The sequence below is a fragment of the Onychostruthus taczanowskii genome, unplaced genomic scaffold, assembly GCF_017590055.1.
Source record: "Onychostruthus taczanowskii isolate IOZ18803 unplaced genomic scaffold, ASM1759005v1 scaffold39, whole genome shotgun sequence".
In the NCBI taxonomy this organism is placed as follows: Eukaryota; Metazoa; Chordata; class Aves; order Passeriformes; family Passeridae; genus Onychostruthus; species Onychostruthus taczanowskii.
The window spans coordinates 1,774,303-2,062,660 of NW_024501348.1; the positions used below are offsets into that span (position 1 = coordinate 1,774,303).

At 36.7% G+C, this 288,358-nt stretch overlaps 1 protein-coding gene across 4 annotated transcripts; it reads left to right on the forward strand.

Annotated features, from left to right (window-relative positions):
* Positions 1-68,738: 68,738 nt before the first annotated feature.
* Positions 68,739-231,665, forward strand: EPHA7 (EPH receptor A7). Of its 4 annotated transcripts, XM_041412341.1 has the most exons (18): positions 68,739-69,038; positions 73,013-73,077; positions 77,337-77,390; positions 77,736-78,006; positions 123,553-123,708; positions 124,577-124,912; positions 188,115-188,239; positions 191,835-192,003; positions 199,422-199,530; positions 200,194-200,249; positions 204,047-204,172; positions 208,199-208,384; positions 208,943-209,004; positions 210,024-210,233; positions 211,317-211,466; positions 215,951-216,144; positions 217,262-217,417; positions 218,595-220,710. In XM_041412341.1, the coding sequence occupies exons 1-18, from the start codon at positions 68,942-68,944 to the stop codon at positions 218,707-218,709; spliced, it is 2,637 nt and encodes an 878-aa protein (XP_041268275.1). In that variant the 5' UTR covers positions 68,739-68,941; the 3' UTR covers positions 218,710-220,710. The 4 variants fall into 4 exon arrangements, with proteins under 4 accessions (XP_041268275.1, XP_041268276.1, XP_041268273.1 ...); XM_041412342.1 differs by lacking the exon at positions 218,595-220,710 and adding an exon at positions 230,897-231,665 and having other exon boundaries at positions 77,337-78,006; XM_041412339.1 differs by having other exon boundaries at positions 77,337-78,006.
* Positions 231,666-288,358: the final 56,693 nt, after the last annotated feature.

Genomic DNA, 288,358 nt, shown 5'->3' on the forward strand with positions numbered 1-288,358 from the left:
ATACTCAAGGGCATATGACAGCCAAAATCCCTCATAAACACACACCTGATGCGAAAAGTCTCAACCAATGTGATTTTATCTAAACCAAAATATTATGCACAGGTAAAACACTAATTTACATATAAATTTTTCACCAATTCTTTCCTTAAATTCTAGGCTTTGTTTAGTGTAGAGAGTCAGGTAGTCATAACTTATTATCTCCATTTTTACATAGGTTGACTCATCTTCACAACATGTTATTGCCACCACTATACAGCTTTACAAGACAAATATGTTTTTTTTGGCTGTTCTTGCTGTCAAGTCAGGCTGTTCTGAAAGCACAGTATGGTTCTACCACCTTCACTTCTGTCAAAAGTTGCCATTATTTCACTTAGTTACATTCTTCTATGCTCACCTTACCCCAAGAAACTTTATTTTCTGCAAACAAATTTGTTTAAAATGGTCATTTTTCCTAGTGCAAATATTGCTTACACAGTTGGATGATGGTCATAATTAACTCCTTTACTATCCTTCATCTGCGATGCAGGTGTCACAATACCAACAGTTGCAGCAGCTTCAATATACATTAATATTTTGTGATATGAGTATTATCCAAAAAAACTTAGGAACTTTGTGCACCAAACTGTCAAATACAAGTGCCCCTCATTTTAGTTCTATTCTCATGCTAGAATATATTTCTTAATTTGGACAAATACTTTCTGGCAGGACCATAAAACGTGAATAAGAACACCTAAATAAAAAGACCGACAGGAATTCCCTTTGTGGGTAACTCTTGCTATGTTTCTGTTCTAAAGACTGCCTTTTATTTTTATAGATTAAAACACATGGTTGATAATGATATAGAAAATTAAGTGGAAAACAAATGTTACTTGTCCATGGACTCAGGTTTTTAAAGAGTAACTGAAATTGTCCATCTTGTGTAATAATTTCAGTGTGGTCAATTTACTCTGTAGTTCCACTAGTCTGGTAGCATGCTAACAGCAAGCCACAAAAATGCCCCACGCTATTTCCCAGAAATTCTTAAAGAGAAGGATCAGGGGAATTGATGAAGTCATGTAAGACAAACGATTGACTGAAAAAAGTGAGCTACATACTATATGCTGACTTTATGCTTCCTTATTAATACATTAAGGAACACAGAAGAAAGCAAACTGTGGATATTGAGCCCTAATCGTAGTGCTGAAGATATGTTCACATGGTGTTACAAAGTCTGAAAAACTGCTAGATAATGACAATCTCAACTGTTCTTTTTATTTTTGTCCGTTTTTCACACTTAACTGCCTACAATGAATAGGGTTTCCTGAGTACCAAAGTAATTGGGTATCAAATGAACAACCTTAATTGTTGCTAATAACTGAAAGGATAGCTTTTGGCCCTTCCAGCAATTTGTAATGAAGGAAGAAGAAACCTAAAACTCAGAATAAATTTTCAGCAATTTCTCAGTCAGACAGAATGGTTAAGAATGTATTTCAATCCCTTCCTCCATTATTCATTAATGTCTATTTAGAGCTCAGCATTTCTACTTGAGCATTTTCCTTTGTCCTCACTGCTGATCAAAATTTGGAAGATTTCAGAGGAAAGAGCCTTTAGGAAAAAAATAGAAAAGGAAAGCTTAGCAAGATCTCCCAATAGGAAATTACCTTTCATGTGTGTGTGACTGTGTTTAGGTGTGAATGAGAGAAAGAAACCTAAGAGAGGCTAGTGATGGTTAATAAGAGGAACTTATGGTTGATGGGCAGATAGCAGAGCAAGAGGATGTGTACTCATCAGCATCCAACAACCTAGAGGAAAAACAAGCCCTTTGTCAGTGGTAGATCTGACACTTGACTTGGTGTATGGCTAAACACAGTGCAATGACCAGCAGCCAGCACTTAATACCCTGCAGCTGTGGAAACAGTAAATTGATACTCTTGGCTCTTGTGGGATTGAGTAACATTGCTGCAACTGTTGTACTTCCAGTTGAGCTCAGCAATAACAAACCAAGGGTGTTCAAGACCATTGCCTGTCATCCAGCAGAACCAAGACCTTTTTCTTCTCTTCTCTTCTCTTCTCTTCTCGTCTCTTCTCTTCTCTTCTCTTCTCTTCTCGTCTCTTCTCTTCTCTTCTCTTCTCTTCTCGTCTCTTCTCTTCTCTTCTCTTCTCTTCTCGTCTCTTCTCTTCTCTTCTCTTCTCTTCTCGTCTCTTCTCTTCTCTTCTCTTCTCTTCTCGTCTCTTCTCTTCTCTTCTCTTCTCTTCTCCTCTCCTCTCCTCTCCTCTCCTCTTCCTTCACATTAAACATCTTCACAGTAACTTTTTTGGGAGTGCAATTGCACGCTGATTAGTCACGCTCCATAAACTGTCCTTGACAAAATTATGAAGTAAAAAACAAAGAAATGGTAATGGTAAATCCAACTCTGCACATCTGCATGTTTATTAACATATAAAGTGTCTGATCAGTGTGAATTTTCTAGTGAAAACAAAATTATAAGAAAATTGCTGTCTCTTGATCAGCTATGAATCTGCATAACATGTTTTTATCATATTATTTGAATTCATTTCAGATTTATTGAAAGTTTCATTTTCATAAAATCAGCCTTTAGTTACAAGGTGGATCTTTTTTACATCAAGTAAGCTTAACATTTTATTTCTCAGTAAAATGATCAAATATGTTCTGCTCCAGAAATACTGAAGCGTGTGTTGTCTAAACGTTTCTAAACCCCTGGAAGTCCTTCTCTAAAGGATTTTTAGCTGTTACAGCAAATATAAAAAAATTAGAATTAGGAAAAGTGAATTAGGTCCAACCAATTTTCAGGGTTGGTTTCCATATTTTTTAATAAGTTCAGCTTACTGTTGCCCTGTAATAAATCAGTTATTTTGCAACAGTGCAAAGAAAATGTAAAGGCTGTAAAAGGCTGACATTTTCAGAAAATGTAAAGTGGCTGTAAAAGGCTGACATTTTCATGCCTTTTATGCTCACTTTCTTCAAGTAAGTTTAAGACCCTTGGTGTTCCACCTTTATCCAACTTTCTGCTTTATGTTATTTATTAGTCAGCTTTGTGTCTTTTAACCTAAACTGTCCTTCAAGAAAACTTAATTTCCATTTCAAAGGCTTTATGAGCAGTTTTCAGGCAGCAGAAATCTTGTTCAATTTAAGGCAATTGGTGCGAGATTTTGAGATGTAGCATATGTTGGAAGGAAAAATTATATTATATACTGAAAAATTTCTGTTGTTTTATTTTAACCTGTTTTCCTGTTGTCCAAAAAGTTTTGAGTGAGGGTTACCTGAATTATCCTGAGTAGACTTGATACAAAGAACTAGAGCAGTACTGGGAGTTGTTCGTTAGAAAACTTGTAATAATGCATAGCTCTGCATGATTTCACCAGATTTTCTGGGTTTTTCAATAGACTCCTTGGCTAAACACTCATGATACAGGATACTATACTCAGGATATTAAGGTGATTTTGAGATAACTATTTCAGATTAATTAAATGAAGCAGGATTTCAGACACAGATATTCATTATTTGCCAGTTGGCCGTTATCAAAAACCTTAAACCACCCAGGCCTCCTTTTTTTCACTGTTTCAACGAGTCCCCTTGTATTAGAGAGAGGGATATTCAAGATCTAAAATCTTGAATATGCTGGAAGTTTTGTCCCAGTTTTTCCTGGGACAAAACTTCCAGCGTATTCAAGATTTTAGATGTATGCTCAGTCTACGCAACCTTTGGGAAAAGTCTGTCCCTTAATACAGGTCAAAGATTATTATTCCTCGCAGGGTGGAAATAATTGACTATGTTCAAAATCTTGTTTCCCTGTGACAATGTCATATGACCAAATCAGGCAAACAAACCCAACACAGGATTATTCCGGAACTTCTGATCTCACATGGGCTGATGGACAATGATCCTGCATGTTAAGTTTCTTAGGTGCTAAGCAGGGTCCTGTCGTCACAAACTGTGAGTGTTTGACAGACCAGAGTGTGGACAAAGTAAGAAAGGGCAAACAAGTTTGCAATTTTTTTTAGGTTTCCAGAAATATCTATTCTGGGAAAAGGTGTATTTCATACATGTTTCTGAAGCACCTAATTTAACTTCACCACTGTGCAAAAAATAAAGTAGACAAAAAGTAATTTGAAAACCAAATAACTCTTCGAGTCAAAAGGAGGAGAGGCAGTGTGTGCGAGCCTGCACATTGCGCCTGTGTGAGTTGTGCTTAAAATATCAGCTTTTTGATTTTAGAAAATGAGTTTGGAAGAATACTTGATGATTACTGATTTTTGGTATGATTTTAAGATCGATGAAAGTATATTTGTCACATGCTTCTGATGCATGTATAGCAGAATAATTTTGCAGTCTTTGACATAACAGGCAATCAAATTTATATTCTAAGCCTGATAAACAGTTCTGCCCTCTCTCTTCCAAATACCATCCTTTCTTTGTGACTTTATTTTCAATCTGACAACTTGAAATGGTTGGTGGAATGCATCAGTGATGGGAAAGAAGTGTCATTGAAACTTGGTTTTTAATATTTTTGATGATTTTCATAGATGATTTTCCAAATTAATCAATTAAGAAGTCCTAAAAAAGTAGATAGATTTTTTCACATTGACAATAAATCTGATATTTTGCAATAATACAAACACTAGGAAAAGAACACATAGTTGTGTGTAAGTTTGGGCTCTGAATCATGCTAAAGCAATGGAGTTTAGGTGCTTAAACCAGTGTGATCCTTTTTCCGCTTTGGATCTATACTTCCATGAACTTCCTCAAAGAAGTAAAATTCCTAACTTGGATTTCTAAAATTGTCACATGTTTAAAAAGAGGCACAACTCTGTCAAAAATTATACCTTTAACAGGGGATGATTCAGAAAATTCTTATATTGTGACATTCTTTTAAGCACTGGCATTGTTAGTGTGTGAAACCTGGGGATATACTACAGAGAATCTGAAGAACTCTGAAATTGTGATACATGTCTGAGCCATGATTCTTAGGTAGATCTTTGGATTACTCACTCAATTCCCAATCGTCTATTCCCAGATTTTTTTTTCCTAAAAGCTGGAAGGTACTTATTTAGATGCTTTATGAAATTACAGTAAGAGGGATGAAGATGGGCACATTTTTACCGTGTCTATGTTGCACTAACACAACAAACTAGAAGGGAAAGTCAAAACTTCACAGTTCTCTATTCCATTCACTGTTGAAGGGATCATTTACTGAAAGCCAAACGTGAGCTACTCATTTCACTTGGAGCAAATAGATAATATTAATGGCCTCTTAATATGCAGGTGAATATAAAATGTGCAAACTGGGAACCCCAAGGGACAATGAATATATCGAAGCAGTCCATGAAAAAATAACCAAGAAAAAAAAGTTTATTTCCCAGAGGCTTAAGTTGATTATGCAAACAGTGTGAAAAATGTGGAAACTGAAGCAGAAAGTTAAGGATATATTTTATAACAGCAAATAAAATACAGATGTAGTTATACATCGGAAGTGGAAAGAAAAATGTGTTCTAAAGTCAATTAAAACCAACAAAAAAAACAACACTAACTTTGATGGCCTTCATGTTGGATACATAATGCAGAGGTACAATGAGGATAGAAAGAGATCTAAAATGAAAACAATTTCATATTTCCCTCTGACAAGAATTATCTTTTCCAGAGTTGTAACTGTATCCTATCTAGTTTATAAAGGAGTTTTTTTTGATCTCTCAAGCCATGATTTCTTTATAAAATTCTACTGTATGTAGTCAAAATTTTCTAATTTTTCATAGCATAACCCAATATTAACCAATATGATTTGAAGTAATACCTAGGAAAGTAGCACTCTTTTACTTATTGCCAATTTTCAATACCTATAAAAATCGAATTGAAAGAATTGTAAATTGAACCATTGTATATAGGGGAAATTGTCTCAGTGCCTGAGTTTGTAAGTGAATACTTTCTGGTTTTTACAGTCTACAAGTTAAAAAAATTGAGAACCTTGAGACAGATCACTGCTTGTATGATACTAAAACCTTCTTCTAAATATTCTCCATCAATAATTTTTATATGCTTTATTTACTTGGCACGAAAAAGAAAGCTGTAGCCAATCTGGTCAACCCTAGAAAATACTCAACCTTATTTGACAATTGAAGTACTACCTATTAAACTGTTCTGAACTATTGGCCAGGACAGATGAAACTTCAGATAAATGTCTGGACTTTCTGCTTCTTAAGGTTTTCTAGGATAAACTTTTCAAAACTATTTTAACTGAGGTAATAAATATTTAAACCATCCAAACTGAGAGGGACACATTCAGAACATACTACGTCATTGTCAAGGCTTAGATGAAGATAGGTCTGCAGGTACTCAGTGCCAGCTTTTCAAGCTCTCCAAGGAAGTTAGAGGATCTCTGCAAAATATCTAAGAACAGAGTTCTTTACATTTGAGTTGTCTCGTTGCTCTGAAAGCTATTGGACAATCCATACCCTAAGGCAAATGTAGAAACTCAAAATGTTTTGGTCTTGGCACAAGTGATTTGCTGTTTGTTTTCTTGACTCCTGTATTCTTAATCAGCACCCAGCCCACAGAAACCTGTTACTGGATTTCACCAAGGGCTTAATTATAAATGTAACTTTTCCTCTTTTCTGTCTTCAGACTCTTTTCTTTCAGATTTAGCACACTTCTGCACATAAAAACACGTAAATACCCCTGCAGGTGTATTGTTAGTTTATTCCTAACACCTGTGCATTTATACCACCTTTCCAAGAAACTCACATTAATCAAATGACCTAGCACCATCTCAACTTCTAGTCCCTATTTATTATTTAAGTTATCAATGAAAATGAAAATGAAATGAAAAAGCATGTATTTTTTTCCTTACCTGGTGTGAATGGAAAGCTGCCAGCTTGTTTTTTTTCTTACAGACACTCACATTGAAAGCTATAAGAATGTAAGAAATCACAGTTTAGATATAATTTACATAAATATGTGACTACTTTTAAAGGTATTTGTTTTCAATAAGATTTAGATTTTTTATTTATTTGACAGTGGTTTTATTTAAAGAATAATAATAATAAAATTGTTATTAGCAGAGCTTGGTGACAGAAAATAATTGGAGCATTTACTCATGTTCTGACCAAATTAAATTCTGCCGTTGTTCTGAACAAAACCCTTAAATCTATGTGTAAGAAAGCAACTATTTAAATATTCCGTTGCAAATTGACTTTACTGTAATTGTGCCTGCTGAAGCTCCCCCTTCTGGAGTCAAGTGTCCATGCGGGAATTTCAGCTTCAATCAAAAACCACTCAGAGCACAGCCTGAGAGCACTACCCAGGCTGACCTTACAGGCTTAAAAGCTGCAGGTGAGGAGAATGGCCATTTGTTTTTGATATCTTAACTTAAAAATCAGTCTCCCTGGTTCTTTTACATTACTGGATTACAAGTTTTACAACACTTACTGGCTTTGGCAGCATCAAAATACGATTATTTATAGCAGGAGGTATAAATTCAGGGCCATATACTGTCTGCAGCGCAGGGCCACAACACCCACTGACGTCAGTAGAGAGCTGGTGTAGTGATACCAGACAGACTTTTATCTAATTGTCCAAATGTTTTCTTGTCACGTTTGCTACTCTCTGGGAAAAAAAAAAAAAAAAAAAAAAAAAAAAAAAAAAAAAAAAAAAAACACCACGAAATTGAACCTCCTCTGCCCACTGCTGTTTTAAATCTTTGCTTTTTCTTTGTCTCTAACCTTTTTTTTTTTTTTACAATTTCCTTTGCTCTTTTTCACACTTCAAGTCCTTCATTTCCCACCCAGAGAGGTTTAATTCCCATTTTTGGCCCTCAATCCCTAAACAGTGTCTCAATAAATAAATGCCAACAGCAACATGCCATCACTGGGCTTTAAAGCTGGTATTGCAATCAGCTAAATAGAAACAGGGAAGTTCACATCTCATGAATTACTTAATTACATAATTATTTAAGGGTGAACAGTGAGGCAAATATTTCTTCATCCACCACTATTTAAAAATGCCACTCCAACCACATTAACTTGTTATCTAGTCTGTGAAAACGCGTTTTCAAGATCTTTTATCTTTTTCTAAACTGAAGGCTGAGGAATTAAGCATTTTCAGCCTTGCCCTGTTGTTCCATGACTTCATGTGATTGCTGCCACTGGCCCACCCATGTCCTGGCAATGGTCAAGACACAGCTCTCAGTGGGCTGAGGTGCTTAATGAGAAAAGGTCAACAATGAGCTGGCAGTAGGGACAGTTAATGTGGGTAACTGGGAGGAAGGATCATATCCTAGGATACAGAGAAGAGAGATTACAGTCTGCTGAGAAAAGTGAGATGTCTGCATGTGTGTGAGACCACTGGCACAGGGCACTAGAAGAAATTGGAAAAACTGCCAGGAGCTCCTTTATAACAAGAGAGAAGCAGTAGACATTTATATTTGATGCTCTGGATGTTACCTTCTCATTAACAAAATAGAGGCACATGCACTGTATGGAATTAAATTAAAATTTGTACCAAAATATCCAGGTTATCCTGCTTGAAGAGCAGCTATAAATTCACTTTGAAATAGAAAAATATATTGAGTGAGGCTGTGCAGGTTTTGTCCCTCAAAAATAGGACAGCCTAATGCCAATCAATGGTTTCCCTAATATTGATAATATTTTCAGGTGATGTTAACATGGTAGTGCTTTGGAGGGAAAGAATGCTCAAAATGTTCATGACAAGTAGAGGAAAAATTAAAGAGTGTTAGGGAGGAACTGTATGAACAGTAAGACAACAAATATGGCATTGGTAATCAGCTGTGGAAATAAAAAGTAAAACAAAATTGTTAGTAACGGAAGAGTTAATAATAGTTAATAATAGAAATAGAATAGATAATAGAAAAGAATTGAAGGCTGTAGGGAATCCTGACTGGAACATGTGCCAAAAGTGTTAGTCTGTGGCAAAAAATGCAGACACCGTTTGAGAATGTAACGAGCAAGTAAAAGTACAAAACAGTCCTGTTTGGAGTTGGCAAACTCCAGATGGAATGCTGAGCAGAATATTGAGTATTTATGTCAAGCAAAATATTGGAATGGGGAGACAAAAAAAAACAATCATAAACTAAAAATCAGAACTATTTTGAAAGCAACTATTGAATGACCTGGTTTATCTTAAGCCAAGAAGAAGGCTTATGAAGTAAATGAAGAAGGAAGGAGGGAAGTTTATATGCATATTTATATACACTTATATTTATTTATATATGAGCATACTTGTATATATATGTGCAGATACAGGACAATGCAAAGAGAAATGTGAAATATGTCTTCTGCTTTCACAGCCCAAAGGACCAAAAGTCATGCAGCAGGAAAAAAAGTGAAGAAATAAGTAAAGGAAAAAATTCTCATGCTGTTAATATAAAAAATAGACTGTCTGGTGATATTATTAAGTCTCCATTAGTGGCCATTTAAAAAAAAAAAAAAAAAAAAAAAAAGTAGGGCAAACGTATGCCAGATTGACATAGGCTTAATCATTTAAGTCCTGGGGAGGAAATTAAATAGAGTTTCTTAAGGGTCCCACTACTATTGAGCATAGAACCCTCCTTACGCCTGGAGTTAGATGTGCCCTCTATTTTTCTATTGCTACCAGATGTGTGGCTGTTCCTATGCAATTTTTTTTTTTTCCTGTAGCAATATTAATCACTTTTTAGGATCAAATTTTCATTTCAGAAATGAAAAATTAATGGCTTGCTGTTATCTGAAAATTAAAAAAACAAACCCAAAAAAAAATATTTTTAGAGTGTCCTGTACATCTTTTCATCAAAAATATTTTAAAAAATTATTTGGAATAGAAAAATTAACAAGTTGAGAAATAAAAGAAATTCTGTGTAAAAAATACAATTTGGTTTATCAAATCTAAAGTTAAGTTTTGAGCCTTAAAAAAGGCCTCAATACAAATTATAAAGGTAAGTAAGTTAACAAATCTTTAATACACTATACACACTACAAAAGAGGGAGTGAGGACAAGGTGCAAGGATATTACATTTCTACAAATATGATTATGCAGGTTTAAAGTTTAGATACTTCAAGTTGGAAAGTTGCAGAATTCTGATTGTTATCTGATTCTTCAGCAGTCTATAAAATCAGGCTTTTTTTTTCTTTTTCCTCAAAGCTTGAATTTTTCCATATTTTGCTCCATCCCCTACATATTTTTTCTCCTTTCTGCTTCTTACTTTTAGCTGTAAATTTAATGTTTCTGAGACTCTAGTCCCATCTCAAATTCATTTGACATTTCAACTGATGTTATGATTTCCAACTGACAGCTGGACTTCTCACTAAATGTTTCTGGAAAGAGACAAAAAGATATGCACAATTGAACAGGTTCCTGCAGTGTCCTGCCAATGAAAAAGCCAGCTAAAAACACACCTGGCCTCTCAAGATTTCAGTTGAAGAAATTTTTATGTTCCACCTGTATTATTTTGTGACATAAAATAGTTAATAGCATGAAATTTAGCACTCACAGAATTAGAATGCAATTACTTATATTTATTTAAAGGATGAGTATAGAATACATCAGCTTTTGCATATATCAAGTTTAATGAACCTTTTCAGTAAAAGATGTTTGTGCATACCATGTTCTTTTTCATGCAATTCTTTTCACTGATTAAGAAGATATTCTTCTTCCCTCTGTAGTCTGGTGTCTCAGTCATCCAGTGAGGCTTAGCACAGGTTTACATTTTTTTCATGGATGGATTCATGTGAGTTAGTAGAGATTAGGCATTTTCTTTTATATGTCTTCTCCAGCGGAGAGCAAAGGGAAGGCTGTTGAGTGTATTCATCTGACTTTTTTTTCTTTAATTAGGGAACTTTTACATCACCTAAATGCTACATCCGTGACTCTTTTGAATTCCCATTGGCTGTGTAGATCTTAAGATGATCTCACTCCAGAAGCAAAGTATTTTGCCATTTATTTGGGAGAATGGTTCTCCTCCCAGATACCACTATCACTCTAAAATTTACAACATGTAGTATTGTCACTAAATTTTTTTTCACTATTATGAAATGCTTTTCTTTCGTCATGGAAATGCTGATAACTAAAACTTCAAAAATACAAAAACGGATAATGGAAGCTGGTCTCCTGCCTTCACTGCTGTTTATCAAATACTCCTCCTTCCCATTTCAAGCCAAAAGCCAGAGCTGTCATGTCTCATGCATTAAAATAAATAAAATAACATTGAAGAAGAGACAATTTTAAACAGTATTTTAAAATACAATTTTAAAATGAGAGCAAGAAGAGTACAAAAAGATCTTTTGATGCTATAAAGCAAAAAGTTTTCTAATTTCATAAGTCACGTTAAAATGAGTCCACCTTTTACTTTTTTTCCTGTGATTGTAATCAGGACATCTTGATGTGCCAGTATTGCTTATGAGCCTTAGGGAGACAAAAGGAGGGTTAAACAAGTAAACTTTTCCATGCAAAGTCACATGAGACCCAAAACTAAAATATCAAAGTTAGAAATTCAGTTGCAAATATATTAGTTAATAAAATGTCCCGGGTCTATTTCCTGTCTCTAAGCAGGAGTTCCATGGAACAGTTAAGCTGTCTTATCAGCCAGTTTCTATGACCTGTTTGGAAAGATCCATGGACCAAGCTATTTCCTGGACAGTGGTCAAGCATTGCCAGTGTTTGTTGTTAGTGTGTAGCAGAAAGTGATCCAAGGAGCATGTTTTTAAGCAGAACTGATGTTCCCAGGATAACACTGAAGTGCCTGGGTCTCTTAATTTATTGACATAGTCATAGCCCTTGCGTCCTGTGGCGAAGCATTTGACATTAGGTTACCTCATCCCTAAAGTAAACCTATGAAGTAATATAAATACCTAGTTCATACATCAGAGTTCTACTCTGTAAATAGAATTTACAGTTATACAAGCATTACCTGAATTTAGATATTTCTCCATCTCAAGAAAGTTTCTCTGAACCTGAGTTTCATTTTGGACATAATGAAATAGATGGGAATCTTTTAACTAGAAGTTTTTCAGTGGGTGTTTCTCATGTGACATATGCATTATATGCCTACAAATCAAAAGTAGCAATGGTGTCGGGATTGCTTTGTACTTTTTTTTCATTTTTTATTGTGTCTGATTAAAGAAATTAGCAAATAAAGAGACAACAGTGGAGCTTTATGCGAGCCTTTTTTCAACATGTAGTAAATCTGCTTCACAATAATTAATATCAAGTTAGATTTTTATTTCAGTGTTAGTTCAATTGTAGAAATAATGAAAAAATTCTTGAAATCAGATTGTGAAGCACATTTTCTAGCATCTTTTAACACAACTCTTTGAGCAAATTTCTCAGGAAGAAGAATGTGCCACTTATTGAGCAGAGAGAGAGTTCATCCTCAGATTTCCCACTGCTGTTTACACTAAGGTGATCTCACTGGAGGGTTTGTTGGGTGACCAACACCCCAGTGAGGATGGTTACAGAAACAGCGACCTTTGAACTTGAGGTTGGTTGATGAGCCTGTAAAACAGCTTGATCTCCTGCACAGCATTTGCCTCATTAATCTTTTCTTTGTGATTCTTCTGTCTGGTCATGTCCTTCTCTTGTGTGTGTTGTTGAGTTTGTATTTTTTTCTTTGACTCATTTTATACATGGTGGTTAGCAAGGGAGACAGGCAAAGACCACATAAAGCATGGGAGGATGGAGAGACAGCAATGCTGCATTGGGTTACTGCTTTGAGTTGAATTGACTTTTTTATCAGTCACAGTTTTCAGTACACTGGTCCACCAAATAAACACTTTCTACAACATTATTGAATTTGGTTCAACAGAAGCAGAATCTGAAGAATAACATTGAAAACAGAACCATGGAAAATAATAATTTTGCAGGAACCAATAAGAGAGCTCTTGTGTGGGAGGCGATAGCCTGAACATAAACTTTTAGACAGGGGGAACAACATATCAGACTTAGAAATATTAACACAATATGCATGTCAGTACCAAATTTGCTATTAAATACATAACAGTAGTACGATTCTGGCAAGCCAACCCAGTCAACACAGACCAGAACTTTGCTTCACTTCAGTCACTTTGGCTATTTTACTCATCTTATGAGCATATGAACTGTAAAGTTTTGTGATGTGTGCAATTTTTTTCCACATGTTTGTGATAATTCGACTGGCAAAACCTACAAGCATGGATAGTGGTTAACAGAGAAACAGGAGACCAAACAGTCCTGCTGTTGTAGGTACCAGCTGCAGAGTGATAGTGTTGACATCAATAAGAACAGAAAATGCTAAAGCAGAAGAACATAGATTTAGAAGTTAAATCCATGTGATTAAATCCATGTAATCTTGAATAACAGATGAGACAAAAGAAGCCAAAATGTGAACTACAAATATTTGGGATAAAAATGGGAAGTCCTTTCTTAACATTATCATTACTTGAGATTACCCTGCCCCCACCCCCAAAAACACCAAAAAAAAAATATGGCAATGTGTAGGATATTTGGAGAATATCTTACATAAGGAAGAAAGCAGTCCACAGAAACAAATAACAAAGAAGTGTTGATAGACATTCAGCCAAAAGACAAATTAGTTAAAAATATGGACAGGACATTCAGTATAAGAAAAGACTGAGCAAGAATGCTGAAAACCAGCAAAGATGGAGGACAAAGAGAAGAAAGGAGTATGAGTTGCAAGATGCCATTAGAGGCATTTCAGACAGCAGCATCAGTGCATGAAAATGACAGGAACTAGTTTGGAAGTAGTCCAGTTCAATTTGGCAAAAAATATTTTAGGACAACAGAATGTCAAGTGAGTTTAAAACTAAAATGCAGGGCATTCCTAGGGCACCCTAAAAGGGGAAAGCTCAGGGGGAAACTATTTGAATGCTAAAGGCCAAGAAACAGAAAGGTCTAAATGAACAGGGTGTGCTTTAAGGCTGGACTCTGCAAGGCAGAACTGAAGAGGTCATAGGAAAAATTAAATATACCTTTATGAGTTAGTGTAAGCACAGAAGATTATGGACTGACTTACATTAATAATTGCTCTGTAATGTGAATGATTCATGAAGTTAAAAAGTCCTTTTTTAGCACACTGGAAGAAAAGAAGTTCTGGTGTTACAATGCAATATGAGGGGTACCAAGCTGTTTCCAGGACAGAGACTAAAGTAGCTGTTGTGTGACTGTAAGTTGGCGTCCTCTGAGACAGCACTAATTTAAAGCATCCAAGATTGCTTATTAATAAATGTATGTTCTTTTCTTTGCATCTAGATAAGCCTATTCTTTTTCTATTTGAATATCATCACTGTTTCTAGACAAAATATGCTATGTCTATTAATAAAAATAGCACACTGTCTTTAAGAGAGGAGGACCATTTTCACTGTGCTTTGCCTGCTTCTATTTGAATTTCTCTACGTTATTTCAATAGCTTTAATGAAATTAGTCAAAAGCTCTTTCTGCTGCGTTGCTTGGAGGGAAATGTAGGAAGAGAGAAGAAAGCAGTGAGGCCCTGAGAACAGCATGAATAGGAACAGAGCTTACATAGCAGGTTACAAGGCCCCAGGAGTGTCTCCTCATGAATGCAGCATGGCTGGTGCTAAGCAGGTTGAGAGGCTGTCAGCTTGAAGAAGGAGTGAGCCTAGGGAGAGTCGCTTAAGTTAAATGCTGGAGAAGCCATTAGCAGCAAAGCTCTTGAGTTTTTCCTGCCAGGAGTAAAGGATGGATGGGAACTAATCCTTTCACAGATATCCTACAATCAGGACTTGATTTCCCATAGATCTTTTACATTTAGCAGGCACTGTTCCCTCGGCTTATCCAGAAATATCCTGTCCCTCCTTATTTCCCCTGCTTACTTGCATCCTTCTCATGACCTTCAACCCAGCACAAAATGTCTGGTTTGGAGCCATTTAAGATCACACTGCCTGAGATTTAGAGGATTAAAAATGTATTTGTTTCAATGAACTGTATTTCCCACCCCCAACCCCCAAAATGAAAATATATGTGCTACATTTTGTTCAACAAATATCCTTGTGAACGTCATTAAAAAAGGATTTGAAGGGAGAGGGGGTTAACAGATATCTGGCTGAGAAGATTTTTCTGAGACACATTTTCTAATCAGTTAGCCAGTACAAAAAGAAAAAGGTATTCATCTACATGCACATTACAGAAAAACACAGAGAACAGCTTTACTGTACTACACAGTGTTATGGGTCAGCTTCCAACTTCAAATACACACCTCCACATTTCTCGAAAATTTCCAACACAACCACAAAGCCATATGTTTAGAGATTCACAGAAATACTCAGCTGGAATTACAATATGATCCTTAATGCCTCAAGTACGTCAAACAGACTTTTCATTGTGGCTAAATGCCATCTGAAAATAATTCTGTACTGAGGTAAGATTGCACAAGGATTTCCATATATTGGCATATGATGAATCTCACACCAAGGGTATGCTTATAGCATAAGGTTACCCTGTGCCCCTGTCTTCCCATTGCAAAATAATGAGTTTTCACAAGCAATTCTCTGATGCAGTGAGAGTGAAAACTCTGTGATCATTCATGTGAGTAATGGCTCACATGCATGAGGGTGAGGTTTACAAATTGGCTTATCTTCTCTCCGTTAATTTCTGCTCTGTTAGCAAGAGCTATATGTGCAAAGTATCACCAGCTTAAAATACCTATATTGTCATCCTAAATACATTTGCAATAGTATAATTTCCTTCAGCAAATTTCCTCCCTTCAGTCTGAAGGCTGTATAGCATTCTAGGTATGTGCAAAAATGTCATATTAACAGAAAATAAATAGGAATCAATAATTGCTAAGCTGGTCAAATGAAAAGGGTATATCACTCAGAAAGCTGTTTCAAGTAATGCCCAGTAATCAGTGTTCTGGGAAAGAGCATGAGAAGGCAGGCTGAAAGTGGCCATTTCCTGATATAGCATTTTAGCTTCTACCTAGACACAAAATAGTCTATTTTTTTGTTCAATTATGAAGCCAGAAGTCCTAATTACAAAAAATAATAGGGAAATATTTTCCTATTTAGGGTTAGAGGTTTTTTTTTATTTAGTTTTGGTTTGTTGTTTTTTGGGTTTTTTTTTTGTTTTTTGTTTTTTTTTTAATAAAGTACATTACCAGAATATAGCATTAACTAATTATAAAAGTTTTACATTTGCTCTCTCTCAATGGAAGTGGAAAAATTTTCATCTTTCAAAATTCAGTTTCATTTTCAAATCATTCTGACACAAACAGACATATTGACAATGAAATGGAAGAGTGTTATTCACTGTGCTCTGCTTACTGTCATTCAACTGGGAAAATGTATGCAACCCAGCGAAGTTCTCCAACTCAGAGAAAAATCTCAAATTGGGCTAGAAGAGGGAAAGAGGAAGAGGTGATATTTCTAATGTAAATATAAAATCTTACCAGTCAGATGAAAACTTGAGAAAATTGCTAATAATTTTAATTTTGTTTCTGATAATTTAAGTATTTTAACTAGTGTAAGAAATTTGTTAATGAAGAAAAGAGCATACATCTTAAATGTTCTAATTTCCTTTCCAGCATATTATACAGAAGATGCCAATCACTCCCAAAAAACCAAAAATTGTTCCAAAGGACCTGGTCTTCTCAAATGGGCTCTGATAGCACGTCTTCACCACTCTTTTTAGTCTCTGGTCTCAATGAGGCATAAATAACAATAAGTATGCATTTACAGGAATGAAGTTTCCACTATATCCAAAAAAAACAATGTCAGAAATCTCAGATCACATGAGGAGGCACCATGAATTTAGAGAGATTATCAAAAGGTTAGGAAGGGATTCCTTTGCCCAGGAAAGAAGATGATCTCCAGTGTTCTCCAATTCTCCTTTACTGACTCAACCATTCTGTGTTTCTGCCGAAGAGACTTTGGCCAACAATTATGGACTTGGGGGTATTTTAAAATTTTAGCTTGTTTTCAGTGTGCCAAACGACTCAGAGTCAAATTTTGTTGCAGATACCTGGCTACACATCCATTACTTTCCTAGCTTGGGGAATTTTTCCATGTTCTGTCACACTTGAATATGCTGTTACAAAAAGAGAACTGGACTTAGCAACAGAGAGGTTCTAAAGAGGAATGTGAAGGCACCAGAGTCTCTAGATAATGACAATGTTTTGTGATTAAGCACCAGTCAGAAATTGCATTGCGTGCAATCACTCACTCACACTTTCCCCTTTCCCCACCTAGTGGGAGAGAATCAGAAGAAAAATTAAAGTTTGTGGGTTTAGATAAGAACAGTTGAAATGTTGAAACAAAGTCACATATAAACCACTAATTATAACATCATCATCATCATCATCCTCATCATGGCAATGATGATGATGAAGATGATGATGTACTAACCCAAGTCAGGAAAATTATGATGACACAATTGTTCACACATTGACCAATACCCTGCCCTTCCCTGAGCAGTAATTGGTCCATCCCAGCCACCTCTACACAGTCTATACTCTTGGCGTGACTTTCTGTGATACAGAATATTCCTTTGGCCAGTTTGGGTCAGCTGTCCTGGTCGTGCTCCCTTCAGCTTCTTGTGCAGCTCCTCACTGGCAAAGCATGAGACACTAGAAAGTCCTTGATTTAGAGTAAGCAATACTTAGCAAGAACTAAAATATCAGAGTATTATCAGCCTTATTTTCATATTAAATTCCAAACATAGCAGTGCACCAGCTATTAGGAAGAAGAACAATTTTATTTCAGTCAAAACCTGGACAAAGTGCTTTTAGCACTCATTTTCCAAATCAGAAGACATGCAGGATCAGAAGGAAGATCACACAGTTAATTAAAAGAAAATACCCTCTCTTAACCACACTTCTGCTGGATTTAACCTGCTATTTTTCCACTGAGTGCATTGCAAGGTACGCTAAGTGATTCTACCAAGTAAAAAGCAAAACTCATTGGGTAAGGGTTGCCGTGGGACAGCCACAATGCTCAGCAACAGTTATTGTATGTGACAAGTGCTCTTAGTCTTACACAGCTTTCATAATTTTTAGACATCAGGAAAGAAATTGTCAAGTTTAAATGTAAAGCTATATCAATATTTTTAGCATCTCCTAACAGATCTTTACTCAATTATAGTTCATCTTTTAGTGAACGCACTACATTTCTACTTAATTATTTCAGGTTCTGGCAGCCTTACAAGCAGAGGATACTTGTTCCAAGAAAACTGTATCAGCTCTTTTGCAGTCAATATTTTAAGTGGTTCAGGTTTCACACAATTTTTCATCAACAGTTAATTATCAAAATGCTGTAAAGGACAATAAGTATTACTTAAATTTAATGATCCTTCATTCTAGAAAGATCGTCTAAACAAAACATAGTTCTGATGTCATGTAATGTGGGTTTCACCTCTGTATCCCATTATATTTGTGAGTGGGGAATGAATGACCAGAATACACGTATTTTGAGTAAAATTCTAATTTTCTAGAAGCAAAAAGTGATGATTTTCACACTGTCATTAATGCAGCAATAACTTTCACAATGAATATTGATAACATATTTTGTATAAGCACAGTTAAATACTAAATACAGAGAATTACCTTTTATGTAACTTCAGACTGATATTTTAGAAGTGGATACAAAATTACTAATTAAATAACAGGATATCTTTGGGAAGAGAAATATAACTTGTAAAATAAAGGCATAGGCTTATAAATAAGAAGGTATGAAGAAATCCCAGCTAATTTAAAAAAGCAGCTCCAGTTACATAATGAAGACTACAGAGCTGAGATAAATCTGCCTTAAAACAAGAAATTTTATTTGATTCCTGTGCAAGGGAATTCAGTTCTGAGGCAAAGTAGTCTCCTTGCAGAATAGTCCTTAATTTGTACATTGTTACCCTGGAGGCTTTATCTCCAATCTTCTTTCTTGAGATTCCTTATTTTGGGTTCAGGTGTATAACTACCCTCAATCACAACTTACAGAAGTAAAAATATGAGAAATATAGAAATATTACTTAAAGGAGAGGCTAAATAGTGATTGATAGAGTGCAAGATTGGATGCCAACAAGCTGTAAACTCAATTATTTCACAGATCTGACATTATGGAATCTTAGGATAAGGCCAGTGATTCCCATTTCCCATGTTACATGGAGTTCATATCTCAGATAATTCCAGAAGAAATAACTGGAGAGTGTGGTAGCAACTGTCAGATATTTGATTCCTCACTTTTTTACTCTGAGTTTTCTATAAATACTACAGTTCCAATTTTTTCCAAGAGTTTAAAGCAGTGAAAAGAAAATTCACCAAGGTCTTCCTGGTTTTTCCTTTTGAGTACTTTATTTTTTTCTTTTTTTTTTTTTTTTTTTCAATGTAACAAATAGGCAGAAAGCTGTCCGAGTCCAAGGTTTATGCTGTTGTACACACAGCTGAAAGCCATTTTTGACTTGTGGGATGGAGTGACAAAGGACTATTAAATACTTACGGTTTTTATCATACCACCCTCATTACCTCACAACATGACAACTGGCTGTAGAAATGCACATTGTAGGTTCTGCCATAACAAAAACCACACTGATTTCAGTACCCTTGCTCTTTACAAAAAACACACTATTTTTCAATGACAGTGAATGATATGCAAATATCTAAAATTACAAAGAAATTATAATTACATACAGCACTTGACAGTTAAATTTTGTTTATCATCAAGTTCCCGGTTTCCTTTCACTTCTCAGGCAACTACGTTGCCCATTACCTAAGTGAGATGATTCAGCTGAATCCCCAGTCATTCTCCAGTTTTTATATCTGGCTTCCTAATGTGGACACCTGGAAGTTAATTCTCTTTCCTCAGCCAAACAGAGTGACTTTTTCCTGCAAAGCTTGGCTTATTTGCAGACAAGGCCCTGAAGTGGTTGTGATTTCAAACATCCTTGTAAAAAATTTCTTTTTTTGGGGGGGAAAAGGGCAGCCGGTTTTTTTGTTTGTTTGTTTGTTTGTTTTTGGTTTTTTTTTTTTTGTTTGTTATTATTGCTTTGTTGGTGTGGTTTTGGGTTTTAAATTATTTTTTTCTTTCTCATCTCACAATTTCACTCACTGAATTTGGGCAGTTATATTGATTCTGTGATCTTTTAATTGGTTTTTTTTTCCACTATTACCTGCTAGTGTTCAGTAGAAAGTATTATATCCCAGTGCATCAAAACACTGAAATTCATGAGTTTTGTCAGCTTATGAAATAGTATGCATCAGGAGCCTTTCACAAACAAACTCATATCTTGTTTGACAGATATCTCATTTACAGGTATTGGCAGAATGTTTATGCACTTCAAGCCATATGTAGGCATCATTTTTTCCTGCCATGTGGTCCACTGTGATACGAATCCTACAGTGTCTGTTCCCTTCTCAACATCTCTTGCTGCTGGAAAAGCCTAGAAATTGCATGAACAGTAGCATGACCAAAAGCCATCAGTGTTGGCAATTTCCAAAAAAGTGCTTTGTGAACTGTCTCCATTTTCCAGCTCACCAGACCACCTCCCCTGCTGTTCTTTAGACTTGTCAGCATTATCTGCCCACCTCCCCAACAGCTCTCTACTCTCCCCACAGCTAATTGGCTGTCTTGTGCTTAGCCCAGCCAGAAGCAGGATGATTGCACGTGTAGGTGTGAGAACTGGTGACTTTCACCTGTGAGGATGATCCATCCAGGAGCTAGTTTTGGAGCCCAGACCTCATGGTTTTATACTACAACCAGAAGACTAATCTGCCAATTTTCACCTTCACAGTGTTTATGCATTTCATAGCTGTCTATGTGACAGATGCTGTGATTTCCCTGACTCCATCTGTTTCTGCTGCTGAGTTAGACGCCCACTAAGAGGTGTCAGCTTTCTCATCAGGGAAGTTGTCTTTACTGTAGTAGTATGCAGAAGTCAAATGGGATGAAATCATCTGAAAACTTTATTACTCTGATGTGCAGAGCAATTGTTCCACACATGTAACTGCCTTTCCTGAAGGCAAAATTCAAAATTCATTCCTTCCTGCAGATCAGGCAAGTGGGTAGTTATGCATTTTTTTTCTCCTGTAGCCTTTCTATAGGAAGGAGCTGCATGTAATGTCATGTCAAGGTAATTGAGTTATTCACTGCAGATCAGATTGTCTGATGAACTTCACCATTTTTTGTAAAATAAATTATTCAAGGATGCATTAGATGAACAGATCTAATTTCAGGTACAAGTGTTCTATAAATTTTATTATTTTCCTCTTTTTGAGAAGCTCACAGTCTAATAACTTCGTACTTCAAAGGTAAGAGCAGATCTATGACTCACATCTTAAACATGACGACTTAAACTACATCTCTGTACAACCAAGTGAGGCAAAGGACTCCTGTAAAAAAAGCAGTACATAAACCACTTAAACCTGTCTAAATCTTTGGACAGCTTAAGCCTTGTGCAGGCCTTCTGTGTGCAAGACAATATATTATTTTATAAATCATTAACATTCACATGGGATTAGATCCAGCAAAGCTCTGAAGCATGAAATCTTGCCTGATTGGCCCCTCCTCATAAGATGAAGAAAAACGTGTTTAAATAGGCAAGGTGTTACAACTAGTTGTGACAGAAACCATCATTTAGTGTAATAATCGTAAAAAAATCCCCCATACAGAAATGAATGGAATTTTTTCTGAAGGAGGTAGAAGTATGAGGCAAAGATTACAAATGTGGAAATGATTTGCATTCTGAATTAACAGCCTATGTTAAGAGAATGCTTGCAGTTTGTTCAAAGAGGTTTAATGAGAAAAGCAAACTGTAAGCAAACTAACACAGAATTTATTGCCAAGTTCCCTCTAAGAATCAAATCCTTTTGTTTATTAAACAGGTTTTTTAAAACAAAAAGGGTAAATCTACTTTTCAATGAAAAGAGGGATATCTGAAAGGTTGCATCTTGAGGAACAAGTAATAAAAGAGGTGTAAAAAGGATCTCTGAATTGTTTTCAATTTACAAGGAAGATAATTCAGTCATGTGATTTTGCCCCTAAATTCAAGTTACATTAATCTACCACTTAGCTAGGGAACATCATACAAATTCACATATTTAATATTTTGGTTTCAGTTTGATTCAAATCAGACTCTTTGGCAGTAAAAATGAATATATTGAATGTTTTGGTTTTTTTGTTTTTTTTTTTTATTATTTTACTGGGCCCCTAGTAAAACTGAGTCATAAAATTTTCAGTATTTAAAACAATTAAGGTAATTAATATATTCTAAAATATATAAACTTTAAAGATCTTTCATTCATTCACTAAAACAAGTTGCAATATTTATTCAATTTTTAGTCAAATTGTTGTACATATGAAGTTTTACACTTTTAAAGTTTTTACTCATTTTAAAAGTAGAATAAGAATGATAACAGGAATTAGCATTTTTACATATGCTTACCTTTTATTTCAGTCTAGAAAGCAGTCCTCTTCCTAATGGACTGTTTGGTTGAACCTTATTTAAGAAGAAGAAAATATAAACTTTATTATCAAGGGGTAAATAATGCACATTACAAGACTCATTATTTGACAATAAGATAGACATTATTTCTTCATGTAAAAAATATAACAAAACTTTAAATTTGAGGTATTACAAAGTTTTCATACACACAAATAAAACAAATATTAGAGAATAAATTTGGTAAACAGTGAAATTTTATTGGGTTCAATGACTTTAAATGGAAAGATGTGACTTATTTTATGATATAAAATATCATAAAATAATTTTAATTTTACTATGTGGAATAGGATTTCTGATAGATATTTATTAAAAAGTCATAAATTTCTGTCTACTATCTCTCCTTTGTTGCTTACCTGCAATGTGCCAGGAGCTACAGATACTGCATTTCCTTCAAAAATATTATAATTGATGGAGAAAAATATAGACTTAAATATTAAGTGAAAGGACGTTAACCATCTAGGAGATGGTCAATGTACACAAACTGAAATACAGCAAATGCCACTTACAAAATAAACAAAACATTTTCATGTGAAAAAAAAGGTGACCAAACAAGAGAACAGGATGTCCAGAATGAGGTTTTGGATTTTCCATCCTTGTAGACACATAAAATAAAATCCTCTTGCTACTCAAATACATTTTTCACCTTTCAGTTTGTATGGGTACAGACAACAGGAGATGTCCTTAGGCAATTTTATGCTTATTTGTCTGTTGCAAGACTTATGATCCATTCCTTTCTGTATCATGTATTTTCTAAGCTTCTGATAATTTTCAGTTTTCTGGATCATGCCTAATTAAGACCATTTGGAACATGGAAAGATTTATTTCATTTTAGGTACCTGAGTTACCCATTTCTGTAGAGAGAAATAACAGAAATGTTTCTGTTTTCTAAATCCCAATATTTTTCTGTCAGAAAAATATTGGGGTTTACAAATATGTGCCACTATTGACTGATGATCAGTTAAAGAATTAATTTTTCTCCCAGACTGTATTCTGCAGAACATTCTGGACAATCATTCTGCATGTTGTAGGTGCAGATTATTCTTACTAAATGTAGTACCTTCTCTTTCTTAATAAGTTTTTCCTATTTTTCAAACATTTATTAAGCTTGTCTTGGTTATTTTGAACTATATCCCTGGTCTCCAAAGTACTTCAAAATCTTTTTCATCTTGTTATCATTAAATAGATGTATTCCTAATTCATGTTAAAAAAGAAGTAGCATCAGACTCAGAACAGATATGTACCTGACCTATTTTCTTGAATTATTTGATAGCAAACTGCACAAACTATACTTTCTTTTCTAGTACTCTGTTCATCCACTTTAAATACTTTTATATAAACCATATTTAAGCTTCTTTGATTATGATTATGATGTCATCCAAAACTTTTTAACAACCAAGAAAAACTACATCTTTCACTTATGTCTCTTCCCCAAGGAATAGCTGGAAATTGTATTGATTCAACATGATTGTTCTTAACAAATCTGTGTTGGCTGTTACTTACTGCCTTATTATCTTCTAAATGCTTACAAATAGATTCTTTGATTTTTATTCCAAAGCCTGAAGTTCAGTATATACATTTCATCATACCACCTGAGAATAGTCACTACTAATGGTGTAGTCACTACTACATGATCCAGTTTTGTGATGATTCAGTTGTCCTTCCTTTACTGAACATAACTATTAACTAGTCTGAAATTATTTCTGCTAATTCCCTAAAGGCAAAGTCAATTAAATCTCTAGTTTATCTAAGATATTAAAGATTTTAAATTTTTCCTATTATAAATTGAATTTTGATCCTTATCTGATTGGTGCCAATTGTAAGTCATATCCAACAGTTTAACTCAAAAGAGGGTAAAGAGTACAAATGACAATGGCATTTCTGGTATTCTCAGTGGTGTTCTTCTTAGTAGCTTTCCAGCCTGATGGCTAACTGATCAATTCCTCTTATGCTAATGTACTGATTCAAAACATTTTTATCTTCCTTTACATTTCTGTTTAGCTGTAACTTGCAATTTCCAAGCCAATTTCCATTTTTCATTTAAAATTTTTCTCCACCTAGATGAAATCCTTGGATTCTGCAGTTCTGTGATGCTCCATTAAAATCACTCTAAAGATGCAGATTTAGACCATATCATCATATTCTCTCATCTAACATTAGCTATTGAGAAATTCAGGCTACTCTAAGATATTTTCATATGTTATTCCTACAATAAATGATAAGAAGTAGGTTGAAATGAGGAGGTAATCTTATGACACATCCTGTCCTAAATTTGGCCTCTGAGGTATGGAGGATAAATTGTCCTTTGGAAATGCTCATCGCTGTTGCTAGTCACAAACTGTGCTCATCACACCCACAACATTGTTCTGAACTTCAGCAAATGTGATGGATCCAGATCCAGTGTTATTTCTGTGCTAGCTATGTAACTCTGCTGAAATTATCCTATACTGCCTTAGAAATATTAGTTAACTTAGGTCATAATACCTTAGTTAAAGAAGGAAGTGAAGACTGAAGACCTATCTGTTCTCTGTCTTAAAACAATGCTGCTTGGAAGTTTAGGACAAGAAATATTTTTCACCTAACTAAATATATAAACAGAATACAGAATTAAGAGAAATGGTCAGAAAATGACCTTTAAAAATAAATTCTACCATAATAAATGACCATAAATAAAATGAGAAAAAACATAATTTTGATTTAAAGTTGAACTACTTTGTTCTAAAGAATGTAATCTGTGATTTCTAATGCAAAACTAATTCTGGGATTTTGTTTTTCTGTTGCTTCTTCAGTTAGGCAGTTCTAGCACTGTACAATCACTTGGTATGATTCTTTAAAAGCATTTTTGCTTTAATGTCAAAATTTTCTTAGTTACTTTGCCAATGTCACTAACAAAGTAGTTAGAAATTAACTACTTTGGTGAACAGGTTTTCTCAGTACATGCAAGTTATACCACCAGTATAAATATTTGTCATGCTAGAATAATCTTTAGAGAACCTTCGTGCTTCAAGCATTGTTTTCCTTTTCAGAAAAAAAACAAAACAAAATTAAAAAAAAATTAAAATACTATATATCTGTTCCCACTATTTCTTAATGTTCAGCAGTAAAGAAACATGACACACAATTTCCTAAACAGATAAAATATATTTCAGAGTACAAAATCAATGGTGCCAAAGTATAGGACAACACACTTGCTACTGAGTGTTATGATGAAACTCCTGATATGAAGACCTCGCTGTTGTGGTCGTAGTTGTCTTAGAATCTATGTTAATTATTAAAATATGCTACTTTTGTCTGTTTCAGATCAATGCAACTGAAATTTGTATTGTTCTCAGGAAGATGGTGTGATCAAGGAATAGAAAAATGATCTTCATATAATCTGGAGTTCACCCTGAGTTAGGAGAAAGAGATAAAATTATTTGTATTGACAGCCTGGGGGACAATTAAATGGGGTGGGTATCTCACACAATATGGAAAACAGTCCCAGTACTTCAATTACCCCTAAGAGGTGATCTACTGGAGGTTCCTCTAGCTTCCCCCAGCCCTCATGCATGTGCACCCATTTGTTTCTGTTGCTGCTGTTTCCTACAGGCATCAGGCAGAAGCAGAGGCATTGATCCCACGGTCACCAGCACTCCCTGTCTTCATTCACTCCTGATTGTGTATCAGGACAATTCACTGGTGAGCATCCCTAGCTACTGCATTTAAATGCTCATAGCTCATGAGTCACAACTGCCCATCTCCATATCTGTAAAATGAAATGGTAACTGCATATTTCTGATATGCTCTACAAGGCTTATTTGGTATTTGCAAAGTGCTTTGAGATACAATAATTTATAGAAAGATTCATATGCATACCCTATGTGTTATTATATCAGTGAAGTTTCTTTTATTTATGTATGGGAATATTTTCTTACAGTTCTGGCACAAAATACATAGAAAACTACAAATAAAGTATAATAACATTTTTAAAATATAAATTATAGTGGGTGTTCAGAACATCAAATGATGGCAGGATTTAGACTCTTCAGCTTGAAGCTGATAAACATATGTACAGATTTTTAGAAGGAGGCTTCATATCTCAGAAATAAATGCCTAGATCTCAAACCCAAACAAATGGAAAGCATAGTTAACTGATCTGCATGATGTAATGGTGGATCTGGAATGGTGTGTGTCTGTCCACCCACTGTTGTACAGGCACTCAAGATACTAGTCATGAAACTATTTTTACCATCATGAGCTTGGTCTTGTAACCACCCACATTTGTCTTTTAGGTTCTCATCTGTCAACGATGTAATTCACACCTTCACTTATAGCCCTGACCTGAAGCCAAGAATAAGAAACTAGCAATATTTTTTTAAATTTCATTACTTCTCCTAAGATTTATTTTTCTCTATATATTTTTGAGAATATTTGCATGAAATTATTCCTACAACAGCACTCTTAAAAAAAAACCATAAGATCTCTGAGAAAAAAAAAATAATTATGTTTAAAATATTTCTTAGGAAGTAAACAGAGTTTGAGCAGCAGACTGAAAAAAAAGAGACAATTTTTGTTCCTATTTACAGCATGGCTACTTTGCACTGATTCTGCATGGGAAGTCTTCAAGAATGAAAGTAGCTCCTTCACCCTAAAGAATGTCCGTCTAATTTTCCTTACATCGTAACCATCAGGATCCTCCATTCATTTGTCCAAATCAATTTGCTTTCCAACTGATCCATTTTCAGAGTCTCTAGAGAGCCTTTTATGTTCTGTATGTTCAGATGTCCTTTTCATAGTTGTCCATCTATCTTTCAAGTGGATAGAATCCGTTAGCTCAGGGATAAGAAATTTTGTTAATATTTATACAAAGGTATCATTAATTAGGACCAAGTTTTCTTGGAAAGAAGGCTATTTAACAACTCTGATTACATAACAGGTCTCTGATTATGTTCTTGAACTTTATTCTAGTCTTCCTGTCCTCGACAATGATATTCCCAGATTATGATATCATAAAGAATAATTGAGATTATCTAAACTAGCCTTAAGACAGGTATCTTCTATGAATTAATTTTAGAACTAAGACACCAGGTAGTAACTGTAGTCTAAAAAGTGCTAGCAGTCAGCAAGGCTGAATCAGGCTGTTTAAAGATGATTTTCAGACCATATATAGTATTTGCAGAAACATAAATCTATATATAGCAACCTACTGAAAAACACAAGAAACCTGTTATTTGGCCATAAAAGCTCAGTAACTACTGAATCATAGTTTAAAAAAAAGAAGACTTGCTTTGAAAATTCAGTCATACAGCATCCACTAGAAATTGAGAAGTTTGTGCAGCAGTCAGTTACTCCATTGATTTATTATTCTGCTACTGTCACTGTTTAAAAACTGTCTACTTCCTACTGTAAATGCACATGGTTTAAACTTACAACCATTGGTAAAAAGTCCATTCATATGGGCTATATATTATATTAAATATATCAATCAGCTATGAACAAGTTCTTATAGCTCAAAGGAGTTAATTCAGGTGTTCCAACAGAGTATCTGCCATCTTCATTTCTGCTGAGTACATGAGTAGTTTCTGTAGAACTCTTACACTTCCTAATTTTTCATACTATAAAACATTTTTAGAGGATCCCAGATTCTTTTCAGCTTCTGTGAAGATACAGAATTGTGACTGCTACAGACTCCTTCAGATAAGTATCTTGTGGAAGAAGTTGCCTCTTGGATTAATAGTGTGTACTGTGGGTTCACAGCCTTCAGAGCAGGCTAAAGGCTCCTTTGCTCAGTTAAATACAAGGATATCAAGCATCATACATCTTTGGACTCCTATCCAAGGTGCACGAATTCTGTGGTGAATCCAAGACATTATGATCACTTTCTACATTGTGCAAGATGTCCTCTTGCTGCCCTTAGCTTGTGGTTGAGTGATGTTTATGAGGATCAACTCTTAACTATATTGTTTGGGGAGGAAAGAGCTCAGTTGCCATCCTGCAGCTGTCAGGCACGTCATAGCTTTAAGAGCGGACAGCAATATGTCAGGGAATTAATGCATTTCTGATAGTACCTGTGCAGCCATTGAGGAGCTACATTTACTAATAGCAGCACAAGCACTTTGTCAATCAAGGCACACAGACTCATCCACAAATCTTGATGGTTCCATGTCAACAACGCTCCTTCAGGAAGGACACATAAAGATTTGCTGTCACCACGAAGACACTTTTGCATGAATTACAAGCTGTATGCTTACATAGCAGTCATTCACTGTTGTCAGGTGATTTGAGAAGTCTGTCCTTTAAGTCTGACATATGAAATATGGATGCAGGAGGGAATAGCCCTAGAGAGAGTGTACAAAGAACAGGAGTCGCATGTGGTGGGAGTCCTCTGGATGTGGGTTTGTGGTGTTGGAGTCATGGATATATTAAAGATAATGCAGTGTAGATGAAATGTGATCTGTTGGGTTCAGTTCCTCAGTAGTCTGATATTTGGGGCATTTAAAAGTAAGAAGTAAGTTCACTATCCTGTTGGAAAAATGAACATTTCTACCTTTTACAGTCATACAACTGTCCACTTCAAACACTGCAAAATGACAAGAGACTGAAATGATATATCACATTTTACTTTTTAAAAAGCTATACCTCATCTAGCACATATCACTCATGTCTAAAAACAGTGCAAGTGAGTTGCTGGTAAAACCTCATAAAAATATGTCCAAATAATATTTTAAATAGACTACTTACTCTGTAAGAGAATGCCCTAATAATATACAATTATCTACACATATATAGTTACTTATTTTCATTTTCTCCAAGCCTATTTATTATCTCTCAGATTTCAAATACCTCACAGCTTCCTGTGAAACCTTGCAGTCTCTCTGCAGCACACTGTACCATGAATGCCTTTGGCCCTTTTTCACATTAATTCTGCAGTTTCTAGGCTGCTGCTACTGAGATTTCATCTGGAAAATGCTCTTCCTTCTCGGTTGCCTCCATGAGGGATTCAGCCTAAGATTTAGCTCACTGAGCTTTGACTAAGGTAACATCTGTTCTAACTTAATCAATACAGATCCTTCCAAAGTCCATGGGTAATGTAATCATTCTAATTAAGATATTAAGTCAGTTTGAACCTACTGGCAATGCCTATGCCTCTCTATTGAGATGAGAGAGGCACTGGGTGAGGAAGCTAAGACTACACACATATAAGTATAAAAAAAAACAAGGACTTTTTTGTGGCCTGAGCCAAATCAGCAGGGCATGATTTTGAGTCCTCCATTCAATAACATAAAACCACTTGTCTGCCAAAGCAGGGGAGCTACATCTAAACTTTTATTGGAATGATAACTGGCTTAGACTGTCCCCTAGCAGTGCACGGATATTGTCTGGGACCTGGACATATGAGCCTGAGATTAGCTCAGCTGGTTAGAGCATGAAACTAACAATACCAAGGTTGTTAGTTTAATCCCTGTATGTGCCATTCATTTATGAGTTGGACTCGATAATCCTTGTGGGTTCCTTCCAACCCAAGCCCTTCTGTGATCCTTCAAGTGCATGCTGGTGGTATGACCCACCTTCCATCTTCTGTAGTTTCCCAGTATAAGTGGTTTAGTAGATGTATCTAGCTTCTGTACAGCTAAAACTAAATCAAATTAATATACATTCTAATCTTGAATGTATTCTATATTAAAAGATCAAATTGTGGCAAAGGAAACAATTTTTTTTTAATGTGTAAAAAAAGGAATTATTGAAACATCACTAACCAATTCACCCACTGTGCTAAAGTCACCACTTACAGAACACTTATCCAAAAGCTACACATCTGAGTACTGTCTATACCAGAACAGCCTCTGCTACGGTAATCGTGCCAGTTATCAAATCTGGTTCTGCAATCATGCCAGATACAAAGATTGTCACTGGTGCCACAGTAACTTTTTAACATAGACCTAGTTTTACTGACAGGCAAGGACTGAAAAAAAGTTCTTTAAGATTTATTTTTCTCTCTATTTTTTTGAGAATATTTACAATAAATTATTCCTACAACACAGCATTCTTTAAAAAACCCCAAAGAAACAAAAAAAAAAAAAAAAAAACAAAAACACAAGATCTCTGAGAAAAAAAATAATCAGTTTAAAATAAATTCTAAGGTAGATTTGCATGTGAAGGACAAATGGCATACACCAGAGTTTATTTATAGACTGTAATATAATAAATGTTTTTATTATGTGATTGTAATTTTTCTCATACACACCTTTTCAATATTCTTTTGTTCCCTCTTGACATGGCTATAGATCCCTTTTCTGAATAACTATTATGAAAATTATATTGTCTGATTAACAGCTGTGTAGCTTCCCAATAACCTAAGAGCTCATTCTGTAATCACAGAAATAGTCTTTCTGAGTGCAATGGGGCTATTTGCATGAATAAAGACTTGCAGACTCAGTCCCTAAATTTGTATTTATAGTATCTTTAAGTATAATAAAATTAAATTACAAATGAGTCTCTGATTAAGTGTCCTTTCAAGTGCTATAAAATCTTACATTGAGCCAGAGCTCCCTACTGCTCCTGTGATAAATAAGTGTTCAGAAAGATAACACTGGAGGGTTTAGTAGGATGTACATCATGGGATCATCTTTATCTGAGTTTTTGACAGAAAAAGCTTTTCCTGTTTACATAGAATATGAAAAGGTATCCAGAAGCATCAAGCCGCACTCTAGTTCCTTTTCAGACATTGCAACTACAGCTTCAGAAATGAGGTCTGGAAAGATTTGAGGAAACCAGTTCTCCTCTGGCTCGAAGTAGAGGACAGCTGGCCAAGCTACAAGTCCTTCAGAAACAACTCTTGTCAGAACACCTTAGTTACAAATACTTACAAAGAAATCAGGGTGAGAAAAGCTCCAAGGAGATTTAGACACTGTTGTGAAACTATCCCAACAGAAAAATAAGGTAGGAAGTGAAGACTATGAATCTCTGCTGGAAAGACTGATGTCAGTAGCCAACTTTTTAAAGCTCAGGTACTCTTTAGTTGTCTCTTTCTCTCCTATCAACCTTATCCCTTCAAATATCTCTGTACTTCCTGCTCTGGAAAGTTACCCATATATCCCATGTCTGAGACTCTGCATGTCTCTCATTTCTTTTGTCCCACTCCGAAAAGATTTTTCTTTTCCCTCTCACCTAGAAGTACAGAGAGATGGTTTTCACAGCTACACCCCAGTTGCTACCCGGCTTTTTGCCCTGGCCCCCAGCTGAAGCAGACTTAGGAGAGGAAGCGTGCTTCAAGAGAAGAAGGAATTATGTGTGCTTCATTCTTCTTACCCTCTGCCTTCTCCTGCTGGCTGAATATCTGTCCCACATGCCCTGGACAGTTCCCAGCTGAGAAAACATCGGCCAGTTGTTTAAGTGGTGCATTTATATGTGTGTGTGTGTCTGTCTGTCTGTCTGTCTGTCTGTTTAACCCAAATCTGTAGAGTTCCAGATCTTAAAACCTTAAGCTACGGATCTGGTTGGATCTTATCTTCATGATCTATCACATTTTATATATAGAAAGCATACAAAATACATGTGTAGGAATCAGGTAGAAATCAAGCTAGAATCTTCTTCCTCTTCTATTTGGACTCATACAGCTTTAAGAGTGTAATACTAGCCTGAAATCTATGACTGGGATTTCTTGAGCACCTCCTCCTCCTTCCTTTTCACTGACCTTGGAGTCTGCAGAGCTGTTTCTGTCACATAGTCTCACTCCTCTCTTTGGCTGAGATTTGCTCTTCCACAGTTACTTTTTCCCCTTCTTAAATAGGTTATCCCAGTGGTGCTACCATCATCTCTGAGGGCTCAGCCTTAGCTGACGACTTGTCCATCTTGGAGCCAGATGTCAGACATGGAAAGCTTTTGTCACCTTCTCGGAGAAGCCACTCCTGTAGACGCCTCCTACCAAAACTTTGCCAAGCAAAACACTAACACTGCTAGACAAATATATATAAACATCTTATCTCAGAAAGAATTGTGTAAATGAATATTCATTGCTTGCTGAAGAAGTCCCACTGCCTCAGAAATTACTTCTGTGATAGAAGAGCTCTGAGATGCGCAGGACCTTGCACTTTGTAATTTTTTAACTGGAAAAGTTAAGCAGGGGAGATGAAAAAAAATTTTTTTGTGATTAAGTGGCTTGCAGTCCCAAAATTCAAGTGAGGTAAAAGCTAGAGTGAAAGCTGCTCAACATTTCATCCTAAATTTTACCTTGACTCTCACCTCACTCCATCTTGGAGCTGACATATGAGCACAAGTAGATTGAACTTGTTTGGCTGAAGCAGCTATTTCCTGCTATTATTCACCTTGCTTCTCGCTGACATGGCCACTTGCAGCTGGGAAGACTGGACCAACTTGAAGGCTGTTTCTTGAACAGCTTACCACTGCCATAGTAAGGCAAAAGGCCAGCTCTGAAATTATGCCATCCACAAGGTGCCTCACACAGAGCCAGCTGTCCTATCCATGGAGAATGCACTCCCTGGAAAAAGGGTAAGGCACAGAGCACCAGGACAGCACAGTAACCTTAATTTAATCATCCTGAGAGTCAATACCCTAAGTCACCCTGAATATTCTTTGGACCTTTTCCTCTTGTTACTTCATTTACAAACTAAGCTATTTTCTATGTCCTGCTCTGAAACCCCTTGAACATGCAATTTCTCTGGTGTTTCCAGTTCCAAACTTAGCAGAGACCACAAAATTTACTCTTTGTTAGCACCTCAAGCTAGACAGCAACTTGGCCGTAGAAAGGAACATTCAGTGTTTTATTCATCATTTAACACAGACATCTTTTAAACCATTCATAGTGCATTTTTATTAAACAAAAGTCACATTATTGGCTTAGAGCCATTTCACATAAATATTTTGTGGTCAAGATCTAATAATGTAAAACAACCTGAAAAACATTAAAAGAATCATATAACAAGATTTGTATGTCACATCACATAAAACTGAGAAATTTGAGGTTGAATAATTGGAAATTATTGAACTGTATGAACTAAATTTTGCTGAAATCTATAAAGATACAAGAAGAATATATGAGTAAAAGTTCTGATATCTATTCCAGATGTATCATTTTAGTCTGGTTTCTTGTTGCAGTAAGGTTTATGCTACTATGCTGTCTATTTTACAAATAATTTCTGAAGTCAGTCCCCAGTTTCAACCCATTTAATAAAGAATTTAACTTTTCAAATTTTATATGATAATTAGATCAGGATACAGAAAAGACCCCAAAATTATTGTCTCCCCTGAGGGAAAAACAAATACAGTTTATCCCTTTACCTCCTTTGAGAGGAGTCAGACATCTGGTCATTTAGCAATTGTATATTGGCAAGAAATCATCACAAACAAAACATAAAACTATGTAGAGCAAGTATTAATAAAACATCTAAATTATGTTGAGGAGGCAAGAAACAGTATCTGTGGCAAGAAGAAAGGATAAAAGTTATGGAACAAAATTCAAATGAAATAAAGCTATACTCCTTCCATCATTTTCCTTTAAAACTTTTTTTTTGTTAAATCCCATCTCCAATCCCATCTCCATCTTCATCTCTCCCTTTTTTTTCTTTTTTTTTTTTTTTTTTGTAAGAAGAAGGAGTCTGCATTTAAAAGCTACTAAAGAACAACCATCAAATAAGATGTGCAAGATAAGGAGGTTTTGTGTGTTTGTGTGTGTGTGTGTGTGTGTGTGTGTGTGAATTTTGCTTCATTTGCTTAATTGCATTTCCATAACTCATTGCTATGAGTTATGGAAAGTTCTTAAAACATTAAATTGCACAGTATTAGAGATGCAAACTAGACCGAGATTCAGGATGGCATGCATGGATAGAGATACTGAAACATGATTTTAACATGTTTGGATCTGTCACAGTTTATAAGATGAAAACATGAGGTTGACTAAGTTAAAATATGAAATGTCATGGAAATTAAGAAGGAATCAGCCTTTTCAGTGAGGATAAACACTGAAGGTGTTACAGGTTTAGATACTCGCATGAATCACTAACAGCACTCTCTGCCTCTTTAGTGCAAGAGTTATGTAATGGCTTTCAAGATTCAGCAGAAAATACTGGTTATTTACTAGGTTTTTTTATGCTTCTAACAGTAGCTGACTGCCTTCACCTCCAGTCCTAGTAAAGGACCTCAACAGAAAAGGCAACAAAATGTGCTGAAAACCAGGGAGTCATTCACTACTGAATGACCTGATTTTCCTCAAGGAATAAGGTCCAAGGTAAAACCAATGCTGAAAGCTGCGCTGGGAAACAGTTCCAAGTAGTTACAACATGTATCTACACAGAGACACAGAATATAAGAGAATAATTAACAGCACAATGGAATATGAATTTAAAACAGATCAGCCTGCCACACAAACATTCAGTATAGACTTTTAAACTGTACCTATCACATTAAATTCAGTCATGTCTGGGAATGTTTCCAGATGCTGGAATACAACTGACTATGTGAATAAATACTTAAATGTTCTTTGGCACTAACCTGGCTTATGCCAACTAGCACAGCCCAGACCATGCCTAGATAGAGCTTGCACAGGCTAGCTCATTCCCAATAAACATCTCACATGCTATACCCTGAAGTGGAGCTAGGAGTTTTGGCTACCAGAGAGGTGAGCAGCATCATGCCAGTTGGCCTCAGCACCTAAAAGTGTTCTAATGCACGTATAATCCACTAGCACAGAGAGCATTAGTGAGAACTTTGAAAAATGCTGTCTGTAGTAGCTATACCACCTTGAACAGGGAGTAGGTGGTCCCTGGCAGAGAAATCATTGTGTACATCCATAATAGGAACTAATGAAGAGCAAATATTATGTCCATGCTTGATTCTTGCTCTGTGACTCTTCTGTGTATAGCGCTCCCAAACAGTGATATCACTGTACACAGTTTAAAGCATACATTGCCATGCAATTTCCTGTATTTTAAGAGAAAAGTGGTAATCACAGATTTCTACAGTAGGTTTTTAATGAAAACTAGATTTTTCACTTCAATTAATGTTTACTGTTTGCTAGGGAGAAGAACATGAAAAAATAAGGCTCATCCAATAAATTAGTCAGGATGAATTATTCTTCCATTCTAATATTAATGACTCAACATCAGCTTGGCAGAAGATATTAAGTTGGGTCTCTCAGGGATCCATTCTGGCTTCAGTATCATTCAATATTTTCAATAATGACTTGGAGACTAAAGTTGGGAATATGTTAATTGTGTTTGTAGATGAATACAGGGCTGAAAGTAATCAAAATATCATGGTGGTACAAGACAGATGTAAAAGGCTGAGCCTGTGTCTACCTCATAATTTGGTTTGGTTTTTTTTATTGCAGAACTCTGGTAACCATGACCAGGGATTATAGATGTGTTTGTCCTGCCAATAATAAAAAATAACTGCAACAATAATAAATAGGATATAATTCCTGAAAAGGAATACAGAATCCAATGAGATTAGGCAAATTGTTCCTGATAAGGAGAAACAACTAAATGCATACATATAAAATATAAGAACCAGTAACTTTGCAGTTAGAGAGAAAGATCTAGGTACTTTAGGAGATGATGAATTAAATGAGTCAACAACATGACATATTTCAAATACCATAAATGCTATCTGGGTTGCATTATTAGGAATGTCATGTTAAACAAGCTAGGCAATTATGCTGCACTTCTTAGCAGTACATCAGTGCACTTTAGAGTACTATTTTCAGTTCCAGTTACTCCTCAAAAAAGTGCAGAAAAAAAGGAGAATAATTGAAGCACTTTTCCTAAGCAACAATTTAATCAAATTTGCAAGAAACTCTCAAGTGGATGAGTTTTAAAAACAGTAAAATATGCAGATTTAATAAACATTAAATAAATTAATTCTGTAAATACTATATGACTCAACTATCCTTGCATATTAACCAGAAATAAACATAATGTTATAGGATTAAATTTGAGGATTAAAATAGAAACCTGATCATGGATATTTTGTAAAGCTTTGACTTCAAGGTGGCAATGAAAACATCTTCCAGTTGAATCAAGGAAACACCAATCAGTGTAACAAAAGAGGCACATTATGTTGGGTTAATAGGAAGATTACTCCTTTTCTACTTAGTTTGGAAATCCTGGGACCATAAGCCTGTCTTCTGTGAAGAAGCCACAGTCGTCCTGGCAGAAAGGCTAGAAACAGAACTAACCATGGATCTCAGTGCTGCTGGAAACGTCCTTGGAGGGAGTGCATTAACTGGTATACTGTAAGTGCTTTCGAGCCACAAGGCATAGAGAAAGGCTTTTCACCAACAGGGTAAAAGGTGTAACAGAGGCAGAGCAATCCAAAGCATTGCAAAATAATAAAAATAATAATAATAAAAATAATAATAATAATAACAATATTGAGGAGAAGAAGAAGAAGAAGAAGAAGAAGAAGAAGAAGAAGAAGAAGAAGAAGAAGAAGAAGAAGAAGAAGAAGAAGAAGAAGAAGAAGAAGAAGAAGAAGAAGAAGAAGAAGAAGAAGAAGAAGAAGAAGAAGAAGAAGAAGAAGAAGAAGAAGAAGAAGAAGAAGAAGAAGAAGAAGAAGAAGAAGAAGAAGGAGAAGAAGGAGAAGAAGGAGAAGGAGAAGGAGAAGGAGAAGGGAAGAAGGAGAAGAAGAAGTTGTTTCAGGAAATGCAATCCACAGTATTGAAGCAAATTAGTGCTTCATGTAGGATCAGTAGAATGGGTAGATGATAAATAGGGATAAGGGGCAGTTTGAGAGAAGTGTCTGAGTACACCAAGTCCTGGGAGAAGTCCCACAGAGGTAAGTTTTGGGAATGGGAGCTATGGGGAAAGGAAGAGACATTGCAGCAGAGGGGGAGTGCAGACAACGCCTAGTATGGAAAAATATTTTTCCATAAGAAAGCTGAGTCTAACTTTGTCAGCTGACAAAGATACTTTGAGTCAGGATGTGAGGAAGGATTCAAACAGTGTGCCTGTGTCTTATCTTTCTACAGGGCATTGTGGCCCATTGCAAATACACACCTCTTTATCTCACTATACAGAACAAGCAGTTTCAGGACAAATGGTCATGTGGTCTATAGAAATGTAAAATAATTGATTTAAGCTCACTTCTCACTTCTTATCTTGCGTCTGGTTTGAACACTATTTCACTAAGACTGAAATTTTTCTCCTGTTTTTTTTAGCTGTCTACCAATTAGTTATCTATTACTAATAAATTGTTTGGGTCTCTCTCTAGTCAGCACAGGAAATTATATTCTCAGTGGCCTTTCCTTCCCATTCTCATTATCTTTTTTCTTTATCTTTTCCTCTTTACTGCTTTTCTCTGTGTTTGTTTGTTTTCTTTCTTTCGTTGTACCTTTCTGCATTTCTTATTTTTTAATAATTTTTTACAGACTTTGTGTACTAGATCTGGCTCTAGAAGAATCTGGTGAATGCCATAGCTGGGTGCAGTTGCTGAGTGAGAAGTGAAAAGAAATGGGTATTTATCTGTCAGTAGTGTGGAGCTGTCAAGGGTCCACTGATAGCTACCAAGCAGAAACTAATGACACTGTGAAGAAAAAGCATTATTGTTTTCTTTAAATGCTTAATGAATACTTCCCAAAACCATGACATACCCAACTATACTTTCTCCTCTTTAAACAGAAAAGCTCATTCACTTTTTTTTCCTAATAGCTTCATTACATTTTCTCTGTTATTTTTGGGTTTTTTCAATGTTGTCCTCTGCATACAATATTCTCCCTAGACTGGAAACTTGCTATCAGAGACAATTCACCGTGTGGCACATGGGAAAATCCTGCACACATAATTATGTGTTTTAATTAGTACTAAAGGGAATTACATGTAAAAATACCACATACTTTTGGAAGTCTGTTTCATGCAAGGCAGGAAGGTTACTGAACTTCTATTAAAACAAATGAACTATTTTGAGAACAAAAGGAAGGGATGTTTTACTTTAATGTTAGCAAATTTTACCTCATGGTTATAGTCCCTAATCCAATGTGGTAATGCAGTGATTCTATGAGGAGGAAAGGGATTTCATTTCTTTCAAGACAGGTTTTATTTTTGCATTTCTTAAAAAATGAAGAATTATTTTTTTTTAGGTCTATTTTAAAAAGCCACGGAAAAACTCAATTTACTAAGTGAATAAACATGTACATGAAAAATCCTTGTACTCCATGACTCTTGTTTATTGTAATCAGAAACCATCAACAGCTTATAGTACTTAAAGGCCGTGATATGAGAGAAGGAGACAAAAGCAAGTTGGCAGAAGTATTAGCATAAACTGAATACAATGGCAGTCTTGCATAATTTTGACTAACAGATAGGAGTAATTAGTTCTACCACACCATTTGAAATCTTTTTTGCCCTATGTAGAAAAGCAAAATAATAATGGGAAGAAAAATATAATTATAAGCAACATAAGAGATTAATTGTATGAAGCAGTTTAGCTCTTCAGTGATACGTGATCATTTAGAAATTTACAAATCTTCTCTTAGAGATTTATGAAAGAAAAAATGTCCTCTCATCACTATTATAGCTTGAGATCATTTAATGAGCAGCAACTGAAAGCAATTGATTTTACAAATTATCCTTTTTCCTATTTTATGTATTCCTTAATCTACAGAAGGAAATGCTAGGATAAATCACAAAGAGATCCAATCTACCAAGCTGTAGATGCATTGTTAACCTTAACTGTAGTATTCACATACTCAAATATTCACAAGATCAACACTCAATTAAGTATTCAAAATTACAAGAACTGAAGCCATATGATTTTCAAACACTAATTACTTTTCTATTTAGAACTGTGCAATCCACAATCAATGTTTTCTCAATTAATGTGGAGAGCTCATTTCACTAAAAAAATTATTTGAAATTACTTTTTCTTGTTAAAAAATGTAAAGGAATTCAGCCCTGGAATTTCACTGAACTTAATAGATAAGTGACATGCATAAATCATACCTGTCATCTTACAGATGAAAGGGTTTGACAGGATGTGAATTGCAACTATAAATCTTCTACATATGAATAAGATAGTAGACAGTCAGAGGTTCAGTTTTCTAAGTCATGATTTGTTGACAGCAATGGCCCTGATAATTAGCAGCAAGTTTTTATAATATTTAAGGAGCAATCTTCAAGGGTCACTGATTTTAAATCAAACCTTGGAGCAATTTGAGTTACCTTGTGTTGAGGAATCAGAAGGCTGTCACCTCATAAATCCCCTTGTATTCTTAACTGGTATTGACAGGGCTCTGTTGCAGCATTATATGACTTCTGATTTATTTTGTATGGGAAATGAAGCACTTGCTGTGGAAGTGTTGCAATACTGGAAATTCTCAGAGGGTGGCTTTATTGTATTTATAGAGCAGTACAAATAAAATTTAAATCATTTATTGTTCCATACCCTGCAAAAAATGAGCCTGAAAGGGTTCTAAATGTTTCTTTATACCAAATGCTGAAGAAAACTTATTTTTATGATTACAATCTGACAGCTAGCTCTGGCATTATGAAAGCTACCCACCCTCATATCAGATCAGCACTAAGTCAGGCAACAAGAAATTTTTTCCCTTCAATATTCAATATATATGAATTACTTTCTCCTACACAATATTTTTCCAGACACCTAGGTTAATCACCCTAGCATGAGAGAAAGCCATTTCCAGAACTAAATAAATCACTATTTGAAGGTGTCTCTCTCAACACTGGCTGTAAAGGGAGCATGGACTTATTGTATAAAAGGGTGAGAACTTCAAGAAAAATAAGGATTGCCAGGCTTAGACTAAATCTTTATCTAACTAACATTATTGCTTCAAACAGAATATGCCAATAGGATATAGAACTCTAGGTTGTATGGAGTAATTGCGCTTTCTGTTGCTATCAAAAAAAGGAGAATCTTGCTGAACCCTTCATTACAGGTATGTAGGTGGTAGAGATCCCCTTGGTGTATGGAGAAAGGCTGTCAGCAAGGTTGAAGACTGACTGGACTACAATCCATGGGTATGTGTGTGCCCCTATGTCAGGGGCACACACATACCCATGTGTTGCCTCATGTCAGACTCTTAACTGCCCTGAGAAAACAACTCCTCACACACATGCACTTCTACTCTCTTTCCTTGCATTTGCGCTCCATCTAGACTAATTGATAGCTTCTGTAACTGACAATTATCAACTATCAAATATGACTCTGGAGCAGCACACTCTACATTTGACTGGTGAATTATTGGAAATTTGTCCACATGTGGGTATGCTCATGGACTTGGAGCAGTTCTTAGTGTCCCCATGATTCCTGCAGCAAGAGGCACACCCAGGTGAACAAGTATAACATGAACACCATCTGCTGTTGCTCTTCAACCTTCTCAAAAACCCCTTTTGATGATTTTTTTCCTCAATTTCTTTTTCTTTATATCTTGCTTAAGGACCCACCATGCCGTAGCAACTCATTACTTCCTGTTGGCCCTGATCATTCCTGGAATGAGGAAAACGTGCATGGGAAGAACAGGGAGCAACTGCAAACACTATAACTCGTCCTACCACATATCCATACATCACAGCAGCAGGCAGTGCCCACCTGTCCTTGGATGATACTTCCAAGAAATGATGAGTGCTTTTGGGGCACTCTGCTTGGTGTCTCCACCTGTTTCCCTGCTGTTATGACTTAAATTGTTACCCTCCTCCCCTTCCTGTTTATTATTTCTCCCACAATCCTTCTGCTTGCTCCAGAGTGGGTTTTCTCTCCCTATTTGTCTTCCCCAGATCAGGTTTCAGGGAAAAAAAAAAAAAAAAAAAAAAAAAAAAAAAAAAAAAAAAAAAAAAAAAAAAAAAAAAAAAAAAGAGGAGTACCAGAAGCTAATGTATGTTAAGGGAAGAATGTAATAATAGGATTCCTTCTCTACCTGTTACTCAGATTCTAGAAGTCACTGAAGTTAGAAATTTTCAGACTTAACCTCTGTGCTAACAGTATTAAAATTGCCAGTTGTTTTCTTCTTCATTGTGACCAGCCTTATACGTCAGCTCTACAACTGCATGTATCAAAAATGAATGGAATATAACAATATTTTGTGCAAAAAAAATTTATCTTCATTTTCTTTGCTTTATACTTGCTAATTGTTAATTCAATTGTGTTGCCCCTAACTTGTGCATGGTGAGACTTGGTGTATAACAATTCCCAATTTGCTTTTGCTATACGGTGTGTGATTTTAGAGGCCTCTTTTACATAATTTTCTCTATATGCCATCCTCAGTTCCCATTATTAGTCTTCAAAATGAGGAATTCAAAAATATTTAGATTATTGCATGTGACACTGATAGCACAAATAGTACCTTTTTTTTTTTTCCCAAATGACATAATGTTAAAAATTATTGTAGTATTCATTTTGGAGTCTCATTATTAATTTTTTCAATACATGATATTTCCTGTTTATTTTCTTCTTTTCTCTGAATAATTATCCCCTTCTCATTCTAGGATTTTCTTGAATCATTTGAATCAGTATTAATTCCTTGATTAATGTGAAGAGAGATGACCTTTGCATATAATAGCTGCCCTATTGGTAGTGGTAGGTTATCTCTCCTATGCAATTATAATAAAATTATAAACAAAATAATTCTGTGTCAGTTATTTGTCTCTCAAGGCATTAGAAACCATATTTTTACCTTCATATTGCTATTTTCCTTTCTTTGGTTCACTTCTCTGTACTCTTGTTTTATATATTATTTGTCTTTATTTATGGTGATATTTTGCTACATTTGTTCACAATGAGTACTTGAGTAAAATTTTACTTCTTAATCCCACTGATTTACATTATTGGAGTACACACATGAGCATTCAAATAATGATGCCATTTGGTCCCTATACTGTAAGGTCTTGGACTCAAACAAACCTTCTTTGAGTCTTGTTTTATTTTTGTTAAGTATCATATCATCTTTCAGAACTATAGGAAACAACAAACAATATAATTTTTTTAAAATTACAGTGTATTATCAACAGAAATAAAGACCTATAGTATCATTAGTCCTTATCTTGACTGTGTAAGGAAAACAGCCTGAACCAGAACTGTGATTTCTTTCTCTCGCAAGCCTAAAATTCATGAAGCGGTATTCTCCATCTCCTGAAAGAGTTTAGGAATGGTTGCTTTCCTCTGGGGTATTGCAACTTCATACCACTTTCTTCCTCTGAGCTGTGCTTAAGTGGAATAATTGAACCCATAATTTGCAGTTACACTAGTGGGAATACAATTATAAAGAGTCTCACTCCTAAAACACGTCTTTTTTTCATTTGATTTAGGCACTTAGAAGTCTAATTCCTATTGACTTTCAAATGTGATTTAGCCTCTTGTGCCAGATTTGTAAAGGTATTTAGGTTCCTAATTCCTGTAATCAATGGAAGATAGTAGCCTTTAAAAATCTGGCCCTGAGGTGCATAATTTCTATTGACTTTCCTAAGTGTCTAAGCCACTTTCAAACTTCTGAGTCACGCAGGTACTTTGGAAAAGTCACTAAATAATGTCTACCAGAAAACCAGCTCCAGTCAGTGGGTGAGAGTAGTAGTTATAGTTACAGTGTGAATACTCTCAACCTTTTATGGAGAGAGCTGACACTGCCTGCAGTTGGAGAGATGGCACAGAAGTCAGTGATTAATTGATTGGATGTAATTACTATATAAGGCACGACTCCCAGTCTTATCTTGCTCACATACCACGATCACTATTGTTACTATTGCAGCTAATGGTATTCTTGTAAGGCAGCAGCTTTTACCCTTGTCTATACAGGTAACAGAAGCAGACTTTTAAGACATCACTCATGTTTTGATCTGGTAAATTTAGCTCTTTATCAGCGGTTTATTCTATGCAAAAAATTACTTATTAGTCTCGCTAAATGCTCAGTTAAAACACAGCTTAATCTTTCTGAATAGAGATGCAGACCAAAATAAAGAATATAAAAATTTATTTGATGATGATATATATTCCATTTTGCACTCAGTGAAAGTAGAACATGCAAGCTTTTTGTGTTTGTCTTTTAAGAAAGGTGTGACCAGAACACTTGTTTTCCACACACTGTTGACCATATGCTAGTTTTAGATCATGTACTTCCACTGGTGCCAAGTGGATTTTCTGATTCATATCTGAAGATGTCTGTGCCTTTTTATATGCAAATAAGGATAGGCGTTGTCCATTTTTTAATATAAATTATGCCCAGATTGAGTCAATATGCTTTGAAGCCATATGTGTCTATAGGCATTGATGCACTAGTGCATCCTCCTTCACAACATGTACCCATACATAGAGATGGTGTGGATGGAAGCTTAGGCACTAAGACCTGATAGGCTTAAACTGATTCTGTGTTAAACGTTTATAATAAATGTTGCCCTGAATACGGAAAAAAGATTTGTTTCAGACACATATTTCTCTTTTCTCAAATGAATAAACCCAACCAAACGAACAAAATCCCATGCACAAGGAAACAGCTGTGATTTTTATAATGAAATTTTGCAGGCAATTAGCCTGGAATGTAGAATAATCAGTTTAAGTAATTTAAATTGGGCAATATGTTGTAGTTTAAAAGCAACTATTGCACACCCTCAGTAGTTACTTGCCATTGGGATATTTGCTCTGCACTGAGGGCTGCATGTTCATAATATGCAATCTGTACTATTGTTACAACTCAGTGTTTCCATGTTTAAAGCAGTCATTACCTTAATGGTGCAAAGTAACAAAAGTAGCGACTGTGTTTTACACAAACAAAAATAAAGATGTTGAAAAAGTGTTCAGTGAGCTTTCTTTGTGACTGCAGTAGGAGATGCAGATCTCCTGTAGCTATTTTAAATTATTGTGGATACACATTCATACTACATGTGACAGTGACTCTTGGGAAGAACAGGAAAAATATAACTTCATGTTATAAAAAAATATAGACATTGAATAAGACTGCAAACCCAATGCACTGTAGAAGATCTGTGTCTTTTTTTTTTCCTAATTTCCATGATAAAAGAGATAAAAAATTAAGAATCACCCTAAAATCACATTGACAGGTATGCTACATTTTCAGCACAAGACAGAGAATACAGAATACACAATTTATTTTATTTGGCTGCTTTCTTAGTTAACAATTCTGATTGTACTAAGGCTGCCATATGTCCAGGTTTTTCCTGATATGTCCACTTTTTCCTCCAGAAAAAGTGGCCAGGTGGAATTTGAGTATTTGGAGATTTTTTTTTTTTTTTTTTGGGGTTTTTTTTTTTTTTTTTTTTTTTTGAGAATTCCAGATGCCTGGCAGCTCAGTTGGAGGAGCAGCAGAGACATATAGGCTACATATGGGCAGGTCAACCCATCTGATTTTATGTGCACATGCAGACCATCTGGACAGCTCAGGTGCAGCAAGCCCAGTGTTTTGTGGATGTAGTTCTCCTGGGAAATCCTGCAGAAAAGGAAGGTAAACCACAAATTACTCAGACCAAAAGCATACCTCTATTTTTACTAAGTTTGAGAACTTTAGAATGAAGGACTCAGTCCCAAGCAATGCTCTGTACTATTGCCATACTCTGGAACTCTACACCAAATGAAATTGCAATTGTCATCTCCTGCTCTACCATCTCTGCACTCCTGTTGACCTGCTCACAAAAAGATGAAGAGAGTAGTGCAGGGCCAAAAAAGCTGACCTTTGTAAAGCAATGGATGGCCTTTTAAAGCCATCACATAGTGAGGACACAGATCAGATAGCATCATATATCAGACACAGCTGAGAGCATACCCTTAACTGGTAATTCAGTATTTACAGCAAAGACTGATTACAATATATTACTCTTCAAGACCATGTCAGCACTCAGTCACCACAGTGTGAAACAATTCTTTACAAAATATATCATCTTCTGCCCCAAAGAAATCCAGGCCAGGTGATACATATGGTTAGGAATCTATTAATCAGTGACATCCTGCCCCAAATCTAGGCAATAACACTAACATTTCTAACTGTAGAGGGTTAACACCAGCTATATTCAACTTTTTAAACTCAGTGATTTAAGAATGCATGGGGTCTTCAGCTCCAAAATTAGTAGCAGATGGTGAGGCAGGATTCATTCCCAGTCCTGAGGAGCACTTTGCTATACTTTCCTTGCTCCAAAAGTGATTGAGAATGCAGCTCAGAAGTATAAGTGCACAGATTGCTTGTCATGGGGAATGCCTGATTGGTAAAATCCCTTGAACCATTACTGTGCCTCAGTGTTTTCTCTTATGTAAATCTAAACTCTGCAAAGTCATGGTTGAAAATTAAAGAGATGATTTTAAGAAATGTAGTATACTCCAATATTTCTAAATAGTTCTGTGTCACTACATTCTCGTTGCCATCCCAGCAGGCTGAGAAATGTTTAAGCCCTTTGCTATTAATTGATCTTTTTCTTAAGAATTACATTGTTATGTGTTATATATAATGAGTGAGAAGTAAAACCTGGTTTGTTTAGGCTTTTTAATTTTTGTAGAATTTCTCAAGAATAATTCACGGCACCATACATTGTAACAATCCAGTAGAGTATTTTAAGGTAATCTCTGTTTGAAGAAAATGTATATATCATTTTGAACCAGTACTCATACAAAATATCATTTGATAATAGACATGCTTTTCTACCCTACCCTTCATTCTACTATCCTGTCTCAAAAGAAACCCTTTTCTTCTTTCTCCTTTTGAATCTTAGGTACTCTCTAATCCCATATACCTATTGTTCATTTTTATTTCTTTCTATTATCCACAAACTTGCAATGCCTGCTCTTTTCCTCCCAATGACACAAACATTAATTAACCTTGCCACTGAAAAAAAACCAATTCACCTTTTTGTACTTTAGAGCTAATTGATCATTGTTTATAAAATCATCCTTATTTTTTTTCTTTAACCTGAGCTATTTTCCAACATATCTTCATATATACAATGAAACTATTCTTATTACAGTTTCTAATTGCTCTTTTTTGCCAGACACTATTTCATCTTAAGCTATCAGTTGTGTTTGATATTACTGACCTCAACTTAACTCTTGTCTCAATTAGTTTCTGTGATACTTTCCTGGATCATCTCTTGCTTCTAACATCTGACCTTTCAGTGCATTCATCAAAGGAGAAACCTCAGAGTGGTGGAACTACAAACTGTGTTCTAGATTACTGTCTTCTTTTTCATTCTCTACAGGTAATTTTATCTTCAGTTGCAAACTAATTTTATTCTTCCTCTGGTATGACTAATCATACTTTTACTTCATCCAAATCTGTTTTCTCCTGAACAAATCAAAATACTGTTTCATCTCTCATACATTCCTGAATATATCTAGTTGTTGGCTCAGATTCCATGCAGCTAAAATAGAATCCTTTTCTTAAAGACTTCCTCCATTTTTTCCTTTTTGCTGAAAAAACTATTGACCTATCTGTCAATCACATCTATCACCTAGCCATCACAGAAATCAGTATGAACAATTAAATCTAAACAGTCATTTAGACTTGCTTAATGGTTAATGAAGATTAATAGTTTTAGGCCTTTTTAGACTCTTCCCTAGATCTTTATTTCCTGAATGTGTCTAAATATTGTGAAATATTTATTGGTTGAAGCCTTTTCTATGTTGAAGCCTTTTCTATTCTTTCTGTCTATTTCAGCTGGTTCCTGTCATTGGTCATTTCAGTTAGCATAGCATCCTTCTCACAGGACCTAAGACAGTTAATTTTTCTCTTTCAATACATTCAAAATGGTTCTGTAAAGGTCTTTTTTACAGTTTGGCACTTTGACCAATTCAATCCATCCCTCTCTGTCTTTCTCCTGAATTTTCTTTCCCTCTTTTTTGCGCTGAACCCTGACTCCTGCTTTCACATTCAGGGAAGAGACTTTCATAGTTTATCCCAGCCAATTTCACTCTGTTAAATGCAGTTCTTTAATTTTTATGTCAAGCCCTTCTGTTTTTTCTCTTTGTGTTTTTTTTTGTTTTGTTTTGTTTTGTTTTGTTTTGTTTTGTTTTTTTAACTCATATTTGGAAAGGTATCCTTGTAAACATCTACAATCCTAACTCACTGTCTTCCTTTCAACCTTTTCCCTGATGCCTTCAAAATACTTCCCAACTGTCTGGCTGCAAGTGCTAAGCCAACTGCCAGCAATGCTGACCAATGTGCCTTATTGATTCCTTATTTTCCTAATGTAAAAATCTGAGCTTGAAAATGTTGCCTAATGCTGAATTCAGTTGTTCAAAGTAGTCAAAAATTCATAAAACAATACACCCACTGCTTAAAAAAAGTGGTGTTAAAATGGGAAAAAAATAACTCATTCACATGACAAGAATCTAAATAAAGCTCAACTCCTATGCAAAGATTGGGCTAAATTTTGAATGAAATAGTCTTAGGTATTATATTCCATCAGTAGCCTTATTTCTCAAGCTTTAAAAGAAAATATTTTCCTCTCAAATGGACTCAGTAGTGAGTCCAAGGAAAAAAAAAGGAAAAAAAAAAAAAAAAACAAACCAAAAAGGTGCTGTTTCTGTTATTGTTATCACTGCTGTCATCAAAACACTTCCATTAAGCTCTCATGATCAGCAGGATGTACCCACAAAGGACACCTGATCATCAGTCCACAGAGTTACAAACACAGAAAAACAGATCTTTATCCTCTTTTATTCCTTCAGCACATTCTTCAGTTTTTCTCAGATTCTTGTTGCTGTCACTCCTTTTCTTGCTCTCCTCCTTTCTGTTTTTCAATCCTGAGAGCAGTCAGAAAGCTGAACAGCCCAGATGTTTCAGCCTAGCCTCAGCAAGGGCAGTGGAGGAGATGGACCTGGTCAGATCAGTCACACAACATCCCACAGTATGTAGTGAGAGCACAGAACAGAAGCCATGGTATTAGAACTGACTGGTTCTCCTGAAAGACTCTAGAAGATCTATTTCACCCAGCTTTCACCCTCCCATTTCTATTTTCACTTGTGTATTTTTAAAACAGGAAAATAGGACTTAGCACACTGATTATCTCAACATTCACCAGCAGAGTTAGTGCTGTGTTTTTGCACCACGAGGGATGAGGCTACAGCGAACTTGCTGAAGATACCTTAGAGAGCAATTGGTGATGTGAAAGCCAAGTCATGCCAGGTGCCTCGTGTCCACCAGCTCAAAGGTATCTTCCTCTAGACTGGACTGGTCTTGTTCACAGAATAGGGCCTGAATTTCTTGTTCACAGAACACTCAGCCTGAATTTTTTTGTAGGTCCTATTCATTATACCTTGGAACTAAACAGTGAAAAAGGCAATTTGTTTTGTGTGGGGTTGGGTTACTTTTCTTAATTTTGTTTTGTGTGGGGTTGGGTTACTTTTCATTATATGAATGTTTTGGTTTTGTTTTGTGTTATTTTTTGTCTCAGAAGATAAAATGGCCTTATTAAGCTGATGATTTTTAAAATGTGAATCAAGATGGTTTTAGGTCTTTCCTAAACATTATGTGCTTACTAGTAACTGGATTATGTTAACATTCCTGATTTTCTGAACTTATCCATTCCTTTAAAGTTATACCAGTGGGTATTATTTGCCATTCTGTGGTTCTAGTCTATAGATTACAGGTCGCTGAGGCACAGATTTTCTCTTGTGATCATAATTATTGCCTTACCATGGAGGTCCTGCACCACTGTACTGATGGTTGTTGCAAATAACAGTTAATGTATCTGGTGTATCTGGTCTTGTTTATTCTGCTGGCACTGGGACCAAGCTTCAATTACAATCAAGGCCTGTGTGTTTTGTTCTTCACAAAAAGCCCCAAACCTCACCACAGACAGCAAATGCCTTCTTCCCTGATGGAAAGGTCCCTCCATCTCTACCCAGCAGGCAAAGATATATATACAAAGCCAAGGCTACAAAGGAATGAGCTGAAGTAACTCTCTTGAGAGAAGACGCCCCAGGTTAAGGAACAGGTGTTTCCAAAAATTAGGAATGTGGGAATGGAAGAAGAGGTGAGCTCATTTCCATGAAGAGAGCTTGCCCCAGGCAGTCCTGTAACTCACTGTAGTAGGCTTTCTTAGGGACTAGCCATCTGTCTAAGGTTGACCTATACACTGAATAAGCCACAGAACCACTTCTGTAGCTGTTGAGGGCTTGTAAAATCCCAAATATTTGCTGTATATAACTATCTAGCTTCTTTTCTATAGGAGAAATTTTACTTTTCAGACTTTGAGGCCAAATAATAGAAAAGAACCTCATTTTTTTATCTTACCATAAAGAGATACATCTATTAAGCATCTCTTGAATACATTATTATCTTGGTATGTTTATTATATAACCTCAATTTATAGCATTGGGGATAATGATAGATAAGTAATTCAGTGAAAATAAAATCAAATTTCAGAGAAAAATTAACACTTTGTTTTTTCTAGAAGAACAAATATTTCCTTCAGGGTATTTGCTAGCCTTTTCTTCTTAACATCTTCATTCTCCTAGTAAGTTCTGTAAGTTCATTCTCCTACGTAAGTTCTTCATTTAGAACTATGTTTTTCTATGGCTTTTTAAAAATTGTCAATTGTATAAATAAACAACTATTCACTAGGTCACAGAATAAAAATGAAAGTAAGTCTAGGATTTTATAGAAGAGCAGATGTCCCATCAGGGATTCATATCAACCAGTCTTGGCCCCCTTCCATAAAGACACAAAATTTTTGGATAATAATCTTAATTCCCTTTACCAACAGCAGAGAGAGATTCAGAGCTCAAACTAATCCTTAGATAGGTCTTAAGACTGTTTTGCTAACCTGACATTAACTATAAATGGATTCTAGAAAATGATTTAAACAAAATTACTGTCATTTAGTGGTATAAATCTAAGCCAGATAAAACTCCATCCTAAATTTTAGAGTGTACCCTGATGATAATTTCAGCACTACACAAAAAACAGAAAAGCTGTAATGTGGGAGATTGGAGAAAGAGCAATTGACTGCCAATATTCACAAAACTGTGTTTCTGTTTCAATTCAAAAAGAAAATAAGTAAAAAATTTGGTCTCCATGGTCCCAGAGAAGGTTTCAGGAGTAGGGTTACCAGAAGAAAGTATCCACACTTCTACTGTAATGGAACTTTCTTGATTTTCTCGGTGTTGCTCACATCAAAAGAAAAGATTGTTGGGGATGCTGAACAAGAATATGACAGTGTTTTTTATTTCTTTTTCCTTTTAAATATTTTTTTTTGCTTCACCAAAAATATTTATTAAACTTAATCCAAGATCAAATATTTTCCATTTCCCTCAGGGTTTACGTTTTGTTAGAAAAATTGATCCAGTAAAATACTTTCACACAGCTCTGAAAGTAAGTGTGCCGAATACAGCTGAAAGAGGACCAAAATATATCCTATCTCAAAGCCTTCACTGTCCTAGTGAAAGTGTGGAGATACTATCTAAGATTGTACCTCTCTTACCCTTGAGCAAAAATTATTTCCCCTTGGTCTGATGCAAACCAGTTGAATTTTGGTGGTTTGCATTTTTTCTTACCTTTTGAACCAAAAAAGGTTTTAAACCATTTGATTCCCTTCTCTCTTGTCCATGAAAGAGCTTGAATTATTCTATACAACTTCTGAAGACAGTCCTGCTGAGTAGGACTAGGGGTGCTGGTGGATGAGGGGATGGACATGACCCAGAAACCTGCAATTTGCAGCCCAGAAAGCCAAAATAGGTCCTGGGCTGCATCAAAAACAGGGTGGTCAGCAGGATGAGGGAGGGGATCTTGCCCCTCTACTCTGCTCTTGTGAGAATCCATCCACAGTGCTGCGACCAGCTCTGGGATCCACAATACAAGAAGGACATGGACCTGCTGGGGTGAGTCCAGAGGAAGGCCAAAAAGATGATCAGAGGGCTGAAGCACTCTCCTATGAAGACCAAGAGAAAGAGCTGGTTTGGAGTTATTTAGCATGGAGAAAAGACTCCAGAGAGATTTTATATCAGCCTTCCAGTAAGTAAAGGGGACCTACAAGCAAGCTGGAGAGGCGCTTTTAAACAACATCTTTTAAATAGTGATGGGACAAAGAAGGAATGGCTTTAAACTGAAAGAGGATAGATTTAGATTAGATATCTGGGAGAAATTCTTTACTGTGAGAGTGATGAAACACTGGAACTGGTTTCCCAGGGAAGTTGTGTATGCCCCATAATTGGAAGTGTTCCAGGTCAGGTTTGACGGGGCTTTGGGCAAAATGGTCCAAGTAATGGTTCCCCTGTCCTTGGGAAGAAGGTTGTAACTAGATGGTCTTTAAGGTCCCTTCCACCCCAAACCATGATTCAGTGGCTCCTTAGGCAAAAGACTTACTGGTAGCATACCTGATGGATGCACTAAAATGCTGGACAGGACAGGAGAGCTAATCTAACTATGAGTCAGTTTAACAATCCTTGGGAGAAGCAGACCATGCTTTGAGCCCTGCTGAGAGACTATCAGCTCAGCAATCTCAAAGCTGAAATAGCTTCTACAGTTTCCATCCTAATATTCTCATGATTTTACCATAATCCATCACAGCTAATTATATTAACTTTCTCAATTTCATGGCATATGCTTCATTATCTCTGCAAGAGAAGTCAAGATTTCCAAAGGACAGTCTCTTCTTTCAATTTGAATATATTCTATTTTTTCCAATTTATTTTATCATTGTATCCTACTTATCTTATGCATTTAGTGATGTAGTCACATTACCATCATCAGATAACAGGAAAATTGGCTTTTTCTTTGTCTTCCTTTTGTAAAACTCAGTTAAACAATGTTTCCCCTTTCACAGCTGAGAACCCTGCCCAATGACACAGTTGAAGTTAAAATTAGTTGAAAGGGAGAGAGAGCTTTTGTTGGGATCTGGCTGAAAATCACTGCTTAGTGGAAGGCAAAAGTGCTCCTACGTTTTCCACAAACACTTTACAAGGCAAGGAGGAACTTTAAAGAGGAATGACAGCAAAAACTATTGGAAGATTAATGAGGATCCCTGCAGCCTGGTCTTTTATGGATCACCAGCTTTTCTTTCATCAGCTATATTTACTCAGTAAGTAAATCTACTGCTAAAAAAAATATGAAAAGCTCTTCCACAAGCCTGTTTAAAGGTAAGAGGCCCTAAACAAAAGCGTTAACAGCATTCTAACAACAAAGAAAGCCTTGAGGGTGGGGAGGAAGAAAAAACCCTTAGGAAAACTTTCATCTTGTCTGTCAATTAGTCATTTTGCTATTCACTGCATTGCAGCTCCTGAACTATCTTTTCTCACAAATGGAAAGAATGCAACACAGAGTGGTTAATCATATTACTGCATTGATCTTTTATTAAGCAATATGCAGAACCTCTTGGATTGTTATTAAACCTAAAATGTGTTTATGGCATACAGCATGTATATCTAGCCTTCTGGATCAAAGCATCTTCTGGCATTGTCACATACTAATGAGGGGAGTTGAGCTCAGAAACTTTACATTCATCAGAAGAAACAAAATTTTGTATATTATACATTTTTAATGACTTGTCTCAGTCCTGATTTTAACTTGTAATAAATTACATTTGTAACTTATTACAGCAAATGCAATTTGTAATCATACAAAATATACCATGGAAATAGCATTCTATTGACAGAATTTTCTCATGCATTTCCGCTATATTCTTGATGACATGGTGGTGATTCACATTCTATTAAAAATTATCATCTAAAACAGGCCACTCTTAATTCAGGCCAAAAGCTTTTCCTTGTGCTCTGCTCATCTGTGGTGAGGCTCTCCCACATGAGAAAAACTCTGTAGTCCCTGAGGATCAAGTCCAGAAGGTAAACCAAACTGCTGCCAAAATTTTTGCAGAAAATTACTCTCTTTGTTACATTTTCACTAAGAAACTAAGCAGGAGCAGGACACAGCTCTAAACATGTGCCTTGTGACCACCTATGTATGGCTTATCCCACCGGCACTTGTAATTGCAAGCAGTGGCTCAGAGATGGAGCTGCCTGGAGTGGCCAGCACTAGCTCAGGTGGGGGACAAGAGAGCAGGGCTGGTTGCAGGAGCAGTACCTCCTTTAGGAGGGAGGAGATGCAAACAGGAGTAAAGAGCAGAACATGGTCTCTTATTTATTTATGTGCTTATAGCTTTTGTTTGCTTTCTGTCACATCTAAAAGCTTTACTTATATTTTGTGATGTTGTTTCATTTATTAAATAACCTTTATAAGTATTTAGCAGATTTTTGCAGTATATTCTTAATAATAATGTTCAATATATAATTACAGTTGGTTAGGGAGTTGTAGTTTTTTTATTTTTTTGAAACAAACTCTCTTTATTAAAATTAATGAATAAGCAAATAAACAGTTTCTACCTAAGGTATTTTTCTGAAAATAAAAATCTGATTTAATTTTTCTAATTTTCTCTTTGAAATAAAACAAAATTCCACCATGAACAAAAACCTTCAAATAGAAAAATATTTTAATTTTTCTTTTGGGAATTCCTACAGGAAAACAAAAAAATACAGACTTTTCAGCACAATCTACAGCTAAATTTTTATGCTCAAATACCAGTCACATCCTTAGGACACAGAAATCCTGCAGACTACCAGGTTCTCTACAAATATACCACCATAAGATGCCAAATACATGTTTGTGCTTAGGTCCCATGATCTGTTAGAGAGGACAGGCTATAATTTTAGTAGAAAGGAACAGACTGTGTGAGACAACCAAACAGGCAGAATTTATACCATTACATTTCCAGGTGCATCACTTGGCTGGTGAACTTCACCTAAAAGCTGTGGCGATTTCAACATGCTTGTTAAAAATGTGCAACAGAAGACACAACTGGAGAATCTTCTGTATTTTCCTCAAAGGCACACCAGAGCTTCTCTCTTCACTAAACTTCAGCCTGCCTGGGACAGCAGTGTACCCACAGAAGGCACAAGTGTGCACATGGGAGAAGAGTGGCAAGTCACGCACTGCCTGCTGGCTGTGCATCAAAATCAGCTGACACCACCCATTCTCATAAGCTGATATGCTTTCCAATCATCCCAAGGTATCCTGTAGGGCTGCTTCCATTCCAGTTCTTCTCCTAACTTCAGTCCTATTCATAGTAAGAAATCCTTTAACATGCACACATGGAACCTTTCAGTTTTTGGCAGTGAGCATGAGAAATAATACAGGTAAAGATTTAAACAAAACTCAGCAGCTACTCATGACAGCTGGCTAGGGACAACACAGTCCCTCAGTCTCCAGGGTCTTGTAATTTCTTCTGTGTCCGCAAGAAAGAAGGAATTTCTCCATCAGTTTTTTTGTTTGTTTGGTTGGTTGGTTTTTTTTTGGTGTTTTTTTTTGGTTTTTTTTTGTTTTGTTTTGTTTTGTTTTGTTTTTTTTTGTGCTCATGCTCCTGATCCCAAAGACTTCCTATTGTGTACACCAAGCACTCTGGGCCAGACCTGAGCACTCACACACTACCACTGTGTAATATACACCTTCAACCAAGCTAGGCTAATCAAAAGAGAATAATTCAAAAGCAGCATATTCAAATTAACTCCGCAGTGAAAGAGAGAGCTAAAGGACCTTTTTGATAACATTTGCATGTGAGTCATTAAGCAAACGCAATGCTTAGATTGAGCGTTGCTCAGTAACTCCTCTTCATTTTTTGTTGATTAGGCTATTGGTTAACAATAGTCCGCAAACATTTAGTTATGTTTTGAGTAATGAATCACTGACTGCTTTTGTTAAAGTTTGGATAGATCACTAATTTTTAGGCCAGAAGTGATGTGCTTCATCCTCACCCATGCTATGAAGTTATTTCTATTGCCAGTAAGTGGCTGATTTTTTAAGTTTTACAATGGAGATTCTAGTCCGTAACAGATATAATGGACACAGATATAATGGAATAATAATAATGGAATAAAGGGAAATAATCCTCTTTCTAGAAATACTTATATATGTTGAAAGATATGGAACTTTTTAAAACAGTAATTATCTGCACAAACAACCTTTACATTGTTCACATATCACATCTTTCAGTCTCAAAATTCATCAGCAATCACAAGTTAGCATACACTTACTTATGAATGTCTATGAAAATTTACTGCGTGACCACATTAATTCTGCTTCTACCACAATAAAATGCAGAAGAGACCCACTGCATGCTGCAGAGAGGTCTGTACCACATGTTAACTTTTACAGATGTTCAGTAAGTTTATTTTTAAAATAAAATCCCACTGTTTAAATACCTGGAAGAGAGAATATTTTTGAAAGAAAATTTCATTAAATACTTATTTTTCTGTTCACTCAACCTACTTCCCTTTATTACCATTTTCTTTGGTTTCACCCCTTTTAGAATTTGTTTTTATATTCTTAGAAGATAACATCATATTTTGTAAAGTTTTTACTGTCCTCAGCATGGCCAACATTGTATAAAGACAAAGAGCAAATGGGTAAAAAGTGACACAACATAATTACCTCTCCACCTGAAATATTAGGTAACTTATTCTTTAATAAAATATGAAGGGTTTTTTTCTCCACAATACCTTCAGCATCAATCTAAATTAATCAGGCTATCACCCTGTATTTTAACTCTCATAAATGCTGTTTTCTAAATAGAGTAAAACACAAGATCATGCATTGCGTTCTTCAGAAATTCCGTTTTCTATGCAAACAACAGGTTTGTTATTTTCAGCATAATAACCATGTCATCAATAAACTTGCCATTGTACATTGAATATCTTCCTTCCATGAACTTTGTTTCCTTTTTTCAATCTACTTATTCAAATCTAGTGTCTTGGTAATTCAGCTTGAGTTTTGGCTCTAGGGTACTATCTCTCCTCAGCCAGTCAAGTTCGCCATCTAAGATGAAGTGAGGGATGTGGTTAATGGAGATGCTGTCTGGCTGTACACACAGATCACACATGTCAGCCTCTTGTTCAGTCACTGCAAGGTTCACTTGTGGTAATTGGTAGGTTCATTTGCAGGTTGATTTGCCAGGAAGCAGGCTGTGATCTTTAGTGCATGCCTATTCCAAGGCTACTGTTAAGAAAATAACTTTTCAGCAACAGTGGATAAAAGAGTATATTTTTTTCTATTACTAAAGAGCACATCCAGGACAGCCAGCCAAATACTGTGCCTCTTCAGAAACACAGCCTATGCCCCCTTAGAAACCAGGAATTTTTTTAGATATGTGATGTGCAGGTATCAGTGTACATCTGTACACTGGTCATCCAAGGCTACCATCTCTAGAGATAAAACAGTTTTGTCAGCTTGAAGGTCTGACCCTCTCAAGCTGGATTTCCCCATTTGGAACTGGCAAACTTCATCTTGATTGCATATTTCAGTTGTGCTCAAACCAACCACTAGCTGTCTTGTCAGTTTGAATAACCTCAAAATCTCTATCTGCACTAGTAAATAAAAGAACAGCGTGGAATGTTGCCAAACATCAACTATTTGTGCTGTTAGAGCAGAACATGGCCAGATCAGCTAGTGCTTTTGTAAATGATTCCTGGGCATGGGCAGATGAAATTCCCCATGGGGAGTCTGGAACTGGGTAACTGATTGGTGGCACAAACAGTTGAGGAATGGGGTACAGAAACTCCTCTACCAGGTCACCAGTATGATACAACATGCAGAGACATGGCTTACCAAGACCAAAGTAGGTAAAAAAAATCCATGGCCAGATGTCAGAAAACAGGATGTCCTTATCATTGTTTCAATATCATACAATCATACAAGAGTTTGGGTTGGAAGGGATATTTAAAGGTCATCTAGACCAACCCCTTGCTAGAAGCGGAAACATCTCTAACTAAAGCAGGTTGCTCGGAGCCTTATCCAACAAGGAATTGAATGTTTCTAGGAATGGGGCACTTACCACCTTTCTGGACATATGTATGTGAGTAGTCCCATCTTCCAAGTACAGAACAATACAAAAGGATGACTGCATCACCTCTAACATCCTCGATTACAGAAAATTCAAAACATGGTTCTGGTCCTCTTCAAAATGCCCTTAAGGAATTCTCCCCAACTCTGTCAGAGGCCTCAAAAGTCTGACAGGACATCTACTTTCCTGAGTCAAAATACTGAAGAGCCACGGCACTACTGACCTTTACACTGGCTGGACTTTCTAGCAATACTTAGTTTTGCACCCTAGAGAATCAGTTCTGCAGAAATAGTAGGCTCTGCTTCAAAGTCCTATAAGATCCCAGTGGTCAAACATGTTTTGGACTGGCACACATTTGGACGAGCTGGAAAACAGGTCTCAAATTCTTGATTAGTAATGAAATTGAAAGACATAACCTAAAAGGATTAGAAGACTGAGTAAAGAATTTCAGCAGTCCTATTGCAACCCTATTGCAAGCTGAACTCACACTAACATAGATCAACCTTTCAGGGACAGAAAAGAAAACAAGGCAAGTTCGATCCTTTATGCTATATAATCACAGTTCTCCTGATCTATTAAATTGTGTCATTTTTAAAAATTATACATACAAAAAAGTCATCAACAGAACTTCTCGCTTCTGTTTCTTTTGAAGCCTACCAACTCAAAAAGGTAAAACAGATTTTCTAAAGTTTTGTGAGGAAAGTATAATCCAATAGTGAAGAGTGTGAACAGCAAATTTCATCTCAGATTTAATTTCTGCAGCCCATTTATAAAGCTTTGAAATACAGGTTTGTAATGGAAATACTGACAGACCCTTAACAATAGTGCTGCTATAATGAGATTTGTCATTTGTGATTAATTGAGGATAGTCTTAAAACATCTTTTCTAAAAGCATCTTCTTTCCATCAAATTTATTCCCCATAAAGCTATATCATAAAAATCAGTTCCCCAATTTTGCCAAGTACCAGAGACATTCTGCTTATTTACCCTTAATAATAATCCAAGTTTCTGACAACTAATAATTTCATCTGTGTCAGTTCAATCAAACTGACTTTATTGAAAACCTACAAAAGCAAGGTTTAGAAATCTGCAGTGTTTTTAATAATGTATTTCTAATTGCAATATTGTTTTAAAATCTGTGAAATAGAAATAGATTTAAAACAAATGTATGCCTAATGATATGATTAAATTAAGAATGAAAAAAAAAGTATGGTTAGCTGAAGACTATCTAAAAATGTTTCATTCTAAATGTTTCATTTAGTATATTAATACCACTTTGTGAATGCAGTTCGTTTACTCTAGAGTAATTGAATTTGCTTGTTAATCTGTTTCCAAAAGGTGTTCAAAAATACAGCTGTGCAAGCAAATGGAATTTTACAAAAATGAATATTTATGAAGATCCAGATTTCCTTATTCCCAAAGGAATGCTAAAATTTTACTTCAAATCTTTAAAAAGATTTTTTATCTTGCTTCTTGCTTATATTAGTGATGTGGGCTGCTTATTAATCAATGTTTAACAATGTAATTACAGCTGGTTTTAGTCTTACCAGATAACACAGATTAATAAATGACCTGCAACTAGTGAAGTGTGTAGAAAGGGTAATGAATTCCTTCCATCACCACAATAATTTATTAGTAATAAACAAAGAGTATGATGAATTAGAAGAATTTGTAGAGTTTCTGAATATTGCACCAAAATTTCCAGATGAAAGCATTTAATCATGCAGTTTTCATTCATTTATTTCCTTTGTAGCAATTCTGTGAGCTATACTATTCTGGGATTTGCTTTTCTGAGCTGTGTTAAGACATCCATTGAAAGCCAAGTTCCAGAGTTTTATATCAGCTCACACTGCTACACACCAATCTTACCTGTCACTGAAGTTAGTGTAACTTTTATGTGAACTAATTTCTTTCCATGTAGCAAAACAAAATTTAGCCAAACAAAGCTGTCTCCTCACTGGTCAGAAGTATGTGGAATTCCTTTGGACAACAATAGGCAGCTGCAGGTAAAAAGAAGCAATTATAGAAGCAGCCTGATTAATGTGACCTAACTGTCAGCGAAGTGGGGTTATCACACGTATCTGCATGCTGACAGATGTAGCAGCAAAAAACATAAACAAATGTAGTTTTAAAACAATCTTATTATTTTAGCCTCTCTAACTCTTCTGGCTTTTCATCATTTGGATGCAGACAGACACCTTTTGAAATCAAAGATATACCTTTCTGAGAATTGTATAATTCCCTATGAACAGCAAAACTGAAGGTGAGAAAAAAAGGTAAGATATAGATAATACAGCATACATGATGGCATCATCAGTAATTGCACCAAACAGCAACAAAACTGTAAAGTGACTATGACAGTGCCCACAGTGATAACCCAGTACACCCCCTGCAAAGCACAGCAGCCTCCCCTTTTAGCGTCTTTACTCCTGCTACTCTGCTTCCCCGAGCTGCCCCTCTCCCTAGTTCAGGAGGGCAGAGGAGGAGGCAGGCTGTATACTTAATCTTCCCTCACACCTCTCGTTCCTCCAGCACAGTCTTGAAACAGAACCAAAACAGTGAGAGAGCAGTCATGTAGATCTGCTGTGCCCTCAGGTGAGAGAGGATGCTTCCCGAGGACAGGCATAGCTCACTGAGGATGTGCAGAAGAGGGCAGTTCAAACATCTCCTACCTGACTGTAGGTTACTGTCACAGCTGTAGTCAAATTTCCTCAGGAACAACTCCCAGCCCCCTAGAAAATTCAGGTGGAAAGCTAATGCGGGAAGAAGTGGAGAAAGACCTCTCCATCCTCACAAAAGAATGCAGAATTTTTGTTCCCTTAAAAATCTAATATTATCCAGATACTTGATAATTTTTTTAATATCCACATAAACAATTTTTGAAAGCTTTAAGTGGTGTAACTCATCATAAATTGGATATCTTAGCAGGTGCATAAAAACACCAACTCTGGGGGTTCACATCAGGTGAGGCTTACACTCACAACACTTGGCAATTGGAAGTGTGTGTGAAGGACTGTTAAGAGAGCTCAGGACCTACTGTGCTTTGACCAACATCCAGCCCTATTACATATGTGCATCCAAACACTGCACTGACTTCTATAAAAATTGTATAGGTGGAAGAATTGCAACAGTGACTCTCAAAGTGACACAGTGACAGAAGCATACCCAGGGGGAACCTGAGGGCACATCAGTGGGGAATTCAGAGCAGAAATCACTGCGAATGTACAAGCTACGCCTAAAAATATGCATCGATTTCAGTAGGTTAGAATAGGCTGTAATGAATTATGTAACTGTCATGAATTCTTGCCAAAAAGCCCCAACTAGCATAATATTGTTGCAATTATGTCAATTCACAGGAGATAAGAGACTGGCCCTCTGTAAACAGTGTTTCGTGCATGAAGCTGTATTATCTCTACATTCCATTTATCTAAGACTACTGAATTTATGAGGAAATTATGTATGTAGACACATACATATGCATATTTGACAAATAAATGTACTGAAAAGTCTCAGTATGAGCAGATACGGTACAGTACTTGTTTTGAAAGAAAAGTATCTTAAATAATCTCCTAGAGAATCCAAATTCAGATGAAGCTCTTGCCAGCTGCCAGCAGTTACTAACAGGTACAGTAGAGGCAGTGCAGACTTAAAGCTATATTCTGATTTCAGCAGGAAGGAATGTGAAAACTAGGGTATTTTGCTGAGCCTGATTAAGCACCTAAAATCTAGCTTAATTATACTACAGCTGGCTATCTGCAAGGCACACTATATGGCAGGACAAAGAGGCTGGAATAGCAGTAAAGCCTCCCTGTTTCTCTCTGAGAGAGGAAATCCTTTGGATAGGCATGCCACAAGGAAACCTTCAGAACACTGACTTGCAAACCACACCAAGGGGCAAAGCTAAGGCCAGGCTGGGGGAAGGAAGAGTGGATTGGGACAGGGCTCCAGACAGCAAAGGCTGAAACTGGTCCTGCAGTGCACCAGCCAGCTTTAGGAGTGTGCCATAATTTCACAGGGCCTCTGAGCATTTCAGAATACAATGAGGGCATTTTCAGCTTACCGAAAGAGAAGGTGACTTAATTCTCTTTCAGCCTGCCATGTCCTTTGACTGTAAATTTTAAGAGGCACACACAATGGCAAATTTTTTGGGTGGTTTGTTTTGGTATTTCTGTTTGTTTGTTTGTTTGTTTGCTTGTTGTATAGCAACATTCATTGACAAGCCTGTGACCATTTGGGGGAAAAACAAACTCCCACTAGCCATATGGGATGATTAGAAAGATATATGTTAACAATGAAGAAGGGGAAAAGAAGAGTAGATCTTTTCTCCTGGAATTCAGGAGGTAGATTTCTTCTAAAATATCCTGGGTCTGGTAGACTACCTTTTTTTTTATTTTTTTTTTTAATCTTAATACTGGAAGTTCACTTAGGTAAGTAGATTTCTTTCTGTGGGGCTTACTACAGTAATACAGCAGTTATAGAATTTTTTCTGGTAGTGTACAAATGAAATAAGTGAAAGAAATACAAAATCATATTACCTCACAGGGAGCATAAATCTGAATTCCTTGGTTTTAAGGTTCAGTCTGTCAGATATATTTATTAATTTTCATTCCTGTAACATTATTTGTATATTTGGTTATATTTGAAAACGGAAAAAAAACTTTAAAAGTAAAGGGGAAAAGAGCATGTTAATTAATGCATCACAACAGAAGTTGTTGTTAATTCATGTATCACAGATGACTTTAATGTTTTGAATTGTACTATTAGAAGGGAAAAAATTAGTTTCAAATAAACTGATAGCAGATAGTCTTTTTAGTCTACCCAAAGAAGATGGTTAAAACCAAAATAATTACAGAGTGCAAGGCAGACAGCTGTCTAAAATTGCAGTCTAGCTTTGAGATAGAAAGCAAAGTGTATTAGAAAATAAATGGTTAATTTAATCATAAACCCAAGGAAATTATAGGATGCTCCAAGATATGTACTATGAGTAGAAAATATATTTGTTACTTATCAGATAAATTGTAGACAACAATGTAGCAAAATATTATCCAGGGTAGCCAGAATTAAGAAAGGGTGTGCATTGGATTAGAAACCCTAACTAAGCAACTGGGCAACACAATGACAGATGAATTACTGCAGACAGCTGCCATATTATTCATGAGAAAAAAGGAACACACAAAAAAAAATTGGTGTATAAGAAACCACACCCCACTGCACCATTTAGCTCTTTTTATCACTACAGCTCAAATCACCTTCTCAAGAGAAACATGTGCAAAAGGACAAATAAAGTATTTCTTGAAAATAAGTGCTTTTCACCTGAAAGAGCATGAAAGATACTTAGTGTTAAGTGTGTCACTCTCATTCAGTTGGAGTATCACCTAGCTCTCATCTAGATCAATGGAACCACTTACATGAGAAAAACATTATCTGAACTGAGGCCTTAGATGGGAAACAACTAAGAATTTGCTTGGCAAATGCATGTGAAATTATATTAATTAAAATAAAAATAAACTATTCAGTGGTGTAGGGGCTGAGATTATCCATTTGTGGTGCATGTTTTCAAGGGAATAGAGATAGCTAATCTGGTTGCACGAAGGACAGAAGGGGACCAGAAGCAATATTGCAATACTGTGATTTATATTTGTCATATTTACTGATCCAGGCAGGGGTTATCTTGCCCTTTAGGGTCTACTACAGCAAAGCATTTTTTTCTTCATTATACAGCCATGTAGCTTAATTTTATAGGGGATTTGCATCATGCCTGCATTTGTACAATATTATTACTTTACACAAACCAGAATTGGCTGTAGAAAGACAGTTTGTTAGGTACTTCTATTAACCTTCGTCACACTACGGTAAATACTGAAGTAATCACATCCTGAAACTGCAGTTGCCAAATTCAAGCCGAAAGGAAATGCATTCTGAATAAAGCATTACTTACTCATGAAACACACTATCACGTGCACTTTCATATTTAAAGGGGATAAAATATGCAAGGTCTTGTGATTAAGTGTATCTGGCAAGCATCAAGTATCTGAGGACAAAACAAGCTTCCACAAATTACTATGTGTATTACTTGCCAGAAATCTGGTTTACTTGCAGTGGATAATGAGATCAGTTTTGGGGAGAGGTAAATCCACAGACCAGGACAGAAGTGGCACTACATCTGCATGGAAACTTGACAAGAGTATGATAATACGTGAAATATGACAAAGATAGAAATCTGCAGAGGGTTGTACTCCTGAGAGATGCAATTCTTAAATTATTCTACTTCAAGGAACACCTTCTCCCATACACTTTGGCAGCTTTCCTGTCAGTAGTGGTGCTCCACATCACTACACTTCCTGGATCTAGAGGTGAAAGCATTGGAACTCCTGCCATTGCAATCTGTAGTTTCTCTTTCAGAACTAAATAAGGGTTATTGCATCTGTTCTTTTATCCTTTCCCCTCCTACCTCCTAACACAGAAGGGAGATTTAAAGAAGAGATGCTTTCATGCTCTTTCACAGAAGGAAATTGAGAGATTGAGACTGACTGTAAGAGGAGGTAATATATGGAAACAGGAAATCTACTGGGTCTGATTTTTCACCTCAGCTGGGCTGAAAGAAGAATCTAGGACTGTCACAGATGGAAGTGATCAGATGTCACTTGTGCTGAATAAGAACAGGAAGATACTAACCTCACTGGAGCATATTGCTAGAGTTTATCTGTCACTTACAACTAATTAACTAAAATACAAATTAGCTGCCCTTATGGTCAGGCTCTTCTGCAAAATTTTTAGTATGACAAACATCCTAGGAAAAATTGAAGCTTTAAGCCTTACAAAGAATGAAGTCAACAAGGAGCTTATATGTTTGGATACTTGTTGTTGCATCTGGACACAAAGACACTCCTTTAATTCACAGGTGAGAAAGGCAAATTATCTCCTTTCAGAATATCTCCAGATGCTATCACAGGATGATGGCACAGGCTTGTCCTGCTCAAGCTTCCCAGGGGAAGGTCTGCAGCACAGTGTGATATACTAATAGACTCTGAAGAATGGCCAACAAAGAGACAGTATGTTCTCCAAAGGCTTTTGTTGCTCAGTAAAGCAGTTTCCAAATTGAGGTTTATCAGGGGAAACAGTCTCACAGGACCCAAATGCAGCATGGTTTTGGACCCTCTACAACTCTGCTCTTGTTCCTCCTTTGCCAAAAAGGCAAAGGCTTTTTTTGTTCACTGTGTGTTTAATGTGAATTTAATTTGTGCTGTTCTATAGAATGCATTTCATTTCCATTAAATGGCAAGATGACACACCATCCTACCGCTATTTCTGTAGTGTTTCTCAAAGTGTATTGAAAATTCATAGATTTAGAAATCATGATCTATGTATCTATTTAGCACAGTACAACTTTAAATCTCCCAAGAGAAAATTTGACAGTGAATTTATATTACCATTCTGATATAAGTAAAGACTTTAAAGTGTGAAGCTTTACGGCACTATTTTTGATTAGTGTTAACAAAAATAGTTTTTAAAAACCCAAAACCAAACTGGCATTTTAACTAGAAAAAGAACTTTTTATATGAGCATGCTTTTCAAACAAACCAGTCCCAATTCTCTACAGTTTCTTTATGAACCAATAATATTTATTTAATATATTGCCTTCTTTACTATAATAGAGCTACTCTGACTAACAAATCCACCAGATTATCTGAAATCAACAGTGTATGGAAAATCCATCTCCGGACTAGATTTGGAATGTAAGTGCCATTACATCTGTAAAACTAGATGCAAAGTCTGATATAATGATTTATTATACATACATGACTTAGAAGTGAAGTGTCACAAAGACACTGAATTTTATATTAAAAAGTATACAAAAAATTGACAAAAATTGCACAAAATGTGTACTGTGTATTTCACAGAAAATCTTGTGCATGGATAAAAACAGCTCAGGGATTGCTTAGCTTAAGACCAAAAATTCAGGGTTTAGAAGGTCTTCTTTTATTACTTAAAACTAATTTCTTCTTTTGCTACTGTAAAACAGTGTTCAAGGGCTGTTTTTTTTTTCCAAAACCAGTCTTAAGGATCACTGTTCTGTGGACAGAACCAAGACAACATGATGTACAGAAATGGTGTCTGAGGCTAAACTTTAGCAGCTTTTTTTAACTATTGATATTTCACTTCAGCCCTGCACAAAGTCAGAAAGAAAGAATGAATGAATCCTGCAAGAAGAAAATTAGTGAAAACAGAACTTTGTAACAACTTTCAAATTATGCTAATTTCCTTACATATGCTTGTGTAGCCCCAGAATTCATCCTATATTTCTTGTGCCAAAATTTCAGATCGAGTTTTGGAGAAGATAGAGTTAGTAAATTTTGAGGAAGAAATTATTTAAGTATTTTTCCAAAGTCTGGTTAGAGCTTTGCAATTCAGCATAGAGAAGCTCAGCTAGCATGAAGTTAGTACCAGCATAGTGAAGCTTGGCAATATCAAGAAAATCATTCTAACTACAAGTGAAAATAAAAGACAGAATCTGGCCTACAGGAGAAAAAGAACAAAACAGAATAAAGAGACAATCTTGGATAACATTGTTCTTTTCCCATTAACCATTTATTTTGGTGGTACCTGGATAGTAACACATTGAATTGAATGAAATTCCCAGTTCCTTTTTTCCCCACGTTTTTTCTTCCTTCTTCTCTCAGAGATTTTGTTACCAAATCTAAGGATTGTAGTTCCATTTAGCTTGAGTATTTTTGTTCTGTTGTATTATATCTCTTTTCTGTTTTTCTTTGCAGAAGATCTAACATAGCTGGATGAGATGCAATACAGGACGTGCACTCTGCAGAATAAAATGCAGTATTAGAAAACACTACAAATAAACAGAGACAATGGAACAATCAAATTCACTAAAAAATGATTTCAAATTCTTCATCAATTTCACAAAGATTTGATGTGTGAGAAGCACAAAAAACCACTCCCAACACTAATAGACACTCTTGATGTATATGGAATGTTTTGGTGTAACAGTGAATACATCCATGACTGTTTTAACAAAGCAGTACATAAAATATGTCATCTTTATCTTAATTTACAATTATCAGGAAGACAGGGCATTAAAATGGGTTGATCAGGAAGAAGAATATACACTTTTTTTTTTTAATCTTTTATTTAATTTCATTGTACACTCACTCATGTACACACACATCCTTTGTGTGGTTAATACATTTACATAACTCTGAGAATCCTTGTATATGTGTATCATCTGATACATATATCATACACATACAATATTGGATTGTATAAAATAGTACAGTATAATCTGTATAAATGCAGGTGATGTTAAAAAGGATTGTCTGGCCTAATAATATATGCAGGACAGGAAGACACCTTATTACCATTTAAGCCTTTCTCCTGTAAATATTTTCATTTAGGAAGTTTCTACATTTTTATAAACATAGTCACTCAAAATCTCAATGCAATTTTTTTACTACATTCTTAGGGGTGAAAAATTGTCTTTTTGGCTTAGTGACATAATAAATGCTTGCACTTCATGCTAGGAAACTGTGGAGGACTAACTATCTTGAAGACTTCCTACATCTTCGTTAATCACTGGTACAATATATGCAACATGAAAACTAACTTCATCAGTGAAAATTTGCCAAGAAGTCACAAAATCCCTGTGTGTATTTAAAACAGCCTTTTAAAAAGAAGATAAGCCTACTCACTGCTCTGCACAGCTCCCCTTTCTAAGTACACATCCATGAGGATGGGTATGACAGACGGCAGAGGATGAGAAAAGCAAGAGTACGCACTATGCCTACACTTATCATGGTATCCAAAGTATCAACAGAGCATTCTGAATGAAACACAAAAACTGTCATATTCTAAGCCATAATAATTATTCAGCAAGTGAAAGAAATACAGCACATTTTGGAGCCTCTCTACACACAAGGAGCCCGCAGGGAAAGTGCTCAAAGCCCGGAGTATGGTGGCTGTTTATCCATCAATGCTGAGCACTACAATATTGTTATTTTGTTAGTAGTAATTCTAATTGTGTCTTATCTACCTAAAGGTTCCACAAACAAACCTCCCCCCCCAGTTTAAATTCCCATTTATGGCATAACATTTTCTATATCAGGATCCGCATCTGCGCAAGGCTTGTTTCAGATTCTCGCACAATCTTGCCACCGAATTGCAGTTACACCCCTGGCTCTTCGCTGCCTTCCCTTGCTTCCGAGACGATAGTCACTTATTCTGTTTACATCGCAGTATCTATCCTTCGAAAGGACACGACCACGCACCTTTAGCGCAGTACAAAACCCGGTCCATGCCGCTCGGCATCGGCCCCAGAAAGGTTGAGCGGGACGGAGGTGGAGGAGGCAGGGGCCGAGCAGGGGGTGCTCAGGGGGCGCGGAGCGGGGACCGCAGCCGAGGCCGCCGCCTCTCGCCGCGGGGGCTGCGCGGCCCCGGCCCCGGCGCGGCCCGGGAGCGGAGCGTTCGCACCGAGCCACCGTGCCCCGCGCTCCGCTCCGCGGCCTCATCCGGGGAGCAGTAAGTTTGTGTGTCTGTCCCGCAGTTGTTTCACTCCGAAGGAGCGAGGCGTGGGTTTGGAGAAAGGAAAGCGGAGGGGTGGGGGCGTGATAGATCCCCGGCAAAAGCTCTCCCGGACTGCAGGATGAGCGCTGACAAGAGAGATTTGGCAAGCTCCTCTCCCCCTCGGGTTTCACTTTTTTTTTTTTCCTCCCTCTCCTATTTAAATTGTCTCATTGTTAGAGGATTACACGCGCTTCAGGTTACACCCGGAGAGGGCAGGGGGGAAGCAGACTCTCCTTTCCCTCCCCACATAATATCTATATTGCCATTAACCTGTTCTTCATATTTGGGGCAAACCGGAGACGCGGGGCGGAAAACACGAACGCAACAGAGGGAAGGGATCCCAAGTGATGTCAGCCTCGAGGAACTTGGCTGTTGTGGCGGGGCTGTCTCAGGGAACCATCCCGCAGCTTCTGCCGAAGTTTCCCTTTCTGTGCCAGCGACCCACGGGAGCGCTCAGCCCGGCCACGGGCGGGCACCGCGCGGGGACCCGCCGGCGGCTGCTCGGCTTCGGACAGAGGCCGGACCCGGGCCGGGACCCCGCTACCCCGGCGGCTGCGACACGGGGAGACCACAGGGAACCCAAGGGGAGGGATGCACGGCCGTCCCCTGGCTCGCAGGACGATCCGGGCAGTCGCCCCCAGGCGTGCGGGACGCGCCGGGAGCCGCCCGGGCTCGGCGCCCGCTCGCAGCTCGGCCCCTCCGTCCCGCGCTGCGCCCCGAGCGCAGCCCGCGGCTCACCGGCACCGGCAGACACCCGACACCGCCGCACGCTCATTGGCCAGCGCAGCCTGCCCCGCCCCCCTGGCCGCCGCGACTCAGGGGGCGGCTCGGCCCGCCGGCCGCCGATAGCTGTTGCTGATTGGTCAGAAGGTGCTGTCAGTCACATTGAGGGACGGGCCGCCCCGCGGCCGAGGCCCCGCCCCCTTGCCCTCATTGATATTATCGGCGTGCGGCGCGGGCGGCCGGGCTGCAGTCGGGGCTGGCGGGCGGCCGGCCCGGTGCGGGAGCCGGGCAGCGGCGCGGAGGCGGAGGAGAAGGAGGCGAAAGAGAAAGGCAGCCTGGAGGGAGGGACCGCCGAGCCACAGACTAGCACAGCAAATTCTCCACCGTCCTCTAGCACCCACCAAGCGGCGGCAGTGGCAGTGTCTAGGAATAGAGAGCTAGAAATATAAAATCACCCCGCTCCTGCACCATGGCTTTCCAAAGTAGGCTCCCTTCTTGGATTATTTTGTGCTCCGTCTGGCTGTTCCGCTTTGCACACACGGGGGAGGCACAGGCTGCAAAAGAAGGTAAGGTGATGCGGAAAACAAAAAGTTTGAGCTTATTTATTGCTTTTCCCCGCGAAGTCTGTTTGGTGGCTTAGTAGGGGATCTTCCTGCCCCCCTGCCAGCTGCTTATCAGCCCCCCTCTCAGGGAAAAAAAAAAAAAAAAAAAAGACTTTTTAGTTGAGGTGGGAGGGCGGAAAAAGCACGGCATTCACTGGGTGCTGTGCATGTGTATGTATGAGGGACCGGGATAACTGCCTCTGCTCCCAGGAATGAGGTTTGCGAGGCATTCGCACGTGATGAGGAGGAATGGGGTTGGGAGAGCCCCCGGCCCGGGTATCCGTACCGGGAGCGTCGCTCTCCCGTGCCAGCCCGGATCCTCCCGAGGAGGTGTAGGGAGGGCGGGTTACCTCGCTGCTCCCTGGGCAGGGGCTGGGGGCCGAGTTTTAGGGCTCGGGACGCTTGGTGGGAGGCAAGGCACAGCGCGGGGCTGGGGCTGCGGGGCACTCCCCGCCGGGGGCCTGCAGCGCTCCGGCCCAGCGGGGCCGGGCACAGACCGCGGGAAGGAGCATCGGGGTGCAGTTCGGCACGTCCCAGCCGTGCAGGCTGGACATGTGTTTAGAAGATACATACGGCCCGGCGTCGTGTGCCTGCAACGTGTGTGCTCTCCCCCGGCATCGCTGGAGAGAGGTTTAGGGTTTTTACACCATCTGCGTAGCACAACGGAGCTTCCCCCTTCTCGTCAGCCTAATACTGGTATCTGTGTAAGGCGCACCCCGCACATTTGTTTCCCCCGCGCACAAATCAGTCAGTTTTGTATCAGAGGCTGATAGAGGTGTTTAAAATCAATTCACAAAGCCCATCTGGGAATCTCTTTTTTCACGCTGAGAAAATCCGAAATGATTTAAAGGAGCGCCCTGCTCGCGCTTGACAGCCAAAGGCGAAGGTCCGTCTCCATCTTCGGGGGGGACGAAGACACACACGACATGACACGGGAAGGGGGAGGCAGGGCATTTTCGGTGCCTCTGCATATGTATGCGTTTGGGGTTTCCCCCCCCCGCCTTAGCTGGATGCGTCAGTATTTTTCATCAAACCTCTGGCATGCAATAAAATATCATTTGGAGCTCTAAAAAATGCCTCAATTAAAATGTGCTCTGCCCTTAAAAGACGAAGTCCATGGCGAGATTAGAGAGGGAAAGAAGAAGGAGCTTTCCCGTAGTAGCATTTCGAAAGTTTATTTGGAGGGGCTGTAAAGCACGGAAACCCTCCCGCGGGGAGCACTAACCAGTAGCCGTGGGGAGAGGGAGAAGGGCCGGGCAGTCGGACGGGGAGGGTGCGGACTGCCTGCCCCGCTCTGCCGTACGGCTTGCTCCCTGATCGGAGCTACGCCGGTGCTTCCCACTGGTTTCTGTGTTATACGTGTGTGGGTGGTTATGTATGCATCTATACCTATGAGTGTGCGTGTATAATGCCTGTATATTCGGGGAAAATCACCTAGCCAAAGGAGGATCAGGAGGGGGCGAGCGGCAGACAGGGATTGATAGCGGCTACCTGCTGTAAGGGCAGAAAACTCTGGCGGAAGAAAGAGCGAGTTAAAAAAAAAAAACAAACCAAAACAACAACAACAACAAAAAAGTAACTTTACAGCTTCACCGCCGGCCCCGCCGAAGGTCCGGTGGCGGCAGCAGCCCCGTGTGGTTTCCTACTCCTCCCCGCTGGGTACGGAAAAGGGTTGGGAGGGGTAAAAGGCTAAAAAGTTTCCCGAGTTTCCTTTCTGTAGCTCAATAGAAGCCGCGGTGAGATGCTGGAGAGGAACGGGGCAGGGTCCGTCTGTCTCTCTAAGCGAGAAAGTGACCGCGTTACCTGCGGAGCCCTCTGCCAGCGGCAGGACCCTCTGGTCCAGCGCGGACACGGGGAGCGGGCTATCCCTTCGCTCCGTGTCTGCGACAGCTCGGGGCTCCTGGGGGCCGCTGTCCCGGGCTCTTCCTCCCAAAACCGCGGCTGTCGGGGGTGTAGCGGGGGCGGCCGCGGGACTGGTTCGCGGCTCGGCCGCCAAGCCCCGTTGTTCGGCGCGGGGGCGCGGCCGCCTGCGCGCAGCTCCGCGCAGCGCCCGGAGCGCCACTGCGGCTCCCCGCGGAGGCGAGAGGCCCCTGCTCCCCGCCTGCGCGGAGCCCCGCTGAGCCCATTTCCCGCGGCCGCGCCCCCGCGCTTCACCCGCCGCCTCTCCGCCTCCTTTCGCTCTCCGCCGCGCCGCGGAGCGCGCTGCGCAGCTCCCCCGCGGAGCGACCGCGCTGGAGCCCCGGTGCGCTCCCGGCGCGGGAGGCTGCGGACCCCCTGCGGCTGCCGGCGGGGGGCGCGGGGCGCGGCGCCGTCCCCCGCATCACTTCCCCGCGTTGCTGAACGAGCCGTGACAGCCACGGGTCTCCCCGCGCAGGGAGCAGGGCAGCAGCCGCTGGCTTGGAAAGCTCTTCCCCGGTAACTCTGGATGCCAGAAGGAACGCCAGGATTTCTTTACAAGGGGTGTTTGCATAGCAGGGGTTTCTGTGTTGGGGTTTTTTTTTTGTTTGTTTGTTTCTTTGTGGGTTTTCTTTTTGTTTGTTTTGTTTGCTTGTTATCTTTTCTTTCCCTGATGTGCTCACCCGTTGCTACGTGATGGAGAATTACTGCCAAATAAAAAGTATAATGAATTGCAGCCGTAGTGTGCTGGTGCTGAAACGGTTAAATTTTTGGTGGTACCTTTTTTTTCCAGGACCATTATAAATGTTCTTGTTTAACAAGTCGCCACATACACCACCTTTTCTATAGAAAGTGGTACAAAGTAAAGCCCCTTGAATCCAACCTTAATGACATAAGCAGGTAATCTTTCTGGAGGGAGGCTATCAAACTTCCTTAATGAGTAGTTCCACTTCATTACTGAAATACAGGCCTGGAAGCTACCGTTTTGTGTTCAGCTAACATTCCACGTATTACGGTATGATTTTTTAGGCATCTTTTTAGTAATTCATTGAAATTTAGTGTTAAATTCTCCTTGGAGAAAGGCCCAAAGCTAGAATTAAAACTGTTTTGTTAGACCTGCAAAAGTTGCTTCAAGTTACAGCCTTAAGTCACACATCTAAATATCTTAGACAGTACAGAAATGCTGTGTATGAGGTTATAAATAACCTTATAGCTAAAGGTATATGGGATAGGTTCAAATTAGGAGTGCTACTAAAGAGCTGGTTTATTAGGCTGTGATTAACCACTTTTGGAGGTAGGGTTACATTTAGCTGAAAATAATTGTGGTGCTGCTAGAACTGATGTCCTTCTGTATATAAATGTCACCATGACGTGAAGATTATAGGAAGATATTACCATAAAGTGAATTAGTCTGATTTTGTGTATGCGAGGTAATTGCAGAGTCTTTTATTTTCTGTACTCCTGGTTGTCATATATTTGCAGAATTATTCCTTTTCTTTATGAAATAAAAATACTTGTGAAAATATTTTTCACTTTGACACTCAGAAAAGATCATTGCTTTTTCAAAGTGACTCTCGGGGAGGTATAGACCAGTCCTGTAAAAATCAGTTTGGAAATGTGTTGAAATGCCGGTGTGCTTTAAGCTGATTGTAATGACCAGCGTATGGAAAATGTCCTTATGAAAAAGGAGAGGGAGGGAGTATGCATCTTCATGACTGATTAATAGCACTTCAGAGCACTAAAAATCCCTCACTTTATTTTAAGCAATGAAATTGTAAAGGTATATGTATTTTTGGTCACATATAAGCAGATATGTGTATCTGCTTATATGTAAATGGTACATAATAATTTGTCGGTTTACAAATAAATAGTTGTGGTTGCAGATAATTTTTTTAACAATATGAAGAAATATAAATCTGTAGAAAAGTTACGTTAATTCTATCACTTTTGAAAATTTATATTTTGTTCCTTAGTTTTAAATCCCCCCTTGTTATGTTTAACAAGTTGTGGAATTTTTTTTTTTTTTTTTTCCCTTTTTTTAGTAATACTGCTGGACTCTAAAGCACAACAGACAGAGTTGGAATGGATTTCCTCTCCTCCCAATGGGGTAAGTACTGAGGCAAAACTTAAGCTCCTAAAGATGAGTAGTCAGTTTATCGAAGCAGTTGAAAGACCTGCTTTAAACTAGTTCCCCCTCATATTTCTCTCAGTAATCATACCAAGTGTTAATGACTTCTTCATTTTTTAGAATGAAACCTCAGGTTACAGTGTACAAATGTACAAGCCAATTAAAAGCAAGTGGCTCCTTGGAAACTTTTGTTAGTTTTGTGCTTTGTAGTGTATTTCTTTGTGCTGTACAAAGGATTACACTGTATATTTATAACACAGTATTTTAAATCACTTTTTTTCTTCCCTTAGAAACAACAGATCTGCTTCTGTGTGGAAACTTTCTAAAAATATGTTTTTCATTTTCTGTAGAATGGGTGATCATAAATTTGTTTACGATGTTTTCTTTGTAATTGAATAGCACAGATTGAAGTGCTCTAAAATAAAAACATTTATACTGCAGATGTGTTTGAAATGACATTCCAAACTTGAAACATCCCCAAGCCTTGAGGAGCTTGATATCTGGAACTAGGCATGAATTATGTGGTTAAGGCCACCTCCAGCTTGTGTACAAATTAATCTTATGGCATTCTATGAAATGTACCGTTGTAAATTACACCATTATAAAAATGAGATGTTTAGAAACATCAGTGTTATTGTCTTATTTATTATATATGTAAAGTTGGGAAATGCTGCTTTCAGTCTGAATTAAAAGTGTTATAAAACCTCTTCTTCCTCAAGCCTTGAGGAAGAACATTTTCAGAAAAATATAATGGATATATTGTCTTATCTTAACTCAGTCCTACATGAGCTTATTCTGACAAATCATGAATTACTGGACAGTTCTTGCTCATGGAAACAGCCTTGCTGAATCTATTGTGACACCTTGCACGAACAAGAACTTGGGGGATCAGTCCCTTAATCTTCAGTTCATTAAGAAATCTGGAGCCAGAAGAGCGTGAAGTGTGAGTAGGGATATAAAAGTGTAACAAATCCTTTAAATAAGAAGAATGAAAATGTGGAAGTGTCTCTCTTTAAAAGCAAGATTGTAGTATCAATACAAGCATAAACTGGAAACTAATCTAAGGACTTGAGAGGGAATGTAATGCGGGCTCAGTGTGTATGATGGCCAATAACCTCAGCATTAGCGTTTTGCCCTGATTGAAGCCTTTACCAGGGATGTTTGGAAGATTAGCTCGGTGACACTTATATTAAGCTAACCTGTAGATAATGAAAGACCTGTCAACACATGTTACACATGATCATACTGAAAGACAAAAGTAGAGGCCAATTCAACAAATAGTGACAAGAGAGTTTCAGAGGTAGAAGTGAATTTCAATCACAAATTAAAAGTGAATCAATACTAATGGCTAGATTTGTATGTGTGAAAGAAAGTGTTCAGGAAAAGTTGTCTGCAAATTAGCATGAAAGTACCATTTTAATAATGTAATTTTGAAAATAAATGTTTTTCTAATTTTAATTACTGAATTATTTACTATGCAATAAAGGCTTCATGGGAATGAACACAGAAAATTTTGAGAGAAACTACTGCATAATCACAGTAGAGAATATATCAGTCAGACACTCGTTAAATGCCTCATTCAACTGCAAATGCTACATTTAATGCTGTTAAGATAACTAAGAAGTTAAAATACCATAAATTGAAACCAATAGAACAGGGCATATTCAAACAGATTTGCATGTATAGCACCATATTTTGCAGCAGGACAAAGAAAAGTGGAGTCTTCTTTCTGTGAAATTGTTCACTATAAGAAAACTTCAATGAATGGTGGTAACCTCACCTGCCATAGGTGAAAATATCTTGAAGTACTGATATTTTTTTTTTTTTTGTTGCAGACACTGTGATTACATAATTGCATCATAAATCACATTTCCCTAATTTTATTTCTTTGGCAAAATATGGAAAAATAGTTCCAGTGCTTAATGCTAGGGATCAAAAAAAGTAGTGCTTCTTGTGTGAATTGTATTATTTTCCTTGATTGTACATAAGAATCTCTTTGATGCTAGCTAGTCTTGTGTAGTAGGATTTTGACTCTGAGGAAACTCATTTGTGTTGTATTGTGAAGAGTAGGTTGATTTTGTAAAATGTATTTTGTTTGTTGCTTTTTTTTTTTTGTTTCTTTCAGTTTGTGGTTTGTTTTTTTTTTTGAGGAGGAATGGTGATTTGTTTTGGTGGTGCAATCCACATCAAAATTCAAGGAGACAGATTCTGTTGTGGGTGCATGAGAGTTACTTTCATGTCAAAGATGGAATACATTGTCTTACTGAATATCTTCTTCCAGAATCTGTCTTGGTGTCTTAAGGGAAGAATGCTTACACAAGATAAAATATAAAACAAACAAAAAAACCCCCTCAAACCATCTCAAAGAAACCCCAAAGGACATAGCATTACCTGGCGAAATTTTAGGCTTTATGCCTTTTTTATAATTTTGATGGGATTTTTTTTAATGGGGAGATGCTTTTTATTATCATAGTATAGCCAAAACCGTCTCACTCCAGGGCCCCTTTTTTCCTTTTCCTTGTTTTTCTAGCTCTTATAGAGGTGAAAAAAATTACTCATTCAGCTCTAATAAATCTTTATGAAGATAGACATTCTTTTGTTCAGAGGTTAATACTCTTCCATATGCAATCACTTCAGCTAACTCCATGAGCATTTAATCATCTATTTCAATCATTTAATACCATATGCATATAATATATAATACTGTATATATCTCGTCTGTATTAACTGTAGGTCCTTGAGAGGCGCTTTGATATTTACAACTTCTGTGCATTTCAGCATCTGGAGCTGTGATGTATTTTGTGGTGATAACTTCCAGCATCAATTCAGCCACATCTGTTTTTTCTTGAAACAGACAACAACATTGAAATGGTCTCATTTGCTGTCAAATAGGCTTGCAGAGTCATGTACACTGTGTGGCTCCTGATCTGGGAAGCCAATGCCTTCCATGCTTGGTTGCCGGCATGAGGAATGTCAGTGGATGCTCTATCCTGCAGAGGTGCCGACTATACGAGTCCCACAAAGCACTTAAGCATGTGCTTACCATTAAGCTCATAAGTACAGTCACTGATCTTAAGCATGAGCTTAAGTGCATTATTGACACAGGGCCAGAGGGCTGAGTGCCATCCAGAGAAGTATTGGTTGCCTATATCCTGGGGTGACGATAGCTCACCCCCCTCCTCTAATTTACTACAGCTGCAGTTTCTGCAGGCACTGAAATGTTACAAGAAATGTGAAAAAAGGTGAGAGACGAGGAATGTTTGGGTTACACCTGGGCAGATCTGCCTCGTTGAATTCGCTGGAAGGTTTGCCATTGCTGGAGGTGCAAATTCCCACGCTACCAAAGGCTGTTAAAGACTGTGGGATTGTTAAAGGCTTACCAGCTCGTTACACAGTTGGTAGCCTAAAGAGAGAGCATCGACAAACTCAGGCTTTGAACCAGAGAGCTTTCAGTCATACAGGTTGTTTTTAATTCTGTATGTAGTCTCATGGTTCATTTGAACTCCCAGCTAAATAAAGTTTGCCCTTTCTAATAGGGGTGCAGCCACTGGACAAAAGGTGAGGTGAGGAGGAGCTCCTACTTATCTTTTCAGTTTGTAAATAAAACAGAAGGCACACTGAAAGAAAGGGAGGCAACTCAAGTGTTTCCTTTCTTTCAGATTTTTAATTCTGTCAATTTTCTCTTGCCCTCTCTCTATGCCATTTTGATTACACAGGGGTGGGAATCATCTGACTCATGAGTTTCAGGACCTGATCCCATGCTTTCTATACAACTGCAAGTTTCATTGGAAGTTTTATATGCACAAGTTTTATGTACTCTGATGCTAAGCAATTTCAGTTTCTAAGACTTCACTGACATTAGGTTTCTTTGAAGAGAAGCTACCTTCCTCCTTTTGGTCTTTGCTCACTCCATTGTGACATTAAAAATACGTGTGAGCTCAGGGTGAAATCAGAACCTGGTATGCTACACAGCCTTTTCTGAAGCTGTCCCTTTTCAACTGTGCCCGTGAAATGACAAAGATTTTTAGAAGTTGGATGTAGGAAAAACATGAAGGGAGAGAGAGAGCCTACTCCTGCATTAATATATATTTTATTCATTTAGATGCTTAACAGTATTTTTAATAACTTACTGTTAAAAAGAAGGAAAATGTGAGTTGTGTGAAGCTTTTTTAAATACTCAGTAGTTACAACTGGTGACATACTTCTTGTTTATTGCTAACTGTTTGTTATCATTTTAGTGGGAAGAAATTAGTGGACTGGATGAAAACTACACTCCTATACGAACATACCAGGTATGCCAGGTGATGGAATCAAACCAAAACAACTGGCTTCGGACTAACTGGATTGCAAAAAGCAATGCACAAAGGATTTTTGTAGAACTGAAATTCACTCTGAGGGATTGTAACAGTCTTCCTGGAGTTCTGGGGACTTGTAAAGAAACTTTTAACTTGTATTATTATGAAACAGACTACGACACTGGCAGGAATATCCGAGAAAACCAGTATGTAAAAATAGACACTATTGCAGCAGATGAAAGTTTTACCCAGGGTGATCTTGGGGAGAGAAAAATGAAACTTAACACAGAGGTGAGAGAAATTGGACCTTTGTCCAAAAAAGGATTCTATCTTGCGTTTCAGGACGTAGGGGCCTGCATTGCTTTGGTCTCTGTCAAAGTCTACTACAAGAAGTGCTGGTCCATCATTGAGAACTTAGCTATTTTTCCTGACACAGTGACTGGCTCAGAGTTTTCCTCTTTAGTTGAAGTGCGAGGAACTTGTGTCAGCAGCGCGGAGGAGGAGGCGGAGAACGCGCCGAAGATGCACTGTAGCGCAGAGGGAGAATGGTTAGTGCCTATTGGAAAATGTATCTGCAAAGCAGGATACCAGCAGAAAGGAGACACCTGTGAACGTAAGTAAACACAGTTTGCTGTAAATTGTAGGTCATGTTCTACCAGATTTTTCTGTTTTTTTTTTTTTTTTTCCTGCTTTTTTTTTTTTTTTTAAGAGAAATGCATCATCAGTCTGCTTTTAAAGTTTTCAGATCCCCAATCTGTGAAGTTCACACTGGTTAATCTAAAGCAGTCAGTCTGTCTGATTATGAAAATCAGTGGTTGCACAAAGCAGTTTTAAATTTAAAGAAAAACACTGAAGTCATAAGTATAAAGATAGGTTCAGGACTAAAATTATGAACTGATTTTGTTCTTGTACCCTTTGGTAAGGCTGAGTAAATCATACCTATCACAGAACATTGTAGCAATAATGTCAGGTATGAGTGGGTAAACAGTTTGTTCTTCCACATGATCCCTGACATAATTATAAGGAAGTTAAAATGCATATTTAAAAATAAAATGGGTGTGGCTAGTAATGGGAAGAATACACACAAAATCAAAACCGAGTTAGGGGTTTGTGTCAAGTGTGTGAAAACTGAATGCAAAACATATATTTCAAATGGACTATCAAATTTTCAGAATAAAGTATGATAGCCTTTCTGTATTTTTTTTTTACACAAAACTAACTCTAAATTTTTCGCTTGCAGTTGAATCACTGTGATTATTTTAAAATACTAGCAGATCAGAGACTACTGAGTTGTACTTCCTGATTCAAGACTAATTCAGTTAACCATGTTCTTAGAATTATACTTGACCTTAGCCTTGCTGTTACTGGGGCTATATGCATAAGACATTTCTGCATAGGATGAGAAGGAATATTTTATTTTCTTTGCTTCCAGTAAGAACAAGAGAATCTGGAGTTTGTTTGGAGCCCTGTATTTTCATGTACATTTAATACAAGGTCTGTAATTTTTATGATAAGGTAGCACAAGGAGTTCTATATCACCATATGTTTATTGCAAGATAGGCAGACATTTATTGGTGAGAAATATTTTAAGTGAAAAAGTGGAAAAATTCCCACAAATCTGTGAAGAGGAGAAATTTACATAATCTCAAAAACCAAGCTGGCAGCACTCACTGAAGTTCCTCAGTCTGATGAGAACTTCAAAAATGGTAGAGGATTTGGGACATCCCAAAAAAAAGTAAATGAGTCTCTTTATTAATAGTTTGTCCACATGAAAAAAAACACACTTCTGCTTTTGATGAGTTTCTATAAGGAAATTCAGTAGAAGGTGGAGTGGAGTTGATCTGAGGTCTTTGTAGCTCCACACAAATCTTTCATTGTTCTGTTGGGAGAGGATGAAGTCTTAAACACTGCAGAGGGTGATCTCATTAGGAGTAATTGTAATGTGAAAAACTGCCCTGGCAAAACTGTTCAGTAGACTGTATTAGAGGTCTGTTAAAAATATTAAGTGCTGTGTCCCATAGAAGTCTGTGTTGAGGTTTTAGATTTTTTTTCTGAGCAACTGATTTTTTTTTTCCTTTTTTTAGTTAACTTGCTCTTGATTACAGACCTAGTTATCACTGATGTAATTAATATATTAATTTTATTTGACTTTCAATAAGGGAGAGAAAATATCCAAAAAAACCACCAGTCTATGTTAGGAAGGGGGTGGGGGACATGAGCTGTGTGAGCATGGCAGGGATGTATAGAGAAGAAATTGATGTTTGGTGACTGGAATTCAAGTAACTTGTTTATTGAACAGGCTTCTTAATTTCTAACTGTGCTGATGTTGACAAAAGAATTAAATGATAACTTGTACTTGAGCCTGGTGGCGTGCTCATTTGCAAGAACATTTCCCATTTTTGGCTTGCTTCCAAAGCAATCGCTAGGAGAACACGGTACTCTGGAAGCAGTCCAGAGGATCATTTATGGTATTTTTCCTCTTTTCTTTCAGTGATCCTGTTAAGAGTTTCAAAACAAACTCTGGCCCCATATTGAGGCAAGCTAATGTGTTTGAGAGGGAAAAGGCTGTGGGCAGGCACTCGTCGAGTGCACGCCGAGTCAGCAGCTCCAAGTCAGAACGATCTGGGTGACGGTGGCACACGCTTGTAATTGCTGTCTTCATGTCCTGTCTGGGCTTGAGGATGTTATTAAGTATGATCAACTATGTAGTGACCGATAATGCAGCTGGCACACTGATACTGCGTCTGTTTTTTGTGACAGATATTGAGAGAAACTTATCTGTACATTGACACTAATGCAGCTGGCTATCTGTTACTGTCAAGCTGTGTAACAGATCAAGTGGAAGCAAGTTGGTGTGTGCTTTCTTAACCCAGAGCTTTTGTAGCCCTGTCTGAGGGCTCACTTCTGCAAATACTTTGTACCTGGCATGCTGTGTGACTTCTTTGGGACTACTCAGGGCAGAAAGTATTGTGCTCTGTCAAGATGGGCAGACGTCTGTGATTCTTCTGTCACACTTGCTAAAGCTCTGCTGAATTAGCACAGTAGGATTGTCTTTTAAAGATACAGAATAATACCTTATCTGGCTGTTTTGCAGCAAAGGTAGGAGTAGATGACCACGTTGTAGTTCCAAATGTTTCTTCAGCCTGTAACTCAGCAGGGATTTTCATTTGTGTTACACTAGCTTGATTGGCTGTCTGTGATTGAATAATGTGTTTCTTTTGCATACATCTCCTCTCCTCTTTGTGTAATTTATTGAGTTCAGATACTAAAACGATTGAATTTTGATTTATTTATAAATAAATGCACTGTATGCATTTATTTATTTATTTTTAAATGAATGTAACTTGTAGTGCTGGGAAGGATAAGGAAGAAAACAATCATGAGTGGTGAAACACATAACCTGGAAAATAAGGTCCCCTGTGTTCCCTCTTAATTGCTTGATCTTTCAAAGTGAGTTAATTTTTTTTTCCTTTTGGATGTACACTGATTACTTCTCACTATACGAGTGCCAAAGAATACTTGAGACCTCAGTGTAAGACATATGTAGGAGACCCAAATTTCAGAGAGTTCACAAATGCAATTTAAAGCAAAATCTCAAAGCTGTGTGAAACAAACATAAGGAAACTAGGTGAGCCTCTGAACTTTCAGCTCCAGATTGTTTTGCTTACGTACAAGGAGACTCTTTCCTTAGTGTTGATCTTAGGTCTGATAGTTTGTAGAACTAGACTTAGGTGTGGAAATTGTACATTTCAAAGGATTATCTTGAAGGGTACGTAGCAGCAGTACCAGAAAGGTACCTAGACATATTCAGTTCTTCTAACACTATGTATTGCATCTGGTATGGAAAAAATCCCCATCCAACCAACCAAAAAAACCCCAACCACAAAAACCCAATGGACTTCTTGGTAACTATAGTGGACTCCCAATAGGTCTAACTTGGACTTTTCTCACAGTGGAGTTCATTTGATATATTATGCATGTGAAGGAATACATTGTGATCAGTGATTGATATTTGAAGGTGAATATAATTCTATGAGAGCTTCTACTATAATGTATTTTCCATCTGTTTTATGTTAGTTGGGGGTGGAGAGGGAGAGAATTAAATTTATTCAATCAGAGCAGGAGAGTGATATTTCAGAAGGTATGAAGCTTCTCTTAATGCTACTGAACTGAGAAATTACATAGATCACTGGGCACCAAGTCCAAAAAATCAAATTCCTAGGGAAAGCCAAATGGGTGCATTTTACTGTTAAACGAATTATAATACTGTATGCATTAACAGTTGTTTTATTGGCCTCCAAATGAGGAGGGGATTATAGCTATTTGCACATTTTGCCTTGGTGAGGTAAAAAGGGAGCTACAGGGTTTTCTTTCCAAACTTTGTCAAGTGCTATACACTGTGCCAAAGAGAAAATTGCATCTGTTCCTACTCTTTTTTCTTCTTGGGACAAACATTTTCTCTCTTCACTTTGTGAGATATTACTTGATAACAGATCCGGAAACTGAATTTGCCTTATGTGCAGCATATTTGTGGTAAAATATGTGTGGTTGTGGGATTTTTTGTTTGTTTTTTTTTTTTTTTTTCCTTCTTTCTTGTGTGTTTTCTTTTTTAATGTTACTCCCTTTAGGAGCTTATGTGCCACAGATTTATTAATAGAGGGCAATTAATTAAGATGGGAATGTGAATAAGTTGTAATTAAAACAAATATTACTATGCTTCCCAAAAGCCCAGGTTGCACATATTGTGAATTGGGCATAGAGTTCAGTTCTGGGAGTGTGTCACAGAAGATGTGGTGACCTGCAACTTAAGTAACCTGTGCTGACATTCCCACATTTTCAACTTGAAAATTTTTTGCTTTGTGAAGATGGGGAAAATGGTAGAAAACTTTTCAATGGCATTTATGTCATCAGGACTTTAAATGTTTCCTCTTTTGAAGAAGAGTTACCTTTCTTCCATTTGCTTCCAAAATTACTCTAGGGAAGAGAATGTAATTAGTTTCAGCTAATTGAACCTGAGCAGAGAATGAGGGTATCTCTGTGTCACTGAGTCTTGTCATTTTCTCAGAAGCCTGTAGAAGTTCAACAGCAGAGTGTCTATCTCCTTCTCTTTTTATTCCCTAACATATTAAATAACTTTTCTGTTCCTTTTTAAAGAAAGGCCAGTGGGATCTGATATCAGGTACCACATACAGCTGAATATTAACTATTTGATTAAAAAAAAGTTTAAAAGGTAGGTATCTTTGCAAAGGATCCTAGCAGGGTTCAGGCAAATAAACTCGATATTTTCAAGTGAAAATAAGACCTTTTCGCTAGAGGGTCAAGAATTACTGAAGGTGTTTCTAGCATGAAATAGAGAGCTTAATTTCTGCTTCAAGCTACCTTTGGAATTTGTAGAAAGCTGAATGTTTTGGCTATCATTCACCCTGTAGTCTTCTGACTTCCCTTCTTGTCAGGGAGGTGTAGTACAAAGATATATTTGCTTGCTGTATCTTCCTTTCAAAACAGTCTAGTGTTCATGAAGAAGATGATTTTTACAAATTTATTTGTCTCTCTAAGTAATTTGGATTTCTTTGACCTACTTTGTTCATGTTCTTCAGTATCCATGGAATAGTATCCAGTATCCTGGATGTGAAAGCACAGGGAATATAAAGGGAAAGGAGCTATGTCCACTGTTAAACATGACCTCTTTGAAAGTTTTTTCCAAATGAAGTAACACAAAATGGCTGGTGTTCTCACTGGTCAGGGCTAGCCATTCCCTGAAAAAAACGGATGCCTTCATGCTTCATAAAATCTGTTTCAGGTCTCTTCTGTGTTGTTTTTTGGCCTTAAGATACAATTGATTTTTTGTAGTGTTGCTTTGCCTGAAGTATCTCAATTAGTTTGATAAGTCTGATTATAGGCTGTCATAGTTTTGGTGATAGAGCATCCTCTCCCAAATGTGACAAAGAGATGAGAGAAGGAAAATGATGAGAAGTCAGAGTGATAAGTAATGAAGGCAATCAAAACCATCTAGTTTTCACTGATAATGCCATCAGAGTGATCCCTGAAATGAATTAACTGCAGAGCTACTGACAGATTTAGTTCCCAATAAACTGGTTGTTTTGCTTCAGAAGAGCTGAAAAAGGTGAAATTGCAGGTGCAAATGGGCGATCAGGAGCCCGGATCCTAGAAGTGGGGTTGTTGGATAGTGCAGTTCAATGTAGAGCTCTTTCCCTCTCCAGCCTCTTCTCCTCTGCCCTCTGGCTTGCCCCTCTTCCCAGCTTCAACTGTCTCCAGGAATTAATTTTAGTTTTGCATTTTACTTGAGGTTTGATGAATACGAGTTTCTTCAAATAAATTTGCTGCATGGTTGTTGTTTGGGTGTTTTTTTTTTGGTCAGATCCACTGCTGTGCACAGATTTTGAAATGAAAACAAAACCAGCAATGAAATCTAAGAGAATTTTAGTAATATCTCCTTTAGTTACAGGGGAAGCACTAAAACTGTCTGTTTTACGGGTCTGGGATGCCACTACTGAATTAGCTACGGTTGCTCAACAGCTGGGCCATTAACTCCTTAGCTGTAAAGTGTATCTGCTGTTTGTTCTAAATGTAGCTTTAGCTGGTATTTAGAAATGGAATCTCATCCTGTCAAGTCTGTTGCCCAAAACCATATGTTTTGCTTCTGAAACAAACTTTCCTGCCCAGAATCTTTTGTGAAGGGTGCAATAGGTGTCTAATGGCTTTGCTATAATTTTCTAAGTTTGCTGTGTTTCTAAGGATAAACAAATTTTCCTATATGAAAAAGAAGCTGCTTACTTGGAAATTCTGAGAGGGTTTTTTGGTTTGTTTATTTTGGTGTGGTTTTTTTTGTTTTGTCCAGGGTTGCTGTTAACCTCTCAGAATTAGCCACCAAAAATAAATCTAAGTATTCTTTCATTTCTGAGTACAAATGGGAGAAGTCACATATAATCCTCATTAGGAGTATCACAATGGTGCATGCATTCCATTAAATATGACTATTAGCTTTTTAAGAAAAAGTGAAACAAAACCCATCCAGAAAACAAGGTTTCAGGAACTGAAAAAAGAGAGTTAGTAGGTTACAGAGAAAGTGAAAGTAGGGATCAATTAATGGAAGAACTGATCACAAAAAATAGAAGAACATGTTAATAACTACTTACCTAATCTACTTCATGTATCTGTAAAACAACTATTATCTCTATGGTGAAATGCTGTTGAAAGTTGTACAAGAAAGCTGCAGTTCAAAGTATAAATTTTTCTTTGAAAATAAGGAAACTTAAGTAAAGGGCTGAATTTGAGGTTTTTCTTTAAGAAGTGGGACAAGCATATGGCGAGATCTATGTTTGGTACTGAAGCTGAAAAAAAAAAAGGAAATTATGTGGGCAAAATGTTTGGTTAACTAGTTGAGGTTTTGAATTTTGATGCATCCCAAACGTCTTCTGTTATTGTGAAAATATTTGCACCTCAGCAACAATTCCTATATATTAAGCAGTATTAAATCCTTAAGAAAATCTTTCTGTTTTCATTTGGGAAACTGTGGAGATAGTTTTAGTGTAGGTTTTCAGTTAATATGCTTATTATTACTTGAACTATAGGGTAAAAGTTAATTCTTGCTTCTTGACTTCCCAGCTGGCTTGCCCTGCACTGTGCAAGCTCTGTCTGCAATGATAATTTAGTTATTAAAAACAAGAAGTTGTACACAGTTTATCACAATGAACAAGTGTGGATTGACACTTTGTAGATTGAAAACAAATAAAACATTTTCAAATTAATATCTTTAAAGTCAAAATGGATCCTTTGAAGCTTTATAAAAAGTTATATAAGTTATATACATATAACTTGTGTTGTTTTTTTGCCTCTCCTAGAGGTACTGTCAATATTACTTTTATAAAAAATCTTAAGACTGGAACCAAATTGAGAGTAAAACAGTTTGTAGGAGTTTCCTTTTCAAAGAATTAGAAAAGTATATTCAGGGAGCTTATTAAAAGCCAAGCACTTGACAGGAAAAATATGTAGATGATTTCTACTGTAGTCCTTCACAGAATGTTGTGGCATCAGAGAGAGCCAAAAAAAAGGGCAGGTTCACCATTTAGGTTGGCATTACCTGTCTTTAATTTCATAGAAAGAAATCCCTCTTTACAGAATGGTGTATCTAATTTCTTCTATAACATAGCATTATTGTGCAAACAGCAGCCATAGCAAGTGCATTTAAGACATTTTTATGAACACACTTCTTACTTAGAGAAGCTTTTATTCCTGTGCATTTCCTAATCCTTGTGCTGCTGCTGTCTGTCACAGTGAGTTCTCTTGTCCCTAATAATAATGAAAAATATATGTTATATGTGAAAGTGAATAGTATCCAGTTAATAGTTCACAGCAGAAACTGTGGTAATCTCATGTTTCATTTCTTGCTCTCAGACACATCAGCAATGTATGCCTGGTGGCTCTGGTGAAAGAATTTTTGTATACTTTTCCATTAATGACTGTTTCTGACTTCACAATCTCCCTTATAAACACGACACACCAACAAAAAAGGAGAGTGTCTGTTAAATATTTAACAATTTTTCCCTTCTATTTTTCTTCATTAAGAAGAGATTTTCCATTTAGGAAAACTTATCTCTTTGAATGTATATGCTCTCTGGAAAATTTTGCTTAATATCAAGCTAATTTATAAGTCTAATTCAGGGTAGCAAAGGCAACCAAGTATGAAACTTGCGTGTAAGAAGAATTGGGCTCAAATACTGCATTTCTTGAGTTTAGATCCTGTCAGGGCATGTGACTGTACATTTTTATTTAACTGGGTGGCCCTGTTGCTTGTCTTAAGGAGGATAAAGTTGCTCAGATCTCTAACAAACATCAGGGTTTTTTACCCAGGGTAATTTGATACTTTAAGCTGTTAATTTTTATGATTTGGATTGGTTACATGTGTCTCTTGGCAAGACGTGGCTCTCCTGCAATAATAGTACCAAGCATTTTTCCAGTAAAACCCCAATTGTTAATATCATCTGATATCAGTGCATACCTCAAATGTGTGCTATTGATGGGAAAAAGAAGGAAGTACATGATTGAGAAACATAATTACTGTTAATATTTTGCAATGTATTTAGTATACATAAATGCAAAAGTTATTTCTTGTTGCAATTGAGAAGGACACTAAGGCTTTAGAGAGGCTGGAGTGAGAATACAGCAGGCTGGCTGCTGCTATTTTTTTTTTTTTTTAGCAAAAAAATTTCTGATACTATGTACTACCATAAATAAACATACTGAGAAAGTGTAAAAATGAGGTTTCTACTTTTCACTAAACAAGTTACAAGTATTTTAAGGAGGTAATGCCTAATGCAGGAAACTATCTGTAGAATAGGCTACAGGCTGAGGCACCATCCCCAGAACTTAATGGAAAGAATCCTATTAACTTAATGAGAGTAACATCATATGTTGATGTTTTCCTACTGAGGAAAGTGCTAAAGTTTTAGGTAAGTGTAAGCATGTACTTAAACTTGAAACTTCTGTGTTGATGAAATGTATTTAAATGAATGCTTTATTAGAATTTTAAGAATTGTAATATTGTGCTGCTATAAATATATACAGAGAAGTGAACAGGACCCTAAAATTCCACTGATTATACATCTCCCACTGGTGAGATATATAATCTCTAGCATAATTAGTGGCTATAACTTGTTATTATTCTTGCCTTGCATGTAGTGAGTATGATATATCCTGGAATGTAGGTGACTGGTGTTCATTTTGCAGTGGATGGAACACAGTGGATTAAACTCGTGTGGGGGGTCAAGTGGCATTTGGAAGTCTTCTGGCAGGTGGCTGAAGTGGTGGCCTCATGTGGCCTCATGTGGCTATATGCATGTGACCTGCTGTACATTCCCTTTCTTTGTCTCACTGCATGTGTCCTCATAATGGGACTAAACTGCAAGTGTCCCCTGAGAGCTGCTGGAGCCAATTTTTCTCAAATGACCATGTATATGCTTTCTTTCCAGTGTTATAACATAGTGTACACCTGCATATTTTCCTATGGAAGTCTAAACCCATTTGTAGGAGAGGGCAGAACGTCCTTCATCCACTTGTGATGGACCATCAAAACAAAACTCAGGAGTTGTATGGAGCTTGTATTAATGGCCTGATCCACTTGACCTGAAAAATTAAAATGGTATGAAGCCTCCAACCCTCCAAATCCCTCAGTTTCTGTTCACAGGCTAATGTTAATTTGTGGGTAGTAAACATAGCATTTTAACTTCCTGAGTGTACTAGATTTTTTTTTTTAATAAACTAAACTATTTAAATTATTATATTATTAGATTTTGAGAAAAAATGATACATTTAATGCAAGTGTGTGTAGTGCCTATTTGAATCAATCAATTTGTGTCCGCAGAGGGATATAGTTGGTGTTGAGAAACTCATTAAATCTCTAATATAAAATATTGGAACCCTTGCTTAGCTATCATGAAAATTCTTAGAGAATGTTGGCAATTGAGGCTTTGTAAGTGAAGTTTATTGTATTCCTAAAAGTTTGGCAGTTTGTGTGCCAAACAGCTCAGCTCTGTTAATGCTGGAACAAATTGCATGTTCAAAAATTTGTCTGTGGGACATGGTCTGAGTGGGCAACACGTGGCTGTGATCACTGGCCATATTTACATGATCTCACTCAACTCATGTTATCCAAGCTTAGGTCAATTATTTTTCTTGCTGAGGAGAATTTGAGCTTGCATCTCTTGCTTCACATAGGGCATGTCTCTTAACCAACATGCAGTCACTGTTAGGTTTTATTAGCTACTGCTGAAACTTGTTCTTCTCATGGTGTAGCAGTTAAAACCATTCATACAGAGTGACAGATTCCAATGCCTTAGGTTATAAGCTTTCTTCTTCATATCTTTATTAATATGAATATATATATAAAACAGACATGCATATAAAATATAAATAATTTACTAGTTGTGCTCTAGTGTTTCCAAATGTTGACATAATTTTGTTTTGATTAATTATTTGCATTGCGTATATATGTATGTATTTATTAGGTGAATGGCAGAATTGGAGAAAAAGTTCTACTGATTTTTTTTTGCTTATAAGATTGATGTGTTTGTACGTTGAAGCAAATGGAGATGTATTGATCTTTTCCCTTGTTTCTGTTAGTTCTGTTTGAAGTCTTAAAACATCAAGTAAGAAAATGTAACTAGAAAGAAAAAGATTGTATGGAACAGATTTTTTTTTTAAAGATGAGATTTGGTATTTTGTTTTTAATTTCTACATAGAGATAGTTTTGGAATGTGACTAGAATACTTTGAAAAAGAGGGTATTCTTACTTAATTTTATTGTCTTGGATCAGGCCTATGATACAGCCTCTTAGGTGATATCAGGCATTGAATCTTAGATCTTTGATTTCTCATGTTTCAAAATGTCAACGTATTTTTTCTTGATCGATTTATTTGCACAGTAAAGAAATGAAATAACTCTCCATTTTATTTGTTTGTTCTGTTTATTGAAAAGGTTTGTTCCATATCAGTAGCTCTTCAGGAAAAATAGCATTCATTATATTATTTACTGAGTATATTATAATTGTGACATTGTTCTCTGCTGATTACGCAAGAACACATTTGTCTGTTATACAGACTAATGGACATCTTTCAAAGTGTGGTCAGTTTTATTGGCACTAACTAGAAAAAAAAGAGTAGTGATAAAGTCCTTCCAAATGATAACTAAAGGAAATGGATATTGTTTTAACTGTTAGCAAATCCCAGAGCTCCGCGTTGTCACCTAATTATCTCACCTATGGACATCTCAGCTGGATTTCATCTGCAGTCTGGTGCTGGGAAGTGTGAAAGTATCATGTGCTTAAAATCATAAGCAGGGTTGAAAATCATGTTCCCTTGTGTAAATGGAATAGAATTCTCAATCTGTGATCTCTGTCTCTTCTCTTTACTTAACACTTACAATTAGTTGCATATCACCTAATTTTCTGATTAAAAGGCATAACTTTTTGTCTTTATGGTGTATATGCTTGTCTGTCTGCTTTTGTTTGTCAGTTAAAATAAGTCTCTACTTGTCCTATTATTGAAAAAGTCTTGTCAGTGGAATTGCTAGTGAATAATACTGGTAAACAAGGGAGAGAAATGACATCTTTTTAAAACAGTTTTTCTTTTCCCTGGGCAAATGTGACATAGGAGGAGACAATGACATACCTACTTTTGATCTTTTATCTTAAAGATTTTCTGTCATATTTAGAGCTACAGTCATTGTATTGTGTATTATTGTTGTAAAAAATCATGTATCCAAGAAGATAAGACTGAAAATTCCATGACAAGTAGAGATGAATGGTTTTTAGAAAATAAAGCACAAGCTGATAGAACAAATGATGTGCAGTATCTGAGTAAGGGATTTTATTTCTCTCCTTAATACAAGGACTAAATGAAAATGCAATACCTGTTCTCACAAAACAAACCCCACTTTTATAAATCTGCCATTTAAAGACGTTTTGTGTGTTTAAGCAGTGACAAGGGTATTCATTATTAATTAACATTCAGGAGATAACTGACTGTCAGTTGCCAGTCAGAGTGGAGCTTGGAAGAATGTTGACATTGATTGATGGACATTATTCTGGGACTATGCACAAACAACCTGCTCAGGTCATCTGAATAAATAGAAACATTACAGATCAGCTCCCCATACACAGAAAGCTCGGGCTGTCCTTCCTGGAGGGACAATATCCTTCCAAGGATATCCTAGACACACTTGATTTTTAAGTTAAGCCTTCACTTTCCTGCACTGTGGTCACCAGTTAACAAAAGTTCAGATAAGTGTGGTAAATATGGATAAAAAAGGTCACTGTTCTGTTTCTAGCTGTTTGTGATTGAGGTGCTTAAGCATTCAGCTTGAAGCAATATTTTTTATGTTGCCTTTTGGAGTGCTATATGTACTTACTAATGGATATATTCTAATGCAATTATTTCTATGGGCAGAAGAAAATCCCCAACCCCTAATTTATATTATTTTGAAATGCAGAGATGGAAGAGGTCTTTCAATCTTACCATTTCTATGATCTCTTCAGAAGTGAGTTTTAAATATCTGCAGTGATACCAGTTGCGTGCATCTCCTGGAATCAGTAGTGTATTTAGATTCAGTGAAACGCCTTATGGCACCCTCACCCTCCTTCTAAAGGAGGGTATGAGCAAGCTCTTAGTGTGTCACATACCAATTCCATATACCCTAAGCTGAGTAGCCTGTGTGTCTGAACTCCTCCTGCTTCTTGTGGTGGGCACCTGCTCATACAACGGTGGTAGTACTTAGCTAAAGAAACAGAGTAAGGTGTTTTATGGGCTGTAGAGACTTCCAAGGAGGTATCACTTCCCTGTGTAGATGAACAGCCTGGTCATCAACATATGATAAGCACCTGCCTCACAGATACTTATTTATCATCATTTTTCTCAATTTTTTGACTATGCTTCCAAATGTATCACGGTTGACTTGGATTTATTAACTAAGACGGAGGGCTGCTCATTAAGGTGATTGAAAAGGAGAGCATATGAATGGAGCCCTTTTCCTGTGATTATCCGTGGGGGAAGAACTCCTGTGCTCTATTACATGACTCTCTAGGTTAAAAATTGTATCTGTCTTGTCTTCTTTAAAATCCCCATAACTTTCAGCTTTGGGAGACATTGCAGTTCCACCCACTCCAGATGGAAGAAGTGTGCTGCTGGGAATCCCTTGCCAATCTCTGTCCCTGATAACAGTTTCTGAAGCATATTGGGGAAATCTGTTGAGAGCTGTTATAATTTCATACTTGTGTGCCAGTTTTCTTTCTCTGTTTCTTCCAAGTACCTGCTACTGGGGTTCCTTAATGCTTCTTTGGGGCTGGCAGGGTATTCCTGCAATGAGGCAGAGCTCCCTGCTTTTACCCAGTGGAAAAGGGCACCACAAATGTCTCTGTTGCAGAACTGCTTATTTTCCCTTGGGTAAAATTTTGCTTGCTTTATTCATAAAAAAAAAAATAATGAGTCCCTTGGGACTGCTTGTGAAAGTAAGAAAAACAGAATTGGCCCCATGTCATAACCATCTGTTATTAACACAAAGAGCAAGGGCCCAGTCTTGCATTCCTTGCTAAAAGCAGTTTGTTTAATAGGAATTACTACAAATATGAAAAATGTGTGTTTTCCTCATTACTGTGACAATATTCCCTTCCAGTAGTGAAAAAAAAAGTCATCATGAATCTTGGTGTACAATCACACAATTGCATTATTTTATATTGTGGTAGGCTGTATGCAATAAACATCTCATTCCAAGAAATATATGTATTGCAGTATTTTCAAAAATCACTTCAGCTACTTTCACGCATATTTTTTTCATAGTACATCTTTTTATTTTATGGCTGAATTATGACTGGGTTTTCTTTCCTACTGTTTTTATGACTGAGGTAAACCTTTTTTTTTATTTTTTATAGCAGGTAGTTTGAAAATGCTGCCATTTTCCTTTCTCCTTCAGCAGAAAATGTTGGACATTTTACTTGATGACTCCCCTGCCCCAGACACATGCACTATCCAATCCCCTCCCTCAATTATAACTAAAAGTGTTAATGGAGAACTGAAATTATTTGATCCATCTTGCCATGACACTTCATGACAGAGAGGTAGTTTTGGTGGCTGTTACTCTCATTCACCTGTAGGATGAACTGCTAGGTTGGATTGCATTTTTTTCCCCCCCAACTTTGTGACCTCCCCTGTATTTTTTATTTCTATCTTCATATTTGAGAGGATTATTCCATAATATTTCATACAAACCCCCTGTCTCTGTAAAGGATCAGCTTGATCCTGCCCATTTGTTTTTCCATCAGTTCATCACTAGTCCTGAGAATTGTGCCCAGTCCCTGCAAGGTAACTTGAGCCCTGAGTGTTAATAGGAGCATTTAATCCATGCTCCTTCACTTCTGGCTATAAATCTGTTAGGCAGAACACGGGTTGCTATAATCCTGTTGATTGTACCTCAGTGGCAGCCCAGTCCCCTGGCAGGCTGTAGTGCCTTTAAGGGTGCCTTTGAACAATCAGTCTGGCACAGAGCACATGCAGCACAGCCCAGAATCTGGGAAAATATATAAATTATGATAGGAGGCTGCGTGTTTCCATGGTGTATGCAGAAAGACAGGAACTGCTGTATTGGATCAAACAAGTGGCTTGTCAAATCCATTACTCTTTTGCCAGCAAATGTCCAGTAGCAGATGTTTGGAAAAAAAAATATGAAGGAACATCAGTTTTGCTTTTCTTCAACCCAAAAGCATTCTCTACAGCTCTGTTATGTCTCCTTTATATCCTTTCTCCAGTCATTTTGTCATTCATATGTTAGAATAATTGTTTTCATTTCATGTAATGGATATGTTCCATATAAGCTCCTGGTGTATTTTTTTGTGATTTTTCTTAAATTTGTACCCTCAGATTGAAATAGAATGGAAATTCTACAGATGTTTGCATTAACTATTCAAGCCTCACATTTATACTTTGAACTTGACTGAAAAGGCCCTTGAGGATCTGATGTAGAAGCATACACAGTAACAATACTAAATTGATTTCTGTGCATTTAGAGATGTAGATTTTTAACAGTTTGATTGGGAAAACTAAATTCATAATTTGTAAATGACGTATAAGAAAAATACAGTAGAATTTTATTACAGGAACATTACAGCAACTTCTTTTTCTGTATTTATAGACACTCTGGACCATTGAAGGGTTAACCCCCACCCTCCCCAGGCAAACAGAGTATCACTTTCCTTAAAATGCCATTGGGAAACCGAGATAAATGGTGAAGCATTTTCTGTGTTGACATGATGTTCGCCTGTCCGATTGCATCCTTCCCAACAGACAGCAGAGAAGCAATTACAAAAAAAGACATCTGTGCCAAGGTTTGGCTAGCCAGGGAGGGCAAGCTCTTGTGTTTAAGAGGTAGAGAATCCAATCGATGAAAATGTCTGGGCCTGTTAGCACCAATAAAGCTGAAGGCCACTGGGAAGCTCAGGGAGGGTCTTTTGTTGCGAAGATAGAAAAGAGGCCGAAGCTGTGACACTTGGGGAGGAATAGGGTCAGCCAGTACGATCATCCATCTTCCTCAATGGCAGCTTTCTGTCAGTTTTTAACCCTGCTCAGCAGAGGATCTAAACCCCTATTGTTGGCACCAGCCAATTCTCAGCCAAGTGTAAATGAAGTTAATATTCACTGACCTTATGCATAGCCAATGAAGGCCCTTGATGTCATCCTGGAAATAATGTTATCTGACACTTCAAAAAGCAGATGTTGGCAGGTTGTTTGTAGTTTTTTGCTGAGCCAGTACGCAAAGACGCATTGTTTAGGCACCTCGCATTTAAACTGATTTCCATAATAACCACAAATAGGCCTTTTTGACCTTAAATTGACATAGTTATGGTTTTAGTTTGCATATCATTATATGCTGCTCACAAAGCCTGGCTAACTTGCACTAAGTGGTCAGGGAGAAGTAGCTTGGTTCACTTAGGTAAGAAATATATGGGTCAGTGAGCAAAATTTATTTATGCTGATAAAACAGTGACTAATTAAAATAGTTTAAATAGCTCAAAGCAGACATTTTTAGAGCAAAATGAAAAATAGCATTTTATTTTGCAATATACCTCCATGAAAGGAAATATGTAACAGAAGTAAAAAAAAGAATACCACTTTCAGAGGTACAGACAGCTTTTAGTTTGAAAGGCCTATTGCAAGCAATTGTTAATGCCTTCCTTTCTCTCCAGTAATATTTTGTCATGGTGAAACATGATTATTTTAATGCTTTAATTACAGAAAGTTAAATAATTCTTACAGGTTCCAGTTTGCCAGAAATTTGTCTAAGACAGAAGCATACTGGTAATACCTGCGTATTTGTACAGTGCATTTCATCCAGACAGATCCCCAAACCTTCTGCAGACTTCTAGAAACAGAACACATCCTCTTGTGTAAAATCCAGTGTCAAACATATGTTGTAACTCTAGGGTGAAACATTATGGTTCTTTTTAAAGCACAGTGCTATTTCTCAGCAGCCTGTGGTTCTGATTTGAGGAAAGTTATAAACATGTACCACACATGGGAGGTGAAAATTATTTGATTTGGTTTATTTTTCTTGTAAATTAGCTATAATTCTGGCTCATGTGTGCTTATCTTATGTGAGATGAGCATAACAACATATGGCAATAAAGTGCAGATGCAGGATGAGTAGTCATTATTAATAAAAATATTCAGCTGTATCAACCAATGAACTTGGCACAACCATGATTTCCACTTCTGTGTACAAAATGTGGCAGCAGGTAACAGAAATATAGAAAATTCTCTATTATGCCATGGTGTTAAAAATATGTTTGAATAATGATAGTACAGTTAGCACCTTTCAGGCTGTGATGCTTTCCTGTCCTTTTGAAAAAGAACTCAAAATATCTTTTTTTCTTTTTTTTTTTTTTTTTTTAAAAAAAAACCAAAAAATTTTTTTTTTTTTTTTTTTGTCAAAGAATGAGTTAATAGTTGAACTGAGAAAGCCTGATAATCACAGTTGCTCGGGAGGCAATTATCTGACAAGCTGGCAAAGATGAGAAATACCAGAACAGATCTGCATCTAATTGAAATCACTCAAATCTGATCTTAAGATAAACAGTCTTAGTATTTTTGGAAACTGTGTTATTGGTTGCGTTCTTCCCATCAGTTATGTTTGTTTGTACCTGTTAGAGAAGTGAACATGTTTCCTGTAGTAACAGATTTCCTTAGAAGCTCATCAGCTAGAGATTTCTCGCTATGTCTTTGCTCGATATTAACTCACATCAGATGGGTTTTAACAAAAAAAAGAGAGAGAAATAAATCCACAAGGTTCCTGGATGAAATTTTAGGGAATTGGTGATTGATTTTGTTTGAAGTACAACATTGTATTTCATTAGCTTCTGGTTATTTTTGTGATGTCTGTGTCGTATGATGGCTCAGTCATATAGCTCAGATGATTAAAAGGCTAATTTTAGTTTAGAAGTGATTTTAATGGGGTATCTGAAAGGACTAATTTGTTCAGATAGATTAAATCAGATTCCCCCTCCCTGCCTGCCCCAATCTTATATTCAGTTTATTCTACAATTATTCTGAAAATACATGAAGTTAACTGAAAATTTCTGAAATACAGAATTACAGCCAGCTACTGAACAGTGTGGAAAGAGCAATGAGCCAGAGAGCACTGAAAGCTATGAGGCACCTTAGTGGGCCTTTAACAAGCCCTAAGTCTGCTAAGCAAGCAAATTAATTTGTTTAAGGCTTTACAAAGACCCATTTCTTCTGTAAGTTATATTGAGTAATAACCAGATTGAGTCACATTTTCATTTTACTACTCTCCTGTAAATCGGTTCATTTCTGGCTCAGTTTTCTTTGTCTGTCCCTTTGTCAGACTGTATCCTATGAAAAGTGTAGAATGCCAAAAGAAACATCAAACTGACCCACTTCTGCCCTCTCCTCCAGCAGAAATGGATACTGAACTACAGAAGTTTATTTCCTATTTCTGGAAGGAGATTGTGAAAGAGAAATTTGCCTTTGTGAATTAACCCATGGACAGATTGATTCATTTCATCCTGTTGGTATTGAATATTGTTCTTATTTTAGTTGAAAGTTTGCAAAATGCTAGCTTTCCATGGGCAGGCCACTGAGGAAGTGATCCAAAAATAATATAAATTGAAAGTATTTGGTTTAATGTACTTTTCTGTTTGTTTGTGGTTTGGTGGTTTTTTTCCTTTTTTTTTTTTTTCCCTTTAAACAAAACAGAGCAAAACAAGAAATGCTTTGGAGTAAATGTCAGCAGAAGATTCATTAGGTGATAGGGACACAGGTAGCTGGGAGGTGTGGGGGTGTGGGAGGTGGTTGGGGTCTCTCCTGCTGATGGAAGGCACTACCAGCTGTGGGTTTGCTGGTGACATTGGTACTGTGTCTGGGGTTCTGATGGAGGAAACCTGTCAGGGGCTGTGAATCTGATGTTCTTGATTGGAACTAGGTTGTTTTTGCTTCTGATTAATCTCGTCTGTAAGAGGTGAGGTCTTCAACAGCTGATTTTTTTTGGCTGTTTCTGTTGTTTGGGATGATACATAATTTTCTGGACTCAGGGTCTCTGCAGAAACAGTCTGCAGTTCATTTGTATTGCGTTGTTAGCATGGCTGTGATTTTCTTTGACAGTTACATCAGCTGGGAAGAGAAGAATGGAATTAGATATGAAAAATTGCTTTGTTCTCCAGAGTTTCTAGAAAACGTCTTTGAAGCTGTATTGTGAAATCTCTAGCACGTCTGCAGATGATTTGTACTAATAAAGAATAGCCAGCAAAACTCTGTTGGAGAAAATAATATTGGAAGAAAAAAAAGCATAGAAAAATCAGTTGCATGAGGAGATAGAATATTTAGTACTGACTCATCTTCCCTAATCAGTAGAAAAATGGATTATATGACTAATAAAGACTCACCTCAAAGAGAACAGTTAAACCATGTACCATTTTGTTGAACAGATCAAAAATCTGTAAATAACCTACCAGTAATGAAATACATGATTTTACAACAAACAAAATATGCCATATGGGGAAAAAAAGATCAAATGAATGGCGTAAAGCACCTGCTGTCAGATTGAAGCCTGGGAATATATCACTGGCGAGAGGGAAGGAGAGCGTAACTCAGTTATGAGGGACTGTGGGCAGTGAGGAGATGCAATCTAAAGATAAGATTTTGGGCAGGCACTGAGCTTCAGGAGGATGTTGGTGTTTCTCAGCTTCTGCCCTGTACTTCAGTGTGTCACAAGGTGGATGAGCACAAATGAAAAGCAGGAGCTCTCCTTGCCGGGGAAGGCATTCCATCTGATGGCTGGCATAGCAAGGCAAAAGTGGTGTGTGAATGCTTTGCACAGCATTCATTGTTTGCACATAAGCAGCGCCTCAGCCAGCGTGGGGTGCGCCGGGGAGCCACTGTCACTAATGTCACAGCAGCACACAGCCCCCCTGGCTCTGCTCCACCAGTTCTTTACTTAGAGCTCTGCCTTTGTTTCGTAATATCAATAATGCAAATGTGCAAGAGTAAAGGTGAGGCCTGACCTTGCCCCTTTGAAATGACTGGGAGATTGTCTTTGCCTTTCATAAGCACTAAGGTCTATTTGCTGCCTCTCTGTTTTTTTGAGTTTTTTTAATGGCAACAGTTTTCAAAGTGCTTTTCACACAGAGAAAAGATAATTTTTAATAGATGAAATATCTGTTTTAATAGATGAAATATCAGTGGTAAATATTGTGGAAATACCTTTCATAAGTAATAAAAAAAGAAGGGCTCATTTGTAAGCACAGCCATATTCTTACTTAGTGGAGGAGAATAAGGTACATTCTTCCCTGCTGCTCCTCCTTCTCCTCAAATGGCAGAGGGTGTGACAAAAGTTAGGTTTTTGTATTACTCATGCAAAAGACCTCACTGTGTTTTATCCACATGGCAAAAGACACAGGAAAAATACCACTAAAAAAACCCCACAAGATGCAATTTGAATTTGTGATCTCAGCCTAAGGTGATTAGGCTCTGTGCTTTTCATTAAGCAAGCTGGAATGTCTCTTTTCTCTATCCACCATCCCCAAGTGCCTGCAAAATTGGAAATTAAAGTTGAGCTGAGTAAAAGAAGAATGGTTCTGAAGCTGAGAATTTATTGTTTGGTTTTTTTCTTTAACTTCTTTAGCTGTAGACAGACACACATAGCTCATGTAGCTGAAATTAATTGGGTCCCCACAATATCAGGAATGTCTGAAATAAAAATTATTCTTTAATCCCTCTGTATGCATCTGTTCAGTCTCTGAATGTAATTGGGTCATCTTTTCAAAATATTTTCTACAACTGGAAGGATAAGAAGCCATTTTTTTCCTCAAGCTAGAGTTTAGATGGTCATTCAGAAACAATAACAACAACAAAGCCATGTGATTCTTGGCACTGGAATATAAAATAGATTACCAATTGCTTTAGGATTATGAATTAAAAAAAAAAGAAATTAGCAATTTCATATGCTCAAGCATACTTAGATTTTGAAGCTCATTTTATAACCCTCATTTAAAAATAACTGCAAAGTTCTTTTTTTTTACTATTATTTTAATTTGGTTGGTTTGGGATTATTGTTCTGGGTTTTTTTTTTTTTAATTTTGTTTTTAATATGCTTTTATTTATGATTAACCGGTGTATCTTGAAGGACTAAACCTGGGATCTTAATTCATGTCATACACCAGTGACAGGACTGCTTAGGAAGTGACAGTCCAGTCATAATAAATTCGAGCAGCTTTTACCTGTATAAAATCATCATGGGCAAATTGTCTCCAAGCGTGGGAGAACATTTATTTGTTGCATAGGTGTAAAGGAGGATGTCATTTAGCTTGTGGAAACACTGATGAGGAATGGGGAGGAGAGAAAACCCTTGGGGGCTTTGAAAGAGCCTAAGTAAAAGCTGGGTTTGGATTGCAGATGAATAGCAAACCCATCCTTTCTCTTGCAAACTAAGCATATTTCCTGCAGAATTCCCAAGCAGACCATAAGCATGAATGGTTGTCTCTCTCCCATATGACTGTGGAGGCCCTTGTGGAGTGAAATCTTTGCTACAGCCTGCGCGTGAAAAATACTCTCTACAGCCAGACTGCAGAGGGCTTTGAGCACACGAGATCTGGGTCTTTCACAGCCTTTCCCATGCAGCACATCAGGGAGCACAGGACTTACATTCCAATGTCTGTGTAATTAGAATCTCCCTATGGGTAAAATTTAGGTTAAAAGTGAGGAAATATCCTTCTACACTGAGCAGCAGAAGGTTTCTAGTCAGGGCACACCTGTTCCTCCGTGCTGAAGAGTGCAGGATAAAACAGGAATTGTTGGTGCAGAACAAGTATGTTAAGGGGAATCCAGGTTTCAAAGTGGTTTAAACTAAACAGGAGCAAGTTTTACTCTGTTTCCACAGTTACAATCAGGAACAACTTGCTGTGAAGACTGCAGTGAACCTCAGCTTGCAAATCAGATGTTTAGCTATGAGTTCCAGTTTCTTTAGTTTTTTAGCACTGAATGCTAAATGGGAATAAACTACTGGATATGCAATACCAGTCTGATTATTTCAGAACTGAATTTCTCTGCATTTTTCTACTTTGCATGTGTTTTTTACTTCCCACTGAATAATGCACAGTTCTCTCGGTATGCACCCCTAGAAGTTTACAGCCTTGCTGCTGCCCATTTATGTTATGACATCTGCATTCCTGGAATGATCAACTCCTGCTCTGCTGAATTAACTGAAATACCCCATCACTCACTGAATTTCTTAGCAGCACTGAGAGGTAACACTTAATCCTATGCTAAAAATAAAGTGCAGGAATTTGGTAAAGTTATGCTGGACAATAAAATAAATTTGAATTTGCCTCATTGCATAAAGTGCCTCTTACCAGTTCTTGTAATGTTGTCACGAGCTTTATGGCTATTTGCTGCTGTACAGTTTCAGCTCCTGCAGAAATATATTTCAGTTTCTATTCTTGAATTTTTTAAGGATCAGCTGTCAAGCACTTCTGATTTTTGACAAATGTTGTGTAGTTAAGGATATCAAAAGGAGATAGTAAGTGATAAGGGGTAATCAAAAAAGAAAAATGGAAATGCTTATATTTTAAAGTCTCCAATGCAAATAGGTAGAGGTGACCCTCCTGCAGTTAACCCTTCTGTATGCATATCATTCGTTAGCCAGGGAGTTTAAAGTTTTTTGTTCAGATGTGTTTTCCAGTTATGGGCTATTTAGGGCTGTGTGAAAGTCCAAAATAATCTGTTCGCTTCAAAGGAAGAACGTAATGCCTTCTAGGCAGTATTATTTTAGGACTAAGAGAATGCCTTTCTATTTTTGTCACAAAGCTCTCACCTATGGTGCACCTGAGGCCCAAAGGGGATCATCTCTAAAAATGGTTGTGCTTTTATTAATAAAACACCATGTATTATGTTTGTGCCTGTCTTAGCTGTTTTCACAGAGGCATCTCATTTAAAGTCATTAAGAACTCTATGATACATTTATTTTCACCACAGTGTGCTAATAACATTCAAAGGCATTAATATCTGGCTACTGTGCATTTGCAAAAAGTTGCAGTGCCAGGTCAGCACACAACCTATTTTTCTATGATAAATGAAAAATATTAACATGTTAGGCTAGAAACAGAATTTCAGCTTTCTGTCTTACATTTCACTTTTTTTTTTTTTAATGTTTGTTCCTACAGTACTGAAGTAGGTAATTAGCATATCATATGGATAATTTTACATTATTGTTTTCAATAGTTTTCATTTGAAATAAGGATTAAACATAGTTTGAGAAACTTACAAAATGATACAGTAAAAGATAATTCTCTAATATGACCAGGAATCTCATACTCTCCCTTGCTGCCTCGGTAAATACAAAGAATTAATAGAATCTCACAGTATGCTGGTAGAAATTCAGAACAAAACAATACGATGTGTATATCATGGACAAGCAAAATAATTTTCTTCCTATTTGCAAAATGATCTCTTTTAATTTGGCCACTGGAGCAACTAATGAGTTCCTAAAAATCATAAGTTTTGTTCGGAAAATATCACTTTCTACAAAATATTCCAATTTATGCATGTTTTTCTGCCATGACATCTTATTTGCATGAGATAGGTTCATCCATGTTTTCATGAAAACAAATGGTAAACCTCCTGCTGAATTTATTTATCAAGCATTGCATAGAAACCGGATGCCATTTTCTGTTTAGCTATTCCCACTTGATTTTCACTGGTGGGAGTTGGTGTAATTTTGGCCTTGGTAATGTGAATGGTGTGAGTCTTAGTGTAATTGGACCAGGAATTGACCCAAAATATTCTGCTTGTTATCTTACATTAATTTTCATGACAGCTAGTTGTGATGTCGCCAGGAGAGACATCATGGCTAAAACAAACATGTAGAGGAGGTACATTTCTAAGCCTCACAGACAATGATTTATTTTAAATTACCTGTAGTAAGAGAAAGTAAATGGTGTAAAATCAGTGATGTTTAATGATATTTCATGTCTTGCTGTTAGAGTTAATGTTTTTATTGTGTAGTGGTGAAAATGAAAAGGAAGGTTAAAACTTCTTTCTGATTTTTAGCATAGTTGTAATGCACTATCTAAATGCACTGCTTCCTATACTAAATTTGGATCTGAACAACGTACAGGACACTGAATGATACAGGATCAAGGCTGCTCTTTCTATTTTGATTCCAAAAGTGTTGTCCACTGTCCCAGGAGAAGTGAACTTCATCAGACGTGACTTGACTTTACATCTGCGCAGGAGGTTATCCCTTGTAAAAGAGTAGAGTTGTGAATGAAACCTTTGTCTTCAGCTTCCTTGTAATCCTGCAGTACAGTTGAGCATGTTAGCTCAGTTGGAATAATGTGCTGATTTTCTAAAGATGAAAAAAAAAAAAAAATTAAGCCCTTTCCTCATTTTAGGTTCCCAGTTCTGTACTTTCTTAGATTTCGCACTACCTGCTTTGGTTTTAGCAACTCTGATTTCAGTGTGTCACCTTCCCTGGCTAAATATAAAAAATTATATGCTCCTCTCCTTGAATGAGAATATTCAAGAAATATGATCCCGGTGAGAATGCTGTTTTGAAGCAGCAGGGATTCTTTTTTCCTGTCATTTTCTTAATTTGGTCTCTGTTTCAAATCTTTATCAGCACCTGTCCTTTTAAGGAAACAGATTAAAATGTCTGGGGGTAAACAGAGGATTGATTTGGTGTGAATGTACAGCTTCTGTGCTTTTACAGTACATGCAGTTATGAACAGGGAAAACTCATGCTTTAATGTCCTTACAGACTCTTAGCTGCTTTCCTTTCTTGCCTTTGTGCATGCTGATTTTAGTTCTCCTTTCACTACATTAGGCATAAATTAAATGTATATTCGAAAAAATTTTCTTTTTTTTTTAGAACAAGGAGCATGTTGTATAAAATGCTGGATAATGCAGTCAGGGCTGGAGAGGGGTTATCTGTTAAAAACCAGTGGAGATAGAGAAGAAAATACTAAAGATACTTGGGTTAATAAAATGATAACAATATTCTGAAATATTACAGAATATATTGCAGTAGCTCAAATATATTGATGACTGTCTGACTGGGTTAGAGATAAAAGCAGCAGACATGCATTTGCTCTGCTTGCTCTCATTTAATTTCATCATAGTGAGTCACATAGGCATCAAGATTTATATGTGTCTGATAAGTAATCAGGGTAGAGAGTGCTAATGATGGTTGTAATGCTTTCTAGAATTCTATTTCTTCTGACTTTGGTTGACATTGTGACTCTAAATACTGCAGATTCTGTAAATTAAGAAGTGGGAGACAGAGGAGGGGACAACCTGCCTCAGAATTCACGCCATATTCATCAATATTTAGTCATCCATAAGTTGTTTTTTTTTTTTAATTCTCCCCTTTCCCCATGTCTGGACAGCAGAATGCATGGTGCTTCTCAGGGAATATTTATCAGATTGGAGTGTGCATTTATTGGAAGAAATTCAGGGAAAGTAAGTCATAAAACATGCTGAGATCTTTTTGGCTTGGTGGTTTTTTTGTGTGTTTCTTTTTTTGGTGTGCGGGGGTTTGTTTGTTTGTTTGTTTTTATTTGGTTTTGGTTTTTTGGTTTTTGTTGTTGCTGTGGTTTTTTTTTTTTTTTTTTTTTGGTTTTTTTTTTTTTTTTTTTTTTTTTCCTTTTGCAAGGAACTTATTTATCCTTCAGTTCACATAAAATCTTTTTCATCAGTGATCAGTACAGAATGGAGAGACTTGGCTGAGTCCTACTGCTTCACATGGGACAACTGTCTCTAGCACAATCTGTTTCTGCTGATGGCCCTAGCACTGACATGACAGATGCTTGGAAAGCTGCTGTCCCTACTGCCGCCGTTGTCGACACCATTGCAAATTCTTAAAGGAAATTTGCAAAGAGTCTTACTTTAGCTGAAAAAGAAGACCCACAGTTAAAAACAAGGTCCTTTACAGCCTCATCCTGTGGGGTCTCTCTTGCCGTCAAGTGCTTTTGGGTCGTCTTAACTGTAGGTAGTGGGTTGAAGGTCTTCACCTCTTTAAAAGACTGTGGTATTAATAGGAGAATTTGGAATATTGTGAGGTGTTTGCACATCTCTTACTGTCTTCACTTATATGACTTAGGTATTTGCTGCCATTGTAGCAGTGGTCCTTAGAGGAACTACTTTTCCAGGACATGAACAAAGAGAGGAGTGACAGTATTGCAGCTAGAAAAAAACATGGGAAAAGATAGCTATGGGCAATTTCCACAGCTCTTAATAAGTAGCAAGAGCAAGTATAGCAGAGAAAATCAATAAAAGCCCCTTGTCTACCTTCTTACCTCCACAGCCCTTTCCTGAAACCCACAAGTAAAAAAGATGCAGGAATAAAGCATTTATCTTCAATGTGCCAGTCTGTTAGGTACATGCTATGGCTGACAGCAAGCTTTATCATTTCATGCTTGTTTTGGTGGAGAAGAGAGTCAGTTATTCTATTTAATTCTATCAGCTGTTAGAAAGTACTCTCTATTCTAGTGATATTTTCCTTTGAGCAGTTTAAATTCTTCTGAAATGGCACAGATTTTACTGAAGGCTGTTGTTGCTGTTTACTGTGTTAATGCCTACGTGTTTCAGCCAGACTCAAGGAATCAGTTGATTCTGGGGTGCTCATCTCCAGGTACTTAATGGTAATATATCCCTTCTTTGCTCCTACTTTTCATTATTTAGCCAGAGAAGATAGAGAAGTTGAGTTGGGTCTGGTAACAAAATGATAAAATGCTAGTGTGGGGAATGGATCCCAAACACAAATTTTGACTTAGTATTCTTGTTACTGAGCATCCTTCTACATAATTTTCTCCAATGAAGAAGACTGCTTAGCCTGAAAAACTGGACAAATACCTATTGTAGGTAACAGAGGAGTAGGATGAAGTCTCGAAATAAAACCAGGTGTGGGTTTGTTCCACTTCTACTTCATACTTATGATTAAAACAGAGGCCATAAACCCCTAAATTTTCAGGCTGTACTATAGCTTATCATGACTAATGAAATTTGAAACAGAGCAGGGTAACCATTTTTCTGAAGCTCTTCATATGAAATCTAGTTTAATGGCTATTACCACAAAGAGAAGGGTACAAAAATGTACATTAGACTTAGAGGTACTTAAATAAAATAATTTTGAAGAAAAAACAGTGTTTTGCATTTTGCTCTACTGAAACCAACTGGAACAATGGCTAAAACAATGACTAGACTTCTCATTTTAACCACTTTTCATGATGTGACAAAAGGACATTGTGCATATATTGTTGTTGACTTGGTCACTTCAGAAATGAGGACCTATGAAGACAGACCCAGTGAAAAAGTATGTTAAGTTCCTTAATGAGGGAATAGGAATTCAACATTCACAGACAGGTTTGGTGTACTCAGTGTCAAGAATTCAAGCTGAAGAAGAAAAGACAATAGTGTGTCAGCATGCCTGGAAGAATAATATACATGTTCTCTGACATAAAAATGACAAACTAGAAGAGCTGAGTTGCCATGATGATGAGTTAACGGGCTCATCTTCTTCTAGGCAATGTATCTATTGCCCAGAGAAGGTGTGGATTCCTCATCCCTGGAAGTGTTCAAGACCAGGCAGGATGGGGCCCTGAGCAACCTAGTCTAGTGGAAGGTGTCCCTACCCATGGCAGGGGTTGGGGATGGGAGTTTGGAGCTAGATGATCTTTAAGGTCCCTTCCAACCCAAACCACTTTATAATTCCATTATTCTTTCAAGACACAGGTACTTCAAGGGAATATTTGCCCAAGTTCATTGAAATGTAAAATAATTTTATTAAAAGAAATTGAGAATAGAGAAAATGACTGCAGCTTTAAAATGCTTTTGATGCAAAAAGAAAATTAAGGAGATAATGCAGATGTATGGATTGCCAAATGTTATGTTATTCTTTTATACAGAAAAATTGCCTTTTCCTACTCTACTGATATATTTAAGTATAGCTACAGCCTTAATAAAGTAAACCTAAGCCCTACACAATTAAGGTAACTCTACAGAAAATTAGGAACTAAAAGGAGCAGAAGTTTGCGTTGCCTGTTTGACCTTCATGAGAACAGCAGTGCTATCAATCTCTGAAGTTTAACAGAAGTGGTATAAAATTTGAGGAGGAGACATAAATTTTGCTGCATATGCAAAAAGCTGCATGTAAATGGGCTATATACCTGTCGAATCTTTAGCTGGACAATATAGACTGAGATAATGCTACAAGTCAATCTCTTCCTCAAGTTTTGTGTTGTTGGATTTGATTTACTAGTAAAACCACATAAGCCCCACCTAATCTTCTTGAATTTTGCATCTGTCTGAGGTTTTGCTTTGTCCCCTGTTCTCTTCTGACTTTCTCATCTGAAAGAGCTGCTTTATGTGGAAACTACTCATCTACCAGTATGACTTGGCATTTGTTGTCTTCATTTGTAAGATTGCGATATTTTTTTCTGGGATTTTTTGGGTTTTGTTTATTTTGATTTTTTTAAGCAGGTCAGTGCACAGAAATTCTTTTATTTCTATGTAAAATCTTACATCTGCCAATCTGTTACAAATACTACAAAGAAGAAAGGAGTATTTTATTTTGATATGCCAGTGGACATAAATAAAAGTGCTATGTGCTTATGCAGTGTCAGGAATAATTTATATTAATTTTTAGGACAATTACTATACGATTGATTAGACTGTGAGCCTTGCTGCCAAAGGATGTTGTAGAAACATAATCACGGAAAAGGTCAAGTATCTGTATTTCTAAACTGTACAGCAGAAACCCTTAGTTCTGCAGACCAGTTACAGCTGATGGAAAATTTTATAGCAGCTTCACTGCAAACACAAAGCAGATGCTGTAACTGAATGCAGTTAAAAAAAAAAAGAAAAAAGAAAAGCAATCAGTCCAGCAACCCTAGCAATACCTATTTTCACATTAAATTCCATTTCTTTTTCACAAGCTCCCATTATCAGACTTTGATGAAACAGGTTTTTTTTTGACTGCTAATCCAAAATACGTGCTATGCTCAGGACTGAAGGAGGATGAGTGAAAATCCAGCACAAAGTAGGGGCTGTTTGAAATCTCTGGTACTACTGGAAAAACGTAAGTGCAAATCACAGATTGGCAGATATATTGGCTTAAGTCCATCCAAAGGTTCTTGTTGGGAATGTTACTGGTTGAAAACCAATATTCCTGCAGTGCTGATGTACATTTGGGCTCATTCTTGCAAATATGTCCAGTAAAGTCACTCTTATATCAAATGTGTTTGCACACATAGTTAAAAACTCTCACTGCATTTGAAACAAATTCTAGCAATATTTGCATTCCTTTTGCATCTTACAACTCCTTATTCTGAATTACATTTTGTTTTCACAAAATTCCCACTAATTATGACATGTCTTAAAAGCTGAGACTTAAATGCAGACTAGAGTTTCAAGCACTTACAGGCCTTATAGGACATGGAAGCCAAAAGGGCATAAAAGTGCACAGAGGTGCTTTATTAATTCAACATGAGAATTAGTGGCTAGGCAAAGGGGTTGGCACACTTTGTAGTGCAGGAAGTAGCATGTTTTCAGGGATTCCCAGATCCCTTAGAAAAGTTCATAGTTAATAATTGTAGCTTTATACATATATTGGCAAAAAGCCTAATAAATGGCTTCTGCATCTGCTATTTCAGTGATGTCATAGGTTAGTTTGTTCCAAAAAGAGATGAACAAAGAGACATGTAAAGAAAAGTAGAGGGTTTTTTTTAAATTTCTCCTCATAACAAATCTGCACTTGATGAAGTCTTTAACAGTGCAACTTTCTGCAGTCACTAATAACTGAGTATGTTTACTTGTTCTTTGGTTCACCCAAACTATTTGCTACTCATACCATTCATCTTTGGCTGAATGATAGGCGAGTAGAGAGGGTTGTATCACTGAAATATGAATGATCGTGAAGCATGCACATGTGTACACACATGCCCACAAATTAAGATTTTTCAGATGTGTGTCCTATCTGTACTGCTGCTGTAGTGTAGGAAATTGCCAGCTAGCGTTTGTATTCATAGCAAATTAGTTTTCATCACCATCCACATAAATGTCATAATAGCCTAATACAGTCATAAACAACTTGACTGCACCAGTATTTTATTTTGAATTTAGAGTACTAGTTACAGTACACCAGTTCTCTGCTCAAAAGCTCAAATATGCCAACCTCAGCTTGATATCTCATTCCCTGTAGGCATACATTACTCATTTCAGCTCAGTCACCAAGATTTTGTGTGACAAGCTATAAAAAGCTCCACAATGCTATGTGTATGGATCTAGGTGGATCCAGCTATTATTAAAGAATTTTGGACAATCTGCTGTTCTAATTTCTCATTGCTACCCAGGCTCATAGGAGGCTAGATGCATATGAAAACAGGAGATATTTTATGAGGCTATGAAGCTGGGTGCCTTTTGAGGATTACTGCTAATTCCTGTGGCTGGATACTTTATGTTGGCATGCCAGGACAGGTAAGCAGGAGAAGGATTTATTTGAGGCAGTTGCCTGGAGAGCAGTTCCACTGACCGTTTGCAAGAGGCTTGGGTTGGGTTTGTAAACATTGTTTGTCTGATCTTGTTTGAGGTGGGGTGTAGTGTGCAATATGTAGGTTGACAGATGTGATACAGGAGTCACAGAAGACCCATATTCCTTCGGACCATTAACTTGAGGACCTGGCAGGATAGCCTTTGGCAGCTGGGCACTGAGCCTTGGGTCTCCATAGACTATAAAGAGAGCTGAGCTGAACATTACATATGTAAGCACTAACTGAAATCTAGGCGTTGTAAAATCTTGGGAGAAGTCAGATCCCAAAGGTTTAATCTGCGGCCTGTTGTCAGCTGGGTAGTAGAGATCAAGGGACATCTCCTCTAAAAATATTCATACTCTATCACATTGCTGCAGTTTCTGTTGATGTTTCCCTCCCAGCAGCCCTTTTTTTCCTGCAGAAGCCCTCAGGGCAGACTCAGGATACCCAGGTCCCAGTCTGACTTTGTATTTAAATCCAGTGTCAGAATTGGCCAACCTTTTTCCTTTGTGTAGCTTTCCTGTCACTGTCTCAGAGGAGACCCATTTGAGATCAGTGGGTCTGCTTGACTGGTGTGCTTGCTGGTGATAAGGAGGTGGGTTGTGTAATGGAAATGTGTCTGGCTGTGTAATTAGAAAAAGTTGGGAAGGGGAGGAACAGAGCACCCCGCATGAGGACTGCATTCCTGTTTTGTTTCCCCTTACTCAGCCGTATTCCTTGGTTTCTAGTGGACCTCTACAGCCACTCTAGTCTCTGAATTTGTTCCATATTTGTTATTCTTATTAAATTAACTTCAATTAAAGTTTACTTGTATTTTCTATCATTCAGAAAAAAACACACTATTTAAATATTTAATGCAGAAAGTTACAAGACTGGGAAAGAAGGAGAGCAATACTAGGGAGCCAGTATGCTTTAGGGTAGCGTAGCAGAAATAAAGATGGAAATGCATTACAGGCCAGGGAGATACCAGGGAATGCTTTTTATCAGTGACAGTATCTGCTGTCTCCTGGGCCATTGCCATGACTTTCACGCCTTTGTAGGATATGTTTTATTTCTTACTTGGCAGTCCATCCTTTTGAGAGTGAATGAATTAATGATTTTTGAATAGAGCTGCCCAATTGAAAGCCCTAAATGCCACCTTTAGTGGAAAACTGAGTTTTGCCATGGGCTGCGAGAGCATTCCTGGAACATGGACGGTTTCTATTGAGAGATGCAAACATGTTAGGTGAGGATGAACTGGGCCTCCTTGTTATTGAACATTATTAAAATTTGCTTTTTCTCCCCCCTCACTTACATAAACCAGCTTTTGTTTTCTTTTTCTGTTTTCTTTCTCGTCGTGACTATAACAACTTGCTTCCTTGCTTCTCTTTCAGTGTCTTGCTCCTTTTCAAGGAATTGTATAGCTTCATGAGCACTGAGAAACCAACATCTAGAAATTTGTCTTTCTAACAAACTACACAGAGATGTTTGAAAATTACTTGCACGAAAAATAGTTTGAGATACAAATTGTTCACAATTAGGATGCTGAGTCACCTCTACATCTATTAGATATTTTAAGTAGTGCTTTGTCAATCAAAGCCAATAATTAAAGCTTCTCTAAATAAAGAATTCATGTTTACCCCTCATGATGATGTCACTAGCAAGGAGAACTGAGCAGTAGGAGTGAATGTAGAGCAAAACAGTTTGTCCTGAGGACTTGATGTTCACAATAAATAAATTTCAGGAAGATGTCATTTGTAGTAGGTCTAGTCTGATCCAATTATAGTTGGAACACATAAGTTTCACTCTTGGAGCACATCTTCTGGTTAATTTCCTCTGAAAACAAACCTGTTCACTTGCTGTGAGATTATGTGGTGGGAACCAAAACACAATATGCATGGATGACTGGGAAATCCCTTCAAAAGTACCCTCTGCATCCAGGCAAAAAGGTAAATGTGGATGCATTGTTATATTGGCATTCTTTCTATTCCTTTTTGGTTTTCACAAGTTGAAACCCAAGACACCAATATAAAAAAATATTATAACAAAATCCCAAAAATAGAAATCCTGTGTTTCCAAACACTTAAAAGTTTTGTAAATGTTTTAGAATATTGGTATCCTTGAAAATATACCTGACAGCAGGGCAGATGCAATGGAGATTGTTCATGTTCATACTGCAGTCTTTGCTGTGAAATACCAGTGGTCTCAGTGGACCTATGATCTTCCTTGTTTGCCTTGTTTTTGTTGCATGATTCAGGTCATGCATTGTCCAAGACACCTCTTACTTCAGTGGGTTTGGTTCAAGCCCTCAGGGTATGTAATTACTCAGCTGACTAATGACAGTAAGTTTTTGGAAATTTGCAGAGAACTGCAGATGACTGTGCAGTTCCAGAGAACCTGGGCCTTGCATGTACACAGAGCTGTTCTCTTAGGGGTTTTAAAGGATTAAATGTAATAGTAGCGTACACTGAAACAGAAAGTATGATAATCTTAGTTAGCTTGCTTACTGGGCAGAAGCAGCTTTTAAGTGCCCAGCATTTTCAGTGAAAAAATCTTTTGTCTGGTTAGATAAATATCCTCTTGTTCTTTAACAAAAATAAAGTTCATGTTTTGAGATTGCATCGTGCTGGTTCCATAAAGCTTCATTGAATATCTAACTCCTTTGTTTTGCAGTGGTGTTTAATCACTTGCAGTATCATACACTCTTCAGCCATGCACATTATCCCTTAATTATATACGACTAAGCCCCTCTTGACTGTAAGACATGTTGTTTGTTCAAACGCACTTACAAATCCATTTTCTTATCAGTTCTTTGCCGAACATTTACACAACGGGGTACTGTTTAAATATGAAAATAAACCTTTTATAAAAAAATAGTTTGACCCACCCACCTGGCCTCCATCTGTGATTGTTCTGTCTCTGCAATCTGTTGTCTGCTTTTCCTCAGCGTGTTCTTTATCTTTTTGGATGGCTGCTATCTTTGAGCGACTTTATTGCCCCTCCCTGTTTTCTCTGTGCTTAGTAGAAAGTGACATTTTCAAATCATACGGATCAGCCAGGCAGATTTGATACGCTCTCTGCTATAAGACACACTTCTGTTCAGAGTATGCAATTAGTAAAGACAACTTCATTTCACAGTATCACAACTCATGCTGTACTATTTGGAATTAAAGCATTGTGTGAATCCAAGAAGTTTTATCATAAAAACTGGTACAGATAAATCTGGCAGAATTAGCAATGCTTTTCTTACCACATGCTTACTGAAACCCAGAAGTTTCTTCATGTTTTGTTCCAGTTCAGTTTCATGTCAGTGAATTACTATAGTAATGCTTTTCCTTTTTTAATTTTTTTTTCATTAAAGGGGGGTTGCATGTTTGTAATCTCTTAATAAACTGACACTCTAATATTTAGATAAAGAGGTTAAATCCATATTTATTTTTAAGGATTATAGTTAAATTCTTACAAAGACAGTTAAATTTCCAGTCCATGCACTGATAATTTTTTTATTGTCTTCTGTGAACCTGGAAAGGAATTCTTTCTTAAACAAATAAGAGTGTATTTTTTGTTTCCTTTCTGGCAGCATTTCTGTTTTTTCCCATTCCAAACCAAATGTAACTGTGGAGAACAGTTTCTTTTTTGCATTAAAGTTCCTTCAAAAGCACTACAATGGATTCAAAAGCATGAGAATACTTTTTTTTTTTTCTGAATAAGTAGGACAATCAGCATTAAATGTTGAAATATCTGAGACCAGGATATGCAAGTAAAGTTATTTTTAGATTCTATAGCGCTGTTGTGCTGAAGTAGAGTAATTTCTCTCTTGTGGGTTCTTAGAAGTTGGTCTTTTGTTTGGTTGGATTTGACTGCTGTATAATGATGGCCTTGAGGAATGTGTTACAGAAACCTGTGAAAAAATTTTTCTGGATTGAGGCCTGGAATGGTAATAGTAGGTCATTGTCCAAAGGAAACAAAAATGTGTTATTAAGTTATTTTAACTTCATTTCAATTGGAAAGCTTATAGAGGTGCCTGCTTCTATTCTATTTCACAAGAAAGCCCTCCAGATTTATTTCTTGCCAGCCAATTATTAAGCACCATTACAGCAAAATTAAATTAAACATCCACAACAAGTTGACTGTCTCAGAACTGCAGGAAGAAACAGAACAGATTCATTTGCACCACTTGCTTTACAGAAAACTTTATCCTTGAACCATGGGATCTGAGAGAGAGATCTGAGACTCCACAAAAACACCTTCATTATTTCATAGGGCCTAAAATGATTTCATGAAAATATTTCAGATTATCTGAGGCTTTCATAGGAAACTCTTTGATTTTATTTCTATCTGGAGAGCTGTAGGGCAGGATTTTTGGGGTTTTTGGAGGGAATCATCTGTGTGAAGAGGAAGTCTGGTATAAAGACAGAATGATTAAGCTTAGTGCTGTTGTCTCCAGAGAAGTACAAGAAGCTACTCAGGTTATATTTTTGCTACCTTTACACTTTATTAATGCATTGATTAAACATTGTTGCTGTAAGGAGTGTTTCTATTCCTTTTCCACTTTCCTCTCCATTTTTCAGCCCTTTGCTCCTGTGTTAGTGAGTTCACAGAAACTTCATGGCTGTAGAGTAAACTGGATTGAGGAACCAATAAAACAGCACAAAAGTTAGTTTTACAGTAGTATGTCACCAGGCTTTATATATAAGGTTTTAGTGACATATTAATTATCCTACCCATAATACATTTTTATGTTTAGCAGAAGTAGGTTGCTGTTGGGGAGCTCCTTTGTCGGCATAGGTGTGTCTGCATTGTATTTTGGACATCAGTGTTGAGCATTTGAGCAAAACAGACTGTCTGAGTGTTCAGGCTTTTAGAGGCAAGTGTTAGGTGAACTTCATGGCATCCTGGTAAGGAAAACTTGGGCTAGTATCCTCTATCTGGCTTGAGCCAACACTGTCCCACCCATACTTGTCCATGGATGGGGTCAGGCAGGCAGGTCAAGGAATGGATTCTCCTGGAAGGTTGCAGACGGACAGATCCAGTCTGAGACAGCCTGATAAATACCTGCCTGCAGGCATCTGCAGTTGCTGGGACAGCATAAGCCATCTGTCCCCTGCAGCCACCACAGTTGTCCATTAAGGAACAGCTCTGAAGGATGAAAGGCAAGTTGTAAACCTTGATACCGCACACTTAGATCTCCCCGAGTGGTAGATGTAGCTGACATATTTCAATGATAGACCAAAACTTACTCCTCTTTCTGTTATCCCTCTGGTGGTAATTTAGAAGCAACTGTCAGTAAAGCTTTCATTGCGTCTTCCCTTCACCAGTTCATGTTTCTTCTCCTAGAAGTTTCTCAGTGCTGCTCACAGGAATGAAGAATAGGGGTAGCCAGGGAGTGAGAGGGTTTTTCAGATATTTGTAAGCGGTTTTTGTAAGGTTTTGTGAAAAAACACGGTGACTCTCTGATTAGAAGATTCTGACAGCTGTACTGGCAAGACTATGGGTGTTCATTTGGCAAGGGAACAATGAGAGCCCTTGGGGGGCTTACTAGGCATTAGAGATGCTCATGTCAGAGGATGTGTTCACTGCTCTGTATAAAAAGTTGTCATATCGTAGTTGTGTTGGAGTGGTGCTGTGTAATAAGGTTGCTATTTAGAGTGTGACCGTCGCTCTTTGTTTGTTTGATTTGAGGTAATGAGGCTAAAAGATTCTAAAATAATGGACTTTCTTAAAAAAAATCAATGAGAGAGTGAAAAAAACCCTGTCCTACCTAGGACTCAATACTTTTGTATTCCACTGTACATTTTTAGCTTTAATATTCAGGAATCATAATTATTTAGGTTGGAAAAGACCCTTGAGACCATAATTTCTAAGTGGTACCGCAACACAGCCAAATCTACCCTTAACCATGTTCATAAGTGCCACATTTACACATCTTTTAAATACCTCTGGGGATGATGGCTCAACCCCTTCCTTGGGCTGCCTATTCCAATGCTTGCAGCCCTTTCAGTGAAGAAATATTTTCTTACAGCCAAATTAAACCTTCTCTAGCACACCTTGAGGACATTTCCTCTTGTCCTGTTGATTGTTATTATTTAGGAGAAGAGGCTGACCCACACCTCCATATAGCCTCCTTTTAGGCAGTTGTAGAGAGCAATAGGATCTTCCCTGAACCTCCTTTTCTCCGGGGTAAACAACTGCAGTTCTCTCAGCTGCTTCTTATAAGACTTGTGCTCCAAACCCTTCACCAGCTCTGTTGCTTTTCTCTGGACCTGCTTCAACACCTCAATGTTCTTCTTGTAGTGAGGGACCCAGGATTGAACACAGTAATAGAGGTTAAAGATTTTTTTGTTAAATCCAAAGGCCTTTGCTACATTGGAAAGTCAGGCAGGAAGACCCAGAATGCCATGGAAATCTTGTTGGCTTGAAATTCAAAGATTTGTTTTCAAATTATTTTAAAATTATTTTCCAAGTGATTTGTCAATGATCAGATTTTAATGTATTTTTGTTTAGAAAACAAGCAAACCCAAAATATTTGCCCCTTCCCTTCCCAAATTCAATTATTTTCATTACTGTTTTGATGTTTTTCATTCTCTTTACAAAACAACAGGAAACCTTACCTAAGGCACACTGTCAATACCAAATCCCAAGTGTGCATTAGACACCTCAAAATGTTAATTTGTGTATGGCCAGACAAGGTATGGTTGTACAGAACCTGTGTGAAATCAAAGGAGTTTAGTCACTGAATCTCCCCTGTCAAAAGTCCCTCATGAACTCAGTGAGTTTATTATTTAAGTGGCAATATTATATATGCTTCTTTGTTTGAGCTATGCCCTACAATAGGGAAGCAAAAAAATTGAAGAAAAATCTCGTGAAAGCAATCTATTGTATTCATTTCATCATCACTGCTGGGTTGGAGTGGGTGATGTTTTTGTTTGTTTGGTTTTGTTTCTATTTTATTTTCTTTCAGCTGTTTGAGTTGAATTTTATATGAGTAAAAAAAACCCAAAAAAAACAAAAAAAAAACCCCTGCAAACAAAACCAAAAACCCAACGAAAAAAAATCATTACAGGAATGTGACAAATTTAGCATGAATTTTTTCATATATCTGTATAGAAAAAAAACGCCACTTATATCCAAGTTTGCACTGCCAGTTTCTTTTTGTTACTGCAGTTCTCTGTTGTCTGCTGATGCATCCAGAGATGTGTTATTCTGCCCAGTTAGATAATCATACAAATTTCCTATCAGACCATCATAACTTTCACAACATAAGTTGGTTTGTAGTTTTAGATTTGCTGAATTCTGAGTCACTGTAGTTTTAACAGATTCTTTTCTTTTAGTAAAAATTTCAAGAAGTTTTTAACTGAATATTATCATTTTAATAAAAGAGGAAGGAACAATAACCAAAACCTAAAGATGCAGAAGCTATGAGCAAATCAAGTCCACTTCTTCATTAATTTTCTGACTGGTTGAGAACCTTTTGAGGAAAACAGGTAAAATTTATACTGCTGACAATACTTCAGGTATATATTTTTTTTTTTTTTTTTTTACCTATGCCACATCCTGCAAAGTGTGGAGCATTTGCTGCCAAACTCACTAATGAGTTGAGCTGTCACTCAACTCTGAGCAGAAGCTGCTCAAGCACCTTGCAAACCTAATCTTGAGGGAAGGGCATGGTTGAACAAAAGGGGAGAAATAGGAAAAGAATGAACAGGAAATCCAGAATATCTCTTCTCCTTTAATTTTCTAGCTCACCGTTCAGTTTTGATTCTGTAACAGAGTAACAGAGTTACATACCTCTGCATTTTTAGTGTGTTTGTATGTCTCACATGTTAATTTCCCCCAGTTTTCATAGTGGCTTTATATTTGTCATTTCCAGGAAAGTTAATGAGAGACACATGCCTTATCCTTGTATAGAGAAAATTTAGAGAAACATTATGTCATAGTCTCATTGCACAACTTTTAACTCACCCAGTTAATTAATTCTCCTCAGAATATTACAGCGTGTCTTTAATTGCCATTTAGATGTAGTCTTTTATGTACTGATTCGGAATGATTAGATTCAAAGTAATTTTGCTGCTACAGTATAGTGACATTGGGTATTCTTTGATTTGTAGGATATGTTCTTCAATTTGATTACCTTGTCCTTGTCTATAAATTAGCCAGGAAAACAGCAGACTACTACTTGGTGCTTATGTTTCTTTGCAGCTAGATTAGCTAAAATGACACATACGCTGCCGTGCTTGCTTTGGGGACTTTGTTTTGTTTGGTTTTGCTTTTTTGGTGTTTTTTTTGGTTTTTTTTGGTTTTTCTCTTCCCTTTCACTTCATTCAGTGGAAAAAGCAGAGCAAGTTACTATTACCTAGCAAGCTTTCTCTTTGTTGATCTCTGATTTTGTGACCAGCAGTATGTGAACATCTCTCAAAAGACATTAGCAGGATTTTGGAAAACAAGAGCATTGTAGGCTTGGAAAATTAATATGAGGTCTGAGAGATTCCTGACAGGCAGCAACAAACATTCAGTGAATGATGGTATGCAGCTGTGGGACAACCCTATTTAGATATGTCATTCACACTATAGCTTAGGCACCATTAAAAGTCCTGAGTTTATTCTGAATAAAACATACCACATAGTTCCTTAGTTGAAACATGAATCATCTTTAGATGTTATTGCAGTTTAAAAATCAAGCTAAAATAAACTTCTTTTTCAGTTAGACATTTAGCATTGCATAGTAGTTAGACAAAATACTATAGTCTAAGCTCCTTATAAAACAATATATATTAGGTGCCAGAGAAGGCATAACAGATGCCATCTCTCACTATAAAAGTAATTTACAGTTTCAAACATAGCCATGACTGGAACATACACAAATTATTGGAAAAGGGGATCAGAGGTTATGAAGTCTCTTTTTGTTACTAGATTTCTTGTGTCTAGTATTTCACATAGAAATCTGCAGTTGGGAATTGTTTTATAATGGTCTGCTTTCAGTTTATCTAAACTTTTCATAGACTTTAGCTACAAAATGCCTTTGGCCAATGTGATCTACCAGCCAAGGACCCCATAAGAGAACAATGCTCCCCCCCAAATGTTTAAGAAAAAAATTTTTTTTGACACTGTGAAAGGTTAAACCTTTTGCATTTCTAATGTCTCCCATGCCAAATTGTCATGTGTTTGTAGCAGGTTAATACAGAAGGGGGCTGACAAATCTTTCTATAATCACTACCCCATGTTGCTTTTATCCTCGTCTGCTGCTCATTTTGGTTGTGAAAAACCCTAATATATCAGTGACAGGAGGTCTGGATTTGTGGCTTACTGTTATAATTACTCCCACTGAGGCACTGTCAATAGGATTAAAATAAAGATTCTAGACCTGTCCATCGTAGATGAGGTCAGCAACACTAGCAGTGGGAGTACTGTTTCTGCAAGCTGTGCTTTTAGTCCTGAGTTATGGAACCATAGAATTTAATATGAAGCAAATATTTGAAAGCTCCAGTGGAGAAAGACCAGTTCTTTTTTTTTTTTTTTTTTTTTTTTTTTGCATTAGCTAAAATATCCATCTGTAATAAATAATCTAACAGCATCCATCTATGTCCTGGCCATACATATATGTATGCTAATTTTCAAATGTATCTGAGCCCCAGAGAGTTTCAATTACAGAACAATCCATTTTGCATTTTATAATTAATAAAGTCTTTGCAGCTGCATAACTTCATCCAGGAAACATCTGCACACACTCTTTGTATGTACATCATTTCTGTGAAAAGAGGGTTAGCTGAATTCTCTTTAATTTTCTGAGGCTTGGAGAAGGTAGAAAGGTAGGGAGTTGGTTAAGATAATGGAAAACAAATCACAAGAATGGCAAGTTTTGCCCACACAGATATTAAACAAATTCTGCTCACTGCTTGTAGGAAAAAATACAGTGCATAGGATCACTTACAGTCAACTTATACAAGTGAAGAGAGAAAGGGAACCAGGAGAAAACTTTCCAAGGTTTTCTGCCCATCTTGAGCCCTTCCAAGATGGGCAGTCAATTTCCCATGGTTCTCAGTGGGACCAGCCTGGTACCCCAAGTTATTAGGTAATACTGATGTTGTTGAAAATCTGTGATTACTCCTTTGTCATCCTTTGACATTGGCTCTGGAAAAGTGATTTTTAAACATTGGTTTCATCTTAGTGTGCATAAAACTGTCACACCACCAAGGCTTACTAGTGATGGCAAACTCAGGGAACGGTGCACAAACCAGAGTAAATAGACAAGCTCTCTTGCTCTGCTAGCACAGTATGTCATCATTATTCTTATCCTCATACACCAGTCTACTTTTTTATAATGGGATCAAGCAGTAATTAGTGCATTCACCTCTTTAATTATTTTCATATAAACTCAAAAGTTATTATCAAAAGCCATGTTCAATCAAGTGTCTGACAGGATGAAACAATTGTGGGGTCTTTAAGTCTTAAACTCATATGCCACCTGGAAGCCTTGCACTTTGAAAAATGGTGATTTTTTTAATTGTTTATTGTAGTAGCAAATCATTTTCTAGATTAATGTGTCAGTGCCCTATAACTGTTTATTCTTTCTCTTTTGCTTATATAAACATCAGTTGTTGCATATTACTTATAGCCCTCACTGTATTTCCATCATTGCTCCCAATTAAAGTTCCCTAGCTATCCTAGACACAAAATGAATCTCGTAGTGTTTTATAGTGAAAAGGCTACATAAAAATGAATAGTACTTAACACATCCTTGTTTTCCTTTCTCCTGTCCCACAAGTGGAACTTCAGACTGCTGTTTGTTGGCTTCTACATCTGCTTTCATTCCCTTATCCAGAGGTCCTTGGACTCTTTTTCTTTTATAAATATGAAAAGAAACATATACATTATTTGATCTCTCACAGACCACTAAAACATGTGATGAGCTCACAGCAGAGAAGCTGCTATTTTTCTCCATTAGGTGCAGTCAGCAGCTTATGCCACAGATGTGGCATCATAGTTCTTGTTAGCGTGTGTTAATTCCTCAGTATTTACTTTTGGCTTTGCAAAATTCCATTCTTTACAGTATTTGTGTAGCTTCTTAAGGGATACCAAACCTAGTGGCTAAAAATGTTTGCAAATGCCCTGATTACAGCCTATGCTAAGCACGTTTCCAAGTGGGCACTGCGCCCTGATGCTGCAGTCGTGCCCAGCCGTGCCAGCCCTACTGTCACCATACATCCTTGTTATGGCTGAGTGCTACTGGATGCGCAGAAGAAAGCAACTTAGCCAACAAGAAGCCCAGAAAGACTGCTGGTGTGATTTTCTGGAGGGTCTTTCATTGTATACAGCCAGAATAGTGTACTGCTTTATCTAGGGCTTCCTCAGTCTCAAACCCCAGCTCCAGGAAAGCTCACTTGTCTGAGAGATTTTGTTCACATTGTCTTTGTAGTTCACACTGAAACTCTGCCAGCTTCCCAACAAGAAAAAATCTCAGTTTCATGGAGGAGTTGAGAAGATTTGCTCTAAGGAGTAGCCGTGGCTATTGCAGATAAGTGAACAAGTCCATGGAGCTGGTCAGCCCTGGCAGGGGCAATGATAGACACTTCCTAAAAGTTTTGAGGCTAAGATACTAAGCAAAGAATTGTGCCTTGGCTGAAGCAAGACTTTCCTCTGTATTTATTGTTGATTTTGTAGTATATGGAGAAAGAATTAAACCCTAATTGTGTTATTTTAAGCTGGTTGAGGTCAGGCAGGTAGGTGCTATTCTGTGTCTTTGTGCTGTCCGAACATGTAAGACTTTGGAGCAGCTGTTGGAACAAAATGGGAGCTTCATCTGGGAAGAGCTGTTCTATTAAATTAGCAGCCATAAACGACACAACAGAGTGAGTTGAAGAGTTTTATTTTGTGTTGCCTTTCTTGCCTTTCTCCCCACCCCTGTGCTGCCTTTTGTCATACCCCAGAAGCCCTTCAGTTGCAAAACTACTGCTGGATCTTAACTTGCTTGAGGAACATCAAATGAGTGCACATTTTAATCAGATCAGCAATGATGAGGATTAGAACTACAACATCAGAGTGCCATCTGACCAGTTATATCCCCCTGTATATCTTCTGTCATTGCTTGAGTTCTGTGCCTGGACTTATAATTTAGGCTCCTTTTATAGGGAAGAAGTGCATCTAATGAGTGCTTTTCAGTATTAATGAAATGAAATATTAAAATGGATGTGATCAAATGTCATTTGAGTTGCCTGAAGCTTTGCCATGAGACACTTTTGTGAAAGAGTAGCTGTATTTATCACCTTTAGATTTGCATGTACAGAGCTTTGAGTGTTGTTTGGCTACTGTGTTTGTTTTTGGTTTTTTGCAATTAACATTTTTTAATGTTCCTTATGGAGGTAGCAGCAGTGGGGATTTTATACCACCTGTCCCTGTAATCTTAAAATATTACATGAAGAATGAAATTGAATCAAAATATGTAGAACTAAAATAGTGTAGAACAAAACAATTTATCTAAATTATTCATAAAATAAAAAAAAAATCCACCATGGCAATTTGGCAAGGGAGGACAAAAAGGAATGTAAAAAAGAATCAAACCAGTGTTTTTGAATGATTCTTTCCCATCTGTTATCTGTGTAGCTGACTGGCAAGTTCTCACACCTTCATAAGTGGTCTGTGCAACACCATGTTGGTAGAGTTTTCAGTTGTAATTTTCTTTGCAAGGACAATGGTATGTGTTAAGAGCAGATAAGGAGCCATAGGTCCCCAGTTTTTAAGCAAGAGAAGTATTCTACTGTTAGCCTGAAAAAAACAGTTTTTGCGAGAAATTTAATTTTATGAAGAAAGATTGGAGAATAATTTAGTTGTATTCCTCCAATGAATACCTTTAATTATAGTGTACAGCCCTGCATACCCTCCTTTGTGAAGAACTGCAATGTTTTTAAAAATCCTATATAAAAGTGCTGTTTTCATACTGTTAAAAAATTCGGTTCTGGAATATTCTGCCCCTTATATCTTTAGGATTTATAAGTTAAAGGGGTGGGCACAACCCTCTTAGTGGGCAAAAAGCTAATGGAATGGTAGCATGACATGAATGCCTGAACCTGCTGCCTGTGTTATGCTGTGCGGGAGAATAATTGGCTTTCAGTCATGTAAACTAGTCACAGACACTCAGATCCTTTGAACTCTAATAAGAAATGAAATGCACACTTACTTTAAATGGTGAGTGACTAAGCATATAAATGTCTTGATCAAGTCATCAGCAAAAAAACCCCAAACCAACAAAACAAAACAAAAAAAACCCACCAAAAAACCCAAAACTGAAAAGGAGTTTTCTGTTTACATTTTGTTATTTCTGTCTGAAATCTTTATTTTACTCTCTGCATCTTTGCCGTGTAATGTTCCCTGCTGAGAAGAACAGACTGGAAACACAGTAGGGATCTTTGCCTTTTAAGTTGCTCTTTGCTTTGCAGAGGACTACATGTTGGAAGTTCCGGTGTATTTGTCCAGTGTTTTGTTTGGTATAAGAAGAGCATGACAATTTAAGAAAGGCAGGAAACTATTATTTGATAATTTTAGCTACATTTCTATTGCAAGTACTAAAAAAGCATACAGAAGTTTAAATGCATGTCTTAAGGTACATGTATACAAATCCATTCAGCTTTTGTGCGCTTCGGTCAGAAAATTCTGAAACAACCTTGGATAAAGGTATAAAAGGATAATTTTGAGTTGAATTTGCCACAGCTATGAATTCAAAGGTCATGTTTATCTAAAGTGCTTTTCCAAATTCTTCTTGCTGTCTTTTCTAAAGAGCGTATATAACAGCTCCTGTGCCACAATCAAGCTATAGCACATTTTAGAAGCAAGACTAGATTTTGTTCTAATGCAAACTTGTGCCCCTTTGTCAAAATCAAAGGCTACAAGCTTTGCATGCTAATTGGATCTGCCAAATAATTTAGCTTCCATCCTCTGGTTTGTTTTATTTTTTTAGCACAACAAACTCTAAATGTTATGGCTATTTTAAGCATATTTTTCTTAAAAAACTTGGTATTTTAATAGAGTAATAGACAGCCTGAATTTCCTACTGTTGATTTACATAATTCATCAGCTTTTATCGATTGTTGTCTTAAGTATTGCTGCATTTATTATTTTTCTCTGTTGTGTAAAATTAATCAGACTAATATGAGTCATGCTGCTTTAGCAACACTGTGGGTCCAGTCTAAAGGCTATTAAAGTCAAAGGTACTCCTCATTGACTTAGTGAGCTTTGGATAAAGTTCATTGTTTTCATGCTCTTTCCATCACTGCAGTATCAGACAACTGAAATAACTGTTCCAAATATCAGTGTCTTTTGATACTTTGCATTTCTGTTCTGAGAAAATATCCAAGCAAATATGAATGTAACCAAAGTAAATTCTCTCTCTCTGAATACAGAATGACTATTTAACTACCTTTAATATTTTGATACCCAGTACAAAGTTTCACCCGCTGTCCCTTTTCTTTGCATACAGGTGATGGCTTAAGAAGGTTAGACTATCTGTTAGGGTTGGAAGAAAAAAAAAAAAAGAGTTAAATAGTCTGGTTGAAAATACTTCTGCTTTATTAGAAGGTTCTGGAAGATTTTTGTCTTTTGCTTTGCATGTTGACGGTGTTTGTAAGTTTGCCTGTAACCTTGGTGTCGAAACTGAGTCTTAATCTGTTTTCTGTTTTAGTGTTGTCTGATCCCCACTTCCCTCTTCCTCATTCCCTCTAATTCTTGTAGTTTATACATTCTTAAGTTGTCTGTCTAGGTTGCAGTGTTCTGCTTGCAAGTCTAATGGTTGATGTGTTTCATGTGTGTTTCTGCCTTGGGGACTGGCAGTAGCTGCAAGAAGTATTTGTAAACATCAGCATTGTAACACAGCATTTTAATTTCATGGATTCACAGTGAGCAAACCAAAGTAAAAGTTATCTTGGTTTTCCTATTGTCTATCTTTTGTCTTTTCCTTGAAAGTTTTAATAAGTTAATTTCAACCTACTTGTGTCTTTCTGTGAAACTGGGAAAACCAGTTGAGTGGTTTATGCTGTCTGCTCTCCTCCTCTTTCTTAATGTTCTTACCAGAGTCATCTTTTAACCAAATGTTCCTGCCTCGTTCTTTCCTCAGGATCAGGGTTTTGTGGTGGGTTACAGATTCTTTGGGTTTCTGACACGAGGGAAGAATAAATTTTGCTCCAAAACAGCTAGTTCATATACCATAAACACTTCAGTGGCCTTGCAGCAGATCTCTAGAGTGTTTTCCTTTTGTTAGGCCTATTGCAAGCACCCAGATATTTCACACCATTATAGTACTTTTATTTGGTGAAAAACAGATGCTGCTTGTATTTATGTGGCCCTCTGTTTTAAAATATTGTACTCCCAGCTGTTGAGGTACATATAGTATATACTTGAACTCATAAAAATGCCACAAAATCATTAACAGCATCATCTGAAGAAATAGAAATTGTGAGCATATATTGCTCGAGCCAACATAACAGAGTGGACAGTTTAGATGTTTACAGAAATGTGTACCTCATGTGACAGAAACAGAAAAACACAGGATAGAAGTCCCTGCAAATCTAAGTCTCAGTTTCTTTTGCTCTGCTTTAGCTTGTGGCCGTGGGTTCTACAAATCCTCCTCACAAGATCTGCAGTGCTCCCGCTGCCCTACTCACAGCTTCTCTGACAAGGAAGGATCTTCCAGATGCGACTGTGAAGATAGCTATTATAGAGCACCTTCTGATCCACCATATGTCGCATGCACAAGTGAGTGAGTCATGAATTTAATAGTAAAGGACGTTGCTTAACCAACCAGGTGCAGCCACTTGCAGCGAGTAGTTTTGTCTGGCTTTTCCTGTGTTTGAAAAGTACATTTGCAATGGGAAAAGAAACTGAAAGGCAGAAAAAGGGTTGACAGTGAATACAGAATGAGCATAAATATAATTTTCAAGTTTGCTTGGTACAGCTTTGGAAAACATTGCATGTTGCATAAGTGCATAACTCACTGTAATAGATATAATACAGGCCCAGTTCTGCCTAAATTGTTGCAGACAATATGCATTATGTGATATAATACCAAAATTAGTAATGTGAAAAATGAAAAGTAGCCTCTGTGGAGCTGCACTTTGACTGAACCGTAATTGGATCTGACTTAACCTTCTAACTACAAATAGATTGGCCAACACAGATTGGTGGCTCAAATAGTGGAAGTCTCCTAAATCCAAAACATCACTAAATATCTCTGTAAATCATATCAGAGCTGATAACAAAAGACTAGATGCAGCTTGTGCAGCATGTTTAGAAGACATGAACAAAATCTCATATGTGGAAAACCTGTAAAAGAGAATTTTTAAGGTATATTAACTATTCCTTTTAATTACACAGAAGAGAAACAGCTAAAATTAGTTGTAGTAAATATACAGACAATTGTTATTCTGATGTCTTAATGGAAAATTAATCAAGCTCTTACCAAATGAGTTCAAGAAAGCTTTTATGCATCCTGTACTAAAAATAATGAAATGCTTATGTGAAGAAAAATGCTTCAAGTGTTGCCTATCTCAGTAATTAAAACGCTACCTGTGTGTCCCACTGTGGTTTTGTGTAATTACTCTGGATTTCTTTGTGTATTATGTAGGACCTCCATCTGCACCACAGAACCTAATTTTCAATATCAACCAGACTACCGTGAGTTTGGAGTGGAGTCCTCCTGCTGACAACGGGGGAAGAAGTGATGTGACCTACCGCATTCTGTGCAAGAGGTGCAGCTGGGAGCAGGGCGAGTGTGTTCCCTGTGGGAGTAACATTGGATATATGCCCCAGCAAACTGGATTAGTAGATAACTATGTCACTGTCATGGACCTGCTAGCTCACGCTAACTACACGTTTGAAGTTGAAGCTGTGAATGGGGTTTCTGACTTGAGTCGTTCCCAGAGGCTTTTTGCAGCTGTCAGTATTACCACCGGCCAAGCAGGTAAGTTTTCATCACTTATGAATCTCAACACTGTGAGACTGAGAGAAATTTGGAACATGCAAACTAGAGATGCAGTAAATCAGGAGCATGTTTAGTGTGCTCTGGCTCATTAATCTTTTCACCTTGCCAGCTATTTAATTTGAGCTTATACTATTTCAGGATAACCTGTCCTGTTTCTTGGCCTCAGGATTGCTTTCAGAAAGCATTCACAAAAGACTTAAAGAAGATGCACAGCTTTGTTATTAAATAGAATTTCTTAACTTAGGAACTTTTTTTAATTTATTTTGTTCTTACTTCATTATAGTCAATTGAAGACTAAAAAATAGATGTGACAGTTCTATGTAGACTTCCTTTTTGAATTTTTTAAACATGTATGGTCACTGGAAGATTATTTGTATTTCTGATTGTGTTTTCAGTGTTAATGTTTTCCCTCAGGACAATATTTCTGATTTATCTTATATTTCCAGATATTTGATTATGAGATGCAATGAGAATGTGATGATTATTCTTTGTTTCTTCTATTTATCATAATCTGACAGGTGAAATGTCAGGGGAAATAAAGTCAAACCAGCATATCACCCCAGGGAAAAAAAGGGCTTTAGTTGTCAGCAACTGAATGAAAAAAAAAAAAAAAGAATTCTCAGATTTAGGTTTCTGAACTGGCCAGTTGATTGTTGATAAAATTACAGACAGTAGTATGCTGTGGTCTTAAAGAGAGGATAGTAAAGCTAACCTTTTGTAATTTTAACAGTCTTAAGCCAAATATTATCTGCAAGAACTGGCTTTCAAAGGAAAATTAAATAGTATTTTTACTGTTACTTTTAGTAGTAAAAGAAAATATAAAGTGAATAACTAATGCGATTCTTCCTGTAAGAACAGCTGACTAATATTTTAAAGGATACTTCATACTTATGTCTTGGAGGAAATTTTAATGACTGTGAATCATGGTATTTTTTTTTTTAGTGCAGTAGAAATGATCTCCTCAAGTAATGTTCTGAACTGAGAACAAACTCACCAAACAGGGTAAACAAACAAACAGGAAAAACTGTACTTATTTTGTACTTTAAAGAGAGTTATCTCAAAAAAACAAAATAAGGGACAAGAAATTTAATTCAAAGCCTTCCTTCCTTCCTTCCTTCCTTCCTTCCTTCCTTCCTTCCTTCCCTCCTTCCCTCCTTTCCCTCCTTCCCTCCCTCCCTCCCCCCAAATTTAGGATAGTTGATGTCGTTGTTAAAGTTAGGCTGGAGTGTTTTATCCCCCTATAGTGCTTTTATGGATTCCAAGTGCACGTTTTGTATTATTTTGGAGCCATCTCTGTGGCTGAAAGGATTGGTCTCTGTGTTCATTCAGTTCTTGAAGTCTATGATGAGATTTTCAGCACAGAAAACTTACCCTGAGACTATTTTTGTACCACAGATGATATTATTTTGGCACCTTGATTTTTCATCCTCAGAATAATTCTCCAAACATGCACAGGTGCACAGTGTTCTGCTCTCTGTAGATGACTGTACAGAACTATCACATGAGGAAGAGGATTTGGACTTTTTCCTATTTGGCTGAATCAAATTGGCTTTACTTTATGTGCTTTGATGGTTCAGTGGCACACAGGGTAAAGGAAGAACCAGTGCAATTTACTGGCTAGTATCACATCTCAAGAAGATGAAAAAAGCCTTTATCAGAAGTTTGTTTTATTTTCTCCAAGATAGCTCATTATTGCTCATGATTTTGTGTTGTCATAGTCATGGATTTACAGGGCTTTTATTAGGCCAGAAGATATAATATGGTTATGCTGTACTGTCTTACACATAGCACAAGCTATATGATTTTATTAAATGATCCTCACATCAAGCCCAGAGATGTTAGTGAAACTATGGCTTGAATATATATTAGAGGCAGCATCTAGACTTTACTAAAGATTTAAAGTAATTAAAAATCTTTAGCCTCCTAGATAAGCTTTGTGAGACCATGAAGCAGGAGATCTGACTCTGTTCCTTCCCTACTTTCTAGTTTCCTGTGGGATTACGCACACACCAGTATTTCCCAGGATTTGACACTGTTTAGAGAAAGGGTATGACTGAAGCTTTGCCTGTTTAGCACTTATGAATATAAAGATTTAAAGGCTTCCAACTTGGCATCTAAAAGGAATATACGTGAGGGACAGATTTTGGAAGAAAAAAAAATGGTTTAAAGCTCTTTTTGTTGCAGTTTTCTCTGTAAAATGAAGGTAACCTTCAATTTTCCTTACCAAGCTTCTCAAGATTTTCTGATTAGAAGTGTCACATAAATGCAGCTTTTTTTTTTCCCCCCCAGAATTACAAAATTTGTGTTAAAGAAAATACAGACGTTCAGAACAAATGCATTTAGCAAAAGGAAAGGCCTCTTCTATATTATTTTTGCAACAGCATGTTTTGGATCCTAATACTGATTTCTTTGGTTTCTCAAGGAGGAAAATATTTTAGGTGGAACAGATTGATGACTATAATTGAACAGAAAGAGACTGGTTGCTCAAAGGAAACTGTTATGCTTCTGTGTTTCTCTTTTATTTTACTATAGAGAGAAAGAAAATGTTGGATTTATTTATAGCCAAGTAAACTAGGATTCATGCAGGTCTCATTTGTTCCTGTGTGACTGTTCTATACTTCTGGAAAAACTGACTTTTTTCTGTGCCCATATTGCTTTTTATGTGTGTAAATGTGTCTAACTAAACCTTCTTCACATGTTATTATGCTAACACAATAGGTGGCTATATATAATTACTGGGTTCACCAGTTGCACAGAGGATTGCAATGAGATTTTCCCTTTGTAGTTTTGGTTTAATTGAATTGCTCCTTTGTGGCCATAGTCCCAAAATTCAAATCATTTTGTAATGATAACAGGAAATTATTGATAAAAGAATGGGGTTATAGAAGACTTTGTGTTTGTTCGCCCACATGTAACAAGCTTCTGATGAGACAAAGAGAGCATGCCACATAAAAGAGCCAGGTGGCAGATAAAAACCTATTTATATTTGTGGAAAAACACAATAAAATGACTGCAAGTGCGTAGGTATCGTTTCACATCACTTATATATATATTTATATATATATATACACGTATGACACATTGCTGTTCATTCCTTGTTTTAAAAAGACTTTGTGACTAGGCTATCAGTTGTCACGTGGCATATTTTTATGCTTCAGCCAAGAACCATGAGGCTTTTGGTTTTGCTTTGTTTTCTTTTTTTTTTTTGACAAGATTAAGTACACAAAGTCCCCCAGGAGTAAACCATCTTGTTTCATATCTTGCCTATCCAGCATCATATAAAGAATACAGGATGTTATCACAGTACTGCAAGCTGATCTATGAGAACCCTTGAGTCCTTGTAGAATTCAGATTTGAAAGTGGCTAACTAAGCTCTAGTTACAATAAACAAATGTACTAAAGAGCTGCACCTGGCGAACAGCTGACAAGGACTACCTTTGCAATAATGGGTTTTTACCAAAGATAAAATTGACCTCTTCCTTGATAAGATATTTCCCTTTCAGCTGTACTGGTAGTTCCTTTGGATCCATCAAATTTTTGGATCCTTCCCAAATTTTACATTTTTTTCCATGCAACACCCAGAAGGTGAATGGAAATTGGGTAGGTTTCACTGCAGATGAATATTTGTTGCATTTTGGCATTCATGCATTTTCATTTTACAAAATATTCATCAATAACAATTTTGTAATTTTTCTGTTGACATTTTTGCAAAGATAGCGTGTTTTTAAAACTGTCTTTCTGCATCCTTTCCTCTAGGGTTTTTCTGAATGAACAAATGACTCATCTCTGGTAAAGGGTTATAAACACACAACCTACCCTGGCCTTGAAAAAATTTAGGATATTTTGAATGAATACCAAAATTTATCAGGGTTTTTACCAAAGATAAAAATTGAGAAAATTTAAGTGTGTGAGTTTAAGTGTGTGAGTAAACTGAGCCAGTTTGTCTTTATAGTCATTGAAAAGAAGAAGTCACATCCAATGGGACACTCATCATGCCTTATTACCGTAACTGACTAGGACAAACAGAAGTAAAAATGTAATGCTCGTAACTGTCCCTAAATATTGCTCTTTTGCAGGGAACACTTGCTAATGCTTGCTGCTTCTTCACAGCAAGCGACAGGTGCCCCATAGTCTTCTTGGGTCCTGCTGTGCCTTCAGATGTACTTTATGCTGACAACTTCAAGTTGTTAAAAAACCCTGATGCAGTTCCATAATAAAGGCTTGCTCTTGAAAAACATTGGTTTTTAGTAACAATTTCCTTTGTTTATGTTGATTTGCTACTATTCCATTTTTACATCTTAAAGTTCAATTTTAAGACCTTTTCCTACAAAAAAAATCCCAAATTTTACAGTTAAAAAAAAAAAAAAAGGAAACCAAATTTGTCAAATTGGCATTAACCCAGCAACTTGAACTGAAATAAAAAACATTGCATGCTTTAAAATCATGACTATTAGCAGCAGCACTGTTGATTTACATGATAAGAAGAAATGGCTGAATGCATAAATGCAAATCTGTGGGATGGGTTCTGCCTTTCTTAGATAATCCTGAAGTCTTTCTAAAGTGACAGAGACACTTCACTTTCTCTCATGTTACATTCTCCTTTCATTCTTGCTGCTTATAATTTTTCTTTTCTTTGTTTCTTTACTCTTTTTCCCCAGATCTAAATTATCCCTACTCATTTTTTAAGTCTCTTCTTTCATAGCCTCTGCACTACTGATCATCTATTTGTTTCCTGTTCTTGTCAGTCTCACTTAAGCCTGACTTTTCTTCAGCGATGAACTGTCGCCCAGCAGAGGCAGCAATCAAGAAGATTGATGCCTGCAGCTTTCCCAGTCACTGTGACCTCAGTGTTCTAGTCCTATTCTCACTTCCCTCCTTTCCCCAGGCCATTTTGGTTTCTTCCCATAGTGCCACCAAGATGTTTTAATCTACCTTCATCTACATCTTCCATCCAATGTTCACTTCTCGTGCTACATGACAGCTTATTACAAATAGCTTCAGTGTTCAACTTAACATTTCTTCAATGTTTTTCCATTTCAGTGGACTTCCTTTAGCTCTGGTTTCCTTGGCTATTTCCTGCTAATGACTTTACTTTTCGAGCTATGCTTCATCTCCTAACATCCAACTGTAGATCAGTTTTCACACATTGATATGGCTACGTCATCGGTATATATTTTTTAAAAGCAATTCCTCATGTGAAAAGAATTCAGATTATAAAAAAATAATTTTTTCTTTTTACCAAAAGTGTTTCACCTGTTGAGCTGTGGGAAATATTTTACAAAAAGTCACTTTTCAAATGTAGTATTCACTAAATGCTTTCATTAAACTGAGGTTTTTAGAAACATATATATGATGATGACTGCATTTGGGTTACCTTTTGCTTTTTGTTTAATGGGAGCTGTATGGATATCTGTGATAATTCTTAATAATATTTAAGATATATTTTAATGTTTTAAAAATTTTTCCTAGACTGGTAGGCAGAGAGCATAGCAGTGTAAGTGTTCTGCACTCCATGATCATCAACTAAAAAGGGAAAAAAAGAGTAGAAATTAGTTGCATATGATAGTTATTATTCTTGTACATTTTTAGATGTCTTTTCAGTACATTAGAAGAATGGATTGGGTTATTTCTGTGGAGCTAAGACTGCCTATTGATCTGCAATCACATTACCCTGAACTAATATCACAGATTTTTTTTTACAGGAGGCGATAACTGAGTTTATACCTGAATTAAAGTGATGGATAAAAACTTGATAAGAATTCCAGTGTAGCAAATATCATCAGATCAAGGAAAGCAGTTTGTTCATTCACTGATTGTATCAGGTCATATTTAATATTGTGACATCCACAAGGTTATAGAGATAATACAGAACTGCAAGGTTGGGGCATTATTATTAGATTATTAAAAGTTAGATTTTTCTTCAGGAGTTCACAAAGAAGGCAACATCTGTCCAGATATAACATATATCTGAGAGCTTCGATGATCTTTTATATACATACACAGAACATATATATTCACAAAATATTTGCAATGACAAGCAGTATGTTTTATAAGAAAGTGTACCACAGAGTAGCTAATTTATATTAATTCCTTTTTTTTCTCTACTATTTAGTTCTAATTTGTTCCAATATTTTTCACTGAAAGATAAGAGAGATAAAAAGCAAGCAGATCCTAGCTGTGTTGCTTAGGGTCTGATCCTGCACCACTGTAGTCAATGGAAGCTTTGTCATTGACTTCAATAGGAGCAGGATTTGAACCTTATGCTCTATCAGAACACACAGGAACAAAAGCAATGGGCACTCTGTCATCCTGAAAGGAAACTTTAACTTCATATCACATTTTGTGTCTGACTATGTCAGGTGTTTGCGCATCAGTTTGTGACTGAATGTAATTTGGATTTTTTGTATAGCATGCTAAAAATACGTTGGTTGTATTGTTGGTTTTTTGTTGTTTGTTTTGGGGTTTTTTTTAATGGATATCAGAGCTCTTGCCTGTCCAGCTCTATCATAAAAGCTTTTTTGGAAGAGATGTAATAATTTTTGCTAAGAGACTAATTTTTTTCTATAAGGACTATGTGAATTTTACAATAGTTAGAAGTGAAAAGAATGGGAAGCTACACTCTAGTGTAACTAAACAAAGATAAAGTAAAGCTTCAGCTTTGCAGAAACAGAGCTCCAAATTAGAAATGGTCTGATTAAGCTATGTATGTTGAATGTTTGGGGGCAACCTGCTCAGAGAAGCACGACAGCCGCAGGGCTATTGACTTTCCTGTGCATTGAGTTATTGAAAAAGCAGGTTATGTCACCATGGTCTAATGTACACTACTCAAGAATAATTTCACCAGCTGCACAATAAAAAACTATGTACTTGAGGAAGAAAATGAGCAACATAAAGTACAATTTAGCCATGGAAAGAAGGGATTACTTTACTGAGTCACACAAAGGACTAGGAGCCCCTTTTTTCTTATAAAAACATGGACCAGCTATCTCCTCAATATTTATGAGTTAAACCAATTGTGTTCATAAAAACAGTGATGAAAAATTAGCCCTGATCTGAAAAAGCAAGTATTAATATCACACTGTCTATGACCAATCTTTGAAAGGTCTGTATGATTAAAGAGCTCTATTTGTGGCACCTGCTGAGTGAATTTTTAAACCCTCAAAATCACTTCTTCTTTCACTTCATCCATAGTTAGTTATTTTTCTCATGGTAGCAAGTTCGTTTCAACAGAGTAGAAACTCTTTGCACTTTATTTTACTTTTTGGGAACTTTAATACATAGTTCTGTGATGACCCAGCTAGTGTCAAAGACTTCCAAGATAGCTGCACTACAAAGACAAGAAATTGCTTGATATATTTATACTTGGTGATACACATTCTAGAGCAGCTAATTAACTTATGTGTGAAGAATATACAACTTCACAGACCTTTGATTTTCACAGCAGAACAACATCCCCAGATCTTCCTTTTACTGCTTCTTGTGAACTGTAGTATGGTAACTGGATCAGGATATAAATAAGTGCAGGACATCATCAGTAGGAACTCTGAACTCAGTGTTGTTTATTTGTTTCAGACCTTTTGAAGAATTAAAGTGCCATTGTCATTAGAACAAACAAAACCTTTTAAGTGCTCAGACACTTTTTTCAACGAGAAATGGACATCACTGTTGAAAGGCACTATTGCAAGTGTGTAAGTGCTACCAAATGTGAATTCCTAATTAAGGCTGAATGTAGTGAATTAAAAAATTCTTAGAATGTAACATCTCTATGTAGTGAAGCATTTGATGACAGCACGGCATGGAGCCAAACTACTGTAATGACTCCTGTGGAAATCTTTAGAAGAGAAAAGGTAGCTTGTATAGGGAGAGCTAAAGAAGTTTCTTCATTAAGCATAAATGATGCCATGTAGAATTGTCCAGCACTTTAAGACAGTGTATTTCCAGTTTCCTTTTTTTTTAATATGTATTATCTTCAGAAATCTAGTCAGAGATTGTGCTGGTTCTCCTTTGGAGCACATCATATTTTATTCAGTTACGTATTTTATATTTGTTGCCTGTGCCAATAAGCCTCATTTTTTTTTTAGAAGGAAAACCAGATTTGGCTAAATGGGCCCTCAGTGGAAAAATAAAAGTCTTCCTCTTCTGTCTCATGGCCTTCTGGCAGTTTAGGGAGTATTAATGGCCTAAGAATAAATGGTTCACCTCTGGCAGGAAAGGGTGAAGATGGACAAATTCTGTTAAGAGGTGGGTACGATCTTTCTAATGTTAGTGGGGTAATAAGAAAGGGAGACATCTCCCTTAAGAGACCATTGCTGACTTACCCACTATGACAGCCCATGGGTGTCAGCAGATTTTTCAGGCGCTGGAATAGTCTCAGCAATTAATAGCCTGGACAATTTTTGCTAACTTTGACACGTTGCTGCCCTATATAGTTCCTTCTGCTTTGTATGTGATAGAACCAGCCCTGACTCCATAGGGCATGTTCCTAAGTGAACAGTTTATCTACTACCCTTTACAGTATGTATTGTTTTGTATAGTTAAGCATTTCTGTAGTCTTTCCCTGTAACAGTCAAAATACCTAATTGGTTCTATTTCTAGAGAGAACTCTCAGGGCAATTTACTGAGGAAGCCATGGTTGAAGGCTGCAAATTGACAACAATAAAAGTGTTATCCCAAGTTCAATAGTTAATGTTAAGATAGGAGATGCTGATTATCTTTTTCTTTGCTTCGTTAGTGATGAATGGAAGCAAATTTGATGCAGACAGCAATCTGGTGGAATGATGCAGAGCTATCTATGAAAACATCTGTACTAATCCACCAATGCAGTAAATTATAGCTACAAGCAAACGACATTGATCCAAGAGGATCATTAACAACTTTAACCAACTGATCCAAGTAATAGGGTAAATGAGAGAACATTATCAAGAACTGATTTTTACAGCTGTCAACTACAATTGCTAAAACACGATTACCACTTCCTCTCAACTTCAACTATTTTGTGACTTAAATTTAGTGTATCCTATTGTGGTCAGCCAGCAAGTATCAACTGAGTGGTAAAATACACAGGAAAAAATTGCCCAGTGATCATGCACTCCATTTACCAGGAGGTCAGTCACAAAGGGAGAGATAATTGCTGCAAGCCAGCAAAATTAATCGGGGATGAGCCAGAAAGGATGATGTATGTTCTGTGACAAAGTATGTGACAGAGATGTACGTACAAACCTGTAGCTACTTGCCTTGTTGAGGACACAAGGACAAGGGAAGGAGACGTGAAAAACAATTAGCATGGCTTCAGAGTGAGCAATTCTTAATTATCCATAACATGTCGACATCAGATAATTAGTGTCCTAATTTTTAACAATATTTGGTCATTAACTACAGTAGAATAAGAAAGATCAAGAGCAGATCCATTTGTCTGAGCTAAGTGTTACATAATGATGTCTACATGTGAACATAATACAACTAAATCATGCTCATGGTAATGACACAGAAATCTTCTTACTGTGGGACCAATATAAACGTCCTCAATTCCAGCTTATAACAAGCTGCTTTTTATGTTTCTATAAGGTAGTTTATTTGTGTTGGCAGCCTGCAAAATAAATAAGACTTTAGTGATAGCTGTAGTTTTAAACTCCCTGACTTGCTGCTTTTCATTTGTACATTTAAATTTTCACAGCAAGTGTCATAAATTCTGTGACTCAGACCATTTTAATATTAATGCTAATTAAGAAGTAGTCATTTCTAGCTCAGTTTTCTAAACATCCAAGGCTCATGCTAAATGCACATCTCTTTGGAAAATTTTCCTTCAGCTCCTTTATCCTCTGTCAATGGTTTTTGACCATTTTTAACTATGTTTGACAGAGAAATAGAAACCTTCAGATCTTCAGATCTTACCTGTCGTCAATGGGCCAATAAAGACCTCATGCCTTACTGAATGAGGTAAATGGTGCCAGACACAAGAGAATCCACATGTGCAGAAACACAGAAAACCTTAAAAAATACTCACAGTATTCTTTAAATTTTAAAATGCTTGAATTTTTCTTATGTTAATGCAAGAAATCTTAGAAGTGCAGAATGGGATGTATCATATCTTACTTCCATCTTGGTTATGCTTTATAAGAAAAGGATGGCGGGGACAGGTACACACACGTGTACATGCACACACACACACGCCTACATGTAGCTCAATCTCCTTTTAATCATTCTTTCTTCTATCTTGTTAGTATATTTTTCAGAATTTTTCAGACAGATCTCACTTTCTCTTAAGTAGGTTTAAGATTAGGGATGAGGTCCTGTCATTGTAGTTCTTAGCTTTGCTTTCTGTGACCCCTCCTAAACTCCTACCTGCATTTCAACAGCTTGTACAGAATTATCCATTGAATCTGATGTTTTCTCTCATATGTGTGTATTTGCAGCAGCACACCCTTCAGTTTCTGCATCTGGCATCTCATGTCTGCTGATGGATCTGTTTGTCATCTCTCCTTTTGACCTTTTCTGTCTGTCACATAAACAGAATGGTGTTTTTTTGAGAATCCCATTTCCTAATGCATCATGGAGAGCTCATTTTTTTCCATAATACCCAAATTCCTATCAGGCAGTAGTGGCTGAGTCAGCAGAGCAGATTCAGAGCTAGCAAACCCTGATGCTTATGTGGAGAAATGCCATTTATTTCGCTAAAGAGTCTATTTAAGTTCATACAGCCTCTAATCATGGCTGTGAAATGAGGAATTGGATGCTAATATTTCAGAGCCAATACAGTAATGATGTGTCTCTGTGGACTTCCTGTGGAATTATTCCAAATATTCCCGTGTGTAGCTGAGATCAAAATTTCACCCTAGTCCTAATTTTTTGTATTGCAGCTTAACTGGTAATGAAGAGGGAAAAGTCTCATTGCACTTTATATTGTGTAGAGTTAATCGCCTGAAGTATTTTGGGGCTAAACGTTCTGCTCTTTGATGTTGGCATTAAACATTAGCATTTAAATCTTTGGTGGATATTTACATTGTTGTAGTCAGTGGAGATTGATAGGTTTCTTTAGGGAGTGATTTGGAACAGGGGCCAAGTTTAGGTATTGTGCATTGACTTGTCCTTAATTACAGAGGAAGCGTTATATTACCTTCCCTATTTAGCCACTTGAATTAACTGGCAAAAGTTGATGGCTTGAATGCCCTCTTCCTCCCACACTCCACATACACAAATGTTAATTTCTGCCAAAATGTTAACATTAAATATTTACATGATTTTATTTATTTTCAAGAGAATACTAAGCAAGCAAGCAAATTTTTAAATAGTTTGTCTGTGGAAATTATTGTAGAAAATAATTTGCTTGTCTTATTAGTATTTCAAGTTATTAAGACTCTTTGAAGCTCTTTACCAAGGACTGAATTAACCAAGGTGCTTAGTGAGGATGTTTATATACAGGTGTGTCCTGAAAATAGGGTTATTTCACATGATTGCAGTTTATAGCTTTAAAGTTAATAATGTTTTAAAAATGTAAAATACTTGTTCTATGATTTATTTTTATTGTAGCGCTAGTTAAGGGTCTCCACTAGGAAGGCAGCAGGTGCCTTTCAGCTTATTTTGCCTACAGTAATGCAGTGATGGCCACTCATCAGTGTTACAACCTTCTATATAAAAATGAATTTGATCAGCCATGCAGTGGCACAGAAAAATTACAGTCAGATAACCTTCAATAACAAGTAAGTACAGAAAGTGAACTCCTTCACCAAACTCTTGGGAGCTGTTTCTCAATGTTTTCCCTAGCATACCCAGGCTCTCAGGATATTGTCACATTCACAATGCTTTGGAGGGTAAATTCTGCATGCCAAGGAGACTACCTTTCAGACCAATACTGAGAGGTTGGTGGTGATCTCTCAGGCAGACATGTCCTGTCTCATTTAGCAATCTGTAGATCTAAATTGATAGCTCAAACTTCACTGGAATACCAGCAGACAGGCAGTGGGACTCTTAATGAAACTAAAGTGTGTTCCCTGTTTACCAAAGCAAAGCCTGCTCGAAGAGATCAGGATTCATCCTCTGTTCCTGGCATGTCAGGGCTCATACTTGCAAAATTAACTTCTTTGTCTCTCAAAACAGTGTTCCTGTGTTGAGATTGCCAGTATTAGGCTCAACTAGCTAAGCATGCTAACAAAGTAACAGTATGAACAAACGTGTTCATACTTCATTCTCAACTCTAGCACCATTTACTTTTGTAGATTAAGTTTACCAAGTCGTCTGAGGTAAATGTATAGATCAGGAGGTCTATGCAATTTGACTTCTTACAAAATATAGTAATGAGGTAATCTCAAAGTGATAAACCTATTCAAAAAACCAGCACAGCTCCTTTGCTGGGGGAAATACCGCATCTGCCAATTGCAGTGAAGTTGGAAAATTGGTACCATGCCTGTCTTGGTCACGTGGTCATATAAATTTCTGTGAATGTAGAAAACTCCTGGGAACAATCAGAGCTTGTTTCATAAATTCTGTTTTGAAAAAGAGTAATGCTTTCCATTGGACCCACAGAAAGTACTTAGTTTGTAGTTCCTATTTTTAAAGTTTGCATTATATTTCAATACTGACTTAAATCTTCCTTTCCTCTACTCACTATGAAGCCTAGGGATGGTAAAAATATTCAGGGAATGTGTAAAATAGTTTTGAAGCTATTGATAAAACACACAGAACTGTTGTTTCAAAATGTGGGAAGACCTCAAGTATATTTTTGATAGAAGAAATTCAGTAAAGAATTTCTAAAAAATGTTATCTTACCTATTTATGCTTTGATTCAGAGTCAGTGGTAAGATTCTCTTTAACTCTTGTAGGTATCTAAGCCATTTAAAATGAGTACTAAGGACAAATAGGGTGGCACAAAATTGCTTTCTATTGAACTAGCTCGGAGTAATACAATCCAGTATTACTCAATTTCATAACCTAGAGAGCTAGCACACATTTAAAAAAAAAAACAAAAACAAAAACAAAACCAAAACCAAAAAAAAACATAAGGAGAAGGTGGTAATTATTGAACTTTTTTTCATACATTGGTCCTTTTTCATACATTTTAATAATCTCAGATGTTGCATCTAATAAAAGGTTTACAAGTTTTATGTAAAAATTTGGGATTTGGGAAATGCTTACCCATGCAAGACTCCATTTTTTCCAAATATGGAATAAATACTTAGGAATTTGCATAAACTGTAAAAATAACTCAATCATGTGGTTTTAGGGATCTTTTCTGTGTTCAGAAGTACATGTAGTGTAATGTTTTGAACTTAATCGGTGCATCTCAGGGGGAGCTTTGGTGTAAAAGGAGTGGATTTTGACCCATGTAGCTGTAGAAAGTAAAAGTCAGCGATCTCCATTAGACTGTATGTCCCGCTGGGTAGTATCAGTTGCCCTTTTGTTATTGTAAGCTCTTTCTCTTACTTCTACTGTTTAAATAAATATATTGAAGCCAAAGAGTTAATGACAAATTCAGGAAGTCTTGACTTAACGGTGATGAAGTGAGATGCGTTTTGTGCCATTCAATGTACACAATTTATAACCCCGTTTGATTACCGCGGCATGTCCTCCGCCTGTAAGGATTGCACCCGGGGGACCAGTCAACTTATTAATTCATCACTTGCTGCCTTTCATGGTGCAATAGCCCTTTACGGCGTACAAGCAGAGAGATCCTGGAACCTGAAGGCTGCCGGCCGGCTGGTTCCACTCTAGCTGCCCCTTTGTGTGCAGGCACAATGCTGGTAACTTTTCCCTGGGCTCCTCTTTCTCCGAGGCAACGTTACCCTCCTTTTGTCTTACAAGAGGAGCATGGTTGCAGGGACTTCCAGGGAGGAATGGCCTTCCACAAAGTTAACCTGTAGCTTTTTTAAGTGCCTTTTGATTTATCTGTCACCTGATCCATCAGCAATGAATAATTTTCATGGAAGGTGCACTTTAATTACCTTCCCATTTGACTAGCATTATCATGCCCTATCTAGGTAATTAATCTCACAAAGTATCCAATTTCAGTCTTTATTGCTGTCAGGCAGGCCTTCTGAATTATATGTGCTTGAATGGGCATTGGGTCTGTTGTTAAACCAAATAGGCCATGAAACAAATTTTGGGTCCTTTCTTTTTTTTTTTTTTTTTTTTTTTCCCTTAGCTTAATGGGTTTGTACAGATGTTGTGGTCTAGTTGCTTTTGTTGACATAGCGGAGATTTGCATAATGTAAAGCAGGAAAGGGCAATGGTAGAAAATGCTGGCTGATAAAAAAAAAAAATTAAAACCACAGATCATAAAAGTCAATCAGTCTCTAAGAAATAGTTACTCAGTTGTGAAACCAGTACCAAAAATAGTCATTTTTTTGCTCTTGAATAATGTATAACTCTCACAGTATGAGCTCTGTGTGCCAAAGAGTTACTTTGTAAAACTGGTGTGTTTGCAGGATAAATTAGAAGTCCCTTTCCCAATATCAGATTAAGGATTTCAAATTGTGTTCAGATTTGTGTTTCATTGCTCTGTGGGTAAAAGATAAACCTTTAAAAAATGTACTATTGAAACAGAAGATTAAATAGCATGGCCATAAATTTGTAGGCAAGGTTGTTCTTTTTTCTTATGTCTGTCTCATTAAAAAACAGGTGAAGAGCTAAGGTATTTAGAAACAGAAAAAATTGCCTTTCTGGTTAAAAATAAATAATTGCATGGTGCAAATCTTTCATTTGTGTGCCTACAGTTTAGACACACTGAGTATTTTGGAAATTTCTGTCTAATTTTTCTGAAAGTGTTTTTTTCATTCTCTCTTTCCTCTCAGTTTCTTTCCCATTCCCTAATGAAAAAAAAAAAAAAAAAGAAGTTAATTTTTTTCAAAGGTTATGACAGAAAAAAACTTCAGATGCACCTGAGAATTCCTTGAGAATTTTCACAAGTCCATTTCCTGGAAATAAATTTATTCACTTAATCACTGAAGCTGATAACGTAGTGTGTTAGTTAAGTTTCATGTTTTAAGTACAGAACAGAACCGGATGGATGGATTAGGAAAAAAAAAAAGAATTAATATAATATGAGGATTTGTGAGGGAAATTATGAAATCTTAAAATCATAGGATTTTTTATTTTTTTATAATTTTTAAGTTTGCTGAAGCAATCTGTATGATGCTTATAACTAAAAGCCCTTGAAAGAAGCAGACAGCTTTACAAAGGCACAATTGAACTTGTAACACAGTTTTTTTTTCATAACAGGACTTCTTAAATATCATCATTTTATTAAGTGGCAGATTATTTTCCTATTTAATGGAGATACTTTTTTTTTAAATCAAAAAGTTTTTCATACACTAGAAAATTTTGTATAATTGTGGTTTGTGCTTAAGATTATTTTAAGGGAAAAAAATCTGAAAATATTGAAGTGGTTCTAAAGTGGAGACAACTGTGTTTAACCATGTAACTCTCACTTCTACCACTTTCAACTTCAGAAAATTGGAACAATAAACAGCATGGAGATTGATACTGGAATGCAGAATCTTTCACCTTTAGGTCACCAATTCAAATTCAGTAAACCAGTGACCAAAAATTGTTGCCATATGAAAGTTGTTTGTGAACTGTGTGGAATTTAAATTATGATCTCAGTTCATTTTCTTCTTCATAAACTTCATCATAAGCAGGGGTTTTGGCAGTCACTCAAAAGAGACGGTAAGATTAAAGGAGCATGACCCAGTAAACTTTTCACTCCTGGTCATGATCCCTTCAGGTGAACATAGTGGCTGGAGAGTTTTGTGTTGCTGATGTGAATTGTACTTGTTCTTTGGATAAAGACAAAACTTTAGTAGTTTTTTTCTTAAATAGCATATTGTAATTAATTTGTGTCTTCAGAGGCAGATACTGACCCAGTGTTTTAGACTACCAGTCTCATGGGTGCTCCTGTAGTTTGAATTACATTCAAACTGAAACCATTTGTTGAATATAAAAAGAAAACAATTGACTGCCTTTTCTTTTTAAGCAGCTTTACCAAATGATAAACAGAGCTCTTCAGTGCACTGGGAAAGAACATATTTTGGTAGTTACCAAATGGCTCCTGCCATATATTCAGACATATATTGCGAGTATAGTAGTTCTTTTCAGTCACAGGAATATAAAAAGCCTTGAAAAAAAACCTTTAAAAGACTTGAATAAAGTATGGTCGTTTGCAGAGCATGAAGGATCTTTTCCAGCTGCCAAGCTGCTGAGCTTTAACTTTGCTGCTGACTTCCAAGAGATCTGTAATATTTAGTCTGAAAGTGTAAGTGTTCCCAAGTTTCACAGCTGGTGTTGAGACAAGATACAGGGTGCTTAATTAAGCTCTCTCAAAGTATGTTGCCTTAACGGCTTTCTTCAGAATGGTGATAGAGCAAAAGCCATGCACAAAATAGCCTTTTTGAAAGGTCATTTAAGGTACTGTACAACAGCTCTTGTCTGTTAAGAAGGGAATGGTCTACTGGTTCAGGCAGTGGACTGCGGCTCTTGAGATCCGTGATAAATTACATAGTCATTCCCATAGGCATCTTGTGTTACTTTGGATAAATGACTTAATCTCTCCATGACACTGTTCTTCACGAGAAGAATAAGGATAATAGAACTTTTTTGCATCAAAGAAGCATTGTGAGGAAAAATCCATTAATGACTGTGAGGCGTTCAGATACTGTTTTGCTAGTGGCTTTATAAGTACGAAGACAGGTTAAAGTTATCTGTCTTCCATGATTTGGTTTTTTTGGGGTTTTATCCTTTTCTTCTTAAAATGCAAAATAGAACTAAGCCCTTGTTTTCATGTTAATCTAGAGGTATTGGTGTTTTTTCTTCAGTAATGACCAAATTCTTTTTGCTGGAATTCTTCTAAACCATCCTAAACATACTTTTTCATGCCTCTATTTCTAAATCCTTGTACATTTTTATGACAGATTTTAAACAGGACTAGTCCAGTGTGTCACCAGCTTTTTGAGAAAGCTTGCATCTCCTGCAGCTCTGTTGGATGGACTGGTAGCTGTGAGTTGTACATAAGAAAGAAACAAATTTCACCAGGAATCTTGAAGCTTTTAGACAGACAGAGCAGGTAGCACAGTAAACCCTTATTATAAAAAAAAAAAAGTTCTGAGATTGTGAGCTTTCTGAAAGAGTTTGTTATTTCTGAAACTTTGCTTTTAAATACTAATAATTGTGACTTTTCTTGGCAACTGATCCTTGTGAATCTTTCTGCAGTGTTCTAGGAAAGCCTTCCATTGAATAAAACCAGGTCTTTAATACAGCAGTTTTTAAACTGTAGCACTGATGCATTTCTTCATTCCCTAATTGCACCTGGGATGATCTGGACCTTGTTGCAGTTAATAAGCTGTTCACCCAGTACTCTAAAATAACAAGATTGGTCGCATTAAACTGCATTTTCATGGCTAATGTTTTTTCTCACCCCACTAGTGCAAACGAGAGGAATAATTTTATGGAGACAGCACCATTGCTTTTGTATCTTTCATGTGGAAAGATCTTGGGCTTGTTTTAAATTGGAAGTGTTACAAAGCTAAGATGTCACCTTTCTGTCACATTGCAACACCGTTAAAGCTCAAGAATTTGTTCAGCTTATCGGCATAAGCTTCTGTTCCAATGGCTGCAGGAGAGGCAATTTTAAACCTGATTGTCTTTAAGAACACACAAAAGTAGGTGTGATCTTCAGAAGAACATCAGAGGATAATAAACTTCAGGGATCAATTTTGTTATTTTTGGGGTTTTTTTTGAAATGTCGATAAAGTCATGAATGGTCAGCAAATCCAAACCACTACTATTAAGAGGTAAACACAGAGTAAATTTTAGGTACAAACACAGAGGACAATTTCCCACATCTCCAGCTGAGGGTGAGAAATGGCAGAACCATCAAGCCTCAGCCTCCTGGTTCCTCTTTCAACATATTCTCAAAGCCACAATTCTTCCTCACACATTTGCTGTGTGAAGCTGTGATTGTTTTGCCACCCTCTTGCTCCAAATTGTTGACTCAGCCATAAGGGGAAGAAAGAAACTCAAACACTCAGCTGAAGCTTTGGGACTTCTACCTTTTTAGGCCCTGTGATTGAAGGACTCACACCCAATTCTCCTCTTCTGGCCATGCACAAACATTTTGCTTTTCTTAATGATCAACTAAATTATGATTCTCACTAGGGATAACAGGGATCTTCTGAAAGCTGTTTCTTTATTAATCTTGATTTTGAAAACTTTGGGTAAAAGACTGAAGGGGAAGTAAAGTGCTGAAGGAAAAAAGTCAACTTAAAAATAGTTTTTAAAGCATTCTCTAGATTCTTGTTGAGATAATGTTTTGCATTTGAGCATTTATGGTATAGCTGGCTTTGTAGTGGTACAACCCCAAATTCCTGAAGGATAGAGATATCTCTTTAACGCCTTGTTTACATTTCAGAGCATTGTAGACAACTTAGCACTGTCTTGTCACCATGGGAATAAGGTGTCCTTGCACATATCTGTTTTAACCTGAAGTTTCACTTGGTTTTCTAGTCCTTTTTTCTTTCCCTTATGACAGTGACAGCATTGTTTAGTGAAATAACTGCATCACCCGTGTTTCTGGAATTTCACGATTAAGGAAGTCATGAATATTGCTCAGAAGATGAGGCATCAGTCCATTACAGGGTGAATTCCAAAGGTTTTCAGAATTACTGTTACAGCAGTTGTTAATGGGGGTTTTAGCTGACATCTCTATCAATTAATATGGTTCATGTTCTTGTAAAAAATTTAAGATTTATATGAAATAAAGAGTTATCCTCATGATTTTTGAGACACAGAGTAGAACTTAGCAGTCCACTAAATACCACATTTTCTAAAATTTTCACTACAGTAGTGAGAAAAGACATTATTCTTTAAAAAGAAGACAGGAATTGTGGCCTCTTTATCTTTTCCTGTGCAGCACAAAAATGTATTCAGTTTAATGGAATGCCATAATGCACTCCTAAACTGTCAGATTTCTAAATATGAGCCATACATCATGACAATGCAGAACAATGTATTTTGTACCAAAGCAGTTCTATTAGCGAAGGTGAAAATATGTTAATCCTACCTTGATCATCAGGGACCCATATGAATTTGCATTATCCTGTTAACCTTGAAATGAGTAGGTGATATAATTTTTAATTTTTTTTAAAGAAAAATCTGTTCAACTACAAACAATATTTTTCTTTGACAATATTATTAATGGCTTCATAGACATCAGTAATTATTATTTGCACATACATGAAATATTAAAAATCTCGGAGAAGCTTGTGTTACACATTATTATTTCTCTTTTGCCCAACGGAATTCTGTTAGGGTTTTGTTTTATTTTTTTGTTGTTGTTGTTGCTTGTAACTTGCAGTAATTTTGAGTTAGAATACCAATTTTTTTTATTGTATTCTATAGCTCTCAGTTTCTGTTGCCTAAAGATTTCACTGAAATGCAAGCAGTGTTGGAAAATTTGCCACAGAATATTGCCACAGAACTGTTACACAGATTTATAGATTATTGCATTCAATTGTCTCAAGTGTAATTTCATACTAGGAACAGCTGAAAATGTAGTTCTAAAATACATTTTAACCTTTTGGGAAATTAACCTTTTAGGTGTTTAACACTAATTGTATTATTAAGTTCATTTTGGGGGAGGGATATGAAGGGAAAAAAGAAAATAGTAATGTAACAAGTGTTACAGTGGGTAAGATGATTTTTTGTTGTTGTTGTTGTTGGAGTTTATAAATTAAAATATGGCCAGGCAGATCTAATACTGCTAAACGTAAGAATAGTTAGATTTTGGTAGCTAGTTATGAATCAAAAGAAATCTCTTCACATATCCTCTTCACATGAGCCATCTTGGAAAATTTGATTTGGGGCCTTTTTTGTTTGTTTTTGTCATGAACGTACACATAACAGAAGAACTGAAGATATATATGGCTGTGGTACAGATTTAATATAGTGTAATATCTGTAGAGATTAACTGTGATGAAAAATGAAACAGATGAGGCTTAGACTCCTATAAGACTTGAAAGCAAATTCTTCACTTTTGTGACATTAGGTGCTGTATTGTTGTTATTGCTTTCTTGTCTTCAACTGATCTTAAAAAAATCACTTTGAAAGCAAGAAGCAAGAAGCTTGGTAATGGCTGTATGATTAATGACAATGAACTACAGATCAGGTTTTAAAAATAGTCATGAAACCATCTATACTTTAGATTTGGTTAAAAAAATATATTTTTTTTCATTCTAACAAATGTGAAGTAATTTATATTTTGGGGTTTGACAAATTTATTTCCTTCTGAAAAGTCCAAGAGTGACCACTTGTAAAACATATTCTTCAGTATGAACTCAACATGGACTTCATCAGACCTGACCCTCTTTGTAGTGCATCTGCACTGTGATCATCTCTTTGAGAATGGAGAAACAGGTAGTTTAACACTACATTAAGGAGTGATAGTCTGCTCTGTTTCACAGTTGAAAAAGAAACAAAGTGCTTGAAGGTGCCTGTGTGCTGACTGCTGGGTCCTGCATTAGTACTCATGGCTCCAGTGGAGAGGAGGCAAGAGAACACTTTCCTCTTTCTCGCAGGACTTGTTCCAAAGATCTCATGTAAAGGAAATGATGGAGTAGTGTGGTTTCAAGCAGTGAGGAGAACCAGAATATTTTATCAGTATTCCCTTGTTAGGAGGGGATCAATAAGGGTATGAAATTTCACCTTCTGCTTCTAGAAAGTCAGCTGATTCAGAAGGTTTCAGGAGAAATATGCTGGAAGAAAAGCTGTTGGACCTGCTTAGCTGAAAACACAGCTCCTTTCATCTGCCTTTAATTTGGCAGAGGAGTGTATGTGAATTTGAGAGCCAGAAAACCTGTCCTGAGGTGAGTGTGCCAGTGCTCATGGGGTTTTTTTGAGAAAAAACAGGCTAGGCCTTCTGTTAAAATAGGGTGCTGTGACTCAGAAACGCTGTTCCAGCACTATAGCATAAACTGTGAAATAGGAGAGGCAGGTCCCTTCTTTAACTTTTGAGTTTACTGTGCTCCTTCCATGTCTTTAGGAATATCCTTTTCCTTAGTCCACAGAGCCATGTTTATGTGTACTGCCTAATTTTCTTCTTCTGTTGCCTTTATTTCACCTGATAGAGATTCAACAGGAATCGCAGTGAGAGTCCACACTGCCTCAGATTTCACTAGTGTTCAGAAATACACTGGGATTTAATGATCGGGAAAAATCAGGTGTGGCATTCTTTAATGAAATTAGTAGTACAGATGTGAAAACAAATGGTTGGCTTTGTACCATGAGATATTTAGGCTGGAAATTTTAACTTTTCTATCCATCAGACCAGCGAGATTCTGAAACAGCCTTTTGATGGAAGTAGTGGGAGACATAATCTGATACCAACATGAAGTGTGGATATTCTTTTGGAAGGAATGACATCACATGGTTGCCTTAGATGGCAGGTGACTGGACACAGTGATCCCAAAGTACCCTTCCACTCCTACCTTCTTAATTAGGAAAATATATTTTTTTATGTTCTCTGGTTTCTCAGAAACATTTCACCTGTAATTTGATGGTGGTATTTTTTATTGCTTAAGAGAGGCTGGACATAGAAAAGAAAAACTTTTGTTTAGATTGCACAAGTCTGGTAATTGATATGTGAACTCGAGATGATGAAATCGCTGTGTGTAGGATAGAGAAACAAGGAGGACACTGTTCACATTGAAATGGCTGGAAGGAATGTATAAACAATTATGGCACTTTGTAATATCTGTTTTAATATAGATGTCAAGACTGATAAAGCATAGGGTAAGTGTTGTTTCATTGGATAGTGTAAATTTAGAAGGCGAGCAAAGACTTATCCCCGGTTTGTTTTCTTTTAAATGAATGTTGCATTTGTTAACGTTTCAGAATCTGTAAGTTCTGCATCATTGGTGCTGGAAATCCATTTGACTGTGTTCTGACTTCTCCATTTTTTTCATCAAAACACTTCTTTGCAATTTTTGGGAGGACAAATCATGTTGTAGTCAGTAAAACAAGTACTTGGAAGTATTGCTTTACATTAGTACTACAGTTAAATGACTTCAAATGAGATTTTTTTTTGATAGTATGCCATCAGTGGTTCAAATACAGAAGACAAATTTATGATCCTTAATAGTAACTGGTCTTATAATGCATTTTAAACAAGTTTTGCCTTTGTGTTGCACAAAAACTAGTTCCTCAAATATTTTTCTGCTGCAGATAATGGTAGTATAGTCTTACGTACTGCCCAAGTTCAAGGGACTCTTTGGAAGATTGTGTTTATCCTGGCTTTGTTAGTGTTAAAACTTCTGTTATATCCTGTGCTGCTAATGACTCAGCACCTTCCTTGAGGTGAAACAAGAAGATGCCAGTCAAAATCAAGGTGTGAAAATGAAGTTTGGAATTGTATTGTAAGGAGGTGCTTTGCAATTGGTCATTAACTTGCTCTATGGAATGAAACCCCTGGAGGAGGGTCTTTAAGATTACAGATTATAAGTAATGACATAATTGCCTGATTATGTAGAAATATGATCAGGGTTCTAAAATGTCCTTTCTCTGAATGCTTCAGGTGGTGGATGCCCACTGATTGATGCCCATGGTCTGATTTTCAGCAGTGATTATTGGGAGGAGCTGTTTCTTTCAAAAGGTCAGGAAAGAAGTTGTGGTGATTGGACACAAGTTCGTGTTGCACCAAGTTGCTCAGTCAGGCTTCAGGGACACAAGGAAACAGACACCTACCAGACTTCTTGTCAAAGTTATTTTATTACATGACTGAAATGCCACTGGACTTGTAGGCAATTGGCATCTCTGAAAATCATGATGTGAGATACAAAAAACAAGTAATTGAAAATTAGAGGCTACTTCTAAAAATTTGGGCATTGGCATGAATTGCATATATGCATTCCTTTTTATTATTATTGTATATCATTACTTGAAGGTTAGATAGAAAGGAAAATGGATTTCTTGATTGCTGATCACAGTTAATTTATCAAAAAAGTAGGGCTCTGAAAGGAATTGCTTTTAAAACATTGTGGGTTTTGAATCCATTTTTCTTCCTTTAGCAAATTGATGTGTCATTCTTGAAAGATCAGCAAAATCCCACAAAGATGTAGTAGTTTTTGTACAGCTTTGAACATCATGAAATTGATTCTTTTATATGTGTGAGTGCACACACATATATATGTGGTTTGATAATGTTCATTCACGTAATTCCTGGTATACTTACTCTGATTTAAATTTAAGGTAAATACCTAAAAGTTTTCCAGTATACAAATTCTCCAGTGTTTAGATTGCTATGTGTTGTTACTTTGTTTGTTAACTAGTTGGCAATGTTAAATTACACAAGTATTTGACTCATGGTCACTGTAGCTGCACTTCTTTATACTGTTTCTTTTTACCTATCATACTGAGTTATAATGGGGAGTATTGTTACTGGAAATGGATACCTGCAGTGTGAATCCAAATGTTGAAAGAAGTGCTAAGGATGATTCAGAAGATAGCTCTTTCTCACTCTATTATGCCAAACCCTTTGTCCCATGTGGGAAAAAAAGAATTTTGCAATTGGATTTGTTGCTTTTCAAATGAACTGAAGTCCTGTTAGCTGTAGCTTTGGCACAGCTTTTTAGAGGAGAGGCGTTAACCTCAGTGTCCTAAGCAAATTCTGGTTGGAATAATTACGTCTCACATCCATGTCACTCCCCCTGTAGCTTCAGCTGGATTAGCTATTCATTTCCTGGCCCAAATCTTTGTGTGGCATTTCCATGTGCTCTATAAGAGGTTCCACATTTCACCCTAGAGCAAAAAGTAATCGTCTTTCTTTGTCTGTCCCCACATACAGACACAGAATAATTGTGAAACTCTTTGCAGGCTCATAGAGAAGCTAGCCAAAGGCCAGCTGCATTAACTAAATTAAGATAAAATTCTAGATCCAGCACAATCTGAATTTAAAGCAGGACTTGAAATGGTTTTAGTGGCATATGTAATCTGCTCCTGTTAGTGGAGACAGTACAGACATCTATTCTCATCACTTTAGACATATCTGAATCATTTAACACAGTTGATCATGAGATAGTACTTTCTTGCTTGAGAGAGGTAGCAGGATCCAAAGTAATACACTAAAATGGTTGGCATTATTCCCAGACAAACACATCCAACCAGCAGTCAGGGCAGACTGCCTTTCTGTTCTTCATTCCGGTGTCTCTCAAGAATCAGTTTTATTGCTAACTCTTTTTGGCATCTGTATTCAGCTACTGTGTGAACAGGTCGGATGGTATGCTTGAGAAATATGCAGATCACATACATTTCTTTTTGTCCTTTGAGGCCTCTAACCATTCCAGTTTCACTGTAGTGGCAACTGATTTCAAAAACCAGCACAGAAATAAAGAATAGTTGTTTTGAAACTGAACCTAAATGAGGCAGACAGAATAAAGTGACAAGTCAGTGAGATTCCAGGCCTTCTGGAAGTAGGGGCTTCTGTTGAAAGTTATATATTGCTTTTTCATCAATGCATTCTATAATTTAGGAGTACTTCTGTATTCTGTCTTGACAGTAAAGCTGCTACCGAGTGTCATCTGGTAAATAAAAGTCCATCTCTGAATAAGAGATTTGACCTCATCCTGCTGGATGCAGCACTGCATGTAGTTATTTTTGAATTTTTTCTTCTCTCTTGGAAGACAGGAGCACAGTATATCTAAGCATAAAGTTCTTGCCAGCTAGGGAAAGTTATCTGGTACAAAAGGTTGCAGCAGCTCAGACCACCAGGAACACATGAAACTGCCTTACATTGGCTTTTCAGAGAATTAGGCTTAACTGCAGTCTCCACTCTTATCTTCAAGACTCTCTGGCCTGGGCCCAGATATCTAAAAGGCTATCTGAAGTCTCAGTGCTTGATAGTTTCACTGCTGGAAGTTCTTCAGTAGATTTCTTCACAGAAAATATAAGGCTTATCTGTAGAAGAGAGTATACAGCAGTACAGTTTGCATCAAAGTCTCTGAGTTAATTCCCAAGGAATCTGATGACTATCGAAATATTGCTTTATTTCTCTGTGTGATGCAAATTTCTTGGACTTGCTTCTGTCTTGATAGTTGCACAGAAACAGCCATACGCAGAACAAAAAAAGCACTTTGAGGCTTAGGTGTTCAGTTACTCATTCCCCTCCTCCTTAAGAATGGATGAGGGGTGTATATTGTATTTATAGACTTCTGTGTTTGTAAATATCCCTGGCTTATATAGTAGAGCTCAAAGAACTCCAGTAAATATAGGCCAAATTGTAAGAAATCACATATAGATGGGAAATCATTATTATGAGAACTGGATATATCATAGGCTTTACTTGTGAAGAAGCTGCTAGATTAGTTTTTTTTCTAAGTCACATAGATAATAGTGCAATATCTACACCCAAGTTAAATACTAGTACTATAAAATAAATATTATTAATTTTTTTTTTAAAAGTATGATTCCTTACTGTTAGCCAGCAGGCAGAGATGCTGGCTACTAAACAACAGAAAACCAAATTCATTTGTGTACAGTGCTGGATATTGATCTTGGTTTTAAAATTCTTCATAATTTCTTTGTTTGCTTTGTTTTACAAAAACATGTTTCTTCATTATTCTTTCACTGATCCTAGTAGTACTTCTTTCGGAGAAACTGAAACCACAGAAGGTCATAAAGTGGTTTATGTATGTGTGCCTCTGCACAGAACTTCATGATACTCAGTTTATTTCTGGCACTCATGTCTTACAATTAGTTTTATTACTGAGATTTTTTTTGTAATGTTTCTTCAGTCAAAAATGTGAAAGGAAAGAAGGTTATTTTACATAGTTTAATTGTATTAACTTGTTAGATACAGCAACAGTAAGTACTAGATTGCAATGTGTAATCTCTAGTAAGAACAGTTAGGTGATTAATTTAGTTGATAGATATATTTTCCACTGACACATTTGTATTTCTGCAGACAAGACATTGCTAATTGGAACAGAAAAAATTAAATATACAAACCTACATCTTTCTGCAGAATCTGGATACCTTTCTCATGACTGTTTTGATTTGTGTTTTTTAATTTCACCAGCTGAATACTTTCTGGTTTTCCGATGTACTAGGCTTTAATAGTAAGAGTCAACTCAGACCAAAATCATGAGAAAGCTGTATCAAAAAAGCTCAGAAGTCTCTGATGTAGTGTCCAAGCTGTTAATTGCTTGCCACGTTTACTTAAAGCACATTGCTGGGTGGCATTCTTTTTAATTAGTAGGAATTATTAGACATAGCAGGATTTTTTTTTTTTTTTTTTTTTTTTTTTTTTTTTTTTTTTTTTTTTTTTGTTGTTGTTTCTGTAAGGAATATATGTACAGAAAAGAAGAAGTTGTAATATCAAAAATAAAATTTAACTTTCTTGAACAGAAAGATATTTAGTTGTCAAGGAGTACTTTGCAACTAAAGAGATCTGATGTCTTTTTAGTATGAAAATTTTTTTATTAATCCATTCACTTCAATAAAATTACTCTTGGGATTTCAACAAAAATTAAGAGAAGCATCATACCTTTTCATTCTTCTTGCATTTCCACTAGGTTTTCTTTTAATTTGAAGCCACAGTCTATTAGTTGATTATTTTGCTGTTTTCTGACTTCTTATATTACTGCAACTGTTTAAAAGCCTTAAATGGGGTGGGGAGTTTTTCTGGTCTTGCCTTAGGATGACACTGTACTAACCAGCTGATGGACTGAATCAGCTGGTCTTTCGAGTTAAACACACTTGTATCCATCATTTTCAAACTGTTATTCCTGAAGATGTAAGATTACCTCAGGACTCTGGCATGTGCAGTTGAGGACTCTCAGAAGGAGCAGTGCACAGGCCCTAGCAGGTATAGCAGGAAACACATACTTGAACTTCTTGTGGCTAGGGTTATTCTTCTCCTCTGGCTCAGCCTTTGTGCTGCCCATGTTTCACAACAGCCACTCAAGCTTTCATGGTGACAGAGCTGGACTGCCCCACACCTTCTGTCATGTTCCCAGTGGAGGAGGGGAAAGTGATAAGCACTGGCTTTGTGCAGTTCAAACCTTGTTCCTATTTCAGACTTGTTACATTATATTGCGTATTGCACAGTGGCAGGTGCTGTTCCCAGTGCCTGCTCATTACCACGTGAACTTTCTAACATGATTTTGACAGTTCAAGCAAGAGGCACATTCACAGTGTTTTTCTGCCGTTTCTTGAGGACTTTTATTTCTTTGCTTAAGAAGATCTGGCTGTTCAAAGGCAAGAAGAGTTTAACAGATCAGGAGCTAGATCTCTGCCTGGTACAAAGGGATATACACAGCTATGTGTTGAGAGTGTGCTGTACAGGTGGAAGTCAGTGCAGACTGGTGGCACATCCAAGATTCTGGTAGCATGTTGCCTGAACTGATCCTACAGGTGTTCCTACTCACAAAAACAAAACAAAACAACAAACAAACAAAAACAAAAACAAAAACAAAAAAAAAAAAAAAAAAAGGGGCATCTTTTGTTTTCATGAAGGGCCCTGAAAAACTTCAGATCCCAATGTACTGAAGTGACAATTGCCACTCTGCGTTTGCAAAATAGTGGTTTGGGAGCAGCCTGACAAAGACACCAGCCTTGCCTACCTCCAGGCTGGGGCAGAGGGACCAGGAGCTATTTATAGCTGCTGCTGCACATCGGTCAGGTCACACAGTTACAGAGGCATTTGCAAGGGCTCTGCAAAAGGCAGTGTGAAGGTTTGTCAGCTCTAGATTTACATTTTATTTATGCCTTTTGCATTAAGTTCGTTCCGTTGGATTTTGTGGGTTTGGGGCAGACTATAAATAGATGGATATATTTGTCAGAGGAAATAGAAAAGTGAGGGGCCACCTGGAGTTAAGATTTTAATATTTCAGTTGTTACAAACCAACTCCAAAAACAATATTTTTTCCCCCAGCAGATTTGGTGTGAAAATGTTTAGTTGAGCAGATGGAGCCGCAGCTGGTAGTGTACATGTTTATCGGGATAGTTGGCATTTAGCTGCATCCAAAACTGATGTCAGGCTTGAAGATGCTAAAAAGCGGGAATGACTGGAAGTGGAGAGGGTGCTTCATCAGATCATCTAGCAGCAAATTTATTTAACTTTTGTTACTTTGGCCTTGTAGGAATGAATTTCATCCAGCAGGAAGTTAAAGGTTTAAAAATAAATCTAAAAATAAATATATCAAAACAGGTAAACATTTGCTGTTACTATGCTTTAATAAATAGCCTCAGGAGCAGAACATAGCCCAGAACGTATTGATGTTTAAGGCCTAGTTAGCAAATAACACACATCTGCTGATGTTTAATTACCATGTATTCTTTGCTGGTAGATTTCAGAATATCTATAGTTCATATTTAGCACTGTAGTCTCTTGTTTCACACATGAGGACGTTCAGCTGGAGGTTTGAGAGAGGAGAAGGCATATGCATGGTAGTGAGGAACCAAGATAGAGCAGATATGTGTAGACAGTAATGACTTTACAGTTGTGTCTAATGCACACAATGAGGTTTGATGTCCCATTGTGCGAAGCGCTGTGCAAACAGTGGGAGAGAATCCCACTGCCAGGGAGTCTTAAATGAAGAATATGGATTCAGAGACCAAAATCTTCATTTCAAACAAGCATTGCAGATTAAATCTCCTTAGAACAAGCTTAATATGAATGAGGGACAGAAGTACACTCTTTCTATGGTCCTGGCCATGCAGCAGGCTTATGATGGTATGGGATATTATTCTCTTTAGGTTAATAGTATGCCATACATTTATTCCAGGGATTAATTTGAGTTCAGTGTTATTTCTAGAACTAAATTTTTAAAAGCATAAACAGTTTCATGGTTTTTTTCTTCGCTATATTATTATTTTTTGAAGAACAATTGTTCTTCCTGTGCAAGTTTTTCCCAAACGTTTTAGATGCACCTTGGGCTGTGAAGAAAAGTGGAACGTGTCCTTTTTTTTTTTCGATGATACACAACATTTGATTACACTGGCATGGCAGAGATCTGTTCCAGTGGCATTCCCGTACAAATGGGGTAACATAGAGGCAAGTGAGATTTATTCATGAACATTACTATCCTGTAGGCGGCCAAGAATTTTCCCCTCATTTTTGGCATGTGATATTCTAAAGCAGACTTTTGTTTGCTGTCGTTGCACAGGTAGCAGAGAAAAGTATCTCTCCAGGCATATAAACTGGCTGCATTATAAATGACAGTCTGAGGGGACCCGAACTCCTTTGCTAGATGGCCAGTGACGCCTGTCACCTCTTTGCCGGTGGGTTGTGAGTGTACAGTGTACCAAATTGTAATGTTGCCTTCAATAACAGAATAACAGCATGTGGCATTGTGCAAACTCTGAGCAATTCTGCTTACCTTAGGGCATCCTTGGAGTTTGCTATAATACAGAAAGCCCCCCCCCCCCCCCCCCCCAAAAAACCCCCCCCCCCCGCCAACTTCAGCTGTCATCTCCTGGGGACTGTTCCAATTTCCATCATAATCCAGGCTGGGAAACATGAAAAAGTGCCAGAAAGGCATCCTAATCCTGCATTTCACTGAACTAGGCTTCCTGAAAATATAAGCTTGTACAGAATTCTAGTGCCTTGTTTCTTCCTCATAGGAAAGTTGCATAAGAAAATTATTATGTAGCAGAATTTAAAGATGTTTCAATCATAGATTGTACCTGTAAATAAAAATTACGCAAATGTTCAAATTGTTGATGTCCCTTTTTATAACATGGCCATGTCCATTTTTTAAAGCACATATGCATTTTTGCACTCCAATGCACTCCCCCTCGGCAGGGCAATGACATAATTATGCAAACTTAATGATGGTGAAATAATGGCATGAGAGATAAAGAGCCATGATGTTTTTATAAGGGAGTGGGTTTGTTACTCATATTTCCATCATGCCAATTCCACAGGACAGAAGACACAGTTTCTGTAGTAGGTGTGAGGGACATGAGGAACCTCTTACAAATGGGATTATCTCCTATTATCCCTGTCCAGATTCTTTGTGCTGGACCACACTGCCTCTAGAGTCCTAAGTTTTATTACCACTAATTTAGAACTTTTGGTCAAAAAATATTTTTACACTGACATTTATGCAGTTTAGTATATTATAGATAAACCTGATAACCTGAAAGAATATGCCACATTTTTTTTTCTTTTTATTAATTTTCAATTTGAGCTCCAAGTTGATTTTTCAAGAACATGTAGCCATTTTATCACCTAATTGTGAAAATTATATTCCATGACATCTAATTAGAATGAAAATTTAGAAGATATGTTCTTACTCTGTGCAATGAACTTTGACAAAAATGCTTTGTACACTAATGGCTGCACTCCTTTAAAAAAAACTAATATAACTGTTCTTCCTCGGGGTATAGCAAATAAATATAAAGCTCATCTTTTAGAGCTCCTTTTTCAGTGGAGAAAATTATAACACACGTACATACATTTTCTCTAAAATTAATATGTAATTTTACTAAAATTTCATTATATTAAAACCACGCTGTCTTAATTTCTTGTGAAACCCAGCATTTAATAAAGGAGTAGTTTTTAAGAGCAGGTGTGAAAAGGAGGGAATTGTCTGATCTCCGCTGCATTTCTTTATTTTCATGGCATACATAAAACTAAAATTTAGCAGGTGGACTTCATGCCAAATCCAGGTACAGTTCTTAATAACAACTGGTGATGAATATTAAAGTATAAATAGATAAGAAAGTATATATATGTGGCTTCACACCATATCTTTCTTCACACAAGTTTTTCTATAAAGTGTGCCAGAAGGATTTAGGCTTTTCAGAAAGATATTGAAATCAGAAGTGTATTCCAAAATAGTTGATAACAGAAACAATAGGAATTATCTGAATTAGGAAAATGGTAATATTTAAGCTGTGTTCTATAACGAGGCAGAAATATTGGTTGACGGTTCACCTGCTATAAACTGAGAAAGAATAAAAGTCCTTGCATAATCTGTGTGTTACCATTAGGAGTGAAAATTAAAATTTAATACAGCAATCCATAAGGAAATTAGTATGGATATGTTCTGAGCAAGAAAGTGCTTTACATAAAGAATACTGTTGGACAGGGTGTTGCAGCCCTAGCAAAGACACCCATTTATTTTAATTTTCCAAACATATCCTGATACATTTGACTTACCTTTGGTATGGGGACATTAATGCTACAACAGTGGACTATACCTGGAAAAAAACAATGGAAGTCAGCGGATAAAGTAAACCAGTCTGCTGCATAAGAGTCTTAAAGTATATTTGAACATGTTGCAACTGAAACAGAAATTGCACATTTTTCTCCTTGTTGCTTGACCCCTGAGACATGATTGTCTCCTTATTGTTTGCTTTCTTCAAGGCAACAAGAGTTTGAATGTACTTCTTTTGAAAGCAGGAGACAGAGTGCTGATTTAGGCTTGCTACGTACAGCTGCCTTCACATTTTGACTCGCTTAAAAAGTCAAGGCTGTGTGTTTCCTTGTGTTTCAGGAAGCCAAACTCATGGATAGTTTTAGTAAATATACAGTTGATCTTTCATATTACCACTTTGTAGATTAGAGGGGATTTTTTCATTCCTCATCTTTCTCTCTGCCTGCCAAACCAAATCAACTTGTTTATCTCATTTTATGTATTTTGAAGAAGAAATAGGCATAAATAACTTAAAAATGCAAAGCCTTTGCTGTGTTTATTTTTCTTGTATGTGTCAGCACACTCAGTTGTAAAGTATAACTATTTACATAAAATAAAAACTTAATAGTTTGAGGAAGTTGGGACAAAATTGGAGGAAGTTTCGTCTTCACCCTCATTGGCATAATTTGCTTTGTTTTGATAACCAGAAATTTTTTTTGTAGTACTCAACAGCCTTTTCACAACCTACCAGTCGTGGCTTGATGGATTCATTCATTTTCAGATTCTAGAACCTGCTGTTCCTGTGTGCTGCTGCAATTAGAAAGTCAGTCTGTAAAGACATAATGAACTTAATAATCTCATGTTTTTGGATTTATGTTTTTATTCTCTAGTAGCCATAGCAGAACCTATAAGTAATACATTTTTCCAAAGGCATAATAATAATAATAATAATAATAATAATAATAATAATAATATACTTAAATAAGAAAGATGCCTTGTATTTTTCATGGTTGTCATCTTTGGGAGAAGAAAAATTGCTGATGGGTGTAAAGAAGCAAGGAAAATCTCACTGCCTCACACACTGTTGCTAAATACAAATAGTAGTAATGGTCTTGTCTTTCAGAAATGTTCTTATTAAATACATACAGCAGGGTCAGTCAGTGACCTTTTTGTTTAATGCAGTAATTACATTATATTTTCACAGATATGCCTTGTAGGGTTCATGTCCTAAATATAGAAAAATCCCTAGGAAAGTGTGATGAGCTGGTTATTTTCCAATCTTCATATCCATCACAAATAAGGGTAAGAATTATTATCCAGTGTTGTGGTGGAAACTTTTGATGGAGAGATATCAAGTGTTGCTGAAGATATGAAAGGAAATCTTTGGCAGAGTGTAGTAAAGAATCCAAGCATCTCAACTCCAAGTTTTTTTCTTTAATCATTTAAGCGATTACTTGATGTGACCTTTTTTGGTAATTTATAATGTGATTATTTTTCCTTATAAAATGGTCTGGTTAAGACACACACATAGACTGCATTCACCTAAATTATTTGAAATTGAAGACAATTTGGATGCTATATGGTTCATATTTTGGATAGACACCTGGAAATGCCATACATTATCTTTCAGCAAAATTTCCTCCATCTCAATTCCTATTTTGCCTTCTAATTTTCTTCTTCTCTCTTTTATCACCAGTTTAAATAGTCTATATATTTTATCCTTAAAAAAGCATATAAAAAGTCATGTGGCAGCCAAGACCAGGTCAAAACCAGAGAGAAAAAATTACATGCAAAGCCAAAGCAGCATTATTCCCTTTATCACTGCATTGATGTTGGCAGATGTTAGTTCTTCTCATAGGTCAGATTCTCCAAGGGGAACTCTCAGGGCTTGAACAAACTTCAGGAGCATCCTGACACTTGTGCTCTGCAGCTGGCAGGCTGTGCAGAAAAAGGGAATTGTAGCTTGCCTGGATATATTCCACCTCTCTGCACCATTTGAAAAGGCTGGGCTGCAATAATCCAAAGCAGTAAGAAGACAAAAGGTGTGAGACCTAGTTCACTTCTTTGTGATCTACTACTGTAAACTTGTTTTCCTGCAGAACTGTATCTATCAGTGTGCTGTCCAGAGAGCAGCCTTATGGGAATGTTTCTGTTTGGGTTTTATCATGTACCACAGGGGTTTGAGTCTACTAAGGGAGAGAGAGAGAGATTGGAGTTTGCATTATACTGCTTCCTTCACTTCCTTCCCCTCCTGTTGTCGCTTCTACCTCCTACCCCTTCAGCACCGCTCTCTTGGCATCAGGCTTCCTAGGCAACAGTTGTCTCCCACTCAAATTTCTCTCCTACCTCAAAGATTGTTTAGTGACTCCTCCCAAACACTTCAGCAGAGTTAGATGTATGCATTTTGCCTCCCCTAATTGAGAAGACATTAAAGTACCTAGCTCGTTTAGCAAGAGAAAGGCAGACAGGAAATGGTCTTTAAGTTAAAAATGCATGTATCTTATTCTAGAACAATTTTCCCAGCCAAAAAAGCAGCAACCCCACAGTATTTTTAATCTTCATATCCTGATCACATAATGTCTGAAATGTTAACAGAGAATTAAATTTTCAGACACAGATATCTCTTTCCAGTCATAGAAGTAGGATGATTTGTCAGGATTTATATACTGATTCCAAGAAATTTCAGAAATTAAACAATGTATTACCAAATAGAGGAAGTATCTAGAAAGTGTGTCAGCAAAGCAGACACATCTCGAGATTATTTTAGCCTGTTCCATTAGAGATGGAGAACTTCCCAAATCAGAATATGTGAATCAAGCTGTCACTTAATAGAAGTGGCATTTCTTAGTTTATCCATTGTGTTCAGAAACGTCAATATTCCCTGGATTTTAGACGACTAAAACCAAACAAAATAAAAAGTGAAATAAACTATTTTAAATCACATTTTCAGCATTTCAAAGGAAATAGCTTATGATTAAAAACTAAGCAAAGATTGATAATCATGTTGTTAGTCAGGCTATGTGTACTTGATAGCAAAGAAGGCAAATTCATTCTTTCTGTCAAAAAGGTAGATACTCACTCCGTAGAAATTATATGATTGCAAGGGAAGTTTCTGAAGCTTCTTTTAGAACACTGATCTAAAAGACTGTTTCTCAAGGAGTAAAAGAGATGGTGGAGAAACTCAAAGCCCCTGGGTGTTGAAGTCTTGTAGCAGCAGCAATCAGGAGACAATACAGTTTTGGCTGTTTTGAAGCAGTATCTGGTTCATCATCTTTTTGAGCTGGAATCACTGAACCATTTAGGTTGGAAAAGACTTTCAGTTCATCGAGTCCAACCTTTTTGACTGATCTCCACCTTGTAAACTAAACCCTAGCACTAACTGACATATGCAGTTTTTCTTAAACGCTTCCAAGGGTGGTCGCTCTACCACCACCCTGGGCAGCCCATTACAATCCTTAACAACCCTTTCCATGATGTCCAACCTGAACCTCCCTTGGGCACAGCCTGAGGCTGTGTCCTCTCACCTTGTCACTAGCTCTCCCCTGAGCCTGTATTCCTCCAGGCTAAACAAACCCAGCTCCCTCAGCCCTTCCTTATATGACCCAGTCTCTGGACCCTTTACCAGCTTTGTTGTCCTTTGTTGCCATGTGTCTCTTCTGCAAAGATTTAAGCTCTGGATAACACCATCAATTTACATTTGATATGACTTAATAGAAAATAGAAGTTTAAGGAATACAAGTTTAAGGAATACCTCTGTGAAAGGATTCTATTTAATCTAATCCCAGACTAAAATAAACTCAATATATCTATGTTCTTAAAAGGAAGATCTTAAATGTTCCTTGTTTTTAGTGGGTTTTTTCCTCTTCCTGGTATCAGAGTAGTATATTCCATAGTATTTTTTGTGCCTTCTAATATTTTTGTTCATTTAAAGTCAATTTTATCCAAAGATAATTTTTATTGGGCATTACAGAAAATAACGTCATTCCAAATAACATCCTGAGAACGTTATGCTCAGATGTCAGAAGGTTCCAGTCATAGTAACAACATAGTTTTTCTGATACGCAACCATCCATTCTTTCTATACAAATATAGCAATTTAAGGGATGGAACAACACGATTGCCTCTTAAAATGTTTGCATTGTATGCAGCTTTTTGAACTAATAGAGTAAAAATTTTTAACATTTTAAAATTTTGGGTTTGGTATAGTGTCTGGGCCTGCATAATGAGAAGGGAGGCTGAGTGTAGAAAAGCTTGGTGGAGGAAGACAAGGAAGGAACATGCAGTTTCAGCTGCAAAGGTGTTGTATGTTTCATGGAGTGCCACAAGGAGCTGATATATGAGTGTCACTTTCCCTATTCAGTATTAAGAAGTTTTTAAATGTGTCTTTGTCTCTTTGTCCCATTTACACTTGTAATGCAGAAGTTTTGTCTAAGACCAATCTCTTTTTCCTGAAACTAACGAGGGAATGATAATTGAGAGAACTTTAGCAAATTTTTATTTAATTCTTCAAAATATTCGGGGGACATTGAGGAGGAGGGATAAAGAACAGTTAATTAGAAGTGGATAACCAAATATGTGTAAGTGTTTAGCTAGTTCAGTTTATGACTCATCTCTTCTGTGTGCAAACAACTGAAGACTCATCTTGTGAGAGGCAACCTGGTATTTTAATAGTTGAGTTTTTCCTTTGAAAAGCACAGAAGAAAGGATTTTAACAATTGAATTCCTTCTTGAATATCTTTTATTTGCCTCAAGAAGAAGGATGAGAGAATTTAAAGATTGGTCTGAATATTTTGATGAATTCAGTCAAGCAGTTCTCAGGAGTGGTAGACCTGTTATCTCTAGGCAAGGTCTTATTGTATGGCACGTATAATGAATTAATAAAATGATAGTCTGCTGCTTCAGGAATGTTCCAGTGTCTGTACCTACTCCCTTCTGAGTCTGAATGTCAGTTATGATTTTTGGTCAGGTTGTTCAGGATAAAAAACCCATAAGATGATGACTCCTGAAGGGCAATTTCACATTATAAAATTTTGTATTTTTACGAATGTTGACTTAATAAAACTGTTTGGGTACAATATTCTAATGTTGAATTATTCTTGAAATATTACTGGCAGTAACAATCGTGGGGGCCTTGTTAGGGTCTCAGGACTTTGTTTCATATCTGGCTGGGGGCTTTCTTCACGCTGCTGGAGTCTACTAGCTGCGTGACAGGAGAGGTCAGCCTCTCCAGGTTTGATTAGAGCTTAAAAAAAAGCTAAAATCCTCAAACATATCAGCCATGTTGTTCCAAAATGTGGAATATGTAAAATTTTCTCAAGAAAGATGTTATTTAGTGTTTGACCTTTGTATACTTTCAAGCCTAATCAACAAGAAGAGAGATTTAATCTGTCTAACAAGCTGTAAGTGACATCCAGGTGCAAGAAAAACTAATTACTTGTTGGTAGAATTGCCTTGTTAAGGTTTAGGGCCTGATGTGTTTGATGATCTCAGGCCTAGGGGGAGGTTAAAAAAGCTTGGGAAGAAGGATGCCCACTGATAGTGGACACAAAGAATGCCAAATTTACAGGCCACAAGGACATGTGGCAGAACTCCCAAGATAAGAAAGAAACACACAAGGCCAGCTCAGCAACTGTGCTGGAATCAGCTCCAACTGAGGAAAAGGTAATTCTGCGGGGGGGGATCACGACCACTGAGTCATGGACCACTGACCCAAGAAACCCACTGACTCAAAAGGAAAGACTGAGCATGTGGACTAATTAGCATGAGAAATGAGAGAATCATTAACCAATAGAAGATAGAATGCTACTTCTTAAAAAAGCTATGTGACTTGTAGCCAGTGAACACTAATTCCTTTGTTTGCTGAAATTATGAGTGGTAAAAAGTTCTGATAGTGGGTGTGCTTGATTTGGGGAATAACACCAAGCAGCCAGGCTTGTGGAACTCTGAAATAATTGATGTCTCTATTGAGTTGCACACTGGGTAATGAATCCAGTTTTTGTGGACAACAATATCCTCTGTGAGTTTGTCATGAGAACTTAGACAATGCATTCCACATTTTCTTAAAGTATTGTGCTTGATGCAGTTTCACATCAAAAAAGTCTGTGTAGTAAAAGAAAAGGAGATAAAGAGCATTTGACCACACATTTCTGGAGTGTAAACCCAAGAATCCCAAAAGTGTGCTTAAGTTAAAGCACTAACCCATAAGATTTTCATGGTGTGGTTCTTTTCCTATGACTAACATTGTGCTGATGAGCATTTATCTACCTTTATATACCTTTGTGGCTATTACAAAAGAAGCTTTCTTAGTGTAAATTCAACTGAATGGAATTCAAACAGGTTTAATTTACATTGAAACAACTCTTTATAAGCGTCATTAATATAGCACCAGTTTTAGGTTTTGGTTTTTGTTTTTATTTTTTTTTTTTTCTGGTGGTGGTGATTTTGTGTCTTTAAATATATTGAGACACCTTGAGAACAAGTAGAGATTAAGTTTTCCAAATCATTTAAAAGCCAAATGAAAAAAAGAACTGTCCACTAACTTGATATATATAATTTGAAGCATCTTGGACCTCAGACAGATACTAGAACCTGAAATGGATTAATGTGTGTCTTATCTTTGAATCCTTGATAATATATAAAAGTCTTGTAGAACTGACTGCTTTTGTCTACAGAATAGATCTTGCCAAAAGAAGAGTAGTATGTCCAAGCTATATAAAAAGTTACATTATACATAGTATCTCATTTTTTAGGTAGGATTTATAAATGTGAAACTATTTAATCAAAAGTTAATAACCACATTTGTGGAATTTCTGCTTTGGCCTAATCCTTTCTTCCTAAGAATTTGTATGCAAACATTCAAAGGCAGATGCCTTCAAGGCTTCACTCTTTTTCTGTCCAAAGCCAGAGGCTTGAAAGGGAGAGTTAAGGAAGGACAAACCATAATAAAATTCACCTTGAAGTTAATGCGCAACAGGTGTATTAATTTCTAGATAGATTCCCTTTATACTGTTCCCTCTGTGGCATGTGTGAGATTGATGAGACACAAAGCGAACTGCGAGAAGTGGACTCTGAAAGGAAGAATGCAGTAGAATCTAGAAATTCTTGGCAGTGATGTTTCCACCAAGTGTGCTGGCATCGATGTGTAAACCTAGAGTAAGCTAGGTTTAGCTAAGTTAGCTTACTATTTCCCTGAGCAAAGTTTGCCTAATATTTATTACACATAGTTACATGGAGTTTTTAATCCTTTGCCTGCAATGTTTCCAATATAGAGGGCAAAAATATCTACTTTTTGTTCTTCTTGAATATAGTTAGAGTATGGGAATGTAGTAGTTTAGATGTAAAGCAGGCAGTTGGCTACAGATGTGTTAATTAATTTGGACTTGATCCCACAAAGCAATTATTTTTAACAAAATAAGTAACCAAAAGTCAGAATATTCTTAAATATCACTGACTTCATTTGACTGAAAGTTCCAACGCAGGTTTTCAGAATTTACAGTGCTGAACTTATTTACTAGTAGATTTAAAATATGTTTACATCTCAATTTTCTTGCATCAGATTAAACAATTCCAGAATCTGAAAATGAAATTATTTGTTTAGAATGGCATAAATTCTAAATATATGATTTATTTTCTATCAGTGCTATCTTTCAGGAAGAAAATGACAAGGAAAAAAATCAAACACAGAAAACCCTTTCCATGGCTTTGTGACTCATTTCAGGTAAATGATTGATTCAGGGTAGCTCAGAATCTAATCTAGAATGACCCAGTTGTATCAGGGTGAATTTGGCTTTAAAGTATCACCCATTCGTGGAAGCATGAATAAAAAAAAAAAAGTTGATTCAACAAACAATCTCTCTGATAGTTTGTATTAAAATCAGCCTTTCAGCAAAGTAACAAGGCTTAGGTAGAAAAAGAGTGGTTTGGTGTTTGTTTCATTTTGGTTTTTTTTCCCCACACTAATCTGTGAGAGACAGTGAGTGTAAATCATCTTTCGCTTTGTGTATTCAGTCTCAATTCATTTGTTGAAATTGTTGAAATACAGAGCTAAAGCTGCTTTTTGGAGAAGCCCATACTTTAGCATATTGAAGACTTTCAGAAATTAAAGATTTTTAAAATGTAATCTCTTCCAGGAGACGGAGGGAAAGGATCTTGCCAGAAGCTCATCTAATTAAAAAATGACTGAATGATTTATAAAGTAGCATTCAGAGTGATTTAATTGTTGAGGCTGGAGCAAATCATATCCTGAATTTATTGCAGATTGGGCTATGTTAATCTGCAGGCCAGGCGTTCACAGCTATGAGTTTGGTGATTCCACCTCTATTTTTCTTTCATGTCTTTCACATCTTCCGTTGCCCCTTTTCACTCCCTCTTTCCCCTCATATGTGTTTGGTTTTTTTCCTCTTCAGCTTCAAAACAAATTAGATTAATTCTGATTTAGTTTGAAGGGGAAATGGAAGTCACATTTTTTCTTTCCATAGCTTTCTGCTGATGAAGGGCAGTGCTTGTATAGCTCTGTCTTTGGGTTTATTCAAAGCTCTCCCACTTGCCAGAGCAGGGTGTATATGAGTTCAGTTCAGTGAGCCATTGAGAAATAGGTTGTCATTTCCAGGAGTAATAAAGGTTTGGTGCGGGTAGATCCTGAGATGGAGCTTTGAGTTATCATATGGCACATCACTCGTTAGTGATTAAGCCTCAAAGGCTTCAAAACAGTGACCATTTCATGGAAGATAAAGCATATATTGTATGTTTGCATCCCCTCAACTTTCATTGTGCTTCAATCCTGTTTTTTTGTCTCTTTTTGAAAAATATGTTTAGAAAGCTTCTCTCACACTTTGTCTATTTATGCTGTCTGAAATGAGATCCTACTTCTCCCCGCAAATCCTCTTCAATTTTCATAAGGAAATATGCTGAAATTTAAGAGCTGCAAACAGGTTTTCAGCATTTTCATATGAGTACAAAGAATTTTTATCCTCTTAAAAAAAAAAAAAAAGAATTTTTATCCTTCCCATATGTCCAAGTACATAAACCTGCTTTCCAGAAAGCATGTCCCTGATTGTAGGCAGCAGAAAACCAGTAAGAAACGATGCTTATCTCTTAATAGCAATAATTTTACCGTGTTTGGTAGAGCTGACTAGCATGACATTTTATTTGCACTTACAATACCGATGTGCCTAGAAACTGCAGTTGTTTTAATTTTGATACCTTGGCACATACAAATTTCCTTCTCTTAGTGTCTTGCTTGCAATATTGAAAGCTCAGATAAATCTTGATAATTCATATACTTGAACTGTTTGAGTGAAGTGAGGATACAATACTGCATTTGTATTGTGAAAAGCTCTTCAGGTTTTTTTCCCCCCCTCTTTTGTGCTTTACCCTAGATGTCATCCTGAGATGAGGAGTAGAGCTATCATTTAATCCCCTCTGTGTTCCCATGCAAACAATTGTGTATAGCTTTAAGGGTGCAGATCTCCAATAAGAGCATTAGCAGAAGAACGTGTGGCCCACTTGGCAGCCCAGGATTTGGGCTCCTGTTCTTGCCTCTCTGTCTACATATGGATGCAATCAGATCATTGAGCTACAGCATTCTCCAAAAGGCCCATTAAACATTCTGCTTCTACACTGTTCTCCTCTTTTTCACCCATCTATGCTACAGAATCAAGAAAAAATATTTATGCAGAAGTCTTGGAGGTATAAAAATCAAAATCTTTTATTCCAGCCTTAAAGCCTGGAAGGAGAGTGAGTTGTTGATGCACAGAGACATATCTGAGCCACAGCACTCCTGAGGAGGGCTGCTGGGGAGCCTCCAGATTTCTCTTTGTTTAAAACTATGTCACCATTTGAAATCTAGCTAATGTGGAGAGAATTCATAAGCTGATTGCATGCAGTGCTTCCCTTGTTAAGGGTTAATTATTATGCGTCTTTCCTTGCACCATATGGTGGACTCTTCTTTGCTCTGAAATGCCTCTCCTTTCAACAGCTCTGCAGATTAAAAAGTAAAGCTCATTAGCTAACAAACGCTATCCCTTTTACTTCAGATTTACATGGCTTTATGTAATTTTACATACACTTGACTCATTGTCAAGTATAGCTAGATACGGTTTATGAAAATTGCCGCCTATTTTTGATATTGCTCTTTAAATAAGTTATGATAATTTTTTTGTTTGTATTTCTATATTCTCTGCACTAAGAAAAAAAAAGTTTTCTTTCTGTACCTCCATACTGTGTTTACAATTAGATATGACCATGGACATGCATACGCCTCAAATGGCAAAAGTTTAAGCTATTCATTGCTGCAGGATCAATGCCAAACATCTCCTAGTAAAACTGGTTGTATGAAGTCAAAGCTTCCTTAAAAGTATTTACTTTTGTGATAATTCTAGCCTAAATGTGGTTACAGATAGAACCAAGCTCTTAATTTTTGGCTAAAATTTTTCAGACTGATGGGTTTTGTGGTTTTCCTGCTTAGTAGTTTGCGGAAAAAGAATACCGGGCTTTTGAAATAAAATACTCATCTTTTGTGTTAAGTGAGAAGGGGTGGAATGTGGGGTATTTTGTGACTTATTTATATAGGCATATTTATTTGAGCCACACTTGCAGCAAAATAACTGATTTGAAATTTGGCAAGGAAACAGCGATTATTGATTATTATTATGCCTTTTTAATTTTTTTTAAGTAAATTCCTTTTTGATCTGGCAAAATTGCCCATCTTTGAACAGTACACATTTTGAATGCACCTTTTGTGGACTTATGCCTTATTGAGTGCTTGGTGATGCTCATAAACATTCATCTTGATGAATTCTGGCAAATATGGGATAATGGAAACTTTTAAATTTTGCACATATGTTACCATTCTCTTTATATTTTTATATAATACTAAGCACACTTTAGGAGCCACTGGTCACAATCATTACTGTAATATTAACAGATTTATTCCTTCACTGTTGCCATTACCGTGCCCTACTGGTATTATTGCTGTCTGGTTATACCACTAGCATTATTGATTATTAATGGTGGAATAAGAAAGAGAATTCTGCCAGTGCATTATAAATATTCAGAGAAATGGAATATGCATTCTCATTGCATATTTGTGATACACAGTTTTGGAAAACAGGCCTTTACTGAAACTAGCTTTAAATAACTCTTTGTCCCATTTGATGCTCCATTTTTATATTTTTCCAGATATTTTTAAGCTTTTTCTGCTGATGACCCATCTTTTTTCTGATTTATTGTCCAAGACTCTTTACTCCAAAATCTGATAAGAACTGTTACACGGAACATTATTTGTGATGTCACAAATCAACTTTATGGTTTTTCTGCAGGACTGAGCCCTGCTAACCAAGATAGAAATAGAGGTAACCTATCATGTTTCTTGCAGGTATTTCTGATAAAGGAAGAGAATGGCAGTGAGTTATGTCTAAGGCAGGGGAAAATAGACCTAATTCAGTTACTTTTCTGCTATGAATATGTCTTATTAGTTCCATGAAATCTCTGTACTTTTTGCCTTTTTTTTTGAAATATACTTAAAATTATCTCTCATCTGCAGAGACGTACAAACTCTGCTACCAAGCAGAATAGCTGAAAGACAGTGTCATTATTGGGGTTGGTTTGTTGCTTTTTGGTTTTTTTTCCCCTACTGTTTTTCATTTATTTTGCAATAGCATTAAACAGCTCCCATCAGACTTCAGGCTGACTACATTAGTCATTAGATCCACATATAAAAATGCATTCTCTAGCCATAAAAGCTTTTTACTCTAAGTAACAATGGCATGCTATGCCAAGGACAAGGTGAAATGCTAATGTCCTGTTTACCTCCTTCCAACAGTCTGCATGGTGGAACAGACAAAAGTCCTTACTCTGAAGGACAGCTTTATGATTCTAATTTCAGGAACTTCCTGAGTAATTAAGACATGCTCATTTATTATGCCAATTTACAACGGTTCTGTCTAGATAACAATACAGATTCCTCAAATTTCTTTCCACCATTTTAGATGAAAATCTTTATCTGCTGGTTTGACAAACATTTCCCATGTCTTCTTTCCTAACTCTCTGACATGGACTTTTTTTTTTTCATTAGACATGACAGAAAGAACATTGCATAGCTTTTGAACTTCAGATTAGGAAACTAAGTCAAAAGTTAGTAAGAGTTTGCATTAAGTCAGAAGTTGCAAATTTTGGGACTTGGAAAAGTTTGTGTTCCAGAGTATTTAAAATATCACTTCTCTTAAAGACTGATGAAATACACATTGAACTAGACTTCAGGTTAAAAAAACTCACAGTAAAGCCCAGAAAAAATTATGTTTGTGCTTTTTAAAATGAATAATTATGTTAGTCATTTTTGATTGTTGTAGGGTTTTTTAAAAGAAAGTTCTAATATTAGAAATTATTTTAAAAGAATATAAATAATTACCAGGGAAAATTCTTTTGACAACGAGAACTTTGCTGAATTCAGATATTACAAAATATTGAATCTTATTGGTGATTTTGTTTGTATTTGTGTTTGTTGTTATTTTGGTGGCAGAGCTAATTTGAAATAAATAAGTAAAAAAAAAACATTATTTGTCTAATTAGATCTAATAGTTATTTTTGTCAAAGTATTTGTAACTAGGTTATTCATTCCTCTGTTCTAAAGATTTATTATTCATTACATATATATGTATTATATATTACAAATTATATTACATTGAGAAAATACTGTATATTAGAATAGATAATCATTGCTGTATATTAATTTTCTAAAGTGCTAATTTTTAAATCTTACTATTATGAGCCATGTGACTTACATTAGTGCAGAATTTTCTTGTCAATGAATACCCTAATATTTCAATGTGTACATGTGTAACAGATATGTGTCTTATGAACCAAATACTAAGTTACTTCTAGATAGTTGTAAGCTATGTTACTCTATTAATAACAGAAGCACACACAAGGAAAAAGACCAAAACTCAAACCAACCAAATAAAAAAAATCCTGCTGTAATGAAGAAAAATCTTATGTGTAATATCAGAACACATGAACTTAAATTTGGTGAGAATTGTTAGGTTGAATAACAGTGAGTTTAATTTTGTTCACTATGCAAAAAACCAAAACAATTTACATATGTAATACATAAATAGAAGTTAAATTATAACATTCTCTGGCACTCTACTGATTTGTTTTAGCTAACAACCTAACCTTATGTCCCCATGGAAATGTCTATATTTTAAAAATAAAAAAATTTAAAAGAGCAGCACAAAAAGTATCCTTTAAGCCATCATTCTTAAAATAAAATTATGGCATCTGCTTTTCCTTCTGCCTTTGAAAATCTCTTCTCTGATGGCCAGATCTTAAGAGCAAAATTCATTTTTGGTGAATAAGGATTGTAATAACTGTAGTTAAGGGAAGGTATTTCATATACATCTGTGATACAGAAGTATCAGGGTATCTCACCCATGCACTTGCTCATTCCTGGGATACTCCAGTTCCTTACACTCCTTACCCTCAGTTCTTTTGCAGAGTAATTCTCACAGGCAGTATAAGTAGTTCAAAAAATATGTCCTAAATTTTCTTTGCAATGCAGGACTTGTAATGACTTTTCTATAAATTGACTTTAACCTATAAAAAGAAAGAGCAAGACTACGCGGGTGTAATCAATAAGTAAAAGCTGAGTGTTTAATATTCGGCATTGTATAATCTAAAGTGGTACAAGCAGCAGGTGTTTGAATGGCATTTCTGAGACAACTTCCTTTGAATGGCAGGAATTTTTCTCCTTGAGCTGTGGCCAAGTCCTAGACATACACAGGGAAACCCCATCTGAAAGAGCAATACAGTGAGCTTATGATTTTGTTTTCCTGCATTTTGTTAGCATAGATCACTAGATTGATGTTTGCACTTGAACAGATGCAGCTTTTAAAGAAGGAATTTCACGGTGAACTGAGTGCCCTGAATTCTCCTCTCACCTTGCTTTAGAAAGTGATGCCACCATTTCCACAAGTAAGAACAGAGAAAGAAAATTTTAAAAAATACTGAGGTCGTAAGTGCTGTTAATTTCAGTTGAATCATCATTTTGTTAGGCTGTTGTTTAGTGTTCTGTCATGCTGTGTGCTAGCTTGCTGACCTTTTGGGCAAATTTTGGCCACTGAGATTGTATTTGCACAGTAGATTAAATTTTGACAAAAAAACCTGGTTTTCCATACTCCTCTGGGACAATATATCTGTGGAAGTTCAGTCACATAACACTTTCTAGGTAAGGACACAGGCCTAATTTGAATCCTTATCAAGTTTAGAACCTACTCAGAAGACTGTATTTTTCAGAAGACTGTATTTTAATGATAAAGTTGGGGTGGTTTTTAAGACTCTCATGAATCCAGCAGCAAGACATAGGGATGTTAAATCAGAAGGTGACTTTGCTCTAAGTCTTGGAGATTTTATTTTTAACTTTGGTGTGCCACTTAGTGCCTAAAGCTGCATGATGGCGAAGCTGGATTTTCTGATCTGAAATCACCATTAGAGCCTGAGGCATCCAGACACCTTCCAGTCACTGCAGCAGATGTTGATGCATCTTTAGTTCCCCAGCTTAACTGGGGAATTGTAGTACCACTAAAGATGGTACTCTAGTTCCCCAACTTCATTTCTGATGAAAATTTCCAACACCTAAGGCAGCTGTATCTCTTGTTAGTAGTGAAATTCCTCATTTTCTGTACTTTTAAATCAACATGCTTTAAAAGTGGCATTTCCCTAATGTTTATCTAAATGCTAATAAACAATACATGTTTCAATTGAAATGAGAGAACCTATTAAAAATAAATAAGTGTTTGCTATAGTAGTACCTGGTTGCTATAAAACCTGTCTTGGAAAAGTCAGGATTGCATTTGCGTGAGCATACTACCTTTTCTTTTATTTTTTTTTTTTTAGAGAAGTATGATGTGATTTGTTTTATTATCAGCAACATTTTGGTGGATTTGTTTGTTGGTTTTTTTTTAATTTTATGATATTTATTATTGGTTGGTTTGGGCATGATAATTATCCCAGCAAATTCAGTTTGTTGTTTCTCACCAGAAAAAGAACATTAAAATGAAAAATTGCACAGTTTTCCCAAGAATATCTCTGTGTAATCAGATCTGTATCTAGCACAAGAAAGAACAGTATACTTTCAGGATACAGAGATTCATTAAATGGCAAAAATCATTGTCCTGGCAATACAAAAGTCCAACAGCATTTATAAATATGCAGACAATACCACAATAAAGAGGTGATAATTAAACGTTGATCAGTTTAACACTTTTTTGTTTATTTTATGTCATTAATGCCCAAGTCATTTGTTGTACCGATTGTTTCTGGTGAGCAGACTTTACTTGTGAGCAGTGAAAACAAAGCAGGTGTATTAGCGTCCATTCACAGCTGATGCTCCAATGGATCAGGTAGACCAGAAGATGTATAAACCATCCAAATAAAAAAAATTGATACATCTTGACTGAAAGATCATAGTGCAGCCTTCACTGTGCAGAGAGTTTGAGTAAAGAGACGTACACAGATAACATTTTTGTTTCTCTCAAAGCTGTAAAAAATGCAAGTAGTAAAATAAACTTATAAAGTTAAAAAGGTGGAAGCACTAAGTTAGTACATAAAATTATATGTCTAAGAAAGAAGCAGTTTTATAAAGTGCATTAAATGAACCATTTTTAAGACTGCAATTTCAAAATAGCTACCTTGAAAAAATAAATCTTTTGAGAATTTGAAAAAGGACACATTAATTTTATTTAGAAGAAAACTGTGTTTGAATACCATGACAAAAGAGTCAGAAAGAAAGAAGACAAAAATTAATTTCATTAAGATTGCTTCTTTAGTCTGCTCACATAATTTTCTTTTTTTTTAAATTATATCTGTGATCTAACACAAGCCTGGATGATTCCAATGATGCAAAGACATAATTTGTTTTCCAGCCCTTAGCAGCATTTTACTCCTGGGGCCTCTTTCTCAAGTGGTACACAGTGCATCACATCCTTTCCAGTCGTTTGGGGAATGCAGGCTAGTAGTATGGAAGCTTTCTGCGGACTAGATTTAGATCACTGCTCCAAAACAAAGAGGGATGGAAAAGGGTACCATATCCTGTTTATTATTTTGAAGCGAATTTGCCATTTTCAATTAAAAGGATGGAAGTTAATTGTAGGATGCACAAAAGAGCCCAATTTTAACACTCTCTGTTCAAACATAATTGTCTCTTAAACAAACTACTCAACAGTAGTACATCCCTGATTTACATATGTAACTTTTAATCCTCCTCTTCATCTGCCATGGGCAAACACCACAGCAAACATCACAGTCTGCTGCAGTGAGATTTTCTGTTTTAAACAAAAGTTTGTTATATAAGTTTCAGTTCAATTACAGTTAAGTAAAGGTTTTCTGTAATAATATTAGAGGAGACCTAGAAGTATAACTTCCTGAGGTTGCTCTAAATGATATGTAAATTTGGGTCGCCTCTCTTACCTATCCTTTCGATGGCTGGGTATAGCCTTCCTTAAAATAGCTCTATTTTGCTGTATTTAAGAAGCTTGTCTTTTCCTTTCTCTTCAGTTCTTCTACAGTAGAGATGCTTAAAATCTTCATTAGGCTTTATCATTTTGTTATTTAAACATCACAACTTCATTTGAAAACTCTGAGTGCATTTAAATACATGAAACAACGTAAATCATAGTTGAGTCAAGAATGAGAAGGACGTCAGTTTTACATTTGAATACAAACAAAATGAGAATGTAGAAGGAAGACAGGAATTCCATAGAGAAAAAAAGTTCTAATCAGTCTCATCATACATTTATAAGAAGGAAATAATAGGATAACAGATATGTAGAAGGAAGTTTGACCTTTCTTCTCTTGTCTGCTTTATTCTGAGAGAAGAAACAATTTTGCCCATGTCAGCTTCTATTCAGAGAAGCCTGTGGTTCTGTCCAGGAAAAGCTGATACAGGCTAGGGGACATTCCTGGATTGTCTTCCTACATCCTGATTCCTGGCAAAGCGTCTTCACTGTGGAAATAAAGGAAATAAGGGAGATTTACTTTCAGTCCCAGAATGACTGGGGCAAAGGATGCTGTTTAAGCAAAACCACCGTTCCAGCAAACCTTCCACTCTCTGGATAACCGGTGACAATCTGGAAATCTGTATCTTGAGGAAATGGCAACACTGTTGATCCACCTTTCACTCTGCTGATTAATAGCCTAATTAAGAGTGTAGTGTGTTCCATTTGCTATAACCTGAGTGTTACACTGCCATGTTATAAAGTGCTAGAGGTGAGATTCTTCTTCATTTCGCCATAAAACAATAACACTGGGCTTTTAAAAAATATGAGGTACTCCCATCATCCTTTTATATTTATTTGTATTTTATGCCTTTGAGCTTTATTCTTTTAAGTGTACCATTAAACATTAGTCACCAGTTCTGAAGGCTTTGGGTACCTAGATTATTCTTTGGAAAGAACTAAACACCTGCAATGTCTTAAGGTAATAACTGTCAAACTGTCAGAGGCAAAAGTAACAAGCAAAAATATTTGCAACAAAAGAAAGGAGAAGACAGCTGTTGGAAAGGGAAGCAAACTATATTTATAAAGCTGGTTGTAAAAGCAGTTAATGCTAAACATGTGATGTTTATGCCAATAGAATGAGTCAGATGTGCTTCAAGTGAAACACTGTATTTTGAGCTGCCTAATGTCACCAGTGCCTGCAGGGACAGTTTGCTAACTCTCCATGAACACACAGCCAGCTCTTCAAAGTAATTTTCATTATGCAACAATGGAGCTTTAAAGGCATCCTCCCTTATTGATCTTGGTTTTGCATGATTCAACTTGTTAAGAACAAGATAAAGCTCCTCTGATAAACATTGATATTCTATAGGTAGGAAGAATTTCTTTTGTCTAACGTTTTTATTGTCATTGTTTGTATCTATTCAGACAGCTTAACGTTCTGTATGCCTCTGGTAAGTCATTAAAATGGCTTTCTCCCACAACAGTTAAGCTTCCTTTAAACTCTAGCCAGCTGATTGCATTCCTGACCTTCTGGAACTTCTGAGCCAGTACTTAAGACCAGTCATGACACCTCACCTAGTGTTACACTGTCTGGACTGGGCCAAAATTTTTTCCAGATTTTGCTTTCTTCATGTTAAGTTTAATGAAAGAGATGCAGGCATCTGATTTTTCAGAAAGAATGCACTAATTGAAAAAGCCACAGCCTTTCCCTTTCCCTTTCCCTTTCCCTTTCTCTTCTTGGGACCATATTCCCTTCTTGAACCATATGACCTGAGCTATGGACTAGTATGAAAACTAATGGAAAGGATCAAATGAGATAATTTCACAATAATTTAATCCATTTTCTTCAAATATGTTGCAGATTTGGAATTTCTTTCCCACTTTAGGTTTTGGTTTTTTTTGGGGGGGTGGGGGGCAGTGAGGTGGTTTGAGACCTACCTTGATATTAAATATATATATCTTAACAAAATGCAAATATAAAAATACATTCTAAGTGTTTTAAAAACCAAATGGATGATTTCTTTTATTCTTTTCAATTTTTGGCAAGCAGTTAAACACAGAGTTGAAAAGGGGAGAAGCACATACGTAACACTAGAGTATGTAATCTGGGTGGCCTGGCTGTACAGTGAAGTGTGGAGTTCAAACAGAATTTGGGGTGATTCTGTAGCTTCAGGCCATGCAGAGCCACTTAAGACACATGCGTGTGGCTCTTGCGCTCTAGGTCAGCTGGCCAGCTGTTCACATGTTAAACCTCACAAATCTGCGTTAGTCACAATCCTAATTTATTGTGTATTTTTTTTAGTGCATTTTTCATAGAATACAATCTTGTGGAAATTGCTTGCAAAAACTCAAAATCTGTTTGTATCTAGAGGGTGAGAGTAGTTTCTAGGCACTCTGGGGAAAAGTTAATGACTGCAGCAGAAAGGTGGGTAGGTGGTAGACTCCGTCTGCCAAACTTGGTTGTGCGTTGTGTATTGACACAAATTTTAAACTCTGAGTAAGCCAGACTCTTTACAGGATATGCCTCATTTACCTCTTGAAGAGTGGCAGATGGTTCCACATCCATCAGAGGGGAGTCCAGCCTCCCTAGCTGGGGGCCTGAGCTGTACTAGAGAAGATGCTTCTCTGTAGGTCTTTTAGGGCAACCCCTTTCCTTGATTAAATTTCTTATTCAGAAAGTTTTTAAGCATTTACTAAATAGATTCAGAGGTTTAAATTAGGAAGGCTAGTTCCCAGCTGTGAGTAATAAATTGAGACAAATACCAGAAATTAGCATCTCTGTATTTCTATTAGAGAAAACAAATATTAGATGAATGATTTAAAATTTAATAATGATAATGAAATTTCATCTTTCATAAGGAAACCTTATGAAAGATGTAGAATGAGAAAACAGTCCTACCAGTCAAGTGATGTAGGTTCCATCTTAGGACACACCTGTAGAAACAATCTAGCTTAAAGGCACACCTAAGCCTTGCTTACTTGGGATCTCACTCACCTGCAGGATCTCCTTCTCCACTAACTCAAAGGACCTTGAAGGTAAAGACACTGGACTTGTATTTTATTTAGTATGTCTGTGAAAAATCAGATGGGATCAGTCCAGGCAGGTATTGCACACTGGGGTGTGAAATTTGAGTCCAGATAAGGAGAATTACATTTGATGGTGAGTTGTACATTACCTTAAAGGCTGTAATATATGCAGTAATAGTTCTTTTAATAAAGATAAGCCAGTTGTGTGTTTCACTTTTAAAGTAAGTTTGCAGTCATGTCTTTTTGAAGATAGTTATTCTATTTAATCTGGACACATATGGAATCTATAAAGATCTGATTGGTTCCTGTGAATGCAGATGTTATTTAAAAAAGTTCCATGAGTCTCTATATTATCTGATATGTGTATTTCATAAACCTTTTGTTTGAATTAGAGAAATTATAAAGTTAAAAACAAAAAAAAAGCTTTCAAGTTGAGATTTGAAATAAAACTTGAGCATATCATTGCCAGCTTTTTTTTTTCCTTTTTTTTAATGACTAATTCAACCACTGTTGGCTAGACAGAAAAAAGAATTTTTTTTTGCTGTTTTCATTATGCTTGAGCACATGTGGAGTACAGCTTTGATTAGTTAAGTAACCTGTATGTTAAGTAATCTCTACTATTTTCCCTTTTCTAGCAGTGCTTACATGAAGATCTTCAAAAACTCATAGCTAGGTAATGAGTAGATTGACTACTTTTATCATTGAATGTTTATAGAGGAGTTTCTAAATGGTTTAGCACAGCTATTTTTTAAGTCAGGGCTTTTACTTGTACATATAAGGGAGAATAATGAACATTCAGTATATTTATTTTCATGGGAAATTCCAGTACCAATAATTTATTTTTTTCATTTCATTCAGTAAGCAGTGTTGAGACCATATTCATTAAGGAAACCAGCTATTGATGTTTATTATTCTGATGTATATCCATCTTAATATGTGTATTATAATGCATACATGAGTATAAATAATTACATTGGAGCTTTTTAAAATGAATAAGATATTAGACTGTTGTTCAGAGGATGTAGTTCTATTTGTGTTTCTGGTTTGCAACCTTGCACATTCTGTTATTTAATATATTTTGGTCCAAGTTATGTTGTATTGTTTGACTGATCTAAATATGACCCATATTGTACACTGTGCTCACTCATGGCAGCTCAGTTGCTGTACTACTGATGGGCCTTAGAGTCCCTAAATTTGAGTCTCTTGCTGTTGGTGGCAAGTGCAACTTTTGTGCTATACATACATGTAGGTACCAATAATTTCTACTGTAGACCTGGAGGCTCTCACAGGGAAATAGTAATTGAAAAATGATCTGCACAGTCTGTGTAGGAAAACAGTAATTTTTTATTAAAACAGAGGATTGTGCTGTTGTTAAGACTCAAGTTTAATTTCTTTTTTGACATTCCAGTTTTATGGCCTTTTTGCTGTCTCCTTTACAATCTGGAAGGACTTGTTACATATGTAGACACAATTTTCCAGACTTTCATTTAGCAGAGCAGCTTATGTTGGATGCAGTCTGAAAGACAGACCAACCCTACACTCTCCCAATACTCTAAATGAGTGAGGGAATGGAGAATCAGATCTAAAGTTTTTTATTTAAGATAAATAGAACCATAATAAACTATCCAAGGTACTTATTCAATTTTGCTTATTTTTCCAATATATTCAGTAAATGTACAATAAAACAGAACCAGCTTTGTTTGTCTGGTTGGTTTTTTTTTTAAGTTTAGCCTTTCTGATGTATAGTTGCATGGTTTTGGGTTACTGCAAAGAGCTCCATTTTCATCTCCATCATCCTGAATATTGACTGAAGTTCAACATTCAGGATGAAAGGAGTCAATGCAGTCACTACTTGCTCACACCATTAAAAATTAAAATAGAATCCAACCCGGAAGCTATTCTGGTCTTGTTGTTTTGTGAGATTTTTTTTCCTTATAAAATATTAGTTCAGACTTGAATACTAGATAGGAATATTTTCATCACTAAATTGGTTCTCTGCAGTTGTGAAGCTGGAGTTATATAAGTAGTCACAGTATTAAATAGCAGTTTGCTAAAATACCTCTAGGCTCACCAGGAATTAGACTTATACTATTGTATGTAGAAACCTGGATCCTACAAGATTTGCATGAGAGGTAAATCTGAGCAAACTCCTGGCTAATTACCTTCAAGAACTTTAAGGATAATGGAATACCTCCTTAAATGCAATGGAAAATTTAGGAGGAAGGAAAAAATTGTAGATAGTGTGTGAGAAAGATGGGGTCTACCTCACCTAAAAAGTACATACATGTTATGTGTCAGTTTTATTTGCTTTACTAGGTTATCTGTTTCTTCTGAAATCAATGCCTAAATTCGTTGTGCAGCCAGTGGAGAAAGTTTTTCATGGGTCTTAAAGTGATGTTTTAAAATTCACGGGTCTCAGTTTAAACAGGCAGGCTCTCTTTTCAGATCTTTCCAGTGCACTTACCTCCTTTTTACAAGGAGCAAACTTTTGGGTGAACTTAAGCACTTAATTTATGTGTGCTGTAGGCGCCTAAAGGGGACGTGCACCCAGGTGCCTAAGTTAGATTGTCTGTATCTCATATAGAATTATTTCTGAAACAAAAAAAGTAAAGACCAATCTCTGTGAAATTGGCAAAGTAATTGTGATCTTTTTGTTAAAAACATATATTAAAAATTGTAGCCAATTAATGATGTAGCTATGTTGCGTAATCAGTTGTGGTAATTATATTTTTAATTACTTTACCCTTAGGACCTGATTCTGATCTTGTTTCCATTGGTATAAAGCAAGGATAACTTAGATAAAATCAATGCAGCTACACTAAAATATAATTGATGAGAGGTCAGAATTGAGTCCTAAATGGTATGCTAAAAATGGAACTAATCAGAAAGCTAAATAGGTTTATAATTTGTGCAATTGACATTTTTGTATTCTGAATCTCCAAGAAGTCAACCTTTGGATACAGAACTTCACTTTCCTTTAGAGTTTCATATTATTCAGGGAAGTGAAGCCACTAGAAAGCCTGTTAAAAAAAAAATCTGTAAAGCTTTTAAAACCATGAGTAAATATCATTTCATTTCATTAAATGATTGATGTGTTTCCAGCTTAATACATTTCTGCATCAGACAAGTGTTTGAGCAAAGTTTTCTGGTGAGCAGAACCTGGAGAAGATTTAAACCATAGCTACTATAAGCAGTAAGGAGTTTTAGGAACTAGTGTCTACTCAAACTGAAGAATATTTAAGATCTTTTTGAAATTATGTACAGAATTTACTCTTTCTGTACTAGATGGTAGGGATACATTTTCTAAAAATCATCTTTTTATCATATGTAGTTGCATAAGCCCTATACAAGTTTTAATATTTTTGGTGTAAAAAAGAAAATAAAAAAATCTTAAAGATATTTTCATACAAAATTTGGTCACTTTATTTTTAAGTAAATATGCACATTATGTCTAGATTATATTTTGCTGTTGAATAGTGAGATGTTAATTTTTGTTGTATAGTCAAATCAATCAAATAGCTTTGCTTTGCAAAATACATTCCCCCAAAGATAAGGGGTTTTCCTTCTGCTTTTGCACAAGAGTATTTTTCTAACATCTTGTGCAAACATCTAAAGTTACTTCATTTGGGACAATCAATGTTCTGTCAAATGGATTTTTTCTCAGCTGACAGAATGTACGTGAATTTTTGTACATCAGGAGAAATCTTGAATATTGTGTTTTTGTCACTGGCAGTTCTCCACAGCAGTGACCTTGCTCTGGCCAGTGAAACTGCTTCCTCAACAAGTCCTGACCTAGGGAATCATGGGCTGTCTGCTGTGCCTGACCTTCTCCTCATGGACATGATTTTCCCTCCTGTGCATAGTCAATAACTTCAGCCTTACTGCTTCTGGTATTTATCAGTCTAGCAGAGATTCCCAGATGGATATTTATCCATCTTCTTAAAGCTAGAGATTTATTGCTCTTTGGGAAAAAACAGCTCATAACGAGAGAAAATGAAAACTGTTCTTGCATGGAGTTCTTCCTGTATTCCCTGTGAATACTACCCATGCTGCTTTCAGAAATATGCCCATTTTTAGCAGTGCCATTATGATGCATTTCACAGGAATTTGGAAGGCTGGAACAGAAGTTACATATTTGAGGAATGTTAGTAATTTTTTTTTTCCCCCCACAGAACAATTATATCTTTGGAAGCATCAATTTGATCAAACCTCTTGCACACAATTATTGTTTTCTGCTGACATCTCTATAGAATATTTATATGTTTTTTGTTAATATTTGATCAACTGTTTTTAATTTTTTGGCATGGCACTTTGCTTCCAGATTTTGGTTGGCTGTGTCTGAAACAAAATGCTTTGTTATGGGGCTGGAATTTACTCAGTTGTGTCTTGGACATCTTACACTAAATAAACATAATCTAACTACTCCATAGGCCTCCAAAGCCACTACTGTAAGTCACTTCATACTCTTCTCTAAAAGTAAAAATTTCTTTTGCTGAAGACAAACTAGAGTGGCAAACTTAGCCATGCAGTAGCAATAAGAATGTATTAAGGGAGGTTTGTTGTTTTTTGGGTTTTTTCCCCATGTGTAGCATTCTTGAAGCTGACATCTATTTGTGACTGAATAGATGACAGCATGAAATTCAATTACAGCAAACAGTCTCAGTCATTACACCTGTCTGCTTCCAGAGAAAAGTATTTGTAAATTGGTTTTTATCCTTCTGTTCCCTAAAACCTATGTCTGTAATTGACACTTGCCAGCAGAGATGACTGGAGACAGAAGGAGAATATTATGTGTCTGAGTATCCCACCAGGGAAAAGAGTATCCTCATCTTGGAGAGTTTTGTGATGTTTTGTTTTCTTTAATGAAGAATAATATCTATGTGCCAAGGATTTACTGCAAGGCTGGTGGCAGATGTTTCTCTAAAAAAAAATAAAGAAAAAGTTATGAAAGATGAATCACAAAATAACACAGGACAAAAGAAAAAGCTAATTAACATAGAAATATTTTTTCTGCAAAGGAAAACAAATGCTTCAGGAGAACAAAAGCCCCTCTCTGTTATTTGTAAGGCTGGTTTGTTACTCTAACACATTTGTAAGAATCAGGTTTGTGCCTGACATGTCAAAACTTATTCACAAAACAAGAGTTGTGGATATCTTGGGAGACAGCGTTGTCACTTGTTACGCAACTCAGCATCCGTTCAGCACTGATTGATGCCCAAGTTGCCAGTTTTCAAAGAAATGAGATGCAGACATAACAGTAATATTTGTACCAAATGTCAGGCAGAAGAAACAGGGGAGTTCATAGAATGGGTCTAGATGTAGACTGTGACCAGAAAAAAAATCAAAACGTGATAGACAAGCTGTCAGCCCGATCTTTCTAAACTGTTTCATTTCTTTCTGGTAGATTCTTTTTCTTTCTTTCTATGGGCTTCCCTCCCCAGAATTTTGCCAGAATAGACAGCATACAGAACTGATCCGGCTGCTAAGTTTTGAGTTTGATGAAGGAATTACCAAACCATTATGTATTTCAAATGCATCAGATGTTTAAAAGGTATGGGCAATTAGCAAATCACTACATACTTGGTAATAATGTTATTGGAGGATAAGCATTCTTAGAAATTTGCTAGTGGTATTAGGGGAGATCAGAATGTATTTATTGTTTTTTTCCTCATGGGTCTCTTCCTGACAACCTGTTGGGGTCCCACTCAGCATATTTTATACTATTTTTTAATTGATATTCAACAGTTTGGGCAACTACTGCTTCTTTTGCTCTCTGTAGATCAGCAAGTATTTTGAGAGTTTCTCAGCCATAAAAGGAATGGCAAAACATGTGATGGAGTAATGCAGTCAAGTATTACTTGACTACCTTACCTGTTCCCATGTACTCATGACATCCCCAGGTGGCTCAGAGCAACTGTGTGTGCCTCTGCTGATGGCTTACCCAGCACTGTAAGCACACTGTGTTATATTTATGAGCTGGAAAGTAAAGTGTGTCAGCAAGGAAGTTAAAATGGTTTCTCTGTAGGATATTGTTAGGGTAAAATATCTGATTTATTTGGGTCTTTTTTTTGAATGCTGCAGCTTGTAAACACAGTGGGGAATTTCTCTGCCATTGATCCAAAGCAATGGGTACTAATGGCATAATACAGTGGTACTCAATAACCTTTTATCATGGGCTGCTTTGTCATGTGGAGGCTTAACTGAGGGGAAAGAAATACACTGTAACAAAACAGGAAATCTTGTGGATGTCTATCAATACATTTAATAATTTTCAGTATAAGAGCTATCATGATATTTTCTGTTATCTTGTTGCATGAATTATGATACAGAATAGCATGAAAGTTACTGTGCATATTATTGTAAACATGAAGTGAAATGTTAGCATTTTTTTCAAAGTATTTCAAGGACAAGCTGTGGCAGTTTTCTATCATGGCTTTAGCAGCACTCAAGTGAGTGCTATATTACAGTGCTTTGAAATTTTTAATAATTTGAATAATTAATATAATATTTTTTTTCTTTCTTGTAAAAAAGATTTTGTATCTTTTTAAGAAACAGAATATGTAAGTAAGGGAAATAGCTACACAGTAAAGTGTTAAAATTTGCCCAGTACCAGAAACCTGGTCAAGGCTCTTTTTGCATCAGACAGTTCCACAGAAGTAAGCAAAGGCATGTGTCCTGAAGCAAGGGAGGGCATGTATTTTGAGGTATCCTGTTTCAGACCAGCACAAAAAACATTGTGGTGCCACATGCTGACCCCCAGATCCCTGACAGCAGCAGCTGCAATTCTTCAAGATGTATAATCTGTTTGCTTTCCACTCTTACTTAGTAATTTTGGCAATTCTGGCACTTGTTTCCCTTGAGAGCAAACCAGAACATGGTTGGAGGCCAGGTTATGACTTCACTTTCACTCTTTCTCTTGGGAGCAAATCAGTGTAGAAAGGTGCCCTTTGGGTAATCTGGGTGCAGGACTGTAATGGAGCATGGGGAGTTTTGTATTCTCTTCCTGAACAACCATTTAAGAGCTAACAACAGTATAATTTTCTGCTACTATTTTCATATGCGTATATGTATATATATATAATATATATAGACCATATATATCAGCACACATATATATATATATATATATATATATATCTGCATTCATTTTACATTTGTTATTGATAAAATGCCAGATTACAGTCGCACTTAAAATAGATGTAGAGAAAAACAACTCTGTTATCCAAAGATTTCTGCTAAAAAAGGACACAGCAAAGACATGTTAAAAAGAAATAACAGAGTAGGTTATAACCATTGGGATGCAAATATCCCTGTTTCTCTATGTTTTGCATCTTTTAGCAATGTCCCCTTCAGGCTCAATACTCAAAACACCCTTCAACTGCTGTAGAACACTGTTGCAGAAAAATGGTTTATGTCATGTAAAACTTATGTTGGGCCCTAAGATACAGCTTCACAGGGATGTAAAATTGATCTCATTGCTGCTGTAGGAAAAGCTGGTGGTTTTGAGTGATTCTTGCATATCTTCATGGTACAAAAATAAAAGATGTCAAAATCCAAGTAGTCTTTTAGGAAGTTCAGTAAGGGTGCTATCAAAGTGCCAGTGTTATTGTTTGACTTCAGCAAGTACAAGAGGAAGCTCAGATTGACTTCAGCACATTGTTGCTGTTGCAAGATATGAAATAATAAAAAAAAGGAAGTCTGAGAGCCCATTAATTCTTTAGAACTTGTATGACAAGTCATAAAACTGGAGTTGCAAGCATAGATTTAGTAGAATTTGTTAATACAGGGTTTCGTCCTGCACAAGGAGCATGTACTCCTGGTCATTTATGAAATTTTCTGTATGAAGTGTAACTGCAGGAATGTAAACCCTTATTTCTAAGAATTTTCAGTATTTTGTTTCATATATATATGAACTACTAAATACACAGGATGCTGCTTCTAGAGACACTATTTAAAAATTATCAAATTAAAAGTTTCCATGTCTGATGCTGTTGATGGAATTGAGACACATTCAGTGTTCAGGACTTTAGGAAGTCACTGAGAAATTGATAGGTATGTTCCTTTTGCTGACTTATCTATTTTTAGTAAAAAGATATTTGCCGCTGATTTTGTGCTAGCAATTGGTACATTATGCCTAATTCCTCTTATATGTTAGAGTCCAGCTTCACATATTTTAATTTTTCAGTTTCTATTTTTTCATTGTTGTTGTTGTTTGCTTGACATTTTTGTTTGATTGATTTTCGGTTTTGTTTGTTTGGGAGTTTGTTGCTTTGCTTTCTTTTTTTGGTGGTGATGTGTTCATATGTACCACTTTTACCTTCTGGAAAGCACAGTATGGGTCAAGGAAAATGTTAGTCTTGAAAAACAGAGAATAGCTAAGGATAGGGATTAAAGGCATGAGCAGTATTACATTATAAAATTTTTCAAATTACTCTGGACTAAAAGTAATGATTTCCAAAACAATTACTATACCTCAATATTTGCACTTATTAATAATGTGCCATATGCTTGGCTTAGCAGTATGGATGGAACACATCAGTCTACCAGGTGCAATATTCTCTCTGGAAGAGAATATATCCTTGGAATATCCTGCTCTTTTTGTCACCTCAGTTTTAACTTTTTCTGTAACTTGATCTGAAAATGATGACCAGCTTGAAATCTGTATAACTTGAAGGCTTTATCAGTAAAACCCAGCACAGTTATATTTCTCAGTGGCTGTGATGTTGAAACCTGGGGAAAATCAATTTTTTCTTTTGCTGAATGGTATATTTGAAGCATTTAAAAAAGGTGAATGAGTGTGCTGAGGGCCTGTCATTCTGAAAGTACTTTCTTATGCTGCATGTGTAGGTACATCTGCCTGTTAGCCCTAAGAGGCTGTGTGTGTTTGATGCATTGGATGTTGTGTCAGCAGGAAGGAGAAAAAGAAGAGATGAGGTATATCAGAAAGAAAGTTGATAGCCAATGGTGTTTTGAACAGTCTGTATCCCCCTGTGTAATATATTATGGAAATAATGATTCTGTCAAGTGATGCTTCTTTGTAACCTGAAGTGATACAGTAGGGATTGTGCATGCTCAAGTCATTCAGGACTGGGTATATAGTTGTCTAGAAATGCTGTAAGAAGTGTCTTTGCCATGAAAGACTTCGTTAGAGATGCAGTGGCAAGAAGTAGATTACTAGAAGAAAAACACCCTGAAGTAGTTTATTATTATTGTTACTATCATTATTGGTTTAGCTAGAAATTGGAACAAATACATTATTTTTGATCCTGTTGTTATGGAGTTATCTTTTTTTTTTTTTTAATTCCCTAATTTATCTTGTATTTAATGATGAATTATGTTCTTTAACTCATTTTCAAGCTTGCTCAAATATAGTTGTTTCAAAACCATAAAACGTTGTTAATTAATTAGCATAGATAGGCACTGAGAAGTTGGCTAAAGGTTTAAAAGGAGGTGTCAGGAAGCCATAACAAATAAAACATGGATGTAAAACCATCTGTAAGAAAGCCACAGAGAGAAGCCAGAGGAAGTTATTATACTGGAATAAAGAGCAAAATGCTTCTGACCTGTATACTCTCATTAAGCAGAGATCAAGAAATGCAGCCCAAAAGGCAGGATAAAGATAGTGTGCCCTCTCAATGGATTGGCTTATGTGGCTGCTCTAGTTTGAAGAGATTTCTGTGCAGGGAAAACAAGCTGGTGCTCCTTGCCAGAGGAGGATACTCTGGCTTCAGTCAATTTGATGTTTCCCTTCTTCCCCTGAAAAACATAGGAACTCAAAATATGGTTAAACAGCATGCTGCATTTTAGGAATCTCATGTGGTATGGGAATTATATGCAGCATAATTGTCTTCAGAGCTGCCAACATATGCAAGGTTGGACTGTAGGTTTGGAGTTTCTCTTCTTCCTCATGTGGTTCTTCTAACAATGAAAGGTAGCACAACTTTTTTTAGTTTTGGGTGCAAAAAAACCAAAACAAATACAAATTACCAAAAACCCTACACACAAACCCCAAATCAAACCAAACCAATTTGAATGCTGCCTTGCAATTTTGTTAAATTTCTGGGATTTTAGTTTGAATAGAAATTCTTTAAGAATGGGATATGCCTGGTTTTTATGTACTTTGTACAGGTGTTAAGCAGGAATATCGCACAGTGTATTTCATTTCCTGTATTAAAATCCTTCCGCTCTTTTGGTTCCTCCTCCTTCACATTCCTGTTCCTTTCCCACATACACAGAGTTAAATAATATCAAGTTTATTTTGCTTCACTGCTTTAAGAAAAATGAATGCTGTGGCCAATGGAAAAAATTTGATAAGCAAAAACAAAAAGGAGGAAACATGGAAAACAAATTCCAGTGACCTAGGTAATATAAAATTGTTCAATGATAAGTACCAACATTAACAATTTCAGACATCTAAAAATGTAAGATCAGCAATTTGAGAAACATTTATCTGGATGAGATAGAAAGTTATACATGAAACATAATGACTTCTCTGAAATTCATTTAGGATGCAGAGGTACTTATTTAGGCAAAGAAGACAACTAGTTAATCATGTCAAAGAAAACTAGAAAGTAAATTAGTTTGCTGCATTCTGGAGTCCTAGCTAGGAAAAAGAATATATTCCACTAATTAAAGAGTGAAAATGCTCTCAGCTTTTAGAAAGGGAGTGCAAGGAGAGTGAGACTGATCCTGGTTTTGTACAGCAACCCACGTTGTTAGTCTGATACAATTTTATGATTTTATCATTTAGGCAGCCTAGAGTAAGAGATCTTAAATTTTGATTATATTGATTATATACAGCATGATAGTTCATAATGAAGGTTATCATGCATGGCTTCAAAACCTAATTGTTATGTATTCTTGGAGCCTCCAATGAAATTTAGCCTACATGAACATACATGTAATTAAAAAAAAAAACTAGAAAATTCAAAATTGCAGTAAGAATTTAAAAATCCAATTTAATTTTTCAGAGGATTATTTTCTTGATTGTGCTTTAGATATTTTAATTTTATCATTATGTTTTTATACTTAATGGTACAGGAGTGTGCATTCTAGATGTTTTATGTTATTTTAAAAAACTAGAGAAAGTGAAGATCACCTTGTTGCTTGGGATGAGAATTGTATTTTATCTGAAAACTACATAATTTTACATAATGAAAGCTTCATGCACAATTCTGAAATAAGGTGGTGGGTTTTTTTTACCTAGAAGATTTTAAATTATCAGGTTTTTTAAACAAGAATTTCAGTAAAGAATCAGTATTAGATTCTGTGTTAGAAAAAGATATAAATTTATCTCTAATATCTTTAGTATAACCTCTAGTATATAATTTCTAATAAATTTATCTCAAACACCTTTCTTGTGGCTGAGTCTGCCCCAAGACCAGGTCCTTATCCATGTAAATGTCATTTAGTTTTTAACTGTAGGGGGCTGATGGTCAGGTCCTCTCTATCTTTTGCATGAGCAAAATTGATTTCCATTAAACTGAATGAGAACAAGATCAAGTTCTGCCTGGTTCCAATGCCGTAGTTGTTTGTTGTCGTGCTGTAGTTTTACAGGACTTCTGTTCTAAATTCAGTGTGTATGTTTGAGGAAGACTGTGATGTTTGGCCTCCTTTGATGCTGCGCATCAGAAAAATATCTGCTGTTTTTCTCATTAAAAATAAGTTGAGAAAGCGAGTTATTTTTTCAGTCTCTCACAGTTTATTACATGCTCTCTTAAACATTTTTATATGCGAGTCAATGTCTCTAAAATGCTTTTATATTGAGTTTGGTGTTTTTTTATTTCAAAAGGTCCTTGTTTGTGGGCGATATTTGTTAGGAAACTCAGTGTGTACATGTGTGTGCACAAAGTGTGCATTTATTTATATCTCTGTAGAGTGAGGCGAAGGAAGACAGTATTGCCTTTGTTCTATAAGATCTACTCTTTAAATTGTCTTGCACTTTTAAAAATGCTTAGACCAAATATGGAAACTTAGCTCTAAAGAAAAAATATCCTGGAAAGGTTGGAACTAATGAAAAAGAGTAGGCTTAGTCTCTCAACAAAGTCGTTTTCATCACCGTCATGTTGTAATCAGATAATGTAAGAGATTATTTCTAAGCAGAACTGGAATTAATCATATCAAATCAGCCTAAAATATGATTTTGCTACTAAAAGATTATTTGTCTTTTTATGTACATTTCAGAAACATATGCAATAAATATTTAGACTCTTAATTTACTACACATCAGTCTAAAAACTTGATTTGCTATCATCATCAGAATTAATTTGCTTAATTGTTTTTCCTATCCCATCAATCTCAGTTTTGTACTAACTCGAACAATGACACCTTTTGCTGTTTGCACTTTAGTTCGATTTCTGTTCTAAGTTTATGAACAGTAATAGGCATCTGCTAGAATATTCATTAGCTTTGAATTGTGAGCTATGAAAAGGTGCTTTCTTTTACCTTAATGAACATTGCTCAGCATGGAGTGGATCAGTAATGACATTTGATTTTAGCCATCCAACGAATTTGCTTTTTATTTATTGACACATCTTGTCCAAACAGCTCCCTCGCAAGTTAGTGGCGTAATGAAAGAAAGAGTGCTGCAGAGGAGTGTGGAGCTTTCCTGGCAGGAACCAGAACATCCCAATGGAGTCATTACTGAATATGAAATCAAGTATTATGAGAAAGTAAGTGCTAAGATTATCTGTAATGTGCAACAATGTGCTGTTTGCTTTATGTTGGCTTGCTGCATTGTGGAACAGTGTTAAAATCATCAGCTATCAACTACCCCGTCTCTCCAAAGTCAGTGATTTTGCTTATTTTTAATAACTAGCTAAATCCTGCCGTTATTGTTGCTATCATATGTCTAAAATATTATATTTTGGCATACTAAAAGTGAAATATACACTTGAAATCTGCCTTTCTTTCCTTTTTTTTTAATTGTTAAGTTGTACTTGGATATTTTTTATCATTAAATTCCTGTTTTCACATTTATTCTACATAGTGTTTGAAGCTTGTTTCATTTCCTTCTCTACCAATGTAATTCTAGTCTTGAAATGATGTATCAAGCACAACTCCTGACTGCATTTTGTATTTTCTTATGAGCTGGGCAGTTCAACTTGATGTCTGAAAATTTTCAAAACACTTCCTAAATTTTAGGAAATAAATATTCCTTATTTTCCCTTTTAAAAGGGACCAGGACTGTGAAACTTTTATTTCACTTGTTCTCTCAACACAATAATGGATTGAAGGCTGCTTTTCAGTAGTAGATGAAGTGATCTCTGTTTCTGGTAGAGTGAAATTGCAATCTTACTGATGTCAGTCGGAGTTTTGCCATTCATTTCAGCATGTCTAGGGCTTCATTCATGATAACTTTGAAGTACTGCAGAATAAAAAAATTCTGACAACCGTAAACTGGATGAAAGCAGAGTGAAGGCAGGTTGTGCAGCTCTACGTTTGTCATGGGACCCAGACTAAGTTTGGCTCCTCCAGATTCTCTGGGAAATTGTCTGCATAACATAACATACTCCTAATTTTTATAAAAAATTCTGTGAAAAAAAAAAGAAAAAAGAGTTAAAATGAAAAAAAAACTAATAAAAGGGCTCCTTTGTGGTCACTCATGACGACATTTCTGCAGGTGAGGTAACAGTACCCCTATATCAAAAAGAGCATGTCAGCTTACTAGGTAACACAGGTAAATTCAGCCCAGACTGGATGTAATATAAATTGTCTTATTTCATTTTCAGTGCTGTATTACACAAATATACATATCAAAAGATCTTTATATGATTTGGGAAAGGAATAACATTTTGATTTGTTGAGGCTAACTTCCAATTTAAGTTGTTCACTCTAATGATTCTTATAATAAAATCTAACAGATAGGTACAGATAGCTGAATAATTCTTTGGAAGAAATTTTACTAATTTTAGCAGATGATTTTTGTCCCTTGAGCATGTGTGTGTACACACACATGCAAATAAAGTCCAAGTATTTTTATAATGTTACATATTTATGAAGGGAAAAACTGTCCTCTGGAAAAAAAAAAAAAATTGAGAATCAAAAATAAAAAACTTTGCATTTCTTTAATGTGTAGAGCAGTTTCTAATCTGGTCAAGTAAAATAAATAATTTAAATGGGTAATGTAAAATGACAGAAAAATTGCCAAGATACCCAGCTTTTTATATAATGATAGCTTTTAGAATGTGGCTTTTATTATTTTCCCTATATACTCATTTTAAATAGTCAGCAAAATTTCATTACCAGTTTTCTCTGTGTTTGCAAAGAGAAAAACTAAGATTAGAGGTTTATTTGTTTGTTTGGTTTTTTTTTAATGGAAGGACATCTTCCAGTATTATACTTAGTACAGTGAAATTAATAAAAGAGAATAAAAAGCTCATTCTAACAGTCACAGATAAACTGGACTATATCACTTTAAATGAGGCAATTTTTGCGCAAATACTGAAATGGTTGTTTTCCTTCCAAAGAAATTCATTTAAGCTTTAAAATTAATTCACAATCTTCTTGTTCAGAACAAGATAGGCCATTTAAGTTTTGTTCCACTAGTTTAGAAGAAAAGAAAAATAAAAGGATTTGATCTTTTGTCTCCTTTTAAAGCCAAAATAAATCAGACATTTTTTGTCATTCTGAAATACTCTGATAAGTGTTTTTTTTGCCTCTCACTTCTGGCTAGGGCTGGAATGGAAACAGCCTGAAATCTCCAAAGTAAGCCTGTCCTGTGAGATTTCTAGTGCAGGTTTGGTTTTTTTTGGTTTTTTTTTGTTTTTTTTTTTTTTTGTTGTTTATTTATTTTTGAATACAAGGACTGTTGGCAATTCACATAAGCCTTGTTTATGCATCAAAACCCAAACTGAAATTCCACTGTGGCTTACAGTCCTGAACCTGACTCTTTTTGGTTTCCTTACACTTGTGTCTCATCTCTCAAGCATTCCTGTTCTTTCTCACATACCAACATTTATTCTGCCATGGTCCTCACTTACAGATGATTTAAATTCTTTTGGAGAATATATGGAAAATTGTTGCTAGCCAAGACTGGGGGCTTGCTCAAGTAACAGTCTGGGCAAGAACCAGGAGAAGTCCTTACTGAATCTGAGAAAAGAAATCATGTATGTTCTGTATAACCCTCTAGTTCAGCAAAAGCCTTTTGTTGCTTTACTGACTGTGACAGGGAAGGCTCTCCATCACTTTTAGCTGGTGAAATATTATTGAAATGAGTTACAGATTTATTCCTTCCCTCTGTATCCGTCTCATTAGCACTGCTGCGTTCAGCTCATGCTTCTCTGGTCATGTGGTGCATTCAGATGGTTGGTTAATTCATCTCTTCTGCCCTTCAAATCAGGGTTGCATCTGCCACCAAAAATCAACAGGGCTTCACATATCTGTGCTGAAACATAATCTGTGTCAGTAAATGTGATGAATAAGTATAGATTTTTGAATACTCTAGTGATCTGTGATACAGCTTTTGTGCTATTTGAAAGTGAGTTATTACTCATAGGGTTTGTAATCTTGCAGCTTCAAATTTGTGGAGAGCCATACTGAGCTTCTTTCCCTGGTTTCCTTTTTATGCCTTGGAGCCTAAAACTGAGAAAAGACTAAAAACCAGAGATAAAAATCTGAATGAAAACTGAGTTAAGGACCTCAAAAATTATGCAAAATCCAGCCAATTATACATCGGTGATATTGTATTTTTTAGAGGTGATAGAAAGGTACGATGTCAAAGTAATGATGTCAGAGTTTTTCCATTCATTTCACAATGTCTAGGACTTCATTCATTATAACTTTGAAGTACTCTAGAAATAAAAAAAAATCTGACAGCTTAAACTGAATTAATGCAGAATGAAGGCAGGTTGTGCAGCCCTAAGTTTGTCATGTTCTGACCATGAAAGAAAAATTTCCCTGTCCTTGAACTGTTTAGACCTCGCAGATTCCCCTGGAAAGCTTTGGTTGAGTTTTTTCCTCATCAAAATTTCACAAAATTTAATCAGAGCCAAAAAAGCAATCCTTTTTTTTTTTTTTTATGTTTTCTGTTTTCTGAGTAACAACATGAGCATCCCATTTGGATTTTATGTTACACTTAGAGCTCTTCCTTGCATTGACAATGTTTTGTAATACTCCACAGAGTATGCTTTATTTTTGTTGTTTAGGGGAAAAGAGCATTCAGCAAACTGTAATAAACTACTGAGGCCGGCTGTCAGTTGCTGCTGTGCAATCATGATAAAAAGTGATCTGTAAATGTCATTTAATATTTTTTCTTATTGTTTCCAGGATCAAAGGGAGAGGACCTATTCAACAGTGAAAACCAAGTCCACTTCAGCTTCTATTAATAACTTAAAGCCAGGAACAGTGTATGTTTTCCAGATCCGTGCTTTTACTGCTGCTGGTTATGGAAATTACAGCCCCAGACTGGATGTTGCCACACTGGAAGAAGCTACAGGTAAGGAATTAGGTTTACAGGAAATTAAACCTTTCTGTAGAGGTAGTAAGTGAAGCAAGAAAGTGTCATAAGCAATATAATTACAATTAGAAAGAATTTGGTTCTACATGAAGGTGAATTTTTAACATTGTCTTTTGAAGGATGAGCTTCCGTGATTTATTTTACCATATAAATGAAAATTAGTTTTATAATTGGCTGGAGGAAATTTGTTATGTATTAGGTTCTTCTTTCCTCTCCTTCTAATACACAAAGACTTTTTTTTTTTTTTAAATACACACTTCTTTTTCCCCACAAAAGGAGTGAGTAGTGGTGAGCTGAATAACTCAACTAGATCCTTCTGTAAGTGGGGAGGGAAGGAAGGGAGATTTCAACCCACAGAGACTTCTCTAGGCTATTTTTTTCCATTTGATTTTCTGAAAAAAAAAAAAAACAAAAAAAAAAAACCCCAACAACTTGGTAGTTTAGTTTATGTGTGTGTCTTTAGCTATAATTCTATCTTTAGTGTATTTTGAATTAATTGGTAATTTAGTTTAGTAAAGAAATGGGAATCTCAAAGATACTAAGTTCTTTTCAGGCTCATATAATGAGTTATAAGCTGTGTAACCAAAAAACTTATTCCATCAGTGAGACCTGGTAGCCCTGAGCCCTTTCACAGGAATTGTATCCCTGGCAGCTCCACCACCCTGTTGTTACCCTGGTTTAGAGCGTTTGCTTCACGTTGGCCTTGACATCAGGGCAGCCGGATTGGGAGCTGGAAATATAGGAATACGGAATACATAGCCTGTGAATTCAAAGGGTATGGATGCCATACCCTCTTAGCACCCTACGCAGCAGCCTAAGACTGTGTGCAGACACACATTAATTGCAGCCAGGTGTCGCCTGAACAACTTGTGGTTAATCTTAACATACAGTAGTTAGGTCTTGATTCCACCTTAGTCCCACTCAGAATATAAAAAACTATAAATAATGAATAATACCACATATCTAATAGACATATTTGAAACAGTAATTATCATAATAGCAGCAGTAAGCTGTTATTACTAATATTATTAGCTCTGTGTCTAATAGCATACTTCCCATCTGTAGAAAGAGTCAGTAGCGGAATCCCCATTTTGCTGAAAGGGAACCTGAGGTACAGCCAGAACTAATTTCTTGTTTTGAATATTTTCTGGAATACAAATTAGAAGTCTGTCATAATAAGTTTCTGCTAATTAGATAATTTATTGTCCATGGTGGTTTAAAATTATTACATCAAAATATTTCCCCAATATTTCTTTAATTATCTGAGTATTTTTTGCATACTGAATGTAAGCAGACTGGTAGCTGCTAAGATTAGCAAAGATGATTTCAAAGGTAAACAGTTTTGACTGGAGTTTGGTCAACATATGGGGGATTAGAAAATCCTATAATAAATGCATCACTGACCACTCTCCTGTACTCCTTTTCTGACTCAGATGATGAAAAAATGCATATAAACCACAGAGATTCTTGGCCAGGATGCACAGCAGGTTTCTTTTGTCACAGGCCAGCTATATGCTTTGAGATGGAATGAAAAATGTCCTGTGTTTTCATTAAAGAAAATTCTAGAAGTAGCGTATTTTCCATTATCTTGAGACAATATTATAAAATATAATTCCCAGCAAGGATAAGCATCCAAGATTTCCCATAAAGAGTTTTAAGAAATAATTAAAATGTTGGTAAAAAGATAGCAAATTCCATTAAGCTCTTCTAAAGTTGTTTTACATTAAAGTATTCATTTCTTATATTTTATTTATAATTTTATCAGAACTTATAGACTCATCAAATTTGTCTATTGTTAACATTTGAATGGAAGACCTTTACTGGATTGGTTTTGGGAAATATATCTCAAGGGACATACCATGCAGGTGAACACTAGACTGTATTATGCTAGTTTAGAGGCTTTGGCTTCTTCTCATTATTCCAGTGGATTTCTGAATTCAGCTTTTAAAAATGTCGAAGTATTTTAAGAAAAAAATGCACACATTTATATATTTGTGCAAGAATATAATAATGACCACCACATTCAGTCATGTTGCCTGTGTGGATTTGTCCTGGCACTTCCTCTGGTTGGCACTGTTTGGTTGGTGTTGTTAATTAAGTAGATTTTTGAATAGCGTGTTGTTTTCTGAATTTTGATAGAAACTGTATAGCTACTTTTCAATGTTTGAGGAACTATATCCATTATATTAATACTATCTGATACGTAAAATATACATATATTATACGTGTATTGGACCATATTATACATGTTGAGTATTGCATAGATATTTAGGGAAAATTTTCAAAATTAGGAAGTAAATATGCTTTATAAAGGCAGACCATTTCTATTCTACACTGTGTTTGCCACAGATCAATCAATGGCTCTAATCATACTTTTTTTTTGCTGGCTAGTTATTAGAAACAGAAATTCCTCTAGAAAAACACACAAATTCATGAAATATCACTGAAGTGTCAATTCTATCTCTTGGTTCACTGACGTATTTAAAAGTCAAGTTAAGTGGTTTGTAGCCAGTGGACTTAAAGACAATCCTCTGCTTTTTGTAATGGAAGCTGATCTTTTCACTTACAGAATCACAGAACCAGTTAGGTTGGAAAAGACCTCTGAGGTCATTGAGTCCAGTCTTTGACTTCTTTACAACTCTTACTGTTATAAGTAGAAGCACTTGACAAAACCTGGCATGAAGTCTTTGCTTTTTCCTTTTTCCATGAATCAAACAAGATTGAAGCTTTATGCGTACATAAAATTGATCTCCAAAGTCTGAAATACCAATGCTACAAATTTTTATAGAAGACATAAAGCACATGCTTAAGAAATACTTAAGAAAATAGTATTTGGCATGCATAGATCCAGTTATCATTGAAGCTTTCATGATGAATTTCACCAAGAATTCTTTTCCAGAAATTGTGCATTTGAAGTTGCTTGCGTGAGAAAAGGTTGTTGGAGCAGCAGCACAGCATTTTCAGCTGATATCCTTTTTTAAATCCTCCAGGGTGTTTAGATATGCATTCCCATTCCTACAAACATGTATTTAAAAGCTGGTTTAAATTTAACTCCTTTAAATTAAGCATTGTGCCACAAAGCTATCACCGGGTAGCTCAGATCAGGTATCAGTTGTAGCTGAATGCCCAAATACCAGCTCTCTGTGTCTCCTTCTGAGCACAGCTTAAGCAGAGGTAAGAACTTTCCTGTCCTGGTGCTGATTCCCTGTCATTGCTGTTGTGGCATCACCAGTGCATGCACCCCCTGAAAAGACCTTCTGCATCCCAAAATCATTCCTCTAAGAACACTCTAGCATCTTTGTTTCTGCCAAGCCACAGGGATCATTCCAGAAGCTGTGCTCTGATTCACCCTTACACCAGCAGACTGAGTTCATCGCACAGGAGAAGCAGCAGAGTACCTGAACAGAGGCAGATGCCTTACACTGCTGTCACTAAATTTGTACCAGACCATGCCCATAATCAGCCCCCTACCCTCTTGTTTTTAAGGATATAAAAATAAATGGTACATTGCATCCCACCTGTCTTACCAGTTGGCCAGTGTACCATGTCCCCAACATTTTCCAGAGCCCAGAAAACATTTTCTGCTTGCTTCCAAAATGTACCAGTACCCAAAATCTGTGAGGCACTTACATAGAGCAACCCACTCACATATGTCAGCCTCTATGCACTTATCTTGGCTACTGGACTAGGTGGCAGGCAGGGCTGGGGATTTTTCCAAACTTTTTTGGATGGATAAGGCTTTACATCCTGGCCAGGATGCTGCCTCTTCTTCACTTCCAAGTGAGGTTTGCAGTGAAGTTCAAAGAGAGATGGAAATAATTTAAGGAAATGCTGTATTTCACAGAAATTTGAGATTCCTTGAGATTTTCTGTTTTGATGACCTAGATAAATTGCAGGAACTGAGTTGTATGACTTATGCCCCTATGCTCTTGAACCAGACAATCACCACTGTTTTCTTAAAAGCTGCATGAGTGGAATGTAGGCAAGTCTACAGTATCATCCTACTGACCCGTGTATCTCAGAAAGTTATAGTTACTTAAAGATGAGCATTCTTTTTTAGTTAAAGAGTTATAGGAATAGTGTGATCTTCCTCATGTGCATTACAGAGAATATAGAAAAATTACAAGTTTCTTCAGGAAATAAAATTAGAGGGGTGTTTGTATGATGTGTGTGTAATTTCCCTCCAGTGCAGAGTATTCTAAATCTGTGTAGTGCAACAGGGGGTTTGTTATTTTGGGGGGAAACAGTTGGTACAGGTCAGTGTCAATGAAAAAATAAATCATGTTGATTGGCTTACTTCTCCCAAGAAAATTCTGTGTTATTTGTTTCTATGGGAACCTCTGAAGTCTGTAACAGGAGCCCTGTTCTGCAGAGTTCATAAAATCTGGTGTAGACATTCCAGTTCAGTTACCAGCAGTAAACCATATTAGCATACCATTAATTTAGTTAATCAGCTATCAGTTTGTTTTCCTTTTTTTCCTTCTCTTTCATCTGTTGGCTTCATTTCAGTCATGGGACAGTTTACATGGCCCCAGGCCTGCTGGAGACAGATGGGGTTCACCTATCTTAAAAGGGGAAAAGGATTCTAACCTGTGAGTTTGCAGGGCTGATTGACAGGACTTTAAACTAGATTTGAAAGGGGAAGGGGGTAAGACCAGGCTCACTAGAGGTGAGTCTAGGGGTGACATGCCAGTGTTGGGGTTGAAATCAACCCAACTGAAGTGCATCTACACCAATGCACTCAGTATGCGTAACAAACTGTGAGGAGATGGAAGGAAATCTTATAGGCAGAGAAACAGGCCGTCCCTGTGCTGAAAGGTGAGCCAGTGGGGAAGAAAACTGGCATGGATGAATAGGGAGCTTTCACTGAAAATCAGGGGAAAAAAAAGTTTATGACCTTTGGAAGAAAGTGGCAGGAAATTCAGGAAGCATATAAGAATGTTACTAGGTCATGCAGAGAGAAAACTGGGAAGGTGAGAGCTCAGCTAGAGCTCAATCTGGCCACTGCTGTGAAAATATAATAAGTGTTTTTATAAAAAAATTAACAACAAAAAGAGGGTCAAGGAAAATATCCTTCCTTTTCTTATGTGGAGGAATGTAGCCAAGGATGGGTAAAAGGGTGAGATTGCAGACGACTGCAGATTGGACAATGTGACACCCATCTACAAGAAGGGCTGAAAGGAGGATCTGGAGAACTACAGCCTAAGGTCAGCCTGACCTCAGTGTTGTGAAAGGTCATGGATCAGATCATTTTGAGTGTGATCACAGGGCACATACAGGACAACAAATGGATCAGGTACAGCCAGCTTGGGCTTCGGAAAGGCAGGTCTTGCTAGATCAACCTGATCTCCTTTTATTACCAAGTTACCTTCTCAGGGGGTGTAGTCCACCTGGAATTCAGTAAAGCCTTCAATACTGACTTCCACACCATTCTTCTGGGGAGACTGGCAGCCCATGGCTTTGACAGGTGCAATCTGTGCTGGTTAAAAAATGGTTGGATGGCCAGGCCCAGAGGGTGGTAGTGAATGCTGCTACATCGAGCAAGTGGATGGTCACTATTGGGGTTCCCCTAAACTCAGTAATGGGGATAGTCCTGTGTAATGTTATAACTGATGATTTGGACTCCCTCAATAAGCTCTCAGTAAGTTGGACAGGAGTGTCGATCTGCTGGAGAATAGGAAAGTTCTGTAGAGGGATCTGGACTGTCTGAATGGATGGACCAAAGAATACTGTATGAGCTTTGTAAGTAAAGTGTTGAGTCCTGCACTTGGGTCATAACAACTACATGCAACGCTACAAGTAAGGGGAAGAGTAGCTGGAAAGTGGCCCAATGAAAAAGGACCTGGGGGTGCTGATCAACAGCTGGCTGAACATAAACCAGCATGTGCCCAGGTGGCCGAGAAGGTCAATGGCATCCTGGCTTGTTTTAGGAATACTGGGACCAGTGGGATTAGGATAGTGATCATTGATCTGTATTTGGCGCTGGTGAGGCCACATCATGAATTCCATATCTGCTTCTGGGCCCCTCACTTTGAAAAGGACATTGAGTTGCTGGAGCATGTCCAGAGAAAGGAACAGAGTTTGCAGCAGCGCAAGTCTGATGAGGAGAAACTGTGCGACCTGGGGTTGTTTAGCCTGGGAGTCTCAGGGAGGAGCCACTCTTTAAAAGTACCTGAACGGAGCTTGTAAACTGAGTGTCGGTCTCTTCTGAAGGACAAGAAGACAGAGCCTCAAGATGCACCAGGGGATATCAGGAAGAATTTTGTCACTAAACAGGTGTTTAGTCATTGGAATGGGCCACTCAGGGAGGTGTTCCAAGTGCCACTGTAAGCAGCATTTACTGCTGTAGTTTAGTTGATATGGTGATATTTGGTCAAAGGTTGGACTTGATGATTTTGGAGGTCTTTTACAACCTAAATGATTCTGTGATTTTGTGATTCTGTGATTCCATCTGTCTCTCACTTACACAGTCCCTCATGTCTCATCCTCTATTAATCTTCTCGTTCAGATCCTCGCTGTTACAAACCAGTGCATCTCCAGAATTCAGGAGAGCTGTGCTTACTTAATGTATCTGAGTACATGGTCACCCTTATTAGATATCAGGAAAGCAATGTTTTTAACAAGCTTCAAGGTTTCTCAGGCTAAGTATTACATCCTCAGTTTACATTAATGTGACATGTATACATTTGCATATATTAATAGAATTGGCATATCTGAATAAAAAGAGCAATAAAGTGGGGATATTTTAGCATGTAAATTCTCTGAAGCATGGAGAATTCTATTTTGTATTAATGTGGAAGCACCTTTTTGTTGCTAACAGAAACAAATGGTAAGTAATAATAGCCATTTACAATGATTAATAGCAGTAAGAGATTGAAATATGCTACCTAGGAAATCTGTGTTAATAGTGTTTCAGCACAAACATTTTTCTTAAAGACACTATTTCCTTGAAAGCCCTCAAAGTCATATCAATGAGTTTTAGAGGGGAGGCTAGGAGCAGAGTTAGGAATTACGCTCCTACTGTCCCTCCTTACAGGGATATCCAGGACTCATCTTTTAGGAGGGAGTCAAAACAGGTGCAGCAAAGCAGGAGTTGGGAGGGGAAATGACTGATGCTAGTGGTGCTGGCTTTCACGTAATGGCTGCACCACTTTGGCCAAGGTAATTCCAACTTGGCTTCTTTTTATTCAATGTAGACAATCATTAACTCATATAGCATTTAGCTGAATTTCCAGTAGAGGCCCTTCTTTAGACTAACTTCATCGGTGTAAATGTTTCAAACAAAGGCAGTCTACAACAGTAGACAGTCTACAATTCATGATGATTGATTTAAATTTTTGAAGTCCCTTAGTAGGGATTAATTTTTAACTAATCTCATCTCTGTGCTCTGTTTGTAGCCACAGCTGTTTCCAGTGAACAGAACCCTGTTATTATCATAGCTGTGGTTGCTGTGGCAGGAACTATCATCCTGGTGTTCATGGTGTTTGGATTCATCATTGGACGAAGGTATTGCATCTTTGATGGACATAAGCACATCTGACACCACTCTTTTGAGCTCTTGAGACACACTCAAACCTGGGATAGTAATTTGCAAAACTGAAGCAGAAAAATTCTTATGAAGGACAGTTTTCATTTAAATCCTGTTATCAATTATATGGTTTGTCCTCTTACTTTGGCAAGATACTTGTATCAAGATGTTCTTTTTGTCCTACGTAAATGTGCTGTAAAAGGAACCCCTAGCAGGTTCTTTACCTCTGCTCCTCAAAGTCTCTCTTTCTGTTCAGTTTTCTCACATGGAGAAGTCTGACACTTTATCTGATCAGCCTTTAAATGACTTTACATTCAAAAAAAAGAGACACAGCAGTAAGTTTAAGAATAACCTCATGTAAAACAGTGTTCTACTTTCAAGTTCTTTAATCCTCTGTTTTATCTGTAGAAGCCTTTCACCAGAACTGGAATTTTTTCTCCAAGACCTGTCCTGACTGGTATTTGATACAAAAGCCTTTTGATTGCAGAATCAGAATTATAGGTGAAAGTTTCAAAGGCCTACAGCAGTTAGGTGCTCAGTGCCTGAAAATCCCAACCTGCAGAACTGATTTTGTCAGGACTTTAGATGTGATAAGTAAATCATTATTTACTAGTAAAACTGGTGTTTTCCTTTCTTTTCAGGCATTGTGGCTATAGCAAAGCGGATCAAGAAGGGGATGAAGAACTTTACTTTCATTGTAAGTGTTTTGCTTTTTTCCCCCCTTTCAAAAATTCCAAATTGCAATAGTGTAGACAATACTTCCAAAACCAAGATTTCATGAAAGATAATGCCATAGGAAATTTAAAAATGCTGTGTAAATAGCAAGTGGGAAGTTAGACACTGTAAAAATGTGACCTACAAAAAAAGAATGCAGATTAAAGTCAACATTGCTCACACAGATGGTTTTATTTCTATATATGTCTATGGTATACTGTTGTTTTCATTCTGCATATTTTGTTTTCTTTTGGTTGCTTTGAATACATGTTTCGCATTGTCCTAATGATCCCTCTGAGGTGCAGTATTCAAGAGACCATTGCCTGAGTGACTTTTTGATCTTTACCTCAGGTGAACTTCAGATTAAGAAAGTGTGAGTCACTGCATCACCCTAAAATTAAGCTGTTCTGCTCAAAAGCTATGTTCTGCTGCTGCAAATACAGTAGCACCATCAATATTTACAAAATATAATGTCCTTAAAAATAGAATATTTAATATGAAAAGAAAGGTAGCCACTTCATTACTGTTGTGTGATCTACAGTCACTTGCTTAGCTAAGAATAGTACCTAAAGCCTGTCTTGTTAAAATCATGTCTACCATTTCAACTTAAACTAGAACCCTGGGAAAACTCAATAAAACACAGCCTTCTTGGATTCATGACAATTCAAAATGTAAGGGGAGAGGAATGTTTTAATCTGTTTTAGAATTAGTCATTATCTCAGGAAGCATGTTAAACTAAGTTGCAAAATTGTTTTGAGCCACCATAATTGAAAAAAATCACAGAATTAAACTGAACATAAATTCTGATGCAGAACAATGCGAGTCTTCTCCCATACCTGGTCACTCTCATATTAGTACATGCTATTTATTCATGCTATGCTGTACTTAGCCTTTGTTGTCTACCAATAATTGCAGTTGTGTCTTAAATCCATCAGATTTTTTTTTTTAATTAAAGTAATAAGGCTTCTTTTAGTTATGTTAAAATCATGAGCTATTATCTAAAAGTAATGTCACGTGGAAAATGAAGTAGCCACTACTCATAAATTCTAAGCATTTTCTCAACGCATTCCTCTTTAAATGAATAGTTCTACCCAAAGCTCCACTCAAAATCAGATCAAGGTTGTGTTTTACCTTTCTTCCCTGAAATAAACAGCTGGAAATTGATCACATTTCCTAAGTTTGGGTGTGTAGTAGCTATCTAAATTATTTAAATGCAGTGAGTGTCAAACTAAGTAGTGACATCATTGCAGCTTTAGTCAATAAATTCATAAACTGTACCAGAAAGGTGGAAAATAATAATGAGATAAGAATTATGTATTGTGCACTTCTCAGTGCAGCTGATTTTAAAGAATTTGTCAAAAATCTCGTTTTACTTAAATACTGCTCTTCTGGGAGTGATGGATTTGAAATTTGCCTCTCATAATGCATTATAAGCTTTTCTCATCTCCAGAAGAGCTACTACTTCTACTTTTAAAATCCCCGTTATGTCCTTGAAGGAAAAGATCAACTATGTATTCCTGTTTTTCAGTACATAAACAAAAGGGATACATTAACTAAATAATTTCTTCTCTCTATTGTTGGTGACATTTTTTTTTCATTTCAATAAAAGTGTAAATGAATTAATTTGAAAGTTGCTACTTAATAATTGATAGTTGATCCAGAAATGGTGAAATTTTATAAGTGTTCCTTTCCCTCACTTTACTTTCAAGAAATCTGGTTTTCTAGTAAATTAACCTGATTATTGAGCATGCACAGTCTTTCTTAAATCATGGCAACAGATGAAAGTCACTTCTTGCCAAACTAGTCTTCCTTCATCTGTTGATTGTAGGTGTAGCACTTAATTTCATTTGGTAGCCATATACAGAGTGAGATGGAACCCAATGCTGTGGCCACCAGCTTGGTCACAGAGCTGTGAACAGCAGTTTGGTGGCCTTTTGCTCTGTAAGCTAGACAACATTCTTCTGCACTGAGGTACCAGACTGGATTTTCAGAAATGTAACTTACAACAAGCACTGACTTAGAACAAAAACTTACAAGCAAACATTTTTTAAAGCAGATTTTAAAGCAGTGCATTTAATGGACCATCCTATATTTCATTTCAGTTCCCTTCATCTCTCTTTGACTTCAAGTGCTACACTTGAAGATACAAGTACAATAGAGGAGTTTAGTCAAGCAATTCAGATTTATATTTGGTTTCCTCCTCCCTTTTTCATCTAACAATGTCTGCACAATGCAGGCCAGCATTATTTCATGTTGCTATGCCAGGATAGCCTTGGCCTGTCAAAATGTTTTATGACAGCTTGAACAAAGACCCGTCAGAGGCCCACTTGAGATTCACAAGGTTACTTCCACTCCAGGCCCTTTATCACAAACACAAGAGGATGTCTCCTTCTCCATCTCCTTGCCTTAAAGCATTACTGCCAGAGGTCAACCTACTGCTTAATTCTCATTTTGTCCAGTCTTTTTTGGTTGTAAGAAATAAATATTTATGATTTAAAAATATCAGCGTTCAAATTTCCAATACAGCTAAAAGAACATCTATTTAAATACATTATGTGACAGATAACAACGTCTGGGCAACATTTGAAATAATTTCCCTGGATGTAAATTCATTATATTACTGACACAATTACTCTAGGTTTGTTTTTATTTTTCTTATGGTTTGTTGATTTAGGTCATTAATACCATCTAAAACATAAATCCACATGATTACTAAGCTGTTTTTCAGCATCATTTCAAATGTAATACATTTTATGTTAAATTCAAAGAATACAAAGCAACTGAAAATTTTTTATGTTTTGTATTGAATTTTGATCCTGTTCTTTTTAATATCAATTCACAGAAGAACATTTCTGCATTTTCATATTGAGTTTTAATTCACTGATTTAATTAAAGCTCAAGAGTATAATCCTTGTGAGCAAATTTATATCATAAAAATTGATTGATTAATAGATTTCCAGGAGTTTGTACTTTGACCAGAATAGTGAAAGATAATTTAGCTGAATCACCAGCAAACTAAGGGAAAAAACTACATGCTGGCCAGAGCACTATGCTGCCTGAGCTGTACTAAGCGTGGAGAAAGAATGAGCAAAAAACAAGTTGCTGCATATTTTTCACTTAGGTGCTTAAGAGGGGAGATAATTGTGCCACAGAGGCCACTTTGCCTTCCTGTGCCTTTACAAGTTGGCTGCAGGTGTTTCTCGTGTTCGTATTATAGTGCAAGAAATACACCAAAGGCTGTAATTTCTGAGTGCTGTGAATAGTTTGACTATTGCCACAGTCTACAAACAATATTATATTCAGTAGATTAAGCAAATTCAAGGGGGTGGAAGAGCCTTTCAAATCCCACTAGAGGAGAGAAATAACATAAAGAAATGCTGTTTACACATCCTGGGTGAAGAGGATAAGATGTCCTTACACGGAAAAGAAACTTTCACCTCCTCTGCCGGTGTTATATCCTTTCCCTGCTTTGTTTTTACTCCCATTCAACCCTTGCATTTTATTCCTTTAAGCATTATTTAATATTTATTATTTCTTTCAGTTCAAGAGGAGATGCAGATGCTAATGTTAGTCATTTTTTAGAGATGGGATTGTTTATACTCGTGTCAGCATGCTTGCAGATGATGCCTAAAACTAAGGTTGCCTCTCAGAGTGGCTCTGGCTCAGGCATGGAAACAGGTTCACTCTTCCAAGGAGCACTCTGCATAATGAAATTCCTGGGCTGACTGCACAATAAGTGCTTTTGCTTCATCACAGTCATGCTTTCTTACATCATTACAGTTAAATTTCCAGGCACCAAAACCTACATTGACCCTGAAACCTACGAGGACCCAAATAGAGCTGTCCATCAATTCGCCAAGGAGCTAGATGCCTCTTGTATTAAAATTGAGCGTGTGATTGGCGCAGGTAAGGCTGCCGTGGCTTCCTGATTCAACTGTTCCATTTAGCCGGGATCGAAACTCATTCATCATAATGACAGGCAAATAATTATACCTCAGGTACAGAAGAACTTTTTGAATTTGCCAGAGTGGTTAAGAGCAATGAAGCCGCGCTTGCTTCTAAAATGTAAAAAAAAACAGGGGAAAAGCCCAACTACAACTGGAAAAAAACCAAATAAATGAGTAAATTAAAAGTCTTGCTTGACATTGAAAGCTTATGGGTTTTTAATCAAGTATCTGCTGTTAAAATTGGAACTGGGGGGAGTGGGCCAGTTGTTCTGCCTATTATTTACTGTCAGAGTAAAGGCATTAGGCATTTGTGCAAATTCTGCTTGCTTGCCTTTTGCAAGGGGGCTTTTTGACCTCTGCAGCTTTGTTCATATGAGTAAGAAAAACTGGCTGCAGCACAAAATCTTAAATAGAGAGTGGGAAGGTCTTGTTTCTGTATAGCAAAATCTTCCCTAAGGCTGTTTTGTCTTCTACCATTTTTCTTTTTGATATTTTATGAATACAAAAAGTTATTGTTTTACTTCTTATGACTGATTGTAATTGCTCCAGCACTACATTGCTTTTTTTTTTCTCTTGAACTGTCTACCACCTACTTAAGCCATGGTGTTCATGCTCTAAAAAGGCAGTTTCATTTGTTTGCATTAATAAGATACGTGACATTTTTATTGCACTACTCCATGTAGTGAAATTAAGTTTCCATGAGTAAGAAAAATATCAAATACTTTGGATTCCTGGAGGAAATGTTCTTTTGCTTTCCCGTTGTTTTATATAAGTATTAGTAGAATTCTTTTAAAATCACCCTGTAGTTTGGTACTCTAAATTACATGTTGCGATATTATTTAAAAACAGAAGAATAAAAATCTCTAGAGTAAGTTGTTTTACCTGTAAAAATATCTTTACACTTAGAATTCACAATGCCTTTCAAAAGTAACCTCAGTCATGTTGAATCATGTCTTAATCAAGGAGTAGTACCATTGAAATTAACCAGACTGCTGAGCTAATTATTCCTTAGATGAGTAAGAGCATAAGAATCCAGCCCTTGCTAACTGGTAATTTTTGTGATGCCAGAATGGCAGCATCTCTTCTAACAGATACACAATATGAAAGATTAGCATAGAAAATTTGCTGAGCTTTATCTTTTGCTTTGAGTTAAAAAGCTACCAGCATAGCAACAGTTCAGAGCACAAAGATATATTCAGTTGGACTTTTCTAATGCCTTCTGAAAAAAAATGCTGAAAACACTTGAGCTGCAGAGTATACAGTTTAAAATGCATTTTCACTGTTATGACACATTCCAGAGTGTTAATTTTCTTGACTGCAGATGAATTTATTCTTGATTTTAATTAGTATAATTGATAGCAAAAACAACTAACGTGTGTCAGTAGTCAATCTGAAGAAAGTTAATTAGGAGTGCAGTGGTGAAAGCATATTGTGTATCATGTTTAGCTATGGCTTTAACCTGTTGATGTAAATAGCAAACAGGAGTGAAATGAAATGCAGTCCAGGAACAACAGAAGCAAACAGACCCAAAGCAGCAGTTGAAACTCATACATCAAAGAAGAATATGGAATTTCTGCTAGTGACAGCACCCGAAAAGCCACTTAGCCATCTCAATATGCACCAGCAATGTTGGCCACATCAGCTATTGAGTAGTGCCATGTCTCTCAGACACAAACAGGGTGCAAGTATGCTTGTACTCAATTTGCATTTCCTCGCCAACATTTTCATTACCATCCCGCTGTGGCCACCTGGCAGATACGGAATATGGTGTCCACTATGTTAAAGTGTTCATACCACACATCCTTTGTTTTAGCCTCTGCTTTGTTGACATGCTGAGCTAGTGGCTGTGCGGCTGTGCAGTATTCTCTCTCTTGCTGTCATATTTTCCAGTTTATTTTTGGGCATCATTTCAACTGAATGTACTATTTTCTTGGGAATAAAAGTAGTTCATTGGCTAGCATCCTGGCCTGAAATGCATAACATACAAGTTGAAGTTTCTGGTTTGCCCAAGTGTGTGTGATCTGCCTTTGGAAATCAATCAAAATCAGATCACAGAAAGCTGGAAAGGAGTTAAGCTTTTAGTATCTCCTGTGCCAAGTATCCTAATTACCTGGCTCTGAAATATCACAGACACACAGACACACTCCTATACTCACGTCTTGTTTTCGGCATGGAATGAAACAATTTTGGAAAGTATTGCTAGAGAAAATTGTTATCCTTTAGGAAGTTCTTGTGGCTCGACCTATGAGTGAGGTGACTGGTGAATTCATTAATACTCATCCGTGTTGCTAATGAAGTGCAGGAGGGAAGTTAAGGCACCAAGCTAGGGACATGAGCAGTTTTTGTGTATGTAACAGCTGTACCTCGTGGCATTCTTAGCTCAGTGCCCAAGGATGATGAGGATAATAGGCAGGCAGGAACACTTGTGTGGTCGATTAGCTTAGGTACAGCACAAGGTGTATGGAATTAATTTGAGCTAGGCTTGATTCAGCTGGCATAGAATGTAAGGGACAGGAATTTGATTCTATATGCAGTCATCTCCTATCAGGGTCGTGAAAAGAGCCATACCGAGTGGACGTTTGCTTAAACAAGTCTGTTAAAAATGGTCAAAGACATGGTCAGAGTTCTACCCTTCTGGATGAACTGTGAAGCCAAGACCCAGGTACTGCTTTCTTCTTTCCCAAAGCTTGATTTGGGGCTGATAGGAGAATAGAAATGTTCAAATTATGACACTGATGGTGTCATAAACAGCAGCCAATCCATTAAAACACCCCAGTATCTCTCTCTTGAGTCATTCAGCCCAACTTGGAGCATACTTCTCTCCTTGCCAGTGTGCATGCCCACTAAAGTCCTGATCCCACAAAGTTTCTCACAAAAGGGTTCTCTAATCAAATTCTCTGTGTAGGTCTTGTCTAGTTCAGTAATTTTTTCAGCACTTATCCTAAAACACTTACCCATGTCTTAGATGTAGGAGTGTCTGCGTAGTTGATTTGGTTTGGGGGAGGGACTTGGAACCATGTCTCTCAAACTCCAGATGACTTTGTAAAGTACCAGATTAGCAAATATTTTTGTGGTTAATCTTTTATTCAGTAACATCTGTTACTACCCTCTTCTTCTATGTATACATGGAGATTTTTCTTCTTGTCTGCAAAATTGAAGATCTCACTTTTGCTCTCTGCTGTGACACATCTGTGAGGCAAGGGACAATTCTTAAATCTTTGATAATCTCGTTAATAGTGAGGTAGATATATTGCCATTCAGCTTCACATCCCACGTGCTTCCATCCTCTTTCCTGATGGAGTCCAATTACTTGTCTTCTATATTTGATTGTTGGAGCTTTTTTTTTTGTATTCTTGCTGGCTGTTTGGTCTTTTTTATCACAGGTTTCTTCAAGTTCCAATCATCTGTTAGTTTAGAACCTTTTGCAAACTTGCAGTATTTGCTTGTGTTTGTTTATTGTAACAAAATTGTTATAAGTCACACCTTTCATTTCTTAATCTGTAAAGTAAATTATCCTGCTTGAAGGTAATAATGTAGTGCTTCATTTAACAGCATAAGGATGCTAAATTAAAAGCAGCTCTGCAAGACCTGCCTTTTGAAAGAAAAAAAGCCATTGCAACTAAAGATAGCAAGGAAACCATGTAGAGCAGAATGACATTTTTACTTAGGAATGGTATTACTATTTCAATAATGGTGTTTTCTTATGAAAGCCACTTCAGTTTTTATTTTCTGTTTTTTGAAAAAATGCAAGAAATTATTAACCAGTCTCTTAAAATATTCAAATTATAGTCCTGTCAGTTGGCTTAACTGAAGTGTTTATTCCATAGGGGTCAGCAATTCATTTAAGGTGCATGCTGAAGTAATCCATTTCAAATATGAACACATTAAATTTAAACACACACTTAGGTGGTTGTTTGAATCAAGGCCTAAAAAAAAAAAAATACTGGTATTCAGAGTAATTCAGCATTGATCTACTTCATTTTAGGAGAGTTTGGTGAAGTGTGCAGTGGGCGTCTAAAGCTTCCTGGCAAGAGAGACGTTGCAGTAGCCATAAAAACTCTGAAAGTTGGCTACACTGAAAAGCAGAGGAGAGATTTTCTGTGTGAAGCAAGCATCATGGGACAGTTTGACCATCCCAACGTGGTTCACCTAGAAGGAGTCGTTACCAGAGGTAAGCAGCACCTCGGTCTGTCAGTCAAATAACAACACGATGGCAGAAATTACTCTGCCTTATTCCTGGTCAAAGATTCAAATTACAAACAGACTGCACACTCCTAATGGATTTTCTCCTGATGCGTAACTAACTAAAACAATACTTACTTCATGCTACAACCTGAGGAAAAAATTCAGATGCACGCATGATTAAAAGATTAAGTACTTTGAAACATATTATTTTTCTAGTTTCATTTAGCCTCAAAGACCATGCAGAGAGATAAGGTTTCTCATGTCCTTTCATATAATCTGAAGTGTCATTATTCCAGAGTCCTGTTCACGCAGCAGGAGTTATGAGAACACACTGACTTTTTGATTTGTATGGTTCAATTTTATGAATTATGACCACTTTCCATGCAGATATTTAAGAAATTAGAGCTCTGTAACAGTGCTGGAGGGCTCAGAAATGTTCAGTGTCTGAACGATTCAGTCCTTCAAAGGAATAGCGTGTGTTTTATCAAAAAAAGGCACTCCATTTGTTTTACTGTTCTCAAATATCTGTCTTCTTTTCTTTCAGGGAAACCAGTCATGATTGTAATAGAATACATGGAGAATGGGGCCTTAGATGCATTTCTTAGGGTGAGTACCAAAATGAAAACTTGTACAAACATATTTAAAGTGACATATATTGTATATTGACACTTTAAAAATATGTCTTATACCTGTGCATATATATGTATACATGCATATATAATTAAATATAGTTAAAATATGCATTATATTTCTATTTATTATATTTAATTAAATATAATTAATCTGGTTTTCAGGTTGAAATTGAGTTTTTACCAGTACTAGCAGGTTCTCTATGTTGTTTCAGCAAAACCAGATCAGAAATGAGAAGGTCAGACAGGATCATGTGGGGACATTCTGGAATTTATGTGATTTAGTGTGGCATAGACATGGTGGTTTTTATTATAGCCACCAGCTGAAATTAAAACCACTGATACCCGAAGTCCAATCTTTGGCCTTTTGGGAGCAGAATTTTACTGTGTCAGCATGGTGGAAATCAGCATAAGAATCCCTAAATGAATTACCATTCTGTCTAAGATATGAAGAAAAAATAAATGTGAATTCAGAACAATTTAGTGGTTTTTAAGTGTGTTCTGAACTCGCCAGTTCTGACTTCTTACCAGGTATTCATGTCAGGGTGAGATTATATGTAAACACTCTAAAGATAACACTTTTATTTTTTTTTTAAGGAACTCCAAGCTGTGAATGAAAATTATCAGTAGCTAGGGTTACAAAAAGGAGATAGTTCTTATTTTCTTGATACAAATAATTATTCTGAGAGATGAAGAGCATAGAAGTAAGCTATAAGAACATTAAGAAATCTTCATTAGATAATCTCTCCTGAAAGTGACTTGCCGTGAGTTAGTGAGAAATATACAGTGGTTAGCAACTTTTGTTACTACCAGTACATTAATTACTCACACATTTCTTAACTGGATGCACTACTTTATCTCTGAAGAAAGTGTGTTTGAGGTGAGTTTCTTTGCCACAGGAGGAGTAAATAAGTGGAAAGCTGAAGTCGTAAAACTAATCCTTATTTCTCTTCTCAGCTATACTAACAAGAATTGCTGCTCCTTTGTTCCCTCCAGAAACATGATGGGCAATTTACTGTCATTCAGCTAGTGGGAATGTTGCGAGGAATTGCTGCTGGAATGAGATATTTGGCCGATATGGGATATGTACACAGGGATCTCGCAGCACGCAATATTCTTGTCAACAGCAACCTTGTTTGTAAAGTATCAGACTTTGGCCTTTCCAGAGTTATAGAAGATGATCCAGAGGCTGTCTACACTACAACCGTAAGATAAATCAATGGGTTTTAATAGCTTTGAGATAGGGTTATTTAGAAGAAATGTATCTTCTGGAGAGTATAGATAAGACAAATACATTAATTGATGGAGGGTTTTAGCCAGTCAAAAGGAAGAGTCTCTGCAGAAATCTGTGTCTAATTAGGAGAGAATATTTTTGTAAGAACATACATTTTTATTTGACAAACCACTAAACATTTTGTATGGTATCTTCTTTATTCCATTTCTCCCGATTTTCTGATTGAACAAATAAGGAAGTTTTACCCGCAAAAATTTTAGACATCTAACTTACTATGAGTCAATTAAAATATTTGTAGGCTATTACTATTTTTCAGGCTAGATTTTATCTCATCAAAGGGTTGGCTAGCTGGAGGCTAGTCTGTGACAAAGCTCAACTCCTGTATTTTCCCTTGCTTTTGGGTGGGACGCTTTTCTTAAATATGCATTCATCAGGCACACTATGCTCTTTATTCTTTTGTTTAGCCAGCTCCACTTTCCCACCCATGGGGCCTCCCTGTACCTATTTTCCCATGCTGAGGGAAGGAGGGGCCCCTGGAATCTGCTCCGACAGGCACAGGGATCCAGGAAACCACACCGGTGCTCACGGCTGTCACTCCTGACGCTGGGCTCTAAGTGGGATGCTGGTTTAAAAATGTCAGACCGAGATTTCGGAGGAGCCATATGACAAGTCAATAGGATTTATATGCACAGGTTGGGATTCCCCTCACCTAGCTTCAGCCAGCCAGGAGTTAAATAGCCAGTGTAAATCAGATGTCTAAGCAGCCCTTTAAAATCAGGGGAGGGATCAGCACTTCCAGAGAAATTCATTCAAAGTAGCTTATACAAGTATCTTAAATATCTATATTCCAAGTGTTTTAAGATATGAAGTTTCCATAGACACCTTTGGAAATTCTGCAATCAGTCTACCATAGCAGATCATATAAGTGCTGCTCTTGATGTTGATGGAAATAATTATAAATGCGTTCTGTGGAAGATGATATGAAAATTATGTGGGTGAAGAAGAGAAATTTCTTCCTTTTTTAAATTTTTTTTTAATTTTTTTTTTGTTCATAGGGTGGAAAAATTCCAGTGAGATGGACAGCTCCAGAGGCCATTCAGTACCGCAAATTTACATCAGCCAGTGATGTGTGGAGTTACGGAATAGTTATGTGGGAAGTAATGTCTTATGGAGAACGGCCCTACTGGGACATGTCAAATCAAGATGTAGGTTTGTCTGCTCATGAGCGTGTGTGTGTGTTAGTAAAACAAAAATTACATACTGTGAACACGTACATATGTGTTTCACTGTAAATGCATAAAATGTTGGTTTAGAAATAAGACTTACCAAAGTACTGTGTAGTTGTCACAAAATGAAAAAGTTACGGAGCTTTCACTTTTTACCAAAATCAAAATCCTTTTTTTTTTTGCTACATGGATATTGTAGGCTTCTGTCCTAAGTATCAATTAAAACTGGAACATCAAAAACAGTAATATGGTGTCTTCACTTAACTATGCTTAAGCATGGAAAGAATTAATTTTTTTCCAATAAAAAATAATTCTGAGGTTTTTGACCTTAGAGCAATGATTAATCATTTGAAAAAAGTTGTTAAAAGTCTGAGTGGCAGTTAATGACCTACTTTGGCTTTTTCAAGTTAATTATGCTGATTTAAAAGTACCCTTGTTTGCATAAAATATGATTCAGAGCAACAGGTCAGCAGTAATAGAACAGATGGGTGTTAATCTTGACTTCTGACAGGAGTATCTATTAATATAGAAATTACACAGGAAAAAGCCATACAGGTGTGATAGATGTCAGAAAGAGTCTCATTTAAAGTTCTTCAGGTTGGAGCTTGAGTGGTTTTTTTAATTGTTATTTTAATTTTTGATTGAATGATCAACATCAAAGTTGGAAAAAAAAGGTAAAAGTGTACATGATGAGTCAGTTTGGCACAGTGCAAAGTTGTTAATATTTGACAGGTCTCAGTGTCAAAGATTTCATGGACTGTCAAAGTATGGGCAAACAAGTCCTTGGGGCAGAGAAAGAAAAATATTTACATTCCCCAGACACCCAGTAGAGTTTCATTTCTTTTGACACCTTCCTTCTGTACTAGATTCAAACATAAAAGAAGTCTGACAGGAATATAAGATGCCTCAAAGGCAAACCTTACCTATCTTTCAGGGAACAATAAGGAAAAACTTCTAAATAGAGGAGAAATTTTGATATCTTCATGCTTCTTATTAGATTTTGAAAAGTATTCCTTCTGTTGAAAACTGCATGTAAAACACATGAGTGAGCCTCTTTCCAAAAATAACTAATTGCCACTTCTTACAGTTTTGTCCCTTTTTACCATCTTTCATGATACTCTTCACTATCACGTAGTTAAAAAAATGCATCAATTGCTTGGTAACATAATTCCAAATATTCTTGTGTGTTGTGATCTTCAGGCATGTTCTTCCATAACATATACACATCCTACCAATCCCTAGATAATCTATGATGAAAATATTTAAAATCACCTAATATGCTATTTGTTCTCCTTCAAAGTCACTATTTGGAATATTTAATGGTAATGAAAAATTCTAAATGTGTTCTTCCTATTTTGCACTCAGTTTTTGTATTTTAATGTATCATTTTGCCTAAAAGTGGATGTAGGTGTAGTCATAGAGCAGACCAGATCTCCTAAATAATAGGCCTCTCTGACTTTGGATCTTTAGATAGCATTTCACTAATCCTGTCCTTCCTCCTTTAATCCTCCATTGCTTTACACTGATGGAGGATACATATTTGCATTGTGAACTCTTTTCAAGCAAAACCCTCCTTTTTAGCAATGACCTGGGGCAAGGGTGCACCAAAAGAACACTCACCCTACAAACTCCCTGCAGAGGCACGGCAGGCTGGGCACAGATGATAGACAGAGGTCCCAGCTTCCCAAAGCAGTGGACTCACCTCATCTTAATCCTTGCTAGTAACAGTAGCCCTCAAACCCCCGTTCAACTATTAGACTGCTGATGTTCTTGCTCCCATTTTGTTTCTGACCTCAGTGCAGACTAGTTCTTCAGAGAAGGGCAAGGCTATACTTCTGGATTTCTTACCATTATTATAATCTTTAATTTGTATTATTATTGTATGACCATAGTCAGAGCTACGACATTACATTGCCCAGTTACCCATATTTAATACTTCCTTGTTGGCATCTAGTACATAAAGTAACCAGACCCAGTCCTCTTCTATCCTGTTTTGCATCCTCAGCCTGCTAAAGGTAAAAACGCAGTCTTAACAGTATTCCCTTTTACTCTTTTTGCAGAAAAAGCAGAATTTCAAAAACTAATTGTGGGAAGTGTAGATAATATAAATCAATTCTATTAGTGAGAACTCCAGCTGTTTTCTCTTTGCAGGTTTACTTATTTAAAAAAAAAAAAAAATCCTGCATCTATTTCATTTCTTTGAATACTGATGTTTTGAACCACACCTCCTCCTTTCTTAGCAGAGTGGACACTTGTTGTATTTTACTTATCAATATTTTAGAATATTTTTTCAATGTTTTGGATATTCAGTGCAATTCCATCCATCTCTAGCTGACTCATTTCATATTTCCCAGTTTCACTTTTCTAGCTTAGAATACACATCAGAGAAGCTGATTCTGAAGTAACACCTTTCAAAAACACCCTCATCATCATCTTGATGAGCAGTTCTCTTCAGGTTTATCTGCAGTTCATAGTGAATGGGGAAAACTCCTGTTCTGGTCCCTTCATTCATGTTTTCACTCTCCGTTACATTCTTGGATAGAGTCTTATGTAGATGGTTTGCCAGTTCTAAGGGTATTAGATATTTTAGTTGTTGCACTGTTGTTGCTGTCACCTACTTTTTAATTTCTCATTGGTGATCCTTGTCTTCTGACCTCTTAAGCAACTACTTCATTTGTAGCACATCATACATAGTATCAAAGTGTTTAATACCCTTTGCCATTTAGAGGATCAGAAATTCCTGCATTACTTTTCACAGCACAGCAATTGTCCTGTAGACACTGTAGATTATTTTTCACTTTCATTCCACTACACTTCTAAGCATAAGGAGCTGTTCTTTTCTTTTTCCTCTTAATATAGCTCTAAAGGATCTTACATTTTACTTTTAATGTTTTCTTCACTATATAGCTCTGTTCTTCCAATTTCCCTGTTCTTCTGCAGAAAACCTCTCTCCACACCCTCTCTGACAGACAACTTCAACGTTTGTAAAAGGTCACTGCACTCAGTCTTCAAGGTGTGAATGTTTCTGCAGGAATTGAATATTTCTCAGTCAATTTTGAGCTGTAGGACAGTACTGTCATCTAAATGTTCAGAGAGAAAGCTGAGGCCTAGGGAGATGAGGCAACTTCCCTAAGGTCAGAAGGACATTCTGTGACACAAAACTGCAGTGAGTGCCTTACCACTGGGCTATGCCTTCTCTTTTCACAAAATTTCTTTTATGCAGAAGGTTTTGATACAAAACGTGGCTGGATTTTAGCCAGCTTTTTGAAGGTCATTCTGTATTGTCTGCAGTTCTGTCTACTTTGCAGTCCACTACTTCTGCATTTTCTCACACAACCTACAGAATATTTTCTTTCTGAGGTTATTATTTTTACTAAAACCTGGATATTCACCAGCTTTGTTTATCATACCAGATCTACATCCCAGAACTACATCTAGAATAGCTTCTGATCTTGCTTTCTATACAAAATGAGGGAGAAGACAGTCCTATGCACTCCCCTTCAGGAACAAGCACCCTTCCTTAGCAATTCTAATGCTGCTGTGTCAGTCAATGTCAGTACACTTGAAATCCCCCATGAACAGTGTTTTAGCCCTTTTTCACTAGCTTTTCTTATCTGCCTTGCTTCCTGATGTGCTTTTTTATTCTGCCCTCAAGGTTTACAGCAGTTTGCTGTGATTTTACTTTATCCATTTTTATTTTTTACTCAAATCCAAATGGACTTGGCTAAGGAAGTCAATGGGTGGGTGTAATTCTAGGTTCAGACATTTATTCTGTCTTTCGATCATATCATCATCTAGCAGCATCTCTTATTAAATCTAACTTTCTGTGATGTATTAAAATAGCATTTACCCAGGTCTTTCTCTCTCACATGACACAATTCTACTGCTTTATCATTAATATAACATGGGTAGACATAGAATACAACTTTTTTCCTTAGCAATTTCTATCTGCTAAACATTTTTGTTGGATCCTTTTATAATATCTTCAGGCTTCTTGTATTTTATATGTGCATGCACAGATATCCATCCATTTAAAAGTCAGTTGCTTCTACCACACACTCTTTCATAAAAACCTTGGGGCTAGTAATAATGCTTTCTGAAATAATTTATCAATCTATCTGCTTCTCCCTCAGTGAATTTAATTGTTGTTCCCTGCTGCTCGCTTGTCTAGGTAATACAGCTGTGTTCTGCACATATAGAACAATATGCTTAATAAGCCCAAAGATAAAGCTGGGGAAATTATTTGAAGACCTGAAGGCTAGTGTCAAAACAACAGACTCATATTTTTCCAACACCAATGGCAAATTTAGTTTATTGATTATTTTGATTTTTGATTATTTTATTTTATTCTATTTTATTTTATTCTATTTTATTTTATTTTTTCTTAGGTATTTGAACTGGGTAGCAATACATATTCTTTAAATTACTGTTGATGAAAAATGATTAACTATTTTGGCTGCTAGGTTATAAAAGCAATCGAAGAAGGCTATCGTTTGCCAGCACCCATGGATTGCCCAGCAGGACTACACCAGCTGATGCTGGATTGCTGGCAGAAGGAACGTGGTGAAAGGCCAAAGTTTGAGCAGATAGTTGGCATTCTGGACAAAATGATTAGAAATCCAAACAGCTTGAAAACTCCCCTGGGAACCTGTAGCAGGTAAGAAAAGCTTTAGTGTGTGTTCTTATGATGGTGCACATGGCTGGGCTCTGGATGTTCTGCTTGGTGGCTGGTTCCAGTTCACACTTATTTCATCTGTCTTTCAGTTTTTCCTTCTTTCTGTTCCCTGTTTTTCTCTTTTCTCATTTGCCCTTCTTTTTTACCGTGCTAAACAAAGCCAAAAAAGGACTTTCTTAGTAAAAAAAAAACACCAAAACACCTGAAATAAAGTATATATCGCGGAACTAACACATTTCTCAGTAAACTACTGCCTGCTCATCACTCTTTCCCCACTCTCACCACTAGTCTATGTTTTCCTTGTTTCTTAAAATCATAAAATCTGGAGGGCAAGGATCATTTCCTACTGTGTGTTTCTATGATGCATCCCTTGCCCTAGGAACTGCTACAGTAGAAATAGTAATTAACAATACTCATGCTTGGCCAACGTACCTTGACATGCTACACTCTAGATTTTTATCTTTCATTTTCTGGCTTTTAGTCCTTTCAGTGATTGCATCTCATTGTATTTCATGATGTAGTTTTTAATGGCTTCTTCATAAATTTCAGGTGAATTATTTAATCATGGTAATCTTTTGATCTGCTAACTAGACCACTGTACTAGGGAACCAACTGGCCTGTGTTCTGCTCCTTATTCTTCTAGTGACTGATTTGCTGTGTGACCTTAAGACTTTGTGTCTCTGCTCTTTCCTTGTCTTTGTTTTGTCCCATCCAATTGAAAAATGGGAGTAGCTACTACTATATTTTCTAAGATGCATAAAAGAATAGCATCTTTTATTTTATTCAGCAACATAGAGACAGCTTCTGTCATGCTAGGTAATAAGGTTGATTTTTTATTGGTAACAGTAGTTCATTAGGCTGATTTTGCTCACTCTGACCTTTCATCTTTTATGTGAATAAGCTTAGGAAGTACATATCGTGAGCTGCAGAGCAGTCAGGAGCTATTCACAGAATAATCTAAACTGTGTATAAAGGCCTATTACTTTCTGCTCTCAACATTTTTAATACCCAAAACTTATTTGACTCTCACCTTGCTAAATACTCCCTGATGTTTTACTCTCTTTGGAAACAACTTACTTTCCTTTTTCCTTCTCCATAGAGCAATTAGCCCTCTTCTGGACCAGAACACTCCCGATTTTACCACTTTCTGCTCCGTAGGCGAATGGTTACAAGCTATTAAGATGGAAAGATATAAGGATAATTTCACAGCAGCAGGCTACAACTCTCTTGAATCAGTTGCCAGGATGACTATTGAGTAAGTTAGTACTGGGCATGTTGAACTTGCATTTAGGGAATTTCTAGGTACAACAATACACAGTGTTCAACTCCAAAACTTTACCCTGAGTACTAACATTGTACTTTGGGGTCAAATCAGCCATTTTAGCAGCTGATGGTGTTGAATTAGAGCATCTCATGAAAGGGCAAATACCCTGCTACTTCTCTGTGGCATCACTTTTTTCCCTGCCTTTCAAACGAACTGAAATAACACGAAGGGACTAGAATTTGAGGGAGAATGTGGCCCCTTCCAAATCATGTATGTATAGGAAAATAACCACTTTGCCTCCACCACCTAATTGGTACCTTTTTCCCAATGTGCTCTAGGAAGATGTGGAATTTTCTTCTAATTGGCTGGGAGCTCTCTGTGTCCTGCAAGACAGGACTTTGCATCAGGATAAGTCTGTAGAAGCAAAAAAAATTTCTGAAGGCAAGCATGGCCTGTATCAGTACTGTCATCTTAAAACAGGTCTTCTTGGCACCCTGCAAACAACTTTCGTGTCCTGGTGGTTGCCAAACACATGTAATTCCTCTTAGAGAACGGTGGGTTTCTAAAAAAGTTTCTAACCCAATATTCTCAAGGTTTCAACCCCATTCTTATCTGCCTGGTGTCACTAGGGGTCTCAGCCTATAGCTTGGGAACTGTCTTCAGAGTCCACAAGCTTCTAGCATTAGTTGGGGCAGAGTTGAAACAGCTGCTCCTCATTCATTTGCATGATGGGAATGTGTCAGTACACAAAGGCATCTAGGCTTCTTTAGGAAACAGACTATGATCCCCAAAATCTTGTATTTATACATAACTTTGTCCTGAAAACCACCCGAAGTATTTTACAAGAGAAGTGTCTTTGTCTTCGGGTGTCCTTAAAAGACACACCATAAGATTATCAGATAAGATTATGTAAAACATACTGACCTCCATCTCAGATGTGGAGACCCACAGAATGTAATTGCATGATACCTGTCATGTAATTGCACTCGTTGCTGAGAGGTTGAACGGTGCCTGTATGAACTTTCCACTACTGAGCTGAGGTTACAGCATAGCTTCCGTGTCAGAACCCCGTAGTCCAAACCACTGCGTAGCTTTGACTCACAGTTGAATACCATACAATAGCAGTCTAAGTTGAAAAATTAACAATGTACGCATTTATCTTCCCCAGGGATGTGATGAGTTTAGGGATCACGTTGGTTGGTCATCAAAAGAAAATCATGAGCAGCATTCAGACTATGAGAGCACAAATGCTACATTTACACGGCACTGGCATCCAAGTGTGATAGACATTTCTCCCTTATGAGGGAGGTGACAGACTGAGAGAACAGCACTGGCCTTCAGTATATATGAAGTGCTGCTAGAAGACACTTGATTTCCTGGGTCCTTCCTGCAGTGAATAGAAGAGCTACAAGAAGCACCTACAGACTTGAACTCCTAAGTGCCACCAGAATTTATGAAAAGGGAATTAGGATCCACCAGTGGTGGCAAGGAAAACAGCAGTGACAATAAACAAAGTACTACCTGAATAAACATACAAACACCTTGAGCTCTCTAACCTCCTTTTTATCTAATAGACTTTTTAAATGTACATAAAAAATTAAAAAAGAATATATTTGTCAGATAAAAATCATGATATTATTGTTGAATTCAACAAAATATTTTCCTTAAATCTGTGATTTCTGAATCTTTTTTTAATCATTTGTGTTTATTCTTCTTAAAGACTTTCTTTTAGTATGATGTTTATATCTTTGGACCTTTTTAGTGCTAATTCATTGACACATTACTACACTGGGTATCTCTGAATTTGAGTTCCTAGAAATTTAAGAAGCATGACCAAGCAATGTATATCTATCCAAACTTTGATATCCCTTTGTGCCATTTTCTTTTGTTAAATCAACACCGTATTGACATGGCTAGCTAATTGGCAGGGAGTCAGGAAAATGCAAGTTGCCAAGAGCTCTGATATTTTTTAAAGAATTTTTTAAGGTTATACATATGCTATCTTTTAAAAGAAAATAAAAGAGAAAAAAAAAGTAAGAAAAAGAAAAGCAATAATGACCCCTAAGTAGTTCTAGGCACTTTTAGCAAATTGTTTGCAAGATGATTTTAATGGACTAGAGTTAAGCTGAGATATATTCTAAGATGTAGATCTACAACTGTAAACCTGCTGAGACACAGCATTGAATGGACAAGTGATTGTAGGAATGTCTCAGAGTGTGGGTGCAGTTCTCCAGTGTTACCTAAACCATTTAGTCTGAGCACATCACATTTTTTTCAGTACTCTGCATTAGCAAATCTAAGAGAAATAGCTGGTGTATATTTTCTATGAGTTTAAGCCGTATGCAGTCCAGCTGTCAGAATAAGGACATAGCTTTTATATGAGAACTGTAGAGCATGAGACAAGGGGCAGTTCAGAATTTTCAATTTTTTTACAAGCTTTTGCTGCTCTGAATGAACATGCATGTGCATGGTCACACAGACGCAACAGTCATGCATCAGGAACAGAGATGCAAAGGTATTTGCCCAATGGAATATCTTTTTACACCATTTACTTATATATAAATTTTGTTTGATTAAAATATTTAGTTACCAGAAGCAATAATGAACAGAGTCTTTACAGATATTGCAAGAATGTACATGAACCAGAGAGTAATGCTTTAAAAAAAAAATCTGAAAATTGTGAACTACCCCAGCAATGAAATGCTGTACTTCCAAAGAGAATTGGGCTGCTTCTATTGATTTTGATAGAGAAAGATCCCAGGGATCAGTCATAAATTGGTCTCGTTTGATAATGTGGGCATCCACACAAAAAAAATAAAAAACAAAAGAAAAACCTTGTAAATGTTCCTTTGTAAAACTTGTAAATTTTATTTATACTGTCTTGTTTTGTACACACATTTATGTGTAGTGAGCTCTGAATACATTGAAAATGCACTATATTTTTCTATTTTACTTGCAGAGCATCACAAACAAACATGTATATTCAGTGCTACATAATGTGTTTTCCCACATTTAGGACCAAAGATAGTTATCAAGAACTTAAATGCATCCTTTTCCCCTCCCTTCTTTTTTCTACCCCTTTTTAGATCACTGTACAGTGTTATATTTGTCATTTTATTTATTTGTTTCACTAGAAAAATCAGTTTGGTTATACTAATTTCTTGTCCCACCCACCTTTGTTGAAGAAAATCTGTAAAAAGCTTTTAACTAGCATAATCCCGATACATAGACACTTCCATTTGTAATCTTTGTAATAGACTGTAAATATATTTTTGGAACTATAATGCAATGTGCATAAGGGTTATTTTTCAGTGTCCATATATGATTGTTTATACAATTCACAGCACTTTACAGTCATGCTGAGAAGCCTAATTTATTGCCTGGATTTGGGCAGAGTAAGAAAAAATGGTGACTATTCTTATTTCATATTAGATTGTCATTCAGTCGTAACAGAGTTATTTTCACGTATGCAGCTCAAGCTGGTTTTTTAACTATTAAAATTAATTTTCTAAAAAATCTGTAGGAGTAAGACGCAGAGTAGACTGCATGCCCAATATTGGAATAAGTGCACGCAAGCACTCGGCCAAGGCACTTCAAGTAGCCATTAGAACACGATTAAAAAATACACAGTTAATAAACATCCATTTTGTGTTATAACAAATGCTAAGTGCCTCACTACTGGGGTGAGCATCTGTGGGCAGCTGGGCAGGGTGCTTGACAGACTTGTTGCTGCTTTAGGCACCCAGCTAGGAATTTAGGAGTCTTTAAGTTCAGACACCTGCTTCCTTATAAGTCTCGGCTACTTTTTCTAAGGGCTTGGTCATCAAAGGTGCGATGCAGCAATGCTGGTATTGCTGAGAACCTACAAACCCTAAATGCAAAAGAATTGAGGCCAGGCTTCACCTTTAGGACTTGTTCGATATTTTGAAGCACAGAGGCCTCGAAGCATGTGTGGTGATTTGGGCTCACGCATGAACAAGTGAGGGCCCTAATGGTATTTCTTCCTTAATTTTCCTGGTTTGATTTAAGCCATCTTCTTTGAATAGTAAATATATATTAGCATTCATCTATATACCTTGACTGCCTTAATGTTGCCACAGATTTTTACACATTTGAGAGTGGTAGAGTAGACCCAGAAAGCACAATCGCGATCAACCGCAATCAATCAGATAACTTTATCTACATGTACAGATCATTACTGCAATTTAGAGCACATGCATGTAAATGGATTTGTAAGTGGTAGAGCAGCAAAATATTGACATTGGTTGCAGTTCCCCAGGTTTCAGAAAACACAGTCCAGGGTAAGAAAAAAGTGCCAGAGAAAGTTGATTTTCATGGGAGGAACGGAAGAGTAAGTTGGGTCACAAGGAGAATGAAAGGCTAAATGATGAAAAAAAAAAGAAAAATTCTGTTCTGGCTTTATTTCAAAGAATTTGGACATTGTGCATTGCTAATGACAGATTATCAGGCTGTCAGTGAGACTCATATTTCTTGACTTTATTCATCTGCAAGCATCTAGAAGAGAGATGCCTAAAAAAAAGCAGGATGAATCTCCCTCTGGGAATGCTTATCTCTATTAGATGTAGAGGGAAGCCAGATGATTAGCTTAAATTAGGCGTCTAATGTCTATACAGCTAAAGTTAGGTGAAGTGATTCCTACCCTATGTGTCCTTGGCTGGTACAGTTTTCCTTGTAAGCCGAGTGTCATAGAGAGGCAGCTCCTCCCCTGCTGGTATATCCCAGAATGTATTTAAACTGGGCTTTATTACAGAGAGAGGTGATTTTTTATTATTATTATTATTATTCAGAGACTTGTAACAGGCCATCTAAATGCTTTTTGTATGTGGATATCAATTCTTGAAAATTTTTGTGATTGTTCTGAGGAAGACCCACCTAGTAAATTACAGTTATTTAATATTTTAAATAATCAGAAATATTTGCTGACATACTGCTTTAGTCCAGAGGTTATGTGATCAGATATGATAGTTGCTGTTTGCAAAACCATGTTTATCTAAAGCCTTGTCATGTAAAATCTCCAGGAGGCAAAGATGCTTCAATGTATCTCAAATTGAATGTTGCCCTTAATATCTCAATAATTGAGCTCTGTCTGTATTATTTTCAATTTTAAATGAGGTTTTTTATATTTGTTTAAGCTTGAATTATCTGGCAGACACTGAGGGAGTTTGAAAAAGTGATTTTAAATTAAATTTGCTTTTTTCCACTGATAGTAATATACGATGAATAGTTTCCACTGTTTTGAATGTTACAAATCTATTGCTTTAATGTGGGGGATGAATGGGGTTTATTTTTGTTTTGTTGTTGGTATTTTTTTACATTTATTCGTTAGTAGTTGAAATAAAAAAATAATAATTTGTCCTTAATTTTCTAAGTAGCAATTTTGAGAGTGATTTAAATTCCATGACGTTTGGGTTACTGCTGGGAGGATGACCATGTCACTACAGCCATAATGCCAGGTGATACAGAAACACCCTGCCACAAGGGCAGGTTCCGCCAACATTCTGTTGCCAAGTAATGATATGAAGCAATTCACTGGCTGTGTGAAAGAAGTGAAGGACAACTCAGTCAAAAAATGGTCATTTCACCTTCTAAAACTATGTTTGTGACATATTAGAGCTAAAACATCCTTAATTAATTGCTTCCCTGCATGTGGTTTAAAACTGATGTGCTCATGATATGCATTTTGTCTTTTGGTGAATTTTTTTGTTGCCCTGCATGTGGTTTAAAATTGATGTGCTCATGATATGCATTTTGTCTTTTGGTGAATTTTTTTGTTGGTTGGGCTGTTTCTCTTATTTGTTTTATTTTAAACAAGTGACATTTGAGGGTCTCATGGAAAAGAACAGATCCTGTACAGAGTGACAAATGCTGGTTTAGAAAAGTGTAATACAAATTCTTGCCCATGAGCCATTCTGGCAGCAGGTTCTGCAGGGGTATTCAGAGAGTTGGTACTATGATTTGCTGAGCAACTATCACAACAGGTTTTCTCCATCTTCAAGACCTGTTAGGATTGTACTTCTGATCAATGAACTGATATATGGAAACAGGTGAATTTTTTCCCCACTAACTTGAAATGGACCTACATTTGGTAGATTTGAGATTTCCGAGACTACTCAAAAGGCTTACTCTAAAATGAATTTCTAGTAAAACAAGAAATCCTGGGCTGCAGCCTATATTTTTTCTTGTATTCTCTTAAGGGTTTCAAATGTAGCCAACAATTACTTTTAAACAGAGATCTTTACTGTTTGCATAGAGTAGCCCTCTGTTTACTAGGAAATAGGCAATTCTGCAACTAAAGTTCTTGCAAAAATGGATTAGAGAGGAAATACAATGGTTTAGGGGAAAAAATAAAAAGAAAAAACTGATCTTACAAATGGACTGTGAAACCCAAAATATAACAGTGCCCCCCATTTTTGTAACACAGGAATTTGAAAAATATAAAGGATTAAACCACAGGCATAAAAAGTGCAATATCCTGATGAAAGAGTTGTGGCAGAATGCAAGCTAATTTTGTGAGAGTTTTTCCTCTGGATTTGGGTTTGGGTTTTTTTTTTTGCGATTTTTAAGTTACAATAATTGATGCAATCTGTTGGGACAGACCAAGGGATAAAGTTTGAGTGTCTACAATATCCATGAAATTCTCAGAGCACTTTCAGGGTGGGCAAGGTTTAGGCAGTTTGAAAGTGAAAGGAGTGATATGTACACCCTGTAGGTTGCATCCAACAAGATTATGAAAGGTTAGAAATGATGGATGAAAACCCTTGCTTTGGTACATGGTGAGAAGTCAGAAGATGGGAGGGAGTGGAAAGAGAGCTGTGAAGTCATTCACAGTGTCTAAGTTGTAGGGATCCACAAGACATTTCTGGCAGGGGAGTTACAGAGTGTGAAGATTTTTTAAGTAAAGAGACACTGTTAATATAATATACCTAATAATGAAGTGTGGAGTGGTTTCAGTACTCTGATTTTTCCTCAGGCCAGATTGGAATTTGTCAAAGAGACTAAATTGAGACAGATGGGAAAGCAACTGGTAATACACAACTCATTCAAGCAGACTTGAATTCGAGACATGAAAGGAGAATTTTACAATAAAAGCTTGAAAATAAGACATGAACTGTGATGGTATTTACTTTCAGATGATTTTAGAGTAGCTCTCTTTAAGTCTTGTATAATGATAGCAGATTTTAGCACTTACACCATACAAATTGGGTGAAATTAATGTCTAATTAAAGTGACCAAAAAAGAACCACAAGTTAAAAAATAACTAATGTCTTGATAGACTATGAAAAAAGATGTGATACAGCCAGGCAAAGCTTGTGTAGCCAGCCAAATGAATCTTGGATAAAACAAGACATAATGCCTGGTGCCAGAAGAGCTAAATCAGGAATAGAAAATCTATTCATCCATGTACCAAGGCTTCTGCATTTAATTGCACCAAAAAACCAATTGTAGAGCTGTGCTGCTAATAAGAATTAATAATAAAAAACTACCACTTAGAGGTCCTCTGATGAATCATAACATGGCTAACACCGAAAAACACACACAGGGCTTCGAGCCATAGCTGTGCCCAAAGACTTTTACGTGTGCTACTGGTAATAGAGTTCCATGACTCTGAGTATGTCAAGTCATTTGCGGACTGGAGACATTATAGCCCCAAGCCCATAACTAAAGCCTTCCTTTTTTGTGCTAAAACAAAACAGAAGGAATGATGAGAGTCTGTAGGATTGAACAAATGCAGTAGAAATTATCTTGTGATTATGTTGCCCAGAGATGTAGAGTCTCTCTCACTGGAGATATTCAAGAACCATCTGGATGCAGGTGTGTTCTGTGTGCTCTAGGATGACCCTGCTTGAGCAGTGAGGTTGGACCAGATGACCCAGTGTGATCCCTTCCAACCTGACCCATGCTGTGATTCTGTGATTGCTTCCTTAGAATTATGAAGAAAACCATGAATTTATATTAAGGAACAAATTTCCTGATCCAAAGATACGGTCTCACTGAGAAGAAAAATCATCCATTATTTTTACGTAAACATTCAAACCTGGCTTGCAAGAGGCTAAACTGAATGATAGATAGGTAGGTAGATAGATAGAGAGATAGACAGAATGTATCCACATTGATCCCTCTCATTTCATGTCTGTAGAAACATTACTCAGGCAATTTCTTGACTGTTGTTCAACCTGTGTTACTATGCTAACTTCCACTGGCTTCCTGAAGGGCTGCATGTCCATTTTAACGTGTCTGCTGTAAAATGTTTTCATTTCCTTTTCTCAGGGACAAACAGCCTGTGCCAAGAACACGTGTAGCTTAACAACAAGAAGGTGCAGGAATCTCAGATTTGTTCTCTCCAGCATGTTCTTTTCAGTCATAGTCGTAAATCAAATGTGTTGTTCTCCTGATGTTTCACATAGTACATTGCACAAGAAATCTGATTTGCCTGGAAGAAACTTAGTAAAATCACCCAGATACTTCCTGAAGGCCACTCAGAAACGGCATTTTTTAAGTGATTGGATGATTAGGATTTTGTTCAGAAAGTGAAAGAGTTGCAGAGCTCTTGCCCTCAGGCCATTTCATTCCAGGTCTCTCTCCTGATGTGTTTACTGGAGGAGCCTGTTAAGTCATCCCTTATATTAATCTGTACAAAATAGCAGTGTCTCCTTTGCCACTAGACAATATTTGTACCCTCATGGGCTGCTGGAGAAAAGACAGGGTTAGATTAAAATCCAGGCCAATATGCCTACCTGAAGAAACTGGGCCAGCAAGGCACAGAGAGGTATTCCTAATGAGGATTCTCCTTTAATATTACTGGGCCTTACCCACTTAGTGCTGTGGAGAAATGATTAATTGCTGTTGAGGCGGGAAAAGCTGCTCTTTACTACATAGTTTCCCTATACTTCAGTTCATCCACTGCCAATAGCAGGAATGGAGGCAGGGAAGGAGAATAAAAAACAGCTTTCAGGCATTTCTTTGTAGTGCTCTTTTCAAGAGAAATAATTATCTCAATGCCTACATTACCTAAATTTGTGAAAGAGGTGAATCCTCTTTTATGCCTTTTGCTTGCTGGCAAAAGCATCCCAATTAGGCTGTGTGCTCTTTGTTGCAAGCCTCAGCCACAAGCTGCCTCCTATCCCATGAAACTGCTTTCCTAACAGCAGGATGACTCCCAGGCAGTACCTTTCTTGCAGTAGTTACTTGAATGTCCCAACACCAAATTCCCTCTGCAGTTGTCCATGTTTGTTACCTTGTGCAGAGCTGCCTTTGAGGGATATTTTCTCAGCCATGAGGTAGGAAGCTATTTGTAGCACTGTGCTCCACTTCAATTTCTCCCCAGCTGGCATCAGTCATTAACACTTACCTAGCAGCACCCATACTTCCCTGCAGGGTAAGTAGATGATTGTGAGGAAGAAATATTTACTACCCAGCAACAACAAAAGCAATGTTTATCTACAACCAACAAACTATGAGTCAGGGAGACCATTCTTAAGTGCAGAAGTCATTAGTGTTGGTCAAAACAAATCAAAGAAAACAAGAAAAAGAAGTGTGTTTATCGTGGGAGGAATTGTTGAATACGGAAGAGCAGAATGTCAGGCTTACATGGAATGCCCAGTTAACACCAGTGTTACAAGCTAATGGAGTGTATTTAAAATAATGTCAAAATCTTTCTGCTGGCAGTGCAATCTAAGGGGGAACTGAATGGCAAAAAAACCCCAAAACATCTGGTGAAGGGATTATGTCAGGGAAGCAAGAGAAAAGAGTTTGTACTTTTTGTGATTTTTACACTCCTCACTATGAATGGGGGGAAAGTCTCTTCACATTCATTTGTACTGTTATAAACATTTCTTATGGATTTTATGGCATTAATATAGCTGGATTGTTGAAAATCATATGAAAACTAATGCTTGACCTGTGTCATCTGCTTCTGAATTATTTGCTGAAAAATCAAGAAGATACGCCTTAGAAATATTACCTGTTTTCAGTATAGCAAAGTATCTTAATAATCATTTAAAAGGGAAGAAAAATCTGTATAAAGTAAGCCTTTAAAGTAGCTAATACCATTTTTACACTTGTATATTTTTAGTAGGATTGTGCAAAGCTGAATTTATCTTTTTTTTAACATCAGGTGCTGTCAAGTTATTTAAATTTAAGATTGCATACATATACACATACAGAATATATATATGTATGTATATATATGTATATATATACACAGAAGCCAGATATCTTAGCAAAGGCTTATGTATGTGCAAATGTGTCATTGAACCATTGCAGCATACTTTTGCAAAACAGTATATTATATTTGTTAGTGCTTAGACCTAAGTTCTATTGTGTTGTTGCTATTGTTTTTAATTTAAAGCACCTTTTGGTGACAGAAGTCCTTGTTAGCTAAGGTCAGTGAGCATTAGTAAACAGATGAATATGATGTAAATTGGTAGAAGCTGTTTGCTGCAAGTAGGAAGATATCTCACAGAGATGACATCCAGCTGTTACTGGGCTCACTTTCTCTCCTTTTTTAGCATAAATGCTGGAACAAGACAACAGACTGACTCCCCTCATGCTTATTGATAGCTGAATCATGGCTATCCATTGTTCAGGAGGCTGATGGACAGACAGGACAATACCTGTCTGGCATCCTTATGGATAAGACTCACCTTATGTTCCTGTGATTTGATGAATGGCCTACTTTTCTGGAAATTATGGGACTGTTACATATCTCTTGGGTGATAAAAGCATAGAAAGACTAAGGTTGACTCTACACTACTGGGCTGTGGGAAGATATTACAAAAAGGCAAACATGATATTTTCAACCTCTAAAAAGGGTTGGTGTGGGAAAGGAGAGACTTGTATATTGGCATTCATATGTTACCAGACACTTTGAGCTGCAGCTGTTTGCCTGGAAAAGGAAACCTAACCTGCCTTGGTTAGGAAAAACCTAGTCCAAAATTACCTCTGAAGTTACTTCCTGTACTGTACAATCCCTTCCCTTCCTGATGCACCTTTCCTTTCAGAAATTCCCTCCTTCTTCCTCTGAAAATCTTGTTTATGACACTTCTGTGGGAATGAGGGGACTGTTTTTCTGAGTAAAATGGAGATTTTTCCTGGAAGACATTGAGTGGCCTTCTTTTCCCAGAAGAGCTAGTATCTCAGTCTGCAGGCACCATGCTTTGCCATATCATTCTGACACTGCTCAACTATTAGATAAAGTGCATGTGATCTCTTTGATCCTTCTTTACATGTATCTCCTCTTGAAAGGATGAATTTAGAGATCTAATTTCAGAGAAGGTTAGAGGCTGTGAATCCCTGACACATCCTGATTTAGTGTTGGCATACATGATAGCTTAACCAGGGCACTCTGAGAGCTAGCTCTCATGGGGTTTCCTTTATGTGGAAGTCACAGCATGGGTGGTAACTTTTACACGTTTTCTCTCATTATTGATTTTGGATATGGCCTTGGTGTGTACCAGAGATAAGTTCTAAATTCAGCCATACAGATGCAGCAACCAAGAACTGAAGCCCTATCCTCACTTCAGAGGCTTTATCTACTATGTTTGACTGGCCTTCAGTTTCTCCAAACCATTTTAGGTTTCCATCTCTTTCCAGGGAGATAGACTGTCTAATTCAAACCATATGGGACAGCATGGCAGCTAGAAATGAGCCATTATGATATTGAGTAGCTGGGTCCTAGTGATGCAAGGAAATTATCTTACTGATTTGCCATGTGTTGCACAGGGATCCTCATCTCCCATTTGTTGATGTTTCATTCTTGTTTCTTTCATGCTGTTCTCTCACCTGGGCAGTGAGAACTACTGGCAGCCCAGAGTAAAGCGTTGCCACAATCCAGGGTGGCCCTGTACCCTATTTCATTAATCTCTTGATCTGGAGATCTTCATTTTGGTGCTACCCAAAAAATGTCAGGAGAGAGAGAGCCAATACAAATATAACTTGAGATTTTAAATACCTATGCATCAAAGTGACATTTTTGACTACCATTTACGTTTAGCTTTGAATAAATTCACCTGTCAATCATTTTTACTCATTCAAAGGCTTACTTGTCTTCAAAATACTAAAAGGACTTATCAGAGTAGAAAAGTTCTTCCTTTTTGAAAAGATTTCTCCTCAGAGTGCCTTTTTGATTAATTCTTTTCTCATGCATTCCATGCATTACTAGAGCTTCAAAGGGCAGGTGCAAAAAAATCTAATAGAAATGAGGTTTAGCTTAGTTAATACCTTCCCTTCATGTAAAATTAGTCCCTAGGACACTTTACTAGAGACAGAAGAAAACTTTCTGTCCCTTCATCAGATTCCTTCCTCTAGCTCTTCTTTTTGTTTGTTAAGCCTCAGATATTATGGCTATTAATAATATCAGATCCTCTTCTCAGTTTATCATCTTGCTCCCATTTTTTCCACTTTGGTGACAGAGATGTATGGCATGCAATGATGTGTTAATATCCCTTTTGTCTTGAATGAGTCTCTTCCCTTTGATTCACACTGTTAAATAATATAACCCATGTGCTGGAATGACAGATACTACTTTGGAAGCAGCTATAAGTATATTGGTTGGTATAGCAGGGGGACATTCCTCTGATAGTTTATTTTTCTTTAGTATTAGTGTTGCATTGGCTTGTCTCACTGTCTGTAACAAATTGCTTTTCTCCCAGGAATTTTCAAATAATTTAGTTAAGAGATTCCTAGCCACATGTAAAAGAGTTTCCATTCAGTTCTGGCCTACATCCATTAGTGCTAAAGCTATATTGTTTAGAGATTTCATATGACTAGTCTGTCACTAAATGTACAGTAAAATCCACATCTTATTCTTTCCTTTCTTTTTTAAGCTCTGGGGTTTTTTTGTTTGGGCTTTTTAAGCAGAACAAGTAAAATAACCATTGTCTTCAGGTGCCTAATATCATATAATGACTGAGATGAGTCAAAATGTTTTATAAGATTCTTCAGCCGTACTAAGAGCTTCTGATAATATTGGGCTAAGGGAGAGCCTACTTTTATTAGCTTACATGCTAGAATCTATCTGCCTTCTGTATGCTTTTTTAATTAAGCAGAGTTGAATTGAACACACCCATTCCACCCTTGTCCTGCTTCTCTGTTTCAAACAGTTATTTACATCTTCTACTGGTACTTGATTTTATACCCTAATCCCCATCTGAAAAACTGCACCTCATTCATTTATTTCCTTTGTTTCCAATACTGAAATTACCAAGTATAACCCTGTGGCTCATTGAGATCCAACGTGAAACACAACTACATTTCCTTCATGTTGGAGGTGTTTGCTTGAGAATTTTTGAGTTTATTGATGTTTACCTATCCAGTCAATGAGAATTTTTGTCAAATAGTGGTGTATACATGGCAATGAAAATGATAGTGTAATTTGCCTCTATTACTTCCTGATATCAGGATTCTGCTGCACTGCAAATTTCATATCTGTTGTTATTATTTGTTTGACAGAATCAAAAACATGCCAGGTGCTTTGCAAAACAGAGAACAAGAAAAATCCCTTTCCAGAAGAGATGACAGCCTGAATAGAAATGGCATAATGGCAGGAGACAAAGGAAGCAGAAAGGGGAAGCAAAACAAGAGTTATAACCATAAGATCATGAGATTGGTTTGGAGGCACAGTGATCGCTATGAGGCATTTTTTTAAAGCCCATAAGGACTATAGTTGGGATTAGAAAATGGAAATGTAGAAAAGAAGCATGGAAAGGAATGGAGAAGAAGGGAGGAACAGACTGGCAACAGGAGGAAGAGTAAACAGAGGTGTGTGGGAGAGGCCAGAACACACATCTGACAAACTGAGGATTATGACTAATGACAAGGATGAAAGACCACATCTGAAGAGCATGATGATTTCAGGAGGATGGCGAAGCAGGACGTGGCGATGCTGCTAGGGAGAGAAGAGCCAGCAAAGCTGCCCTGGAAGCCTGCCCTGGAAGCTCCTCACACTAACATAACCCTGCTTCCCCATCTTCTTTCTAGCTCCCCTCTTATACATAAAATATGTGTATAGAAGAGCAAAGGAGAAGGAGAAGCAGCTAAATAAACTTTTCCAAAGATCCTGCTGGGGAAGAAGTTTAAGTGTGATGATACAGATTTACTCCTACTGATACTGCTTGCAGTAGCAATAGGCAGAGAGCGTTCTGTTAGTCATACTCCTGCAGATGAATCTATGTGAGTCTTTGCCTCTGCTTACAAATAGGCCTTGTTGAGAAATATTCAGCAAAATTATAATACTACAGCCAATCTGGGACATTTTAAAATGTCCTTTCATTCTAGAACAGAAAGAAATTATACCACTCACAGTGAAATGGAAACAGGAAAGAAGAATATTTTAACAGTTTCTTTTTTTCTTAAAATGCTGAAAATAATCATTTCAGTATTACAGAAAAATATAAGGGGATTTTGCTCATTGTGAAAAAAAATACATATTACGACTTTTCATGAAATTTCTGATAAAATTGGGAATTATTTTAATTATGTAGGACTGGTTTTTCTGTTGTGTTCTTTTTTAGAAAATTGGTATTTTTAGAAGGAAACAGGAAAATTGCCATGTTTGGTCTGTCAGACATTTTAAAATACCCTGATTTCCAAGGTAAGAATTGCTCAGGAGTAGGAAAGCTGAAAAGTGACCAGTCTAATCTCTTCCTCACTTCCTTCTCCTCTGCTTCTGTGATCAGACATGTCTAATGATTAGTCTGCAAAGAGCAAAGCCAGTTTCTATGTCTCCCTGAGAAAAGGCATTTTGCCAGCTACTTTAAGAATTTTTAACTGGATCTACTTACGGGAAGTCACTTTTTTGCTGCAGACTATGTATCCACTTAAATCCTCCTCAAAGCTCTTCCATTTTGCCTGGAAAGGTTTATCAGAAAGCATGCTGGAAAGGCTCAGATCTTTCCATCTCCAGTGAAACTGTTTCTGAACATAGTTATAGCTTAGCAGATGTACTGGTATGACAGTTGAGAGACTACTGCTGTTAATGAAGTATTCTATTACTTTGGCATATATAGACACTTTTCACTTGGTACTTCTGACTGCAAAGTATTGATGTTTAGGCTGTTATAAGTACTCGCGCATTATATTTTTTTGGTAAGTTTTAGAGGACAGAACTGGGTAAATTTTTCTTCTCCTTCAGGGTAACACAGCTTTTCAAGAGTCATTCATCTTGAATGTACACCACAGTGATATCAAGTTGGTTGTTGTTACACCTTATCAATATGACACCCATTTTTAGTTTCTTCCAGCAGTGGAATGATTTGCCTCATAGAGACAACGGCCTTCTTTAAGAATGGTTACTCTAGATAAGATTAAAATACTTTTTTGGGTGAGGAGAAGGCAACTGAAAGTCATAGCTGAAATATTTCTTAACTGGTTGGATTTATCCATCAATTGCTTGAAGATTTTGGTAAATGGTGCTTTACTGGGTTCCCAAATGCCACCAATGGCCAAGCACTTTCTTTTAATTTTCTTCAATTTGGACTTTGCTTAAGTTAATTAAGCTTTTGTCATCTCAGGGTTCCGTTTTAGCAATGAGGTTTACAAGATCTTCTATTTCAATGTAAAAACTTTGGCTACTTAAGAACATATGAAGTATAGAGAGTAAACCCAGTGCTCAGCAGTGCTCGAAGAGTGATTTCCACCTCAATAATTTCTCTCCACTGTTATTGAAATGATTCTGGATTTAAATCCTCTACCCATGATGTCAATTTACCAAAATCTTCTCTGCCTAAATTATTCTTCAGTTAAATGTAACTCAAAGTTTTATAACAATCCACCTATCATTAAAAAAATTGGATTGCAAAGTAGTGTCATAGTGTCACCCCATAATACAGATTTTTTGCATATCATCTTTACATATTTGAAAGAACTCCATTAACTCAGTTACATACAACTTTTTGCAATAAGAGACACAACATAAAGCAATATCAAAACACAGGTAGTATTTCTACTAATTTTATTTAGCCAAGATCCAGATTTTGGATAATTTTGCCTCTCCTTCTGGCATGATAGCAGATATGGAGGTTATTCATACCTGCCTAACGTTTGGTGCTGAGAGAGGATTCAGCTGTGTGGCACCTTACCACCCTCTGATACCAAAAAAAAAAAAAAAAAAAAAAAAAAAAAAAAAAAAAACTAAAACAAAAATTCCACTGGGAAATGTGGCATAACCTCTGGGAAATGCCATTTGACCTACCTTCTGTGTTCAGACACTGAACTGGATGCATGATTTGGGAAGGGATTTAATACCAGCTACCTCAGTAGCCACAAGGTGTTATAGGAAAGAGATTGAAAAAAAAAAAAACCAAACTACTGTCATGAAGGACTGAAGGACAAAATGGTTATTTTGCCTATATATTAGTGTCTAACCTTGCCTATACTTCTCCTCACAATCCTTCCCTGATATTGTCTGTCAGCTCTTTTAAGAAGACACTTGGTTGTGCATAAAGTAGGAATAGGTGCACTGACCCAAGCCACGAGCCCACATAGCCGTGTGTACCTGGCTGTGTGCCTTGCTGGGGGTACAGTCTTGTTAAAAGTCCTCCACTGATCCCTACAGAATAGGGACACCTTCAGCTGTTCATTTCCAGACATCTTCAGGGCTCTATATCCAATATGTACAGTTCAAATACTTCCCAAATCAGGGCAGTGCACTATGATGAGTAGTCTGAATTTGTCCTATATTCTGTGAATTTACTTCTTTCTTCTGTCAATCTTCTCTCTCTGTCTTGCCCTTCTTTCTCCTGAAGTAGAATGACCAGGGCTGCATGAATTATTCAAAATAAGAGTGTATGATGTATTTATACAGTGATATAGCGATACAGTGTATTTATACTGTGATATATATATATATATATATGTTTTCTATTTTGTTTACAGTTTCTTTCTTAATCATCCAAATATCCTGTTTCACATTTTTACTTGATACTGGGTGCTTGACTTGATGTTTTCAGAGAGATGTCTGATGTTAATTCCTTATTTTTATTTTTTTCTTCTCAAGCAATAGTTAATTCGTAGTCCCTGCCTGTGTCTGTATAGTTGGACTTATTTACCCCGTGTTCGGTTCTTTCTGTTTTATCAGATTTCATCATTCCTTCACAGCCAAGGGCATTGAAAATTGTGAAATCATTTTGCAGTTCTTTCCAGGCAGTTCCATACTGATTTAACTTACAAAAAACATTTTGTATCAAACTTTCTCATCTGACAGTTCTTAGATATCACTCTTCCCTTTACTACTAATAAAAGTACTTTTGCTTAAATGCTTTGTTTTATTTCATGCTTCAGTCCAGGAATCTTTGCAAACACTTAAGTGCCCAGTTGCTATCATTCACTTCTATGTTTTTAAGCTTGGGGGAGGGAGGACTTCAAACTATTGTCATTTGTGTTTTATTAACTGGAAACCTTAAAAGTAGATTTTAGACCTTCTTATTGCCTCTTGGTTCTTAAAGAGGTGGTTTTATAACCTTCAGAGTGAAGAATTGCTAAGGGCTAGATCCGTAAGCTGCAACTAGGAATGCCTTTAGCCTCCTAGTTCTCCTATCTCCTTGCAAAGGCTGTAAACCCAGGTTAGTTGTATCCGTCTACACTCAAAGAGAAAAGCTGGGAGTTAAGCAACCACCTCCATCAACTCTTTCATACTGAGCAGGGAACAGTCTGAGTGAACAGAAGAAACATCCAGATGGGGTAGATTAAACCAGGGAGTGGTGTACTGATATTGGTATATTTTTCAACACTGCCTTCCTCATGGGACTGTAAGGTGCTGTGAGGTAAGACTTTCAGCATCTCTCCCACCGACAGCAGCTGTTTCTCTTGTTGATCCCAATATTTTCTGCAGTGAACTCTAGAACCAAACTACAATGCTGAGCCCACAATCCTTCTTTCTCTCTAGCACAGTGAATGTTGAACTTTCAGGGTTAGGCAACGACTGGGTAGACTGTGGGGACCTGTCCTGTCAGCATGAACACTCAAAGCTGTATTTAGCCACTTCTGTTTAAGTGCAAGTCTAAGCTGGGGTCTAAGTTAAAACACCAGTGAAAGCAGTGACAAGAATTTGAATCCCAGCTTTGCAGACCTGTTAAACTTGCTTGTGAGAAAGGACCCACTTTATAAAACCCATATATAACCTTCACTAAAATGGCATTCTTGCAATCCTCCAAAACCTATGCTTGGTCTACACAAGTGTTGTGCCATGACTGATGCTACCATGTGAATACTGACAGTATGTAAATGCAGACAGGTGAGTAGACCCTATGAGTTATAAGTATTCATAACACACCAAAAATCTTAGAGAGTGGGGAAAAAGAGTGAGCAACATAAGTGAACCATGATTGACATTTAGTGTTTCTCGAGCTGAGTTGTATGCTGAATATTTGAGAGAAAGACCTGAGAGCATATTAATTAATTAATTTATTTATTTATTTAATGTTTTAGATGCCTCTCCACTTACCAATATTAAAAAAAAAAACCTACAAAAAACCAAGTCAAACAACAACCAAAAAAAAAAAAAAAATCAAACTAAAAACCCCCACACCACAGTTATGTAATGTGCTTATTTTTCTGTAGTTATAGAAGTAATTCTATCAAAACATATAGCTATACTAATCTGGCCAGTGACAAAAGTGAACCAGCTGCCAGAGGAGGTTTTGGATGATGAATTTCCATCTGTTCCATTTCATCCTAGGTGCCTGTAAATCCTTCTCCTAATCTGTAGAACTTTGAGAACTAATAAGCCAAAAACTAAGACTCTAAAAACTATCAAATCAATCTGCCCTGTGATTCTTTAAAAAAAGAACAGTCTCTGAAGGACTGCTATCTTTATTATTTACATCTATGCATCTGCATTAATACAAGTTTCTGTCATCTGTATCTATGTATTAATATTAATACAGGCTAATTCACATATTTGTAATTATTTTCTTACTTTCTCAGTTAGATTTTTATGTTGGCACAGTCTCTCCAGTGCTTCAGCTTTTTTTTTTTTTTTTCTGATATTAGCATTCATGATATTAGCATTAATTGATTGTTATTTAAGAATATCAGGTAGCAATAAAATAAAAGACAATGAACAGAAACTTGAGATTAGGGAAAAATTAATAACAAATTCCAGGTCAGCCTGTGCTTCCCGGTGTGTACTGGGCAGGCACAACACTTTTTGTATATAATGCCAAAATGACAAAGAAAGTGGATTTTTGTACACTGACACCAGATAACAGTAAAGCTCTTTCTAGGCCTCATATACTTAGAGACATGAAGGAACTCCTAGAAGGCTCTGTTTTTAAACTTGTCCAAAAACATCTAAGTCATAAATTTGCATTCCTGCCAGATCCTAGAAAAATGCCCCTTCCTTGTTCACAACCCATGTCACCAGCCCTTTCTAGCTTTTTTCTTTCTATGTAGTACACAATTGAAGACTTCATTGGTTGTTGGTTGCAGGCTTACTCATGAAAAATGTCCTTTTAGTTTTGTTTTGACTGTAAACTACACTTACATTATTGAAAGACCTGTTTCAATCTTTTTTTTATATTCCAAAATCCAGATTTAAGAAGTGATAAATGACTGATTGATTCTTCAGAAAAAAAAAAAAAATCTCTTTTACTTCTCTTAAGGAAAAACATTTCCTATAACATACCTTTGCTCTCAGGTTTCCAAAAGTTTGGGATCTCAATATGAAGCCATTTATGGGACACTAACTTTTTTGAAAGTACTGATTTCCAAACCTCTGAAATACCATAATTCTCAGTTTATTACAAACTAAAGAAATATAAAAAGGCATCTCTAAAAGTAAAAGCCTTACTTAGTGAATTTTCTTTGACATTTTAGGGCCTTGATTTATATTATGCTCAAGTTCTCTCTTTCTTATAAATGCATACACATATGTTTGGACTTTCACATAAAAGAATCATAGAATGAGAAGAATTTAGTTTGGAAAAGGGTGAGATTGAGTCTAACCCTTAGCCTAGTACTGCCAAGTCCACCACTAGTTTATGTCCTTAAGCTCTACATCAACAGAACTTTTAATACCTCCATGGACGATGATTCCACCACTTCCCTTTTCAAATGCTTGAGAACCTTTTCCATGAAGAAATTTTTCCCAGTATCCAAACTAAACCTCCTCTGGCACAACTAGAAGCCATTTCATCTTGTCCTACCAGCTGTTACCCAGAAGTAGAGACCAGCCTCCTATCACTACAACCTTCTTCAGATAGTTGTAGAGAACAATAAGGTCCCCATGAGCCTCCTTTTCCCCAGGCTGAACAACCCCAGCTCCCTCAGCTGCTCCTCATTAGAATTGTTTTCTCGACTCTTGATCAGCTTTGTTGCCTTATTCTGGATAACTTCAGCTCCTTAATGTACTTGTGGGGAGGCACCCAGAACTGGACACAGTTCAATGTGTCGCCTCACAAGTGACGGGGGCAGGGGGAAAATCACTGCTGGCCACACTACTTTTGAGAAAAGCCAGGATGCCATTGGCCTTCTTGGTCACCTGGGCACACATCTGGCTCATGATCAGCTGGCTGTTGATCAACACCTTCCTGTCCTTTTCTGCTGGGCACTTTGCCTGACACTCTGCCCCAGCCTGTAGTGCTGCATGGGTTTGTTGTGACTGAAATGCAGGACCCAGAACTTTGCCTTGTTGAATCTCATACAGCTGGCCTTGCCCAATTGATCCACTATGTCCAGATCCCTTTGTAGACCCTTCCAGATCAACAATCCTGCCCAGCTTTGTGTGATTTTCAAAGTGACTGACAGTGCACTCGATTTCCTCATTGAGATCATTGATGAAGATTAAACAGAACTGACCCCAGCACTGAGCCCCAGGGAATGTCACTAATAATTGTCCGCCAATGGAATTTAACTCCATTCACCATCACTTTCTGGGCCAGCCATCCAGGCAATTTTTACACTGCAAACACCTTCCACACCATGAGCAGCCAGTTGCCCCAAGAGAATCCTGTGGGAAACTGTGTCAGAGGCCTTGCTAAAGTCCCAGTAGATACCATCCACAGCCTTTTCCTCACCCACTAAACTGGTCACCCTGTCATAGAAGGCAATCAGCTTGGTCATGGTATACCTGCCTTTCCTAATCCCCTGCTGGCTGGGCCTAATCCGTTGGTTGTCTGGCACATACCATGTGATCTTACTCAAGTTGATCTGCTCCAAGACCTTCCCCAGCACTGAGGTCAGCCCTTCTTGTAGATGCATGTCCCATTTGTTAATCTGCAGTTATCTGGGACTCCCCTGCCAAGCCAGGAGTGTTGAAAAATGATGGAAAATGGCTTAGTGAACTCTTTTAGTATCTCCCCTGTACCCCCAGGTAAATCCCATGCAGGATCTGTAATCCTTGTCTTCACCAAGTGGTGTAGCAGGACACTGAAAATTTCCCCATGTATTATGGGGGCTTCATTCTGCTCCCCATCCCTTTCTTTCAGCTCAGAGAGCTAGTTACCCCCAGTATCTTAAAAATTACTCTTATTATTATTAAAGACTGAGTCACTACCTCCGACTTTTCCTCATACTTTTTTACTATATTCCCTCTTGCATCCATTAAAGGATGGAAATTCTCTACAGCCTCCTTTTTGTTGCTGATATGTTTATAGAAACATTTTATATTCTCTTTTATGGCAGTAGCCAGATTAATTTCTAGTTGGGCTTCAGCCCTTCCAGTTTTCCTTCTGCATAACCTCATGACATCCTTGTAGTCTTCCTGAATGGCCTGCCCCTTCTTCTAAAGGTCATAAACTCTCTTCCCTGACTTCAACTCAAAGCTCTCTCTTAAGCCAGGCTGGTCTTCTTCCTCACCTCCAAAATTTATGGCAGGTGGCAGTAGCCTGCTCCTGTACTTTCAAGATTTCCTTCTTAGTGCACATCTAGCCTTCCTGGATTTCTTTCTCCTCCAGGACTGCCTCCCAATGGACTTTATCAGTCAGGCTCCTAAGAAGGCCAAAGTCTGCCCTCCAGAAGGCCAAGCTCTGCTGATCCCACTCCTTACTTCTCCAAGAATTGCAAACTCTATTATTTCACAATGGCTGTGCCCAAGAAGCCCTCTGACCATCACATCACCCTAAACTCCTTCTCTGTTCACAAACAACAGGTCCAACACTTCCCTTTTTGGGTCCTTCAGATGTTGTGCCAGGAAAATATCTTCCACACACTCCAGTAAACTCCTAGATCATCTTTTCTCTTGTGTTGTATTTCCAGCAGAGATCTGGTAAATTGAAGTGCCTCGTGAGAGCAAAAGCCATGTGGGACTTCTCTTAACTGCTTGCAGATTATTTCATCCACTCTTTATCCTAGCTGTGTGGTTTCTAAGAGATTCCCATGACATATTCCTTGTTGGCCTTTCTTCCAATCTTTGCTTGTAAAGATTCAAACTTAACATCAGCATCATTAAATCTTAGGCAATCAAAATGTTCCCATCCTTGTCTACCCCTTCTGAAGGGGTTTTTTGCCATTCATTGCAGCACTCCAGCTGTGTTGGTCTTCCCACAATAATTCTGTGATGGCAATTATGCCATAGTTTTCCCACTGCACCATGGCTTCCAGCTCCTGTTTGTTGCTCATGCTGCATGCATTGGTGTAGGTGAATAGCCAGGGAAGTCTCTCAACATTAATATTACAAATGAACTTTTAACCAGTGGACAGTCATTCTAATCAAAGCTGAAGTATCAAGGAAAACAAATTGAGATGGTCAGTTTGGAGGCAGGTTTTTCTAATAAATACAAGGAGTTGGTTATATGCATCATTAAATATTTCAGCTAAGTGAAACTTAGAAAAGGCATTGTTGTCAACCATTATTAATACCAATTTGGACAGGAATATTTCAAACACTACAGTAGTAAGTCTTGGTTGCTAGAGCCAGCAGAAATTTCTTTGGGCAGTTCAAGATATACAGTTTTCTTATTATAAATTTCTTATTATTTATATTGTCAAGAATTTGCCAATTAATTAGTAAAAATATACGGAGCATGTTCTTTCTGAAAACTTCTTATTTAAATGTTTTCTAATTTATGTTGAAAATAACAATTTATAGCTTTGGCTTCTAACTTATAGAAAAAGTAGGAAAGGCTCAGTGAATAAGATAAGTGCAGGCTTTTGTAGGTGATTCAAATTAAGTTTAAAGCTAGTTGAACATATTAATACTATTCATCTGAGACAAAAATGTAGAAATTGTCGCATTAGTCCATTCAGAATTATATTTTATCTGTACAGGTATGAAAACTGTACATTCATTTTGATGGTGAATAAAAATGAAAGATTTGGATATTTGTGTGATCACAATTTAATTATCGTCAGAGCTGTCCATAATTTCTTATGTACAACTAAGCAAAATTCTTGGGCAAAATCTTAAAAGCTCTGTCTCTAAGTTTACCAGGAATATTATCTATCTCCCCATGAGTGTGCACAGATGTTCAAGCACACATTCACAAATAGATGTAGAGAAGTCAAAAGGTCTTATCTTTGTTTCTTTTCTCAGAAACTACAGATATGTTAAGAATAAAATGATTTAAGCAAACCTTTTCCTTTGTGCAATATCTGAATCAAAATGTCACAGAAACCTTCCTGTGTATAAAGATGTAATTTTATGAAATCTAACAAAAACAAGTACTGAGAGATGTAATCTGCATTCTTACTTGCTTTTTTGTGTTCATTCTTTGCTTTTATTTTTGGTGATGGTGCTATTTTCCATCTCTTAGTTTCCATGATTTTGGAGAAGGTTAACAGAACTAATGACTAACTGCATTCCCACAAGGGACCTAAGAAATAACCTCAAAATTATACAGTGTGTGCTTTAAAGCAATGAAATAGTCCTTCTGTCACCCTCAAAAATAGCAGGGACTAGTTTCACTGCTTCCTTCCCTCCAGACTGCTCTGATATGCATTTTATAGTGAAGTATTCCCTTGGAAAAAAACAATGCATAAGTTCTGAAAGTTTTTTTTTAACAATTACCAGATGGAATGGAGCTGGTGAGGTGAATGTAACCAGGATTTAAAAATATCAAATGCCATTAGGTGACGTTAAATGTAATGAAATCTCAAGGTCAACTTAATTTCCTGCATCTCCTTATCTCTTTGACACATAGTACTGTATCTCAGTAGCTGCCACCAGCAGCTACCATCAGTGTGCTTGGCTAATTGGTAATCAGTCATGTCACTTGGTGTGATCTCATCCAGTCTGACTATTGAACCCGAGTGCAGCAACAAAAAGGAAATTGAAGACTCTTAGCAGCTATGTGTTTAGCCCACGTATTTTCAGCAGCATTATATGCCTGCAGTTCAAGCTTTCATTATACTGTGTTAATAGGCATGTTTGGATTTGATGGTTTTGGGAGTTATTCATACAGGAAGTCTGTAGGACTAAAACCTGTGGCATTTAGCTACCAACCAAATAACCCCATCAAATGCTGAAAGATAAGATTTCTTAGCAGTTGAACAGCATTAAGATAGGGAAGAAACATTTAAATAAAATTTGTACTCACATATCCTTTCTCATCATTAACCATTTCAGCATGGAGTGTAGCCATCATAGCTGAATGAAACCGGAGAGAATCTCATTGCTTGGATGTGACCCAGCAAAGTGCTTAAGTACAGCTAGAATATAAGGACAAGAATATCCCATCAAAGTTACTATATGATGGCCCACATGATTAAAATTGCACAGAATTGTAGGTAGGTGCTTTTCTGGATTAGGGTCTAAGGAATGAGGCATTTAAGATCAGCCTTTCATGTGCTAAAAAATATTTACAAATCTTTTTAAGAAATGGCATACAAAGAAAAATTACTATCTTGCCTTTGACTGCTATAGTCAGGACAACTTCATATGTGAAAATCCTGCACATTAAGTGATCACTTTATTCCCAAACTAAGCAGTTGTCTGAAATGGCAAGCCTAAAGTGCTAATCTCTGCTACTAATAAACAAAAGTAAATCATGGCAGAAAACTCGTTTATATTCAGTAATCTCCAGAGGATTAGCATTTCAAGGGATCAGATTTCCTAAACTCCTCTCTCCTGATAACAGCCTCTGCTGTGAGGTGACACACCAATAGACATAAATTATCTAGAGCTGCAGATAAGCAGAGGCCATTTGGGGGTTCGAAGTGCAGTATAAATAGATGCAAAACAGTAGGGGAACTGGTGCTCATCTCAAACCTCAGAAGGATTAGCAGTTCAAGCTCTGATTTCCTTGCTGTTTTTAGCTGTGATTTATCATCAGACAGTGCCTGAGCGTCTGTTTTATCTGTGATAATTTAATGGTTTAATGGCAGTCCCTTTATCTGGGGGTCATAATTAAGCTTGTTTGATCAGTTTCCTAACAAGCACCTCCTCTGTATTTTTTGCTATGCCTATTTTTTCTCTATGTGTAGCAGCATTTTTGCTAATTAGTATTAACAATATTATTGTTAACAATTACTGGTAATGATAACAATCTCTTAAAAGGTTAGCATTTATCAGGAGGACAAATGCAAGCCAAAAAGGATGCAAGACTTTGAATCTAAATACATTTATAGGAGATTATAACTGTAGTGTTTCATCACCTCTTTGGTTTGTTAGATTCAAATCTAACTCAAATACATAACTGAATAAAATAATTATAAATGGAATCATATTTTTCTGGTGCAAAATTAACATCAATTTGAAAATAAAGATGACTCCAATCTTACATTGCATTTACTGTCCCTCTCTATCTTTGTACTAATAAGCCATTTCTTCCACACTCATGAGAATTTTTCCAACAAAAGATGAATTTTATAACCTTATTATGGCTGTTTTAAAACACAGGTGCCATCAAAATGACATTTTAGCTATTAAAATCGCTATTAAAAGAAGCAACTAATTATTTTTAGATGTACTGAATAATGGATATTTGAAGGGAAATCTTTCTAAGATTTTATTTTTTTAAGGGAACACAGTGACAGGCAAACAAATCCATTAAATGTGGTGGTTTGCATTGTTTTGGGTTTTTTTTAGGAAGATCAATTTAAAAAGAAACAGATTCTGATTGACCACACTATTTCTTAATTATTGATGTAATTTTCTTAATTAAATACCTTGGAGACCACAGGGAGATGTGACTAGGTTATGTAGTGATATTTAAGGAAACAGAAGGACTGGCTTTAGAAAGACATCTAAGGAATCTGATCACATGTATATAGAGGCAAGAGCTGTGCTAGTAATATGTGCATAAATCTATGCATATGTGACTTAATGTGAATTTGCACATCTATGTGTGTGATTTTGTATTATGTATTTCATGTTATGTATGTTTTAGTCATATGCATAAATTTATGTATTCAAAGACTGATTAAAGTTTGTCTTTAAAATACAGCTTATTTAACTTTTGAAGAAAAAATTAGTAGTAGGATAGAGAATATATATATGTCTAACCTAAATTAATTATTTAGATACTATAATTAATGCAGAAAGACAGGGTTCATTAGAAAGTGAATCATTCCTCTTACCTGTTTGCTTGTTTTAGAATTAGATTAATTGCTTTTCTTTCTCCTGGCTATAGATAAACTCCAGGTGACATGGCTAAGCTTGCATCTGGTTTAGGGTTAGATGACACTGTACCCACATGAACGAAAAGAGCAAATTTCAGAATGAGAATTTCCAACAGTTTCTTATGCTGTTACCTCCCTGTTCTTTACAAATGGAAGAACTGCCACAGAAGTATTATATATGTTTTTATATAAATGTATTTTCTACCTCGTGTAGAAAAAGGCTCACTTGAGGATCCAGAATAAACCAACATTTTCCTCTGGATATTATCAAATAACCTATAGTAGTATTGATTAAATAGGCAAAGACTTGCAGCCAACCACAAAGAAAAACAAAATTTAAAAAAACACATCTGTTATTTCTCCACTACTAATAATGCAACTTTACTGACTTTTGCTGAGTTTTGCAGGTGGATCAGAAATGGCCTGTGTTCAGCTGTTTGGGTTTGGCAAGCAGAAATTTGATTTTAAGCTTGTTATCTGGCTGAGAGTATGGCAGAGGAATTTACTTGGAGTATTACAGACTATAGTCTCGAAAGAGCTTTTTCCACACAAAACTCTTAGTCCAGCTCTTGATGAAATCAGTGAGAAACTTTTCACTGACTGCAGTGGGATCAGAGAGAAGGTGCCAGCCGCACTGCAGCTGCAGCTGGCAGTTGCCTGGGAAGCTGGAATTTTACTGAGCTATGAAACAAGCAAAATGTGTGAAAGATAGAAATGACAAGGTGTAAAGGAGATAGCAATACAAAACACCAAAATTCTTAACTGGTGTCTGCAGCTAAGGCCAGTGACACTTGGGTGCTGAGGTGGCTCTGGGAGGCCTTGATGAGATAAACCCACATAGTCACCGAGACGTGCGCTTTACACATCCAGCTTCACAGATAACTTTCCAAAACTAACAAGACAAAAACATTCCTGGATGAATACTTCTTTTGTTGTTGCCAGTATGTGACAAGTTCAGATTTTTCTTCCACCACTAGAACAAATTGTTAAGGATATATAAAATAGGAATCTTTGCCCAGCTCACAGTGAGAGCAGAGACAGCATCGTGCAGTCATCACTGTGTTATGCTGTTAGTTGCTCACCAGCTAGTGCCAGACATAATATAGTCAAATAAATCTCCAAGAACAAAAACATCATGAACCTTTTGAAGTGCTGAAACCTTTGTTTTAAGTTCACTAAAGGTTTCAGTCAATTTACTGTTGTCAGTATAGAAAACAATAAATATCCTAAATACATCTCATTGTCTTAACTTCGGCCATTATCACCATTACTTGCAGAAATTATGCTCATTCTAAAAAAGAAATCATTGATATTACAAAACAACTGCTCATGTGTCTGGAAACTGAAATAAGTTTTCAGCTTATAATGTAACATTAGTTTCTGACTCTGTGTTCATGGTTAGGATTGGAACAGGATTAAATTTTTTGGTCTTATTTTGTGTAGTTTTGCATGAAAATTATCATGTCTGGTAACATATTCAGTCCCACCATTACTCCTGCATTTGTAGCTTTAATAATGTGAGTTTATGGGCTATATGTATATATAAAAATAAACATATTGGTATATGTATACATAGATACTAGTATATAAAACTATAAATTCTCACTCATTCTTTGATGTACAAACAATTTTCAAGAATCTATTTTCACCCACAAACAGGCATGTTATTACTGGAGAACAGTCCCAAATGTGATTTGAATACTTCCATCACAAAGCTAAATTTTGTTTCCACTAGGATATAAATGTAGTTTTCACTAGATTAGATCCAATTATATCTCTATAACAAACAATCTCCATGATATTTAAGACATTTTTTATTGCATTATGAAAATTTTGCATAATATGATCTCATCTAAGCCTCAAATTCTGTTTTCAGCTCTTCCACTGATTTACTATTTTATAATAGAGAAGCTCTTTAATCTCTCTGAACTTCAGTTTACTCATTTGAAGTAGATGAGGAGACAAGTGTGATCTAATTGATGTTTATAAAGCTCTTTGAGACCTTGTAATGAAAAATAAGACAGAAGTGATAAATATTCTTAAAGGTACACCTGCTGTCTTTTCTCCAGTTCTTGCCAAAAATCTATGTGTTATTGCTAAATTTAGTATTATCTATTTTATTCATACTCTTTTCGTAGTCAGAATTCTTAAAAATGTTACACCATTATGTATTTTCATATTCAAATAACCATTTTTCTCCCAAAAATATAAAATATTGTGGGCATGATACAGTTCTGAGCAGAATAATTTTTAATTTAATATTTCCTTTAATTTCATTATGCTCTTATTAAATCCCAAAATCTACAATTCCATGTGCAGTGGCAGACTGCTGTATAAATATGGAAACCCAGCAGTATATGGTTTCAAGTGTTCAGCAGAGAAATGTATTCAAAATTCGTTAGGGGTTGTTAGGGGACAGTGAAGTAAGAATGAGCCTGATAATAACATCAACCATCATCTTATGATCTGTATTCACGAGAATAAATATTTATATATATAAAACTCATATATGTAAAACAAAGTTTTTCTTTTCCTTGAGACAAAAGTAATAATCAGGTTTCAATGTGCAAATATATTTATTTGTAAAGAATAATTATTCAATGTAAAAAATTGTTTGGTAGTGAACTAGAAATATCAATTTGAGTTTCCTTTGAATTTTTTTTTCTTTGGAAAAGCAGGACAGGCATTGACATATTTTGAGTTGTGGTTTTTCCTGGAGCGACAGGAAGTATTGGGTCTATTCCAGGCCTGTTTTGAATTCTGGAATACAGTTTCCCCTGTGATAACCTAATTGCATGGTTGCAAAATACCACAGCCATTGGAGCTAGTGCCAATATAGCAACTTAAGAACTGACAGATCAATGAGATCAAGACCTGGTCTCCTTATCCGTGGTCTGTAAAACTGCTTCCTTGGGGAAAAATTTGTAAAGTTCTGTCATCATTCTTCAGACCCAGTGGGGGTCCTAACAAGGTGAGGGGGCAGACACATTAACTCACTTTATGATCAGAGCTACTTTTGGACTTCAAGCAGTAACTTGCTCTTAAGGAACATGGCACAAAAAATAGTGGCATCCACATCTCTATTGCTATTTCCTTGCATTTTCTATTGTGTCTATGGGGGAAGCAGTATCACTTTCAGGCATTGAGGGAGATGACAATTTGGAGAGGGTTATTAATTACCAGTTACTATTCATGGGGTTTCTGTTTAAATGTGCAAGAATATGAGATTTGGATGGGAAATCAAGCTCATATCTCCCAGGCAGCTGTGCTGCACTAGGAATACATAATTTAGAGCACTTCTAACTTCAAGCTCTTGCCCGTCATTTTAATGGCTCATTGACAAAATGATGTGGGGAGAAGTGCAAAAAAATTAACTTCTCCCAGAATCAAAAAGAGACATCATTCCTCTATTGATAACGTTGTTCAGGGATGCTGTTTTGGGAAAAAAAAATAAAGAAGACAGAAATTGCAAGTCATAGGTATTAAGTTAAAAAACAAGACACTATAGTTACCTTGGTAGGTGTCAGCTGTATCGTGTAGTGCATAAACCCATGCTGACCTTTAGTTCAAGAGCAGACTGGAAAAAGTCAGCAGCAGTTGCTTGCCTGCTTACAAGTCTGAATGTACCCTGGCAAAGAGAATCTTTGTATCATTTCTGTGACAACTGATGTAATTTTCATGCCTTTCCCACCACAATTTCAATAGGTAGGAAATAGTTTTCATATTGCAAAACTTCACATTTTGCTTAGAAATGGTCCTGCCAGGGACAGCATGTGAAGCTTTACCATTTACATTTTCGAAAAAAGGCCACATCCTCAGGGAGAAGTGATGAAACTTCACTCTCATCAAGATTCTTCCCCAAACACAGGAGAACTGATATGCTGCTTTGAAGAGCCATGGCTAAAAGTTAAGAGCAGGCCACCACAAAGGGTCACAAAACCAGTGTGCAGAGGCCAAAGGCTTGCTGTTACTGAAAGTGGTTACAGCTTTATCAAGGCAAAAGGTATCAGCAGAGATGGCATAAAAACAAAAGGTTTCTCATGTTGTGAAAAGATTATAAAGATTAGACTTTACTGTGAAGCCTCCCTGTGTAATACTGTAAAAAACCCACAAACAATTGCCTTATAATTCAACTTTAGTTATCTCATTGACCCTTTTTGTAATGGTTGTTTGTCTGGTGTTTTCTAATTTCACAAATATCTTGAGCTCAATACTATTATTTAATTAGTGATAACAGCTTCAGAATCCCCAGGTAGACCTGTTCTTTACCTCCTTTGAATAACTACTGTTTTTGGAAGCAGATAAGACAGTTAGTGACATAGCACATTCATTTAAGCCTAAATTTACCCTTTTCCATGGCCAAAATAACTACAAGGAACATCAGAATTCATAACCATATGCAGTTTATCTTGCATTCATTGACTGAAAAACATAATTACCTCTGTGCAAAAGGAGGTTGTGATAATATTTTTTCCCAAAAAGTGAAGGTCTCAGAAACTAAATGCCTATTGGTTGCCCATATTGGTTCATTGCTTTCACTACATGTATGTAAGGTTGGAGGGTTGTTTTCAGATTCCTAACAGAGTGGAAAAAAAAATCTAAAATTTTTGAAGTCTGATGATTATAACTGGTGATGGTTTGTACATTGGTGTGAAGAATAAATACTGAAACCTACAAGCTTCTTTATTTTCTTTTCCAAATGAAACAAGTAGTTAATTCCTATAGAATTAGGACAAAACCTCATTTTATTGGCAGCACTTTCCTCTCCTCTGCAGGAAAGGAATGATTCATACTAAATGGTGTGGGTTGGCTGTGAAATTCTCTGCAATCTTTTCTCAGGCCATGTATCTCAGTGACAATTTTATCCACATAGAGACCACAGTATCAAATATAGGAGAACAAACCCTCTGGTCAGTTTTTAAAGTTAGTATTGGTGCATATGCTGCTGTTAAAATGTAGAAACACATTTACACTCTTCCTTCCCTTTCTGTGTTTGTATTTTCAGTGTTTGATGGCACAATCCAAAATAGAATAAACCAAAAAGGTCTATAATTTGAACAATTTCTAAAGAGGTTAAAGGAGAATGTGGTTTTGGTCTACTGAGTATTGGTTAGTCAAAATTCTCCTCCATGCTCTATTGCAATTAATTAGGGATTTTTAATTTAAATTGACTAGGGTCATTCTTCCTCAAGGGAAGGGAAGGGAAGGGAAGGGAAGGGAAGGGAAGGGAAGGGAAGGGAAGGGAAGGGGGGGTAGTACTCGGTCATTTAAAATATCACAGCATCAAAATAAAGAGACAGATGACTTGTGGAATGGCCTAATTTTTGTAATTACATGATTAGATTCATTCAGTGCCACTGATCTCTTCAGATACATGTGTAGGTCTATTGATCACAAATCTGCCTCACTGTTATACTAACAGATGCACAATTATTAATCCTGGAAAGAATCCACATCCCCTTTTCAGAAAGATCAGAGAAGCTAATTAAGGATGACATGGCTTCTTGTGTGGAGGAACTGCACTGCCTTTCCTACCAATGGCAAAAATTGTGCCAGAATGCCAGAACCTATGAAACAAATACCAGGAAAAAGAATTGTGCTATACACTTTTTTTTTTTTTTTCATTCTTCTCCACCATTTCAAGCCAATATCTTTGCCAGATTACATGTTCAGTGTAACAAGTGCAGCTCTGCAAGCAAATGCATGACACCTGCTAACTGTTGTTCCCTTCTCAAACTTCTCATTTACCAACCTTTGTTAAGTGCTCCAGTGGGTTGACACAGCAAAATTCATGCCAAAAACTTCTCCCTAGAAGAGCACTAATAGCTCAACAATGTGAGCCAGGGATATTAAACCACATCCTGAGCAGAGTCTGGGCTATTTGGAAATATTAATAAATAATGAGGAAAATATAGGAAATCTGTGCTCAGAAGAGATTAGTATTCAAATTGTTGGAGTTCAATTACTGCCAGGAGTATATGATGCACAAAACATAGTATTTGTATATTCATTTTGCAAGATAAAATCTTAGCTCTGTTAGCAAACATGTCTTGGTGAACAATAATGAACCAAATCAAAAATCATATCACTTGTTACCTGCTTTTGAGATTTGGCCTAGCTTGTTCAAGCAAGTATTTTTTTTTTAATCAAACTTAAACCTGTTGAAATTTTTTCATATATGATTCATATGCTTCTTTGGAGGTTAGTCCTCCAGACATTCAAATATCAAGACAAGATTTTATCATCAAAATAAATATATATTTTACAGAACATTATTTTACTGAACCAAACCGCCTAGAGAAGAAATTTAGAGGCAGCTTGTGCAATTAGTTTGGTCATTCAAGTGTTAATAATATTCACATTCATTATCTTTCCATTTTTCCCTGATAACTGATACTAACTTTAGAATGAAGGTAAGTGATTTCTTTGACTTTCAAAAAACAGGGATATTCATTCCATGAACATCCACTTTCTCTACAGGATATCTGAAGGATCTTGTTTCTCCTTCTTGAAAAGATAAGGATTTCAAATGATCCAGCATGTATTAAAAGGTCAAAGAGTCATTATATAAATTATTCTTGTGTCACAACTGCTGTAGTCAAATTTTTAGAATGACAAGAGTATGGTGCATTGCTTTTTCAATGACTAAGCTTATGAAATTTCTGGGATACCCATGATATTTGTATGGTAGAGACTTTAAGACATCTGAATGTGGAGTTAAGCACATAAGTAGATGAAGTTTAGCACCTACAACGTTGGTGTCCTCAACTGGGGAAGTAAAAAGTACAGTAGTGTGGAAAATATATAAATCACAATATTGGAGATCAGGATTGTAAAATAAGTTCTCAGAAAGAACAGAGGAATTGCAGACATTGAAGGATAAATTAGGGCTTTGCTTCTCAATTTAACTGAAGATCTTCATTTGCCTAAGGCTGATTATGTTAAACTTAAAGTCACAATAATCTAAAATAATGGGAGAGGAGCAAGGGACTATGGCTACATTGGAATACCAGCTTGGATGCACTGAAGAGTGTGGTAAGTGATTTTTCTCATAGAATCCATGTTCCTAATTCATCTGTTTTACTTAGCTCAAAAGATTATAAATTCTTAGAGCATTTTGTTTTGTTTTGCTGGGAAGTAGAAGGAAAATAGGAAGAAGTAAAGGCGGGGAAGCATGTAAGGCAGGATTGATTTTGGAGTCTGTAATGGCAGGTTTATTGATTGTGACTCATGAAGTATGAAGTTATAGATTTGTGTGATGTTACAAAGCCAGCTAAAAGAGCTACATAATGTCACACACTACCCAAGAATTGGTCAATTAAATTCTTGCTTCATATCTTTTGGCTTTTTAATGTACATTGTAGACATGATTTAACAGCTGTATCAACCATTCAACCTCTTTTTAGGTTGCCAAATTTTTAGTAACAAATACTATTGTGTACTCTAAAAAATTAAGGCATAAGAGCTTTATGATTCTCCTAAAAATAAGATTTTACATCAAAAATAAGAAGAGAGATGTTGGCAGGATTTACATATTTTTAAACATGTCTAGTTAAGTGCAAATTAGTCTGTACTGAATAAAATTTTTGCTTTACTAAAAATAAAACGTAAATGTACTGTTATTTCTTGTGCATATTGGTGTTTTGTTTGTGAGGATAAGTTCAAACAAAACTCAAAAGGACCTTATGCAGGAAGAAAAGAGTGTCATAGGTGGTATTTAATCTTACAGAGGTACTCCAGTTAAGCATCATGATGAGAGATTTTCAGGAAAAAAAATCTTTCAGCTTGGCTTGCCTACTGACTTTGTAGTCAATGGAAAGAACAAGTGTTGTATTTAAGTTAGCGTCCCAAAGTAAGCTGTTTACTGTTTGTAAAATTTAGGTTTTGAGTGTTTCTCTCTTCACTGACAGTAGAGCTTGCCAGGTATGCAAATATTAACCAAGATGATCCAAAATTCTCATTCTCAATTTGACCTGGGGTGCAAAAGTATCTGTAATGTTTATATCTGACACCTCTAGAAGGTGATATGAATGCAGGGTTTTACTATTTTTTTAAGTGTGATGGCTGTATGAAAAAATGCTTTAGAAAACAAACAAGACAATAAAGAATCTTCAAAAGATTTTTTTTCTACTCTTTTTGTCTAAAGCAAAGATGAGCACACTTAGAAAGGTAAATGGTTCCACAAACAGGTAAAGTTAAATCTTTACAAGGCCTGTTAGAAATCTGTATGCATGATTGAGCACCACTGCACGAGTCTCTGCCCTGTTCAGCTTGTTAACATGGATCTAGCTAATGTATCCAGAGTAGCAACAACCTAAGCATAAGCACTTTTTACAACTGGATAAAAATTATTTGTTTCTTTTACTAGTAAATATTTGTCTCTATTTCTGTTTCTAAAAATGTGTACTGCAGCATTTTTTTTCTATCCCTACAGACAACACATGTACACCCATAAACACATACACAAAAAATGTGTATACAAAAAAACTTCTGTATACAAAAACCTTATATTAACAGTTTGAATACAGAGAAAACATTAAACTGAGAGAAAGCTTTTGCTGTTATCTCTACTTCTGAATTGAACTTAGAAACAAGAAGATGTAACTGTTACTTAAGTGATGTTCCATAGCAAACCTGAACAATTAGAATTAACTGTTCTATGCCCATCTGGTGGATTTGAGATTTTCATTGATTTCCACATTACAGAAACAATCATGGAAACTTTCCTGAAGGATCAGACTGTTTGTCTCTGAGGACCTGCTTAGGACCTACCAAGGTGTTGTATATCCAGGTTTCTTTCTTGCAAAAGACAGACTTCAGAAATTGGGTGTGGACATGGCCAGAACCTGCACCGTGAGCTCAGACAAACTTGTGGATCTCCCAGTCCACACATGGTCCAGAAATGATTGGTTATGGGTTCTGCATCTCTCCTGTTCATGCTCTACCACAATAAAAATTATATTTGAGGAAAATGAGGTTGCAATCAGTATAATTGCATTAAAACTACTACTTGACATACAGGTCATAAAAAAGATGTTTGTTTATAAATGCATTCCAGAGGCATTTAATTTAGCTCTGTAAACTCCATGGCACTCAGTGTGCTCTCTACATGCAAATTGTTCTCTATTCCAACAGATCTATTGGAAGGTTCATACCCATATGTATTGATTTCCTTGTCTGCTGAAGTTTTTTCCAGCAAAGTTTTACCACTATAGTAAATTGAAGAAATGCTAAGATCAGATTTTCTGTTTGACTTAATTTCAATATGACAGAGTAAGTGGAACACACAAGAAGCCCTAGAATGTTCAAAGATATATTTTTCAAATGAGGTCTGGACAGATACCTATTTAATCTTCAATTTGTCTCAAGAAAACATGGATTAGAATTTATTAATTCCTATCTCTGCATCTTATATATATTTCATTCAGCTTCACTGCATCAAAGCAAGGATCAGCTTCTGTAAGTATTTCTTAATTGGATCCAAAAAACAGTCAGTAATTTGTGAGTAAATTTTATACATTCAGTTCTTCAGCTAATGAATTTGAAGTCCCCCCTGCATTGCACTGCTGTTTGATGAACAAATGTACAAGCTTCTCACTACAATTTAATAAAGATGTTGTTGTCATGTAACCTTTATGCAGAAGCAAAGCAAAACCAATACTTACAAGATGTTTCACATAATAAAATTTGCTCACACCAACTTTTGGGCTTGTGTTAATCTATTAGCTACCGCAACATAGACTAATGTAGAAAAAACCTTTCCTTTTCACTACAGGAAAAAAAATATAAATAATAATGGATGAGTGGATGACAAATATTTTATTAAGTGATTTTTGATATTTATGATATCCCAGAGATGAGTTAGTTAAGTGTGGTAAAAATACATCTATCCAATGATTAATGTATTCATTTTCCAGTAAACAAAGTGTGATTTTCCACTATCTCTGTAACCCACCTAATATGGATTTCTCTGGTTTTGCAATTAAATTATGATAATTAAACACACAGTAACTATAAAAGCAAATTTGGAAATAGAATCAAAATTCTAGGAACATGAAGGAAACTTAACCCTGTTTTGCTATTTCCCTCCAAAATATCTATGAAAATGATCCTTCAATTTCAGTAGAATCTGAAAACAAAAAACCCACAAAACTGGAAGAAAAATCACAATCCAGTTCTCTTTTTCCAACTGATTTTTATATACTATTTCTTGTTCGGGTTCTCACTTAGTGATATATGATGAGAGCATGTTGAAGTTGAGGAGGTTAGTATGCCTCATTCATTTACTGCTGCTGCCCCTCCAAAGCGTATAGATTGCATTGTTATCTCTATTGCTCTTCTCCTGCTGAACCTGATAGGTCTTGTGTGGGGCCAGGTTGCTTTATGTGAAATGGAAGAACAATCACAGCAGTGGTTCACTTCTCCTTTTCCCTAGCCAAAACAACTGAGACAACTCACAGTGGGAGCATAGGTATGCAGTGTTGAGCCTTACCATTAAGAAGTATTAACTCCTTGGATGTAAAGGGAAACAGAGAAGGAATTGAGTCTGTGAATATGTATTGTCCCCAATGGTTGTGGTGGGAGTAGGCACACTCTTCACCCACAGTTGTTCCTAAATTCAGACTCTGTTCCTTTGTAATCTTTCATGGATCTCATCAGTTTAGTGTAGCTTACCATGAAGTACAACTATATCTTACACTTAAGGGCAAAAAGAAAGAAAATATATAGAAAGATTTTTCCCTGGTTTTTGTTGTTCTGTTGTTGTGTTTTTTTTTTATTTTATTTTAAAACAACTTTAATAAGTTAAATAAATGTCATAGGTCGGACCCATAGCTTGTGTAAATCAGCACCATTCCATTGATTCCAGTTCAGAATCTGGCCCAGTAATTTTTAAGTTAAACAATATAATCTGATTTGCATGAAATCTTACATGCAAGAATGAACCAGGAAACATGATGTGGGATCCCTTTATTCAGCTTTTTAATTAATTTTATGTAATTCTACTAGGCAGAGATTATTACATTCAGAGGACAATGTTTGATCTCCTATGAAAATTTGAATCTCATTTAAATATTCTTGTGGGAGGGTTTTGGATCAGAATGTCTGACACCACAACCATGTTTACACCAATGGCAGTAAAAGCCTTCAAAATACTTAAAACAAAATTAACAAATCCAGTTCAAAAATCAAAATATTATTCAAAAGCAAGCTACATGCATACATTTACTTATTTTCTTTATACAACCCCTATGAGTTGAATAAATGCTTTTCTCCAAATTACAGGGAATTTGGGAAAACTCTGAGTGGCAAAGTGAATTGCTCACTGCTACAGCAGAGTTATTTTCTGGTTTGAAGTTTGGGGTATTTTGGCTATTAGATGCTCCATTCCTTTTCCAGTTAATTAGAGGTGTTTGGGGCTTTTTTTACTTAGCAAAAGAGAATTAAAAAAGATAATTTCTTATTATCAAAATTCAAAAATGAAGGAGATTTTTCCCTTCTTCTTTACAGATAGGCAGCAAAAATATAAGAAGTCTTTATATTTGTGAAAAGTAGGATGAGTAGGATTATTGTTTACAATGTTTAAGTGTTCTTTAGATAGTGTCTTTTATGTCACATGGGGTTTTTTTCTTATATTTTTTAAAGGCTTTATGTACTGGAGTAGGAGCATGGGCACGTCAGAATGAATTTACTTGTTTTAAGATATGTGAAGATGTACTCCTAACTACTCAACTTCTTTCAAACCTCCAGACTCTCCCATCACTTTACATATCCACTCTAGCTTATTTTTTTTCACATGGTTCCTTTGTTTCCAAATTTTTGTGTCCACATTACATTTTATTTTTATATTGAGGATGGCCAGAAAAGTCCCTTATAATATATGACATGACTGAATGATGTAGGACTTTAACATTCTGTCAGCTGCATTCTCCCAAGTAGTTTTAGATATATAGTTTTAGAATTAGCCAGATTGCCATCATGCTCTGGTATGTCTTGAGAATAATTAGAAGCCAGAGTTCTATAAAATATTATCGGAACAGTGGAAGCATAAAGGTAGCTTGAAGGCAGTCCAAATCAGAAGAGATTATGAAATAACAGGAGAAAAATGGAGCCTCTGGAAATACGTTTAATACTTGTAAAAATACTATAAGAATATGAACAGCATTTTTGAGAGCAATTTGACTCTTACTAAAGGTTGCTACAGCTGATAATTTTTCACACAGTATTTAAAAAAATCATAATAATATGCTGAGCCATTAAGCTAGCATGGCTGGTGCCCAGGAACCCATTGGGAGATCCTTTGAGTTCATGTATGTCCTGGTGTTCGACCAAGAAAAGATTCACACAGGGCAGCCAAGAACTCTATTACCCAGCAAATTTGGAGATTGCACAGAAACCTTAGGTGGTCAGCTAAACAGAAAATGCTGTGCAGGACAACTCTGCCAGCAGCCAGCAGGGAAAGCTCTATTAATAACACCTTTTATCACAATTCAACAATGAGGATGAGACAAATAATATGTATCTGTGTGAGTATCGTGTGCTGGGTATGCAATGCCACCATTTAGTCAGGAAAAATCCTGCTTGGGTGGGATTCAGTTTGAGACCAAGGCACCTAAGTCTGGGTGTCTATCTTAAGGTCTCTCTATCACTAGCAGGACACTCGTTGCACATCTTGTCAGTACACTCGGTGGAAATGGATGGTTCTGCTAAGTTTAGATTAAATTTCTAAGCGTTGTTTAAACACAGGGGTCCAGAGGCACTTTAGGAACACTGGAATACGTCGTATCCATCCTGGTAGATGGTTATCCATAGGTGTCATGTCACAACTGTCAGCACATGCAAATGCATTAGACATGTAGTGCGCTGTTACTCTCTGAAAACTGAGACATTTACATAAGGTGACAGGTCTGACACAGGCTCTATGGAAGATGTGCATTCCTGCATCAATTAATGGAAGCCAGGTAGAAGGAAAAATATGGATTGTCTAATGGTTCTGGATGTTTATCTGCTGGAAAATATCCTGGACTCTTGTTGATTTTCCAGTTTTTCAGCTGTCACCAGGCATGATGATGTTCCTACAAAAAGGGGCAGAAGTTCAGGCTGGTGGAGGCAATGCAATGCAGAACAGCTCTGTGAGTTTGTCTTTTCTTTTTTCACTACAACACCCTTCCCTGGTTGCACATTTTTTTTAGAGGTATGTAGCTCTTCCCAGTCCACATAAAATGCATCAGATCATTCTTCTCTAGGTCTACCTTCCAGTCTCTCTGCTAGAATACATAGCTGACTTATTAATAATGCTTTTGCACTTCTTTAAAACCAGTAATTAATCTATATGACTAGGAATAATTAGATAACTTACAACTGCATTGAGCTTCACAACTGTCTTCTAACCAATCTTCCTGGCACCCCTGTGGAAATATAATTGAAAAGTTTACAACTTAGGTGCAAGGGTATTTCTTATTCTAAATATAAACAACACTTTCTAGTTACTGCAAGTCAAATTTTTTTTTGTTATTTTTATTTTTTATATCATTATTCCTATTTATTAAAGGTGAAAGACAACAAAGTTCTATAAACTTGTTTCTTTGTTAGTGGGAAGCTCAGCATGTTGAAAAATAACTTAGATTTCATGAGAGGCATTGAAAAATTGAAGAAAAAACATTAGTAGACTGTTGTTAATGTGTTTCTTTTTCTCGTTTTTCCCCAAAGTAGAAATCTAAGTAACTGAAAATATATTATAAAAAAAATTATTGAGCTCCAGTCAAAAAGCAGATGGACATATAGTAAAAAAAAAAAAAGAGATATAAAAAAAGCTTTTTCATTTAGGATCATATAAGGTAACTCAAGTCTTAATGTGAGATTTTTTTTCTCACTTCTTCTCTTATTCAAATATGAGAAAATGATAATTAAGGTGAAAATTAGGCACTAAATACTTAGCAAAGTATGAAAAAATACAGTAAAACTACTTATTTAGACTTAAATGGAGCACAATTTACCTTCTCATTCAGCAAAGGATATGAAAAATACATAAGTGAAAGAAAAGCGTATTAAGAAAGAAAAACCATTTTTCTACCTTAAATTAGCAGCTGGAGAGTTAGAACTTGGCTTAGTATTAGCAAATTGTTTATTGGTTGTTACACTAGTGATAGTCCCAGAGCAACAACTGTAATCAGAGATCTGTTTGCAAAGCTAATTCATTCAATTTATTCATTTCTTCCCCTTCTCATAAAAAAATAAAAGCTTTCTCTATCACAGCTCCTAAGACTTAGCTCCCATAAAAATGTGATTGTGGGGAAAAAAAAATCCCAACTAATAGCATAGACTTTTAGACTGGGTAAATTTCATTAAAACAACTTACATCTGACAAATATTTGCAAGTGTGAAGTGACTTCAGAATATTATTCCATTATAAGTTCACCAGAGAATTATTGGGGGAAAAATGTAAAAAAGCAATTTCATAACACAAAACCAATCAGGTGGCATTGTAAGCATAAGTATTTCCACATTCTGTACCCACTCTCTGCCCTTATCACAGTTTTTATGGCTTGTATGGTCAGGGATTCATAAGCTCAGCCTTTGATTGAACTGCAAGAGCTGGTATGGTATGTTATCAGATGATATTATCTGAAAATATCTGTCCAACAGGCAGGAAGGGAAAAGAAAGCAGCAGGGAACTGGATTAAGGCCAATGACACAAATAATGAACAAAGGGGATCCCATCTACAGGCATCAAGCAGCTTTTAACTTGTCAAGTGAGTTGTGAAGTCATCCTTACAAATGTGTGGGACGCACTTATCATCTAAAGTCCAAAATGCATAACTGTACCATGTCTTGCAGTGAAATAAGAAACCATAGCACTTTTCCCCACAGACTTACTCACATTTGACTGATGGCATGTGAGCTGATGAGGGAGGCACTGTGAGCTGACTGATTTGCTTGAAATGTTGGCTTCAAATCTTCTCACCTGGCTGGCAGCAGAGACCGAGTTTTATCTGCACTGAAAGTACCAGCGTGCTTTCAGATCATGTTTTTGATAAATCCTTTTCTCTCTGTATTTGCGTAAGCAAGATATTTAAGCAAGCCTGTAGCACTGTTGGAATTCACCAAAATCTAGTCTAGCTCAGCTGTTATGGTGAGGCAGGCAGAGGGGCAGTTCAGTGTGATACCTGACCAAGGTTCCATATATATAACTATACACACTATACACAGATACATACACACAAAATATATACCTACATATGTAACTTTCAAAGTTAGGGTGCAGCTTTTTGTTATTTTGCAAATCAATTTCTGCATTCTGTGGTCAAGACAAGTCTGTCAGATGAAAGGAGGAATAATTCACAGCCTTTTAGCTGATCTTACAGGGGATTTCTTACTTCCATTTGAATGTCTAGTGATTGGTGAACAAGCCTGTGCAGCTCAGCAGAGAATCCTCAAGTGGCTTCTTCTGTTATTTTGATGGTATTAAGAGAGAGGTGCCTAGCATATGTTGGGCTTTTTCTCTGAATTCTTTTCTTCCTTCTGAAGGTATGCTCATACTTTCTAAATTGGAATGTCTTTTAACTTAGAATAGAATGTGCCAAAAGGAATCTCTTTAATTTTTTCAGCTTTGAAACTAAGTGCATTAAATGGAATTGTACTACTTTTCAGTGATTGAAGATTTGGGATTATGCATTTTTCTTTCAGAAAGCAAAATGCTTTTCATCAAAGACATTTTCACAGTAGAGAAATTAAACACAATGTGATATTAAACACAAAATTGGACTATTGGCTTGAAGTAATTCAACTCTTTGCAGATTTTACTACATAACAATGTTCAATAACAAAAACAGAGATGGTCAGCAATATCTTTTTGCAAATAAATATGTAAGACCATATGCTGTTTAGCTAAAAGATAAAAAAAATATATGATTTGAAATAAAAAGGCAAATGTGTTTAATTAGTTAAAAGAAAAGGTTTAAAATACAAACTAAAACATCACTTTAATCAACATTTCTAAAAATGCAGTGATATAAATGTAAGGGAAGATACATATTCTTTCCTTACAGCTATGAGCAACATTTTCACAAGGTAAGACATACAACAGGCTATGAAGTGGAAATGGTGTATCTAGGTTCAAATTTATGATTTTGAAAATACGTATTTAACTGATACTTGATTGTAGAAGTACCAAAGCATATAGAGTTGTTAGCACTTGAAATGAACATTCCTCAGGTGCCTCTGCATTCCCAGTACAAGTTCTATTTTTATGTGCCAGAACAGCTTTCCATCTCCCAGTCAAAATCTGGAAAGCAATTTTTACTCCAATTTAGTCACCTGTACACCTATATTAGGCACAGAAGAGGCTGTAATTTCCTTTAAAACCCAGCCACAGGAGGAGAAAACCAAGGAGATTACCCTTTTACAATAACTTTATCTGCACTGTAGTCAAGGTATAAATCTGGACATGACTGTGAAAACCAAAGACGCCACTTTAGTGGGATGAGGAAGGAAAGTTAGGATTTAAAATTTAAGGAATTTAAGGAATTTTTTAAAGAATCATTATTTTCTTGCATTATGGCTCATTCTTTAAAATAAAGAAATGTTCTTTAGAAATGGATTGTAGTCCAGGTATCCCTAACCTGGAGAAATTGCCTTAAAGTTTATAGACATATCAGCCACACTTTTTCTTGCTCTCTGAATCACCAATTCAACCCAGAGGAGCTCAAGCTGCGGCCATCTTGTTATTTGGTGCTTGAATTCCCTTCCTGGTAGCAGGATGCCTAGCTCTGACACCCCTTATAGGGCTGAAGCTCTAGTATCCCCACCATATCCCTCAGTGTAAGCTTTTGAATTATCAGAATTAACTGCAGTAAGATCCTTCATCTGGCTGTAGATTTTAATTAAAACTCTAGACTGTCTGAGTGCATTGTCTTGCTAAGATCATATTTTACATATTGGGAATTCCAAATGTGTTGTTGCTTCCCAGCCCATCTGTGAATCATAAAGTGGTTTAGGTGGGAACCAGGTGCTACTTTCAAACATATGTTACAGCTTAGATTTAAGCATATTACGAACTTTATCTTCCAAACCAAAGTTGTCCAGATTTTCATGCCACTGTCTCAGGTGAAAAGGATCAGTCTGAGACATAAATGATTTAAATTCTATCTGAGTATCAGGTTAGAGAGAATTAGGCAGTCTGAGTGTCAACCTGCATGATAAAGGACATTTTTTACAGCTTAAAATTTAATCACACAAGAGAAATAGTTTTCCTTTTGAGTCACTTTCAGGATTGTCTCTTCAAAACTTTCTCTGGCAAAAGCAAAAATAAAAAATAAATAAATACTTTCTTACCAATGCGTTCCTAAATCAGTTTCACATTTCTCTAATCAGCTGCACATTTAATGAAAGAGGTGATGGTAGTAAAAGTTGATGGTAGTAAAATATCTGGAATCCTCCTCACCTGTGAACTTAAAAACCAGAAGAAATTGCGTACAACTCTTTCCCCATCTGTGATAAAAAAGGAAAAAATAGTAAAGAAAATAGTAAATGCTAATTGTTTAATCACATATATCCCACTTGTGAAAGGGTGTTGGTTAAGTATAGAAAGAGCACCAACTTAGTCCTGATTCATCCCCATGCTTGGGAGTGTAAGTTCAGGCATATTACTTTACTTACTGTGTTTAAAATTTATTTCATGTAGGGCTGAGTACATTCCTTCTTCTAAAAAGGATGAAGCTTCTTCATGAGAAGTCATGAAATCCATAATTATTGGCAATACTTTAACTGTAGCATTATGATATTTATGTGACAACATTTCATACAAGGGAGGCATAATACAATCTATATAAATGGTCAGGCCATGTTTCTTTTCTACAGTAAACTGCAGCTCACTCTCATGACAGAGCAAATGAATATACAAATGAAGGGTTTGTTTCCCAGCAACTGTACAATAAATACTTCCCTGGGAATGTTAAGTGCCAACAGACACACATTTTCTATAAAATTATTGTTTCATTTTTACAGAAGACAAATTCTCCTCTAATTTTTCTAAAATTGTCACTGTGTGTCTGCTTGCTTCCTTTTTTGATGCTGTTTTATCTGGCATACATTTGTGAAAGATGCAAATGATATTAATAAAAGATTATGAGACTTCCCCATAACTGTATAAGCTTACAACATGTTCTTTCTCTCTCTCTTCCTCTCCATACACATACCACACACATACATGTATATACAAAGATAAATATGTTATAAACATACTATAAAAGCAAGATACAATCATGTATAAACAGGGTACTGGTAACAATTCCTAGAAGCACTGTTGTATCCATATAGATATGCCATAAAATTGTGAGGCTGCTTTCAGGTTTCAAGTACATTAAATTTATGTCCACACTGTGTATCTTACTGTCAAAAGAGTAGATGTTTTTCTATTGATCACAACAACTTTGTGTCAGGTTGAATGCGCCATGATACACCTCCCTGATTAAGTCAAGTTTGCCTTCACCATGAAGTGACAAAAAATTATTTTCAAGTCTATGAAATTGCATTCACCTTCAAAAAGAAAACAAAATAATTCTTAAGTATGGTTCCATAAGGTTCAACTTTTTGTTGTTGTTGTTGTTACTCTAAATATTTTTTATTATGTTCTTGGATATGATTGTAATATCTCAGTAAGGGAGAGTATGCTTTTCTAGGAGACTCTTGGAAAGTTTATGAGTACAGGAAGCTCCAGTTTTGCCTGGCCACTGCCAGCAGGTGTACTTGCCAATGAAGGAAGAATGAGAAATGAGTAATAGGTTTGGACATGTGTCCAAAGAGAGGTTTTGGGAAAGCACTAGCTTTTGCATTGTAAAGACTGAGCAAAGATGATGGGACTAATGGCAAAATAATTTGTTTATTAAAATTTGGCTTCTAAAAGTTGTGTGCGAACAAATAATTGAGTGGGAGATGATTCAGGTCTGGTATGACTCTTGGCACCTTTTTACCTACATATGGTATGATTAGTGAAAAAGGACTGTCTGCCAGCATTCCTGGAGAGCTTGAAGTGAGTTTGAGGCTTTTGTGTTTGGACATAGATCATATATAGGTCTTTAGGATGGGTTAAGTTTTCTCCAGGCAAAATGCTGAAATGGATAGAGACAACCAGGAACTCATTAGAAGAGTACATTAGTAATAGTAATAGGAAATATCTTGCAAACCAGATTCTCTCCCCTCTGTCCATTTTCCCTAATGAACATTAGAATCACAGAATAGTTTGGGCAGGAGGGGACCTTTTAGATAATTTAGTTTCAATCTCCTTTCAATGGATGAGGTTGCCTGAAGCCTCTTCCAGCCAGGTCTTGAATACTTCAAGTATGGGGCATCCACAACTTCTCTGAACAACCTGTTCCAGTGCCTCACTACCCTCCCAGCAAAGAATATCTTCACAATATCTAATCTAAGCCTACCCTTTTCCAGTTTAGTCATTCCACCACGTCCCATCACTATATGCCTCCTCTGGCTTGCTTTTAGGCCCCTTTTCAGCACTGAAAGGCTGCTATAAGGTCTCCCTGGAGTCTTTTTTTCTTCTGGCTGAACAATCCCAACTATTTTAGCCCATCTTCACAGGAGTGTTGCTCCAACCCTGCTATCACGTTTGTGAATTAATTAATTCATTCATTCATTCATTTTATATTCTCCAAATCTACCTGGAAGATGATGTGAAACCTGCCCCCATGATTTCATTCAGATTTTAATTATCCTGGGCCTCATCTTGTTCTTAAAAGGCCAATTATGTTAACCAAAAACCAAACAATGAAACTGCGTTCTCCAATAGCCTGAAAGCTTTGATGCCATATTTGAAAGGTCATGTAGAACAGGAGAAATGCCTAGGACTGGGGGAAGGCTGTCATTCCAGTCTTCAAAAAGGAGGTGGTCCTGGTGAACAACAAGTTTTCCATGAGCCAGCAGTGAGTCCTTGTGGCCAAGAAGGCCAATGGTACCCAAATATGCATCAGGAAGCACTGCCAGCAGATCAAGGGAAATGATCCTACCCCTCTGCTCAGCCCTGGTGAGGCTATGTATGGTGTGCTGTGTTCAGTTCTGGCCTCCCCAGTGCAGGGGAGACATGGAGCTCCAAGTGTGAGTCCAGCAAAGGGCTGCAAAGTTGATTAAGGGACTAAAGCATTTCTCTTATAAGAAAAAGTTGAGGGAACTGGGCCTGCTCAGTGTCGAGAAGAAATTACTGAGTGGGGACTTTATCACTGTCTACAAATATGTGAAGGGAGAGTGACAAGAGAATGGAGCCAGGCTCTTTTTTGCTAGTCCCAAGAAACAGGACAAAAGGCAGCAGGTAAAAATGGGAACAGAGCATGTTTAGGCTGATCATGAGGAGGAACTTCTTTAGTGTAAGGGTAATTGGGCACTGGAAAAGGCTGCCCTTCTCAGGAGATACTCAAAATACTCCTGGACACAATCTGGTGTAACATACTCTGGCTGAACCTACTTGAGCATGGGCATAGGACTAGATTATCTCCAGATGTCCCTTCCAACCCCAAACTTTCTGTGATTTTATGATTTAACCTTGTCTGATAAACGGGTACTTATGGGATAGAAGTGACTACTTGTTCTAGGTTGATAACACAGAAGAATGAAGTATTAAGTATCATTTAACTAAATGTTCTGATGAGTTTACATTTACTTCCAAATTTGTTGGGGAAGATGAAACAGGAAAGCCTTATAAATATGATTGCCCGGAAAAAGATTTTGAGAATATGGAAACTATAAGCAAGATTGAACTGAAAGCAAGCTTTGAGATACCTTAGTTACTGAACTACTGGAAAACAATGGTATGCCAGCTGAAGGTAATCCCCTTTTGGTGAAACAATACCCTCTGCTTGCAGACAGGTCCAAGGGTCAGAGCAGATCCTACTAGCTTGGCAGAAGGGGTTCAAAGAGTAGTTTTTAGAGTTTAAAATGTAACACAGTATGGTAATGTAATGATTCTTATAGTCTGTATGTAAATGCTATAGGATTTGTATCTTGCATTAGATTGGTTAGTAAGAATTAGAATATTCAACATAGAAGAAGATTTATTGTATTGTAACTAGAACCACTTGTTTATTCTCTTCTTTACCATGCTCTTGCATTCATTCTCTTTACTCTTCCTCAATCTCTCATTCTCTCTCTCTACCACTCTTTTTACATCTCTCTCTTTCGGGCCTTGCTCTGAGCTGCAGCTGGCAGCTCGAAGCAGGGCCCCTGCACCCATGTCCTTTGCAATAAACTGCAAGTTCCAAGACCTGGCTTCAGAGATCTCTCATCTCCGTCTGTCCCGACCGTTCTACCCCCTGCCTTTCCTTTTCCATTTTTTGTTTCAAGGTGTTTTTAATATGCAATATTAATTTTCTAATGAGATTCAAAACCAGAAAATACATCCATGACTTTGGAACATGAAGAATCATTTCAAAACCTACTGACCTTAGTAAGTTTTAGGGCAGAGATGTCAATGAAACAATTGGAGAAGACCAGTGAATAAAGCTCATGCAGAATTAGGTGAGGAAATTCTAACAGTAAAAGATATTTTTCATGCCAAGATCTCTCACTTTTTTTCCACTTGTTTGCAAGCAGAAGTAGGATAAAAGATGTTTATACACATTCTCAAGTATTGTCCATCTATCAAACCCCATTGAAATGCAGGAATTCTAACAATGCTTTTAGAGATAAAAGCCTAGGAATGGTGTATTACAACGCGGAAATGTTAATCTGAAGTTGTTTTCAATATAGCAACCTATGGGTTTGATATAGAATCAAGCCCACAAGGGAAATAAAGAAGACTTGAAAAATAGATTACAAGTATTACTACCATTCTACAGGAAAAGATAAACAAAGTAATATTTTATAACTGTCTCCATGCTCTATTTTGAACAACCACAGTACACATATCCCAAGCATGTGGCTATGTTGCTACATCATTTTGTGGTGCTTTACTTGTAGGAATAGCAAGCTGGGATGTCAGAAACTAGAATTTTTAATGCAGCCACATCAACAGCAGAGTTACTTTTTCTGATTAGAAAAATGTGTACAGAGGAGTAGGTAATTTAACAAATCAAAGACCTGTGTAGGAAATGTTTGCACATACAGCACTATCTGAACCAAAAAAAAGAATTGTGTGAGGGTTTTCTGAGATCAAGACCTAGTAAGTCCTAATTTGATGAGCAATTTGGAGAAAAGAAAGTTTTAAAAGATCAACGTCATCGTTGTTTAAAAAAAAAAATCTCTTTTATAAAAGAGGTATGGTAAACTAACGCCATATTTTTTTTTTCTGTGGAAACAGTTATTGTGTGAATTGTTTGTAGCTTTCACTATGTAAATAAAGATCTATAAACGACTTTATTTTTTAAAAAATGTTGTGAATATTATATTATATAATGTTATTGTGATATCAATTTGGGTTGATATCAGCGCATTTTATTTCTTCCTAATATGTCAGTGGCTTAGGTAGTGTCCTGGGTTTCCTTGGACAGGTTTTGGTAGCAGGGGGCAGCTACAGGGGTGGCTTCTGTGATAAGCTGCCAGAAGCTTCCCCAAGTCCAGCAGAGCCAAGGCCAGCTGGCTCCAGGATGGACCCACTGCTGGCCAAGTCTGGGCCATTTAGAAATTGTGGTAATGCTTCTCTGATATCATATTTCAGAAGAAGTTAAAAAAAATTGTTATGCAGATCTAACTGCAATCAGAGAAGAGTGAGAACGTGTGGGAGGAACAATCTTGCAGACACCAAGGTCCTTGGAGGAGGGGGAGGACATGTGACAGGTTCTGGAGCTGTGATTCCCCTGCAGGCCATGGTAAAGACCATGGTGAGGCAGCTGTGCTCCTGCAGGCCATGCAGATCCACAGGGATGCAGAGGTTCACCTGCAGCCTGTGGAAGGGACTCATGCTGGTGCGGGTGGATGTCTGAGAGGAGGTTGTGAACCCATGGTGGGAAGTATGGGTTATAAAACCAAGCAGGTTATCACTAACATTTATCATCCTGGAAAACCTAATGCTGTTAAGAAATCTTTGTTGCCTTCCTTGCTTAAAAGTATGAGTTATTCTTTACACTGGTAAATTATTGTATATTAAAATACAATTACCATGAAGCCAATGTATTAAAAGTTATAAATCTTGTAAAAATATAAATCTGAAGATTAGATGCTCCTACCCAAGAAGTGGAATGATTAATATTAAATTATTTCAATGTTCCATGATGGAATACCATTTCAATCATATTTCTGTAAGTCTAACACAATAAAATAGCAGAACTAATTTCTTCTGTCCTCATATATGTTTGGTAAAACCTGAATTTGTCAAAGATATCACTAATTTTAGTGAGATTTCTGAAGGAGGGTATTATTAGAAAGAGTGCTTTTGTTCCTGCATATACCTTTGAAAAAGCAATGGTGAATGCTATTTACCTATTTAGATTCCTTCATCATTCATTTAGTATTTTATTGTTCCACAGATTTTATGTATGAGGTCAATTTGTTATGAACACTGGAGAGCCTTGTGCAGATTCAGTTTGGGTTGTCCACTTTCACAGAAGTGCCCGTGTTTGCAGAGGGGCTGGACTGCCAACATTTTGCATCAGGATACGTGAGAACATTGCTTATTTATTTTCAACAAAGATATTAAGAAAAAGTTTTCTTATTCAGCAACATTAAAATTGAATATCATGTTATACTCATGGTATTATTGGACATCAAGCATTCTGGTAAACAGCTGGCATAATCCTGGATTGCACATCTGGTAGGTGTGGATGGAATTCATTAGAATAAGTCTTCCATAAATAATGTGCCAAAGCTTTGATATAACAAGTGCTTATGCCTGATGGCAACCATTTACTGTTTGCCAGTTCAAATGTGCTTCCAGTGCTGGAATTCATCCACAGTGGTACTTTAAATATTGAGAATGAGCTCACTACATTTTGGACATGAAAGTTGAAGAAAGGGAGCCATATACTCATCTCCTGTGAGCTGTAGAAGCTCTGGGGTAGTGAGTAGAAGCACTTAGGAGTTGAAATTTTTCCTTTATATTTCTACTTTAAGCCACCTTAGCACTATTTAAGGGCAATTAATTATGGGGCATATCAGTCTAGAGAAGTGATCTTGAATAGAGACATCCCCTTAGAGAAAATCCTGAAACAACAAGAGAGGATGGACTTATGTGTTATCATAGAACAATAGAAGATAGATCTGGAAAGAACCTTGAGGAGTCACCTACACTATATTTCTGCTCCAAATGTATTTACCCCATTCCCGATGGGTGCTCAACTAATCTGTTCATTAATCATTTATCATTAATCCCAGCTCAACATCATCAACAGAAAGTAGCATACATAGCTCCCTTGTGTCCCTTACCCCAGATGCAGGGAAATGCTTGATTTTTTTTCTCTTGATAGGGCATGTAAGCAAATGTTTATTATCTTTTCTGTTTGCAGATGCAAGAGAAATGTTGAGCTGAAGTGCTGACAAGAGATTGAAATATTTAATTTTTCCCATGATTCCATTGAAAAAGGAACACAGAATAACAATTCAGATATTTTTATTTGTGATTCAGAGCTTAACCTCATCTGAACACTGCTGAAAAGGAGGCCTCTTTCCCTCCAGATATTTTATTATAGTATATTCTTATTATTTTGATTTTATTTTAAACATGCCTTTTCTGAAAAAAAAAAATGTTCTCCTATACTGCCACAGCTATATAAAAATTGACTTTCAAGTACTATTAGATGTCTCTTATATTTGTCCTGGCAATTACAAAAGGCTTACAGAATTCCGTACTTGGCTGTCAGTATGGACATAGTAAAGAAAAAAAGGCTAAATTTAAATGCATAACAAATACAGAAAATGTTCTGGATATCCCTGGACAATTTTCAGAGTCGTGGAGGTTGTTTAGTAACATCACAAAGAGATTTAGGTTCATAGCGTATTTGGGCACTTCCAAAAATTTAATTTCACATAAAATCTTGAGAGAAAAATTTTGGCCTTCAAATGAAATACTTAAATTAGATTTTAGCTGAATCAAAATCAATTATCAAGACCATACCTAACTAATTTCTCTTCCTAAATAGATTGCACATTATCTTTTTCTTTGCAGACTAATTTCTTTTTATGTTTTTATGCCCTATTGAACCATAGTTGATCAGAAAATCTTCACCTGTGTAAGTGAACTGTAAAACATTAAAATTTCACCCTTCATTACACTTTAAAAGTAGATACGAGTAGCTCAATTTTTTTTTTTTTTTTTTTTTTTTGCTTCTAAAAGTTGCATTTTTGTCATTTTTGATTCAGATTTTGTATGTATTTTCTTCTTAAATTTCTCACTTTTATATCACTGTTCTTATCAGTATTTCCTGGGATCAGAACTGGCATAAAAGAGAAACTCTCATATTGCAAGATGAGGGCAACAAACAGCATGTTCACCAGCACAGAACAAACTTTACTCATTGCTAATAATTGCTTCTTATTAAATTTGGCAAGACTGATGAATCAACTGAATTTTACTGGGACATAATAAAACTAATAGAGGACCACAGGAAAAAATGTCTGACCTAGAAAACAGGTGAAAGTCAGAGCTGTGTGATATGGTTCTAATAAGAGTTATCTTTAACCAAGTTGAGAGGAATGGGACAATGTCCATCTCTTGATTTGTATCATCAGTTATTAACTATCTTTAAAAGCATTTGAATTTCTTTTCATGGTGACAAGTTTCCACGTTATTACCTCCCCTGTTCACTGTATATTAGAAAAACAGTGAGGAAAGAAAAAAGGAAGGAGTTTTTGAATTAATGATGTTAATTTCTCAGTCTCCCTCCACTTAAATCTCAGTTGAAAGGGAAACATTCTTCTACACTCTTCTGAAAAAAGGCTTCAGTGTGGAGTTATAGGATTGCATATGTGCTTACCAATGTACCGATAGTCTCTAATTCCTTCCAATAAATGTTCTCATTTACAATTACTCATAATTTCCCTCTAATACATTGTTGTCATTTAATACTCTACAGTTCAAAAATAAGAACGATACTGCAGAGCTGTAATTTAAGATTATTACAAGCATTCAACAACAGCTTGAAGATACTGCCTGTGAAAAAAAGAGCACAACTTTAACTGATTTCCAACAAACCATGGTTAGGCCAATGCCAAAATGTGCTTCAGAAAAACTGAGTGATCATACCTTGTCTTCATCTTTTTGAATCCTCTGCGTGATTGTGTGAACGTAATGACATGTCAAGTGTCAGGAGAAAGATTACCAGTACAGGTGTAGCCAAACTATATATTTCACATCCATCCATATTATTCCTGATGAACTGTTAATGGTGGGTCATGTGTAACAGCTGTGAGCTGGTGTAGTGTTCTGGTTTTCACCTGGCAACTACACGTAGACTAAGGGGGGTCATTTCTGCCAATGGGCCATCAAGGACTCCCCAGAATATCCTATGGCTCAAAGGATTGCATCAGTTCATTGTGAAACTCCCTGACCTGGGGGAGGTACTGAATATTCTTACCTGAGCTTTGGGGTATGTAACCTGAGGGTTTGGGGACTTGGACAACCACCACCACCACCGGACACCCGGAGGGGAACCCAGGTTTCCACGGGACCACTGCGTTCAACAAGGCCACAACCACCACTTCAACAACCACTGCAACTGTTGTTTAATCGGACTGTGACCACCATCCCTGACCAACAGGGGCCAGGTTGTACTCTGACTTTGTCAGTTTAAGACAGTGTTTCTATACTATTGCCTTCATTGCAATTTTCCTATTGATCTGTAATTTCCCTCTGCTAGCTTACCTTCAAGCCAGTATATGACAGGCAGCTGTAGCTCAGACTGTAAGCTGATATTGAACACACATCTGCTCTGGAAGACTAGTGCAATAATAAGGAGAGCAAGCACCTAGCATTTCACAAAATATAGAAATCTCTCCCAACCTTGTTTGTATTTTTTTGCCTTTGTTGTTACACACAATAATTGTCCATGAATTTCAGATAAAAGACACTATATGTCAGCAAAGAGTTGCAGAATTTTCTGATTTTGGTTTTGGTTTGAGGAAATAAAACTGAGTTTTATTTTGTTGCACCTACTGAAATAAAGTGCACATGCGTATTTTCAAAAAGACCCAAGAAAAATATGTTCATCTAGTACAAGGTCATACAATAAAGAAAATATTGAATGATTTCTATATGAAGAACTCAGTCTCTTTATTTTCTTTTTGTTGAACACATATTTAAATGAAAAATAGGTTAATAAAAAGTAGGCCAGAGGGAACACTGGATTATCTGGTCTTATTCATTTATAGGACACAAAATTTCACCAAGTACTGAAGTCAACAGTCCTTCTTTGACTAAAACTGACCTTGTATTTAGAAAAAGCAGAGCTTTCAGAAAAGCATCCTGTCTTGATTTGAACATGTTGAGAGACAGAGAACTCATTTCTTTGCTGGGCTTTTCCATTCATTAATCAGGCCCACTTGTTTTAAAAAAGTGCTCTATTACTAATCTGAAATCTGGCTTCTTCTTGCGGCCATAAATCTTGTTATGGCTTTCTTTACTAGATTTTAAAGTCCTCAACTTTAAAATCTAGTAAAGTCCTCAACCCTTTATCTTCCATCTATGATGACAATGAAAAGTTTAAAGCCAGTTATCAAAAAAAAAAAAAAAAAAAAAAAAAGTCAACACATGAAACCCTTTACATCTCTCACTTTAAGAGATTTTTTCTAGCTTGCAAATATTTTCTGTGGATTTAGCTGCCTCATCTCCAACTCTTAACCTCCTTTCAAGGCTGCGAATACTAAAACTTCACACATTTTTCTAATATCAGTCTTACCAAAGTTGCATTTGACTATTGATCCTTAGGGAGCTTATACCAGTAAAAAAAACCTGAAAAAAAGTATTAGTCCATTTAGCAGTTTAGCATTTTGGCATTACACAAAACTCAAGCCCTTATGAAATTTTCCAAAGCAAATAAGTAGAAAGCATCAGGATAGTCACAAAAATCCACCTTATTATTTTCCAGGAATCTGTTTAGAAGCATGGTTTAATTCCTGCAGATTTTGTGAGGCAGAGCAAGTCCTTTAAGAAGAGACTAGGCTCATGATTCCGTGGCTGCCACAGCTGCCTGGTTCAGATATGCCTGCTCTGAGTTTGCATCAGCTGTTGGAAGAACAAAGAGAGAGAAATCTTTTGGGTTCTCTACTTTTCTCAAAAATGTAGGTTCCTAGTCAGAGAGGTAAGTACAAAGATTAAAAAAAACAAAAAAAAACCCAAAAAATAACCAACCAAAAAGGGAACTTGGCTTTGGGTATATGTATATATTTTGAATAATTTAAGCAAAATAATAATATTTTAGATGCTTTTCAGTGTACCTAAAATGTGAGAATAGGATGGATAACACAACAGATTTCATGACTGAGGGTCTTAGAACAAAACATTAACATTTATTTTGAGTTCAGAGGAAACATTTTCCTTTGAAGCTCTGACAGAGATGCTGAAACCTGCTTGAAGGGACAATTTCAGGAAATAAACATCAAGATCTATTTTTAAAAATTATTAAACCCCAGTATTTCTTCTATCAAGGTACACAGATCCACCTCTGTAACCAATAGTTTGGTCTTCACACAGCCTTAACCAGATTTTATCAATTGACAAAGGCAGAAGCTCTTTGTCATGTTTTAAAATTCTAGAAGGACTGAGTCCATTTAATAAAATGAAAGGGAAAAGACAACTCTTCAAGCTCTTCTCTCCCTCTCAAGTCCTGTTACAAATTTATGGTGAGTCACTAATGACATAATTCACAGCCACGAGCCTGCTGCAATAAACCAGACACACCATTTCAGTGTGGCAAGGCATAGCATCTCTCTTCTTATTAACATCAGCTCTTTTTCTTGTTTCATCACAGGAAAGAAATCTCCCCTGCTAAAGAACTGCTGTAAGACTTGAAAATAACTGACTTCAAACTGAGAGAAGCTTAGCACAGCTATTAGTGGCAGGCTCCCTTTTGACTCGCTTGGTAAACCTGCTCTCTATACATCCCCAGGGTTCTGGTTCAAGGACTGGCTGAGTGCACACACAGCAAGTTCACTTACCAGATTTAATCTGTCAGATGCAAACAGCTGTCATATCCATCTGTGGGACATGCTGAAAGGGTGGAGAGATCAAAACCTGAGATTCCCTGTGAGTTTCCGGGATTAACAGTCCCTGAAGCACCAGAGACCTAAATGAACAAATCTAAGTGAGCACAGAGTGAATCCAGGTAATTTGGCAGGTCTGAGACAGATGTATGGCAGGAAATGTTGCAGGGCAAGAGGAACATTTATGCTTTTCTCTCAAAAGTGAGTGTCAAATATCTTCATTTTCCCATTGTGCTTTCTATTCACCTTTAGCAACTGGCCAGGCTGTTGTCTCAGTGTCACTGCTGTTGCGCTGTGCCGTCTGTCCTTAGGAATGCTCCTTGGCAGCCCTTCTTTGACCATCTCTGACATTTTTGTCATAAAGCACACCCAGTCCCTCCCTGCTGTTGCTAAGAACATTCATGCAGGACAGTTAAGACTAAGACTTATCCTTTGCCTCCTTTCCCTCGTATCTGACTCCTGAGCTTTCAGCCCATCTTGTCAATATCTCAGCTTGACTGACTCACTATCTTAGAATTTTTACTGTGTGGAAGAAGGTGTACATTGACATTCATTAAGAATTTACATTCAGATGGAAAAATGTTTGTTTAATTTTTGTGTCTTCAGATATGGTTGATTTATTTCAGAAAGCTTCAAAAAGTGAGTCATAGAACATTTTTTTTAAGTTGTTGATCATCTCAAGTCTGCAAAGAAGTATCAGCACTACAGAGAGAGCTTCCAATAACTAAAGATACAATGCTAGTTAAATTTGAATTTGGAGAGAAAGATCAACACAGTTTGTTTGTTTAGCTGAGTTGAAGTTTCTTTGCAGCTACTGAAGACATTTCAATTACAGTCATTGCAAAAGGGGAAAAATACATGTAGCCTGTCTTATTTGATATAGTTGTCTCATATGCTTATGCAAAGGAAAAAAAATCAGAAGTATTTACTTAATATTTGAAAACAAAATATTTTAAAGAGGTAACACTTTTTTAATACATCTAAGACACTAGGCATCATATTATGAGTACAACCCCAACAATATTTTTAAACCCCAACAATTCTTTTTAAAGGCAAGAAACATACTTGGACTTAACTGCAGGCCAATAAGTTAAAAAAAAAAAGAGATAAAAAGACTCTAAGCAAGGTCAAACGCTTCAACTGAGTAACTTCTAATAAATCAAAGCCATAATGTTTTAATCTTCAAGTATGCACTGTTAGTTATTTGCAATCTTAATCAGTCTTTCTTTTAAAGAACTTTTGAAAGTTTTGAACAATGACACAAAATTAAGGCTGTGATGAGCAGTTCCCCAGAGTTTTGAGTTTTATTCAGAAAGTCCTTCAAAACTTGCAAACTAATTAGAGTTCCTAAGCAAGCAGCATTCTTTTGTGGAAAGTAATTGGAATGTCAGTCACAAAAAGCAAGGGTATTATAAGCATAATCAAGTTGCTTTAAACAGGGTAGGGCAAGCATCTCTAACAGTTTAACCATGGCATTAAAGAAGCTATCGTGAGCTTAGAGTCATGATTTATGGGCAGTTTTGAAGCTCATTCTCATCTAATGCCTTAACTAGTTTTAAACCAGTAAGTGAATATGGACTTGATCTTCCTGTGGCTAACACTTCAGACATTGTCTTGAATTACTCTCTTTGGTCATCCACTGGGATTTGGGAAATAGCTGCTTTTCTCCATGAATCTCCTTGCATTTCTAGTCTAGAACCAATAGTAGCCACTGCAAAATTGCTTTAAATGTTAGAGGTATAAGATTTTGTAGCACAAGGAACAAACACAACTGGGTCTGGACTATGTTCCATGCATAAATTTCAACCAGTCACTGGTTAGCATCCTATCTGATCTGCCTTCTTGCTTTAATTAGGGTTTGTTGAGAATAACATAAAGTGGTCTCTAAGTATTCAAGGCATTTTAGACAGTTACATTTCTCCAGTGTCTAGATCATACCCAATGTATAATGCAATCCCATCTCAGCCAAAAGATATTAACAAAGATTATGAAAACCCTATATGACTACAATGAGTTCTAAATCAGTCCTGTAAAAACATGTTAACAAAACATGACATCATATGTAGCCTGTGCTTTCTCTATGTACATGTTGCAGCTTTGAAAAGCAGTGACAGAAAGCAAATAAAGCAAATACAGCACTTGTCAAGAAAGCTTCTTACTCATTTTCATTGGCTTGATATCCAAGATTTCCTTCTCTTCTCTCATCTGCTCTCAACCAATATAAACAAAAGGACAGACTAATATTTACGTTCCTCAAACGATCAAACAGACCAAACAAAACCTCCCAACCACCCTTCTGCAGTCATTTTATGGAGCACAACAGATGTCCAAAACAGCTGACAAGACAAGAAAATGTTAACACTAAGACTATAACAAGTCCGGTAGAATTTTGTTGGCCACAGGCTGCTCAGCAAGCGAGTTCAGGGAGTTAACAGCAAAACTGCTGCATATATTTAAACCTTGCGCTGTAGGTCATGTAAACATTCCTTTCATGGAAACTGTGCTGGGAATGTAGAAACTCTCTGACCCTGCTGTGTCTTCCCTATAAGGTTTATCATAATGCTGTGACATAACTACATACTGTATCTGTCAAAAAGATGGCATCTTGCTGTTTAAGAAAACCAAGTTGTGTTTATCAGTGGAATCTGGAGAAAAGCAATAACACAGTCTTGTGCCATTGGAAACATTTCCATTGATCTTGACATTTTTTAAAACAAAATGTCATTTGAAAGTGAATGTAAACAGTAAGATGGTAACTGTTCTTTTCTAACAGTAATAAAAGCAGTATGGAATTGAATAGGCATACACGGTCTTGAGGAGTTTAAATCTCAAACTCCTCAGACGCAGAATACTTCCACAGACATTCAGGAAAAGAAATGCTAGCGTTTAATTGTATGTATAATTTCTTTGCCTTTCTCATATTATTCAGAGGCAGGGAATGTGGAGATTTTACTACAGCATTCTAGTAATTTCATGGCAGTCCTGAAGCAATATGTCATTGTCAGACACTTTATCTGTCACTTGCACTCTTGCCTGTAGACAGCAGTAGCCTTCTGGGAGATTTCATGGTGACTTTTTTTTCCAGGCTGCAGCAGGTGTGAAGTCACCACAACTCTATTAGCTCCACTGTGGCAATGAAAGAACATTATTATAATAGAATTGCATGTCTACTCATTACTAGGGAAGCGACTTGCTCCAGGACTTGCCCTTTTTCTATGTAAGGCCACACTTTCCTGCCAGCTCTTTTTCAGAAGAGGCCTCAAAAATGAAGACATCAAACACTCAGCTGGAATCCAACTGCATTCCACCCTGCCATCCTCACAGACTGGACCTGAAAAGCCTGTCTTCTCTTATTTCAGTCTTGACAAAAGCAGGACAATGGGTGGCTATTGGTAAAGTCTTTTTCTTGCAGTTAAGAGCCAAAAGCATTATCCCAGGAATCCCCATTCACATGAAGATAATGCACAGTCACTCTCTCCTTGTTTAGATTACAGCTCAGCCTATCTTAGACCACCTCTTATTTTCTTTCTTGCTTTTTAATCCTTGGCTTTACATACTGAGCTATCCAACAACTGAACAAACTAAATGGGAAAATAATTGTGGTAAGTCTAAGAGCATCGAAGCCTTAGAAAAAGATGCCTTGCCTTTTCCCTCTCAACCCCTAAGTTATATTGGTGGGAAGGAACTTCCAAACAGACATAAGACCACTGAATGAGCTTCTGGAGCCTAGAAGGGGTCAATGTATTCTGTGGAGGATCATCTATCCTTCAAGAGTAAATGGAGTTGATCACAAATCTTCTAAGCACTCAGCTTCTAAATGGGCTTTCTTACATTTGCTGTTATTTATGTCTGCATTTACACGAGGTTATTACTATTACAAAATCCTTCTGTATTGTTTAAGAATTAATGGGTTTTTTTGTTTGTTTGTGGTTGGATATTTTAATTTTCTTATTTGTTTTAATAAGAAAAAATAAAATGTTAGGAGCTTCAGAAGAAAACATTTATTTTGTTGATGTTCTCTCTAAAAGGGTAAAAATAAGGCACAGTTATGACTAAGGAAAGACTACTTGAAGAAAATCTTTTTGCTTTGGAAAAATATAAACAATGTGGAGTGTGCATAAAAGAGAATTCTTATTTAGATATATCTTCATATCCTTAAATCAAATATTTCAGTTAGTAATCTTTTCCTCTTCTCCTTCCAGTCCCCATCCTGTCACCAAAACCAGCAATGAGCAAGTAGTAAAAGGCATTAAGTTTCATTATGTATGACAGCTTGGATCTTCCTCCAATAAAAAAATCCTGTAGAGATTTATTTCCTTCCTCTGTTCCATTCACTGTGTTTCCATGCCTTATACATTGCTTTGACAAGTTTCTCTTTGACTGCCACATGGCCTGGGCTAAGTCCTGTCCTCTTATTAAAGCCTGAAATGATCTAAGACCTACAAATTTCTCAAATGTGTCCTCAGGATTCAATAGTTGCTGAAACAATCAACTCTCTGAAAGATTACTCAGTATCCTGTGTGATCCTAACTCCACCAATGTGCCAGAGACTTATTCTTATACAACCCTGTACTTGGCTATGTGCAAATATATTTGCCAGATAAGCCTGATTCAGATCACTGCTCAGTGCAGACAAATAGTTGCAACCTACCTAGGCAGCTATTTTCTCAAAAACTGAGAAAATTCTCTAACAGCACTGTTAGAATTGTTTCTCCATTTGTCTCTCAAAACCCAAATATGAAAGAACACATTTCCTTCTTAGTAAGTAGGAATCAGTCTGCTTATTTATGTTAAGGCAGAGAAGATTGAAGAAGCGGCTTTTCTTTCCCACGGGAAGTTGTTCTAGTAAACTCTTTTTGAAGAATAATTACAGTGATTAACATGGCCAGCTTTGTTAAAGTCATGTCTCTGTAGGAGAGGAGAGTTTTCTCTTTGGAGATTTTGTCAGGACATGAGGATTACAGTTGTCAGGAGTGATGTGCCTCTTGAAGAATAGCTATCCTTGATACAGACCATTTAATGTTTTAAAGGTATGAACGGAAGGCAAGATCCAAAACAAGATTTAGATCTCTAAGTCTGTTAAACCAACACTTATCCTGTTCAGGGAGTGTATTTTTGCCTCACAAATTGCTCAGGCACTTAAGATTCTGCTACAAATCAGACCCTGAAGCATTTGCCTCTTATCTGATGTGAGTACCTAGGTGTTCACCAGCTGCTTTAAGCTGCCTAAGATTTACAAGTTGTGCAACCTTGTGCCCAGCACAGGCTCTGGGCTAGCAGGACTAACTCTTTCCAGTGATATAAAATGCAGCTGCAATAGTCAGTTTCACCAAAAGGACAAGTCCAGAGGAGGAAGCCTGTTGTCAGAGTGGGAACTCTGTGTACCTGTCTAGCAGCTGATGTGATCCTCTGGGATGCAAGAATAACTCACATCCTTCCTTGGCACATGGGGTTACAAATTCTCAATTTTCACTGTCAAAACAGTGCAAAAATGACATCAAAAAAGTTACCAATATCCAATTTTATAGACATTCCCAACCCAGCTTGTGTTTGACAGCTGTTTCTCTTCAAATAAAGTCCAAATGTGCTCCCCATCAGTGCTGGTAGAGCATGGGGGCTCCCCAGGGGACACCAGCCAGGCCTGTCCCACCACTCCAGCCAGAAAAAAGGAAGCTGATGGCACCAGAACAGCCACAGACATGGTCACCAGCCATTTACCTGTGGTCAGGGTGGGCTGAGAATGGTATGGTCTGAGGGACTGAAGATGGGACTGGCTCAGCAGGGCCTGTGGGTGGGCAGGGAAAGGCTATGGGGAGCTGGAGACCGGTCCTGCTGTGGCATTTCGGGGCCAAGGGCTGACAGTCCAGGCTGGATGAAGTGTGGTCCTGGGTCGTGAGTAGGGTGGAACAGCCCTTAAGATGGGATAGGAAGGAACTGTCTCATCAGAGCCTTTGCCTTGCCATACCTGCAGCACAGTGAATGCACAGATAAGACACGGCTTTTTCAGCTCAACCTTTATTGGTGAAGGAATATTTCTGGCAAATCTCAGAGTTTTCTAATCTCTATTGTAAAAGCCCTGGTTATGGGATGTCGTGCTACGACCTCCCTGTTCTCTTCTGTGACCCTTCCTTCCTTTACTGGAAAGTTTTAGTTGGCAGTTTGCAGTGTATGGCAAACCAGGTAGCATATGCTAAATTATCTTTCTGCAGGTGGTTTCATATCCTCAGGCCAAGCAGCGTGGAATATTGCAACTCCCTGCTTTCACTGAGAGTTTTCTCTGTATTAACCTACCAGGCAGTAGTTGTCACTCCTTCTTTTCTCATACTGTTTTTCCATAAGAAGTATGTGTTGGCCGATTCTGCTCAGGGGCATGATTTAAATGTCTGAGCTGAGACGAGACCTGCATTTTCAGAAGGGATTTTCAGTTTCCCATGGGTGTCTTATTGAAGGCTACAGCTACAGAAGAGTCCAGAAAAGGCAGAGTTATAAACGTGGCTTTTTTGTCTCACTTGTTCATTTCTCTGCTTAGTGTATCATCAGCTGCATGTTTCACTCTTAGGCACCCAGCAACAATCCTACAACATATTGGCAGCTTGAAATCCTATCTCAGTGCTTATAATTTCAAGCTTTTAACTGTTACACGTCCAAGCACTTTTGGACTGTCAATATTCGGACCTGACAACAGATGGGTTATATTTTGCTGTTTGTGTAACTGTTCTTCCATCTTGTAGTCACATGTTTACTGTTGACATACAAGAGCAAAAGACAACTCGTTGCTACTTGCTTATGGACAAATTGGATTCTTATTTCAAAATATTCTAGAACAAGCAAAATCCTCTCAAATGTAAAAAATAGAAAGGAAAATCATCATGGAATACCATAGATTGTAAGTATGTCATTAGGAACAATGCAAAAACAGAAAGGGAAAACATAGTTGAATAAATAGGAATCAAAACTGGGTTTCTAGATTCCATTCTGGGTTTCCATTGAATAGTTTACTGTCTTAGGGTCCTGATTCTACAATATATGTAGATTATTGCACTAAAACAGATGTTCAACATTAAACATTTTACAGCAGTTTTAGTTCTATCTTTGGAAATCAAATCTCTGTAGCCCTGGCTGAATATTGAAAGACATTTTTCCTTGATGCATGAATGCATGCAATTGCTCTTTTTCATTTGGTGCCTTTTCTTCTTTGCACTATGGTAGCCATAGTAATTAACAGACACATTAGGTGATCTGGTTTTATCAGTCAGATTTATATCAGTCAGAGACATGGCATATCAGCAAGGTGGACAGACACACAGTAAATTAAAAATTATTTACAAATATTTCTAAATGAGTTAATTTGTACTAGTTAAAGCTGGTGAATTTAAAAATGTCAGTAATTTGTAAAATAATTTTAAAAATGTGAAAGAGAAATATGAGAAAATCTTGAAAATTTTCACATGTTCTATCTTTTTTCAGATACACAAAAGAAAAAATCTACAAGGGATTTTAAAGTTTGAATTAATTGCAACTGATATCAGCCTTTTATGAAGAAATGAAATATTTTGATTAATTTATTAAATTTAGCATAAGAAATATCTGACAGGCAAAGCTATAAAAGATTTATAACTGAATAACCTCAGAAATTATGTGTATATCCTAAAGGCCACTGATGACTCTATTCTGTCTCTCAGCAGACTCAAAGAAATGAACTTGAGGTCTTCGTCCATAAAGTTATGCCAGCAACCTTGTGAACAAAGGCACTGTTCATTTCCACTTCAGTTCCTTGAACTGGAACTATTTGGGATTTATTTAACCTCTGGTATGAACTAGACAGGCAGAGAAGGGTGAAAAACTCAAACAGCCCTGAACAGTAGAAAGATGTGTTGCTTCAACTAGAAATACTCCTCCTCCTCCTTCAACATAATCTGGGAGTGGTGGAATGATTTATGTCATGGTAGCCCCTTCACATAGAAGGCAACCACCTGCTTCAGCAATGCTATTCAAATCCTAGCAGCAGCTGGAATTAAAAACCTGCAAATAACAATAATCTGCTATGAATTACTTATATCAAATTGAATATTCAGGAATATTTTTGTCCCCATCTTTCCAGTCTATATTTTTTATCCTTACTGTTGTTCATTTATCTACCTTCTTTTCCTGTTTATAGTTCTTCATTATCTGTCTCTCTCTCTCCCTTTTTTAAAATTATTTTATTAGTGCTTAAGTTATTCTCTCTGACTTTAGGGTGAAAAAGTAACTTGCATAAAAATATTTACTATTATAAAGTACATAAATATGGAAAGAAAGTAAAATTTGAAAGCAAAGAAGCAGTAAAGTTTTTTAATTTTTCAAATAAAAGCCAAGCTGCTGTTTTTTAATATAACCCATTACTCTGGATATACTAAATCAAAGATATAAGGCAATTTTAATTTTAGTGAAATCGCATGAACATTACAAAATTTTGGTGTTAACATCTTCTTAACTTTTAATATTTTTTATGATTTTTTAAACATTACTTGAACTATGACTACCATCTGGATCTAAAGCCAACTAACATAATAATCTAGTAAACTTATCAGACAAGAAACTGAAAGCTTTGCTAAAGAAACTGCTTAATTAACCTACTCATCCATTAGAGTGCTATGAACATTTTCAAAGACTTCATTGGATACAGTTCTGTCATAGGCAAAGAACCATTCAAAGCATTAAGGTAGATCTGGGCTGCCTTTTGCAATCTCCATCTTGCTCTCCTTCAGATTATTGGCTACTAAGGCAAGAAAATTATCTGTTTAAATCAATGAAATCAAATAACAGTGGCACAATGACTGAGTTATTGTCAAGTGTACACGTAAAAAATTACTATATATACTTACTTTTAGAGAAAAAAATTCTTAATACATATATGCTTTTAGTAGGTGTTCACATGTCCTCATCATGTCAGTCTGGGAAGACTTCAGTATAAAGTGGCATATCTTTTGAGTCACTTTGTTTTAAGAAAATAATTTCTTTGTAGTTACGGTGTTTAAGACCACAGATATACCTAAATCTACCCCTAAAATAAAAAAAAAGATTTTGTGAAAAAAATAATTTTGTTGAAGAAAGTAGCTTAGGAAAAAGTAAAATATTTTCAGAAATAAATTACATTATTAACAGAATATTAATAGCAATCTATTTAGAAACTTTGCTTTTAATGTGTTTGCAATGGATTAAAAATCCATTTCCTTATATTATTTTTTTAAATAAAAACCTTGAATTAATTTCAGAAACTGAATGAATTTCAGCAGCATTAACACTCAGAGTCCTAAAGTACCCATGAGAAATATATACTTGTTTAAGCAGTCAGAACTAAAATTGCATGAAAAATTAAAGTAGACTTTTTTCTATTCATTGCAATCCCTCTTGGAAATGCAAATGCAATACTGTCATCATCTGAAGATCTGTTTCAAATTCACATTACTGCACATTCTTCATGTTTGTATAGGTATTTAAAAAAAGATAGAAGTAACACCCTTCAAGTTATTCCTTGAATGTCACACTGGGAAGAATGAGGTTTACTTGGGCATGGAACATCTTTTGCAAACAATTTCTGCAGTGCACTTTAGTTTTTCACTGTTTAATTGTTTACAAAAATATGTGCTGCAGTTTGCAGAATTTTGTCATTTTCATAACATTTTGTGAAGCTCAGCCATCCTGTGATAAAAAAAAACTGTCATCAGGCCAGGGGTGGCTGCAGCTCAATGTTCCTCACAGTTATTTGTGCAACACAGAGAAAACAAGTGAGTGTTCAGAATTATCTGCTTCATATAGTTTGCATTTAAATATACATTTACATTTAAATTTATATTTTCACCTTTAGACACCTTTCTTTCAACAAAGAGAATTAGATACAACCATATTTTTCCACTAGTATTTGCTATCTATATATTGGTGGAAAATTAGGTCATAAATGTTGGAAGAAACTTTAAAAAATTTAATTTTTCGAAGAGAAAATATTAACCACATACTTTCCAGTGATCTTACAATGCCTTCTAAAGTAATTCTGCTATTATGACTAGAATTTTCTCTTTGAATTTCTGTTCTAACATTGAACAAAATGGCCTCAGATGTTTAGCAATAAAGCTTTTCAGATTGTGCTTCCTCACGCTGCATATTTCCTATCCAAAACACATTTCACTCTAGAACTCATCTCTACTTTGATTTGGAAAGAAAACCTTAAAAGATGAATCTTCCTCACCTTATAATTTCCAGTAACATGGATATGATCATTTTATTAAAGTTCAGCAAACCAGTTGCTGACTGAAAGTACTCTCCACCCTTTCGTTAGTTAATATCACCAGGCATGTATAATACTTCTTCCCAAAGCTAACTTAGAGTATCAACTCTCACTGACAGAGCCTGCATTTCTTGTTGTTATAGACTGACAATATCAGATGTTCTGAATTAGTTAATATCATGTAAATAGTATTTGTGTGAATTTTACATGCGTGCGCACACACATAGATAAAGACTAGGCAGCCGGTTTGCTGGTATGCATCACTGCTTATCATGCTGATTATAATCATCTCATTGCTACCTTATTCTTCCTCCATCTGCTTGTTGCATCCATCTGGTGTCTATCGTCTTATAATGAGATTGCAAGTTCTTTGTGGTGGGGAGAATTTCCTTGTTATTTGTTTGTATGCAGTTAGGAAGAATGGTTTGATGCTATCCAAAGTGTTATTGTGGTTTAGATGATCGTAATAAGAATGATCTAAATAACTTTTTTCCCCCCACTTAAAACAGTTTGTAGGAAAGATTCAGACAGTCAGGTTGGTGTGGTAACATGACTAAGGATGAATTTATTTTAGGAAAGATTTATTTGAAAAACATCTCTTTAAAAATAATTGTTTTCTCATCTTTTTCAAGTTCATGGGCTTTCTAGAAAAAAGGAAAATATAGTATGCAAAAAAAACCCATTTAAAATTCTTTGACTTCAGAGTCTGTGCAACAGATGTCTGCTCAGATGATACAATTAATTTTTTTTTTTTTTCTTTTCTGCTAAATGTGTCTCCCAGGAATCTGTGTTGGGACCAGTGTTATTTCCTATCTCCATTAATGATGTAGGCAAAGGGTTGAGTGCACTCTCATCAAGTTTGCAGATGGCACCAAGTTTAGTAGTGCAATTGATACACCTGAATGACAGGATGCCATCCTGAGGGATCTGGACAAGCTCAAGAAATGGGCCCATGGGAATCTTGTATGATTTGACAAGACCAAGTGTAAGGTGCTGCACCTGGGTCAGGGTAACACAAGCTGGAGGATGAACAGATCAGAGCAGCCCTGCTGAGAAGGACATGGGGGTGTTGGGGGTGGGAGAAGGACTCGAGTGGATGAGAGGCTGAATGTGATCTGGCAATGTGCACTCACAGCCCAGAAAGCCAAATATGTCCTGGGCTGCATCCAAAGCATCGTGGTCAGCTGGGTGAGGGAGGGGATTCTGCCCCTCTGCTCTGCTCTGTGAGACCCTGCCCGGAGGGCTATGTCCAGCTCCACGGTCCACAATATAGGAAGGACATTGATTTATTGGAGTGAGTCCAGAGGAGGCCCTCGAGCTGATTGAAGGGAGGGATTACCACTTCTATGAGGAAAGGCTAAGAGAATTGGAATTGTTCAACCTAGAGAAGGCTTCATGGTGACCTAATTTCAGCCTCCCAATGTACCTGAAGGGGACCTATAAAAAAGATGGAGAGAGGATTTTTACAAGGACATTTAGTTATAGGATGAAGGGAATAGTTTTAAACTGAAAGAGGGCAGGTTTAGATTAGGTATAAGGAATAAATTCTTTACAGTGAGGGTGGTGAGGTTCTGGAACAGGTTGACCAGAGAAGTTGTGGAGGCCCCATTCCTGAGAGTGTTCAAGGCCAGGTTGGATGGGGCTTTGAGCAATCTGCTGTAGTGGAATGTGTCCCTGCCTATGGGAAGGAGATTGGAGCTAGTTGATCTCTAACATGGCTGTTGGATTGGAAGGCAGTTTCCAATATGAGCCATTCTATGAATCTATGAATTAAAGGGAAGCTCAAAAATATTTATTATGTCAGTTAAAACAAATTTGCCAATTAGGATGACCTTTTATAGTACAATGATTTTATTCTGTTAGGATGGTCTGTAATGAAAGAGTGAGTTTGGACTTAAGGACACCTGGAAGAAAAAATATTTTGATTTTCTGGAAAATTTTTACTTAATTTATTTTCTTTAGAGCTGTATGTTTTTAACTGCAATTGTGGAAGTCACTGCAAGGAAGGAGAACTCGGAAGAATTGAACTGTTTCTTTCATCTGCTTCCAAAATTCTCTGCCCTTACTCTTCCTCAAGCACAAAATGTCAAGTAAGTCAGGCAGAATTAAATATTGCCCTGAAAATACCCATGAAGCATGGTTAGGACAGGTAACTTACAGTTTTCATGCAACTTCTTGCTTTAGTCCAGTCCTAGATCCCACTTGCTTTGCTGTATCAAACTAACATGTAGATTATTTCCACTTTAAAATTTGTTTTCCACTCCAAGTGGCATATGAGGATGAAAAATCAACAGTATGTAAATTCCAGAAGGACTGTATTTTAAAACCACACAGCAAACTTAAACCTTCTAGGTTATCAAGTGACAGACTTTTAAACTTTTAAACTGCATTATGAATAAGCTGTTTCAGACTTTGCAAACTTTTAATTTTATTTTAGGATTAATTGTTCACTGGCAAAAGGACATTTTTCTCATGTTAGAGTAGCTGCTTACTTCTGATGCTGATGATGTTTTAAAAGAACTTTGAAACTCCTGTATAATTAGTTGATAAAAAACTATTAACTGCCATTCACATTATATTCATTAGCTCATGAAATAAAACCTTACATTTTATTTCTTATCTTTAATGATTTATTTAAGAGATCATGAGTTAAACTTAAAAAATATCAAATGAAAATAATAAATAGTATAAAAAATAATCTCTGAAAGTAAAAATTTTAGCTATCACACCTGATCTTTTCTTCTTAAAAGCTGAAATTTGTGATGGAGAGGTGGATAGATAAATGGAATGGGTTGATATAGATTTTCCATACAACTTTGCTGTTACATTGATCTGAACTTTTAATATATTAATATCTAAAAATCGCCATTGTTTTATCTATTATTACTTTACTACAGAAATGAGGAGTATCTGGAAAATGTGTGCAGTGTGGCAAAATGTTCACGGATACAGTGTCTGCCCCGAGGACCAGATTCTTACAAGATAATAGGCTGTGGCACTGGCTTTTCACATGGCTGTTACATTGACCCAGCCTGGTGCTGAACCAACAACAAGAAGTTCAAAGTGTGGTTGGGGAAACTGGATTCCACATGGGGAGTGTAAGAGGGACACAGACTGTGTGTGTACACGGATGTGTGTGTGCACATCTTGCACACAGATGCATTCCTGAGAGGGAGGAAAACAGGAACTCGTGGGGCAAGGGAGCCATTCTTTGCTGTCCCATCAGGAATAAGTCATCATTTTACTGACCCAAACTGCCTGTTCCAGCATAGCCCTGATGTCAGCAATAAACCAGTGATCTGCAGATCATGAATGACAGCTGCTGCCCCATCGTGCTGGGTACAAGTAGGCACAGCTCAGCCAAGATATCCTCATCTGCTTGCGTGACAATTGTGACACTTCTTATGGGCCTGCTCTACATCAGAGGGAGAATATCACACTTGAAAGAGTGACCAAACTGGTCTTCACCTTTGATGCAACTTCTAATTTTGGCTGAGATTTCTTTTCCTTTTGGACTGGTTCTTGTAATACAAAATTACAATACAGCAGCAGGACCTCTAAAGTATTGAGGGTGGTCACTCTGTCAGAGGAAGCTAGAGGTAGGTGGGAGCAGCAGGAGGAAATCAGAGGAGGTGTAATCTATGGGGAGTTGGTTATTTTTTAGGCAGGTTTACAGGAAGGGTTGAAGAGATACTGATGGCTTGAGCAGAGGGGGACTGAATTTTAGGAGGGCTGCAGTAGACTCAGGTGTATACTGTGGCTCTGCCTTTCCCCTCATCTCAGATCTCTAATCAATTTCTTAGATTTTTTTTTAAAGAGCATTTTTATAGAGAGTTGTTCCTATTGAAAAAAAAAAAAAAAATTGAAAGTTTACTTAAATATGACTGAATTTTGTTTGCTTGGTTTTTTTCTAAGTAAAGTTTGAATGCATGGTACATTTTAACCTGCATACTTACAGCTTGCCTTTGATCTTTCAGAAAGGTTGCAAAAGAGGACAAAAATGAGTCAACGGGATTAAAACATACATCCCTGTGTGTGAACTGGTTTGCTGTTCTGGCATTGATCTTGTGTTTATAGTTTCAGCCTCTTTCACACAGGAATAACAGTTAAGAAAGCAAAATTTTAAATATATATAAATGCATTCTGTACACAGATGAATAAGAAAATGCAATCATTTTTTGATTTTCCTAGTAATGTTGATTACTCCTGGAAGAAAATCACACTGCATTTCTGAGAGGAATTGCACCGTAATTTCTGCCTTTTTGAGTATGTTCAAGCAAACATTCACCTTACACTAATGTTTGCTGCTAACCCTAAGCTGGTAAATGTTCTATGGTTCAGAATTTTGTTATTACAATTCATAGAATTGGTGTTAATAGTTTCTATGAAGTTTGACCATCTGTTAATTCCTTCACCATGGTCACTTTAAAGAACCAGTTTACTTTTACTTTGAAATCTAAGATATCCCTTGACCACAGTGAGATTTAAAGGGTGAGATTTAACAGGATATTCAGGCAAGAGAACTGACATTTGAAACAAAAATTGTTTTCAATTCAGGCAGGTCTTTGCAGAAACATGTTAGAACTTCACCAGTAAGATCCCTTAATTATATACATAATTTCCTTTCTTTTTATTACTGATGTTAACGAATGATTCTGAATAAAAGGAGAAAACTGTTCTTCAATTTATCACCAACCAACTTAGCTGATACACAAGAATTTAATTTACAGTGAAAAGAAACGTTTTTAATTTGCAAAATAATAATCATTATCTGTTTGCTACTCATGAATATTGTGTTTAAACATACATTTTGCTTAATGATGTCTATTATTCATGGGAAGTTGAGAACTGTATTAAAAAAAAAGTTGTATAAATTAATATTGCTGTAAAATCTCAAGCACTTTTTGTGTGTTTTTTTTTTAATCACTAAGAGCAAAAGTCTCACTGGAAAAAAATATATGACAATACTAAATAGAAAATCTTGACTTTCACTTTGATATGAATTTTCACATGACCTCTTCAGCACA

Coding starts and splice junctions, on each gene's coding strand:
- EPHA7 (XM_041412342.1), top strand. CDS start 68,942: ATGGCTTTCCAAAGTAGGCTCCCTTCTTGGATTATTTTGTGCTCCGTC. Junction 73,078..77,336: donor TTTCCTCTCCTCCCAATGGG/GTAAGTACTGAG, acceptor TTATCATTTTAG/TGGGAAGAAATTAGTGGACT. Junction 210,234..211,316: donor AGGCTGTCTACACTACAACC/GTAAGATAAATC, acceptor TTTTGTTCATAG/GGTGGAAAAATTCCAGTGAG.